The sequence below is a fragment of the Mustela lutreola genome, chromosome 5, assembly GCF_030435805.1.
Source record: "Mustela lutreola isolate mMusLut2 chromosome 5, mMusLut2.pri, whole genome shotgun sequence".
Lineage (NCBI taxonomy): Eukaryota > Metazoa > Chordata > Mammalia > Carnivora > Mustelidae > Mustela > Mustela lutreola.
This window is the reverse complement of record NC_081294.1, coordinates 72714724-72977492: the sequence shown is the minus strand read 5'-3', so window position 1 is coordinate 72977492 and position 262769 is coordinate 72714724. Positions and strand designations below refer to the sequence as shown.

At 41.1% G+C, this 262769-nt stretch overlaps 4 protein-coding genes and 2 long non-coding RNA genes across 13 annotated transcripts; 3 read left to right on the top strand and 3 right to left on the bottom strand.

Moving 5' to 3' along the window:
• The first annotated feature begins 55496 nt into the window (after window positions 1-55496).
• LOC131832048 (uncharacterized) lies at window positions 55497-59386 on the top strand. 3 transcript variants are annotated; one of them, XR_009353905.1, is made up of 3 exons: window positions 55497-55637; window positions 57853-57960; window positions 58237-59386. It is a non-coding gene; the product is annotated as an uncharacterized LOC131832048 (long non-coding RNA). The 3 variants fall into 3 exon arrangements; XR_009353904.1 differs by lacking the exon at window positions 55497-55637 and adding an exon at window positions 55833-56280; XR_009353902.1 differs by lacking the exon at window positions 55497-55637 and having other exon boundaries at window positions 57162-57960.
• Window positions 59387-77812: 18426 nt separating this feature from the next.
• CDKN2AIPNL (CDKN2A interacting protein N-terminal like) lies at window positions 77813-85318 on the top strand. Of its 2 annotated transcripts, XM_059174589.1 has the most exons (4): window positions 77813-78106; window positions 79406-79505; window positions 84417-84462; window positions 85066-85318. In XM_059174589.1, exons 1-3 carry the CDS (start codon window positions 77868-77870, stop codon window positions 84429-84431), a joined length of 354 nt encoding a protein of 117 aa, XP_059030572.1. In that variant the 5' UTR covers window positions 77813-77867; the 3' UTR covers window positions 84432-84462; window positions 85066-85318. The 2 variants fall into 2 exon arrangements, with proteins under 2 accessions (XP_059030572.1, XP_059030573.1); XM_059174590.1 differs by lacking the exon at window positions 84417-84462 and having other exon boundaries at window positions 77815-78106.
• Window positions 85319-85512: 194 nt separating this feature from the next.
• Window positions 85513-109064, bottom strand: UBE2B (ubiquitin conjugating enzyme E2 B). Of its 3 annotated transcripts, none has more exons than XM_059174587.1 (7): window positions 108879-109064; window positions 106701-106781; window positions 105172-105197; window positions 100828-100917; window positions 96400-96488; window positions 95164-95302; window positions 85513-89001 (listed from the first exon to the last, which is right to left on the bottom strand). In XM_059174587.1, the coding sequence occupies exons 1-6, from the start codon at window positions 108920-108922 to the stop codon at window positions 95174-95176; spliced, it is 459 nt and encodes a 152-aa protein (XP_059030570.1). In that variant the 5' UTR covers window positions 108923-109064; the 3' UTR covers window positions 85513-89001; window positions 95164-95173. The 3 variants fall into 3 exon arrangements, with proteins under 3 accessions (XP_059030570.1, XP_059030571.1, XP_059030569.1); XM_059174588.1 differs by lacking the exon at window positions 85513-89001 and adding an exon at window positions 91924-92638; XM_059174586.1 differs by lacking the exon at window positions 85513-89001 and having other exon boundaries at window positions 93962-95302; window positions 108879-109063.
• Window positions 109065-111655: 2591 nt separating this feature from the next.
• Window positions 111656-247309, top strand: LOC131832042 (serine/threonine-protein phosphatase 2A catalytic subunit alpha isoform). 3 transcript variants are annotated; one of them, XM_059174584.1, is made up of 18 exons: window positions 111836-112075; window positions 112277-112459; window positions 120039-120233; window positions 135813-135991; window positions 150944-151056; window positions 154509-154648; window positions 160515-160603; window positions 163526-163679; window positions 163775-164103; window positions 165351-165444; window positions 167973-168135; window positions 168939-169036; window positions 238832-239041; window positions 241915-242088; window positions 242592-242681; window positions 243630-243791; window positions 244842-244960; window positions 245714-247309. In XM_059174584.1, the coding sequence occupies exons 2-18, from the start codon at window positions 112295-112297 to the stop codon at window positions 245784-245786; spliced, it is 2547 nt and encodes an 848-aa protein (XP_059030567.1). In that variant the 5' UTR covers window positions 111836-112075; window positions 112277-112294; the 3' UTR covers window positions 245787-247309. The 3 variants fall into 3 exon arrangements, with proteins under 3 accessions (XP_059030565.1, XP_059030567.1, XP_059030566.1); XM_059174582.1 differs by lacking the exons at window positions 238832-239041; window positions 241915-242088; window positions 242592-242681; ... (1 more) ...; window positions 244842-244960; window positions 245714-247309 and adding an exon at window positions 219828-220125 and having other exon boundaries at window positions 111656-112075; XM_059174583.1 differs by lacking the exons at window positions 111836-112075; window positions 112277-112459; window positions 120039-120233; ... (7 more) ...; window positions 167973-168135; window positions 168939-169036 and adding an exon at window positions 224669-224909.
• Window positions 151989-152998, bottom strand: LOC131832043 (cleavage and polyadenylation specificity factor subunit 5-like). Its single transcript, XM_059174585.1, has one exon. It carries the CDS (start codon window positions 152879-152881, stop codon window positions 152198-152200), a length of 684 nt encoding a protein of 227 aa, XP_059030568.1. The 5' UTR covers window positions 152882-152998; the 3' UTR covers window positions 151989-152197.
• LOC131832044 (uncharacterized) lies at window positions 218675-224504 on the bottom strand. Its single transcript, XR_009353901.1, has 3 exons — window positions 224193-224504; window positions 223484-223554; window positions 218675-219979 (listed from the first exon to the last, which is right to left on the bottom strand). It is a non-coding gene; the product is annotated as an uncharacterized LOC131832044 (long non-coding RNA).
• Window positions 247310-262769: the final 15460 nt, after the last annotated feature.

Here is a 262769-nt window from a genome sequence, read left to right as displayed (position 1 = left end):
ACCCAGCCCAGTGGCCACAGATGGCAGAAAGCAAAGAAGATCCCTGGGGCCTCTAAACACTTCCCCAGAAACTGGCAGCAGGCAGTACCTCCGGCCAAGTCAGGGGCCAGTTTGACCAGACACTCATCAACGTGTGAGACGCCCCGGGTGGAGCTGAGGGGCCTGGTTCAGTCCAAAAACCACTGAGAACCAAAGGCACTGGCTCCAAGTCAAGTTGAACAGTGTAAGCAAAACTCTTTGGCTTTCCCCCAGAGTTTCTGATAAATTGAAGCAAATATCCCCTCATCTGGCAGTCTTACAAAGAAAGACCCTTCCCACGTGTTTACTGATGAATTCATAGCCATGCTGGAGGTAATCCGGTTTTATGAGAAAGAATATGCATTTATTAGAAAGAACAAGCACCTATGTAAACAAGGCTTTGTCTTATGACAGTGAGTTCCAGGTCCAGATCCTACCTTCAGGGTATTTTGGCCCATTGAGGAAGACAAGTCCTTAAGCATATGCAGAATGGTCAAGGTAAAACAAGCAGTCTTGGGATTCTGTGGGGTAGAATGGTCCAGAGAGTCTGAGAAGGGTCTGGAGATGGACCAGCATATAGATAGCAATTTAGATGAGATGAGAGGGGGAAGGATCACCCAGAGAGATGAGGAGTGTCTGTCTGGTTCACAGCAGTGCAATGGGCCACAGAACATGATGCTAATAGCTGACCCTAGGGTTCTTCCTGCAGCACTTTGTACAGGAAAATATACTTGTAAGCTATGATCCCAGCGTCCTGGGATCGAGTCCCACATCGGGCTCCTTGCTCAGCAGGGAGCCTGCTTCTCCCTCTGCCTCTGCCTGCCATTCTGTCTGCCTGTGCTCGATCTCTCCCCCTCTCTCTCTCTGATAAATAAATGAAATCTTAAAAAAAAAAAAAAAAAAAAAAAAAAAAAAGAATGTCATTACAGGGGTGCCTGGCTGGCTCAGTCGGCAGAGCATGAGACTCCTTTTGATCTTAGGGTCATAATTTCAAGCCCCATGTTGTGTGTACAGGTTACTTAAAAAAATAATAAAATCGTTAAAAAAGAAAAACTAGAAATAGCTTGAATGTCCATTACCAAAGCACGGGCTAAATAAACCAGAGCTTATTAAAAAGAAGGCAGCAAGGGAAGAGACATTGTATGGTTTTGCGTCTCACATGTAGAAAGAGCCCTAATAAAAGTGTTAAGTGAAAAGCAGGTTTCAGGATTTGCAAATATTAAAACATCATATTGTACACCTGAAAACAAAATGCAAGTTTCAGGGTACAATGTGCAATATGACCTCATGTTAAAAAATTAAAAGCCTAAGAAATACCTAAAAAATTAAAAAAATACCTTAAGAAGTCTACATTTCTTTTTTTGAACACAGACACACAGATATACGTAATTTCATAGAAAAAACAAAGCATCTGGAAAGAGACTCATCAGATCAGTGACTGGTTGCCTGTGTTGTAGCGTAGGAAGTGAAGCTGGGAAGGGTTGGGGTAGGAATTGTGGGGATGAAGAGGTGGAGTTGACCCTGTGGTTTTTGAGGGAGTCCTAAGAAGCTCTTTGCATTTGGGTAGTGTTGCTTGCCCCACAGGTGCTTAGAATTCTCCAGGGATTGAAGCATCATGGGGGTGGTGGGTCATGATTCTGTAGCCCATTGATGGGCTACAGTGTGGTCCTGGAGTGAAGGGACAGGAAGCCTGCCCTCTAGTCTAGCCCCACTGCTGACTCCCGTGTGGCCTGGGTCCTATTTGGCCTTCTCTGGTTCCCAGCATCAGTGTCTTTCTGGGCTTCTCCAGCTGGCCCAACCTGGGATTCCAAGTCCATTCCAAATTCTTCCCATGGAGTTTGAACAGTAGCAGGGGCAGAGAAAAGCTCCAGTTGGCCTTTAGACTGCTGGGACTTGAACATGGGCCAGGCTGGGACTGGGAACCTGTATGAGAAGGGAAGTTTCAGAGCAGCCTGGCCTCCGGGAGGAGCTCCCTCCTCTGACAGGTGGAATATCATTGCTTCCCAGAACATCTGGCTTGAGGATACCTGGCCCAGCCTGGCCCCTCAGGAAAAAATGTGGGGATAATTCATTACCTGTTAGACTCTAAACAGTTAATGAAACCCACTGAGTGAGGGTTCTGGGCTGTGAGGCAGATGTGGAGACTGCTTGAGGCCAAGACTTGGGCCCTAGGTGTGCAGGATGTTGGTGCAAACTGTGCACAGGGACAGATCTGTTCTGCATACAGTTCCTGTGATTGGTCTGGGCTGGCTTCAGGTTACAGAGATGTTAGATGTTAGATGTTATATGTTAGATGTTAGATAAGGATACCACAGGATGGAGGAGGGGCATAAACTGGATTTGGATGGGGTCAAGTACATGTATGGAATCAAGCGTCACTGTGGAAACAGGAAGCAGCACCGACAGCTGGCCCTGAGAGGCCTCACTCCAGTCAAGGCTTTGTTAATGGTGTCCTGGCCTTAACCAGCCTCCCCGTGCTGGAAAGTGCTCCAGGGTACAAGGTGGCTGCCTTGGGAGCCTCCTACAGCTACTACCAAGGTAGCTGCTCCTCCCTTAGGGCTGTGGATAAAGGGACTTGTAGGCCTGGGTTGGCCTTGGACACCATAACTGGTGGGCATCCAGTACCTGCAGCTCTAGCAGGTGGTAACCTGCTTCTAAATGTCCTGGATCTCCAGCCAGGGATCCTGGGGAGAGTCTTGGACAGGAATTGGGGCTGGATGCCTGTGTAACAGAGATGCTTGGAAACAAGGGAATTCTTGTCAAACTGATCCTCAGCTAGGCCAGCTCCAGGCAGATGATCCACCTAACACAGTTCCTCTAGGAAGAGTTCTACAGAGGAAGGAAAGCCTGCATTACCCTGGCATCCGACTGAAGCAAGAGAGGCAGAATGAGAGGGAGTGGAGGGGACTGTGTTGGGCAGTGGTGGCTTTCTTGGGGAAACTTTGCCATTGGGCATCTATCTCCTTAGCTGCCCTCAGAGTTCAAGGAAAGGGAAGCAGCTCTTAAGTCTCTCATCCTCTGGCTGGCCAGGCTGGAAGGGCCTGTCTGAGGAAGAGCAGGCACCACCTTGCCCTAGAGGACCTCACAGTTCAGGTGGGGAGGTGAGATTCCTCTACTGGAAACAAGATGAGGTAGGGCATGAGTCAGCGCTGAAGTGTCCACTTCAACCGTGTGTGCACACACACACAAGAGTATGAATGAGCCAGGAAGGAGTCACTAAGTGGGGGCAGAGCAAAGAGAGATTGTTTGTAGGTGTGCATTTGTGTATGCCCATGTGCATGTGCATGTGTGTATTGTGTGTCTGCATGGGCCCAAATACTGACTGATGCATGGTCTCTGGAGTCGCTCTCCTCTGTGCTATTTGTCTAGACAACCTAAAAATAATTTCCATTAACTTTAGGATTTGTTGTTTGATGCATAAGATGCTTGCCCAGCAGATAGAGTTTTCTACCTACACTTTACCTAAGATCAAGTTAAAATGAGTCTGCATTATTTATGCACAGGATGGCTAGTAAGCAAAAGGCAGAATGATCCCACACTGGAGAGTGTGCATGGATTGACGGTGACGATGACGATGATGAAGAAGGGCCCAGCGTGGCTACTGGGAGGTGTCATCAACTTGCTATCTCACCCATGCATGACTTAGAATTGGGCCCATGACAAGCAGTCATGAATATTTATTGAATTTATTTGTAGACATTGAGAAAGAATATCCCCATGTGTGATGCATGTGCAAATATGGAGCTAGATGACTGATAACTCATCGTGGACAGAAGAGAATTAAATGATAGATTGAGTTTAAACATCAGTTTATTGGGGTGCCTGGGTGGCTCAGTGGGTTAAGGCCTCTGCCTTCGGCTTGGGTCATGATCCCAGGGTCCTGGGATCAAGCCCTGCATCGGGCTCTCTGCTCAGCGGGGAGCCTGCTTCCCCCTCTCTCTCTGCCTGCCTCTCTGCCTACTTGTGATCTCTGTCAAATAAATAAATAAACTCATTTAAAAAATTAAATAAATAAAAATCAGTTTATTAGACCGATGGGTCTAATATCATCCCAGTCTGATAACTGGGATGATGCAGTTATCAGACTGAAAGATGAAAGCCTTGGAAGAATGAGGGATCAATAAATAACTTGCTGATACTTGATAAAAGGGTAGGAAAGATGAATTGTGGCCAGGTGACAAGGTTATTAGATCCATGGTCAGATCCGAATAGGTAGATGGGGAAGTAAAGAGAAATGCAGCAATGGAGTGAGAAAGGCAGGTAAGAGGATGAGAGGGATACTGCAGTGGGTAGATGTTTGTGTTGTGCTCCTCAGAACCTGGAATATGTTATCTTACATGGAAAAGGAGACTTTGCAGACATGATTAAATTAAGGACCTCAAAATGGAGAGATGATCCTGGATTAACCAGGTGTACTCAGTCTTATCATACGTCCTACCACTGACCTCCTTTTCAGCATAGCCCAACTTCCTCTGCCTTCTTTCCAGTTCCTGATCGGGCCAAGCTCATTCCTACCTCAGGGCCTTTGAACTCACTGCATCCTCTGTCTGCTTTTGTCACCCAGATCTTTGTTCAAGTGAGTGTTGCCTCCCTGCTTCCAGATTTTTGTCCTGAAGCCTTGAGCACACTCCGTTCTTGGGGATGGGGCTGGTGCAATGGGATGTCCCAGCTCCTAGCCTGCCCTGGCTGGCACTATCCCCAGTCCTGGGTCCCGCCCAAGGCTGCGGGATGGAGCAGTGTGCATGAGTCATCGAGCCACAGACACAGTCCCCTTGTTGGAGGGACCTGAGCAGTTATATTGGGCAAACTCCTAGAGCCAATGGCTAGGCTGAAAGGGAAGGCTAGGAATTTCCCCAAGTTATTCAGGCTCGCGCGGGGCCAGGTGGGAGCGGCCATTGGAGGAGCTAGATATGGCCTGTGGCATGATGCTCTAACCTCTCTGTGGACGCCCCTGTGTCCATCCAAGCTAAAACTGGGTGTGGAAGAGTAGATGGCATGTCCCGCTCTGAGAGGGTCTCATTACCCCTCAGCTACGTCTTCATTCACCTCACATGGACTTAGCATCCATGGTGTACCAGAAACCATGCTGCCTTACTACAGGTCAGGCCCTGCCCTGCAGGAGCTTACAGTCTAGTTGAGGAGGCAGGCTGGCCTGCAGACCTTCCCGATCTCCTGGAGGGCTCTGCATCAGGGCTCACAGAGAAGCCACACCTGACCACCCGAGTGACAGCAGTGACAGGATGAGCTTGAAGGCATCGCAGGCAGCAGAACTGGCCTGCTCTGTTAGTTTCCCAGGGCTGCCACAACTAAGTACCACAAGCTGAAGGGCTCAACAAGGCAGAGAACTCTTCTTTCATAGCTTTGGGGACTAGAAGTTCAGAATCAGGGTGTCGACAGGGCCAGACTCTTTCTGAACCCTCAAGGAGAGGGTCCTTCATTGCCTCTTGTAGCTTCCAGTGGCTCCAGGTGTTCCTCGTTGTGGCTGTGATGTTCCAGTCTCTGCCTTCATCTTTTCATGCTCTCTTCCTTTGTGTCTGTGTGTCTTCAAATGGCATTCTCCATGTGTGCCATTGACTATGTCCAAATTCTCCACTTCTAAGGATGTCAGTCATATCGGATTAGGGCCCACCCTAATGATTCTTCTTAACTGGATTACATCTGTATATATCCTATTTTGCAATAAGGTCACACTCACAGGTCCTGGGGGGTTAGGGCTTTTTTGGTGGGACACAGTTCAACCTGTAACAGTGGTTGAAGACTTGGAAGGGCCTGGAGCTCAGGCCTGGAGCACTCTGCCACCTACCATCTCATCACCCACAGGCTCTGTACATATTTCCCCCGGGGCGGCTCACTGGTCCATACACCTGCCGGCATGTTCCTACCTCCAGACTTGCTCCCAGCTCCCCTGTCTTGACAGCTTTTCCATTTCACTCAGCAAGCCTACCTCCTCAGAAGGTCTTCCTCTGATTTCTGAGATGCTCAGACTGTGGGCTCATAGTCTGTCCCCTTCAGCCTCCTCCTCACCCCATGCCAAGTCCAGAGTCAGGGAGCCAGAGGCCTTGAGTTTAGCTATCTCTATATTCCCTCAACACCATCCCTGCCCAGGCTTCTTACTCAGCTGGGGTATCTCCATGAAGGGGGAGGCAGAGCCCTGACTTCTGCACAAATGGCCCCGACTGCCAGATCGTCTCCCTTGCTCTGACCACACTGCATTTGCTAGGAGCTCCCTGAGAGTTTTGAGGTCCACCCACTTCCATCACATGGAACCCCATGGAATCCATTTGCCTCCCCCCTTCAGTGACCAGGGATGAGGGGAACACTACCCAGCTGAGGCAATTTAAGGGGCTCACAAAGGGCTCCCAGATCCAAAGATCTCTTTCACCTACCTGTCCTGGGTCAGAAATCCCACTGTGAGCAAGTCTGATAGCATCCACCCGTGATGAGGGCAAATGCCCCGGAGGGGAGACTTTGCCAGGAGCCACTTGGACAGAGACTTGCCTTGGGAGCCTGGCAGCCTGGCGATATTTCACTCAAATCCTACAAGAGATTTGCCATCCAGGAGCAGGAGGGGCCAAAGAACTTGGGCCATTATGCAGAGCTTTGTCCAGAGGCTACAGGCTGCACAATGCGGGTAGCTGAGGGCAGCCCCAGGCCCAGCCTGGCCCAGGCAGAAACTCACTCAGGCCCCAGGTTATGCACTAAGCCCAGCCTCTTCCTTCTCTCCTGCCTGTCCTGCTTTCCTTTGTCCTGCACCTCCCTGCCTGAAGACCCGGCCCCTCGGACATACTTGTAGCCACTGGTCTGTTAGTGGCCTTTGGACTGGGGAAGGACTGGGGCCTCCCTCCTGGGCCCCACACCCATGCTGGCAATCATCAGGAGCAGGGAGAGGCCCAGAACTGTCACTCCCTGGGCACAGTCCCACAGTGTCCTCAACCGGCCAGTCCTGTTCTACCCTTTCTCCCATGGGGAGGAGTTGGGGGCACGGAAGATGGCAGGGCCCAGACCTGGCCGGAGGCATTGTGCTGCCAGGGGCCTACAGCCCCACATGCGCCCGTGGAGTCCACACTCTGCATGGAGGCTCTGGGTGAGGCTGGGCTGCCTGGGCTTCTCCTTTCCTGCCAGAGGGACTGGAGGGTAGGATTGGGGGGTTGTTGTGGTGTGCTCACCATCAGACCCCAGGGGGTTCAAAAAGGTTCCTTTGGAAGGGGGAGCCAGCCATGTCTAATGGGCTACTTCAGTTCTGCCATAATCAAGTCTAGCTTTGGGCTGTCTGAAATAGCCAGGTATCAAAGCCAAATGTCTGCAAGGATGGTTTGGCTCCTGAGGCCTGGGGTCCAGTGCACACCCAGGTGGGGGTCAGGAGGGTAGCCTCAACCCCTGCACCCAGATTCCAGGCCCCAACCTTGATGCCAAGGCACCAGTCCAGGCCTAGCCCCTACCAGGTCCTCAGGCTAACGAATCCTTTCAAATGCCCACTCTTGCCTATCCAGCCAGTGCCCACATAGCAGGCATTAATAAGTCCCCTTTTGGGTTAAGAGCTGTGTGGAGAATTTCATGGTGCCCCAGAGAGGGTAAAGAATGATCAGGGGTTTAGATAAGCCTCACTTTGAACCTGCTGCTCATCAGAGAGAAGGCATCTCCGGGCCTTGCCCGAGTCTATACGGGGGTCCAGTCAGTAGCTTGGGGAGCTGGGGTGGCGTCTTTGCTGGGTTACTGAGGACAACTAAGGTGGGGGCTGCCTCCTGCCCTGGGAAGCACTCCCTGGCCTCACTTGGGCTTGCTCCTCTGCTAAGCATGGTTAGACCTGCCAAATTCTCTTAGTCCCCTGTCTCATAGAGGAAGTGGGAGAACAAGCAGTGTGTGGCATGGGTCTTGCAACCCATGCTCTGAGCCCTGAGCGTAGCAGCCATGCCACCGCGAGGAACAGCATACAGAGACCCCCAGGGGGCACCTAGGGAGCTGAGCCTGCCGCCTTTGCTCAGAAAGTAAACGCTCAGCTCCTTCTCTGCAGTAAAATCCTCCCGTGTGTCCTACTTCCTCACCTCTCAGAGACCAACTGGGGAATCTGCAGGAGCATGACCTGCCTCCTCCAGGGGTACAGTCCCTAAGGTCAGCAGCCACCAGACTTCTTCCTAATCTTGCGGTCTTTGTGCAGCAGCAGGAAGAACATTTTCTCCCTCCCTGGACCCTTGACTTCTCTGGGAAGCTAATCCCTCCCCCATTCCCCATGAGGCTTCCCGAGCCCCAGAAACTCAAAGATACAGCCTAAAACTGTGGTTAATGGCTGCCCCACCACTTGGTAGCTGTTTGACTGTGAGAAAGATACTTAACCTCTCTGAGCTTTACTGGCCTCACTTATGAAGCAGAAATAATGACAGCCCTTATCCTGAAGAGTCACTGTGAGGATCAAACATATTGTCCAAGGGCTGGCACATAGAGAATGCTTAATAAACAAGTGGTATGATTATCATCATTATCTGTGGGTATCCATCTTTAACCTGCTTTTCCTCTTTTGCCCCTCTCCTCTAGACCCCTGAGTTCAGAATTGTCACCTTCTGCTTCAGCAGTCTAAATGGGGGTAAGTGGGGGTAGCTGGTCAGGTCATCCTCCCAGGTAAGTGGAGACAGGGATGTGTGTCTGAGCATTCTGGCTGTAGAGCCTAGAATGAGCCATCACAGACCCAGAATGCGCTCATTTAAGTCACCATTCAAGGGGATTTCAAGAATCAGTATTTCTGTGGTAGAAGGAAGGAGTCACTGAAGGCCACACAGCAAGCTTAGGCCGGAGTTGGCCAAGAGCCCCAGTGGTCCTTCCATCTAGATCTTCTCACTGCCTGACTCAACAGCTCTCATTTCTCCAGAAGCTTCACTGGAAACCTCACTCCGGAGCTTTCCTATTCAGAGAAAGCTGCAAAGTGCAGAGCCAGCCCGCTGGGCCTAGAGCCCTGAGCTCCCCGGGCAGACCCACAGGCTGACGGCTGACGGAGACGTTACCGGAGCCGATGATTCAACTTCCTGCCTTTTGAGAGCGCCCAGACCACAGAGGTTTTCTTGCTTGGAGGAGGGGGGCATCTCCCTGCCTTGGGCCAGGCAGAGCGGGTCAAGTCTCCACCACAAACCACAGGGACTAGGCGGTGCGTAGGGACAGGCCATAGGGGGCCATGGTAGAACCCTGACTGGTGCCTCCTGAAGCCTGTCTCCTCTTTGGGTTAATGATGACCAACTGTTCTTTTTTCCTTGAATCCGTCCTGTTGTTAGCACCCAAAAATCCCATCCCAGGAAACCCTTCAGCCCTGGGCAAACCAGAACAGTTGGTCACTCTATTACCACCCATATTTCAGTAGGACGTGACTTATCACCTCACTGACTCTGGAGTATGGGCCCGGGGACAGCACATTCTAGAATAGGGAATTGGCAAACTATGGCCTGAGGGCCTATTCTGGCCCTGTACGTATTTTTGTAAAGCCCATGAGCTAAGAACAGTTTTTACGTTTTTTAATGGTTGAAAACAAAATTAAAGAAGAATAATATTCCATGACACGTGGAAATTACAGGAAATTCAAATTTCATTATTCATAAACCAAGGAGCACAGCCCTGCCCGTTCGTTCACTTACATACATGTCACCTTTGGCTGCTTTCACATCACAAGGCAGAGCTGGGGAGCTGTGACAGAGACTGTATAGACCCATTGATTGTAAAGTCTCAAGTGTTTACTACTTGGCCTTTCATGCAAATAGTCTGCGGACCCCTGTTCTGGAGGCAGGCAGGGTAGGGATAAACACACTAGAAACCTCACAAGTGCCAGGTCATGTACTATGTGCTGCTGAGCTGAGGCAGTGGACAGCTGACGGTCTGGGAGAGCTTGAACAATGTAGAGAGACTCTAGTAAAATTGGACTCAATGCCAAGTCTAAAGTGGGCCCTAACTTGGCCCCTCTGCCCCTTCCCTACCTCAGCCCTACAAGATGTGCTCCCTTTCTTCTTTCAGAGGCCTGGGGACAGAGTTTATTTGAGTAGCATTGACTCTTAAAAGGCTTATGGGGGCTGACCTCAGTGTGGACCTTCAGGAGCCCCAGCTCAGCACCTGCAGGGGTCTGTCTGGTCTGCTCATACAAGGCTAGGGCAAGTCCTCTGGAGGCCTGTGTGCCCTCGAAGCCCCTCCACTCCCTCCCGGGCACAGTTGTCCCACTAGGCACACTTCCTCTGTGCCCACGTCCTCGCAGCTTAGATATTTGAGAACCCAAATATCTAAGGATCAGTGGAGGGTACCGCAGAAAGAGATGCTCAATTTCCAGGTTTTCTGAAATTTCTGCTTGGGGTAGACTGGGTCTGAGGGGTTACTTATCTTTTTTAAACAAACGTTGTAAATGAAGTCTAAAATCCATGGGAAAAGTGCACAGCTCAGAAGTGTACAGCTCCTGTGAACAAGCCTATGTAATTATCACCTGTGTGACCAAAACCAGAGCATCGCCAGCCCTCAAAGCCCCCTGGTGCCCTCTGTAAGTGACTGCTCCCAGGGTTAACCACTATGGAAGCCTCTGTCATCACAGATTCGTTTTGCCTGTTTTTGAAAACTATGTAAATGGGATCAGAAAGTACATACATTTTTCTGTCTGGCTTCTCTTGTGCAGTGAGATTTGCCCATATTACTGGCTATGAAATAGTTTGCTCAGTTTCTTTGCCATTCTCTGTTTTATGAATATACCACCACTGATTTATTGATAGCATTGCTAATGGAAATTTGGGTTGTTTCCAACGTTGGCTATTACAAATAGTGCATGTCTTTTGGGACATGTGTGTATCCTTTCTGCTGGTGTGTATACTTCGGAGTGGAATTGTTGGGCTCTCAGATATGCCTATGTTTAGCTTGAAAATATACTTTTTTTTTTTTTTTTTTTTTTTTTTTTTTTTTTTAAAGATTTTATTTATTTATTTGTCATAGAGAGAGAAGCGAGAGAAAGCACAGGCAGACAGAGTGGCAGGCAGAGGCAGAGGGAGAAGCAGGCTCCCCACCAAGCAAGGAGCCTGATGTGGGACTCGATCCCAGGACGCTGGGATCATGACCTGAGCCGAAGGCAGCCGCTTAACCAACTGAGCCACCCAGGCGTCCCGAAAATATACTTTTTACTAACAGTTTTCATGTGATTTTTTCAAAGCTCAGGCTGAAACTGCAGTTGAATGTTTCTAGAACTACTTATGTCGCTGGTGAAAGGTAATGTCTCGACATTTCTCAGGCTGCAAATACTTGCCAGCCCAATTCCAAAAATGGTTCAGAAATGATGCGCATAGGCCCTACCCCCAGCCTTCTAACAATTGTGCTGAGCTTGGGCTTTTGGGGGGCACTGGGAACTGCAGTACCAGATCCTTGGCCTAGAGGCCAGAGAGTCCTGCTGAGACATAAGTGGGGCCTAACGTTTCAGGACCCCAAATCAGAACATGGGGTCTGACAACTGGTAGCATATTCAAAGCTCGGACCATCTTATGAAACCTGCTTTCCTGACCATGGGCAAGAAGAAGAGTGCAGCTCCACATGGGATCGGGCAGCCCAAGATTGTCCCACAGTGCCATAAATACAGCAGAGGCCCTGTGTACCTCAGGTCTTTTTGATTGCACCAGGGACCATTCACCTGTGTAACTGATGGAGCAGCTCTAGTCTGCTGGAGCTCTGGCAGGCCGTTCCCAGAGCCTGCGAGGAAAGGGCCCCAACTGATTCCTTTCTGAGCAGCTTCTAGTTCATGGGACCCTGATTCCTTGCCATCAGCAAGATCTGCAAGTATGGTTTCTCACAGGTGGATTATGCCCTCATGTTGCTCTCCCTGGCCCAGATCTTCAAACCCTGGAATGGACAGAGCTGATCACATCTCTATAAAAAAACCCTGATGGTATCTTACTTGGGAAGGTGGGTGGCTTCCTTAAAGTTTGAGTGATGCTTTCCATTACTTTGAGAGACTGGTCACTGAGAGCAAATACCATGGTTAGCTTACTGCTCATTGTGGGAAGTGATGAAGTTTCACCAGTACTCCCGGCCCTCTTGGGGAGGGCAAGTTGTGGGGGTGTGTGTGAGAGAGAGCCCTTGAGATGTCTCAGAGAAGAACTGGGCCAGTTTAATTATTACCTTGCTGCCAGGAAGAATTCTGTCACAGGCTTAGGCTAGGTTCTTCAGCTCTACATAGACAATGTGTGTGCTTGATTCAATATCCTACCAACCATTCCATCAGCCACATGATCAGGATGTTTTAGGCCATACATCCCCAGCCTGGCTTCTGTGGACTTACTGCTGAGATGTGGAGAGCTTGGGGGGGTCCCCTCATTCAGAGACCTGGCCTTTAGGTCCATGCTGAGTACCCCAGGCTATTGCTCTGTTGTCTCTCCGTGTTCCTGTCTATAAAATGGGATGACTGTGGGGGATTTGTCTTACCATGGGGCAATGAGAAACTGTCCCAGAAAGAAGACCCTCTGATGACTTCACTGTGGACATTCCCAAGGAGTTGGTTCTAGGTTGATGCTTTGGTAGGGTTTATGAGGGAGAGTCAATTAGAATTCTTTTAGCTTCAAGTGATATGAAACTTACCCAAAGTGGCTTAAGCAAAAGAAAACTATGTGTTGGTTTGTTTGGTTGGTTTACATAATGAAAAAAGTTCAGGGGCTTCAGGCACAACTTGATCCAGGAGCTCAACTATGTCGTTACGACCAGGCCATTTTCATTTCTGCTTTGTTAAGGATTGGGCCTGTTCTTTTTTTTTAAGATTTTATTTATTTATTTGACAGACAGAGATCACAAGTAGGCAGAGAGACAGGCAGAGAGAGAGGGGGAAGCAGGCTCCCTGCGGAGCAGAGAGCCCAATGCGGGGCTCAATCCCAGGACCCCTGGACCCTGGGACCATGACCCCAGCCGAAGGCAGAGGCTTTAACCCACTGAGCCACCCAGGTGCCCCATGGATTGGGCCTATTCTTACACTGTAGTGACAATGGTGACAAGACAGCTGTCAGTGCTCCAGGCTGATACCCTCACACCTCCAAGTCCAAAGGAAAGGACAACATCTTTTTCTAGGATACTCAAATACTTAGTATTTCTGATCAGACTTGACTTACATCACACGCCCATCCCTAAACCAACCATTGCATAAGTTTGCACAATGTGCTCTGCGACTCTGACTGTCCAGGCCTGGCTGACATGAGACTCTCAAGCCTGGGCATTACTGCACCTGAAGCCTCTGAGCTGCAAAATTATAAGAGGAGCCATTCCTCAGATGAAAACTGGGGTGCTATTCCTAGAAGAGAAGGAATGGTTACTAAGCAGGAAAACCATAACAGTTCTCAATAGGGAACGCCCCTGACTAGAAAAGGAGTCATCTGGCCCGCGCCTGCTTGCTCCCTGATTGTCCTGTGCCTTGAGGGCAGGTATCACAACTTTCTCTCCTCTGTATCTGCAGAGATATTAATAGAATGGATACTCATCTTTGGCTGGTGTGTTGTTTGATACCCTTTCAAACCTCTTTTAACACCTACAGTCTTATTTGATTCTTTGTTCTTCTTTTTGGCAACCCAGAATCTGAACCCTCTTCCTGTGATGGGGAATTCCCCTTATTCTGAGGCAAAGCCGACTTCCCACTACAAAGGCTGAAAGTACCATGTGCATCTGTTTCCCAGACCCCTCCCCCACCCTTGGCTGGGCAATGGCCCATGACCAAGGCTCTGACAATCAGACACACAGGCCCCAGACTGATATAGGAGCTAGTGGCCCAAAGAAACAGGGATCACAGAGCATTCTCCTCAGTGGTTACTATGGGTGCAGCTTGTCAGTGTCGCTAGGGGGGTGGAGATGGGGACAGCACAAAGCATGGGCGTAAGGCACCAGCCCTGCCTGCAGAGCATGGCACATGGTGGTAGTGGTGACAGGAAGGGCAGGGAGGTCCTGATGAAGCCAGTTTGCAGGATGATCTGGGGCCCTGTTCAAGCTGTGTCGTCAGAGTTGCTGCCTTTCTGCTCAGATTCTCTGAGCTGCTCAAATTATTATTTTTCTGCTTAAATCAATTTAGCTTAAGTCAATTAAGTCAATCTGCTTAAGAGTCTATTTCTGTTGCTTGCAGCTAGAAACTCTGATTGTCATAATCCTGGAGACAAAGCCACCAGGTAATTCCCCTTTTTCAGGTGGATAAATTAAGGCTTGGAGGCTGGAACAAGTTCATGCAGTTATGACAGTTGCTGAGTCAAGAGTAGAACCTTGGGCCAGGGGAACAATCCTACAACTGGCAGGTGGGAGCCCAGGCGAGGGAGAACCTCCTCACAAGTAGTGCTGCCTCACCAGTGAGCAAGTCCCCTATTACTGGAGGCGTGCAAGTAGATTTCTGGAGATTTAAGGGAGAGGCTGAGTGAGGGAACTCCAGTTCCCTTCTTCCTTGTGGATTGCACATGTTATCATCTGCCCAGCTGAGAGTACTCTGTGTGCACACAAAAGTGTTAAGGCGAAAACATGGCTCCTGGTCCTGCAGCTCCAAGGCCCCACCCTCTCCAACGAGCCAGCCTCTCCCTGGCCCAAAACACAACTGCTGCTTGTCCTATGTCTCAGAGAAAAGTCATGGCGTTTACTGGCCTCCGTCACTTTAATGAAAAGCCCCTACACCAAACAAATACAAGCACAGACATTTGCAACTAATTATGGTAGTGCTGATCAGTCAAATTTCATTGCAAATTGCATGTTGAAATTGATAGTGGGCGAGTCAAGAATAAACTGGTTGTCTGGAAAAGTGACACGGGCACACAGGACTGGATTAATAATTCAATTTAGACTCAGACACTGTGAAGAAGAGGAAAAAGCAGATTAGCATTGCCCCAAGATCGCTTGTTTATCCAGTACTTCTTGCCAATGTGCCTGGCTTCTAAGGGAAGCTGATCCTCCTTCAGGGTCCTCCCACTTTGGGAGACCACAGGGCGTTGAGTATTCCAGCCTTTAATTCCTGGTTTGCAAAATTGCAGCCTTGAGTGGTGTGGGGAGGGGAAAACTGCCCTACATCCCAGCTGCTGCTGAGAAGCCTACTCAAGAGGCTTCTTGGAAGACAGGCACCTCCTGCTTCAGTGAACCACACTCTTAGCCTCCGTTTCTGGGTATTGGGCTCGAGGGGTGTAATCTACTTTGAAAGCCCAGGTGGGTTCCCAGGTCAGGTATGGCTCAGGGGGAATAAGCCCCAAGAAAGTGGGAAAGGAGCCGGAAGGGCCAGTCGGTCTCAACTGGCCTGGTCCCTAAGGAGTCTCAGGGAGCTATGAAGGCCAGTGGAGACATAATCCCAGCTTGCCTGGAGGCCACAGATGAATGGGAAATGTCCTCAGGATTCGGCCTTCTGGGAAGGTCACTGTGTCCTTGTACCTGGGGAGGAAGGCAGGAAGGAGGCACAGGGCAGGCAGAGCGTACAGGTGTCGGTGGGGTTGGGGCAGGTACCGTAAGCCCATGAGATGCACTTCCAGTGGCCACCTTGAGCTAGCCAGGAGTGCTCCACACTGAGCTGCTCAGCCAGCCTAAAGCAGACAAGGGAAGCAGCCTGCGATTTGCACAGAGCCACCAGCTCCCACTCCAACTGCCCTGCTCCACAGGCCTGTGCAGAGGGAAAGTCTTTCATCCTCTAGCCTCAGGTTCAAAACCCAAAGTCTCCAAGAGAAGTGGGCCAGCTATGGATGGGGGTAGAGCTGGTGAGCTTGAACTTGACTGGTGAGGGGAGGGGAGGCAGTCATGATTTGCTTCAGGAATCTGCCTGGAGACAATATAGGTTGGAATTCAGAAAAAGGCTTAGGATAGGGATATAAATTTGTCAGTTGTCTACAACGCAATGTTATTTAAAACCAGGACACTGGAGGAGATTATCAAGGGAGTGATTAAAGTTAAGAGATTAAATGAGGTCCAAAGGGGGGAGACTTGGATAAAGGTGCTAGCAAAGGAGACAGAGAAGGAGCAACCAAAGAGGTAGGAGGGAGACCAGGAGAGGTTGTGATGATCCCGGTGCACGGAGAGATGAACTCTTACATGTTATTGAGAAGCAAGGAAGATGTAGTCTGATATTTGAGACCACAGAGAGTCCTTGACAAATGCAGTCTTGCTCTAGCGGTGGGAGAAAGGAAACAGGGAGAGGACTTGAGGCAAGAAGAAGAGACAATTCCTTCTAGGAGTTGGGCTGTAAAGAGGAGCAGAGAGATTGGGTGACAGTTTGAGGGGCATATAAGGCTAAGAGGAGGTTTTTCTGTAAGATGGAAAAACCACAGTTTTTTTTGTGTGTGCTGATGGGGATAATCTTGGAGAGAGGGGAATTTTGATGATATAGGTGAGAAAGAGGATAAATGTTGGAGTGAAGTCCTTGAGTAGACAGGTAGGGATGGCATCTGGTGTATAAAAAAGGGGCCTGTCTTTAATAGGAGCATGGATAGTTCACCCATATTAACAAGACGAAAGCCAGAGTTGATGAGCACAGATGCAAGTGGGTGGGGGAAATAGTGGTGGAGCCCGCAGAACTTCTCTGGTGAGGGCTTCTGTTTTCTTAGCGAAATAGGAACAGGTTATCAGCTGAGAGTGAGATGGAAGAAGGGGTGTGAGGCAGTTGGCTGGGAGAGAGGGTGTAAGTGCCCTTGGGGGTATAGTATGACTGTTGGGCAGCCTGTAGGTCCCACTGAATGGGGCTTGGGCTCATTAATTCAAAGTGAGACTGGGAAGCCCATATTGTGGGCTTTTCTTTAGTCTCAGGTGGCCTGTGGATGCAGGTGTAGAGGGTGGGTAGAGGGCTGAAGCAAACCAGGGCTATGGTTTTGCCAGGTTCTGCAGTGAGGGGTGAGGGAGAGGTAATAACATTGGACCATGGACTCTGAGCTGGGTAAGGAGGGATGGGACCTGAGGGGGCAAGAGACCATGAACAGTTGTTCAGATCAGTAGGCTCCATGAAGAGCAACTGGAGTTGGGGCACTTAGAAGGAGTGAGCTGGAGAGAAGGCAGTGTTTACTGAGAAGGGACACAGGACACCAGTCAATGAAGGGACTGCACTGACAGATAATGACTCTTTGGAAGTCTGGTTTGGGGAGCTAGAGACTGAGGTTGTGAAGAAGCCAAGGTTGTGAAGAGGAGGCCAAGGGGCTGAGGAGCCTGTTCATCTACATGAATGTGAACATTAAATACTAAGGCAGAAGTGCCCACTGGAGAGGGGGACTGTGGGCCAGGAGATAAAATCTTCAAGGAATGAGGAGGTAGAGACCAGGGGTCTATCAATGGCTGCCAAAAGCGAGGGAACAGGTGGTCTTGTCTGATGACATGGCTTCCAGATGTGGGTGTTTCCAAGGAGGAGGGCCAACTGTGACACTGAGGAGCAACACAGGCACTCCCCTCCCCAAATTCAGGAACACAAATACCACAGGAGGGAGAAGAGCCACCCTTTGAGAGGCTGAAGGCCAGGCAGAGTCCTTACAGGACAGGTAGTTTCCCATTAGAACAAGAAAACAAAGGGGACATTCTGAAATGAGGTTGAGGATGGGGAAGTTTACTGATGACAGACCATGAGTTGTAGAGACCAGTGAAAGGATTTCTAGACATAGGGTAGGGTAGGCGATGAGGTCAGAAAAGGGTAATGTAGAGCCACATGGGGCTGAGACTCCTGGGATGAGGGATGCTCTGAAAATTCTGGAAATCTTGTGGGACTGGTATGAATAGGGATGAAGGGACTGGTAAGAGCAGTCCTGAGGGACCAAGACAGAGGGTGGTTGGCCAGGCAGGGTTTGTTGGGAGGTGGGAGGAGAAAGCACCTGCCAGGAGCCCCCTTCACTCCTTCTGATGGTGGTCAGGAGGGCTGAGGAGGAGCAGTCTTCCCAGAGCAGGTGGAGTCCTGGGCACCCTCTTTACTCCTAGGTAGGAATATTAATCAAAACACTCATCATAGAACCGATACTAAAACTACAGACACGCCAATGAAAGAGAATTACCCAGGGGTAATTCAGTCAGTTGAGGAACCGACTATTGATTTCAGCTCAGGTCATGATCTCAGGGTCGTGAGATCAAGCCCTCATTGCTCAGCAGGGAGTCCGCTTGAGATTCTCTCTCTTCCTCTCCTTCTGTCCCTCCCCCGCTCACATACACACACACACACACACACACACACACACACACGCTCTCTCTGTCTTCTCTCTCTCAAATAAATAAAATCTTTAAGCAAAAAGAGAAAGAGAATTACCCAAAAGTAGATCCTTATATATTGCATAATAAATCTGTATCTAATAAAGTTTTCTCTCAAAACAGTAGAGATAAAAAGCATGATATCTCCCCATCCCGGAACAATTCCCTAACTATTTGAGAAAAAATAAATCCAGCTCTTTACCTTAAATCTTACATTAAATGCATTCAAATGATCCAAAAACTAGTGTAAAAAATGTGGTATTAGTGCAACGCTTGGGTGGCTCACTGGGTTGGGCCTCTGCTTTCGACTCAGGTCATGATCTCAGGGTCCTGGGATCAAGCCCCACATCAGGCTCTCTGCTCGGCAGGGAGCCTTTTTCCCCACCCCTACCTACTGCTCTGCCTACTTGTGATCTGTCTCTCTCTGCCAAATACATAAAATAAAAATAAAATCTTTTTAGAAAATGTGGTATTAGTGTAAAGATAGAAATAGACCCACACACACGATCGATTGATGTTTAAATAATGGTACCAAGGCAATTCAATGGGGAGAAAACAATCTTTCCAACAAATGGTGCTGGAACTATTGGATAGCCATATGTAAAACTTATACCACATGTAAATACCATTTGTACCGTATACAAAAATTAACTTGATGTGGATTATAGGCCTATAGTTATGAGCCATATCCAAAATTACATATACATATGTTATACAAAAATGACCTACAACCCAGGAGTGCCTGGGTGGCTCAAGTCAGTTAAGCCTCTGCCTTCGGTTCAGGTTATGATCCCAGAATCCTGGAATCAAACCCCCACGTTGGGCTCCTTGCTCAGTGGGGAGTCTGCTTTTCCTACTTCCTCTGCCCTTCGCCCACTCATATTCTTTCTCCCTCTCTCTCAAATAAATAAAATCTTTTAAAAAACGATAGGCAACCCAATGTAAAAACAGGCAAATGATTTGAATCGAAGAAGACTTCACTGAAGAAGATATTGAGATAACAAACACATGAGAAGGTGCTCACCATCATTTGTCCTTAGGGAAATAAAAAGAGATTAAAACTACACACCTGCTAGAAGGACCAGAATTTAATAAGACTGACCGAATCAAGTGCTGGCGAGGATGGGGTCAGTGGTTGCCCTGGGACAGATGGTTCGCAAAAATGCATGATGAAACACCGGGAAATTACGGGCATGTTGTACGAACAAGGCAGAGTTTAACCTTCAGTTAAACCTTCTGTTCTTCAGTTGATAGACATTTCAGTTGTTGCCAGTTTGGGCTTGTGGCTGACGCAGAGATGTGTCACCCAGATCCTTCCTCAAGGAAGGATTTGCGGTCCAGTTGCAGGGAGTGTGATAAGCAGAAACGAACAGCTGATAGTTTATTCAAGGTCTGCTTAAGCTGCAGAGGGCTGCCTTGCCCCTTCCCAGAGCAGCTTGCATCCAGTGACTGAACAAAACAGGGATAGAGAGGCTGGGCCGTTTTAATCCAATCTGGGACAATCCAGATGCACAATATTTGCTCCAGAGTTCCCTGCCAACTTGGCTTAGACGTCCATGAACCTGCATCACAGTTTGACTTCTGCTCAATCCTGCTTCCTCTCCCTTCCTTTCATAGATGTTGATCCCTATTGTCCCTCATAAATATCTTGTGTTCCAAACTCCATTTCAGCATCTGTTTCCTGGGAACCAGACTTATGACAGAGCTATGACAAACCGAGTTCCTATGACCATTCTTGTCCATGTTTCCTGTCCTATTAACACTCTTTTCTGTAGGATATTTGCCTAGGAATGGAATTGCTGGCTCAAGGAGTATGTTATTTTCAGTTCACTTGAATAATGCTCAACTGTTTTCCAAAATGGTTGTACATGTTTATGTAAATTTATATAGATGAAAGTTTTTGCTACTACTTGGTATTGTGACTTTTAAATTTTAGTCAATTTGAGGGGTGCCTGGGTAGCCAGGGGGTTAAGCCTCTGCCTTCTGCTCAGGTCATGATCTCAGGGTCCTGGGATTGAACCCCACATCAGGTTCTCTACTCAGCAGAGAGCCTGCTTCCCTCTCTGTCTCTGCCTGCCTCTCTGCCTACTTGTGATCTCTGTCTCTGTCACATAAAATCTTAAAAAAATAAAAGTAAATAAATACATTTTAGTCAATTTGGTAAGTATATAGTAATATCTTACTATGATTTTAATTGACATTTCCCGGATTACTGAAAAAGCTGAACAATGTTTTATGTTATTGGCCTTTGTTTCTTTGTTCTAGAGAGGCAGGGGCAGAGGGAGAGAAAGAGAGAGAATCTTAAGCAAGCTCCATGCCCAGTGCAGACCCCAATGTAGTGCTCTATCACAACCCTGAGATCATGACCTGGGTTTCTTTTTCAAAGTACCTGTCTTTTGCCCATTTTTCCTTTTCCCAAGTTATTTTATTTTTTATTATTTACTTATTTATTTAAAACCATTCTATTACAGACTGTACATACAAGCTGTACATATTTAAAGCATACAACTTGATGAGTTTGGATTGCACATCCTTCTTCAGGTTGTTTTTTGTTATTAATTCTTTTTTTAAAAATTTATTTATTTGACACAGAGAGAGACAGAGATCATAAGTAGGCAGAGAGGCAGGCAGAGAGAGAGGGGCACGCAGGCTCCCCGCTGAACAGAGAGCCCCATTCAGGGCTTGATCCCAGGCCCCTGGGACCATGACCTGAGCCAAAAGCAGAGGCTTAATGCACTGAGCCACCCAGGCACCCTTATTAATTCTTGCGTGTCCTATATATATTCTGGATAAAAGCTTTTTGATAGTTTTATCTGTTACTAGTATCTTCTGCTACTCTGTAGGTTGACTTTTCACCCTCTTAATGTCTTTTTTTTTTTTTTAAGATTTTATTTATTTGACAGAGGGAAAAATCACAAGTAGGCAGAGAGAAGGTGGGGGGTGGGTGGGAAGCAGGCTCCCTGCTGAGCAGAGAGCCTGATGTGGGGCTTGATCCCAGCACCCTGAGATCCTGACCTGAGCTGAAGGCAGAGGCTTAACCCACTGAGCCACCCAAGTGCCCCTTAATGTTGTCTTTTGATGAATACAAAATCTTCGTTTTATCCATCTTCCCTTTGTGGTATTGCTTTTTGAAATTTTAAATTTTTTTAAGAAAATTTTTCTTACCCAAGATTATGAAGATATCCTTCTACATTATTATTACTTTTTCTATGTTATTATTTTAAAACTTTACAATTTTTCCTTTTTTATTCACATCCAGACACATCTGGAGTTGATTTTGGTGTATGGTGTGAGGTAGGGATCCAATTTCATTCTTCTTCCATATAGATCCCTGGTTGTTCCAGCCAAGTTTATTAAGAGTCTGTCTTTTTGGCAATACTATACCATGCCATCTCTGTCACAAATCAAGCATCTAGATGTATGCAGGTCTGTTTCTGTAACCTCATCTCTATTCCATTGAATTATCTATTTCCAAATCCATGCCTCACTCTCTTAATTACTATAGCTTTATAGTAATCTGGTATAGTAATGGCAATTCCTCTAATCTCATTCTTCCTCTAAAGTGGCTTATCTATTCTTGACCTTCTGCATGTCCACATAAATTTAAGAATCATCTTGTTGTAGTCCACAAAAAATCCTCATGAGTTCTCATAGAAATAAAATTGACTCTATAGATCACTTTGGGAAGAACTGACATTTTCGTAATATTTAGCCTTCCGATCCATGAAAAACATAGCTCCATTTATTAAGATCTTTAATTTATTTCAATAATGCTTTAAATTTTTCTGCATTGGAGACTCAATCAAGTTCTATTAGCTTTATGCCTAGTGATTTGAGATTTTAAAATGATATTACAAATCCTATCCTTTTAAAATACAGTTTTCTGGGGCGCCTGGGTGGCTCAGTGGGTTAAAGCCTCTGCCTTCGGCTCAGGTCATGATCCCGGGGTCCTGGGATCAAGCCCCGCATTGGGCTCTCTGCTCTGCAGGGAGCCCGCTTCCTTGCCCCCCCCCCTCTCTGCCTGCCTCTCTGCCTACTTGTGATCTCTCTCTCTCTGTCAAATAAATAAAATCTTTAAAAAAAAAAAAAAAAAAAAAAAAAAAAATAAAATACAGTTTTCTCAGGATGCCTGGGTGGCTCAGTTGGTTAAGCAGCTGCCTTTGGCTCAGGTCATGATCCCAGCGTCCTGGGATCGAGTCCCACATCGGGCTCCTTGCTCAGCGGGGAGCCTGCTTCTCCCTCTGCCTCTGTCTGCCATTCTGTCTGCCTGTGCTCACTCTCCCCCCCCCTCTCTGATAAATAAATAAAAAATCTTTAAAAAAAAATACAGTTTTCTCAGGGCACCTGGGTGCCTCAGTTGGTTAAGCATCTGCCTTTGGCTCAGGTCATGATCCCAGGGTCCTGGGATCGAATCCTGCATCAGGTTCCCTGTTCAGTGGGGACTCTGCTTCTCCCCTTCCCTCTACTATTACCCCCTACTCGTGCTCTCTCTCTCTCTTGCTCATTGTCTCAAATAAATAAAGTCTTTAAAAAAAAATATATATATATAATTTTCTCTTTGTTGCTGTTAAATACACTGATTTTTACATATTTATTTTTTTTAAGTCCAAGAAAATTGTTGAACTCTCTTAATAATTCTAATTATCTGTAGAGCATTTTAAAAATTTCCTCTGTACACTATCATATCATCTATAAATAATGACAGTTTTGTTTCTTCATTTTCCAATGCTAATTCCTTTTCTTTCTTCACCACACTGGCTAGGCTCTCCAGTATAATGTTAAATATTGGTGGTAAAGGGTGGGGGGTGCCCGAGTGGCTTAGCTGGTTAAGTGTCTGACTCTTGATTTCAGCTCAGGTCATGATCTCAAGGTCATGATATCAAGATGAAGTTGAGCTCCTCTCTTAGCAGGGAGCCTGCTTGAGATTCTCTCTCTCCCTCTCTCTGACCTTTCCCCTCCTGCCCTCCTGCCCTCATGCATGTATGCTCTTTCTCTCTTTCTAAAATAAATAAATAAATCTTTTCTAAAAAGTGGTGGTAATGGATATCTTTGTTTTGTTCCAATTTTCAAAGGGAAAATTTCCAATCTTTCACCACTAAGTATGATGTTTGCATTAGTTATTATTTTTTAAAGACAGCCTATATAAAACTAAGGAAATTTCTTTCCAGTTCCAGTTTGATTGAAGCTTTTTTCCCCCACCCCCATTATTTACCCATTTAACACAATGGATGTTGAATTTTACCAAATGCTTTTTCTGCATCCATTGAGGTTATCATAAAATTTTTCTCCTTTAATCTGTTAATGTGATAAATTACATTAACTGTTTTTTGAAAGTTAAATAATGCTTAAATTTCTAAGATTAATTAAAACTTGGTCAGATGCACTCTCTTTCTTATGTGATGATAAATTTTGTTTAGTGATACTTTGTTTAGAGTTTTTCTACATTTATAAACAAGATCAGCCTACAAATTTCCTATATTGATCCTGTCAGATTTGGGGGTCATTGTCATATTGTCATGAAATGTGTTGAGAAGGATTACTAGTTTTTTGGAAGCAGAAACTTGTAAACTGGTAGAAGTTTGTATATGAATGGAATTTTCTTTTCCTTGAATCTTGAATATAATTCACAGGTAAAGCTATCTGGATTTGGAATTTTCTTTGTGGAAAGATTTTAATTATTGATAGAATCTCTTTAATAGTTATGGACTTTTCAGGTTTTCCATTTCTTCATGAGTCACCTTCAGTAAGTTATTATCTCTAAGGATGTTTCCATTTCATCCAAACTTGTTACATCAATTGGCAACAAGTTGTTCATAATATCTTCTTAGTATCTTTTAGATGTATACGGGATCTCTAGTAATGTCCCCTTCTTCATTCTTACTATTATTTGTTCATTGTCTTTTTTCTCTTTGTTGTTCTCACCAGAGTTTTATTGTTTCATTATAGTTTTTAAGATTTTATCTACTTATTTATTTACTTGGGAGAGGGAGAGAGCATGAGTAGGGGGAGGAGCAGAGGAAGAGGGACAAGCAGACTTACCAGTGAGCATTGAGCTGGGTGTGGGCCCTGATTCCATGACCCAGAGATCACGACAGGAGGTGAAATCAAGAATCTGCCATTCAAGTGACTGAGCCACCCAGGCATCCCTTCATTATCCTTTTTGAAGAACAGAGTTCCAAGTCAGAAAGGAAAAAGCAAAACTTATTTACAGATGACATGATCTTGTATATAGAAAAATCTAAGGAATCCATTAAACAACTATTAGAACTAATAAATAAGTTCAGCAAGTTTGCAGAATACAAGCTCAATATACAACAAATCAGTTGTATTTCTATATACTAGCAATATATTCTTAAAATGAATTAAGAAAATAATTCACAAAGAGTAAAATACTTGGGAATAAATTTAATCAAGGTAGTACAAGTACAATATACTGCAAATTATAATGCATTTTTGAAAGGGATTAAATAAGACTTAAATAAATAGAAAAGATATCCTATGTTCATAGATCAGAAGACAATATTTTTGAGATGGTAATCTGCAAATCCAATGCAATCCCCATCAGATTCCGATGGGCTTCTTTGCAGAAACTGACAAGCTGATCCTAAATCATGAGGGAAATGCAAGGGACCCAGAACAACCAAACATTCTGGGTGAACAACAGAAAGTTGGAGGACTCACATGTTCTGCTTTCAAAACTTATTACAAGCTACAGAAATCAAGCTATGTGATACTGGCATAAGGAATAAACATATAGATCAATAGAATAAAAGTGAAAATTCTGAAATAAACTCTTACATTTAAGGTCAACTTATTTTTGACAAGGACATCAAGACAACTCAATAGGAGAAAAAAATCTTCAGCAAGTAGTGCTGGAACAATTGAATATTCATGTGCAGAAGAATGAAGCTGGACCCCTACCTCACACCATATGTAAAAAAATAACTCAAAACAGATCAAAGCGCTAAATGTAAGAAGTAAAACTCTAAACCTCTTAAAAGAAAACATAGGTGTAAATATTTGTTATTTGGATCAGGCAATCATTTCTTAGCTATGACACCAAAAGTGTAAGAAACCAAAGAAAAAATAGATAAATTGGTCTTCCTCAAAATTAAAAAGTTTGAGTTACAGAGAATATCATCAAGAAAGTATAAAGACAACCTAGATGATGGTAGAAAATTTTTACAGATCATATATCTGACAAGGGATTTTTTTTTTTTTTAAGATTTTATTTATTTATTTGTCAGAGAGAGAGAGAGAGAGGGCACAAAACAGATGGAATGGCTGGTAGAAGGAGAAGCAAGCTCCCTGCCAAGCAAGGAGCCTGATGCAGGACTCAATCCTAGCACCCTGGAATCATGATCTGAGCTGATGGCAGGCGCTTAACCGACTGAGCCACCCAAGTGTCTCTGACAAGTCACTTTTGTCTAGATAAGTAAGGAACTCTTAAACTCAATAGTAGAGGGGTGCCTGGGTGGTTCAGTAATTAAGTGTCTGCCTTCAGCTCAGGTCATGATCCCATAGTGCTGGGATGGAGCCCCACATCAAGCCCCGCATTGGGCTCCCTGCTCAGCAGGAAGCCTGCTTCTCCCTCTTCCACTCTCCCTGCTTGTGTTCCCTCTCTTGCTTTCTCTCTATATATACCAAATAAATAAATAAAAATCTTTAAAAAAATAAACTCAATAGTAGAAAGACAAATGCTCACTTAAAAAATGGGCAAAGGATCTTAATGTACATTTCTCCAAAGAATATATATAAATGGCCAATAAGCACATGAAAAATACTCATCATCATTAGCCATCAGGGAAAAGCAAACGAAACCATAATATGGTACTACATTATACCACTAGAATGGCTATAATTAAAAGAACAGATAATAACAAATGTTGACAAGGATGTGGAGGAATTGGAGCCCTCATACACTGCTGATAGAAATGTGAAGGGGTGGCTCAGTCGCTTAAGCATCAGACTTCAGCTCAGGTCTCATGATCTTAGGGTCCTGTGGGCAAGCTCTGCACTGGGCTCCCCACTCTGTGGAGACTCTGCTTGTCTCTCTCTCTCCCTCTGCCCCTCCTCCCACTTGTGATCACTCTCTAAAATAAATAAATAAAATATTTTAAAAAAAAAAGAAAAGGAAACATGAAATAGTATAACTGCTTTGGAAACCAATCTGACAGTTCCCATGGTACCATATGATCCAGAATTTCTACTCCTAGGATATACCAAGGGAAATGAAAACTTATGTCTATATGAAAACTTGTACATGAATGTCCCTAGCAACATTATTCATAATACCCCAAAAGCAGAAACAACCGAAGTGCCCATGAAGCGATACATGCATAAACCAATGAAGTATACCTGTACTGTGGAATATTATCCAGCCACAAAAAGGAAAGAAGTTCTAATACATTCTACAACATGGATAAAACCTGAAAACAAAATGTAAGTGGAATAAGCTAATGACAAAAGACCACATACTGTGTGATTCCACTTAAATGAAGTATCCAAAACAGACAAATCCACAAAGACAGAGAGTAGGAGTGCCTGGCGGGTTCAGTTGGTAGAACATGTAACTCTTGATCTTGGGGCCATGAGTTCAAGCTCCATGTTGGGCACAGAGCTTACATTAAAAAAAAAAAAAAAAAAAAGACAGAAAGCAGATTAGTAGTTACCTAGGACTGGAACTGGGACATGGGGGTAAAAGTGATATGACTCCTAATGAATATGATTTTTGAGAAGGGGGGTGATGAAATTGTTCTAAAACTGATTGCAGTGATTGTTGCACATCTCTATGAATATACTAAAAACCACTGAATTCTATACCTTAAGTAAATGAACTGTATGGTATGTGAATTATTTCCTAATCAAGTTATTTATTTAAAAAAAATTTTCAGGGGCTCCTGGCTGGCCCAGTTGGAGGGGTTTGTGATTCTTGTTCTTGGGGTGGTGAGTTCGAGCCCCAGGTTGGGTATACAGATTATTTAAATAAAAAATAAATAAGTAAATAATAAATTTCAATGGATCTGACCATCAGGAGGACTCTGGTGACCCCAGCCAACCAAAAGCATTTCAGTGCTATGGTGGGGGGTTGGAAAGTGGCAGGATGGGAAGTGATGTGAGCAAGGAAGAAAGGAAAATACAATGTGAGCAAGGAAGAAAGGAAAAGACTTGGGAGGCTCATCTGGCCATGAAGGCAGAAATGAAACCTGATGGAAGGGAGGGCTTGAGGACATGTATTCTGTAGGCTCATGTAAGACACATCACATTTGGGTTGCCTGGATGGCTCACTTGGTTAAGCATCTGCCTTTGGCTTAGGCCATGATCCCAGGAGTCCTGAGATCAAACCCTGAATCCAGCTTTCTGCTCAGTGGGGAGTCTGCTTCTCCTGCCCCTGCCGCTTGCAGCTCCTCGGGGCGCCTCGGTGGCTCAGTGGGTTAAAGCCTCTGCCTTTGGCTCAGGTCATGATCTCAGGGTCCTGGGATCGAGCCCTGCATCAGGCTCTCTGCTCTGCTGGGAGCCTGCTTCCTCCTTTATCTCTGCCTGCCTCTCTGCCTACTTGTGATCTCGGTCTGTCAAGTAAATAAATAAAAATCTTTAAAAAAAAAAAAAAAAAAGAGAGAGAGAGATCCAGCTCCTCAAAGAAGCTGGTGAAGCTGATTCTCTGAGTCTCTCCAGCATTCTCTCCTGACGCTGGCCAGACCTGCCAGGCCAGTCCTGTCTTCCTATACCACTAAAACTTAGCCACCTGGCAAGTCTTACCACACCCTGCCTCATCCCGGAGCTCTCCCCTGGAGGTGCCAGCTCCCACTGACATCTCCCTTCTCAGCCTGCTTTCATACTGCATACATGATAATATCACTATATTGTATCATATATGATCAGGTATTCTAGATTCATTGATGCTGTGCTGGGGACCTGATCTGGGGAGTAGGACATTGCCTAGAGCCTGGGACCCAGAACCTTGAGCCTGGCAAACTCAAGCCTAAAGCCTTCTATGGGCTGGCCTCCCTTTGAGGAGATGGTCACTGAATCTGGGTTTCTAAGAAAGTCATGCTTTCCTTAGTGGCCCGTTCCACATGGGCCAGAGCCAGCAAGAAAGACATACTTATTTAAACCTTAGACTCCACTGTTTTCATAAGAGCATAATTCCCATGAGGCTGCGGTAAAGATATGAGGGGACCTTCTCCATATCCTCCCCACTCTTGGAAAACAAAATATGCTTTTTAATGAGCATATGAAACAAAGGCTCTGATAAAGTCTAGTAAGTGGTGTTTAGCTTTTTTTTTTTTTTTAAGATTTTATTTATTTATTTGACAGAGAGAGATCACAAGTAGGCAGAGAGGCAGGCAGAGAGAGAGAGGGAAGCAGGCTCCCTGCTGAGCAGAGAGCCCGATGCGGGACTCGATCCCAGGACCCTGAGATCATGACCTGAGCCGAAGGCAGCGGCTTAACCCACTGAGCCACCCAGGCGCCCCATGTGTTTAGCTTTTTTGAACACAGTGTTTCCCAAATATATTTGTCCTTGGGATCTTTTGTCCACGCCACTCACAATCATCCAGGGACGTATCACCCCGACAATAAAGTCCAGAACCTGCAACAGGTACTTGTGGCCTGGCCTACAAATCTCAATGGCCAGCCTCTCTTCTCCTTCAGCAGGACTCTTCTCCCTCCCTGCCTTACACAGTCTCCTCTAAGGCTAAGCCTGCAGCTCTCTCCACCTGCTGGGATGCCAGTATCTCTGAGCCAGTTATTCCCTTAAACACCCAAAGACCCCTCTCCCTACCTCATACCCACAGCTGCCGACTGCTTCTAACATCAAGTGTCCTTCAGTATGCCTGTCCCTTCTCGATCCTCCTTTCCAGGTCATTCCTTGCTGCTCTCTGGATAAGGTGAGGTCATGGGCATGAGAAGCCACACTTGGCCAAGGGGGCAGTGGTGTACCCTGAAGGATTCTCAGAACCTGAGCCACCTCTCTCAGCTTCTCTACCCCATAGGGACTCTGCCTCAGGCAGCAGAAAAGCCAGGTATGGACAGGATCAGAGCTGGAAGTGGGCATGGGGCCACAACCCAGTACCAGCTTCTCCCATGGGCAGGGACCAGAGGGCTGTCCCCATGCCTCAGCCTGGCACCTGGTGAATGAAGGATTGATGACAGTTCTTAGAGAGAAGCCCCCATTCCCCAGACCCCAGTCTGGTGCACATTCCACTTGAGGGAACTGGACACTTCCCAAAACTCAAAACACATCCTGGCTGGAGCCGGCTGTGGGCCGGGCACCCCCCGGGCCAGCCGGGCAGGGCGGGGTGTCCTGGAGAGCCGCGGATGGGCCTCACACCCAGGCTGGGCCAGGACACCCCGTCCTTGGCCGAGGCCCAAAAAGGCTCTGTTTACAGAATCTGTCAGCTCTGTTCCCCCTCCCCCATCAGGCACTTCCCCTAGAGTCCTGGGGGCTGGGAGAGGGGCAGGCGGGGCCTGAGCTAGGCTAGGAGGCAGCCAAATTGTAGGCCAGCCCCTCGGCCCTCCTCCCCTTCTTGGCGCCTACGGTCTATCCGCGCCTTCTCCAGTCTTCTGGTTTCCCCTTCAAAGCATTAGGAGGGAATAAGCATTTTAAAAAGAAAAATCTGCAGAAGACAACGTTTAGTCTCAAGGAAAGTGTAGTTAATAGTGGCAAGATAGGCACTGAGCCAGCAGGCGCAGGGAGAGTTTTCTGGCAAGGGGTTCCTGGATACCCCCAGACAGCCCCGAAGGAGGCTCCCTCTTTCCTCGGGACCCCAAAACTCCTGGGCCCCGGGAATTTTTCTAGGACTGCCGGAGGGATTTGGCGCAAATTATCTGTAGCAGGGAGGACTGGGGGCTTTCGGGGGTAGCGACGTGTAGAGATAAGGCCAACGGCCTGTCCGGCCGCAGTGACTCAGCTCCCTCCCGCTGCAGGGAAGCTCCGTCGACCCCTCAGGAGCCGGACGGGGGAGGCGGGGCCCGGTCTGCGATGCCCCGCCCTGCCCCGCTCCCCGGCTCCGGGAAAGCCGGCCCACCACCCCCAGCTTCCCAGAGGCGCCCGGATTTCCCACGGGTTTCCCCACCTGCTGCAAATAGTAACAAAGGCTGGCACTTTCAGAGCGCTCACACTGTGCTAGGTGCTTAGCAGGAGTCATGTCTTTTGTTACCTCCAACAAGGCTCTGAAGCGGTCACCACTATTTCTATAAGAGACAAGGAAACTGAGGCCCTGAGAGGCCAAACTAGTTGCTTAAGGTAACAGGGCTACTGAGTAGTGGGGACCAGAGTTTACAAAACCCCTTAACCCCTTAAGCCCTTGTGAGTGCCATGTCCTGCCTTCCCAGGGAACAAGGACATCCCCTGGCTTGGCGGCTAACACAATATAAATATTTATCATCTTGGGGTAAATCTAGTGGTATTGATTATGTTTCTCCTGAACTCCACCCCCCCCCCGCCCCCCTGCCCCGCACTCCCGGCCCCAAAATTCCCCAGCCCCGAGTTTCCCTTTGACCTTCACTGGGAGGGAAACTCCTCAGCACAGGGCTGGGCCCCCAGGGAACACTGCCACACCAACACTCAGCCCTTCCTTCTGGAGAGATGCAATTCTCTAGAAAGCCCCTATCTTGCTTACAGATTAGCCCCTTACTCTGGGGCCTTGCCAAGTGAGAAGCAGCAGGCACACATCACCCCACTGCCACTGGCTGGCCCTGCCCAGATGGGGTCAGGGACAGGACAGTGCCACAGAAAGCCGAGTCTGAGCCCAGAAGAGGTCAAGGAGCAGAGTGCAACCTGTACTCTAGGGCTGTCCTGGGAAGTAGTGAGCTCCATGTTATCTGGGGTGGAGGAGCACCTGTGGAAGAGATGATTCAAAAAAGACGGTGGGATGAGATGACCTTTTAAACCCCAGATTCCTCTATCCTATGAGTCAGGCAGTATCTAAGGGAATGGCATCTTCTGAGAGCTGCTTAAATTGAAACTTTCCCAGACTCTCCCACTTCCTTCCCCTTTGACCTCTTTCTTCTGGGCTCATGATCTTTCTCAAAGAATATTGGGAAGAAGATCTCTCCTACATATCCCTGCCTCAGTTTGCAAGTCTGTCTCAGTGGCCACTACGTGGGTTCTGGGAGGCTCTGACTCGTGGGAAGTAAAGAAGGAAGCAAAGAAACAGACAAAGAGAGGGAGAAATCTGGAGACTGGAGACTGCTGCTGTGGTTGAGTTGGTTTGACCTTTGGCCCTATCCCAGTTCCATCCTCCTCCCCCAGACACGTGATCTCAAGCAATGCCACTTTACCTCCCAGGGCCTCTGTAAAATGAGAGAACTCTAATATCAACCACTTTCTTGGGAGGGTTGTTGGTAGCAACAATGAGTGACCACTGTGGGTAAGGTTATCCAAACACGATTCTGTGATGTGCCCGATGGTCAGCCCAGTTCCATAGGCAGACACCACTCTTTATGGTTCTATCTGAGGAAGCAAGTCCCCCAAAGGCAGGCAAGTTTGGGTGGGAGAGGAGGGAGAGAAAAAGGGCCCTGACTGGGGGCTGCTGGGATGGGTTTCCTGCAGTGGGAAGGGCTGTGATCTGGGGTCAGTGGACCTGTGTCCTAAAGATACCAAATACTGCCTCTATGGGCCAGCATGGCACTAGGTGCTTCCCAAACTTTGTCACATTTAGTTCTATCTACAAGGCAGATATTGTTATCACCCCATTTTACATTTAACAAAAAGCAAAGCTTAGAGAGGTTTGGTGAGCTGTCAGTGGAGGAGTCAGAAGGCACAGCCAGGCAAGCTGACTCTGGAGCCCTGTCCTACCCAAATCCTGACTCAGGTCCCTTGTCCCTGCCCCCACAGTTCTCTTGGAGGCTGGTATTCAGTGGCTAGGCAGAATGTGCCCAGTTCCCCAAGATCCCTGCTCTAGCCTGGTACTCTCTCTCTGCCAGCTGCCCTGTCCAGCCAGAGCAGCTCTGGCCACCCAGAAACAGTGTGGCATCATGGCTGTGTTGGACCTTGAACAGAGAGACAGGGACTAGAATCAAAGCTCCAAATGACAGGAGATAGGATATGGGGGAGGGGTCTTGCCTGGTGCTCAGCTTTGCACTGCAAAGGAGAAAGGAAGACTGGGAGGCCAGATACCACCCCCACCCACCTGAATTCAGAATTAAAAATGACCCTAGGCACCCTGAAACCTGAGACCAACTCTGATTCCATAAGGGTTGGCGAAGGTTTTATTTTAATTAATTAACTAATTAGAGCAAGAGAGCAAGTGATCTGGGGTGGGGAGGAGAGGTAGAGTGAGTGTGAGAAAGAGAATCCCAAGCCTACTCTGCGCTGAGTGCAGAGCCCCACACGGACTCCATCCCATGACCCTGAAGTCATGACTTGAGCTGAAATCAAAAGTTGGGTGCTTAACCAACTAAGCCACCCAGGTGCCCTGGGGAAAGTTTTAGACAGTCACTGGGGAAGCTGTAAGACTGGGGCTGCCCCAAGTACAAGGTGATACTGGAGGGCTCCAAGCCCCCTACACCCTATTTTCCTGTCAGAATCACAGCCTAGCCTGAGGCATTCTCTGATCAAAGCCCTGTATTGTAGACCTCCTGGCGGTCATGGAAAACCTCTGTCCAGTAGCTCTGGGCTCCAAATGGGTCCCCTGCCTTTAGCTCTAAGAGCCCCCTCCTTGTCCTCTCTTCTCCACTCCCAGTGAACTCTTCATCTTCCCCTGGAAACAAATTGCTCCCAACTTCAAAGCATCATAATCCCCCCCAAAGAGCAATCTTGAGAATGTCAAGGGGAAATTATTGAATTATCCTGGTTGGCAGAAAAATCTAATTTATAGCAAAGCATTTCTCCTGAAGTTTTAATAGATTTTTTTCCTCCGATGGATTTTAATGTGCAATTGTTTCCTGGGCTTGGAAATTTAGTTTGAAGCACTGACATTGCTTTTCAGTTCTTGATTTATTGCCAGCTCCCTACTTTTGAGCCTGATAGCAAACCCAACATACTATTTTTCCTTAAACTGGGAGACAGTGCTCTCTGGTTAGCCTGAGAGCACTGTTAGCCTGGACCAGACATCCAATGGCACTGCCGTCTCATTAAGGGTGTGTCTCATTAAGCCTGGCAACCTGGCTGAACCTTCCATGTCCTCCGTACCTGGTTCCCAGGGACAAGTCCCCTCTTTGAGGATTTTGCTAGATGGAACCTTAGTGCTATGTCAATGAGGATACCACTGGTCTGTGGAGACCACTGGGGGCAGTGGCATGGTAAACCTTCCACTCTGCCCACTCCCCGATTCTCAGTCTATGAAGGTGTCTGGCACAAAATAAGGGCTCAGCCAATAGGTCCTGGGTCAAAGAGGGTGGGGAAAGAGGGTGGTGTGGCTGAATGTCAGAGTTCTGTCTGGGCCAATGACAGCTTAGGCTCCCATTAGCAAAGGAATGTTGTGTTGACATCTCTGCCCAAGCTCCAGTCCATTGCCTCAGAATCATCTGGGCATAGCACAGGGGCAGTAGGCAAGGGTGTCGTCTAGAGATTTTAATTTATGGGACATGGCCAGTGTGGGAGAAAGAGGCTGGAGGGCACAATGTCATCAAAAGAACGCATCCCCCCACAAAGATGAGAAGCTTTGTGTGCCCCACCTTTCAAGGGTATCCAACTAGGGCAATGCTTAATCAAAACTCACTAAAGAGGGGCACCTGGGTGGCTCAGTGGGTTAAGCCCCTGCCTTCGGCTCGGGTCATGATCTCAGGGTCCTGGGGTCGAGCCCCACATTGGGCTCTCTGCTGAGCAGGGAGCCTGTTTCCCCATCTTTCTCTGCCTGCCTCTCTGCCTACTTGTGATCTCTGTCTGTCGAATAAATAAATAAAATCTTAAAAAAAAAAAAAAAAAACCTCACTTAAGAGAGTGGGTTTTCGGAATGAACAACAGGCAGAGAAGGGAGATATTAGGAATAAAATAGACTTCCACTCCTATAAGGAAGGTGTCCTTACCACTCAAGCTACAAAAGCACAGGGTGGGAGGTGTCATGGGGACAGAACACACTGTCACAATACTATTCATTCCTTAGAGGCCTGCCTCTCAAGGTTCTACCAGATGCCTCTGCTCAGGAGTGAGGGAGAGCTACTACTCTCATTAATCAACCCTGCCCCTCCACATTGAATGACTTCCAAAATGCTACCTTTGCTGGGATATCTCCCTGGCTCTGTCCCAGCAGCTGGAACCCAGATCACTTGACTCCTTTCCTGGTGCTCAACTCCTTACTCTCTGGCAGGCCTGTGACTGCACCAGGCATGCATGTAAGCCAGGCCCAGGAGAGCTGAGTGGCAGGTGGGAAACAGGAGAAAGCTGGTTATGCAATCCCGACTCCTGGGGATGAGGACCCTATGGGAGGACAAGCCTGGGACTCTTTCCTGAGGGTCTTGGGGGGAAGGCTTCCAGAAGGACAAAACAGAGATCAAGGATGAGGAATCTGCTGGTGAGATCCTAAATACATGTCAAGTCAATCTTCAGTAGATCTGGGGGCTTTGAGGGTCCCAACTGGTCAGCTAGAGGGGCAGGACAAAGGTGAGCTCAGTGTGTGGTTCCTGACTCACCCACCTGCGGTTTGGTAAGACGAGGTGTAGGGCAGCCCAGCTCTAGAAGGAGTTGTGCCTGGGCAGGGCTCTGGCCCTATCCCTGAAAGCTCCCAATGCCATAGCCCCTGATGACCAGCCATTCTCATTAGACTGTGGTGCAGGGCCCCTTGCCTGGGTTTTTGAAACTTTGCCCTCTGGTGAGTAATTTCTTAGCATTTGTGTCTGGCATCAAGATCAGAGGTTTTGCTCTCCACCTCCTCCCTCTGAACGAATCATGAAGAAGGACTTTCTTGAGGGCCCTGGGGGTTGCTTCTGATCTGAGAGGTCTCCAGAGGCAGGATGAGGAGCATGTATGGACCTGAAACACTTGGGGCAGGAGGCTTCTGTACCAGGTCCTCCGGCCCACGCACCCTGGCACAGGCTCTCTGGGTCTGAGTCTGACGGGCACCAGAGGTTGGCATGCTTGATGGTGGTCATGCAAGAGGCATGTCCACCACCCAAGCCCTTGGCCTCCAGCCCATGCCTCCGTCCCATTGCTTCTCAGCACCAAGCAGACTCACCAAGGGCAGTACAGAATGGCCTGAGCTCACACTGCAGCTGGAAGGTCAGGGCTAGACTCAAAGAACCTTCTGAAGATAAGAACTGTGATAGTTGAGAGAAAATGTACTAATCACTCAACTCTCAATAACCACATGCCAACCTTGTCCCTTCAACCTGTTTTTCCACTGGTCAGATCTCAGGAAATGGCATTACCATCCATGTATCCACTAAAGCTCCCTGGGCAGTAAGTCTCTGAGCCCCAAGGTCAATCCAGCCGCTCTTCTTCTGAAAGATGTCCAGAAACTGTCCCTAGCTCTCCACCCCCACTGCTATCAACCAGGCCAATCAACCATCACTTCTCTTGTAGATGCCTGCAGCAGCCTCTTCCTGCCTGCCTGCTCCTATCCATGCCCCCTGCTGTCCGTTTTCCACCCAGCAGCCAGAGTGAGCTCAATTTAAGCCAAGTGGGTCTGTCTCCTGCTGCAAACCCTCCAGGGGGCTGTGATCCCCTTGGGTAAAGGTCCTGCCCAGACTTGCTCCAGGCTCTTTCTTGCTACCTAGCCTGCAACATCCAGCTACAGTGACCTCATTCTGCATGCCCGGAGCGTCACTATGATTCTCCTATCTTCCTGGCCTCCAGACGTCACTTACTCATCTTTTGAGACCCCGAATACTTACTGATCTGCCAAACCCATCCAAGGCCAAACTGGAATCTATCTCCCCAACACCTATCAACTGATTGTCATCTTTTTTTTTTTACTCTTCAGTCTACCTACTTGAGAGTGGCAGTTATAATCAAGACAACACACAGAACAAACATGTGAAATAACCACAGCCCATCATTAAGGTCATCATCATCGTCACTGCGAACTGTTTACTGAGTACATTTTATGTGCCTGACACTGTTGTAAGTGTTCTACATGGATCAAGTTGTTTAACCTTCATGACAATCCTATGAAGTCAGGTTTCCCTTCATTTCTAAGATGCTCTGTGGGGAGTCTAGGGAGCTTGAAGTAGACCGGAAGACTCTGTGTTGAAAGGAGGAGTGCAGCTGGGTCTCAAGGGATGAGGGGAATTTCTCCAGACTAGTATGAAGAATACTCCTAGTAGTGATAATATATCGGACCCTTCGCTGTGTTTAAGAGCTTTACATTTATTATTTGTTTTATTATTACATTTGTTGTATGTTTACAACAACCTTGAGAGGTAGATACCCAGTGTCCCATTTTGCAGACGAAGATACTGAGTTCTACTGGTGGCCTCCCCCAGCCTGAGGGGGAGAGAAGCTGCCGCAGTCACAGACAGGCTTTTGTCCCCTGAGAAAAGAGCCCAGGACAAAGAAAGCAGGACTATTGGGCAGGCGGGAGTGGATGTTCTACTGAGCTCTGAGGGGGAGCAAGGAGGGCTGGAGGCCCCTTCCCAGAGGAAGAGGGAGAGAGCCAGAGCTGGGCTTTGAAGGACAGGCAAGAGTTAAGGAAGCAGAAATAAGGGGAGATTGGTGATGGGGATGGGCACAGCCTCCTTCTTCTGCCCCTGCCTTGGCCATCTCCCCCAATATCTCCCAGGGTCCCGAGTAGGCTCCCAAAGGAGAACACCTACAAATTTAAGTGCCCCATTTCCATGTGACTTTTTCTTTTTTTACTATTGTAAAATATCCCTAACATAAAATGTGCCACTTGCACTATTCTTAAGTGTACAGTTCGGTGCCATTAAGCACAACCATATTGTTGTACGACTATCACCACCATCCATCTCCAGACCATTTTCATCACCCCCAAACTGAAATTCTATACCCATTGACAATAATTCCCCATTCCTCCCTTCTTTCTGGCCCACAACCACCACTCTACTTTCTGTCTCTATGAACCTGACTTCTCTAGGCACTTCATACAAGGGGAGTCATGAAGCATGTATCTTTTCATGTCTAGTTGATTTCATTTAGCCTAATGTCTTCAAGGTTCATCCTGTTGTAGCATGGGACAGAATTTCCTTCCTTTTTAAGGCTGAATAATATTCCATTGTATTCCAATTGGTCTATCTGTTCATCCACTGGTGAGCCTTTGAATTGTTACCACCTTTTGCCTATTCTGAATAATGCTGTTATGAACTTGGAGTATTCAAATATCTGTTCAAGTCCCTGCTTTCAGGTGGTTTGGCATATGCCCAGAAGTGGAATTGCTAGATCATATGGTAATTCTGTGTTTACTGTTTTTTGAGGCATTGTTTTCCACAGCAGCTGCACCATTTTACATTCATGCTGGTAATGCACAAGAGTTCCAGTTTCTCCACATCCTTGCCAGCATGTGTTACTCTCTGTGTAGTATGTGTTTTGTTTCTTACTAATAGTCATCTAGATGGGTGTGAAGTGGTATCTCTTAGTGCTTTTGATTTTGATATTCCTAAATTAGTCATGTCCAACACCTTTTTTGTATGTTCACTTGCCATCTGTATATCTTCTTTGAAGAAAGTTCTATTCAAGTCCTTTGCCCACTTTTAAGTCTGTTTTGTTTTGGTCATTGAGTTATAGGGGTTCTTTATATATTCTTACATTAATCCTTTTTAGATATATGATTTGCAAATATTGCTTCCATTTCATGGTTTCCTTTTCACTCTGATGGTAGTGTCCTTTCATGCACAAAGGTTTTTCATTTTGACAAAGTCAATTCATCTATTTTTTCTTTTGTTACCTGTACTTTTGGTGTCATATTAATTTAATCATTGCCAAATCCAATGTCATGAAGATTTTCCTTTATGTTTTCTTCCATGAGTTTTATAGTTTAGCTCTCACGTTTAGGTGTTCGATCTACTTTGCCTTAATATTTGTTTATGCTTGAAGTGAAGATCTGACTTCATCCTTCACGTGCAGGTGCTCAGCATTCCCAGTCCCACTTGTTGAAAATACTGTCCCTTCCCCAGTGGATAGTCTTGGCATCCTTGTCAAAGATGATTGGGCCATATATGTAAGAATTTACTTCTGGACAATATATTCTGTTTCATCTCTCTGTGTCTGTTTTTTTTTTTTTTTTTAAGATTTTATTTACTTATTTGACAGAGATCACAAGCAGATAGAGAGGCAGACAGAGAGAGAGAGAGAGGAGGAAGCAGGCTCCCTGCCGAGCAGAGAGCCCAATGTGGGGCTCGATCCCAGGACCCTGAGATCATGGCCTGAGCTGAAGGCAGAGGCTTAACCCATTGAGCTACCCAGGGGACCCTGTTTTTATTATTTTTTTTAATGATTATTTATTCAATTGAGAGAGAGAGAGAGAGATAGGAAGGTTGAAGAGCAAGGGAGAGAGAGAATCCTCAAGCAGATTTTCTGTTGAGCATGGAGTCCTACTCGGCGATTGATCCCAGAAATCCCTGCAATCATGACTTGAGCCAAAATCAGGAGTCAGTCACTGAACCAACTGAGCCAACCAGGTGCCCCTGTATGTCTGTCTTTATGCCAATACCACATCATTTTGATTACTGTAGCTTTGAAGCAAGTTTTGCATTCAGGAGGTACGAGACCTTTAACTTCGTTCTTTTTAAAGATTGTTTTGGCTCTTCAGGATTCTGTGAGATTCCATTTGATTTTTGTTTGTTTGTTTGTTTGTTTGAAGCAATCTCTATACTTAGGGTGGGGCTCTAACTCACAACCCAAAGGTCAAGAGTTGCACACTCTACTGACTGAGCCAATCAGGCGCCCCTGTGATATGCCACTGTAACTCTAGGATAGACTTTTTCTATATCTAAACATCACCACCACCACCACCAAACACTGTTGGGATTTTGATAGTGATCATATGGACCCTTGAGACTTTAAGGAGGGCCTGGGCCAGCAAGAGTATCCCAAAGTGATCAGGAACTAGCAGTTTTGTGAGAATGAATGGAGATCTGAAATGAAGGGGAGGCACAGATTGGCACATCAAAGAGTGGGGTCAAAGGGCTACCCTTCTTTAGAATAGTGACTACTTTGGCTCTTCCCAGGCCTTCATCAAGAATGGATCCCCATGGGAAGGCGTTCACCCAACTGCATCATGGACACTGCATTCCTAAGCCACTGAAAAGGCTCTTCCAGAATCAAAAGCCGCCTCCTTTCCCTCACTGGGGTTTCTCAGCTTTTCCATGTTCTTGTTGATTTGCTAGGAGCTGGTACTCCCTATCCTGGCTCTTAGAACCATTAGTGCTATTTTTTATGTGACTGAGACTCTGTCTCACTTCTTCCCCTGGACAGGTCATCCTTCCAGTCCAGTCAGCTATCCCTTCCTGGGGGAGCATGTTTCTTCAAGACTGGAGGGCAACACGAATGAGCAGGTTCCTGGCCCTTTGGGAGAGGATGGCTGGGAAGAATCTCTTGTTGAAGATTATAGATACGGTCTCCTCTTCCTGGTGCACATTATACACAGACCCAGATCTTAGTAGGTGAGGTCCACCTGCAGCAGCAGAAGCAAAGGAAGGCATAGGCAGCCTTCCTGTGTAGCCTAGACTCTTGAGAGATGACTCACTGGGCTGTACCCCAGACCTCTGGCTTTGCCTCAGAAAAACTCCTGCATTCAGTCCATCACTGAAGATAGACAGATGGACAGACAAGCAGGATAAACACTCTGGGCCCCTCATGGGGCATAATTCCCCATTCTGAGCTGCGACACTCAGGGCCTCACCTGCCTGGCCATGGGAACACACAAGAGCCTTTATTGCCTTACCTCTAGGAGGCATGGCTGGGTCTTCTAGAAATGTATCCTGCTCTGGATGGAATATGCCGTTTAACTCCAGCTCTGACAATGGGAACTGAGATTTCAGGCAAAGTCCGAATTTCTATCCTGAGGTTCATATATATGTGATTGGGTGTCAGAAAATAAGGTTCTTGAGCCAAATGGGAACACTTATCCAAGTTGTTTTTAAAGCACCCCAAATTGTATTAGGCTGACTAGGGTCATGTTAGATATAGAAGAAAAGCAGCAAGCAGGGAACATTCTTCCTGTTTCACAGATGAAAGAGTAGAGGCCTAGAAAATTATATCAGTGCTGGAGAGGATCTCATCCAATTGAGCCTTCTGATTTACCAGGTGAAAGCTATCCATCTTCCCATCAGCTGTTCCATTCATTCATTCATTAGTTCATTCATTCATTCATTTAGTGCCTACTCCTGGGCAAGTCCCATGCCAGAGGCTAGGGATACAGCAGTGAGTCAGACAGACAGAACTTCTCTCTCATGGAAGGCACAGCCTGCTGGGGAAGGCAGAAGGTAGCAAACAACAAACAAATAAAAACCACTAATGAAGGGAACGAAATAATGGAAGAGGGGTCTATGGGAATATTTAACTAATCTGACCTCAACCAAGAAGTCAGTGAAGTTTCCCTGACAGAGCTGAGACCTGAAGGATGAGCCAAACAGAAAAAGAAAGGGAAGGGTACTCCAGGCAGAAGAAGCAGCATGTGCAAAGGTCTGGGGGCTGAAGGAAGGACGGGTCCAGAGAAGAAAAGTCACCCAGGAAGTTGGAGACCAGAGGCTTTAGGATTCCTACCTATATTCTTCCCACAAAACCAGAGCCCAACGCCCCAAAACCACAACCTTCATGGCCTCAGACAATACCCCCGTCTCCTCTTGGGCCATTCATTGCACCCTCAGGGACCCAGGAGAGCTCAAAGACAAACTAAAGAGTGCAGAATGTCAGAATTGTGCAAAGAACATATAGGGTATGCTCAGCTTTGTGGGAGCTGGTGGCATTCCCTGGCTTGAGTTAGGATGAGAGACTAAAGATTGAGTTCTGAGTGGAAAAGTTTTATAGACAGAGAAACAATTCCAGCAGAGAATCTAGGCTCAGCACAGGAGAGCAGGGAGAAATGGAGTAGGTAATGAATTATCAGTGTTCTGTATTCAAAAAACAAAGTTTCTGAGATTTGGTGATTGACTGGGGGTATTGGGTTGGCTGGAAGTGGTCAACTGTGTACCTGGATTATGGTGTCTAGGGGCCCCTATGTGTACCTGATATGCCTGCAGTCAAGATCTGGGTGCCCAGTCAGGTCTGCGCTCATTGACTAGTCCTCTCTAGTCATCTACATGACTAGACTGGGGTTTATCATTGCCTTCAATTCCTAATCTATGAAAGGGTGTAGGGATGCCCACGTCCTCATACTCTGATACAAATCCAGTCAACAACTATTTGCTAAATGCAACTGTTGATATGGAACCTATACCCACAGCACCAGGGTTAGAGTCTCCTTCCTGTCCCTTGCCCCCATCTGCTGTGTTATAGTCTGCCTCTTTTCATATTCCACTGTGTCTGCCCAAGTCCAGGCCAACATTATTGTTTACTCAAAGGTATTCACTTCATCCAAACTTATCACCTCCAGCTCATGATCTGTGTCTACAATCTTACTCTTCTTCTGAAAACTTTTCTTTGACTCCCCTTAGCCGTTGGGACAAAGCCCTGGGGCTTGCACACCTAGGCAGTTGTACAGAACCACAGAAGACTTCCAATTCAGCTCAGCCTGGACTTGAAGTGGGAATAATACTAGGCCAAGAGGCTTCTCCAGAGGCTTGCATGCCTTTGAACTTGAGTTTCTGGTTCTTGAGTGAACAGAGTGGATATTCCCATACAAACTAGAAATGCCTCCCTGGGGCTCTGTTCTTTGAAAGATATCAAGGGTGACCTTGAAGGTTATCTTTCACTGTCAGCCCAAATCACCACCTCTGAAGACTTAGGTGAGTTCTGCTCATCCCTGCTGCCACCACCCTGATCCTGCCACCATTGTCAAGTGGAAGGCCCCCAAAGGCCCCTCTTCTGCTGGGTAAAGTGGGTACCCAAGTGCCTGCCTGACTATTAACTGGGGACAACCGCAGGGAAAGGAGAGTCAGGATGACACACACTCATTTTACTGTGTATGCGTCTATAATGTGGGAATGTTTTTACAAGCATGTATCACTCCTGTAATTAAAGATGCAACTCTAGTAAAAAGCTCCATCCCTTAGGCCATAGGTTCAGAGGGCAGAGGGTGACAAGGAAGACTTGACAGGTGACACAGCACTGGAGTTGTACCAGGAGGTCAGCAGCAACAAGGAGGCATCTGAACTAGATAAAGGCAAGATCCAGGGTTGGGGGTGAGTTAGTACTGTAATGGGTAGGGCCTTGAAAACCAGACCAAGGAGTTTATAATTAAGGCGTTTCTGAGCCAGGGGATGTGACCTGAGCTAGGGCTTGGGGTTGGAGCTGGCAAAGGTGAGAGAAAGACCAAGACTGCCAGAAGACTATGTGTATCCCTGTGAGAAGAGCAATAATCGAGGGAAAGGGGCACGTGAATGAATGAGCTGTGCAGGGCCCACCCCCTATCTGCACTGCAAAGCCTCCCATAGCCTCACTGGGCACTGGTAGCTCTGTGCCTGAGATTCCTGGTCCACCTGGAGCTGAAGACAGGATAGCATCTCAGCATGGCTCTGTTTCTGTTCTACTTCCTCACCTTGACCCAGAAAGGAGGTGTGGCCACTGGACCTCTTGGGGCTTCTATTTCTTTCTGTTTTCATAGAAGAATTGCAGAACAGCTGTGGTTTTGGGTCATATGGTGACTCTCCTGCATGTCACATTTTCCTGGGTCCTGGAGGAAAAGCTAGCTGGTACACCACAAAATAAGGGATGAGAGTGTGCCAACCTGAGCTGGATGAAGTTTTTCATACTTCAGGGCCACCTGCAAGAGGCAGGATGGGTACTTCAGTAATGCTGGGGGATTCCAAAGATCCCAGAGAATCCTAGACACCTTGACAGACTGGATATGACATCCAGGAGGGGAGACCAGAGTGCCCCACCCAGTGCACCTCCTAGCCCTGCCTCTTGCCTCATCATAGGTTACTAGGGTCATTCATGCCTAAGGAACCATCGAAGGTCAGTTGGAAACTTAACATGGAAAAGGACTGGGTTTGAGGTAGATTCTCCAAGATCAGAAAAGCATTCTCTCCTTCCTTGTTATGGTACCTCCACTGTCATCATCAGGTACTGAGGACTCAAAGATGAAAGTAGCCAACAAACCCTGAAGAGAGGGAGCATCTTCTCCTATCTCTGTTTCCTTTCAGTGGCTTAGTGGAAGAGATCAAGTCCACACTGTACCCTGAAAGGGCTCAGAAACTTCTGAGTATGGTACACACATCAGACAAGGAAATTCTCTTCCTCTATTATAGGCGGCTTCGAATTCAGAGCTCTGGGGCCTGCTGTTCCCTCTATCTGGATGCTCTTCCTCACCTGGCCCCACTGTCAGCTGAGGAACTTCAGTTCTTTCTTGTAGGCATCACCTTTTCTGTGAAGCTTTCCTTTACCACTCTGCTAGCACACTCCCTCCCCCATTATTTCTATACTTGTACCCATCACTGCACATTGCACCCTCCACTGTTTTGCTTTATTTATGTGTCTGGAGTCTTGGCATATGAACTGTCTTCTGCTCTGTGTCCCTGGTGGTCAGGGGAGATAGCCTAGTGTCTGCCCCTATTGAGCTCACTAATCACTGGTGCAACAGAGCCATGATGAACAGTCCCAAATTTCCCAAGCCAATTCAAGTCCACTTTAAGATGCTTTAGCCCCCCTCACCAGCCTACCCTCAGCTTCCAGGGACCTGTCCAAGATTGGAGCCTGATGTTGGCCATTCTTGGAGGTGTCTCTCTTGAAAGGGTCCTCAAACTAGGAGACTGTAAAGGTCCCCCAAGTTCTTGGTGAACTTGGGACTCAGGCCAAAGTGGAGTTAGGAATGCTGGAAGCTTTGCTGATTCCCTCGCTGCTCTGGAAATTGACCCCTGGACAACAGCAATATGGTGATGATTGACAATCCACGTGCAATAAGGAGCAAGGGTTGTGGCCCAAGTATGTTGCCTCCCCAGGGCGTCCTGCCAACCTCATTGGGAGATAGCCAGGTAGGGACTCGGGACCCAGGTATGTCCTCCAGCTTGGGCCATGGGCAGGGCATGTGAGACCAGTCAGGCAGGTAGGAAACCCCTAGCCACCCTCATGAAGCAAGGACCTCAGAGTCCTCAGTCTACCTCTTCCACCCTCCAGATAAGGATCTGCTCCTCAGGCAGGCTGTGTAGCAAGGAACAAACCAACCCCTGCCAGAAAGGTCTTAGCAGTACCAGTTGTCCTCTTGGGTGCTTCAGCCCCAGGCTTCTTGCTTCAGACTTTGCATTCCTCTGGGACAACAGTACTTCCTGTCACTGGCAATTTGTCCAAGCCAGAACCTTGCCCTACTTCTGCCTGGGCAGCTTTTCTGTGGACCTCTCAGACCTCAGAATTCTCTGGCTGTCTGATGGCTCATCACCCTCCCTACTCCCTCACCCTGTCTTGAGTCAGCACCCAGCTGGCTGCTCAAGCCCTGGTTCTGGTCTCTACGAGGTCTCCGGGCAAATCTGCAGCTCAGCTTTAAACACGTCTGCATTTGGTCTCTTCGGTTCATTGATCAAGAATCATATGATCTTTTAAAAACACAGCTGGTAGAGTTGCCCATCTGTGCTTCTGCATTTGGATCAGTAAATCGGGCTGCCTAGAATTTACTGAAACCTGCAGGTCTGAGTGAAGAATGAGTCTGCCCTCATGATACCTCCTGTGATACCTCATTTTCTGGATCATCTTCATTCTTGGGACCACCCTTGACTGGGTTTTAGGAATAGTTCTGTTTTGTTTTTTTTTTAAAGATTTTATTTATTTATTTGACAGACTGAGATCACAAGCAGGCAGACAGGCAGGCAGAGAGAGGGAGAGGAGGAAGCAGGCTCCCTGCAGAGCAGAGAGCCCGATGCGGGACTCGATCCCAGGACCCCGAGATCATGACCTGAGCCGAAGGCAGCGGCCCAACCCACTGAGCCACCCAGGCGCCCCAGGAATAGTTCTGTTTTTAATGCTCATTTATCTCCTGAGTTCTTCTAAGGACTGTTTCCTTTTTATATTGAGGTTCACTAATTATAGGGTAAAGCAGTAATCTACGCTCCTCCCCCATGGCTGAAACACACACACACACACACACACACACACACACACACAATTATTTACCAGACAAGATGGGTCATGAGTCCTTAGCTAGGTCAGTAACCCAAGGTAGTGATAGTCTCTATGCTCCCCTCCTCCAACTCCTCCTTTGAAGTACACACAGGAACATTGCTAGTATGGCAGAAATGCCCCCCAATATCTAAGCACATGACCATCAAAAATAAATACTAGGAATGTCTGGCTGGCTCAGTTGGCAGAGCATGAGACTCTTGATTTTGGGGTTGTGAGTTTAAGCCCCAAAGGTGGGCATAGAGCCAAATAAATAAATAAATAAATAAATAAATACAGATAGATATTGAATTTCCTAGCCTCCTTTCCAGCTATGTAACTAAGTTTTGATTGATGAGATATAAGTTCATTGGTATATGCAACTTCTGAAAAGTATCTTTAAAGGGAAAAGGCATGCCCTCTTCCTTTCTCCCTTCTTCATGGTAGCTAAAAACACCTTTGGTGATGTGATAGCTAGAGTTAGTGCAGCCATCTTGAAATGGGAAAGTGAAGCCACACTTTCAGGATGGCAGATGCAGAAGTCCAACTTCCAAGGTGGCCCCCAGTGACTCTCAACTTCTGGTTTTCATGTGCTTGCTTAGTTTTGTTCCATATTAAATAGGGCTGACATGTGTAACCAATAGCGTGTTGCAGAAATGCAGAAATGTGACTTCTGAAACTACATCTTTTTTTTTTTTTTAAGATTTCATTTATTTATTTGTCAGAGAGAGAGCGAGCGAGAGCGAGCACAGGCAGACAGAGTGGAAGGTAGAGTCAGAGGGAGAAGCAGGCTCCCTGCAGAGCAAGGAGCCTGCTGTGGGACTCGATCCCAGGACGCTGGGATCATGACCTGAGCCGAAGGCAGCTGCTTAACCAACTGAACCACCCAGGCGTCCCTTGAAACTACATCTTAAAAGACATTGCAGCTTTTGTCTCCTTCTCTCTTTTTTTTAATGATTTATTTATTTATTTGAGAGAGAGAAAAGGATAAGCAGGGGTGGGGTGGGATTGGGCAAAGGGAGAGGGAAAGAGAAACTGACTCTTAGCTGACTCTTAACTGACTCTGCAGTCAGTGCTGAATCTGACGCAGGATTCAATCCCACAATCCCCAGATTATGACCTAAACTGAAACCAAAGGTTGGATGCTTAGCCCACTGCACCACACAGGCTCCCCTGTCTTACTTCTTTTTCAGTCACTTGTTCTAGGTGTGTAGAAGCTAGCTGCCATGTTGTAAGCACACTCAAGTAACCCTATGAAGGATGGCTGGTAGTGAGAAACTAAAGGCTTATTGTCAACAGCTGGAACCCACTTGCCAGCAGAATGCTGCAGTCACAGTCAAGCCCTTCAAATGACCAGGGCTCCATCTGACATCCTGACTGCTCTCTCATGAGAGAGCTCAAACCAGAAGCACCCCGCTAAGTCACTCCTGAATTCCTACGCATAGAAAGTGTGAGATAATAAATGTTTATCATTCTTTTAAGCCACTGAGTTTTGAAGTGATTTGTTACGGAACAATAGAGGAGAACAACTAAAGTGAAGAAGCCTTGGCCTCTGAACCTGTGGAGGGCCAGAGCAACCCTTGATCGGTGATCTACCTCAGACTTTTTAAAGATTTATTGGTTTGAGAGCATGCATGCAGTGGGAGGGGCAAAGGGAGAGAGAGACAAACACAGTCCCTGCTGAGCAGGGAGGCTGCCACCAGGCTCAGTCTCAGGACCCTGAGATCATGACCTGAGCCGAAACCAAGAGTCAAATGCTTAACCCACTGAGCCACCCAGGCTCCCCTCAGACTTTTTTTTTTTTTTAAGAGAAATAAACTGTTCTTATTTTCACAATGATTATTTTGAGCATTCTGCTGCTCCTATACCTACTCCCGTTCTTGATACCATTATTTAGAAACTCTTCTAAGAATCTTTGGAGTGTCTTTGGAGAAATCTCAGTCATGCCTGCTGCCAATGGCATGTTGAAGTCTAAATCTGCCTATAGTGATGGGCGGTTAATGTCTATGAATGTCTGTAAAAGGAATTTCATAGAACCCCAGGCCAAGGATCAGGAGATCCTGGCTCTACCCCATCTTCCGGGATCTCACTGAACATTTTGGTGACTGGCACAGAGAGATACTATCTTCATATGGGTGTTTCTGGGATGTCCATGAGGTTCAAAAGGAGATGTAAATAAGCACTAAGGAGAGTGCCAAGCTGCTCTACCAACTGAAGATAGCACCCTGCTGTAGGTCAGGCTGATTCTGGGTGGAGTATGCTCACCTCAGCATTTACGGGTGTTCCTTTCATGGACCAGCTTTCAGGTGTACATCTCAGGTAGCCAGCCTAGTGAGCAAACCCTAAGCAGTGACGAGATGCCCTGCTCAGGTCCAGTCAGTCAGCCATGGCACAGGACTGAGGAATGGCAGCCCTGCTAGTCTTTTCTTTTTACTGAAGCACTCCTTCTTGGTGTCCTGGTGGCAAGAAAACAGCCAGCCCTCTGAAGCTTCCTCTCTACCCCATGTCCTGCTTCATCACAGACTATGACATCCAAGTGGACTAACCAGCCAACACAATTCCTGGCCCCCAGCATCACAATTCCTGGACTTGCTTATTGTTCCTCACCTTTTCCCACTGGGCTCTTGCCACACAGTGGGATAGATTCTCTCTGAAATCTTAGCCTCCTGAATTCTACCAGAAGCCTTGACCACCTACTTGTTAGATTTCTCCAGTCCATTCTCCACTCCTGCTCTTGGACAAAAACCTTCTATATTGTTTCCCCAGCCTGGCCCCATTAGAACCATCTGAACAACCAGAAATCTTCTTAAGCCCTGTATTAATTAGGGTAATGCTAGACACTATAACAAACAAATCCCAATTGTACTGCTCAGACGATATAGTTGATTTCTTGCTCATATTGAACCAAAACAGGTGTTCCTGTTCAGTTGATATTTTTCCTCTAAGTGGCAAGTCAGGGAGAAGGAACCTCCCACCTTGTGGCTCTTGCCACCTCTAACATGTGGTTTCTAAGAGGATCTCAATCTGGAGGCAGGAGAGAGGAAAGCTGGAGAAGGGTATGTCTGCTGCTTAACTATCCTGGGCTGGAAATGACACATGTCTTTCCTGATCAACATTCTATTGGCAAGAACAAGTCAAAGGACTCCTCTCAGATGCAACAGATGTGAGAAGAGGGGTGAATGTTGGGAAATGTAGTCTCTGCTGGGAAACCCCTTCCTACCCTCAATTCTATTTTATAGAAGGGCAGAGGATGACAGTTTTTTGGTGAACAATTAGCTATCTCTGCTCCATGCCTCTTATTTCCTTCTGCTACAACCTCCTAGCAAGACCACAGCCCAGGCACTACAGGCCAGCCTGCCTTCCTGGCTTCTGGGTCCTGTAGAAAATCCCGAGTGGGACAGATCTGTGCCAACGCAGATATATCACCTCCAAAGCCAGTAGGGCCCTTATGTTGTTGGGCCTGGGTCAGATTCTCTCCTATTTCCAAAAAGGATGCTTCCAAATACCCTTTCTTCACCCTTATTCCCTCATTCCACTCTCCTTCTCAGTAGGAGAGCATTTGGCACCAAAGGGTGCCCCCTCCACATCTCCTGCTCTCTCCTTCCCACAACACTCTTATAAACCTGTCTGTGCCCGTAGTCACTCCAGCTTCACAGCCCAAAATCCTCCCCAGGTTTCACACCCATGTATTCACCTTCCCTCTGGATGCACATAGGTCTTTCACACTCACGTGTCTCCAACAGTCATCATTGCCCAGCCCCTCCCCTCCCCTCCCACCAGCTTCTCCTCCTGTGCTTTATTTCTCCCAGGATGGCACCACCCTCCCCACACAATCTCCCTTGCTAAAAACCTGAGGGTCCTCATCTTGTTTCTCAGGTTAAATCCTGGCCCTAACACTTTTTGAATCCGTTCCCTGTACTCCTTTCCTCAGATCATTGCTCCTTGTTTAGATGCCTATAACCATCTCCTGATGGGTTCTTATGCCTCTAGTCTGTTTCCCTCCAACCTGGGCTCCATGGAAGCCACAGTGACCGTTCTACAGTACACATCTGACCATGACACTCACTTTCTTAAGCATGGAATTCCCTCTGAGGCCCCCAAGTCCCCATATGACCCACAGACCCACTGCCCACTTCACCCAGTCCCTCACCTCCCTCAACACTCCGGCAATGCCCGACTTTAAACTCTGGAAGGGCAGGAGCTAATTCTGCATCTTACTACCTCAGTGCCTAGGATAATGCTCAGTACGTGCTCATGAATGAAGATTGTGGGAAGGTATCTGTTGAAGGTATGGAAAACTTTCATTTAGATAAGCTTGATTTACCCTGAATGGACATTTTTTCCTCGCAAGAGCCAAACTGTGCCTGTGTGTGCCTGTGTGCATGTGTGTGTGTGTGTGTGTGTGCATTTATCTGTGAAATCTGATCCTTTGCCCGAGAGCCTCACCATCAATTAATCATGACTGGCCATTTGCGTAAAACCTCTTCTCCTAAAGCACTTTGCACAGAGGGGGCGGGCTCTCCCATCCTGCTGGGGCTGTAGGCTCAGTTCCTGCCACATGACTGGCTTTGGCAGTACATTCATCCCTAAGTGTCTCACTGGAACCCCACGGCAGCCTTGGGAGGAAAGCCAAAAAGGAGCACGGTCTCCCATTTTTAAGATTTAAAAAAAAAAAAAAAAAAAAACATGTTCATGGGGTGCTTGGCTGGCTCAGTCAGACTGACTCTTGATCTCGAGGTCATGAGTTGGAGCCCCACATTGGGTGTAGAAATTACTAAATAAATAAATAAATACACATTTAAAAAAGAGAGAGAGAGAGGGGGAAAGGAAACTTGTTCTTAGGAGGTGAGGTGATGGTCCAAGGGTGCAAAGCGAGTCGGGTTTTTGTTCTTTTCCTCTGTATCATGGACCATTCTTCCCCCTAAACTTTGGGGCTGCTGTAATGCACCATGGGGCCAACACAGACCACAAGCTCTGTAGGAAATTGCCTCAGACAGGGAGGATTGAGACCCTATCTTCCCCCCCACCCCACCAGTCATAACACACCTTGCATGTCAGCTATTCTCTAACGTAAGGAATTACTGGAACAGACACACACCCAAGCTGACTCGAACATAAAGGAGGACTCTCACAGAATCCAAATGCACAAAGTTATCCTAGGAACTAGATGGTCAGAATGAGACAAGCACTTTGTCTTTCTTGCTGGACCACAGATCTTTTCTCTTTGCATTTCTAATCTGATCCTTTTTCATAAAGCCTTAACCATTTTTTAACAAGGCCCGATGTGACTGCCAGCCCTGAGGTGGTCTGGCTTACAACTCCAGGGCTCACAACCACAAAATTAGAGTCAGAGCCTTGGGAGTACTTGGCTGGCTCAACTCAGGCAAGGGCTGGTTCTCTCAGTTTGGGTTTCCAGTCCTGGCTCATCACCTGGAACACGGGCAAAGGGGTTGGGTGAGCTGGTAGTGGGTAGCGGAGGTAGTGGGTAGAAATTCTAAGAGGGATGTAGGGAAGGAGCCAATTACAAGTGGAGGGAACAACTGTGAAAGAAGTTAAAACGAGTGGGCATCTTGAGTAACCAACCCACCTAGATGCTTCTCAACTCTAAAGATGGAAGTTAAGTTGCAGAAGCTTGATAGGAATACAAGCGTTTCCTCTTCACAGAAATACAGACTGCCTGGTGGAGTACAATTGACTATTGCCTTGTGGGACTGACCAGTTTCTAAAATCACTTTAGCATTCCTTATTGGACTATCTATGGTGATAAGTTGAGTTCTCTTTTGAATTGGTTGTAATATTTTAGTGCTTCTCTCATTAACTGATGAATTTAAATAAATCTTCGATGCATACTAATTTTATATCTGAGGAGAGGCATGATTGCATCCTCTTTTAAAATGTATCATGGGGGCGCCTGGGTGGCTCAGTGGGTTAAGCCGCTGCCTTCGGCTCAGGTCATGATCTCAGGGTCCTGGGATCGAGTCCCGCATCGGGCTCTCTGCTCAGCAGGGGCCTGCTTCCTTCCCTTCCCCTCTCTCTGCCTGCCTCTCTGCCTACTGTGATCTCTCTCTGTCAAATAAATAAATAAAATCTTTAAAAAAAAAAAATAAAATAAAATAAAATGTATCATGGGCACTTGGGTAGTTCAGTCGGTTAGGCATCTGCCTTTGGGTTGGGTCATGATTTGGAGTCCTGGGATCCAGCTCTGTGTTGGGCTCCCTGCTCAGCGGGGAGTCTGCTTCTCCCACTCTCTCCCTCTGCCCCCCCCCCAACTCATGCACATGCTCTCGCTCTCTCTCGCAAATAAACAAATAAAATCTAAAAAAAAATTAAAATGTATTGTGAAGGGGTGCGTGGCTGGCTCAGTGGGTAGAGCACGTGGCTCTTGATCTTAAGGTTCTGAGTTTCAGCCCCACGTTAATAGAATTTTAGTGGAAGTTGTCCAGGGAAAGGTGTAAGTGTCACTTATTTTCTTTTTCTGTACTTTCTATTTTTTTAAAGATTATTTATTTATTTGAGAGAGAGAGAGAGAGAGAGAGAGAGATTGAGCACAAGCAGGGGGAGGGGCAGAGGGAGAGGAAGAAGCAGGCTCCCCGCTGAGCAGAAAGCTTCGGACCCTGAGACCATGACCTGAGCCAAAGTCAGAGGCCTAACTGATAAAGCCACCTGGGCGCTCCTCTGTACTTTTCTTTATATAAAAAATAGCATCCACTGTATAATTATTTGCGAAGCTGTACATATGGTTGTTTGGACTTTTCTGACAATGAGAAAACTTTTACAAACCTAATATGTGTCAAATTTTAAAGCAAAAAGCCGGCTAAGTAGGGCAAAACTACATCTCAGCCTATTGCTACAAGCCAGCCATGGGTAGGCAGAGGTGGTTATGACATGCTGCCTGCCCTCAGGGAAGGGGATGAAGATCAAGCTCCACCCATAGGCTGAAGGACTCCAGACAATATCCACAGCCACCTTGTGTGAGGAGACTTCCTCATTGTTCCACACCTGCCGAATCTCCTTCCTCCTGCCCTTTGGCAGCCCAACTTAGGGAACACTGCTGGAAGCTGATGCCAGAATGGGATTTCTTCCTTCTGCCTTTCCTCCCCTAACAACCTGAGAGGCATCCTGCCCTCCCTAGCTTGCAGCTGAAATGGAAAGTCACTGCCAAACCTCTGCTTGCACAACAATGCACTTCTGAGAAGGGAACACAAAATTTCTGTCAACTGAATCCTGTTTTCCTTGTGAATTACATGATGGTTCAGATACTCTCTGGCTTCCATTGCAGTGGGCGGCTCCCCCACTGTCAATGGTCCCCACGCTTCTTATTTTTCTGTCTTCATTAAATCAACCTATAAACTGGCTTTGATTTAAGTACCCCCTCCTGTAAAAGTACAAGCTTCCTTCTAGGAATTCTACTATCAATCAAACTTGGACATCTGTCTCTGCTGTTTTCTTTTCTTTTTTTTTTTTTTTTAAGATTTTATTTATTTACTTGACAGAGATCACAAGTAGGCAGAGAGGCAGGCAGAGAGAGAGAGGAGGAAGCAGCCTCCCTGCTGAGCAGAGAGCCCAATGTGGAGCTTGATGTGGAGCTCTATCCCAGGACCCTGGAATCATGACCCGAGCCAAAGGCAGAGGCTTTAACCCACTGAGCCACCCAGGCGCCCCAAGTCTCTGCTGTTTTCTAAGTGTGTATGTACAGTAGGGCAGACAATACCCACAGGCAGTGGGACCATCTCTCAGCCCAGGAGGCTCCCCTGACCTCTGGCATAAGTGTCCTTAATCCCTTGCATTTATCACAACTGCACACAAGTGCTTCCTTAATAAACTCTGGCCTAGAAGGACCAAGGACAAAGGAAAGCATGCGCCTCCCCTTGTTTGCTGCACATTCAACTGGATTGACAAGGGCGGCCTTTCCCACACTTACCCACCAAGCATGAAGTCGCAAACATTCCTGAATCTAGGGGCTAATGTCCAGGTGCTCCAGAAGACTTCCAAGGAGCATACCACTGTGATAGAGAGGGAGAGTCTTACTCTTATTGTCACTGCTTGGAGATGTTCATGCTTAGACTCCCAACGCCATCTGACTACATCACTTTCTCCCTTAAGTCCTTTCATGGCTCCCTATTGCTTGCATGATCAAGTCCAAGCTCCACGGCCTGACTTTCAAGGCCCTTGCTTCCCAGTCTGTCCCCACCTATATCTCTGGCACCATCTCCCTACACCTAGAACCACACTGTCTAATCCCTCATTCACCCCAGGCACACTAGAGTCCAACTTGCATATGAGTCTCAAGGTGGTTTCCAAGATCTCCTAGCTGCTCAAAATGCCTCATTTGAATGGCAGTCTCTCTTACTAATTGGTGTCACCAGAATCACATTACTATAGCTGCAGACGGAAATGCCAGTGCCAGTTCTAACACAGGGCCTTACTCTGGTGTTCCCACCATCTCCACGGCTGCACCTGGGTGAACATCACACAAACCACTTTCCAGAACAGCCCTCTCCACAGGAGCAGCTGCAGATTCCTCCCACCTCCTAAAAGCTCACTGCTGTGGAGCAGAGGCAGTTGTATTAGGACACATCACAGCATCTCGCTGCCAAAGTGACAGCTACAATTATGTTTTGGCCGACAGCTGGAGATGAGAGAATGTATAAACAGCCAAAGCCACATGAGCCTTCATGAATCAGCAGTTTGTAATGCGTGTCCAGCTGGTAGGTGGGGTGGGTAACCTGCTGGCTACAGACCTCAGGTTAGTGCCTGGAACCCTCAGGTGAGGTCTTCCCCCTGGACGGTGGTAGTTAATGCCCCCAGGGAACACCCCAGGACCCAGAAGGGCAGGAGTAGGGCATTCAGGCCCAGGCACGGTCCAACCCCAGGGGACAAGCATCTCATTCCCAGGCAAGGGTGGAGGGCAGGCAACAAAGGGCCAGACTTTACCCAGGGGTGAACTCCATCTCGCTGAGCAGCCTGATGAGGGGTGTATTCATAATGGGTAGAGGGTCCCTGTTGAGACCACCTCCATAAGGAGCCTCAATGCCATAGGAGTGGTGTCAGCATAGGGGCCAAGACACCAGAGCAAAAGCCAGCATGGGGGCAGCAGCAGTTTCTACCTGTGGAGCCCTTCTACATGCCAGGCACTGTGATGACCCCTTTATGTACATTTCTTCTTTTCAGCTTCCTCACCATCTAGTGAGGTAAGTCCTGTTATCCCCATCTTCCCAGTGAGGAAACTGAGTCTCAGAGAAATTTGATGCAGATTGAGTAACCAACAATTACAGAGATGGAATTTCAGCTCGAACAATCTGTCCCCAGAGCTTGGCAGGTTTATTATGCCTCATTGTCCTGGTTGGGTCTTTTTTTTTTTTTTTTTTTTTTTTTAAGATTTTACTTATTTGACAGACAGAGATCACAAGTAGGCAGAGAGGAAAGCAGAGAGAGAGAGGGAAGCAGGCTTCCTGCTGAGCAGAGAGCCCAATGTGGGGCTTGATCCTAGGACCCTGAGATCATGACCTGAGCCGAATTCAGGCTTAACCCACTGAGCCAACCCAGGTACTCCTGGTTAGGTCCTTTCAACCCAGGCATGGTTGCAGGAAGCTAAGAGACTCCCAGCACGTTCCTTGCATAGGGTGAGTTGAGTTGGGGCCTCTAAGCAGACTTTGGCCTGAAAGCCAAGACGTTACCAAAGGAAAATAAACAACAGGTATTTGAGGTGACAGGTGCTGGGTTATGGAATTGGGGAGACAAGGTAAAAAGCTACTAGGATTTCCTCATTGCACATTTTTGCATGTGCAGTAGAATAAGCACCATCAGGGAGCTGCTCCATGACCAGTGTTGCCCCTGGAGACAGAGGGCAGGAGCAGGAACTGTTCTTTCTCTCTGACCTGCATGCTTTCTGGGGCCCAGCCCCACAGGTAGGCTCCAGACCCCGGGGCTTGGCTCTTACTTAGCCTGACCTGGGTTCCAGCCAAGGCCTCTGGGAAGGGCGGACTCAGGCTCTTGGTGTCCTCTAAGAAGTGCTGCTGCCCTTCTCAGGACCCTGGTTGGAGTGGAACCTGACTATCCTCACTTTCTGTCCAAACGCATGCAGTCAGGGAGGCCACAGACTGGCAACTGTGTTCAATAAGCTTCCAAAGAGGGTGTCTGAAAGGTGGGTGGGGCTGGGGCACAGGAATGTTTGTATTTCAAGTGGCTGCTGCCCATGAATCACCAATTGCATTCTGTTCTCTCAGCTCTGCGAAGGCATCATTTCCAGCAGCCTCATGCCGAGCTGGCCGCCAGAGCCTCTTAGTGTGGCTATAAATAGCAGATCATCAACTCACCTCTTCTGAGCTCAGCACAGTCTCTTCAGTTCACTGTGTCTTTCTGCTGCCTGCGTGTCAACATCACTCAGATTTCCCAGGTGAGGCCTGGCTGAGAGTCCCAGGGCATGCTTTAGGGGGCTGCACGGTTTAGGTGCCCAGAGCTGTTCAGGGTGCCAGGGAGGGCAATGGCAGACTTTTGAAGAGCTTGACATTTCAGGTGTCATAATTACTATCTCCCGTCTCCGAGCTCCTCTCCAGTTAAATGCAGCACCAAGGGACTGTCATTTCTTGAGGAGTCCTAGAAATAAAAGGCAAGGGACTTACCAAAAACACACCGAAAGAATACCACCTGGAGTGGGTAGCACCAAATGAAAGCTTTCATGCCTTCCTACGGACTTGTCCCCTAACACTGAATGAAATAATTTATAGTTCAACAGCGGCAGGAGTGAGAGACAATGAATGAAAGACTTTACGACTCCCTGGCTTGAGAAGTGAGCTCACATATTTTAGGATTACTCCCAGCTTCTGTTCACAGAGTGCTCCCTGTGTGCCAGCCTCAGTGCCCACTAGCATACCAAGTTAGCCAATGGACAGACTGCTAGCATCAATGGCTTCCTGTAGGAGAGGCTGTGGCTCTCACAGTCACACCAACAGGGCTGCTGGCTTCCAGAATCCAATCTCTGAATGGCTGCACTTTCTGACACCTGCAGAAGAGGACCGTTGGGGTGCCCACATACTCGGGTGAGCGGTGGGTTGTGGACAGTAGTCTCCTTTTTCCAATTCCACACATTCCATGACCGTAAGTAGGAGCCCAGATGCTCAAGACCCAGGCTCTACTGGCACTTGAATGTCCACTGGCACCGTCTTCTTCCAAATCTGATCTTCTCCTAGCTGTAGGGGAGGTACCAGTCTCCACTTGGCTTTCCAAGCCCAGTTTGATGGTCTTCCTCAACCCTTCCCCCTGAAACAGGCAGGGGTCAGGTGGGACTCTCCACCCACCCCACCCCCTGCCCTGGGAGCAGCCTCCCTTTAATCTGTTTCCTCCTCTGTCTCCCCACTTTGAGGCCTAGTCCCCTTTATTGGTTTGTCACAATAGTTCAACGTTATGCCCAGGGAATGTTTAAGAACACAGATTCTTCATTCTCTCCCTCCCTTGGTTCAGACCCCCTGAAACCAAATCTCTCAGGGTACAGGTCAGAATCTGGATTTTTAAAAAAAATTAATATATAATGTATTATTAGCCCTAGGGGTATAGGTCTGGGAATCGTAGCATCTGGATTTTTTAAAAAGCTCTCCCAGTGATCTCTGCAGCCAGGATTAGGAACTACTTTGTCTAACTGGCCACCTAGACTCCAGGCTCTCTCTGTTCTGAACCCTCCCAATCACAGCTCTCAGTTTAGTTTTCCTAAACCATAGTTTATCTTGTGTCACTCTCCTGCTAAAGACCCTCAAGTAGCTCACCCTGCCTGCAGGAAAGCAAAATCCTTAGTGTGGTGTTCAGGGCCCTCTGCATCGTGATCCATTCATTCTCCTGTTCACCCCATCCTCCAGCTACAGAGCTACCTCTCCCTGCAACGGCCTCCTGGCCCTGCTCTTTCTCCTTTGCTTATCTGGACTTTAAGTGTCAGCTGGCCCTGGCAGAACACACTGAAACAACAGAGATCCCTCCTTAAGACTTTGAGCCCTCCAATAAAAGGAAGGAGGAATTATTGCTCAAATGTCCCTCTTAATTCAAGAGCCACGTGTGCAGCTTTAACTGAAGAGAGTTTTGTGGGGCCTGCAGATGAAAGGAGATCCGCCAGCAGAGACGACACGATCGCAGTAATGTGTAAACACAGGAGAGCAGGAGTGGTCCGGCTTGTGATTAATTCCAAGGAGATGGTATTTCAGCATTCTCCTTGCTTTTACTCAAGCCAGGGAGACAGAGCAGGTCTGGTAAGCACTGGGGCCAGGGCCAAGTGTCAAAATGCCGCTCATGTTTTTTTGTCTCCCAGTCCTGGGACAAAAGCAGAGGACCACATTTGGATCTTGTCCAAAAGGCCAAGAGTGTTTTACTAATATGATTAAACAGTGTGCGTGTTTGGACTTTGAAACCCTCTTCCCATAAAGAAACACCAACCCCCAAATAAAATATAAAGTGACTGTGTTGACTGACAGCAGGTGTTATTTCAGAACGGGGGCTGTAAATTGTTCCCCTCAAGGGCTTCAGAGTGAAAATGAACCTGAAAGAACTTCTGGGTAAATGTGGCAGAAGAGTCTCTCATGAATCTCCATCTGCTCTCTTCCAAAACTTTACTAAAAACAACTATACAGGAGTAGAAAGAGTTACAGATCCACAAGGTCTATGGAAACAGGAGAGAAGATGGCAGCAGACAAAGGATGGAACACATTTTTGGAAGGTGGGAAGCAGAGGAAGGAGTGGTGAGTCACACGGCAGCATGGGGGAGGCTGAAGGCCTGATTCCTACACAGGTGCTCTGGGGGACAGCCAGGGTGGAACTGCCGGTGGGAGGGCTGGTGGAGGCCGTGAGAGCACAGTCCCCGGGGCAGTGGGTTCCCACACCTTACCCACTCCTGTAGGTCACCTGAGGTGCTTACTGGGGAGGATGGGCATAAAGCACAGAAAATATGGAGAACAGACAGAGATCTAGATGCTGAAAGGTAAAATCCCAGCCCCTTTTCCTTACTCTGCTTTCAGAAAACCTTCAGGCACAACCCTTTCCTCCCAGGATGGTGACTACAGGACACTTTTCTGTAGAAGCTGAGTAAACTCAAGGGAAAGACCTACAGATACAGACATGATATGGAGACAGACCCTCAATGGAAGACCCAGCTCATGACCAACTCCCCTCTACGGGGAAGTCCACTGTTTGAAAGCTCCACCCAAGCATGCTGACCAGCGAATCATTGCTTCAAAGCATAATTCTTTGATATTATCAGAGAGCCAAGATCCCATTTAAGGAAAGCATCAGATGTGAGAAATGGGGAGGGGAAGGAGAAGAAGAATGTCTAAGTTCAGGGAGAGGAAAGCTTTAAAAATGCTATAAAAATCCCCAGGGAGAGAAAATAAGGTTTCTATTTCAAGATTCATTACCCACAAAATGTCAGAACACCAGAGATACAGAAAAGACCCTAAAAGGACCCAGACAGAAAAAACAGGTCAATTGAGAGTATCAGGGATCAGAATGGCACCAGACTTCTCAAAACCAACACTGGAACCTGGGAGATAATGGAGTGAGGCCTTTAGAACTCTAAGTGAGAATTTTTTATAGCTTAGAAATATAAACCCAAACCATTAATTAGGAGAAACAGTAGAATAAGAAATGTTTTCAGACAAAAGAGATCACAAATAATGGGCCTCTCATGCTCCCTTTCTCAGGAAGTTCTCCACCCAAACAAAAGAATAATTCAAGGATGAGGGGTGCCTGGGTGGTCAGTCAGTTGAGCATGACTCCTGATTTGGGCTCAGATCATGATGTCAGGGTCACGGGGTCAAGCCCCACATCAGGATCTGTGCTCCATAGGAAGTCTGTTTATCTTTCTCCCTCTGCTCCTCTCCTCCCTCTCTCTAAAATTAAAACAATAACAACAACAACAAACATTCCAAAGATGAGGATGACATGCCCAGGAGAGCAAAAGGGTACCCAAGGTGATGCTGAAGGAGAGCCCTAATGACAGTAAGGTGGAAAGCCCAGGGGCAAGAGCTCTGCTCTGAGCCAGAGGATGAGAACTTCATGTGAGAGATGGTCAGATTACTTGACAGGTATGCCCAGGTAGAAAATTATGTTGAAGGGCTATTAGACAGTTGTAAGAATTAGGAATAAGTTCTTTTAAAAACTGAGTAAATAGGGGCGCCTGGGTGGCTCAGTGGGTTAAAGCCTCTGCCTTCGGCTCAGGTCATGATCCCGGAGTCCTGGGATCGAGCCCCACATCGGGCTCTCTGCTTGGCAGAGAGCTTGCTTCCTCCTCTCTCTCTGCCCGCCTCTCTGCCTACTTGTGATCTCTGTCTGTCAAATAAATAAATAAAAAAAACAAAATCTTTAAAAAAAATAAAATAAAAAAAAAAATAAAAACTGAGTAAATAAAAAACACGAGGCAATTACTACCTACAAAAAAAAAAAAAAAAAAAAGCCTATGACAGATAAACTGTAAAAGAAAGTAAACACAACACCACAAAAATTTACATAGCCAAAGTAATGTAAACACAGATTATTGATTTAGTCAAAGATGGTAATAAACAGTGTTGGAAAGCTGGAGGAAAGAGAAGGAGGATGCAGGTGCCAATGGATTAAAGCAAATCCTCATCTCCCACAATTGCAAGAAAACAGATAATCTTTAAAATTGACAAATCAACAAAACAGCACTCTAAGCGTATTATCTAGAGAAATGGAAGAGGAAGTTAAAACTGGGAAACAGCTGAAAGAGTTTATTTAACTGGGTACCTTTGGGTTATCAGACTGGGGTTGGGGTTACATGGGACAAGGGATTACTATTTTTCACCCTATGCCTTTGAGTACTGTTTGAATTTTTGTGTGTATACGTTATTGTCATAAAAATAGAAAAAATTTTTTGAAGAAAAATAAAAAGAAAATATAAATTGACAAAAACGTGTTAGATATTCATTAATTACATTCATGATTTCTTTCTGTCTGATCATTCTGTTCGTCTGTGCCCTCATTAACTTTTTTTCTTTCAAAGTCTTAAATATGGATTGAAAAATATGGTGAGGTTGCCAGAGAAAACACATTTGGGATATACTTATACTAAAAAATAATTTGTTGTTTATCTGAAATTCAAATTTAACCAGGTGTCTAGCACTTTCATTTTGTTAAATCGGGTGCTCTAAAATGTGGGCTCTCCTTTTGCTTATTCCACAGGCTAGGCCTCTGGCTAAATTGATAATGAAACCAGAAAGTTCATTGCAGTTATATTGGCAGTGCAGGGGACATATACAGAAACTGGAAAAACTACCTAGTCAGAGGCTGAGCGGTGATTTGGGATGTAGTCAAGATAAGGATGGCATGGTGCCAACCAGTCCCTGGACAGTCTCTGTGAGGGTATTAAAGAGGTGCTGTTCTTGCCCTGTGACTGGCAGCTGGTTCCCCCAAGGGCACAACACCTGGAGCTCCTCCCTCCATCTGTCCCTGCAGGGCTCAGGACCTGGGCCCAAGACTCATGTAAATCATCACTATCACTCCTGCCACATTATCTCCCCTAAGAGGGGCAAGGGTAGCAGGACAAGTGACCTTAGTTTACCTAAATTTAGGAGTGGGACTCCACACGTCATCCCTTATTCCTTTCTTTCTTTTTTTTAAAAGATTTTATTTTTATTTATTTGACAGAGAGAGAGAGAGATCACAAGTAGGCAGAGAGGTAGGCAGAGGGGGCGGGGGTGGGGGTGGGGAGCAGGGAGCCCCATGTGGCCTCCAACCCAAGACCCTGAGATCGTGACCTGAGTCGAAGGCAGAGGTGCCTTCTTATTCCTTTTCTTAAAAACACTATCTCTTGGGGTGCCTGGCTGGCTCAGCCCATACAGCATGTGACTCCTGATCTCGGGGTTGTAAATTCAAGCCCCAGGTTGGGTAGCAGTTATTTAAAGATTAAAAAAAAAAAAAAGGGAAAACAAAAACCTATCTCTTCAACAAGTTCTTAGATGCCTAATCTTGTCTACAGTGTGCTTGCTGAAGAGTTTCATTCTCAAAGGAGGATTTTTCCCTTGAACTGTGGGGAGATTGTTTACCACCATTGACTAATGGTAAGGAATGTAATCATTTTCTTCCTTTTGTTCTGGGGAATGTGGTCTTTGGAGTTAGTAGAAGCAAGGATATGTGAGTCCTCCTGAAGATAAAATCATCTCTGGAATATGCAAATATATAATTTGGAAATCAGCTATGATCCAGGTATTTTAAAATGAGGATGAACACAAATATAAAGCATCTTCCTTGTTTTGCTATTATTTATTCCTTATGTGCGTAGATGTCGAGGGTGGCCAGGCAAGCAAGAGTTTTCAGAAATCTGACTGGGATTAAGATGGTTAGCTACAGGGTCCTATTCTACCAACTAGTGGTGAGAAGCGTTCACTTTGCTTAAGCATTTGCAAGGCTTTCTAAAAACAAACAGCTTTGGCCATATTTTTTTTTAATTGTAAAATACTTAATCATTATCTCATTCAGTCATAAATTTATTGTAGATGTAAGGTGATTAGAAGCTCAGTTCAAACCAAGTAAGTTATTTTGTGTTTTTCAGACAATGATAATTGCTTAAAGTTTTTCTACTGAAAGATAAAATCTGACTTCATATAGCTCTCAATCTTTGGGGCTATGCCTGCCTTGAAAAGCAAAGAAGAATGAGCTATCTTCCACAAAATAGCCTTTCAAAGCTCTAAGACAGTCCTAGGGCCCGTTCAGTTGTGTCCTCTGCTGGCCCGCCACCACGTCTCCAGCTCCCCTCCTCCAGCTCCTTCCCTGTGAACGCTGGTTCATCAATGTGTGCTTTAAATAAGGCACTCAGACGGAACTCCTGGTATGGCCCCAGGCGTACAAAATAGGAAGAATTGTAACTTTCTGTGATCTGAATGCTGAACACTCATTTGGTTAGGTAAAAGTGGCCATTAGATTGCTGTTTTAAGAACATCAACTTTATGGTTTCTGGCAGAGAGACTTGTCTCATTCAATAGAAAAAAAACCTTAAGCTTACATTTACAACCGATTAAAATATTCATGCATTTGGATACAGAAACATCATCTTATATGAATATAAATAATGGATTAACAGAAAAACTTTTGCACCACAGAAGCTAACCTGATTTTCAAGTTACTACCTAGCAGTTACCTTTGCACAGTAACATCCTGCACTAGGAAGCCTTTGGGGAATGTAATTTCCACTGCCTTCTGATGTTAATTTGAGGCAATTACCATAAGTAGACTAAAAAAAGTTTTGCATATTATTTGTTCTTGTGGAAGCCCAGGGCTGTTGGTGAGTCGGGATACAAGAGAGGCCATAGGATAGGAATATTCAGCATTTAGAAACTTCTGTTAATAGCCGTGGATCACAAGGTTTCAAAGCTTTTAATGTTTCCCAGCCTTTGGCTGGTAAAAACTTCCTCACCCATGCTAGGAAGCCAGATTGAAGGCCTCTGAGAACTCCCTGCACTTGATATTTTTAAATAAACTTGCATTTTTACGTGTACCAAGGCAGGATGGGCAAGAATAAAACCACTTCTCCAGTCCATTTGGCTATTTAATAGTTCTGTCAGGTATAGAGGGGAAAATAGGTGATTTTCTCCCCTTGACACTTGCAGGACCACTATGAATTTGGGTTACTTGCTGAGCCTATCTGTGGTGCGAAGAAATGGGAAACCCTGGCATCCATGGTTCTGTGCTCTTATCTGACCACCCTCTAGGAGGCCTCCCTGAGCCATTTCCAGGGGCATCTTCACCTGTTGGCTTGGCCTCCCTTTTTAAGACCAAAACCAGAACAGAAGAGATTTTGCGTGCTCTTAATAGTAAATGACTTGCTGTTTTTCCAGACACCTGTCCCTGTGCCAACATATCTAAGCTGGGGGCTTCAGTGCAGCAGTTACAAAGCAGGGGGCTGCACAAACAGGAGGAAGATTTTGCTCAGGAGAGTTTGGGAATTCAAGAACGTGAGAGCAGTGATTGCAATAACTATTCACTAGCTTTATGTATTTATTTCTTTTTTGAAAGATTTTTACCTATCCATTTGTTTGAGAGAGAGAAGGGGAGGGGAGAAGCAGAGAGGGGAACAAGCAAACTTCACACTGACTGTAGAGTCCTATATGGGGCTCAATCCCAGGCACATGAGATCATGACCCAAGCCAAAATCAGATGTTCAGCGACTGAGCCACCAGGTTGCCCCTATTCACTAGCTTTAAAGAGGAAGTCCGTGACTGGTACAAAGTAGGGACAAGCTTTCTATGGGTACTTTGGCAAAACAGCAAAAGCTTTAAACAAGGAACGTCGCTTCTAGAAGTCTGTCAGAAGGAAATATAGACAAATAAACTTCTTCATGTCCATAGAAGTTCAACTGAAAGGATAAGTAGCATTGATTAAAATTTTTTATCTAACTTAAAAGTAGAAGAACATGGGGCACCTGGGTGGATCAATTGATTAAGCGATTAAGCGGTTCCTTTGGCTCAGGTCATTACCCCAGGGTCCTAGAATTGAGTCCCAAATTGGGCTCCTTGCTCAGTGGGAAGCCTGCTTCTCCCTCTCCCTCTGCCTCTCTCTCTGCTTTTGCTCTCTCTCTCTCTAATAAAGAAATAAAATATTTTTTAAAAAAAGAAATACAGGGTTGCCTGGATGGCTCAGTGCGTTAAAGCCTTAGCTCATGATCCCAGCGTCCTGGGATCTAGCCCGACGGGAGCCTGCTTCCCCTCTCTCCTGCCTACTTGTGATCTCTGTCTGTCAAATAAATAAATAAAATCTTTCAAAAAAAAAATACAAATGTATAAAAAATTATTAGTCACAATTCATGATTAAATAAGAAATGTAGGGGCGCCTGGGTGGCTCAGTGGATTAAGCCACTGCCTTCGGCTCAGGTCATGATCTCAGTTTCCTGGGATCGAGCCCCGCATCGGGCTCTTTGCTCAGCGGGAGCCTGCTTCTCTCTCTCTCTGCCTGACTCTCCGCCTACTTGTGATTTCTCTCTCTGTGTCAAATAAATAATAAATTAAAAATCTTTAAAAAAAAAAAATAAGAAATGTAGTATCCCAGCTCAAATAAATATGGAAGACAATCTTCCCCTTGGGACCAGAACTGTTGGTGGAGAGTCTGCCTATCCTCCTCACTCCATCCCTCCCCTTGACACCCCCCCTTTCTCAAATAAACAAATAAAATCTTAAAGAAAAAAAAGGAGAACATTCCATTTCAGAAGGAACTCAGAAGCGTTTTGGCTCTGAATTGTCACACTCAACAAGGATAACAACAAACCTGCCAAATACGTATTTGGTGAAAACATGATGCAACTTCCAAAATGTTGTTAAGAGTTGCCAAAGATGAAAAAAAGCAGAATAGCTGGTGAAAAACCTTGAGGGAGGAAGGGAAATACAGCCTCAGAGAGTTCAGAACTCTCTAGCAATTATTCCCTCTCAGAAGGGGAAGATTCTACGCCAAACGGGAACTATAAGAACAAGACCTAAATTGAACAAAACAAGATTGCTGGGGACAGTGGAAAGCTCTGGGAAGCACCAAAGGCGGGGGGAAGAAAAAAACTTTTAAAAGTACTCTTGGAAACAAAGTCTGTAAAAAATTCTGAGAGACAGATGGACAGAGAAGCTCTCCTCAACCAAACTCTGAAATCCAGAGGAGGTGACTTCCCAGAGAAGCCACGTCAGAGGTCCATCACTATGGTAACAGTGTGAGCTCCTCTGGTCCCACCTCTCCACTCCACCACTTTTCTAGGGCAAAAATCACTACCACAAACAAGGGAGCAACACCTGCAAGACCCTCAAAGGAAAGAAAGCATGGGCCAAGAATTTTATCCACCAAACTGATCTTCAAGTATAAAGCTTAAAGACAAATATTTTAAAAACCCGTAAGAAATCAGGGAATATTTTTTCATGAGCCCTTTCCAAAGAACCTCCTAGAACTATAAAACAGCAGTTATAGCACCACTGGCCGAGCCTGATGAAATCAGGGTAAAAGGACCTTCCTTGAGCACTGGAATGTATTTAACTGTAGAAATAAGAGTGAAACAAATATAGAGATCGGGGTGACAGATCAGAATGCAAATATTATATGCCTTAAAAATGCAGAAATTTCTCATTACTAATAAGACACTGGAGAGGGAGAAGATAGAAATAAAAAATGAGCTTACTAATTGCCTCAAATCAATAGATTCAAAGGATAGTATTTAAAATTTCCAAATCAAGTAGAAGCTTAGGCATATTTAATATAAACACTAAGACTGATAATACTATTGACTGTATGATAGAAGAGGGAAGAGAGGGAAAGGATTAGATTAAAAGATAATTATATTGTGCTCATAGTAGGGAATCAAAAGATGCCGTGCCATAAGACAGTGGATCAAGGGTATTTTACATAGGTAACTTCTAGAATGAAATTATGGACCTTCCTAAATATCAAAACTACATTAAGAAGAAGGGGAAATACAAAAATATATTATGAAAACACAAGACAAAATAATGACAGAATTGGGAACAAATATATCTGCCATCTCAATAAATATAAATGAATTTAAATATATTTAAATAAATTAAATAAAATTAAACAGTTTTAAACAGTTTTCAAAGTGAAATTCAAAGTCCAATCCAACTCTAGACTGTACACATCTAAGACAAAATGATTTAGAAAGGCTAATAATGAAAGGATGGGCAAAGAAATGTGTACCAAAAAATTGTAAACTTTAAAAAGCTTGGTATCTGACAACATAAAATTCAGGACCCTTTAATCAAGATAAAGAGAAGTACTTTTTAATGCTAAAGACTACAATTCATCATGAAACTTAAGTTATGAATATGCACCAAATAACAGAGCAAGAATTCATATAATAGATACTATAGAGATACAAAGAGATTTAGACAGAGGCACACTAATTATACAAGACTTTGATTTACCTTTTTCAATCCAAAACAGATCAAGTGGTCAAAAGTAAATGATGATCTAGAAGTCCAAACAACACAATCCAAAAGGGTGGTGTTAGTGATCTGCCTCAAACATTGTGTCCTGAGAATACGGAACATACTTTATTTTCAAGTGCTCTGCAGAATTCATACACACACACTTGCACACACACAAAAGATTATATATTAGGCCACAAACCAAACCTCATTAAGTTCCCACAGTAAAAAATAATACAGACAGCATTTTATAATACCAACACAACAAACATGGACACTTACAACATATCAGAAAACAAACAAAAATTGTTCTTCTTTTTGGATATATATATATATATATATATATATATGGATCTATATTAAATAACTCCATGATCAAAAGGAAAATATAAATTCAAAACTGCAGAATTTCTAGAAAAAAACAATAATGAACATACCATGGAGAAGGAGCTATGAGTTCAGCTAAAGTAGTACTCAAAGAAAAATTCATTACCTTGAAGAATTATATCAACATGAATGAAAGAAAAATAAATGGATTAAATGGGCTCAAAGAAAATTTTTTAAAGACTTTATTTATTTATTTATTTATGTGACAGAGACAGAGAGAAAGTGCACAAGCAGGGAGGAGCAGCAGGCAGGGGGAGAAACAGGTTCCCTGCTCAGGAGCCTGATTTGGACCCAAACCCAGGACCCTGGGAGCACGACCTGAGCAGAAGACAGACATTTGACCGACTGAACCACCTAGCTGAGCCATAGAAAAGGATTTTTTAAATAAGCCAAAGGAAAGCAAAAGAGAAATTTAATAAAGATAAATATAGAAATAATTAGTTAATACAACAAAACTATAGTGGAACTTAATAAATAAGCTTGTTCTTAGAAAAATTCAATTATGTTAACTAAATGGAACTTAAATAAAAACTTGAAAAAAAGAAAAAAGAGACAAAAATTTAATGAATTAGGTAAGCCACAAACTAAATTAATCTTAAAAACAAAGAGATGCCTGGGTGGCTCAGTTGGCTGAGTATCTGCCTTCGGCTCAGGTCACAATCCTGGAGTCCTGAGATCACGCCTGAAGTTGTGCTCCCTGGTCAGCAAGGAATCTGTTTCTCCCTCTGACTGACTCTCCCCACTCTCGTACTCTCTCTCTCTCAAATAAATAAAATCTTTAACAAAGAGAGAGAGAATGTACAAACACCCAAAATAAGAAATTATAAGAGGGAGGGAAATAGTCACACAAACATTAGAAAATAAAAAGCAAAAAGTGGTAAGAGAGGGCATCTGGGCCTCTCAAATGGTTAAACAACTGACTCTTGGTTTCACCTCAGGTCTTGACCCTGATCTCAGGGTCTTGAGATCCCTTGGTCAGGTTCTGCGCTCAGGACAGAATCTGCTTAAGAATGTCTCCCCCTGGGGCACCTGGGTAGCTCAGTTGGTTAAGCCTCTGCCTTCAGCTCAGATCATGATGGAGGTCCTGGGATGGAGCCCCATATTGGGCTCCCTGCTCAGCAGGGAGTCTGCTTCTCCCTCAGCCTCTCCACCCCTGCCCCCTACTTATATGCTCTCTCTCTCTAATGAATAAACAAAAATCTTAAAAAAAAAAAGTCTCTCCCTTTCCTCTGTCCCAATCTCCACGCTCTTTTTTTTCTTCTCTGAAATAAACAAATCTTTTTTTTTTTTTTTTTAAGATTTTATTATTTATTTGACAGAGAGAGACACAGCGAGAGGGAACAGAAGCAGGAGTGAGAAAGGAAGAAGCAGGCTTCCCGTGGAACGGGGAGCCCCATGTGGGGCTCAATCCCAGGATCCTGGGATCATGGCCTGAGCCAAAGGCAGATGCTTAACAACTGAGCTACCCAGTTGCCCCTGAAATAAACAAATCTTACAAACAAACAAACAAAAAAAAACCCCCAAGAGACTGCCATATAAAATTTTATGCCAATAAATTTTAAAACCTATAAAAATGTATAATTTTGTCAGAAAACTAAAAGTAGAAAACCAACACAGAATGATGTGCATAAAATACTTTGTTAAAATAATTTGAAAGATATCATGCATACATATATGCAGATATAGTACTATATGAAATATAATAAATAATAATGTTAACAAATAATCTTGTCAAGGGGCGCCTGGGTGGCTCAGTAGTTAGGTATCTGCCTTCGGCTCAGGTCAAGATCTCCACTTCCTGGGATAGAGCACCACATCGGGCTCCCTGCCCAGTGGGAAGCCTGTTTCTCCCTTTCTCATTCCTCCTGCTTGTGTTCCCTCTCTTGGTGTCTCTCTGTCAAAAAACCACAAAAACTTAAAACCAAAACAAAACCAAAAAAACAAAACCTTAAAGGAAAAAAAAATTATGTTGTCAAAATAATTTGACAAAATTTGTCAAATGCTTACCCCTCCCTCCCAGAAAACCCGGAAAAACTCCAGGACCATAGTTTTATAGGTGAATCTACAAATCCACTAACATTGAAAGAACAGATGATTCCAGTGATTTTTAAAATGCTCCATAATCTAGGACAGAATAAGGACTTATAATTTCTTTTCATAAAGCAAATACAAGTAGATTCAAACAAAAATATAATAAGAATAGGGGCGCCTGGGTGGCTCAGTGGGTTAAGCCGCTGCCTTCGGCTAGGGTCATGATCTCAGGGTCCTGGGATCAAGTCCGGAGTCGGGCTCTCTGCTCAGCGGGGAGCCTGCTTCCTCCTCTCTCTCTGTCTCTCGGCCTGCCTCTCTGCCTACTTGTGATCTCTCTCTGTCAAATAAATAAATAAAATCTTTAAAAATATATATAAATAAATATAATAAGAATAAAGAAAAAATAGGACAATGTCACTTATAAATATCAGTGCAAATATTCTAAATAAAATTTTAAAATCTCATTTATTTAAAGATTTAATCTATTTATTTGACAGAGAGAGATCACAAGTAGGCAGAGAGGCAGGCAGAGAGAGGGGGAAGCAGGCTTCCGCAGAGCAGAGAGCCTAATGCCAGGCTCGATCTCAGGACCCTGAGATTATGACCTGAGCGGTAGTCAGAAGCTTTAACCCACTGAGCCACCCAGGTGCCCAAATCTTATTTATTTTTAAATAATTATTTATTTATTTGAGAGAAAGAGAGAGAGAGAGATATCAAGTGGGGCTGGCTGAGGAGGAAAGGGGAAGATGGAGAAGCAGACTCCCTGCTGAACTGAAGCAGAACTCTGGGATCATGACCTGAGTTGAAGGCAGATGCTTAACTGACTGAGCCAACCAGGAATCCCTAAATAAAATTTTAGCAAGTAGAATCCAAAAGCACACTGGAAGAATAATAAATTCTAACAATTGGAGTTTATTCTAGAAATGGAAATGAAGTTCAATATTAGAAAATCTACTAATGTAAATCATCATATTAATAGTTCTAAATATAAAATTATATGATTGTGTTTATAGATACTAAAAATGCATTTGATAAAATTAAATACTTATTTCTGGTTAAAAACAAGACATTCAGCAAAACAGGTATCAATGGATATTTCCTCAAAATGAAAAAGTGTGTTTTTTTTTTCACATCAGAAAAGTAACAATTTACTTAACAGGGAAATACTAGAGACCAGATATTTAGGATATGTTAGACAAGTAACCAATGCAATGTAGACACAAGAAATAAATTTGCAGTAAAAGAAACTGAAGAGAGCTCAGCAGAGAGCCTGCTTCTCCCTTTCCCACTCCCCCTGCTTGTGCATGTGCACATTTCTGTAAAAAAAAGAAAAAGAAAAAAAAAGAAAGAAACTGAAAAGAAATACTTTAGATCATTTTCTAGAGTATTTTCTAGAAGTCTCTTAAGGTTTTTGGCCACAATCAATAGAACTGGCGAGGAAGCCTCTAGAAGATAATCTGAGGAGAAGGGGGAAAGAAGAGGAGCGAAAGGAGGAGAAAAAGGAAGACGGTGATGAAAGAAGAGGAAAAAAGAAAAGAAAGCATAATGGCTTAAAATATTTATAACATTTCTATTATAAAATAAATATTACAAAATAAATATATTATAAACTAAATATTATTTAGTTTATATAAATAAATATTCCCAAGTTCTTTGACACTCCATTCAAAAGATGGAGCCTAATTCTCTTGCCTCAGTTGTGTACTGGGCTTAATGACTTACTTCTAATGAATAGAGTAATCCCAAGAGATGGTATGTAACCTATGAGTCCCTGTCATAAAAAATACTGAGGCTTCTTCCTGCCCTGGTCTTTCTTGGTTCACTCACTCTGAAGAGAGACCCCTGTCCTGTGAGGGAGGACACACAAGCGTCCTGTGGGCAGGTCCATGTAGTGAGAAGCAAGATCTGTAGCAGATAACCATCTCGGAGGTGGCTCTTCTAGCCCTAACAAGCCTTCACAAAAATGATGCCTCAGCCAACAAGTGTACTGAAACACCATCAGACACCCTGAGCCAGAACAATAGTTAGCATGAGAGAGAGAGACAGAGAGAGAGAGTCCATGTGTACACATGAGAGGGGCAAGGGTAGGCAGAGGGAGAGGGAGAGAGAAACTTTTTTAAAAATTTAGCAGTTTTGAAGATTTTATTTACTTATTTGACAGAAAGAGAGAGAGGGAGAGAGATCACAAGTAGGCAGGGGGTGGGGGAGCAGGCTCCCTGCCTAGCAGAGAGCCCAACACAGGGCTCGATCCTAGGGCCCTGAGACCATGACCTGAGCCAAAGGCAGAGGCTTAACCCACTGACCCACCCAGGCATCCCAGGGAGAGAGAAGCTTAAGCAGAGTCCTCACTGAGTGCAGAGCCCAGTGTGGAGCTTGACCCCACGACCCTGATATCATGACTTGAGCCAAAACCAAGAGTCAGATGCTTAACCTAGTGCACCACTGAGGAGTCCCCTGGATTTCTGTTTTATACAAATTGTTAGATTTGTATAGATTTATAAATAAATGTTTATTTTTTTTAAGTCATTAGGTTTCAGAGAAGCTTGTGCAGCCATATAAGTCATTTTCAGACTGACAAAAAGTGAGCTTGTCACCAGCAGACTTGTACTAAGGGAAATATTAACAAAATTTTTCAGGTAGAAGAAAAATGACACCACATGGAAGGTAAGAGATAGAGAAGGAACGAAGAACAAATAAAGTAGTAAATATATGTATGAATTTAATGTTTCATCAGGTCTTAAAATACAAAACAACAGTACACCTAAATAAATGGGGAGATATACCATGTTTATGAATTTGAAGATTCAATATTAAGATATTAATTTTCCCTAAATTGATCTATAGATTCAATACAACCCCAATTAAAAACCAAGCAGCCTGTTTTTCTAGAAATTGACAAGCTAATGTTAAAATTTGTATTAAAAAGCAATAGACTAAAACAGTCAAAGGGGGCTCCCGGTTGGCTCAGTCAAGGTTCTGAGTTCAAGGCCCATGTTGGATGTGGAGATTACTTATATAAACAAACAAATAAATTTATTTATAATAATAAAATTAATTAATCAATATATACTTATAATGTGTATAAAGAAATAAAATAGTCAATTTTGGAAAAGAACACAATTCTTTGTGTTCTGAGGACTGAAACAATTTGATCTTAAGACTTATAAAGCTAGAGGCACGGGTTGGCGCATTATAGTCCATGGGCAAAATCTAGCCTGCAGCCTGTTTTTGTAAGGCCTACAAATGTTTTTTACATTTTTAGACAGCTAAAAAAAGAGACAAAGAGGGCACCTGGGTGGCTCAGTGGGTTAAAGCCTCTGCCTTTGGCTCCGGTCATGGTCCCAGGGTCTTAGGATGGAGCCCCGCATGGGGCTCTCCGCTCAGCAGGGAGCCTGCTTCCTCTTCTCTCTCTGCCTGCTTCTCTGCCTACTTGTGATTTTCGTCAAATAAATAAAGAAATCTTTTTTTTTTTTTTTTTTTTTTAAAGATTTTATTTATTTATTTGACAGAGAGAAATCACAAGTAGTCGGAGAGGCAGGCAGAGAGAGAGAGAGGGAAGCAGGCTCCCTGCTGAGCAGAGAGCCCGATGCGGGACTCGATCCCAGGACCCTGAGATCATGACCTGAGCCGAAGGCAGTGGCTTAACCCACTGAGCCACCCAGGTGCCCCAAATAAAGAAATCTTAAAAAAAAAAAAAGAGAGAGAGAGAGAGAGACTAAGAAAGAAAAAGAAAAGGAAAAAAGAAACAAAGAAAAATATTCAACATTTCACCCTTTACAGAAAAGGTTTGCTAACTCCTGAGTCAACCTTATCAAGACAGTATAGTATTGGTAAAAAGACAGACACATAGATCAATGACACAAAATAGAGACCAGAAATAGACTCACATAAATACGGTCAATTGATTTTTTACAAGGATATTAAGGTAACTGAATGGGAAAAACTCTTTTCAACAAATCATACTGGACCAATTAGATGACCATATGCAAAAAAACCCAAAAAACAAAAAACTCAACTGTTGTTGGAAGACAATTCTCATACTTCTCAGTAGGTCTGTCATGCATCTTCACATCTTAAGAGTTAGACATTAACCGTCCATTTGTTGCAGACTGTTGTTTGAAGGATGTTTGTCCATGAAACAGAGATAGTGTCTACCTTCAGAGTAAAGGGCAAGTTTGTTTACTGTCCAGATTAAAAAGGTAATGTATTGTTCTAGGCCAAAGGTTGGGCACGTTTGCCTGCAGTCCTTTATGAAAAGACTGCTGTTCCCTAAGATTAGGGTTCCTCAGCAGTGATACAAACCCACTGTGTGAATCTGTTTGTACCTCATCCACCTGACCCTTTAGCATAGCTCCTGTGGAACTTGTGCACAAGGGGAACCAACATAAACCTGAAGTCCATGCTGCTCCCTGTGCTGTGAGTCAGAATGTTCTTTGTCTCTGTGTAGGAGGCTTCTGTCTTTTATCACCAGTCATTGAAACTGTGGCACGGTAACTTGTTAGCCTGCAAGTAGGGTAAAGTCTTATATCCTTTATCCCTCTTGACAACCCATACCTTGCATCATATACAAAAATTAACTTGAAATGAATCATACATCTAAATGTAAAACCTAAAACTTTCAGAAGAAAACAGAAAACGTTCATGTCATTGGGTTAGGCAAAGGTTTCTTAGACCAAAAAGCGTCACTCAAAAGATATAAATCTGTATTTCATAAAAATTTAAAATTTTTGCTCTTCAAAAGACAGGATTTTTAGGGCAGCAAAACTATTCTGTATGTTACTATAATGGTGAATACATGTCCTACACATTCAACAAAATCCACAGGATGTAAAACTTCAAGGGTAAACCCTAATGTAAACTATGGACTTTGGATGATAATGATGTGTCAAGGTCACAAATGTAGGGTACTAGATGTTGATAGTTGGAGGGAGGGGAGGTAAGGAGGAGATGGAAACTGTACCTTCTGCTTATTTTTGCTGTAAAACTAAAACTGCTCCTAAAAAATAACATTTTTTTTTTCTTAATGGCAAGGTATCTGAATAGATATTTCTCCAAAGATAGGCAAAAGGCCAGTAACCACGTGAAAGATGCTCAATATCATTAGTTCTTAGGGAGATATAAAACCACAGTGAGATACAACTCTGTGCCCATTAAAATGACTGTAGTAAAAAAAGAGTGGGAGGGGAATTAGTAATCAATAGCAAGGACTGGAGAAATTGGAACCCTCATACATCGGTGGTGAATATCTAGAAAGGTGCAGACACTGTGGCAAACAATCTGCTAGTCCTTCAAAAGATTAAACACAGACCCAGCAAACCGCTATATATCTAAGACAATTGAAAAGGTATATCCAGGGCGCCTGGGTGGCTCAGTTGGTTGGACGACTGCCTTCGGCTCAGGTCATGATCCTGGAGTCCCGGGATCGAGTCCCACATCAGGCTCCCAGCTCCATGGGGAGTCTGCTTCTCCCTCTGACCTTCTCCTCGCTCATGTTCTCTCTCACTGTCTCTCTCTCAAATAAATAAATAAAATCTTTAAAAAAAAAAAAAAAAAAAAAAAGAAAAGGTATATCCACACAAAAATGTGTACATGAATATTCACAGAAACATTCTTCATAATAGTCCAAATGTAGCAACAACCCAGATGCCCCTCAAATGATGAATGGATAAACAGAATGAGGCATATCCATATAATGGAGTGTTTTCTGACCACAAAAAGGTATGAAGAATGGACACAAACTACACCATAGAGGAACCTCGAGAACATGATGGAAGTGAAAGAGCTAGACATAGAAGACCACATGCCATACAATTCCATTTATATTACATGTCCAGAAGAGGAAACCCATAGAGACAAAAAAATAGATTAGTGGTTGCCAGGTGCTGGAGGGAATGGGTAGGAATTGCTAAAGGGTATGGGGTATCTTTTGGGGGTGATGAAATGTTCTATATTCAGTTTGTGTTGATAGTTGTGCAAATCTATGAACATACTAAAACCATTAAATTATATACTTTATTTATTTTTTTAAAGATTTTATTTATTTATTTGACAGAGAGAGATGACAAGTAGGCAGAGAGGCAGGCAGAGAGAGAGAGGAGGAAGCAGGCTCCCTGCTGAGCAGAGAGCCCGCTGCAGGACTCAATCCCAGGACCCTGAGATCATGACCTGAGCTGAAGGCAGCGGCTTAACCCACTGATCCACCCAGGCGCCCAAATTATATACTTTAAATGGGTGACTTTTATGGCATGTGAATTCAATCCCAATAAAGAGTTTTTGTTTGTTTGTTTATTTGTTTGGTTATGGAGATGAGGTTGGGGCACCTGAGTGACTCAGTTGGTTCAGCACCGCTTTCGGCTCAGGTCATAATTCTGGGGTCCTGGGATCCAGTCCCACATCATGTTCCCTGCTTAGTGGGAAGCCGGCTTCTTCCTTTCCCTCTGCCTGCCACTCCCATTGCTTGTGTTCTCCCTATCAAATAAATACATAAAATTTAAAAAAAAATTTTTTTTTAATTTTATGTATTTATTTGACAGACAGAGATCACAAGTAGGCAGAGAGGTAGGCAGAGAGAGAGGGGGAGGCAGGCTCCCTGCTGAGCAAAGAACCCAATGTGGGGTTCAATCCCAGAACCCCACGATCATGACCTGAGCTGAAGGCAGAGGCTTTAACCCACTGAGCCTCCCACGCACCCCTAAATACATAAAATCTTAAAAAAAAAATGAGGTAAAGGGGCACTGGGGTGGCTCAGTTGTTTAAGCCTCTGACTCGATTTTGGCTCACGTCATGATCTCAGGGTCATGAAATGGAGACCCACATGAGGCTCCGGGCTCAGTGAGAAGTCTGCTTGAGATTTTCTCTCTTCCTCCCCCTCCTCTGCTGTCTCAAGCTTTCTCTAAAATGAATAAATAAATCTTAAAAAAAAAAAAAAAAGTTGAGGTAGGAAAATTGATCCTTGTCTATATATGTACTCCATTCTGAGGAAATCTGAATCATAAAAACACGTTAGAAATAATAACCTGGGCAACAATTGGACTTGTGACAGGGCCTTGTAAAATGTTAATGCTAACATTTCTAAACAACATCACATCTTGAAAGAATAATGTAACAATGTCATATTATTGTTAATAATACCTATTTATGCACTTTTGGGTTCTTAAAACTCGCATGCATGTTTGAGTATATTTGCATGTAGGTAAATATATGTATGCGCAGATGTCCCATCATTATCCAAATGATGCTAAATAAGCTTATTGCTGGATGACCCCATAGCTTTTTCCCACCCCAGTGGCCAAGTTACCTGTGTGGCTACAGCTGCTGATAGCAAAGCCTGGGTTCCTATTTCAGGACCAGCTTCTCACCTGTATAGCAGGTGACCAAGAATTTGGTTCAGAGGAGCCTCATCAATGCCTTTCAAAATTTGGTCAATGGCAGATGCAATCAGTTACCTGGAACCTTGATCTGAGCATCCAGTGACAGGCCCGGGAATCTGCTATTTCTACAAGTCCCTCAGGGAGTGTGATCTGCACTCAATTTTGACAGCCCCAGCTGTGGGCACCTATTTTTGATTGCTGTGGAGAAGCTGAGACTGTTCACATTCTCCCTGCTTGCCAGGGTGAGAGTGGCATGCCTCCCCATTGCTAACCATAATGGGACTTCACTGAGCCTGGTGCTGGGTCTGAAGGCACCGACTTCTCATTACACTGCCTGGTATTTCGATGGGGTTTCTGCCTGCTGGGGTCCTGACATCCCATCAGAAGCTGCAGAAGCCCCAGACAGCACAGTTGCCTCTGAACCCTGGATCCTACTCACAATATACTGCGGTGGAGACCTGGATCATGAATTCTAGGCCTGGCTCTATACTTTCCCCACAACTGATGAGGGATGAGGGGGCATCCTTTTAGGTCAATAATCTTTCAAGGGTGATGGGGGCTCAAGTGATTTCCCAAGTCCTGTACTTGAATGCTTCCAGGGATGGGAAATTCACCACTTACAAGTAAGCCCTTCTCTCAGTGGACCTGCTACCTGGCCCTTGAACGGACTCCAGAGTTATGCTAGTCTCACCTGCTCACCTCATGTGCACACATCTATTCTGGCTCCTTTCAAGAAACAGGGGTTGGGGACGCCTGGGTGGCTCAGTTGGTTAAGCAGCTGCCTTCGGCTCAGGTCATGATCCCGGCGTCCTGGGATCGAGTCCCATATCGGGCTCCTTGCTCGGCAGGGAGCCTGCTTCTCCCTCTCCCTCTGCCTCTGCCTGCCATTCTGTCTGCCTGTGCTTGCTCTCTCCCTCCTCTCTCTCTGATAAATAAATAAAATCTCAAAAAAAAAAAAAAAAAAAAAAAAGAAACAGGGGTTGACACTGTTCCGGTTAAAATTCTTCAGAGGCTCGCATTCCTCTTAGGATCCGGGCCACAGTCCCTACCATGGCCCACTATCCTTGCTGATCTTTGCAGCCTCCCCTCCTCCACTGTCCCCCACTCTAGGACCCTGTTCCACAGAGCTTGGTGTTCTCTCTTACCAGGCCAGGCCGAGTCTTGCCAGGGCCTACTTCTCGTTACATGTTTAACTCCTATTCATCCCTCGGCTCTCCAACAACATCTCCCTCCTCTCCAAGTCTGGATAAGGTCCCTTGCTTATTCATGCTGCTAACACTCTGGACCTCTCCTCATGAACATCTGCCAACGCTGAACTTTTTCACTCAAGCAATTATTTCACCAGTGTTTGCCTCTCCCAGCAGACGGCAAAGTTCATTAGCCCAGGGATCTGAGTTAGCTCTTTTGCATCCCCAGCCTTTAGCAAAGGGCCTGGCAGCTATTTAACTGGACGAATGGCTCGCTCCAGGAAGACGGGCCACAACCGGAAAGAGTGTTGGGACGACTGAGAATTAATCAAAAGCACACCCCAGGAGCTACACAGATAAAGCCCTCAGAACTGAGGGCACCCGTGTGCCGCCGGGTGCCCTGGGAGCCCTCAGGGCAAGGTCACAGCACAGCTCTGGCTGGCACCCAACTGCCTAATGGGAAAGGGACACTCCGTCTTGGTGCTTGGGGGCCTCAGTTTCCCTACCGGTTCCCCGCGGGGTCGACTGAGAACGGCCCCTGCAGCCCCCAGGTAGACGCACGCCAGGTGCAGGGGGCTGGGGAGGTCTGAGGGGCCGGAGCCGATGAGGCCGCCGCTCCCGGCGAGGGCGCTCCAGGCCTGTCGTCCGGAGCAGTCGCGCGCCGCCGGGGCCCCTCTAGCCCCGGGGAGGTAGGTGGCGCGGTGCGAGTCGGGAAGGCGGCGGGTGGGTGCGGCCCTCAGCGGCGGAGGGCGCCATGGTGGGTGGCGAGGCGGCTGCAGCGGTGGAGAAGCTAGTTTCGGGGGTGCGGCAGGCGGCCGACTTCGCGGAGCAGTTCCGCTCTTACTCGGAGAGCGAGAAGCAATGGAAGGCTCGCATGGAATTCATCCTGCGCCACTTGCCCGACTATCGCGACCCGCCCGATGGCGGTGGCCGCCTGGATCAGCTGCTGTCCCTCTCCATGGTGTGGGCCAACCACCTCTTCCTGGGTTGCAGGTGCGGACCCGTGCGGGCTGGCTGACCCTGTCCCCTGCCTTCAGACCGCAGCCCTCCCGTAGGGCTGACCCCTGCCCAGTGCTGACCCCGCCCCCAACCTCCCGCCTCACTGGCCCGGCCTAAGGCTGATTCCCACGCTAGCCAGCTCTTTGGAAGGACATTTAACCTCTCAGAGCCTCAATTTCCTCATTTGTAAAATGAGTTGTGATGACTACAGTATTAAAGAGCAAAAAAAAAAAAAAAAAAAAGAAAAGAAAAAAAAGCATCTAGCAGGGGCTACTATTTAGCAAGAGCTCAATCTGTGATGGGCGGCTATTTGTATTAATACTATTGGTTTAAACCTTTGAGGAGTACATTTTAAATTTCTGGGCTCCTTCCACCCACGTGCCAAATGTGCAGACACAGAAACTGAGTTCTCCAGTTTACATATGAAAGAGCTGAGAGAGGGCCATAGTGTTCTGGCAGGATTGTGGATTTTACCATTTATGGCCGAATGTACTCTGTGTCCTTTGGCTTTTTCTCCCTACTCCCCAGTCTGCTGGACTCTTAGCTAGAGCCAGCCTTTGCCTCTTTGCTTTTCCTGTTAAGAAAATAACATACCTTTAAGGGACTGTTTTTGAAATGATCGATAAGGCACTCCTTGTACCCCCTCAGTGAAGAAAGTGTCAAATGTTGAAGCTCCCACATCCTTTTTAGTGTCGTGAAATTGTGTTAGGATAGTAAGATGACTTGTGTTAGTCCTGGTTTCTGTGCCCCTTTTGGCTGTCTGACTCTAGTAACCTGCTTCCTCCAGCCCTTTTAACCACTTGGTTTTGTTTTCAGATGTTGGGGTTATTAGAACAGGATTCCGAGAAGCAGTGCCAACGGCTTTTCCTCTTTTCTGGGTGCCCCTGGGAAATCCTGGTTAATGGGCTGCAAGACTAGGAAAATGTCATAAAATTGGACGAATGAACAGATGATGTTATTTACATTAGACCAACTTTGCACGTGCTTAAAAAAAAAAAAATTTGGCCCTCATACGGTGTCTATGAATATGTACTGCCAGATATATAGTGCCTCTATTTTTGTAAATTTTTTTTTTTTTTTTTGGTAAATCTTGAAACACCTGTTCTGTTGGCAGAACAGTGTCCTACAGCCACTTCTGAATCCACAAGCCCGAGGAACGGTTTCCTAACCTGATGCTGAGCATGTGTCCATTTCCCTGTACTATTCACATCAGAAGGCTCAGTTGAGCTACTTGTGCCCACAGTGACAAATAATTTCTCCAAGGTTTTTATCTTACTACTTTTTATTGTGCAGTTACAACAAAGACCTTTTAGACAAAGTGATGGAAATGGCTGATGGGATTGAAGTGGAAGACCTGCCACAATTTACTACCAGAAGTGAATTAATGAAAAAGGTAAACAGGATTTCTAAGTGCATCTGAAGTGGTATAGAGTTAATGGCCCCTGATTTTATGTTGATGTGTTAGAATATATTGTTTACTCTCCAAGGATCTAAGCCCTTTCATTAAAAAATTTTAAAAATATTGGACACCTGGGTGGCTCAGTCAGTTAAGCATCTGCTGTCGGCTTGGGTCATGATTCCAGGGTCCTGGGATTGAGTTCTGCATCAGGCTCCTTACTCATTGAGGAGCCTGCTTCCCCTGCCTGCTGCCCCCTCTGCTTGTGCGCTTTTTCTCTCTGTCAAGTAAATAAAATCTTATTTTTTTTTTTAAGATTTTACTTATTTATTTGACAAAAGAAGACACAGTGAGAGAGAGAACACAAGCAGGGGGAATGGGAGAGGGAGAAGCAGGCTTCCCAAGGAGCGGGGAGCCTGACGTGGGGCTCGACCCCAGGACCTTGGATCATGACCTGAGCTGAAGGCAGAAGCTTAATGACTTGAGCTACTCAGGCACCCCAAATAAATAAAATCTTAAAAAAAAATTTTTTTTTTAAATTTGTTAATGAAGTATAATTGATCTACATTATCTTGTTTGTTTCAGGCATACCTCATAATGTTTTTATACATTATAATCTCTTAACAGTTACCCATCTTTCACGATGTCAAACTGTTACAGTCTTACTGACTGTATTCTCTGTGCTGTACATCACATCCTCATGACTTAATTTATTTTATAATTGGAAGTTTGTACGTCTTAATCCCCTTCACCTCTGTCGCCCACCGCCCCCATCTGGTAACCAATAGTTTGTTTCCTGTATCTATGAATCTGTTATGTTTTATTTGTTCATTTGTTTTTTTAGATTCCACATATAAGTGAAATCATACTGTATTTGTCTTCACCTGTCTTATTTCACTTAGTGTAATGCACTCTAGGCCCAACCATGTAGCAAATGTCAAGATATTTTTTTATTGTTGAGTAGTATTCCATTATAAAAATGTATAACAGCACATCATCTTTATCCATTCATTTATCTGTGGACATTAATTTATCAGCTTCCCAGAAAGTACTTCAGTCTCAAAAAGTACACTCCATTTGATTTCAAATAGTTTTCCTGGGGCTCAGCCTGGGGCAGATAGATAAGTTGCTTGCTGCCTGAGTATGCCTATGCGGGACTAGGATCAGCTTTTACTTCCTAATTGCGTGTGGCAGATTCTTTCCTTGCTTTTTACTCCTAAGAGGTATTTTGCCGTCCTTAAAACTTGTTTTTTCAAGTTAATTTTGTTATCTTTTTTTTTTTCTTAAGATTTTATTTATCTGTGAGAGAAAGAACAAGCAAGAGGGAGAGGCAGAGGGAGGCAGAAATAGATTCCCTGCCGAGCTGGGAGCCCAGGGACCCTGAGATAGTGACCTGAGGTGAAGGCAGACGCTTAGCCAACTGAGCCATCCAGGTGCCCCTATACTTCTCTGTCTTAATATGTAGCCATAGTCCTTATAGTTTTTCTGGACTATTAAGAGATCAGAACCCTTTATCGTGTTTGGGTCGCAGACCAAGGGAAACTAAAGTGCTTTTGTAATTGATAATGCATGCCATCAGCCTAGTCATACTCACCTAGCTACCTTGAAGAAGCCTGCGGGGAGCCTCTACTTCTAGAGCACTTTTGCATTATGTGTGTTTTGGCTTCCTTCAAATAAAACTTAAGTTTTCTTAGTAGCCAAGTTTTAGACTATTGATACCAATGAAAATGAAACTCCGTTAATCCTGAGAAGTGAGATCCTTACAGGGTATGTAGAGTTTTGCCAGTTTTTAAGACTCTTCTATTTATTTCGATCCTGAGAAGGAATCTTCTGATGTGTGTGCTGTGACTGACTTGTGTGGTATTGAAAGCTGTCCTTTGTCCATTGAAGCCCACCCTGGAAAGAGTCATGGGGACTTCCCAGCAGTTATTCTGTCTCTTGTCTGAAGCTTTGCGTGTAATAGAGGCTGGCAAACATTAAGCAACATTGCCAGCCCACATACCAAAAAAACCCCTTGACACTGAGCCATGCACCTGAAAGTGTTTGTCGTAGTTCTGCCTAGAATAGATCCTCCACTCTAAAATTAGAGTTTAGGTGGGTTTTAAAGCCAGCTCTCAAGTAGAAATGAATCACCTGGCATTGTTGGCATCTTGAGACTGGACAGTGAAGGTAACTTAGGACATAATTTCTTTAAAGTAAGATTTAAGGGGCACCTTCCTGGCTCAGTCGGTTAAGCATCCACCTTTGGCTCAGGTCATGATCTCAGCGTCCTGGGATTGAGTCCTGTATTGGGCTCCCTGCTTGTGGGGAGCCTGCTTCTTTCTCCCCCTCCACCCCTCTCTGTGCCCAAGCTGACTTGTTCTCTCTCTCTGGCTTGTTCTCTCTCAAATAAATACATAAAATCTTACAAAAATAGGTTTAAAAATTTATACATATTCTACAGTTTTGAGGCAAATACATCTCTGTGGCCTAACTCTTATTATTTTTTTGTCTGAGAGAGGAAATGAGCATTGTTCTCTGACAGGTGATATTTGTCAAACGGTTGCAGTGTATGATTTTTCTTTGGATTCAATACAAATATATTGAGCAAACAATCTCAGTTACCTGAACAGTCAACCCGAGGCACCTACTAGCCGTCTTTGTGGTGGACCAGCTTTATCCACCAGTGAGCAGTAATTAACAAAAGGCAGCAGCTCACTCAGGAAGGCTGTCATTACTAGGACTCTCAGAGTTAATATTTCCAAGCCAGTGTCTTTTTTTTTTTTTTTTTTTAAAGATTTTACTTATTTATTTGAGAGAGAGACACTAAGAGAGAGCATGAGATGGGAGAAGGTCAGAAGGAGAGGCAGACTCCCGATGGAGCAGGAAGCCTGACGCGGGACTCAATTCCAGAACTCTGGGATCATGACCTGAGCTGAAGGCAGACGCTCAACAACTGAGCCACCCAGGCACCCTCCAAGCCAGTGTCTTAAGGAGAAAGAGGAGTGATTAACTAGGAAGCTATCATTATTGGCTCACAAGAAAGAATTTGTCAACTTAATTTCTTGGCCCATTTTTCCTGAGAACATTTTCATCCAAGAAGGAAAATGGCAGTATGGAAAGTGACTGGATGTGAAATGGGAACAAGAAGGTAGGAAAACAAGCATACTTGGATTTCAAGAAGTGCTTTTCTGTGTATTATGTCCAATTTTGGCAAGCTCTAAGGTAATGGAAAAGCAACTGCCGTGGTGAAAGAAGATGTGATTTTATTTTATTTTTATTTTTATTTTTTTAATTTATTTATTTGACAGACAGAGATCACAAGTAGGCAGAGAGGCAGGCACAGAGAGTGGGAGTGGGGGGCTGGAAGCAGGCTCCCCGCTGAGCAGAGAACCCGATGCGGGGCTTGATCCCAGGACCCTGAGATCATGACCCGAGCCGAAGGCAGACGCTTTAACCGGAGCCACCCAGGCGCCCCTATTTTATTTTCTTTTTTAAAGATTTTATTTATTTATTTGACATACAGAGATCATAAGTAGGCAGAGAAGCAGGCAGAGAGAGAGGGGAGGAAGCATGCTTCCTGCTGAGCAGAGCGCCTGATGTGGGGCTCAATCCCAGGATACTCGGGTCATGACCTGAGCAGAAGGCAGAGGCTTTAACCCACTGATCCACCCAGGCACCCCAAGAAGATGTTTTATTTTATTTACTTATTTATTTTTTAAAGTTTCAGAAGCCCTTTTTTTTTTTTTTTTTTTTAATATTTTGTTTATTTGACAGACAGAGATCACAAGTAGACAGAGAGGCAGGCAGAGAGAGAGAGAGAGGGAAGCAGAGCCCCCGCTGAGCAGAGAGCAGGGACTCGTTCCCAAGACTCCGGGATCATGATCTGAGCCGAAGACAGCGGCTTAACCTACTGAGCCACCCAGGTGCCCCAGAAGATGTGATTTTAAAGCGGCAAATAGGGGTGCTTGAGTTTCTCAGTGGGTTAAGCCTTTGCCTTTGGCTTGAGTCATAATCTCAGGTTCCTGGGATAGAGCCCCGCTGAGCAGGGAGCCTGCCTCTCCCTCTCCCCCGACTTGTGCTCTCTACCTCTCTCTCTCTCAATAAATAAGTAAAATCTAAATAAATAAATAAATAAAGTGGCAAGTATTTTGGAGTATTAAAACAAATTCAGCCTGTCAGATTACTGGATCTATCTTTTCCCCTTTATCCATTAGAAAGAGAAAAAGGCAGAAAAGCTGATTCTCACCCCATAGGCCAGTCTGTTGCCCCGAGCTCAGGATGAGTAAATCCCATGCCAAGACCTTGTTATCAAAGACCGTTCTCGCAGCAGCCAGAGCTGTGGCAGCTTCTGTACTGTCGTAGTCTTGGTCTGTCCTATGGGAAATTTGAAAGATGTCTTAGGGGATTTTCTTTTCCTTTGGAGTAATGATGGTTTCTTTAGGTGATACTGCATTTTCCTAAAAGGGGAAAGACTTCTCCTATTTTGCTTTTTCTGAGGAATTTTGCTTTATCATTGCTTAAAAAGACTGGAGTGACAGACTTAGCTAGGAAATAGGTCATACCTTGAAAACTCCGATTACTGAAAAGACTCTCAGATTGATTCACTTACACTGCTAAATGTTAAGGAAATCCATTCAAATACAAGGTGACAGCCAACATGATTTCTTCACACCCAGCTTAAAAGTTGTCTAAAGCCAAGTTTAAATTTACCAAAGGTGCTAGAGAGCACCCAGAAAGAATCTATCTGCTTCAGTTTGCCACTATTTGAAGACATGAATTTACAGTTTCTAATAGTGTGAAATCCAAAAATATATAACCTTCACATCTCCTAAATATCCTGAGTCAGTGTGAAATCTTGTGAATTACTACCTGGATTCAACTGATTTTAATTTAGAACAGTGTATGTTTGTGTGATTCTGCTTTTAGAACACCCTTCACTGAAGAGCATGCCATGAAGAAAGTTATATTTCAGGTATTTCTGTTATCACTTTAAATTCTACATTTATAGATCACAGGTGTCTCAAGACAAGAAAATTAGGCTCTAGCTTCCAAATAGATGGTACATTCAATGTTTTGTTGAATTTTCTGTATGTAGTAAAACAGTAATTTGAGTGTACTTTCCATCTAGGTAGTACATATTCTATCACTGCTTTATTTTATTTTTAAAAAGATTTATTTATTTGAGAGAGAGTAAGTGAGAGAGAAAACACAAGTGGGGGGAGAGGCAGAGGAAGGAGAAGCAGACTCCCCACTAAGCAGGGAGCCTGATGTGGGACTTGATCCTGGGACTTCAACACTATGACCTTAGTGGAAGGCAGACACTTAACTGACTGAGCCACCCAGGCGCCCCTCACTGCTGTATTTTACGTACTTGTTTATTTTTTAGATTAACACATAATGTATTATTAGCCCCAGGGTACAGGTCTGTGAATTGTCAGGCTTACACACTTTACAGCACTCATCATAGCACATACTCTCCCCAGTGTCCATAACCCACCCTCACTGCTCTATTTTAATTTAAAAGTTTGATTTGCTGGACTACATGGCTAAATAACCTTTTTTTTTTTTTTCCCAGCATCAGAGCTGAGGCAGAAGATTCATCACATTTTCACCATCAGCTACAGACTTAGGAAGGAGGCTGGGATGAATGTGACATGGACCACAGCAGCTCTCTTAAGATTCCTGGTATTTCCAACATGTAGGAAAGAGGCAGTTGGAATGACAGTCTTGTCTAGATTGGAATTTTAAAAGGTCCTTTCTTCCAGTAGCTATCATTGTAAAAGTGTGCATGGATATTTATGTATTTATAAATCATGCCCTTTTTTTCACTTTTTGAATATCAAACTTTTTGTTCAAAATGCTTTTTTTTTTTTTTTTTTTTTTTTTTTTTTAATGTTGTAATAATTGCAGGTAGTGAGTTTTACAGTTTGGACTATTCAATAATGTGTTTCCAAGTCTAATTCTGTTTTATGGTCTTTCCCCACACTGCACTGAGGCAAACCAGACCTTCTTTCTTTCTTTCTTTCTTTTTTTTTTTAAGATTTTATTTATTTGAGGGGCACCTGGGTGGCTCAGTCGATTAAGTGTCTGCCTTCAGTTCAGGTCATGTTCTCAGGGTCCTAGGATCGAGCCCTGCATCGGGCTCCCTGCTTAGCAGAGACCCGGTATCTCCCTCTCTCTCTCCTGCTCCCCCTTTGTGCTTTATCACCCTCTCTCTGTCAAATAAAATCTTAAAAAGAGATTTTATTTATTTGAGAGGAGAGCATGAGGGGGGGGGCAGAAGGAAGAGGGACAAGGAGACTCCAAGCAGGGAGCCCGACTCAGGGCTTGATCCCAGGATCCTGAGATCATGACCCGAGTCAAAGGCACTTCTACTGACTGAACCACCTAGGTGGCCCAATATCCTTATTTCGTTGTGAAGTTTATGCTATCTTTATGTCCACTGGCCACACACACTCATCTTTTTTTTTTAAGAGATGAGTGAGAATTAAATTATAGGTCTCAGGTACCTACTAGCTCATGGGAAGAGGGCAGTTTATAAAAAGTCACCTGGCCTTATTTTAAAATGGACATCACATGCCATAGCTTGGTCCAGGCAGCCTAGGTGACCTATACATTTTTTTGAGGGTCTCCCAGGCAGCTGAGTAAAGCCCACATTATTTTTTTCTACAGGGACCCTGAAGGTTTTGGTCTTCTAGACTTAAGGAATTGCCTTGCATATAGCCCCTGAAGAAATACTTGTTTAATGCAATGCTATCTATCTCTTTTCTTTTCTTTTTTAAAAATTTTATTTGTCAGAGAGAGTGGGCACAGGCAGACAGAGTGGCGGGCAGAGGCAGAGGGAGAAGCAGCGGAGAGACTGATGTGGGACTCGATCCCAGGATGCTGGGATCATGACCCAAGCCGAAGGCAGCCGCTTAACCAACTGAGCCACCTAGGCGTCCCTAATGTATCTGTTCTTTAACCTCTCCCTCTTCTTCTCATTCATTGGTTTTTTAAGATTTTATTTTATTAAAAAAAAATATTTTTTAAAGATTTTATTTGTTAGAGCACCAGTAAGAGCAGCAGGCAGAGGGAGAAGCAGGCTTCCCTGCTGAGTGAGGAGCCTGATGCAGGATTTGATCCCAGAACTCTGGATTGAGCTGAAGGGAAATGCTTCACTGACTGAGCCACCCAGGTGTCCCTAAGATTTCATGTTTAAGTAATCGCTTCACCTAATTTGGGGCTCAAACTTAAACAACCTTGAGATCAAGAGTTGCATGCACTACCAACTGAGCTAGCCAGAAGCCCTCTATTTACTTAATACCCACCATTAAGAACTTACCTCCAGGCATAAATACTGAGAGAGGGACTTCATTTGGGGTCAGCAATATAACAGTCACAGCAGAATTCACTCATCACTGGGCTTGGTATTTGGGATAATGGTGAATAAGACAGTGGACACTGTCTTAGCTGAACATACCGGTAAACCCAGATAACTAAAAAAACAGGAATGTTGAAGAGGAGAGCTGGCTGTGGGAGCATGATGCCTAAGAAAAGACAAGTGAGATGCCTCTCACCCACTGCTCAAGCCTAAGGACAAGTATCACACCTTGGATGGGCCGCATCTCTGCAGCTTCTGGCTCTAATCGGTAGCAAATCACTAGGGTAGGCCAAGTGAGGTCAGGATCTCTGATTTAATCGGGCAAGCCACTTGTCTCCCTAGCCTTACCTGGGAAATGGAGGTCATAGAAATGCAGAAGAACTGCCGCGAAAGACAAAAGATATTGCAGTGATAAGCCAGTGCTCAGTGAGCCTCAGCCTCTTCCTCGAATGTGGCCTAGCCTCTTTCTATTCTGGTTACCTACACAGATTTGTGAGGCTTAAAAACCAAACTTACAAGTTGAGAAATATCAGAGTGGGGCTGTTCACTTTTAAAATGCATCTTTCACAGGTTTCTCATCACAGATCCTATTTTCTAAGATACAGTGCCCTATTAAAATAATAGTATCCTGTCAGGAATGTATCCATTGCATAAAGCAAGCTTAAATTGTGTGCTCATTGCATGTTCCCCTCCCCCATTCTTCTTCAGTGTCTCTAGTTAATCAAAAGCAGATTTTCTGATAACCATTTTCTAATGGATTTTCTCAACATTTCCTCAGCGTAAGCTGTCTTTCTTCTTATCTTTTTAAAAATTTTGTAGCTATCTCATCTATAAAATTAAGCAGTATTTTAAAGTTTCATCCTTTGTTTTTTTAGAATAGAAAGTGGCATAGAAATCTAAATTTTTGCATTGCAGCAGTCCTTGTAGTGTAGGCAAAATGGCCCACTCTTATGCTGAAGCTGGAGCTCACTGCAAGATACTGGCCTTGATATATGCAGTGCTGTCCAGCACGGTGTAAGAATCACATGAGATCATAGGAGGGGACACGGTAAACTGTTACCCTCAAGTAAAAACTACAGAGCATCCTTTCTGTTAATGACTTTAGTCTTAAGACTCTGAGGAGCAAGTACTAACAGTACAGTTTAGGGTGCTCAGTTAACTGTGATACCCTTTTATATTAACCAGAAAATTGCTTTTTACAGTATTCTTTATAGAGTTTATAGCCCACCTGATGAATTGTCTACCATTGTGGAGGCAAGGATTTTCCAAGATACATGCGGACCTGAGGCTTACCTATTCTATGGGCACTGGGGAGGATTCATTATCACTGCCCATCCTCTGAGGCATTGCTATTTGTAGTAAAGGGCACTGAAAATACACATTGTCACATCTGAAATGAAATTTATATTATTCTAAATGTCAGGTAACTTGGTGTTTCTCTGTTGCTCAGCTCAAATCTCTGCTGGGTACCTTTTTGTCTGGAGATTCAACTTCTGGAATCTGAGGACTGTAGTCTAGGTATCATGTCATCTAGTCATGGCTCTTATCCTTGACTAGTTAAGGGACACCTTTTGGTTCTGTAGGATTAAGACTAAACACAAATCTTAAGAGGCAAGGGTTTTAGAACTCAAGCAGATTGTGGTCATATGGAAATTGCTTCCTTTAATGAATACTGAATGTGCACTAAAAAATTTGCCCTCATGGAGATTATATATGTATTTCTATATATAGAAAATAAATATAAAATATGTATTACATCTATAACAATATATTTTAAAACTTTATTTTACATATATATTTTTCATTCATATTCCTTGGGGAAGAAAAAGAATCTCTCTAGGCTTGCTTTTCATTAAAGTAAAGAACAAGCAAGTGAAAGAGCCTATTTATTCATTTATTTAAGTGAAAAGCCCGATGAGGTTCTGTTTCTTCCCAAAGTTTACTCTGTTCCTTCCAAGTTAGGACTTTCATGTCCAAGGGTGGCAGTATGTTGGCTGCCTTTCTCATTTTGGTTTAGTTTTTCTCACAATGTCAGCATTAGGGGCAGAGTCCTTCGCGTATGTGGTCTTGTCAGGGAGGGAGGTGGGCCTGAAGCCTTGCCCACAGACAGGACCAGCTGAGGCGGCAGGGGTAACAAGAATACATCACCTTTGGGAATCAAAATAAGAAAAGTAAAAATTGAGATTATTAAGTTCCCATTAGACAGAGCTGTAATTCTTAACATATCTTAGGCATGGACATGTGAACCAGAGTTTTTTTCCTTAGTGCTGGCAGGCAGAGGGCTCTTTAGAAATAACCTGGGTGGTCCCAGCCCAAGTTCCATCCTTCTTTCCCAGCCTAGGAAAGGTAGGCAAATGATTCCCAAAAGAACCTTGATTATGGTCTTCCAACCTAGTTGCCTAGGAGAAATGCTATTAGGGCATCTTGAGGCAGACTTTGTCTTTCCCTGGTTTAGTGAAAGGGTGATTAACTGTAAGGAGGTCAACCTTGAACTGTTTGGGCCTACTGACTAAAGCCCTTGCTTTGCTGTGAATCCTAGCACCAAAATCTCACTGCGGGGACTGCATCTTCCTTTCTCTTTTATAACTTCTTATAATAAGAACATTTAACTGAACCTAGATGTGCACTGATAGATAAATTCCTTCTTCCTGATTTACTTCACCTCTGTGTAGGGATCTGTGAGGTGGGGGATGATTCTTTGATCTTTATTGGAGAATTTGGTGGAAAAATTTCTCCTTCAGTAACTGGCATTTAGTGAGCTCTCCCTGCTTCACTCCTACTCTACTCTCCCTTTGAGGCCAAGCTGTGGAAAAATGTTTCAACTAAAACTTACACAAAAGAAAAATGAGCACCCACAGTCACCCCCACAAGACCAGGCTCTGACCCCAAGGCTTCAGAAGGGCAGACCACATCAGTTCCAGTTGTGTGGTAGGGCCAGTCATGAGTTGGCACCCATTAAGTCCTCAGCTATGCTGACAAAATGAAGGGCAACAGGCACTGAACAATTCAGCCTTAATCAGATGTCTGGCAGTCCCAGAGAGGGAGGCAGAAGCAAAACCTCCAGGATGGGGGTGGGGGTCAGCCCGTGGCCAGACCTTATAGGTACATTGCAGTTCTCCCCTAACACTATGTGCCTTGGAACCCCTGTACCACTTGCATCTAGGGTCTGGGTCTTGTGAAGGGTGTGGATATGCTCCTCTCCCCATGAACATGGCCTTTGCCCAAGCACTGGCATGGCAGGCTTACCTGAATGTCACCTTGTAAACCCATGGGACTTTATCTTTGGTGTGAACTGTGGGCTCCAGCTGACTGGGAACTGTTGGGCTTGATCCATCACCTATAGTCCCACTTCCCCTTAAACTACTTGTTTTCAACTTCTCAGGTGGTGAGACAATGACTCATGCTTCCTTCTACCTTTGTGTTTACCAAATTATTTCTAATGACTACATTCTACTTTTGTAACAAAACTGGAATATGCTCATCAGTGTCTCCAGAGGACTTGGAGCTTGAACTTTAGAGGTCCTCTGCTAACCTGCCGGCCTCCTGCCTAGGCCTGTGCATGTAATGCCACAGGTGTCTGGAAAGGAGTTTCCTAGTATTTGGATTTACATTCCAACCTTTGGAACTGTACTTGTATTGTTGCTCTTACAGCATGATCTGTCAGACTTGGTTTTGAGAAGGTGCCATGGGGATTGTGCTGTTCTCAAGCTGCTGAGTGCAAAAGAATATGCAGCCCATCAAAGAATCAATGTGTAAGGGCTAACAAAAGCCAGGGAGGGGAACTTTCTCCCTGAACAGATGGGTTTGTCAGCCTGTCACCGAGCCCTAGAATTGCCCTCACTGATCTTACTGGTTTGCAGAAGAACCCTTGTACCCAACCCTGGGAGAGAGATCGTCTTCATTCTAAAGGCAGCCTTTTCTAGAGAGTCTTGACTTGAAACCATAGCCTTACATACTCGTTCAGGTACAGGTCTATAACCATAACCCACTAAAACACAGCAAGGATTACTAATCCATCTTTTTCTGGAGGTGATATGGCCGAAGGTGACATGGGCTGAAATCTCTGATTCTTTTCCTATACTCTCCTCAGGATGTTATCAGGAAAAGAAAGTTCCAGTTCCTTGTGGTCTTTGTACTCATACTACTACAGTAACATAAAATCTCCCAACTCAGTTTTGTAAAATGACTTTATACAGAGACCAAATTTCTGCAAACCTCGCTGTATTTGATATTCTCTTAGTCAGGAGTGCAGCCAGTCCAATTCAGCTGGGGGCTCTGCTATTCTTGGCAAAAGGTCTTGTTTGTAACGGGGGAAGGGAAAGGGCAACTTACACCTTGAGCTTCAGACAGGAAGCAGCACTAAGAGGTCTGCCTTAAGTGCTCTTAATGTTTGCATTTTGGCAGCCTTCAAGACACCATAGAATCCTTCGGCATTCCAGGAAGAATGACAACTGAATGGTACAGGTTGATGGGCCTAAGGAGATCCTTTCATAGATAGGCTTTGATCCCCTCTAGACAAGTACCCAACCCAGTGGCTTTAAGGATCCCAATCTTCCAGAAAAGAATTTAGGTAGTTAACCTCCCTCCCCAAGAGACTATAGAAGCATCATACTTGCTAAGACTGTCACCATACAAAGACTTCTCTAACCAGCTAAAAGATTATTTCTTGTCACAGGGGCTCTGAAGTCTTCTCATACATATTATTGTACAAGTTACTGATAAAAGCCTCACATGGCCAAGCTTTACCACTCAACTAAGTGGCAGTTCTGACAGTCAGTCCATACAGGCTTTTTCACCCAAGGCTAAATCCTCCAAAAAAGAGGAAGCTTGGAGTTCCTCCTTCCAGGGTTCTTGATTTCAACCAGAAAGGAGCTAATGTTGCTGAGCTTGAGAAGTCATATACTCAAAAAGGTTTGCAAAAGACACAGCTAATTTGTCTTTCTGGCCCAATCTAAAAAAAGCCCTAGCCCATGCTATATATAGGAAATGTAAAAACCTCAAGAAGTTATTAACAAAATTTTAAACCAATACAGCTGGGGTTGAGGAGAGGTGGAAAAATTACTCAAAGAGGAATGGCACACATTTGTATATTCTTTTTCAAAGGACAGAGAAAAAAGTAAACTCAATAAAACTGTTCCTAATATCTTTCCTCCATGCCACATACTTGAATAACTAAAGAAAACTAATCTTTATTCCTATCTGACAGCAGTTTTTTCCTAACTAGATGGGAACTGAAGTAACAGAGCTACCATTTTGGCATAAGGCCCTTGCCTTATGGGCAATTTCTTTTGCCTTTAATAGCTTTGCAACTACTGACTTTATTTACATGATAATCCCCACATAACTGAGATTCCTCAGGGACTCTGCATTTCAAAATGCAACAGAAAGGAATTGTAATAAATACCACCAAGAACTAAAAAGTTGATCCCTATCTCTTAAAACCTGGGAGAACTGAGAGCTCAAAATACCTCAGACGTAACTCTAAATTGTACATTATGAGCCCTAGGGTTCTTTCTCACAAGTACTAAATAAATCAATTAAGTAGACAGGTACTTTGTTTACTGAGCACAAAATACAGGCACCTTTAATTTTTTCCCTACTACCTTCCACCTACTTAACAGGAGTAAGATTTTTTAGGTCAGTTTCAGAAGTTACTCATGGAACTTTCATTGGGGTGTGTGGGGGGGGCACAGACTCAAGAATATTTCCATGAAGGGGGGAAAAAAATTGGTCTATTGATAAGTCATAAGTTATAGTCCTTTCTATCAGAGGCCAGAAAGTGTACCTATATTAAAAAAAAAAAAAGAGAGAGAGAAAGAGAGAGAGAGAAAATGGTGGTCAAGAAAACTTTTCACTGGATAGATACCAGTCTCTACCCAAAGTCTAAATCAACTAAAGCATTTTTAAAAAATGAGAGAGACATATTTAAGTCTAATAGATTTTCTAAAACTGGACTCAATATCTTAATATTTCTTGAGGGATAGTCTACTTCTTGGCTAAAAGACCAGACTGTCCAGGTACAAATCCCAGTTCTATACTTGCTAGCTGGCTTATCTTCAACAAATCACTTACTTATTCTCTCTGTACCTGTATTCCTCATCAGTAATATAATGGTATCTACCTCACAGGATTACTCTAAGTCTGAATTGTGATCACATACGTTAAAGTGCTTCAAATGGTGTTATGCACACAGAGCATTCTATGTCAGAAGTACTGTTACAGAGGAAGTATTACAAATGCATTTCAGCTTTAGCATGAATCCAACTTCATACTGAAGTAAACAAGTTAGTTCTAGCCTCTTGCTGTAACAACACATTTATAAAGTCTACCTAGTTTAAAAGTAAACACTTTTTGTATGGTATAACCTTGTAAAAATTGAAGGTTTACATCTAGTACTCAACCAAAGAAATAGGAATCTGTTCCAAGGCTAAAGAAAAAAGTTCAGGAGTAACTGGGAGAAGATGAATCCTAAGAATTTTCTCCAGTGGGAATGTGGATGAGGTAGGAATTTTATGCATGTGTTGAATTTAGGACTTGGAGCTCAGCGACTCCCTGTTAAGGGAGATGTGACCCCCCCATAATTATCAATACTTGAAATATTTCACTTTTCAATAGGAAAAGGAAAGCATATTAGGATAAAAATAGCTTTTGAAGCAGCAACCAAATAGCATTTAATGAAGTAAGAGGGGAGTACTCTCATATCTACTGTATATTTTAAGAGTTTGTCACTGGATTAGATGTCTACAGGAACTACACTTTGTCTCAGAGCTGAGTATGAAAGCATCACATTTACTATGACCAAGAAGTACCTGTAAGCATCTCTTTTTTTGGCCATTCATTCCAGCAAATGGACTCTTATTTGTATGAAAAGCTTCTAGGATCATACACTGACCCAAAATTTTGCCAGGTAATAGCTTTTAAAGGGAAACATCAGCACTTATCCTTCCAGTGTTAAACTTGGCTTAAAAAATAGAAGCTGTAGATACTGCAATCCTCGTCTTCCAATAGAGAAACTGTTAGCTTACTAAACTAGTTAAGAATAGGACAAGAAACTATATTGGGGTTACTCAAATAGCTGTTTTAACTACTAGAAAGACTACACAGGTGGTTCAACAGAATTTACTTGTATATTTTCCATTTTCTGTACTATTTGAAGGCATAGGATAGCTTTGTATTAGCTTTCTACAATACTGTGTTTTAAATTTATCCAGTAAACTAAGATGCAGTACAACTTTTATACAACTTAGGAGATAAAAAAAAAAATCTCCACAAGAGAAAGAAAGCAACTCAGCAGGCCCTGGTATTAAAACATTTTTCCAGAATAAACAGATATGCAATTGCATTAAAAGGCAGTTTTCAAATATTTTCAGTTACACCAAGATTCCTTCCAAATATCTGCCTTGCTAAACCAATGCAACCGATTCTTACTCAGTTAATAGTGGGGCATGGATTTTGGTAAATGTTTATGGTTTTACTTTCTTCATTATCAAAAATCTTTTAAAGTGCTATCAAGCAGCAAATAAGTTGCATTAGTTCTCTGTTTCCGGTAGAGGTGCCAATTCCTCATGGTAGAGGTACAAACTGTGAAATTGCGAAAGGTACAGTTTAACAGTAAGTAGTGCATGAAAAACAGTAACACGTGGCCTAAATACAGAGTTGGACAGAATCAAACCAGTTATGTCTATAATTGCTCAAGTGAAATGGATATAGTTTCATTCAAACATTTAAAATAAAGTCTGAAATTATAATTGGTGGTTAGAATCAAATTTGAAGAATTTCTTGATAAAATATAAATCTGTTCTTTTGAAATTGGAAATGAAACTATTAATTGATGGGAGAGCTAGAGACTTATTAACCCCTCCTACACAGATAAGGAAATAAGTGACAAAGTCTCTTGCACTGAAGTTATGTATTTTAACAGCTTTACATGTAATATTCATATATAAAAAACTTTAAGTGCTTTTCTCCAATTTAAAAATCTAAAGAATTCAAAAATAAGGCATTCAATATTTGAAAAAAGTACAGATTTACAAAATGTGTATTATTCTGTCATGAAAACTCCACACCAACATTATACACTTGGAAAAAAATACAAACAGGATATATTACAAATTTATGTAAGCAATAACTTAGTTCACACCATGCAATAAAAAGTACATTAATCAAGATACACAAGCTTTTGTAGGTTCTAAACTGAAGGACTTTTTTTTTTTTTCTGCAGAATCCTTAAAACCTGTGGCACTTAAAATTTGTTAGCCTTTCTACTGAGAGGTAAATTATACACAACAATGATGAAAAAAATTAACAGACCAGTTGTCTATTATGAATCATTCCAGCTTTGTTCAACAATGGCCGAAACTCTTTTCTCATATTCTCGTTTGTTTTCCTGATAAAGCTGTGCTGCCTGGCTATTGGCTGGACTGTTTGGATTTGGTTCATCCAGCAGAGACTGGAAGGAAAGAGAAAGGAAAAAATCTGTGGAGTTATTCTTTACATTAACATAGGTCAGATACCGAGCATACAGGTTGTACAGAAAACCAAATTACTCAGTAAAGAAATGGCAGATATTAGTGTATCTTCTGTATTTTCAGGTCTTAAATACTTTCAGAAATGGCTTGATCAATTCAGTAATTTCCTCCTGCTAGAGAACTGAAACTTCCAAGACACATAGTACTCAACTGCCTTAAAACGTCTAATTTCAAAGAAATTAGGAAAGAATATTCTTCAACATACTGAACTATTAGCCAAGAAATAAAAAGCTTGATTTGGTTAATATACAATACCTAGAAATAGCAACTAACATTTTCCGAAGTTAAACTCTATTTTTGTGGTTACAAATGTCTGACAGTAAGTTGGATAGAGAATCTTGTTTCATCAAGAAAACATACACATCTAGCAGCAACGGAATGAAATAGGGAAGCTGAAAACAATGTTTATAAAACATGATAGGAAAAGCTTTAAAAAAAAAGGTCACAAACCAAAATTTTCCTTCTGCTCCTCTCACATCCACATAAACTAAAACATCCCTCATTCCACCTCTCCAAAATTGTCATTCAAGGTCAACTCTGAAATAATCTGCCAGTGTTTTTGGCAAATGGTAACACGATCTCTTCTTTTTTAATAGGATTTCTTGGATAGGCTATCATACTTAATGATTCTCTGCACTTCAGTTTCCTGAGGTCCCTATGGTTTTTCTAAGCAATCATCTTTCCCTATTTCTTTTTTTTTTTTGGATTACTAATCATGTATTGATAAGAGGTTTTTCTTTCACTATTTCTAAGAAGTATTTTCCTTTTCCACATCCTGTAGCTATGCTGCATGGGCATAAATACCTACCTGTGAGAACACTTTATTTACACAAGGATCAGGAAAATGACTGTGGGTTTGATCCACTGTGGTCACTAACAAAAAAGCAGACCAGCTGTCTGCAAATTGTGGGGTTTTATCCAGGCTATGCCATTGGTTACCTGCTACTGCTCCTGAAGGAGCTGCCTGTATCCCACAGAATCTTGAAAAAAATGATCATGCAACCTAACACACCCTTACCTGAATTGATGTTAAGATAGAAGATACATCATATGTTGGACTCCATCGATTCTGAAGGATATCTAAACATATGCTACCATCAGCATACACTGCAAAGACAACACTAAAATTGGTTACCTATTAACTTTATCATATTTAACAGTTAAAAGAGAAATCTTTACCACAAACAGAATGCTTGGCCCAGTCAGAAGTTCTGAACATTGTTACCAAACCCTCCTGTCTCACAGGAAAACCAGTGTTAAAACTAAGGTCTCTTATTTTGCACCTTTTCATCAGGGAACTTTGTCAGAGTTCAATTTTTTCAACACCCACCTTATAGCCTATCGGTTTGAATCTTCTATTTCTAAACTCTTTAAATAAAGCTCTTGAAAAAAAAAAAAACCAAACACCTTATTTTTTGACATCATAATTACTCTCCCAGAAATTATTCCTAAAAGAAATAAATGTAGACACATGAAGTTTTATTTATAGGAAGAGTTCACTATGATACGATTTATAAGTGTTTATATACTGTTTATGGACCTAAAGAGGTGACTGGATAACAGTACATTTATATAATCAATACCAATGTAGCCAACAGAAAAGATACACATCTACCCTCTGTTAACTGATACAGAAAGACATCCACAATGTAGACCACCTTAATAAGTTTTCAAATTTTAGAGGAAAATGACATTTTTTACAAAATGTTTTAAGTATTTTCATTTGAAGTATAATTGTTTTCATTTGAAGTCTGTGTAGTTACAAAAACATTTGTAAGACTAAATGCCAAATTTAAGTCCTGGTTCTAAGTAACAGGATTCTTGCATTTTATGATTTCTTTTATAATGAGAATGCATTCCTTTCATAATCAAAAAATAAAAATCCAGTGATTAACACGTTTAAATTCTAACATTTGGGAAGTTTTTTCCCCTCTTGAACTGATTATGTGAAAATACAACGAACATAAATTTTTACCCTCTTGTGAGACTCTATGTCTACATGACGTATTTCCAAAAGTAGAAATGCTACATTGACAAGGATAAATGCATTTAATGTTACAGATACTGCCAACTTTGGAAAGCTTCACTGAGCAAGCCTGATCATCTTACATAAAGACAAGAGTAAGTAAGGCTTTTTGGGAGAGAGGAGGCAAATTATACTTAAATATTGTCATTTCTCAGGGCTCTCTCTATCCTCCATCCTTTTTCTTCTGGCCCAGTGTACACCCTCAGGGTGATGTTCTTCACTCTCATGGCCTCAATGACCATCCATGTGCTAGCTACTTACAGTTACTAGTTTTAGAGAGCCTAAGTGGGATGCCTGGGTGGTTCAATCAGTTAAGCAGCTGCCTTCGGCTCAGGTCATGATCCTGGGTTCTGGGATCAAGTCCCACAATTTTCAAATATTGATTTCAAGTATTTATGCCACATTAGGCTCCCTGCTCAGCAGGAAGTCCACTTCTCCCTCTGCCTGCTATTCCCCCTGCATGTGCTCACTCTCTAATAAATAAATAAAATCTTAAAAAAAAAAAAAACAAACAAAAAAACAGCACAGCTTAGTGTCTTATTATCTATCCCACAGGAACATCAAACTTAGCGGGTCTAAAAAACAATTATCACCTCTGTAAGACCCATAAAAGTACAAAATGATTTTTAAAGTTTTGAACTAGTAACTATTTCTAAGAAATAATCCAAAAGTAAACCAGAAATCAAGCATCCATCAACTAATGAATAGATAAACAAGATACAGTATATATCCAAATAATGAAATTTCCTTCAGCAATAAAAGGAAAGGAATACAATTACAACACAGATGAACCCTGAAAACTATGCTAGCTGAAAGCAGTCAGTCACAAAAGACCACATGTATTACAGGATTTCATTTATAAGAAACGTCCAGTACAGGCAAATCTACAGAGGTAAGAAAATAGGACTGCCTAGGGCTAGGGTGCTGGGATAAAGGGGAGTGATTGCCAACTGTCACAGAATTTTTGGGAGAGAATGAGAAAAATGTTCTAAAATTGATATGGTGACAGTTGTACAACTCAATGTACTAAAAACCCCTGAACTGTAAAATTTAGATGAATGAACAGCATAATATATGAATTATATTTCAAATAAAGATGCTTAAAAAGTGTATCAGAAAGTTAATAAAAAAGTACCAGTAAAAGAAAAAAAGGGAAACCACTATTACGAAGGAGTAAGAAATAATCAAATACACTGTTTCCCCAAGGATGAAAATACCATACCTCCATACACAGAACCCCTGGCACATTGTACAGTCTTTCCCACCTTCATTTACAGAGCCTTCTTACTACATTGTGGGTCAATTCAGTAGTAAGTTTTTGATTACAGTGGAATAAATATTAAGTGACTCCTTCTGAAAGTAAGTTAACTGATGGGGAAGACCATATTTAAATGAGCCAAGGTTACAGAAAGGAAAGCTTAAATATTTTGGAAAGTCTTTTGTACAGTAATTTATAATCCAGGAATATACATGTATTAGAAGTAAACAGGAAATTATAGAAGAGCAGATTTAATTACAAAGAGTCAGTCAGAAATCATGGAAAACAGGAATAAAAAATTTCTCCAGGGGTGCCTGGGTGGCTCAGCTGGTTAGGCATCTGCCTTGAGCTCAGGTCATGATCCCAGAGTCCTGGGACTGAGACCCACATTAAGCTCCCTGCTCCTCAGGAAGCCTGCTTCTCCCTCTCTGCCTGCCCCTGCCCCTGCTTGTGTTCTCTGTGTCGAATAAATAAATGAAATCTTAAAATGTAAATAAAAAAATTTATTTCTCCACATAAAAATAGGAATGATAGAAAAAATAAAAAACTGTACTTAAAAAAACCCTTAAAAACGTACGAACCTTTGACCCAGTAATCCCACTTCTAAAAACTTGTTCTATAATAATATTCATGGTTATTTGGGAAGATTTTCAAGAATGTTCTAAGTGCCAATTAAACTTACAAACAACCTGGGGCACTTGGCTGGGAACCGAATCTTGATTTTGGCTCAGGTCTTGATCTTAATATTGTTTAATATTAAATTATATTAATATTAAGTTATTAATATTCAGTTTAATATCATGAGATAGAGCCCCATGATAGGCTCCACCTTGAACATGAAGCCTGCTTAAGATTCTCAATCTTGGGGCACCTGGGTGGCTCAGTGGGTTAAACCTCTGCCTTCGGCTCTGGTTATGATCTCATGGTTCTGGGATCAAGCCCTGCATCGGGCTCTCTGCTCAGCCAGGAGCCTGCTTCTCCCTCTCACTCTCTGCCTGCCTCTCTGCCTACTTGTGATCTCTGTAAATAAATAAAATCTTAAAAAAAAAAATTCTCACTCTCCCCCTCTTTGCACCCCTCCCCCCGAACTTGCACTCTCTCTCAAAATAAAAAATATTTTTAAAAAGATTTTATTTGACAGAGATCACAAGGAAGCAGAGAGACAGGTAGAGAGAGAGGGAGAAGCAGGCCTCCCACTGAGCAGAGAGCCTGACGGAGGCAGGGCTCGAGCTCAGGACCCTGAGATAATGACCTGAGCTGAAGGCAGAGGCTTTAACCCATTGAGCGAGCCACCCAGGTGCCCCTAAAAAATAAAATCTTTAAAAAACCCTGAAAATCACCAAAAACTGGACAGACTGATTATGGTAACCTCACAGAACATTTATGCAGCCATTAAGAATGATGCAAAAGAATATTTAATAAGGAAAGATATTCACAGTTCATAAAAATGTTACTTAATTACATACAATATGATCTCAATTTTGTACAAGCATTTATTTGTACTTATTATTTTTAGATTTTATTTATTTGAGGGGGGAGAGAGGGAGGGGGAAGAGATCACAAGGGGGGAAAGGTTAAAGGGAGAAGCAGACTCCCTACTGAGCAGGGACCCCAATGTAGCTGATCCCAGGACCGTGGGATCACGAGGCAAGCCAAAGACACTCAACCAAATGAGCCACCCAGGTGCCCTCTTTGTATTTTTAAAAGATTTTTATTTATTTATTTATATTTGATAGAGAGATCACAAGTAGGCAGAGAGAGAGAGGGAGGAGGCGGCCTCCCACTGAGCAGAGAGCCCGAGGCGGAGCTTGATCTCAGGACCCTGAGATCCTGACCTGAGCCGAAAGCAGAGGCTTAACCCAGTGAACCACCCAGGCTAAATTTTTTTAAAAAGCTAAATTTTAAGCAAAAATTTTTTGGTATCCTTCTATTTCTACAAATAAATAGTATTATTTTAAAATCAAAAGTATTAAGACAAAACAACTTTACCTGAAATTTGGAACCTTCTAAAGATTTTAGGCTACAAAAACGTAGCTAATACTGACATGGAAGCAACATCCTGAAGTGGCCTGTTGCAGTAAGAGTTATGGGGCAAGGCCTAAAAGGAAGGAAAGAACTCTTTCCCCCCCATCATTTATAGAGTATAATAAAATGTTACTTACCATTTGGATGAAACATTTTGGATAAAAACCTAACAGTTGGTGGTTTATTTGGATACTCTTCAGAAAATTCTATTACTAGTTTAAAAGTACCTAGATAGAAAAAAAAAAATCAGAATAATTATGGTAAAGAAAAGCATTACTTTTTAAACTCTTCATCAATGAATTCCCAACCCATACTGGTTTTTGTACAACCACACAAAAAGTAATGTCAATTCTGGCTTAGCACATAAAACATATGAAATATACTTTGATTTACGTTAGACTGGTAACACACAGCACTGGCAAGCACTTGGGAACACACACTTTCATGTGCTATTGGGTGGGAATGTTAAACTGCCATATTTTTGGAAGGCAATTTGGCCCTAGCTACTGAAATCTAAAATGCACATTTGGGAAACTACAGCTAGTTTATTATAGCTTAGAAGGGGGTATGCCAAAGGATTTTAAGAAGGGCTAACTACCACATGACAAAGGACTTCGATCAGAGGCATGGACATCACTCTGAAAGGTCTTTTCCATCCCCTTACAAATCCTTTCACTCAAATATGCCAAGAACCAGTAAGTATTAATGTAACTGCCTACTGTGGTTATAGTCCAACATGGTACATACACTCTTGTAAAGTGGTATTTTATGGTCAGTACAGACAGGATTTTAAAAAAATTATGCATTCTAACAAAGTCAATCTGTTCACAGCGTACAAAGTAGAACTCTCAACTCTAATTCTATTTTGCAGAAATAACCATTATTACTGGGGTTTTCTATGTTTTTCTAGATTTCTATCCTGTTTATTCACTATCCAGAGTTCTTTTATTTTGAGGACATCCACCTGAAGGTTGGAGAGGTGTTCTACCTACAACCCCTTGGACATACTCAGTAAAATCAAGACTTATTCTTAATGAAGTCAATAAAAAAGTTTAAACCATTCCAGATGTCTCTAGAAGGTTCATCCCGTTTTCAACAATGTAGTTTTAAAAAACAAAACAAAAATCCATTCTTGTATTTATTTTATCCAATATTTTATCTATATATTTGGTATACAGCCTCTACCTTTTTACATTGTTTTTGCTGCTGGAAATCTGGGATTAGGGAAGCCAAAGATATACACAAAATCAAAAGTGGTTATCTATTTCATACTCTGAATACATCAGAGTTGTTATGAAAAGTACAGTTAAATAGTGAAGATAGTCTTTATGTATTTTCAAAGTGTACATTTTAATTTGCTTTAATTAAAAAAACTTACTGTAAAAAATTTCAGCCCACACAAATATGAACAGCAATTTTCAAGTTTTTTTCTGCCCACTTTATGGAGTCTCAGGACCCCTTTATATTCTTATTCCCAAACTTCCAATGGGAAGTCAACTGAAGGTGAAGCTGGGAAGGGACACATATGACAGCATACCATTTTACAGATTTCCACCAAAAATGAAAAATAATTTCATTTTTAAATACTGGCTCCTCAATAACTAACTTGCAAAAATTCCCAATTTTTAACAATCTGTTATGAATCAGTACAAACTGCCTCCAGCACACTGCTGAATGTAACTATCAGTATTTCTTACACTAGACATATTTAACTCATGAATTTTTTAAGTAATTTCTATGCTCAGTGTGAGGCTCTAACTCATGACCAAGATCAAGAGTCACGTGCTCTACCGACTGAGCCAGCCAGGCACCATAACCCAGAAAATTTTTCCAAATATTCATTCATTCATTACTGTAAACTCACTACACATTAACTTAAATGACATTTAATGAAAAGTAATGTGTTTCCCCACCAAGTTAGTGAGAGGCTTAGCACTGTCTCATATTTTTGCAATTCTCTTTAATGACTGGCTTAAGAGAAGACAGCTGGACTCTCTCAGCTGCTTCTACATTTTATCAGTTGCAATATGCTGTTCTGGGAGGAGGCTGAAGAAAACAAAGTCTCACAAAAATATGTAAGTGAAAAAAGTATTTTCCTATTTTTTTCAGATAATTGTAAATATTCCTTTTTGATTACTATAGTAAGAAAGTGGTAGGTTTTTAAGGGTTAATTGCAATGTAGAATCTGAAATCACACACATTTTTGCATCAGTTACACCAAAATCTGTTACAAGCTGCATAAATGTCTGATTCATCCCTAATTTTCTATTATACACTGGTCATTCAGAAAATATTGGTTCAATGAATGATACAATTGTTGTAAACCTTGGGGCATTTCATTAAATACTATCCAAAAACAAATCACAATTAGGTAATACCACCTACTGATGTTATCCGAGATGTCTTGAAGTACTGGGAAAGGTTACTTTATCAGTAGCAACAATACTGTCACTTTCCTTGATCTAACTAACAGCTCACTTCAATCACTTGAGTATGTCTGCCAAACAGTATGTCTGCCAAACAGTACGTCTGCCAAACAGTCGAATCTAAATTATCAGTTTGTCTCTCATTCATTCAAGTAAAAATGTTCCATGAAAATAAGTTTAAGTTGCAACTCAAACAACTGCAGAAGTGCTTTTCCTCCAGAAAATCATTACAAGAAGTGTTTTATGCATACTTTCTGCTTCATCACACAGAATATTTTAAGAATGTATACCCAAGGGTCAGAATGGTAATAGTATCTATTCTTCAACAAGAACATTTATTTCTTTTTGCAATCAAGACAAAAAAATTTTAAGTGAAAGTGGCAGTTTTTAAAAATGCAAAGAACATGGGCACCTGGCTGGCTCTGTTGGTGGAGCATGAGGCTCTTGATCCCAGGGTTGTAGGTTTGAGCCCTGCACGTTGGGTATAGAGATTACTTTTACCCCCCCCTCAAAAAAAAACTAAACTAAACAAATTTTAAATTCATAAATAAATAAATAAAGCGACTATTAGTACAGTTTAGAGCCACTGTGTTGATCTGGGCCAGGATACTAAACTACATAGGTCCAGTTTTAGCAACTTATGTTTCTGTATCACCAGTACAAATGCTGATACAGTAAAAAGGGCAAATGTCTTAGTGTTGGTGTAAAGACAGTTTTAATTACAAAGAATCCATGGAACAGTCTTAGGGACTAAAAGAAGGGGTTCATGGACTACCCAAGAACCCCCTATATGCAAAAAGCTGAAGTCCTTAAGTACTTCTCTTCCATTCCTTATCCCCACCTTAGTGGTAACCACTTTGAAAAGTGTGTTCATACAACCCTTTAATACACACACACTTGCATCCCTGTATTTGGTAAAAATGTAATGCAACATGTATCATTCTGAAACTTTGTCTCTTGAGTCTTATTTCCAGATCTACCTTACTGTTTATTCCACAATCTAAATACATTATAAATTTGCTAAACCATTTTTCCCTATTAGGCATTCAGGTTATGTCTTTAAAAACAGCACAATCTTTTTTTTTTTTTTTAAAGATTTTATTTGACGGAGAGAGAGAGATCACAGGACAGGGCAGCAGGCAGAGAGAGCAGGGGAAGCAGGCTCCCCACTGAGCAGAGAGCACGATGTGGGGCTCGATCCCAGGACCCTGAGATCATGACCTTAGCTGAAGGCAGAAGCTCAACCCAAAGAGGCACCCAGGCGCCCCTACATTTAGTATCTTTGTGTAAGTATCTTCAATGGGTTAGTGTTCTAGTGCCATTTTGATCATTAAAAATCTGTTCAACAATTCTTAAAACTTTATGTTATAATTAAGGAAAATCTAAGAACCTGGTTAAAATCAATGATGAAAAGCTCAATTATAAACATGTATCAGAACCAGTTTTCCATTTTTCTGGCTCTTGGTGAAAAACTAAATTTAAGAGGCAAAGGATTCCACAGAATGTTAACTATTTATGGGTATCAAAAGTAAGCTGTACATGCAGCTACTGGCAGCTATGTTATCTTTTTTTTTTAAGATTCAAAAAATTTTTTATTTTTAGGTAATCTCTGCACCCAATGTGGGGCTTGACCTTACAACCCTGTGACTGAGTCACACGCTCTACTAACTGAGCCAGCCAGATGCCCCAGCTACATATGTTTAAGAACAATTTCAGTTAAAAAACAAAAAACAAAAAAAGCAATTTCAGTTCAACACTTTATCAACATAGATAACAATGTTAAAAAAGCATGATTATCCTCCTTTAACCTACCATCTAGCCCTATAGTTCTACAGCCAATTACCAAAATGACACAAAGAGCTGACAATGAAGATGGTCAAGCTGATGTGGAAAGAAAAGACCTTTATGAACTAGAAATTCTCAGTAGCATTATTTAGTTTTAATTTGACCTAATAACAACAGAAAATAGTTTTAAGGTAGATATGTTAGTATTATAATTTCCTACTTAAAAGCAATGTTCTAATACTACAGAAAACATAATTGAGAATGACTTACCATCTTCAAAGGGTGTCCCTTCTGGTCTGAAAACGAAAAGATTTCTGATTAAAAGATGTTTCATTCTGCCTTTTCCTGATTTTTTTTTTTCTCTCTCCTAAAGTAGACTTCAAGCCCAGTGCTGAGCCCAACATAGGACCCAATCCTAAGACCCTGAGATCCAAAATCTGAGCTGAGATCAAGAATCAGCTACCCAACTGAGCCACCCAGGTGCCCCGTTTTTTTGATTTTTAAGAGTGGAAAGGATAAACTCAAACAGAGAAAGAGGGGCTCATTTTAATGACCTGTGGAGTTTTAAGATATTGTTTAGTATTATCCTAGCCCTATATTTTTATAGACACAGGTATAAGGAGTAACTATTTTCTAAGTTTTCATGTTTTAGCACACAATTTTAGCACACAATTCAGTTCATAAATACCAACCAGTCATTTTGTAAATGTGTATTCTTAAGAGAAAAATACTCGTATTTTCAGTTTACAACAATAAGATAGAAATACCCTTTAAGGTAACTGTACCAAACCGAAGTGTCCTGCTTCCCAACAAAGCAACAGCTCTGTTCAAAACAGCTAGACAGAACTGACTGTAACGAAGAAACCTCACTTTCTTTTGCTTAAATCTTTTCCCTGCCTCCACATCCCAATTTCATCTTTCCTAAGCAGCACCATCAAGGTTCAATTATTTTTTGCAAGTTAGCCTGAATTTAATATTTAATATAATCTCTTTAGAATAAACTAACTTTTCACTACTATTTAACTTGTAACTAATTCAATGGCAACTCAGAATTCCACTTATGAAGGTGTTCCTTCCTTTAAAGTTTTAGTGCAAACCCTAGTTTTGGAAAGCGTGAAAAAAGAAAGACCAAGCCCAGAAAAACAGAAGAAAAGGCGTAAGGAAATTTTAAATCAGGAAGCATATACGTGGGGTGCCTAGCATGTAATGTGGTTAAGCAGCCAACTCTTGATTTAAACTCAGGTCATGATCCTAGGGTTGTTGAAACTAAGCCCTGTGTAGGGCTTGGCAATAGCTGTGGAGCCTGCTTGAGATTTTTTTCCCCCTCTCTCTCTGCCCTTCTGTTCCCATCCCCCAACCTGCTTCTATTGGGGAAAAAAAAAAAAAGAAAGAAAGAAAGAAAAAAAAGAGCAATTCTCACAATATATATAATGTATTAAGCATTTTTTGTTAATTCTTGCCACACTGGAAACTCTGAGCATTTTTTTATTCTTAGTCGTTTTGTATTTTTAAAAGAATGAAATGCAAGCATAAACATTTTGGTACATTTTGTACAAAATAACTTACCCTTTCTTTTTAGTTTCAAATGATATTTTTAATCAGGTAAAACCCAGCGATTATAAAATCACAGGCAGTAACACCAACACAAATTTTACTTAACTGCAAAAACACTTCGCAGAATTTTTTTAAAAAATTTGCAGCTTTTGTAAGAGTCCCTGATTCCACTTCAGCCTCTGCCTAATTGACACATTCACTTTCCTTAAAGAATTACTATACCTATCATTTATCATTCTACTCACCCAAATATAACTGCATTCCACTGCATAATGTTGTTTTCAGATGGTGCACCACTGACACCCACAGGTGGGTCCTCTTGCAACCTAGAAATCCACAGTAGTAATTTTCAAAGTTGAACATTAAGGTCACTACGCAGGCCAAAGAGAACCGTTATGGACTATTCTACCTACTTTGACACAAACTAAGTCATTTCCTTGTTCTTGTGTTGAGGTGGACTAAACCATATGACTTAAAAATCAATCAACCACGTATATACTTATTAAATACCTCTCCAAACTGTCTCAATTCCAAAGAGCTTTGGACTCAATACTCTCTGATTATGAAGGTCAAGATGTATCTTTGGGAAGTGATGCATACAGACTGCCATTAACAGTAAAAATTAAAAGCCCCAAGTGCAAAAACCATTTTCACAGACCATCTTTTTTGCTGCTGTAAATATGGAAAAGGCGGTCTGTGTGAGTCTAAACCATTGCTACCAATGCAACATGGCCACCAATCCCCCACACCAAGGCAAACATTAAATGGCTGAAAACACTAATATTCAATTTAATTAGCAAACTAGTTTTAAGCAGGAGAGTAGCTTTAATCCATTTGCTTCAATTACCAATAGCTTTTAAAATAATCAAGCCTCAGTTATGTTTTTCATCTGCCCCTATTTTAAAGATCTGCACTACAGCTAAATCTACCTCTCCTATCAGTTGACCCGATACAAGGCTACCTTCCAACATCTGTCACAATCAAATTCTCATAACCTGAAAACCCTTGGAAAACTACCAAAGGAGCCCTGTGGAGATGGGCAGTAAGAAACCAGAGCAACAATGGACATAAACTGGAAGTTTTATTACATGGCTTTCACTCATCGGAGTTAACATGAAATTTGATTTTAAGCTGGAGAAGACAACTTTTGCACCAAACAGAGCATCTCCTTGCAAAGGCTGTCATTTCAACAGAAAAATAAACGAGACTCTTTATACACATATCTGTATGTAGTGATTGTCATAGGACATGATACTTTGAATTAGGCTTTTCAAATAGTTTTCAGTCAGGCTCAAACACATCAAGCCACGACAACTAGAAGCCTTTAAAGAATAAGGCTGCTTCTCGCCCACCAAAGGTAAACGGCTAATTACAAATACATTCAATGATAAAACTGCCCAAAGCCCAAAAGAACGGCCTCCAAATGCCTCACCTATGCCCTTATAATGGCGAAGTTGAAAGGTTACTTCCTGAGCAGCTAACCTAAGTTTTTATACTAGATATTTTGTCTCAATCAGGGCAGATCTCTCCAGAAAAACAAAAACAAACCACACTAAAAAATGTGCAGTGGATCGTAATGCTAAGTTTTCTCATTTTCCCCCCGTACCTCCAAGCATTCAATCAAAGGTAAACAACTGAAAAAAAGTCAATTCCTCCTCACTAACCCAAGCACCACCTAACAAAACCCTATTTTACAAAAGGAGGCCCAGGGAGTATCGGGTTAGCGCCAGTCTCCAAGAAGGCATTTTTCCAGACTTTGGAGGCTATAGATAGGGCTTTAGACATCAGGCCACAGAGCTGAGTTCCAGAAGGCACTGGCATCCCGGGCTGCCAGCCCGAGTCCCAGGTCTCTAAGCCAGTTCTCAAGGTCCTTTCGGGCGGGTGAGGGAGAGTCGGGTTTCGGAAGATGGGTTAACAACCTCCGGACCTCGCGCAGCAGACCCCACCCTCACTGCAGAAAGAATGGGAGGGGCGCTTTTCGCCCCAACCCGGCCCCTCAGCGAAGACCGCAGGGCTATCCGGGAAAACTGGTGCAGCAAGCAAGAAAAAAGATTCTGCAAGGATCGGCTTCTGGGGGACAGGGGCGGACACGACAGGATGCAAGGGCGCAGAGATGAGGCTTGAGCTCTAGGGCCAACGTCGCGCAGCTGACCCAAGTGGGCAGCGGGGAATCCTTGGACAGACCACAGCCATCTTTCTACCTCTGGGGGCGGGGGGCGGTAATCAAAATTTCTTGCGTCGGAAGAATGAGCAAGCAAGGATGGGGGAGTGCGAATGCGGGTTAGGACTGGGCTTCCGTCGGTACCGCTGGGCCCACGGTCGGCCCTCATAGGGTTATGAGAGGAAAATGTCCCGGATCCCCGCCCTGCAGCCCCACAGCTATGGGGAGGAGCCTTCAACCAGGCGAAGATGAGGGCCCTTACCGCTTGAAATCCCGCATGAGCCTCCTCCGGGCCGGAGTCGACATGCTCCCCAGCTGCCCCGCGGTCAGTCTGAAAGAAAAGAGTCCCGCGCAGCCCCCCCACCCCCCGGCGCGGCGGCCGAATCACTGAGGGTCACCGCCGCCGCCGAGGCTGCACAAACAACCCTGCAATGACGTCTCCCTCCGCCGCCTCCAGATCCCTCCGCCCTCCGCCAGTACCACGGAGTGAGGGGTGAGGGAGAAGGGCACGGGACGTATGAGAGCTCGTTACGGCAGCTTTTGCGCAGAGTTCTATCCATTTGGGCTTCCCGATATAATCGATAAGTCAGTGTTCTCTGTTCTCAGTCTGGAGAGTGTGGATTAAGAAATCCCGAAACCGAAACACCATCTTGTGTCTCCCCCTTTCAGTACTTAAACTCGACCGGGTGGGGACAGAGAGGCGCATCCGGGGCCAGAGACTTCAGGGAAAGGAGGTGGGATGACGTAAGATCACGTGACTGCCGGCGGCGTTGTCAACAATCCACCCCTGAGGGGGAGGGGACGAAGTATCTAGAACCACGTGTCCCTCTGACGAGATTAGAACAGATCACGTGGGAGCGTCGTCTGACTGTCAGTCAGGTCTATGGAGGAAATGATTAAATTTATGGGTGTGCGGACGGGGAGAGGTCTTTTCTAGTTTTTCCTCCAGTTTGGTTCATGAACAGGGTTGGCGATCGTGGCAGAAGCAAAAGCTTGTTTTATTTCTTAATTCTTTAAAACAGAGCCCAAAATAATATAGATTTAAAATCTTTTCTTGTTACTTCAATGGCTTATCAAATCTGATACAGGGGGCAGAGAGAGGGAACTTCCATTTTTTTAATAGTAAGTGCAGCATTGCAATATTAAGGCCCACACCAAGTAAAATTCCCTGAAACGCTCCCATAAGGTCACCAAATAACCTGTATGTGCATTACGCTGGGGTTGCCAGGGTTGGAAATTCTGAGGACAAAAAAGAACGGTATAGATAGAGATTGTCTTAAGGTTTGTCGATTATCTCTATGGAACTACATTCTATGTTTTTTTTTTTAAAGATTTTATTTATTTATTTGACAGAGATCACAAGTAGGTAGAGAGGCAGGCAGAGAGAGAGGAGGAAGCAGGCTCCCTGCTGAGCAGATAGCCTCATGTGGGGCTCCATCCCAGGACCCTGCGATCATGACCTGACCTGAGCCGAATGCAGAGGCTTTAACCCACTGAGCCATCCACGCGCCCCTGGAACTACATTCTAACAGGAGTTTGCTCTCATTTGAGGACTGGTGTCAAAAATGTGTCAAAGTCAATGGATTTGGCTAAGATGAGGGTACATGGAGATGAAAACTCAAAGCATTTAGAAGGGTAGTTGGTTGTCAAGAAACCTTACAAATATGACTCGGATGTGGGGAAGAGATTTTGCAGACATGGGTGGGGATTATGTATCTAACCTGGATAACTCACCTCACTTTTCTACACCAGCAAGTAAGGTGCAAATTAGTCTGAAGTGTCACCCACCAGGGAGCTCTGAGGTGTTGATGCAGCCTGTGAGGATTTTGACATTTCCTTGAGTTCCCTCCTTCCACTGTCTTTGATTCCTGGCCTCGGGGCTTTCATGGTCTGGAGAACTCAGAGATCTTTACATACTTCTGGGTAATTCTCCAGCCCAAGGCGAAATGGGATCATCACACCAAGTTGCCCGTAGTTTCAGGGAATTGAAAGAGTTAATTTCCCCCCACTTTCTTGCTACCTCCTTTCCCCCCGAAGTCTTGAATTCTGTATTTTGCTTTTATAACTGCTTTGGTGATCAAGTTAGCCAAGCCTAACTCTTCATAGGTTCTGTGATGCATTTACAAATGAGATTCTCTAAATTAAAAGCTGAATATTCTCTTTTGCCTTCCTGCCATAGTGATCCTAACTCTCCCCAGGATATAGCTAAAGATGAAGACATACATGTAGGGTCACACGCAGTGAAATGGTAAAGACAATCTCCAAAAAATACCGTATTATGTCACTTACCTAGCAATGTATATTTGTTATGGAAACTCAGTTTATGGAGGCTGTCAGGTCAGCAAAACCCCATGTCCAGTTCTTAAGCAATAGTTAATGGTCCTCCCTCCCCCTGCTCTGCTGCGCCCTTTTATGTTGGGCCACGTCGGTCTATCTACCGAACCCTTTTACTTGTTTTCCCTAAGAGGGTGTTTTTTAAAAGGTGTTCTACGAGTCGAAAAAAAAAATTTTTTTAAGTTTGTAGCAGTAAAAGGTTTTCAAGAAACATTCTTGATTTGACAAATATCTTAACCTCGTTTTAAAAATGAATTTCGACAGCTGAGATCGAACTCAGGTCTATGAAATATTAATGTCACTAGGTAACTTAGACGACTATAATTACACAAGACTTCCTTGGAAGACTAGTTTTACAACATGTTTCTACTTAAAAACTCCAGCCATCCTTTTAGGACGCTGAGCCAGCGGCAGAAGTTCTTTGTCCTGGGGGCATCTAAGACGCAGGTTGGGCAAGCCTCCGCCCCTCTTGCCCCTCCCTAAAAGACACGCAGACTCTCGGTGCAGTAAAATGTGGCTTCTCCTCCATCTCTGCTCAAAACCAGCCTTGTGAGTTGGTCTCAACCCATATACTTCCCACCGCAAGCCCAAGAAAGCTTTCACTTGGCACGCACCGAGAACTCATTTTCACCGTGTCTCATTTTCTCTTCCGGGTCATGCCGGATGCGGCTGATGTTCCGGTCTTGCGCAGTAGGCCCTAAGCACGAGGTCAGCGGCAGTGTTGCCATGGTAGCGAGCTCCCTGGAGCTAGGGGGCTGGCAAGCTAAATAGGGTCGGGGTCCATTTGTTCCGCCGGGTTTGCGGCGGAGCCAGGCCGGCGGGACTGCAAAATGGGCTGAGACCTCGGCGGCTGACCGGACGAGGTCTACTGTAGGGCAAGTGGCGCAACACTGGTCCGGGACCCTAAGAGGTCTGGTTTGAGGAACCGGTGGGGCTGAGGTTTTCTTCGGTCCGGGGGCCTAATCTGTGCGCCACGGCAGTATTTCGGGAACCCCATAGTTGAGGGCCACATGACAGGAAGTGTGCGGACCCCATTCTTGATGAATTGGTGACAGGTAGTGAGGGAATCTGAAATCTGCGTGTTCACGGGAATGACCGAGACAGCAGGAAGCTCCCTAATTTCTGGTGAGCGCTGGAGCCCCACAGGGACACCTTACTGTCTAGTTGGCAGAGTTACCGAGGACAAACAAGTATCTGTGGGAAAGATTAATATTTTCCATGTTTTATGTCTTTTAAAATACGGGTGTATTGTGGAAATGCAGTGTCCAGCTTGAATAAATAAAAGTACAAATGTTTAACTTTTTTTTTTCCTTTATTTTTATGAAGAAGAATCCGGACTTGAAAATGGAGATGTATGAAACCCTCGGAAAAGTGGGAGAGGGAAGTTATGGAACAGTCATGAAGTGTAAACATAAGGATACTGGGCAGATAGTGGCCATTAAGATATTTTATGAAAAACCGGAAAAATCTGTCAACAAAATTGCAACGAGAGAAATAAAGTTTTTAAAGGTTTGCTTCTTTTACCTTAATTGCTATAAATCAAAAGAGGAATTGTTATGGAATAAAAAATTATATAAGGAATCTTTTATTTAACACATGTATGAAGACATAGAGTAGACTTAAAAAAGTGTGATACCTTATTGTCTACATTTTGAAATTTTATAGTGATACAAGATATATATGCTTATATATAATGTAACAAAAATTATGCCAAATATTATTATTTTTCAGAAATAGTAAAAGACAGTATCTGCTCTAAAGTACTTTTATTGTTTAATCAGAAAGATGGAAAGTCTCTTGAAAACAATACTGAATATAAAGTGACTCATAATAAATGACAAGTGAGTAACACAAAGTCCAGTTAAGTAGAGAAATTTTTTTTGGAGGAAATGGGACATGTATTTGGTCTTAAAGGATGTGAAAAATTTAGGTAAGAGGGAGAAACTATTGTATTCTAGGTTAGGGGAACAACATAAACTCAGATATCCAAGCATGAAAAAGAACAGAGAGCAGAGACATTGGTTGGTCTGTGGAGTTTTTTGGACAGAGTAGAAAGAGGTGAGATTAGAGAAGTAAACTGGAGTTAGGTTCTAAAGTCTTGGCTTAAAAGGACAAACTTTGATTTTGTAAGAGGTGGAAGGTTTTGAATTCAAAATAAAGCAACTATATATAATAATTTAGCACCATTTTTTAGAATAGGCTGGAAGACAGTAAAAATAGGGAGGTCTGTTATAAATTTAATTCAAGAATCTTGGTAAATACCATGAGAATCCTTGCTGGGTTGCAGCAACTTGAGTTTAAAGTTAGAAAAGCAAAGTTAAAATAGACTATATTGCAAAAGAAGACATGAAAGAATGTACAAGGAAACAGAGGGAGGCAGAAGAATTAATGAAGTTCAGTGACTGTTCTCACTGATGGAAATATGAAAGACCCAAATGAGAAATGGACTGGAAACTAGTTCAGTTTTAGAAATGTTGAATTTGATGTGACAAGAATACATTTAAATAAAGCTCACTAGTATGGTTTTAGAAATGGGATGGAAAACAGAATTTTATGTAGGTATAACAGGTCAACCCAAGGGAAAGAACTTAGGACTGTGAAGAAAGGAGCATTAACATTCCTTAGGGATTGGGTACAAAACTAGTGATTAAAAAAATATTTAAGTCTACATATTTTATTTATTAGAATTTATCTAGATGCTTTAAGGTTTATGACTTTGACAATATAGTCTAGATGTTTTATGTGATGAAGAAAAGTCTTTCATTTTTATCTGATACAAAAGTAATATTCACCTCTATTTTATAATTGAAGTATAATTAACATACGATGTTATATTAATTTCAAGTGTACAGTGTAGTGATTTGACATTTCTATACATTATTGAGTGTTCACCATCAAGTGTAGTCATCATCTGTCACATACAATGTTATTGACCATATTCCCTGTGCTATACTTTTCATTTCTGTAATTTTTTTTTAAGTTTTATCCCTGGAAGTTTGTACCTCTTAATCCCCTTTTATCTATCTCACCCGCTCACTTCCCTCTGTCCTCTCTGGCAACCACCAGTTTGTTTTCTGTATTTAAGAGCCTGCTTGATTTTTTTTTTTTTTAAGATTTTTATCCATTTATTTGACAGACAAGAGATCACAAGTAGGCAGAGAGGCAGGCAGAGAGAGAGGAAGGGAAGCAGGCTCCCTGCTGAGCAGAGAGCCTGATATGAGGCTGGATCCCAGGACCCTGGGATCATGACCTGAGCTGAAGGCAGAGGCTTTAACCCACTGAGCCACCCAGGTGCCCCTGATTTTTTTTGTTTGTTCATTTGTTTTGTGTTTTTTTGGATTCCACAAATAAGTGAAGTCATATGGTATTTGCCTTTCTTTGTCTGACTTATTTCACTTAGTGTAATACTTTCTAGGTCCATCCATGTTGTTTCAAATGTTAAGATCTCATATTGGGGGGAGGCGCCTGACTGGCTTAGTCAGTAGAGCATGTGACTCTTGATACCAGGTTGTTGAGTTTGAGTCCCACATTGGGTGTAGAAATAACTTTTTTAAAAATCTAAAAAAACCAAACAAACCTTTTTTTTATGATTGGGTAATATTCCATTGTATATGCACACCATATCTTTTTTATCCATTCATGTAATGATGGATGCTTTGGTTGCTTCTATATCTTGGCATTGTAAATAACACTGCAGTAAACATAGGGGTGCATATATATATATATATATTTTTTTTTAAGATTTATTTATTTATTTGACAGACAGAGATCACAAGTAGGCAGAGAAGCAGGCAGAGAGAGAGAGGGAAGCAGGCTCCCTTCTGAGCAGAGAGCCCGATGCCTGGCTCAATCCCAGGACCCTGAGATCATGACCTGAGCCCAAGGCAGAGGCTTTAACCCACTGAGCCACCCAGGTACCCCACGTATGTCTTTTTGAATTAGTGTTTTCACTTTGGGCAAATACCCATTAATGGAATTACTGGATCATGTGGTATTTCAACTTCTAATTTTTTGAGCAACCTCCATACTATTTTTTATAGCACCTTCTTCAATTTATAGTCAGCCCCCGCAACAGTGCTTTTCCTCCACATCCTTGCCAATACTTGTTATTTTCTTGTCTTTTTAATGCTAACCATTCTGATTGGTGTGAGGTGATTTCTCATTGTGGTTTGATTTGCATTTCCCTCATGAGGAGTGTTGTTGAGCATCTCTTATGAGTCTGTTTGCTACCTGTATATCTCCTTTGGAAAAATGTCTATTCAGGTCCTTTGCTCATTTTTAAATAGTATTGTTTGTCTTTTTTAGTGTCGAGTTGTATAAATTCTTTATATATGTTGGATATTAAACCCTTATCCTAGACATCATTTTTAAGTGTCTTCTCCCATTCAGTAGGTTGCCTTTTTATTTTGTTAATGGTTTCCTTTGCTCTGCAAAGGCTTTTTATTTTGGTATAGTCCCAATAGTTTATTTTTGCTTTTGTTTCCCTTGCCTGAGGACACAGATCCATAAACATGTTGCTAAGAGTGATCTCTAAGGGAGTACTGCCTAATGTTTTAGGAGTTTTACAGCTTCAGGTCTCACATTTAGGTCTTTAACCCATTTTGAGTTTATTTTTGTGTATGGTGTTATAAAGTGGTGCAGTTTCTTTTCTTTTTTTTTTTTTTAAGATTTTATTTATTTATTTGACAGAGAAAGATCACAAGTAGGCAGAGAGGCAGGCAAAGAGAGAGAGAGGGAAGCAGTCTCCCCGCTGAGCAGAGAGCCCAATGCGGGACTGGATCCCAGGACCCTGAGATCATGACCTGAGCCGAAGGCAGCAGCTTAACCCACTAAGCCACCCAGGTGCCTCTACAGTTTCATATTTTTGCATGTAGCTGTCCTGTTCCCCCAGTACTATTTGTTGAAAAGACTGTCTTTTTGTGATTGTCTTGCCTCTGCTGTCAATTAATTGACCATGTAGGTGTGTTCTTCTGTTCTTTTCATTATGCCTCTTCTGTTTATGTGTATGTTCCTTTGGACTCTGTGTCCTGTTCTGTTGATCTCTGTGTCTATTTTTGTGTCACTATCATACTTTTTTGATACTGTAGCTTTGTAGTATATCTTGAAATCTGGGCTTGTGATACTTGCAGCTTTGTTCTACTTTCTCCAGATTGCTTTAACTATTTGAGGTCTAAATTTTAGGATTAATTGTTCTAGTTCTATGAAATTCTCCTCTTTCTTTGTAAGTCTATATTAGATATGATGGATCAATTTGGGTTTTTGCTTGTATTTTTGTTTTTTAAAGATTTTATTTATTTGTCAGAGAGAGAGAGAGTGCACACGCACAAGCAGGGGGGCACACAAGCAGAGTGAGTAGCAGGCAGAGGGAGAAGCAGGCTCCCCACTAAGAAAGGAGCCTAATGCAGGACTCAATCCCAGGACCCTGGGATCATGACCTGAGCCAAAGGCAGACCCTTAACCAACTGAGCCACCCAGGGGTCCCTCAATTTGTTTAAATAAAATAAATATATTAGGTATTTCTATTTGTGTATTGTTGAGTTATTCTATTTCTAGACAGTGTAAAGAAAAGGTAGAATCAGTGAAGATGTTATGATTTTGTGAGATGCCACTGCTTTTCCTGATGACCTAAAACATTGTAATACCATAAGGCAACTGTTGTACACCATAAGTGAAAATTTGCTTAGATGGAGATCTTTTCCCAAGCAATATCTTTTGCTCTTTCTTCAGCTCTGTTACATTTAAGCTGATTATTTTTTTTCTAGTTTATCATTTTGTAAAAACTACCAATATGTTGCAAGAACACAGAAAGTAAATAGAAGATGTAGTTAACGGGGCACCTGGGTGGCTCAGTGGTTAAAGCCTCTGCCTTCTGCTCAGGTCATGATCCCAGGGTCCTTCTCTTCTCAGCAGGGAGCCTGCTTCCTCCTCTCTCTCTGCTTGCCTCTCTGCCTACTTGTGATTTCTGTCTGTCAAATAAATAAAAATAAAATCTTTAAAAAAAAAAAGAAGAATAAGATGTAGTTAACTATTACAACTATTATACAAACTGTTTGGAAACACCTTAACTATTTATTCTCATTGGCTTGTTTGTTTGGTGTTTTGTTTGTTTTATTTTTAAGTTGGCTCCACACTGGGCCTGAGATCAAGACGTGAGATGAAATCAAGAGTTAGAGGCTTAACCAACCAAGCCACCCAGTTGCCCCTTATTGGTTCATTTCTTATAGGATTTTAAAATTGATTTTATCTAATTCGACAAGAGAGAGTTCTTGGATTAATTCACATTTTTAGTCTAAAAAGATTGCCATTATGACTTCATTTGAATTAAATTTTTATCTGCTAGAATTTTATTAAATGCAGTTAAGAGTAATTAGTGACAATAGCTATAGGAAAGTTATCTGGTAATGAAGGAAAACAAAAGTAAACAACTTGAGGAGTAGCAAAGAAGAATTTCTAGGAGTTTCACGGTTAATCTGAGAAAGAATTCTTTCCCCTGGTGGATCTTCCATAATGCTTATTGACTTACATTAACTCTTCGTTGCTTTAGCCTTTAAAATAAAGACTAGAGAAGGAACCAGTAATTTTCCTTAGCTGAAGGATTAGTAGTGTAGTGTCCAAAAGCAGTCAGTTGTCTTTGGTGCTACTAGCATGGTGTCACTGCAGCACTCTGGCATCTTGCCAACCAGGGAAATTGGGAATAAAATAGGAAAGGAATCTGGCATTATATTCTGGCATGTTTTTCTTTTAGTCATATTTTAAGGACTTTGGACTATGTGTAAGTACAGATAAGTAGAAAAATTTATTATTGTGCTGTTAGAATAAAGACAAATATTTTTCATAACATTTAATTTTCTAATGAATCTAACATTGAAAATATACCTCTCGATTTTTAGCCAAATGAATAAATGCTTTTAGTAATTTGAAAATGTTAAGTATTTGAGAACTGGTAATAATTAAGTTAGCATGTTAAAAAATAAACAGGATAAAATACTGAACCTCATTTGTTTTCTAAGCTGATAAATGCCATTTTTTACCTTCTGAAGTTAAGATTGTTACTAGTTTAAGGTGTTTATTTAATAGAATGTTACAAACAGTGAACAAAAAGGTATCCACAAATAATTGTATATTTTTGTGAAGTTCCTATGACTGTAAATTATTATTTTGTGTATCTGTCAAGTTTCTATGTATTTTGCTTCTATTTGTTCCAGTGTAATTAATTAATTTATACTGTCCACCTGGAACTTATGTTTCACTTTCGAGAGTTGAGGATCAAACTAAGAAAATCATTTCTTTGAAATCATCACGTACTGAGTGGCATTAAAATCCATGCTCATGAGATTAAGAGTCACTTATGGTTTGTCTCCCTCCCAATCCCATCTTGTTTCATTTATTCTTCTCCTACCCACTTAAGCCCCCATGTTGCATCACCACTTACTCACACAGGGAGATCATATGATAGTTGTCTTTCTCTGCTTGACTTATTTCGCTAAGCATGATACCCTCTAGTTCCATCCACGTTGTCGCAAATGGCAAGATTTCATTTCTTTTGATGGCTGCATAGTATTCCATTGTGTATACTGAGGGTTGCTGGGGGGAGGGGAGGTTGGTAGAAGGGGGGTGGGGTTATGGACATTGGGGAGGGTATGTGTTTTGGTGAGTGCTGTGAAGTGTGTAAACCTGGCGATTCACAGACCTGTACCCCTGGGGATAAAAATATATGTTTATAAAAAATTAAAAATTAAAAAAAAAATCCATACTCATTTGAAAACTAACATTTTAAATTCCAGATGTTAGACTTAATTATAAACCAAGTTGAAGGATAGAAAGATATGTCTTGGGGCACCTGGGTGGCTCAGTGGGTTAAGCCTTTGCTTCAGCTTGTGATCTAAGGGTCCTGGAATTGAGCCCCGCATAGGGCTCTCTGCTCAGTGGGGAGCCTGCTTCCCTGCCTCTCCCCTGCCTGCCTCTCTGCCTACTTGTGGTATCTATCTCTCTGTCAAATAAATAAATAAAATCTTAAAAAAAAAAAAAAGGAAAGATCTGTTTTAGGGGCACCTGGATGATGCGGTAGGTTGAGTGTCTGACTCTTGATTTCAGCTCAGGTTATGATCTCAGTCTTGTGAAATGGAGCTCCACATCCACTGAGTGCAGAGCCTGTTTGGGATTCTCTCTCTCTGGGTCCTTCTCCCCCACTCATCTGTACACACTCTCACTCTCCCCAGTAAAGAAATAAAACTTAAGAAAAAAAAAAAGGTATATCTTAGCAGCATACCAACTTGCATTATACTACATTAACTCTAAATTAATTTAATAAATAATCAAATGCCAGCTTGAAGTAAGACAGTACATCTCCCCTTGTTCTGTATGTATTAATTATGAAATAGTTTAGCATTTTCTTAGGTTTATTTTTTTTAGTAATCTCTATACCCAACATGGGGCTCAAACTCACCACTGCAAGATCAAGAGTTGCATGCTGTTCTGAGCCTCTCTAAACTAGGAGCCCCTAAATTAGCATTTTTAAAAAATAGGAATGTAAACAAATAAGTTGAAAGTTTCCTATTGAAATTCATGGAGTAAAATAGGCTGAGAATAAGGGCACCTAGGTGGCTCATTCAGTTAAGTGTGTGTCTTTGACTCAGGTCATGATCCCACAGTACTGGGATGGAGCCCCAAGTTGGGCCCCCTGCTCATCAGGGAGACTTCTTCTCCCTGTTCATGCTTGCTCTTGATCTCTCTCTCAAATAAATAAATAAATAAAGTCTTTTAAAAAATAGACTGAGAATATTTATGCTTTTAAAAATTATGTAGGCGGGGCGGCCTGGGTGGCTCAGTAGGTTAAAGCCTCTGCCTTCGGCTCAGGTCATGATCCCAGGGTCCTGGGATCCAGTCCCGCACCGGGCTCTCCGCTTAGCAGGGAGACTGCTTCCCTTCCTCTCTCTCTGCCTGCCTCTCTGCTTACTTGTGATCTCTGTCTACCAAATAAATAAATAAAAATCTTTAAAAAAATAAAAATTATGTAAGTATTTTATATATATGTATAAATTATTACACATGAAATAATGTATTATAAATCTGTTTCTTCTGTCAATAGCAATTTCGTCATGAAAACCTGGTCAATCTGATTGAAGTTTTTAGGCAGAAAAAGAAAATTCATTTGGTGTTTGAATTTATTGACCACACGGTATTAGATGAGCTGCAACATTATTGTCACGGACTAGAGAGTAAACGACTTAGAAAATACCTCTTCCAGATCCTTCGAGCAATTGAATATCTTCACAATAATAACGTAAGTGCTTCAGAGTAAGCCAAACTATAGGATGTATATGAATCGTAAATGCTCTTTAATGAAGGTTTTAAAAGTATTTTTCTGTACAATAGTAATTGTTATCCTGAAACTGGGGCCATTACCTATACTTTAGTTGCAGAATTGCAAAATGTGTTAAGTACACAGTAATAGAGTTGTAACTCTAACAATAGGACAGACCAAGGATGGGGTGCTAAAGGAAGTATCAGTAATTTGGTAAGGAGGAACCAGCCATCAGGTGGGACCTTTTATTGGGGAAAGTACATCAAAATGTTGCCGGGCAGGCTCAAATGAAGGAAGGTTTAGAGGTAGGAACTAGAGACTAGGATGGGGAATGGCAAGTAAATGTAGATGCCTTTAAGGAAAGAAAGCAGAAATAAAGTTGCTAAGAGGTACATAGTCTTGCTTTTTTTTTTTTTTTTAAAGATTTTATTTATTTATTTGACAGACAGAGATTACAAGTAGACAGAGAAGCAGGCAGAGAGAGAGGAAGGGAAGCAGGCCCCCTGCTGAGCAGAGAGCCTGATGTGGGACTCTATCCCAGGACCTTGAGATCATGACCTGAGCCGAAGGCAGCGGCTTAACCCACTGAGCCACCCAGGCGCCCCCATAGTCTTGCTTAACATGAAAAAAATCAAGACCACAAAGATCAACTGTTCTGAATTTTAGTCAGCTGCCTAGTAAGTGTTTAGTTCAGCAGGTTTTTATGGAGGTATTTCGTTCCCAACTTCAGCTCTACTCTCTGGAAATTTAGATATGTATTCAGGAAATAACAGGAAGAACCTCAAAAAATTTATTAGTAAATGATATAGACAAAACATCTTATATCCTAAGCTTTTTTGGCTATCTTAGTTTCTTTTCTTTCTTTCTTTCTTTCTTTTTTTTTTTTTAAGATTTTATTTATTTATTTGACAAACAGAGATCACAAGAAGGCAGAGAGGCAGGCAGAGAGAGAGGAAGAGAAGCAGGCTCCCTGCTGAGCAGAGAGCCCAATGCATGTGCTCTATCCCAGGACCCTGAAATCATGACCAGAGGCCTTAACCCACTGAGCCGCCCAGGCACCCCTCGCTATCTTAATTTCTAATTTTCTGTCTTGCTAATAGTGCGTCTCATTTTGTAGCTTTTTTTTTTTTTTAATTTTATTTATTTTTTACAGAGAGAGAGAGACAGCAAGAGAGGGAACACAAGCAGGGGGAGTGGGAGAGGGAGAACCAGGCTTTCCAACGAGCAGGGAGCCCTGTGGGAGCTCGACTAAGTCACCCAGGCACTCCTCATTTTGTAGTTTTGAAATGTGGTTATAATCACAATTGGAATTGATATTGTCATTACCTTGCCAGCTGGATCCATAGGGAGGCATTAAAATGTAATAGTAAGAGCACAGTCTGTGGAATCAGACTATCCTAGATTTTCACCCACCATCTTTTCTCTGGGTAACCATGTGGTTACCTATGCAGTTCACAGCTCACTGCAGTAGAGTGTAGTGACAGGTGGTAGCCCCATTATGTTCTGGTCCCAGGAAAGTTACCTAACCTCCCTGATCCTCACTGTCCTCATGGGTAAAATGATGTAGTACCTCACATTTTTTTTTTTTTATAACAGTCAAATAAGATAGTAGGTATAAAGTGTTTAGCATTGTGTCAAGCATATTTTAAGTATTTAATAAGTAGTGCTGGTAGGGAGTCAGGAATAGTTGTGTTATCTGTATCTCTATTCTGCTTTACCTGTTTGAAAGAGTTTCTTGAATCAAGGGAGACACCAGTATGGGCTATAATTGGAATAGAGGACTTCAAAGAGGAAGTAAAACTAAAGTAAGTAGAATTTGGAATTGTAGCTAAGATTTCACTGGAATAGAACAGGAATTAGATTCAGATGGGGTACTTCTGTGAGAACAGTGCAGGCCTGAGCAGGGGACTTAAGAGAGTGGTGATGAGTGAGCTCTATAAAGACTAGGTAAAGGGTGATAAGATTGCATGGGTTCCTTGAGGAGAGGTTTCCTGAATCTTGAAATTCGTCCTGAAGAGTTTGGACACTTTTTCCTGAGGATATTAGGAGACCACAGAAGGGTTTTGAATCTGGCTATAACAGGATTAAAACAAAACCTAAATTAGGGTGCCTGGGTGGCTCAGTTGATAAAGCGACTGCCTTCGGCTCAGATCTTCATCCTGGAGTCCTGGGATGGAATCCTGCATTGGGCTCCCAACTCCATGGGGAGTCTGATTTTCCCTCTGACCTTCTCCCCTCTCATGCTCTCTCTCACTTTCTCTCTCTCAAGTAAATAAATTAAAAATCTTTAAAACAAACAAACAAACAAAAAACCCTAAGCTTATTTTGGCAAGTGTAGAGGGAAAATATGGGTAGAAGCAGAACAGGTGAGAGGCTATTATGACAGTCCAGATACGAAGCGGTAAGGATTTGAAATAGGAAGAGGAAGGATGGCAAAGGCAGTGGATGGAAAGACTCAAAGGGGAAATGATAGGATGTGGGGTCTAAGTAGATATGAGAGGGATGTGAACAAAGTGAGAAATCAAAGATAATTACAAAATTTTTAATTGAGTACAGGAGAATTATGGTGCCACTGGCAGCAACCAGTTTTACAAGGGAGAATTGCTTTTAGAAACATTGATATATTTTAAGGGACAGTGAAAATTTCTAACTCAGAATAGTGGTTGACCTATTATTTAACATGGGCTTTCTAGGAAGTTGTCAGAACTAGATAACCCGATTTGGGAATCTTCCTCTTAGATATTATGGTTGAAGAAGTAAGGATGGATTATTCTCCCAGGAACAAAAAGGAAAGTAAAATGTAGTCCTCAGCACCAAATATGGAAGAATATCCGTGGAATTGTGGGGGCAGCAGAGAAAAAGCCCTAGACAGAAACACCTAAATTCTTTTATTCTTTTGGTCTCACCAAGGACCTAAAGGAAAACTATCCCTGTCACTCACCTCACAGCATATTGTAAAGTTAGTTACTCTGGGGAATTAAGGTGGCCATGAATGAAGTGGCTCATTAGAATATTGTTATGCCTATTATCTGGATATCTGGGTTCTGGCCTTGATGATTTAAGGTTATCTTCATGTTGACAAAAATCAGGAAAGGAAAACTTTATTTCCCTTATATCTCCAAATTTCAGATGAATATTTTTATGTAACTGAAATATCTGAGATAGTGTCTACCATGATACCCATGTTACTGTTCATAAGAATTTAAGAAGTCAGATACAGTTCAGTACTTGAAAAAGCTTTTTATCTCCAGAAATATTTGTTTACCTTCTTTTATTTAATAATGAAAATATGTTTTCTTTCTTACATTGGCTTTTAGGCAGCTCAAATAAAAATTTACTATTCAGTTTCAGTAACTAGTTAATTATAGGAATTTGGTTTATCTTTTTCACTCTGGTTGTTTTTTTTTTTAATTTAAAATTTTGATCCGGTTAGTAGTATAAGCCTCTTAGACCTCAAACAATGTAACATTGTGTGTCAATTACACTTCAGTAAAAAAACTTAAAAATATATTATAAAATATCCAAATTATGTAGCTGTTTGCTTTGAGGTGCACTGCTGGTCTCCCACTATCAAACACACAAGTGAAAGTCTACTATGTTTGGCTTTCACAAGTGGGATGTCATATAATTTCAGCTCATTATTTTAGAGCAAATGGGTCTGACAAATTAAAATCGTGTAAACAGGGCACCTGGCTGGCTCAGTTGGTTAAGCATCTGCCTTTGGCTCAGGCCATCATCCCAGGGTCCTGGGATTGAACCCCACATTGGGCTTCCTGCTTGGGAGGGAGCCTACGTCTTCCTGTCTCTCTGAAACTCCCCCTGCTTGTATTCTCTTGCTCTCTTTCTCTGCTAAATAAATAAATAAAATCTTTAAAAAATAAAGAAAACTGTATAAACAATAAATCTTACCATACTTCTATTTCATGTAATTGTTAAAAACTCAAAGTTTTGGAATTCATGTGATAATTCAGACTGCTTATTTACTTACAGAGAAAATACCATATGGTACACAAAGTTGTAAACTTCATACAAATTAAAATAATTCTTCAAAAATAGTCCAAGTCTGTAAGCTTGTGAAACAATATTAAGTGCTATGTAAAGATCTCATTAATTCAAAATGAATAATGTTTTGTGAATTTTGAAAAAAATATAAGCCTCTTTGAAACCATTTTGGAAGCAAAGTGTAAATGTAAATATTTGGCTAGTTAAGGGGAAGAAGTGGTTATTCATTCCCTCATTCATTTATCCAATAAATAAATATTCATTGAACATCATCTGGTAGCAGTCATTGATTATAGTAGGAGCTGAGGATGCAGCCTTGAGTAAAAGACTTTGTTCCTTTCTTTATGGAACTTTTAAAATTTTATTAAATTTTCAGTAACCTTTATGAATTATTAGTTATTCTGACTGGTACCTAAGCACTGTTGATATTTCTTTTAAAAAGATTTTATTTGAGAGAGAGAAAGGCAGAGAATGAGCAGTGGGGTGGGGCAGAGGGAGAGAAGCAGACTCCCTGCTGAGCCAGAAGCCTGATGAGGACCCCAGTTTTAGGACTTGGAAATCATGACTGGAGACGAAGGCAGACCCTTAACCAACTGAGCCACTCAGGTGGTCCTTAAAATGGAGAGATATTTGAAAATGCCTTATCAGATAAAGTGCCAGTATCTAAAATCTGTAAAGAACGTATCAAACTCAACACCCAAAGAACAAATCATTCAAGCAAGCAATGGGTAAATGACATGAACAGACATTTCTCCAAAGAAGACATACAAATGGCCAACGGACACATGAAAATAAGTGCCACATCACTCGGCATCAGGGAAATACAAATCAAAACCACAATGAGATACGACCTCATATCAGTCAGAATGGTGTGAGGTGGTATCAAAATTAACAAGTTAATCATAATTAACAAGTTAATCAAAATTAACGAGTCAGGAAACAACAGATGCAGATGTTGGCGAGGATTCAGAGAAAGGGGACCCCTCTTACACTGTTGGTGAAATGCAAGCTGGTACCCGCTCTGGAAAACATTATGGAGGTTCCTCAAGAAGTTAATACACTACGACCCAGCAATCACACTACTAGGTATTTAATCCAAAGATACAAATGTAGTGATCTGAAGACCCCAATGTTTACAGCAGCAATGTCCACAATAGCCAAACTATGGAAAGAGCCCCATTGTCCTTCGACAGATAAATGAATAAAGATGTGGTATATGTATACAATGTATACATCAAAAAATTGAAATCTTCCCATTTGCAAAGATGTGGATGGAACTAGAGGATATTATGCTAAGCAAAATAAGTCAATCAGAGAAAGACTTTTATCATATGATTTCACTCATATGTGGAATTTAAGAAACAGAATAGAGGAGCGTAGGGAAAGGGAGGGAAAAATAAAACAAGATGAAATCAGAATGGAGAAGAGGGAGACAAGCCATAAGAAAGACTTTTTTTTTTAAAGATTTTATTTATTTATTTGACAGACACAGATCACAAGTAGGCAGAGAGGCAGGCAGAGAGAGAGGAGAGAAGAGGAAGCAGGCTCCCTGCTGAGCAGAACCTGATGTGGAGCTCGATGCGGGGCTCAATGTGGGGCTTAATGTGGGGCTTAATGTGGGGCTCGATCCCAGGACCCTGAGATCATGACCTGAGCTGAAGGCAGAGGCTTTAACCCACTGAGCCACCCAGGCGCACATCCATAAGAGACTCTTAACCATAGGAAACAAACTGAGGGTTGCTGGAAGGGAAAGGGGTGAGAAGATGGGGAACTAACTGGGTGATGGGCATTAAGGGGGGGCACCTGATGTAATAAACACTGGGTGTTATATGCAACTGATGAATCACTGAACTCTACCTCTGAAACTAGTAATACACTATATGTTAATTAATTGAATTATAAATTTGAAAAAACCAGAAGCATTCTCCTATATAACTTCAGAATCATGATTACATCTGCACAATAAACAATTCCTTAATGTCATGTAATACCAAACTTATATTAAAATGTACCCAGTTGTTCCTAAAATGTCTTACAAATGATTTATTAAGATCAGGATCCAGGGGGTTGCCTGGGTGGCTCAGTGGGTTAAGCCGCTGCCTTTGGCTCAGGTCATGATCTCAGGGTCCTGTGATCGAGTCCCGCATCGGGCTCTCTGCTCAGCAGGGAGTCTGCTTCCTCCTCTCTCTCTCTGCCTGCCTCTCTGCCTACTTGTGATCTCTCTCTGTCAAATAAATAAATAAAATCTTAAAAAAAAAAAAGATCAGGATCCAGTCGAATCCAATCCAAGGACTGCATATTCCATTTGTTTTTTACAGCATAAAGGGAATTCACAGTTTTTTGGTCTACCTCAAACATCCTCATTCAGCCTCTTTCTAGAAGCTACTTGCTTATTTTTTCATATACACATTAGTGTTTAATTGTATAATTTTCCAACTGGAAAGTTTATCAAATTGAAGTTCTAGGTGATTTGTTTATTTATTTTAAGATTTTATTTATTTATTTGACACAGAGAGAGGGACGGCAACAGAGGGAACCCAAGCAGGGGAGTGTGAGAGGGAGAAGCATGCTTCCTGCTTAACAGGGAGCCTGATGCAGGGCTAGATCCCAGGACCCTGGGATCATGACATGAGCTGAAGGCAGATGCTTAACTGTTGAACCACCCAGGTGCCCCTGAAGTTCTAGGTGATTTAAAATCAGGTTCTCTGAGGCTGTTAGATGATACGGAAATTTGAGTTCTCCCTTCGGATGAGTGTTTACATTCAAGCATATAGGACTATATAAGCAGAGGTATTATAAAGCAGATTTTTAAAAAATTTTTTAAAAGATTTTATTTATTAGAGCGAGAAAGAGAGAGCACAAGCAAGGGAATGACAGAGGGAGAGGTAGAAGACGACTCCCCGCTGAGCATGGACCCTGATGTGGGGCTCGATCCCAGGACCTTAGGATCATGAGCTCAGCTGAAGGCAGACGCTTAACTGGCTGAGCCGCTTAGGCATCTGATTTTAAAACTTTTCTAAAAAATACTTTTAATTTTCGGGCGCCTGGGTGGCTCAGTGGGTTAAGCCTCTGCCTTCGGCTCAGGTCATGATCCCAGGGTCCTGGGATCGAGCCCTGCATCAGGCTTTCTACTCAGCGGGGAGCCTGCTTCCCTCTCTCTCTCTCTCTGCCTACTTGTGATCTCTCTTTGTCAAATAAATAAATAAAAATCTTAAAAAATATATTTTTAATTTTTAAAAAGTTATTTAAATCCCAGTAAACATACAGTGTAATATTATTTTCAAGTGGTAAATCAGATTTCAACTTGGAGTTTTATGTAGTTCTGGAGCATTTACTACAAAGTAAAGGGGAAATAAACTGAATCCTTGGTCTGATAGTTCAAACTATATACAAAAATTAATTCAAAATGGGATGAAAGACCTAAATAAACGTGCCGAAACTATAAAACTCTTAGAAGAAAATCTGTGTGACAATTTATTAGGTAATTTTTTTTAAAAGATTTTATCACAAGCAGGCAGAAAGGCAGGCAGAGAGGAAAGCAGGCTCCCTGTCGAGCCCAGAGCTCGACTCGAGGCTCTATCCCAGGATCCTGAGATCATGACCTGAGCCGAAGGCAGAGGCCTAACCCACTGAGCCACCCAGGCATCCCTAAGCAGTGCTTTTTTTTAATGGATTTTATTGTTAAGTAATCTCTATGCCCATTGTGGGGCTTGAACCTACAGTAGTGCTGCACACTTCTCTGACTGAGTCAGCCAGGCATCCCTAGGCAATAGTTCTTTAGATATTACATCAAAAGCAAAAGTAATAAAAGAAAAAAGTAGACAAATTGGACTTCATCAAAATTAAAAACTTTTGTACATCAAGGGACACTATCAAGAAAGTAAAAAATTCACAGAATGTGAGAAAATATTTGTAAATCATATATCTGATAAGTATCCAAGATATGTAAAATACAACTCAAGAATAAAAGATGACCCAATTTAAATATGGGCAAAAGATTTGAATAGACATTTCTCCAAACAAGATATATAAATGGCTGATAGCACATGAAATGATGCTCAATCTCATTATCATTAGTCATTATGAAAATACAAATCAAAATTACAATGAGAAATCACTTCACACCAGGCTGGCTGTAATTTAAAAAGCAGACAATGACGAATATTGGCAAGGAAGTAGAGAAATTGGAACATTCATACACTGCTGGTGGTAATGTAAAATGGTACAGATGGTATGGAAAACAGTTTGGCAGTTCCTCAAAAAGTTAAATATAGAATTACCATATGACCAAGCAATTCTAGTCCTAGGTATCTACACAAGAGAATTGAAAACGTGTTCACATGAAAACTTGCACAAGAATATTCATAGCAGCATTATTCGTAATAGCCAAATAGTGGGAAAAACTCGAATATATATCAGTCTGATGAATGAATAAACAAATGAGGTATATACATAAAATGAAATGTATTTAGCCATAAAAAAGAATGAAGTACTGATACAGGCTACACCATGAATGAACCTTGAAAACATCATATTAAGAAATTCACATGTAAAATACCACACAGTATAAATTCCATTAAAATGAAAACTTTGGGGCTGACAAATTCATATTTGTATATCTTCTTTGAAGAAATGCCTATTCGAGTCCTTTGCTCATTTTTAAACTGGATTACTTGTTTCTTTATTATTGAATTGTACTTTATATATTTTGAATATTAGATGCTTATCAAATACAGAATTTGCAAATATTTTCTCCTGTAGGTTGCCTTTTTTGCATTCTTGATTGTGTTCTTTTGTATTTAGTTCTTTTTATTTTTATTTATTTATTTTAAAAGATTTTATTTGTCAGAGAGAGATAGAACATGCACAAGCAAGGGGAGCAGTAGGCAAGCAGGCAGAGGGAGAAGCAGGCTCCCTGCTGAGCAAGGACTTGATCCTGGAACCCTGGGATCATGACCTGAGCCAAAGGCAGATGCTTAACTGACTGAGCCACACAGGCATCCCTATTTAGTTCTTTTAATAATTTCTTTATGCATATTCTTTAATTTTTTTAAAAAAGATTTTATTTATTTTAGAGAGAGTGAGAGCGCTAGTGTGGGAAGGAATAGAGGGAAATAGAGAGAGAGAGAGAGACTCTCCAGCAGACTCCCTGCTGAGTGCAGAGCCCAATGTGGGGCTCAGTCACACAACCCTGAGATCATGACTTGAGTTGAAACCAGGAGTCAGATGCTTAATTGATTGAGCCACCCCGGCACCCTGGATATTCCTTATTTGAGGAGATACTGTATTCATACTTTTCTTTAGTTCTTTAGACATTGTTTCCTTTAGCTTAGAATGTTTTTTAATGTTTTATTTATTTTTTTCAATAATCTCTACACCCAATGTGGGGCTTGAACTCACAGCCCTGAGATCAGGAGTCACACACACTGCTGACTGAGCCAGCCAGGAACCCCTAACTTAGAACATATTTAAAATAGTTCATTATTGTCTTCTTTCATTCACTCATTTTTTAAAAAGATTTATTTATTTTAGAGAGAGTGAGTGAAGGGAGGGAGAGAACCTGCAAGCAGACTCCCCAATAAGAATGGAGCCCTATGCAGGGCTCAATACCAAGAACCATGAGATCATAACGAGCTGAAACTGAGTCTGATGCTCAACTGACTGATCCACCTAGGATCCACCCCAAGGAAGATTTCCTATGGACTGCTTTTCTTTCCATTAGTGGGTCATACTTGTTTCTTTGCATACTTTTTTCAGGGAAAATTTTTTGGAAATTTATCATTTTTTGTTGAAAATCAGAATTTAAAATAATGTGGAGGGGTGCCTGGGTGGCTCAGTTAGTTAAGCAACTGCCTTCAGCTCAGGGCATGATCCTGGATTCCCGGAATCGAGCCCCGCATTGGGCTCTCTGCTCACAGGGAGTCTGCTCTCCCTCTGACCTCTCCACTCTCATGCCCTCTTGTTCTCATTCCCTCTGTCTCAAATAAGTAAATAAAAGCTTTTAAAAAAATAAAATAATGTGGAAACTCTGGAAATTAGAGTTTGCCATCTCTCAGAGTTTGTTGTTGCGGTTGTTTAGTTACTTTACTGAACCAACTCTGCAAAGTGTGTATTCTTCCTCACCTGTGACTGCCGAAATCGCCGCTCATTTGGTTTAGTGATTAGTTAATGATTAGACAGATTTCCTTAAATGCCTGAAACCAAGAACTCTCTCAGCCTTTCTTAACAAGGGGCTCTTGCTACTCTCTCTTTGACTTACCTTCTTACTTGCTCAGAGCCCCAAACTCATCCACAGGTAAGAGCTATCATGCTATCTCCAGTCTTTCTTGGGTATGTGCATTGCTCAGCATGTGGCCTTTTGGATTCTCAGGAATATGTTGCAAATTTTCTTTCTTCCCTCCCTCCCTTCCTCCTTCCTTCCCTCCTTCCTCTCTTTCTTTAAAATTTTATTTATTTATTTATTTACTTGACATGGGTGTTGGTGGGGGGAGAGCAAGCATGTGCAGGGGAAGCAGGAGAGGGAGAAGGCTCCTTGCTGAGCAGGGAGCCCAATGCAGGGCTTCATCCCAGGACTCGAGAATCATGACCTGAGCTGAAGGCAGACACTTAACCAACTGAGCCCCCAGGGCACCCCTGTGCTGAGGCTTTTCAAGCCCTTTATGGACATCTTACTGCAAATCTACCTTTTTAAGTATTTAGGTCAACTTGTTGTTTGTCCTAATTGTTACAGCTTCCTCAGGTGGCTATAATGTTGTAAAGTGGCTGTTAAAATATTTCCGACCAACGCCTAAGGAGAAAGTCTGTTTGCACCAGGCAAGTTCTGCCTTAGGTCAAATAAAGGCAAGGCTTCTAGTGGGATTTTCCAGTGACTTCTCAGGTCAAATAATGATAGTTACCTGGGAATGGGGCTTTTGGAGGAGACATAATCTGTTCTATATTCTCTGGTGGCTGCTAGGCTACTGATTTTCACCATGATTTTGGGGACTGTTGGTTTACAAAGCTCCCAGAAGCTAGAGAGAGGGAAGTAAAATAAGCAAATTAAGAATACGATATGTGGGGACAGTGGGGAAGCAGGGTGCAGTGCATGGGTGGCTCAATCAGTTAAGCATCCAGGCCTTGTTTGCATCTGGAGATCAAGGTGCCCCACCCCCACCCCATGGTGCTTGGAGCTCAGTGGAGTCTGCTTGAAGATTCTCTCTCTCTGCCTCTCCCCCAGCTCTTACACTCCTGCATGTGCACTCTCTCTCAAATAAATAATAAATCTTAAAAAAAAAAAAAAAAGAAAGAACACTATATGGGTAGGAGTGACTAGCTGGCTACATCAGTAGAATATGTGACTCTTGATCTTAGGGCTCAGGAGTTCCAGCTGCATGTCGGGTGTAGAGCTTACATTGAAAAAAATACCGTATGGGTCATATGATTTATGTTTTAACTCTTTAAAGAACTGCCAAACTGTATTCTAAAGTGGCTGTATCATTTTTCATCCCCACTAATGATGCATTCCAGTTTTCCACTTCCTTCCCAATATTTGCTTGTTGTCATTTTGGTTGTGGCCATTCTAGTGGGTATGAAATAGTGTCTTTTTTTTTTTCCAAGAAGTAAAACTGTCTTTATTAACAGATAATATGATCATCTATGTAGAAAAACCTTTAGAGAGGTGCCTGGGGGTCTCATTGGGTTAAAGCCTCTGGCTTCAGCTCAGGTCATGGTCTCAGGGTCCTGGGATTGAGCCCCACATTGGGCTCTCTGCTCAGTGGGGAGCCTGCTTCCTCCTCTCTCTCTGCCTGTCTCTCTGCTTACTTGTGATCTCTGTCTGTCAAATAAATAAATAAATAAAATCTTAGAAAAACCTGCGGATCTGCAACAAAATTAACTAATTTGTAAGTTTATCAAAGTTGTGAGATTTAAGATCTATATATAAAAATTAATTGTATTTTTATATACTAGCAATCAAGAATCAGAAATAGAAAACAGGGGTGTCTGAGTGGCTCAGTCAGTTAAGCATCTGCCTTCAGCTCAGGTTGTGATCCTACAGTACTGGGATCAAGCCTCACGTCGGGCTCTCTGCTCAGTGGAGAGACTGTTTCTCCCTGTCCCTCTGCCCTTCCCACTGCTCATGCTCTCTCTCTCTCTTTCTGTCAAATAAATAAAATATTTTTTAAAAAGAAACAAATTAAAAAATACCATTAAACAGGGGCACCTGGCTTGCTCAGTGAATAGAGCATGTGACTCTTGATCTCAGGGTTCTGAGTTCAACCCCCAGCTTGAGTGAAAAGATTGCTTAAAAATAAATTCTTTAGGGATGCCTGGTGGCTCAGTTGGTTAAGTGGCTGCCTTCGGCTCAGGTCATAATCCCAGGGTCCTGGGATCGAGTCCAGCATCAGGCTCCTTGCTCAGCTGGGAGCCTGCTTCTCTCTCTCCCTCTGCCTGCCACTTTGCCTGCTTATGTTCTCTCTGTCTCTGTGTGTCAAATAAATAAATAAAATCTTAAAAAAATTTTTTTTAAAGATTTCTTTATTTTAAAGAGAGAGATAGGGTGGGTTGGGGGGAGCAAAGGGGAAGGGAGGGAAAGAGCTTGATCCCATGACCCTGAGATCATGCCCCAAGCCAAAAACAAGAGTGGGACACTTAACAGACTGAGTCACCCAGATGCTGCAAAAATAAGATCTTTTAAAAAACACCATTAAACAGCTTTAAATATAAGAAATACTTAGGGAGAATCTGACAAAAGATGTATAACACCTGTAAACATTGAGAGAAATTCAAGACCTAAGCAAGTAGAAAGAAATACCTTATTTATGGGGGTCCCAGTGTGATAGTGGAAGATCAAGGAGGTTGTAGTCAAACAAGTTTTTAAAGTTAAGATTTGGAAAGTGCTTGGTTCTCAAGGATAACAAAATTCCACATATAGTCATGGTGTTAGTTGTGGAAAAGAATGAAAATATTAGGGTTATCATCTGGGTGGAGCTTTCTGCCTTGTGTTTAAAGTACTGAGGAGAAAGACGATGGATGTGTGGTGGGTAGAATATGTGAAGTGCTTTTTTTTTTTTAAGATTTTATTTATTTATTTGATAGAGATCATAAGCAGGCTGAGAAAGAGAGAGAGGGAAGCAGGCTCTCCGCTGAACCTGATGTGGGGCTCGATCCCAGGACCCTGAGACCATGATCCGAGCCGAAGGCAGCGGCTTAACCCACTGAGCCACCCAGGTGCCCCTGTGAAGTGCTATCTTGATGTGCTTTTCTGTATCAGTGTTTGCTCATGTTATATCATTAGAACTTGATATAGTGCCTGGCATATAGTAGTCATTCAGTAAAAGTTGTAGAAATAAAGAAGGATTAATACAGTTTTATGGGTGTCACACTTAAGGTGGCTCATTACCCCAACTTAATTTTTTGGCCATTATGGAGGGAGACTGAGGCAGAACAAGAGCCAATCCCAAAGATTTATAGCAATAAATTGCATAAACAAGGAAAGATCTTAGATTTCTGTCACTGAGGTGTTTTCACTTGTGCAATGACACTTTGCAGGTGATGAGAATAGGCTTCATTCATTTCATAAAATTTTTAAATGCTTTCTTTGTTTTAGGTACTGTGGTTACTGGGGATATAGATTGAGCAATACAGACATACATCTTGCCCTTGCAGAGCTTCCAGTTTAGTGGGAATTACAAACAAGTAAACAGGCAATTAATAATAGGACATGGCAAACAATGTGATGGCGGAAGTACACAATGATGTGAAACCATATATAAGGAACACCTTATATAAATATCTAAGCTAAGACTTAAGGAGAAAGTACACCAGGCAAAGTGTTCTAGGCAATTGGGACAGCATCAGCAAATGCATGGAGATGATTTAAACCTTGGAAAATTGGGAAATATCCTAAAGTCTAGGGAAGGGAGGTGGCGAAAGTGAGCAAGAGCCAAATTCTACAAAGCCTTATGAGCCGTTTTCAAATTCCAAAATTTATCCTGTGGGATGGGGAATCCTTGAAGGACATTAAGCAGAGAAGTGACATGATCACACATTGATTTTTTTTTTAAGTTTAAAATTTTTTTAGTGACCAGTACACACAGTGTAAGGCTCAAACCCATGATCCTGAGATCAAGAGTCACATGTTCTTCCAACTGAGCCAGCCAGGTGCCACACACATGTGATTTAAAAATAGTATTGTGACTTCTTTGTTGACAGTGGGTTGGAGAGGATCATAATGAATTCATGTGACCAGTTGGCAATGTAGTAATTTTGGTGAGAGAGTTGTGGGGACTTGAACTAGGGATAAAAGTATGTTTGGGAGCTGAAGGAGAAAGGTACCTTGGTTTCTGGCTTGAGCCATGGGGTCAATGTTTGTTGCATCCACTGAGCTAACAGTGTTCAGAACAAGTAGGTTTGGGGAGAAGATACATTCAGTTTTGGATTTGCTAAATTTGAGGGGTGTCTGGGTCAGTGATCAGTATATTGTTACTTATTAAAGCTAGAAGAGTAGATGAGATTGAGAGGTTAGAAGATTGAGAATGAGATTGAGGTTAGAAGAAAGCCAAGAGAGAATGGTTTCCTCATGACAAGTGAAGTAAATGGTAAAAACAAACAAAAAAACCCCAGAAAAACCCAAATGAGTATATGTGATTGCCCAGGGAGCATGATGTATGAGAAAAGAAAACCTGAGACCAGAATCCTACTTTTAAGAGACAAATAGGGATAGAGGAAGTGCCACAGAAATAGAAGGGACTGGAAGAATTTTAGATACCAGAAATCAGGAAGGGAGGAGTAGTTGGCAACATTTTTACACTAAAGTATCAAGTAGGGTATGTATTGAGGTGTGTATAATGGTTACAGCAACAATGAAGTTCATGATTACCCTGGTTGGGGCAGTCTAATGAAATGTAAAAGCAAAAGACAGTTTATATTACTTAGGGGTGAATGAGTGGTGATAAAGAGAAGATTTAGTAAAGATAATGTCTTCAAGAGATTTAGCTGTGAAGGAATGAGAGAAAGGGCAGTTAATTATATCTAGAATGATGTAGGGTTAAAGGAAATCCCCTGTTTTTCATTACATTCTTTTGATTACATTTCTTTTTGGGATCGTGATTTACCTTTTTAGTATTATGTCTGTTTTCTTGGCTTCTTTTCATTTTTTCAAAAAAGGTTTTATTTGTCTATTTATTTGAGAGGGAGAGAGAGCAAGTGAGAGAGCACAGGAGATGGAGGGCAGAATAGAGGGAGAGGACAAGCAGGCTCTGTGCTGAGCATGGAGCCCAGTGCAGGGTTTGATCCTACCACCCTGAGGTTGTGACCTAAGCCAAAATCAGATTTGGAGGCTCAACCGACTGAGCCACCCAGGCGGCCCTGGTTTTATTCATTTTGAGATGATGAATGGGTCAAGAATTGAAACTACAAAACTATTTAGCCTTTGCCTTACGTAGTTAATACTTTGCATGTGGTAGGAAAATATCTTTACTGTCTTAATTAACTAGATTTTCTCTGTATAATATTTGAGCAATCCTCTAGATAATGAAACCTCATTTTAATCTATTGCATCTTCTGTTTGTTTTTTAGATCATTCATCGTGATATAAAACCTGAGAATATTTTAGTATCCCAATCAGGAATTACTAAACTCTGTGATTTTGGTTTTGCGCGAACTCTGGCAGCTCCTGGAGACGTTTATACGGATTACGTGGCCACACGCTGGTATAGAGCTCCAGAATTGGTATTAAAAGATACCTCTTATGGAAAGTATGTATATTTGGGGATCCTATCTGGGCTTTCCTGGTCATCTCTTTTTTCCCTTTGTGTATCTGTCACCCCTGCTACTGATAGCCTCTGCTTTCTGCTTATGGGTTAAAGGTAAGAAATGGATGCCTTTAAAAAAAAAAAAAAAAAGACCTTCTAGGCACCTGCCCTACTACATAATGATATTGCTGTGCCTCCTCTGTCCTCTTGAGGGGCCCCAACTTCAGGTGACCTTTGCGGACATCTTTCAGGCTGTATCCATGCTTGCTTTAAGCTGTATCCCACCCTTGGCAGAGTTGCCTCCTCTGCTTATCTTTATTCTCTACATTCTGCAGAGATTTAAAAATCATTTACCTCACTCTGCCAGTGTTACCATAGGAACTGCCAAGTTTCTTATTTTCTGAAATATGGCACCCTTTTTACAAAGTCTGGCAAATAGTTTTTAAACTGTCCTGCTCTAGATGCCTTGAAAAATAGCAATGTCTCAGTCTCTTGTGAAACCGTAGAAACAGTATATGAAACTGCAGTCTAATAAACCAATAGCAAATCTGGAAGTACATGAAGGGACCTAGTGGTCCAACTTAACACAAGAAATGGGGGGATGGTGGGTAATTCTCACACACTTTTCCTAGAAACCATTATTCTGTTTTTACAATAATATTTAACTTCAGTGAGTATTTGCTTTACGCCAGAAACTGTTCTAAATCCTTTACATGCATTACATCATTTAATTTTCACAACAACCCTATGATAAGGTGCTGCTGTTATCATCACCCCATTTTATTTTTTTTAATTTATGAGTGATGATTCAGTTATTTTATTAATTTTATTTGAAAATAGTTGGCATACAATATTACATTAGTTTCAGATGTACGATATAACAATTCATCTTTTTTACATTATGACATGATCACTACAAATGTAGCTACCATTTGTCACCCTATAATACTATTACTGTATAATCGGCCATATCCCCTATGTTGTACATTTTATTCCCATGACTCATTCATTCTATAACTGGAAGTCTGTATCTCCCACTCCCCTTCACCCATTTTGCCCATTCCCCTATAATCCCCATTTAAAGTAAGAGGTTACTAAGGCACAGAAAGGTAAACTCGTTTGTCTCAAGTCACTCCAGAGTAACTTTTCAACTGTACTTACCACTGGTGCCCTACAGAGACCATCTCTGTGCTTCTGATACTTTATCTGTATAATGGAAATAATAATAGGACCAGCTTCATTGGTTTGTTGTGAGAATCAAATAATGTTTAGTGAATGAAAAAAATGAGAATATAGTAAATGCTCAATAAATGTAACCTCCATAAGATCTATGTCCCACTTTAATCCTTTCTTCATGATAGAGTTTAAATTCCTTTTCTGATGCTCCCCCTATTTCCCAATTCTTGCCCCCAAATCATATCCCCTTCTAAACCCTCTTGTTCATTATTTGTAAATTTTGTGCCAGTTAATATTAAGCATGGCCTAGTTTTAGTTCTTTTAAAAAAATGCTTCCTACTTAAGATATCTGTTCTTTGAGAACAGATATAATCTCTTTTAGTCCACAGAGATAAAACTGGTAACTTGTACATGGTAAATTTGGATTCTATGAGACTTCACATTATGTTTGAAATAAATCTGCTAGAGCATGTTTTTTAAGAAATCCTTTTATTGTAAAATAACACACAGATACAAAAAAAGCTCACAATGAATGTATAGCTTCACTTCCAGATAAAAAAATGGAATTCTGGGGTGGAGGGATGGCTTAAATAGGTGAAAGAGATTAAGAAACATCATGATGAGCAATGAGTAATGCATAGAATCATTGAATCATATTATATGCTTGAAACTAATATAATACTTTACATTAATTATACTTGAATTTTAAAAAATAGAATATTCTGCCCCTTCAAAGACTCTCCATGTGCCCTATTACAGTTATACCTTTCCCCCTTATCCCAAAAGTGACCATGATGTTGACTTTTCTTATATTCAGTTCCTTACATTTCTTTATAGTTTTATCTACTTATCTAAGTACATGCACTTAGTTTAATCTAGCCTTTTTTATATGATAGCTTTTTTTTAAAAAAAAATATTTATTTATTTATTTGACAGAGATCACAAGTAGGCAGAGAGGCAGGCAGAGAGAGAGGAGGAAGCAGGCTCCCGCTGAGTAGAGAGCCCAATGTGGGGCTCCATCCCAGGACCCTGGGACCATGACCTGAGCTGAAGGCAGAGGCTTTAACCCACTGAGCCACCCAGGCGCCCCTAAATAATAGCTTTTTTGAGATATGATCCACATACCATAAAACTCACCCATTTAAATTGTACAATTTAGTGGTTTTTAGTATATTCACAAAGTTGTACAAGCATCACTACATTCAATTTTAGAACATTTTTGTCACCCCAAAAGAAACCCTGTATCTGTTGGCGGTCACTCTTCCTTTCCTGCCAAGCCTTCCAGGCCTAGCAACCACCAGGCTACTTTCATTCTCTATGGATTTGCCTCTTCTGAACATTTCATATAAATGAGATTAAGCAATATCTATTTTTTGGGGACTCATTTCTCTTACTTTGAATACTGTTTTTAAGGGTCATTCATGTTGTAGCATGTATCAGTACTTCATTTCTTTCTATGGCTGAATAATACCCATTTTATGGATATAACACATTTTTTAAATCCAGTCTTTAGTTGATAGATATCTTGATTATTTCCATTTTTTTGGCTGTGATGAATAATGTGAACATTTGTGTACATGCTTCAGTATGGACCTGTGTCTTCATTTCTTTGGGGTCTAAACCTGGGAGCTGGAATTGTGGGTGGTAACTCTATGTTTGATCCTTTGAGGAACTGCCAGATTGGTTTCCACAGTGTCTGTATTGTTTTACATTCCTGTCAGCAGAAGGTAGGGGCTCCAATTTCTTCCTATCCTTGCCGACAGTTATTATTATCATTCTTTATGGCCACCCTGGACTTTCTTTTTAATTTTTAATTTGACAGAGATCACAAGCAGGCAGAGAGGCAGGCCAAGAGAGAGGGGGAAGCAGGCTCCCCACCGAGCAGAGAGCCCCATGCCGGGCTCCATCCCAGGACCTCGAGATCACAACCCGAGCCAAAGGCAGAGGCCTCAATGCACTGAGCCCCAGGCGCCCCCCCTAGACTTTTTTTTTTTTTTGAAGATTTTATTTATTTATTTGACAGAGAGAGACAAAAAGAGAGAGGGAACAGAAGCAGGGGGAGTGAGAGAGGGAGAAGCAGGTTTCCCGCCGGCTGGAGAGCCCGATGCGGGACCCTGGGATCATGACCTGAGCCAAAGGCAGCACTTAATGACTGAGCCACCCAGGAGCCCCCACCCTAGACTTTCTCCATTATCCCCAGGCATTTTTTTTTTTTTTAATTGGCTTGTTAGGGGCACCTGAGTGGCTCAGTTTGTTAAGCATCTGCCTTTGGTTCAGGTCATGATCCCAGGGTTCTGGGATCAAGCCCCACATGGGGCTCTCTGCTCAGAGAAGAGCCCTCTCTCTCTGCCGGCCCCCCACCACTTATGTGTGCACGTGCTCTCTTTCTGTATCTCTCTTGAGCTCACTCTCTCTCTCAAGCTCACTCTCTCTCTCAAATAAATAAAATCTTAAAAAAAATAAATATGCTTTTTATTTTGGAATAATTTTACATTTATAGAAAATTTGCAGACATAGTAAGAGTTCCCATACAGCCCTCACCCAATTTCTGCTTTCCCTAACATTATAATCTTACATTATTGTGGTATGTTTGTTAAAACTATTCTTGCTTTTTTATTTAAATAAGATCTAGGGGTGCCTGGGTGGCTCAGTGGGTTAAAGCCTCTGCCTTTGGCTCAGGCCATGATTCCAGGGTCCTGGGATCGAGCCCCACATCAGGTTCTCTGCTCAGCAGGGAGCCTGCTTCCTCCTCTCTCTCTGCCTGCCTCTCTGCCTACCTGTGATCTCTGCCTGTCAAATAAATAAATAAATATATTTTTTAAAAGATCTAATATTTATTTATTTATTTTTAGATTTTATTCATTTATTTTTGTGAGAGAGAGCACACGAAAGAGAAAGCAAACACAAGCTGGGGTAGGGATAGAGGGAGAAGGCAGACTTGCCACTGAGCAGGGAGCACGATGCAGAACTCCATCCTAGGACACAAGGATCATGACCTGAGCTGAAGGCAGACACTTAACCCACTGAGCCACAGGCGCCCCACCCCCTTATATGTTTTTAAAGTCTCTTTTAAACTACAGTAATTTCCTCTATCCCTTTATTTTTCTTAAAACTTACCTGTTGAAGAACCCAGACTACTGAGTTTCTAAATCTGAATTTTGTTGATTGCATACTCACAGTGGAGTTCAACATGTTTCTTTGTTCTTTATATTTTGTGCAAATTGTCACCTGGGTCCATATGTTGGGTTAGTCTGAGATTCAGTCTATTTGGCAAGATTATAGTATTGTCTTCTTGCATCAGGAGAAGTGTTAGTCTGAATGTCTCTTTTTGTGATGTTACTAGCCTCGGATGCTTAATGACTAGATCTGTCAATTCATGGGGGGTTGCAAATGGTGGTATTTTAATTTTATCTTCTCTTCTTATAACTTGTAATACCTTGGGTGAAGGGTTTTGAGGAGGGCACTTTTTGTTACGAGCAATGGGTCTTGTATGTAAGTGACAAATCACTGTATTCTACTCCAGAAACAAATATTGCACTTTATGTTAACTAAGTAAAATTTTAAATTTAAAAAATTATGGTTGGTACAAGGCAAAAAAAAAAACATTTTAAAAATTAAAAATGCAAAACATAAAAATAAAAAAATAAATGCTCCCTACTTGTTCTTTAAAAAAAAAAAGCTTTGTTGTGATAAAATTCATACATAATACAATTCATACTTTTAAAGTATGTAATTCAATGGTTTTTAGTATATTCACAGGTAGGTACAACATCACCATAATTTTTGAACATTTTCGTCACCTTAAAAAAACCCTGTATCCTTTAGCTATCACTCTCATATACCCCACCCCTCTTGTTCCAGCCCTAATCAACCACTAATCTACTTTCTGACTTTATAGATTTCCCTATTTTGATTTTCAAATGAATGGAGTTATGTAATATGTGGTCTTTTGTGACTTTTTTACTTAGCATAATGATTTCAAGGTTCATCCAAGTTGTGGCACATGTAGGTACTTTCTTTCCTTTTATTTATTTTTCTTTAAGATTTTGTTTTTAAGTAATCTCTACACCCAATGTGGGCCTCGAAATCACAATCCTGAGTCAGATGCTCTTTGGACTGAGCCATCCAGGTACCCCCTTCCTTTCCTTTTTTATAGCCCAATTATCTCTCCATTATGTGGATAGATCACTTTTGTTTATTCATTTACCCATTGATAGACAATTGAGTTGTATTTATTTTTGGCTATTATGGATAATGCTGCTTTAAATATTTATGTATCAATTTTTGTGTGGGCATATGTTTTCATTTCCCTTGGAGTAGAATTAATGAATCTTATGGTAACCTTATGTTCACTCATTTGAGACACTGTCAGACTATTTTTCAAAGTGTCTGCATCATTTTCTTTTAATTAATTAGTTATTAATTTAAAAATAACATATAATGTTTTCTTTGCCCCAGGGGTACAGGTCTATGAATCATCAGGCTTACACATTTCATAGGACTCAGCATAGCACATACCCTCCCCAGTGTCCATAACCCAGCCACCCTCTCCCTACGCGCCCCCCTACGTCCCCCACAACCCTCAGCATGTTTTGTGAGATTAAGAGTCTCTTAGGGTTTGTCTCCCTCCCGATCCCATCTTGTTTCATTTTTCCTTCCCTATTGCACAACCTCCCACCCTGCCTCTCAAATTTGTCATATCAAAGAGATCATATGATAATTATCTTTCTCTGTGTCTGCCTCATTTTAAAATCCCACCAGCAGAATGTGAGGGTTACAGTTTCTCTAATATCCTTATCAACACTTGATATTATTTGACTTGGCTTCTAGTTCTCGTAATGGGTATGAAGTGGTATCTTGTTGTGGGTTTGATTTGCATTTTCTTGATGACCAATTATGTTGAGTATCTTTTCATGTGTTTATTGGTCACTTGTAGATCTTCCTTCAAGAAATGTCTATTCAGATCCTTTGCCCATTTTTAAATTGTATTGGCTTTTTATTATTGAATTCTTTGTATACTGTAGATTCAGTTCCTTATCAGATAATACATTTTTAAATTTTTTCTCTCATTCTGTGGATTGTTTCTTCATTTTCTTGATGGTGTCCTGTGACACACAAAAGTTTTTAATTTTTTTTTTTAGGATTACTTTATTTGAGAGGGAGAGAGAGAGAGACTGTGGTGGGGGGGCAAAGGGAGAGAGAAGATCTTCAGCAGACTCCGCATTGAGCATGGAACCCCACATGGGGCTGAATCTCATGACCCTGAGATCATGACCTGAGCTGAAAACGGGAGTTGGAGACTTAACCAAATGCATCACCCAAGTGCCTCTATTTTGAGTTAATTTTTATATGTGATATAATGTAAGGGGTTTCCTCCTTTTGCCTGTGACTATCTGTTTCTCTAAGCACCATTTGTTGAAAAGAATGTTTTTCCCTCATTGAATGGTCTTGGCACCCTTGTTGAAAGCCACTTGACCAGAAATGGCAAGTTTTATTTCTGGATTTCAGTTCTGTTCTGTTGATCTGTATGTTTGTCCTCGTTCCAGAATCACACTGTCTTGTTTATCATTGCTTTGTATTAAGTTTGAAGTGGGAAAGTATGAGTCTTCCAACTTCATTTTTCCTTTTCAAGATTGTTTTGGCTATTCTGGGTTCCTTGCAGTTTCACATGAATTTTAGGATCAGGTTGTCAATTAAAAAATTTTTTTTCCCCAAAAAGACAGCTAGGATTCTGATAGGGATTACACTGAATCTGAATCCATTTGTAGAGTTGCTATCTAAACAATGTAAAGTTTGCTAATCTATGAACATAGGACATCTTTTCATTTATCTAGATCTTCAATTTCAACAATGTTTTGCAGCTTTCAGAACATACATTTTGCACTTCTGTTTATTCCTGTTTTATTCTTTTTGATGTTACTGCAAATGGAACCATTAATTTCATTTCAGATGTTCAAATGTGAAAAAAAATCCCTGATTTTTGTGTATTAGTTTTGTATCCTGCAACCTTGGTGAACATATTGGTTCTAATAATTGTTTTTTGACTTAGGACTTCCTATATACAAGATCATGTCATCTGTGAGGAGAGATAATTTTACTTCTTCTTTTCTGGTCTAGATGCCTTCTGTTTTCTTTTCCTCCTAATTTCTCTGGCCAGAACCTCCACTACAATGTTGAAAAGAAGTGGTGAGAGCAGACAGACATCCTTGTCTTGTTCCTAATGTCAGGGGAGAAGCATCCAATCTTTTACCATTAAGTTTGTTAGCTGTGGGTTTTTCGTAGATGCCCTTTTTCAGGTTGACAAAATTTCCTTTTATTCCTAGTTTGTTGAGAATTTTTATTATGAAAAGATATTGGTCAAATTCTTTTTTTGTACCTGTTGAGAGGATCATTTGCATTTTTTTTAATCTATCGATACGATATATCCCATTGATTAATTTTGCATATTGAACCAACCTGTGTTTCTGAAATAAATCCTACCTGATCATGCTGTATAATTCTTTTTTTTCCTTTTGTCTTTGGTACCTGATTCTGTTTGACCTTGCTAAAATATAATGAAAGATGCCATTTACAATGCAACATTATGTACTGAAAGTTATTTCTGTTGGAGGTTTTGCCTGTTTCATTGGGTCTACAAAACAACACGAACACTCTTAAGTTTAAGGATTAGTGTATTACTATCTATACCAGGAATGGGTAAATCTGGCCTACTGTCTGTTTTTGTAAATAACAGACTATAATATATATATTTATATACTATAAATAGTATAAAACTATAAATAAATAAAATAAATAAAAATAAAAAATAAAAATAAATAAAATAAAAATAAAAATAAAAAATACATAAAATAAATAAAGTAAATAAAGTTTTATGGTAACAGTCACACCCATTCATTTATTATGATATTCATATCATCTACGGCAACTTTCACCCTGTTGCAGTTGTTTAAGTAGTTGCACCAGAGACTGTACAACCTGCAAAGCTTAAAATATTTATTATGTGCTCCTTTACAGAAAAAGTTTATTGGCCTCTGTACAATACCAAACCAAGAGTATAGCAACACAGAAGCAAGAGCAAACAATCATATATATATAATATTTTAAAAATACATATAAATACGTATGAATTCATATATTTTATTTATTTGTTTGTTTATTATTTTAAAGATTTTATTTATTTATTTGTGAGAGAGCGAGGGAGAGTATGAGAAGGGAGAAGGTCAGAGGGAGAAGCAGACTCCCCATGGAACTGGGAGCCCGATGTGGGACTCGATCCTGGGACTCCAGGATCATGACCTGAGCTGAAGGCAGTCGCTTAACCAACTAAGCCACCCAGGCACCCCGAATTCATATATTTTAAATACATACATTTTAATTGAAGTATTATTGACATAATATTAAAATAGTTTCAGGTATAAACATAGCGATTTAACAGTTATATACATTATGAAGTGTTCACCACTGTAAGTATATTACAATATTATTGACTTTGTTCCTTATGCTGTGCTTTTCATTTCTGTGAATTATTTATTTCATAACAGGGAGTTTTTACCTCTTTTTTTTTTGTTTTAAGTTTGTACCTTTTAATCCCCTTTACCCGTTTCACCCATCTCCCTACCCCTTTGACGGCTGCCAGTTTGTTCTTTATGGTTCTCAGTTTTTAACTAAATTAAATTAATTAATTAAACTAATCTCTACACCCACCACGGGGCCTGAACTCTCAACTCTGAGATCAAGAATTGAATGCTCTTCCAACTAAGCCAGCCAGGTGCTCTTACTAATTTGTTCTTTATATTTAGGACTCTCTTTCTCTCTGTGTTATTGTTTTCTACATGCCACAGTGTGTGTAATTCTTTTTATTTGTTACTGGACTCAGTTTGTTAGTATTTTGTTGAGAAATTTTTTGTCCATATTCATGAGAGATATTGGTAAGAGATGTTGGTCTATAGTTTTCTATCGATTTTTTTACAATGCTTATTTAAATTCCAGTTAATATATAGTATAAAATTAGTTTCGGGTGTTCAATATGGTGATTCAACACTTCCATATAATACCCTGTGCTTATCACAAGTGTGTTCCTTAATACCCATCACCTCTTTAAGCCATCCCTATTCCTACCTCCCTTCTGGTAAATACCAGTTTGTTCTATATAGTGTTTCTTCCTCTTCTGTTTTTTGAAAGAGTTTGTAAAGAATTGGTCTTAATTTTTCTTTAAATATTGATGGAATCAACAGTGAAGCCATCTGGACCTGGGGTTTCCTTTTTATGCAGTGTTCTGATTAGGAATTCTAGTTTTTCACTTGTCACAGGTTTATTTAGATTCTCTATTTTTCTTGAGCCAGTTTTAATAGTTTGTGTTTTTCTAGGAAACTGTCCATTTAACCTAAGTTATCTGATTTCTTGGCATATATTATTCATTTTATTCCTTTATAATCCTTTTGATTTCTGTAAGGTTGGTAGTAATGTTACTTTTTTCATTTCTGATTCTTTTTTTTTTTTTAAGATTTTATTTATTTATTTGAGAGAGAGACAGTGAGAGAGAACATGAGCAAGGAGAAAGTCAGAGGGAGAAGCAGACTCCCCGCGGAGCCGGGAGCCCGATGCGGGACTCGATCCCGGGACTCCGGGATCATGACCCAAGCCAAAGGCAGTCGTCCAACCAACTGAGCCACCCAGGGGTCCCTTCATTTCTGATTCTTATAATTTAAGTCTTCCCTCTTTTTCTTAGTCATTCTGGTTAAATGTCAACTTTGTTGATCTTTACAGCCAGCTTTAGTTTCAGTGATTTTTTTTTTAAAGATTTTATTTATTTATTTGACAGAGAGAGATACAGCAAGAGAGAGAACACAAGCAGGGGGAGTGGGAGAGGGAAAAACAGGCCTCCCATAGAGCAGGGGGTCCCATGCGGGGCTCAATCCTAGGACCGTGGGATCATGACCTAAGCCGAAGGCAAACTCTTAACAACTAAGCCACCCAGGCATGGTAATTTTTCTCTTTTTTAAAAAAATTCTTTACTTCATTAATTTTCACTCTAATCTTTATTATTTCCTTCCTTCCACATGCTGTAGTTTTAGTTTGCTTTTCTTTGTCCACTGTCTTAAGATGGAATGATAGGTTATAGATTTAGTATTTTTTTTCTTTCTAAGTCTTCTTTCTTTCTTTCTTTTCTTTTCTTTTTTTTTTTTTTAAGATTTTATTTATTTATTTGAAAGAGAGAGCCCAAGTGCATGGGGCAAGTGGAGGGGGCAAAGAGAGAGCGAGAAGCAGATTCCCGGCTGAGCACAGAGCCCAATGTGGGGCTCAGTCCCAGGACTCTGAGATCATGACCTGAGCTGAAGTCAGACACTTAACCAGCTGAGCCACCCAGGTGCCCTAAAGTCTTCTTTCTTAATATAGGCCATCTGTATGTCTTCTTTGGAAAAGCATCTATTTAGGTCATCTGACCATTTTTAATTGAATTATTTGTATGTTTGGTGTTGAGTTGTATAAGTTCTTTATATATTTTGGATATCAATCCACAGCATCTCCTTTTAAAAAAGAAATAAAAGTGTACTACATATAGTACAGAATCTTCCTTTAAAAATTTTTTTTTAATTAGTAGACTTTACTTTCTGAGAGCATTTTTAGGTTTACAGAGAAATTGAGCAGAAAGTAAAGTTCCCCAATACCTACCCCCTCCTTCTTACGCCCTCCACAACTCAGTTTTCCTGTTGTTAACACCTTACATTAGTTTGGCACTTTTTTTTTTTTTTTTAAGATTTTATTTATTTATTTGTCAGAGAGAGAGCGAGAGCGAGCATATGCAGACAGAGTGGAAGGCAGAATCAGAGGGAGAAGCAGGCTCCCTGCGGAGCAAGGAGCCCAATGTGGGACTCGATCCTAGGACGCTGGGACCACGACCCGAGCCGAAGGCAGCTGCCCAACCAACTGAGCCACCCAGGCGTCCCTTAGTTTGGCACTTTTAAAAAGATTGATAAACCCCTGGGGTGCCTGTCTGGCTCAGTCAGTGGAGCATGCAACTCTTGATATTGGGGTTGTGAGTTTGAGCCCCATATTGGGTGTAGAGATTACTTAAAAAAAATAAATCTTTAGGGGCGCCTGGGTGGCTCAGTGGGTTAAAGCCTCTGCCTTCGCCTCAGGTCATGATCCCAGGGTCCTGGGATCGAGTCCCGCACTGGGCTCTCTGTTCAGCAGAGAGCCTGCTTCCTCCTCTCTCTCTGCCTGCCTCTCTGCCTACTTGTGATCTCTGTCTGTCAAATAAATAAATAAATAAAAATCTTTTAAAAATCTTTAAAAATTGATAAAACATTATATATGTATTATTGTTAATCATAATCCATAGTTAATGTAATCCATAGTTTACATTAAAGTTCACTCTTTGTGTTGAATTCCTATGGATTTTGACAACTGTATAAGGTCATTTATCCACTATTACAGTGTTATACAGAATATTTCCACACCCCTAGAAATCCTCTGTGTTCTATCTTTTCATCCTTTCCTCCTCCTCCCTGAATTTCTGGCCACCACTGATCTTTTTACTGTCTCTATACTCTTGTATTTTCCAGAATGTCATGTGTTTAGGGTCATATGTTATATTACATTTTCAGACTGGCCTTTTTCACCTAGCAATGTGTATTTAAGTTTCCTTCATTTTTTGGTTTTGTTTTGCTTTATGTCTCAATAGGTCATTTTTTAATCACTAGTACTCCATTGTATGTATATTTGACAATTTGTTTATTCTTTTATCTAATGAAGGGCATTTTGCAGTTATGAATAAAGCTGCTGGAAACATTCATGCGCAGGTTTTTCGGTGGATAGAAGTTCTTCATATAACTTCATATAACTCATCTGGCTAAATATCGATTAGTGCAATAGTTTTTTTAAGCTTATTTATTTATTTATTTGATAGAGAAAGAGAGAGACAGACAGACAGTGGGGGGTGGGGGGCAAAGAGGCAGAGGGAGAGGAATGAACAGACAAGTGGACTCTACACTGAATGCAGATCCTGACTAAGGGCTCGATCTCAGGATCCTGATACTGATTCATGGATGACAGTTGCTCCAGTATCACTTTTTGAAAAGAAATTCTGTTATCTACTGAATTTTCTTTTCTTCTTTTTCAAAGTTTAGTTGAATATATTTTGTGAGTCTATTTCTCGACTCTATATTCTGTTCTCTTGATCTGTTTGTTTATTTTTTCAATAATACCATACTGTTTTGATTACTGTAGCTTTATAATATGTCTTGAAGTCAGGTAGTATCTTTCCTCTGACTTTGTTCTTCAGCATTGTGTTGGCTATTCTGCGTCTGTTGCTTTTCCATATTGTTAAAAAACAAAATTCAGCTGAGTAAAATTTAAAGATCTTAATACCTTTATTCAATGATTTGTGAATGAGATAGCATTCCATCTAGCAGACAGAAAGACACACTGAGGGGCTGTACAAAATGGAAAGACTTATATAGGTAGAATGGGGCAGAACAAGGCAGTTACTAGTAAAGAGTAGATTGTTTGTGGTAAGGTCACCTTTAGGGGATAGCAGGGTTCTGTCAGGTAGGTTACCTCACTAGTGTTGACCATGTAAATCCAGATTGACTGGTTTAAGAGTCCACTTCTGGGAGAAGTTGAAACTAATTAAGTATTTTTAAGAAGATTTTGCTTATTCATTTATTTATTTTAGAGAGAGAAAGAACACGAGGCAGGGGAGGGGCAGAGAGAGAAGGAGAGAGAGAATTTATTTTCTTTTAAGAGCTTATTTATTTGAGAAAGAGAGAGCACATGGGCCGGAGGTGAAGCAGAGAATCTCAAGCAGACTCTGCTAAGCCAAGAGCTGGAAGCAGGGCTCCATCCAAGAACCCTGAGATCATGACCTGAGCCAAATTCAAGAGTTGCATGCTTAACCACCTGAGCCACCCAGGCGCCCTGAGAGAGAGGATTACAAGGAGACTGCAGTGAGCACAGAGCCTGACATGGGTCTCAATTTCATGACCCAAAGATCATGACCAAAGCTGAAATCAGGAGCTGGAGGCTTAATGGACTGAGCCACCCAGGGGCCCCTAATCTTAATTTGGTGAGGTGGGCTTTAGCACAAGTGACTCCATTTGGGGCCAGTTGTCTCTTTTTTAACAATATAATCTTTAGAATCGATTTGTTGATATCCAAATTGGATTTTGACTGGCATTGCATTGAATTTATAGATCAGGTTGGAAGAGTTGATGTTTTGACAATATCGAGTCTTCCTTTTTGTGAACACACAATTATCTCTCCATTTATGTACATGTTCTTGGATTTCTTCAGTGAATTTTGCTTTTTTCGCTTGAGAGTTCATCTTGGAGATCAATTTATATTAGCATATACCTCCTTCTTTTTGATAGCTGAATAATATTTCGTAGTGTGGGTGTATAAAATATTACATAGCAGTTTTCATATGAAGGATTTTAGGTTGTTTCCAATTTTTTCTACCCCAAACAATGCTTCTGGAATTCTCATATCATTTATCTTTGTGCACATGGGTGAGTAGATCTTTGGTTAAATTCCTAGGAGTAAAGTTGTTTGGTCAAAAGTAGGTACATTTTTTTTAAAAGATTTTATTTATTTATTTGACAGATCACAAGTAGGCAGAGAGGCAGGCAGAGAGAAATGGGGAAGCAAGCTCCCTACGGAGCAGAGAACTTGATTCAGGGCTCAATCCCAGGACCCTGAGATCATGACCTGAGCTGAAGGCAGAGGCCTTAACCCACTGAGCCACCCAGGCGCCCCGAGTAGGTACATTTTTAATTTTGGTCGCTTTTCTCAATTTTCCCTTCAAAGAAGTCGTATGGTTTACACTCCCAGGATGGTACATAGGAGTGTTCATTTTCCATGGCTTCACCAATATAGCAGTTATTGAACCTTACAATTTTTATCAGTTGGGTCAGTGAAGGATACAGCTCACTGTAGTATTTATATTTCTTCTGAATGTGAGATTTGGCTCCTTTTTATCTATTTAAAATTCCTAGTCGGCGGGGGGATGCCTGAATGGCTTAGTCAGTTGAGTCTGACTCTTGGTTTTGGCTAATGTTGTGATCTCAGGGTTTGGGATTGAACTCCATGTTCCCCCCGACTAAGAATTTGGAATTCCATAATGTCCTTATGTAAGTATCTGGAACAATTTTAGAATTATAGTTACTTTTCATCTGAACTACTATATGGCTTCTCATGTGATTTAAATATAAGATATTTAATATATTAATAAAATGTGGTAATGTTTAATATATATCCTAAAGTTGGCATATGATATTAAGATGAAAATTTATTAATGATACTGCCTAATCATGATTTTTTTCTTTGGCTGGAACATTATTTTAAAAAATTTTAGAAGAGGGGCACCTGGGTGGCTCAGTGGGTTAAGCCTCTGCCTTCAGCCCAGGTCATGATCCTTAGGGTCCTGGGATCAAGCCCTACATCGAGCTCTCTGCTCAGCAGAGCCTACTTACCCATCTTTTTCTCTGCCTGCCTCTCTGCCTACTTGTGATCTCTGTCAAATAAATAAATAAAATCTAGGGCCACCTCGGTGGCTCAGTGGGTTAAGCCTCTGCCTTCGGCTCAGGTCATGATCCCAGAGTCTTGGGATTGAGCCCCACATCGGGCTCTCTGCTCCACGGGAACCTGCTTCCTCTTCTCTCTCTGCCTGACTCTCTGCTTACTTGTGATCTCTATCTGTCAAATAAATAAATAAAATCATAAAAAAGATACATTTTATATATTTTTCCATAAAAAATGATTTATTCTTGTTTGTTTCAGACCTGTAGATATCTGGGCTTTGGGTTGTATGATCATTGAGATGGCCACTGGAAACCCCTATCTTCCTAGCAGCTCTGATTTGGATTTACTTCATAAAATTGTTTTAAAAGTAGGTGGGTGCTACTGAAATACACTGTTAAATGCTTAAAGTAAATATTACTTTGTCAATTCTGCTTGATTTTCAAATTCAGTTTTTTCTTTATATGAACGGGGAAGCTACTTTTTGACAGATGGCAGCAAGTGTATGCCTTGGGCTGATAAGGAAGGTAGAAAATTCTTCTCTGTTTTTGTAAATAGCATTTTCTTTGCCAGATTGCAAATAGCTAAGTCATTTGCTAATGGTTGATAGTAAGAAAAATGGTACAGTAGAAACCTACTTCAATTTGTCTGAAAGTTGTTTTAAAATTTTGACTTGTAGGGGTGCCTGGGTGGTTCAATTTCTTCAACATCTGCCTTCTGCTGAGGTTATGATCTCAGGGTCCTGGGATCAAGCTTGGCATGGGACTCCCTGTTTAGTGGGGAACCTGCTTCTCCCTCTCCCTCTGCCGTTCCCTCTGCTGTGGTCTCTCACTGTCTCTCTCTGTCAAATAAATAAATAAAATCCTAAAAAAAAATTTTTTGGCATCTATATATATTTGCATCTCTCTAAGAGGACTTTTAAATAATAGAGTTGATTTAGGTATCTTTTTGAAGCACTTAGAGATAGAAAGTTACTTATCGAGATAACTTTTTTTAAACTACTGTAGATATCCAGGTAATTAAATAACTTATTCAAAAATACATTTGATGAGCGCTTTTACTTTTTTAATGATCTGCTTTGAATGAATACACAAACATCTTGGTTAGTTAGCCTTGCTTATGGAGTTTCAATGATTTCTTTTAAATGTATTTCTTTTTTTATCATGTTATATTAGTCACTGTATAGTACATCATTAGTTTTTTTTTGTAAGAATTTTACAAGTTTAATGTGAAAATTAAAAAAAGAAAAAAAATACAAATAGAAAGAAGTTCATATTCTTTAATGTTGTACAAAAAAGTATGAGTAGAACCAAAATTAAACATTATCACATTTGTTTACACCACCATCTAGTTCTTCATATTAACTTTACTATTCAAACAACAGAAAGTAGGCAGCAATTTAGGGATTGGGAAAGAGAGAAAACCCCAAAAAAACTTTTCTACCATATTTATTCTACACTGTGTATAGCTGTGCTCACAGAGACGGCTTCTTTTACTTCTCCACTGTGCAGGAATTCAGTTGTATATAAAATTGAACCTGCTCAGAAGCTGAGGGAGACTAGAAATGATAGGTCCATATCCTGGTGCATTGTCATACAATTCAAACAATGGTGCAGCTACAAGCTTGTAATTTTTAGGGACTGCAAACAAAGCTTTCTCTTGAAGTTGAACCAAAAACAACTTCTTATGTTCCTTAGGTTTTGTAATATGTGCAGGAATATACGGGTACTGAGGAGGTTCAAAATTTGGTCTCCACCAGTTACCAATGCAGTCATCAATGACCCAGTCTTGCAGGACACCATCTTGACGACCCAGTATCTCTGTCATTAAGCGTTTTAGTCCTTCAACTTCATCTTCTCCTGGGTTAAGTTCACCACCAGGTAATTTGAAGAAAGTTGTTCCCAGCTGTAGCAGTAACACATGTGGTAGCCGGTGCTCATGTACAATCAGAACCCCTTCTACAGTCCTTCTCAATCCAATTTTATCAAATTCCTCCCTCATGCGCTGAAATCTGGCTGCAACAGAACTGTCCTTCTCATAGAGGGGCTCTTTTGTACCAAAAGTATAATTGGTAAGAGGGTACAGGTTGATGGTGCGCTCCAGGGTGAGGGGCTTAGTCTGCTGGATGTACTTGTTGCTGAACTGGTTGACTCCCCGGGGCCAGCCGGTTTGTGAGCGATTCGGCGGTACCACGGACATGCTGGCGAGCTCAAATACTTGCGGAGAATGGAAGTGGGGCAGGCAAGGAGACTTTCCCTTGCCGGTAGCGGTTATTTGCGTCCCCCTCAGCAGACGCCACCCGCCATTAACATGAGAGCGCAACATCATTAGTTTTTGATGTAGTGTTCCATGATTCATTGTTTGCGTATAACACCCAGTGCTCCATGCAATCTGTGCCCCTCCTTAATACCCATCACCAAGCCAACCCATTCCCCCACCTCCCTCCCCTCTAAAACCCTCAGTTTGTTTCTTGGAGTCCATAGTCTGTCATGGTTCATCTCCCCCTCTGATTTCCCTTCCCTCATTTTCTCCTTCCTTCTCCTAATGTCCTCCATGATATTCCTTATGTTCCACAAGTAAATGAAACCATATGATAGTTGATTTTCTCTGCTTGACTTATTTCACTTAATCTCCTCCAGTCTCATCTAAGTCGATACAAAAGTTGGGGGTATTCATCCTTTCTGATGGCTGAGTAATAGTCCTTTGTGTATATGGACCATATCTTCTTTATCCATTCATCTGTTGAAGGACATCTCAGCTCTTTCCATGGTTAGGCTATTGTGGACATTGCTGCTATGAACATGGGGTGCATATGGCTCATCTTTTCACTACATCCGTATCTTTGGGGTGAATACCCAGTAGTGCAATTGCTGGGTATGATGCGCTTGAGGAGCTCCTTTTGTGATAGAGAAGCTATACAGACATGTAGTTACAGGATCATGAGGAAGGTACTGGAGCAACTATAATAATCATGAAGTCTGAATAAATATTAACAACAGATACAGTTTGGAGTCTTAAAGCATCACCCTTTTTGGGTCACCTTTAATGTTCTGGTTTTGAGAGTAACGTTAGAAGATGTTAGAGATGATGGGATTAAGTCTGTCATTTTACATATAAAGAAACTGAAGCATAGTAAGGGAAGATATTTGCCCAAGGCCACAGAAATAGTTATAATGAAACTGGTGCTGGAGCTTAGCTCTCTCCACTCCGATTTACAATTCTTTTCATTCTTCTGCTACTCTATAGCCTTGTTTCTTTGCAATATTTCTGTTTCTAAATAATTTAGATATTTTAGCTGTTTTGAGTAAGGCTTTGCTGATAAACATTTGTTAGACTATTTAGATACCCATAAGGAAATATGTAAAGGTTTGCTTTTCCTGATAGCATTATATATTATGTCTTATATTTTGGGAAATGAAAATGAACCTGGTGGCTTTAAATTTTCTACTGCTTACATGCTATCAACACATTACTGGGGAAACTTCCAATTTTTGTGCTATATTCAGATAGTTTCTTGTTCAACCTTAAAAAATTAAAAGAACATAATTGTTCTTCTTTTTTAGTAATTTAATGCAGACCACACAGCAATTTGTTTATTTTATTATTTTTTAAGGATTTTATTTATTTATTTGACAGAGAGAGACACAGTGAAAGAGGGAACACAAGCAGGGGGAGTGGTAGAGGAAGAAGCAGGCTTCCTGCTGAGCAGGAAGCCCGGGAAGGCAGATGCTTAATGACTGAGCCCACACAGGCACCCCACAATTTGTTTATTTCGATTGTAGATTAATTTCTGTTTTCTTATATTCGTATTTTTTTCTCTTTTCAGGCAACTTGACTCCTCACTTACAGAATATCTTTTCCAAGAGTCCCATTTTTGCTGGGCTGGTCCTTCCTCAAGTTCAACACCCCAAAAATGCAAGAAAAAAATACCCAAAGTTAAATGGATTGTTGGCAGATATAGTTCATGTATGTTAAGAATTAAGAACTTATTTCTGGGAAATTTGCATAAATTATAATACAGTTTTAAGATATTACTTTATTGAAATTCTGAAAGGATTCATAATGTTATCTGTTAGAAGCTACTATCTTCCTGTCTTTACATCTTTAGTTCAGAAAAATTAAAATTAATAGACAGAACTGAAAACTCCCTAGGATAATCCTGTCCATTTTTAGTTTATTCCAATTTTAACGATACTTATGGGTAAACTGGAAAAATTCAAAGGACTTACCATGCTTATCACCACCTTTTAATAGCCAGTCTATCCAAGTTAGGGCTCTGTTCCATGTAAACTGGTATCCTGAGATATCTACCGGGCATTGACAACTGCAGTTTTAGTGTTGTTTGAGGGTATACTAATGCCAAAATTCAGTTGGGGTTTGGAGAAAACAAAAGCGTTATACTATAACATTTTCTAATTATTTTAAAATGTAAATTTCTTTTTAAACTAGGTAATAAGTTTACCAATATATTTAGAGCAAAATTCAAAAAGTAAGAGAATTTACTGTAGAAAGTAAATCTACTTCTATTTATTTTCTCTATCTAGTTAATTTCCTTTCTCAGGGTCAACTGAGATATCTTATTTCTGATGTAAAGCCCTTTTAAAAAAATGTAGTTACCTAAATTTCAAAGCAAGTGTGGTGTAGTGTTATAAGACAGGGCTCTGCAATCACATAGACTAAAACTCAGCTCTGTCACTAATTAGCTCTGTAACTTTGGGAAAGTCACTTAATCTTCATGCCCAGTTTACTGGGCTATAAAATAACAATAATGGTCTTTATTTTTCTGGGGCTGGAAGATTAAATGAGGTAATGGTGAAAATGTTCTGAGCACAGGTCCTTGAATAAGGTGTCAACAAACATGGTTATTTTAATTGTTGCTGTTGTTACTTAGATAAACTTTCTAAACATATGATATATAGCATCAAAAGAGTATTCTTAAAGGAATTCTTAACAGAAAAAATTATTTCACTGGTATCTGGAGAAAACTAGAGTTTATTAAGAATCAGATTCATTGGCGTGCCTGGATGGCTCAGTCATTTGAGTGTCCCAACTCTTGATTTGTCTCAGGTCATGATCTCAGGGTTGTGAGATTGAGCCCCATGGTGGGATCCACACTCAGCAAGGAGTCTGTTTAAGATTCTTTCTATCAGTGGGCACCTGGATGATTCAGTCAGTTTAAGCATCTGTCTTTGGCTTGGGTCATGATCTTAGGGTCCTGGGATCAAGTCCCTCACTGGGCTCTCTGTTCAGTGGGGAGTCTACTTCTCCGTTTTACACTCCCTCTGTGCTCTCTCCCTTTCTTTCTCAAATGAATGAATGAATGAATAAATAAATAAATACATAAATAGATTCTTAAAAAAAAATAGAGAGAGATTCTCTCAAAATGCTTGGGTGGCTCAGTTGGTTAAGCCTCTGACTCTTGGTTTCTGTGCAGATCATGCTCTCATGGTCATGAGATTGAGCCCCACATTAGGCTCTGTGCTCAGTGCAGAGTCTGCTTAACGTTCTCTTTTCCGCTCCCTCTCCCCCTCCCACTCATGCTCACTTTCTTTCTAAAATAAATAAATAAATCTTTAAAAAAAGAATCAGGGGTGTGAGGTGGCTGAGTTGGTTGATCATCTGACTCTTTGGTTCAGGTCATGATCTTGGGGTCTTGGGATTGAACCTCACAGTGGGCTCCCACTCAGAATGTAGGCTGCTTGTCCCTCTCGCTCCCCCACTCCTGTTCTCTCTCTTTCTTTCTCTCAAAGAAATCAATAAAATTTCTTTTAAAAAAATAAAAGAGTTAGATTTGTTTGCTACATTTTCCTTTGAATTTATTTTTTATGTCATGGGTTTAATTATACAAGGACTACATAATGATTATAGAAAAAGTAGAGAATACATGATAAACATAAAGAAGAAGTTAAGATTTTCCCAACTCCCACAATCTGGGAAAAATTAGTGACATTTTGATTTATATACTTCTAGACTTTTGCCAGCCAAATATGTGCATAGAAATTTATGCTTTTAAAAGATGACATACTTCACATAGTTTTGTGACCTGTTTGTTATGTAACCCTGACAGTAAATATGGAACCACATCATATTTTTCAATGGTTACATAGTATTTCATTGTAAGATTGTTCTATAGTTTAACTGATCTTACAGTTTTGAATATTTGTTTTCGGGTTTTCTCCCTCTTGGTAGATATGATTTTGTGAACATCGTTTTTTTTTTTTTTAAGATTTTATTTATTTATTTGACAGACAGAGATCACAAGCAGGCAGAGAGGCCGCAGAGAGATTGGAGGAAGCAGGCTCTCTGCTGAGCAGAGAGCCTGATGAGGGGCTGGATCCCAGGACCCTGAGATCATGACCTGAGCCGAAGGCAGCGGCTTAACCCACTGAGCCACCCAGGCGCCCCTGTGAACATCTTTTAAAAAGTCTTTTGAACTTGCTTTATTATTTGTTTAGGATAAATTCCTAGAATTGTGATTAGTGGGCCACAGGGTTTATACTTTTTCAGAATTTTTAATATATTTTGCTATTTTTCCCTCCAGAAAGGTTTCACTGATTTATACTCAAATACTCTCAAGTAGTAGCACTGGATATAAAGTCCCACTCTCAATCTAGCAATGGATATTATAGTTTTTTTTTTTAATTTTTAAAAGATTTTTAAAAATTTGACAGACAGATATCCCAGGGGCCCCGGATATTATAGTTTTTAAAATATTTGCCAATTTTTTTTTTAGTAATCTCTATACCATATGTGGAACTCAAACTCATGGCCCCAAGATCAAGAGTTACCATATTCTACCAACTGAACCAGCCAGGCACCCCAAAATATTTGCCAATTTAGTAAGTTTAAAATACCATTTTTTTTCAGTTGCATTTATATCATCACAGGAAAGGTTGAACATTTTACTAATACTAATTGACTATTTGTAGTTCTTGTTTTAAGAATCATTAAAAAAGGGGCACCTGGGTGGCTCAGTGGGTTAAGCCTCTGCCTTCGGCTTGGGCCCTGATCTCGGGGTCCTGGGATCAAGTACTGCATCAGGCTCTCTGCTCAGCAGGGAGCCTGCTTCCTCCTCTCTCTCTGCCTGCCTCTCTGCCTACTTGTGATCTCCATCTGTCAAATAAATAAATAAAATCTTAAAAAAAAAGAACCATTAAACTATTTGTCAATTGGACTAACCTTTTCCCACATAGATTTGTAAAATAATAGGCATATTAGTCTTCTGTCATATATGTTGCAAATATTTTCTTCAACTTGAGTAATCCAGTGACTTAGAGTGCCACATTTATCATAGGCAAAATGCTTACATGTGCTTGGGTTTGTTTCTATTTCATTGATTTCTTTTTTTATTCTAGTGTAAATACCAGTTTGATTGATTGTTGTGACTTTAAAATCCATCTTAATATCTGGGTCAGAGCTTATATCATTTTCTAGGTTCAAATTTTCTAAACTTTATCATGATGTAATTATGTATAGTAAACTAAACATACTTAAAATGCATAATGTGATGAGTTTTGGTAGATTTTTATACCTATAAAACCACCACCACAATCAAGATATCTGTCATTTCCATCAAACTCTAAAATGTCCTCTTATCCTTTTTCAATCCTCTTATGACTCCATTTCTGTTCCCAGACAACCTCAGAGTTGCTTTCTATCACTATAGATTAGTTTACATTTTCTAGGATATATATATGGAATTACATAGTATATACTTTTTGATTCAGCATTAAGGTTTAGAGATTCATTCATGTTTTTGTGGGTATCAGTAGCTGATTCCTTTTTATTACTGAGTAGGACTCCATTATAAGGATATACAACAATTTTTAGTCTATTCCCCTGTTTTGGGTTGTTTCCTATTTTGGGCTGTTACAAGCAAAATTAATAGGAATGTTCATGTACAAGTCTTTGTAGATGTATATTTTTATTCTTCTGAGTAAATACCTAAGAGTGGAATGGTGGGTTTAAAGTATGTGTATGTTTAATTTTTAAAGAGACCGCCTGTCTGTTTCTCAAAGTATAGTATCTTATATTTTCCAAACTAAGGCATGTATTTAAATTTTCTAATTATATTATTCAAAGAAGGACTAATTTGTCTGCCTCTAGTAGGCTATGACTTGGGCAGAATTTTTAACATTTTAAAAATGATTCTACTTATTTATTTTTCCGAGAAAAAGAGACACCATGAGTGTTGAGGGGGGAAGGGGCAGAGGGAGAAGCAGGCTCCCCACTGAGCAGGGAGCCCAATGTGGGACTCAATCCCAGGACTTTGGGATCATGACCTGAGCTGAAAGCAGACTCTTAACAAACTCAGACACCCAAGTGCTCCAATATGTACTTATTAAGTTTTATTGATGGATTATTATCATATTCTAAAATAAGCACATATTGTTAGCTAGTTGCAGTTTTAAGGGTCTGGGTATTCTCCCATCATAAAATAATGAACTCAATTTTGCTTTGTGAGTCAGTATATTTTTATTGTGGTAAAAAAACACATAACAAGAAATCTACTCTCTTACCAAATTTTAAAATGTGTAGAACAGTACTGTCAGCTCTATTCATATTGTTGTATAGCAGATCTTTACAACTTTTTTCATGAATCAATTTAAAAATAAAAATTTTGAAATAAACAAAAATGTAACATTATATTCAATCACCTTGAATTATCTGGATTTTAATTCTACTCTTCTGTTTGTTTGATCTAGACAAATTACTTGCTTTCTCTGGGGCTCAGTCTCCTTATCTGTACAATGGGGATATAATAATAATACCTACCTGTAGGGTTGTTGTTGGCATCAAGTTATAAGAAAAAGCTAGGTAGAGTATTGTGTGGCACACAGTAAACATCAATAAAAGTTACCAATTATTATTATGTTTTGCCTTCTTCTAAAGGAATAAATGAAAACTATAAGGCAAATGGCTTTTATTCAAATTCTATATTTAATATTTTGGTTAAAAATATCTTCTATTTACAACTAGTTATTTGATTATATATAAATTTATCATGTTCAACTTATTTTAAGAACTCTTCCTTCCATCATCTGTTTTTGTTTTGTGGGGTTTTTGTTTGTATGTTTCTCTAATTCAGTTGAATGTTACCAAGATAGGGAAACAAAAAAAGAGCTGTTCTCATAGTGGATTACTAAAAGATTTGGGGGCTTGAATGTTTGTGAAGTTATATTATGCCATAAAAAAAGCAATGGAGGTACACCTGGGTGGCTCAGTTCTTTAAGTGGCTGGCTACCTTTGGCTCAGGTCATGATCCTGGGGTCCTGGAATTAAGTCCTGCATCTGGCTCCTGGCTCAGCAGAAAGCCTGCTTCTTCCTCTCACTTTGCCTGCTGCTCTCTCTGCTTGTGTTCTCTCTCTCTCTCTTGCAAATGAATAAATAAAATATTTTAAAAAAAGGAAAAGAAAAATCAATGGGTTAGGATTCAGACAATATGAGTTAATAATATAGTAAATCACTGGTCTTCTAGTTCGGTAAAATGGAAATAATAATCCACGAACTTTCCACCTTACAGTGCTGATAAGAGGATCAAAATGAACTAATTAATTTCTGCTAATTCCAGCAGAAACAGACTAACTTCTGTCTTGGCCAGAATCCTAGGAAATATAACCTATATTAATGCTTTGCAAGTACAAATTTCTTAGGGAAGTAAATGGTCAGAACTCATTGTCAGAAATTCCTAAGCTCTAAATCCATCTTTTCAAGAATGGTTTTAGTTCCAGGTAATTATTTACTTCTACATATGTCAAATAAATTTAGTTTTTACCTTAGAGAGCTCTGGTAAGATCTTACTTAATGTTAGAATCTTTTTTTCATTTTCTAGGCTTGTTTACAAATTGATCCTGCTGAAAGGACATCATCTACTGATCTTTTGCATCATGAGTACTTTACTAGAGATGGATTTATTGAAAAGTAAGTATGTTGAGTGAGTGTGGACTTCTTAGTGTTTTATGTTAGGGAATTTTACTAGCATGAGAATTGCTACATAGGTTAATGTTACACACACAAAAATTCAGTTTAACAAAGACTTAGTTCCTTTATTAACAAGGTCTATGGTAGACTTACAGGTGTCATGAAGAAAATTCTACCCATAAAAATAATTGTAATTAACATTCATTACAGTTATGTCGTCCTAGGCAGTGTACTAAGCTCTTTATACATATTTTCAATGGTAATCATAGGCCTGCAGATAGTAAATAAACAATCAGTACTTTTTAGCTTTATTCCCGTTTGTACCTTTGACTCAGAATAGTCTGTTTTTTCCTCTTCTGGTAGCATCTCTGACCTATATGTTATAATTGGCTTTTATTTCCCAAATGATTTTTTCCCCTCTGCTTTATTTACTTTCTGTTATAGTGTTTGTTGTCATAGTCTCCCTACCAAAGTGGAAGTTCCCTGAAGAAAGGGAACATTGCCCTTCTGTATAATGGCAATGTAGATTTATAAGTCAGCCGTATTTCTTTTCTTTTAATTTTTTATTAAAATTCAACTTAGTTAACATATAGTGTATTATTAGTTTCAGGGGTAGAGTTTAGTGGTTCATCAGTTGCGTATAACACCCAGGGCCCATTCCATCCCATGCCCTCCTTAATGCCCATCACCCAGTTACCCCATCCCCCCATTTCCCCTCTAGCAACCCTCAGTTTGTTTCCTTTAGTTAGGAGTCTCTTATAGTTTGCCTCCTTCTCTGTTTTCATTTTATTTTGTATTATTTATTTCTTCCCTTCCCCTATGTTCTTCTGTTTTGTTTCTTAAATTCCACATATGAGTGAAATAATACAGTAGTTGTCTTTCTCTTACTGACATTTTCACTCAGCATAATACCCTCTTGTTCCATCCATGTCATTGCAAATGGCAAGATTTCATTCTTTTCGATGACTGAGTAATAGTCCATAGTATATATATACCATAACCTCTTTATCCACTCATTTGTTGATGGACATCTAGGCTTTTTCCATATTTTGGCTAGAATCAGCAGTGTTTCTAAAACAAACAAACAAATAACCAAAACCTCAACATTTTCTATTTGGGCTTCAAAAGAAACAGAAATTCTTTTTTTTTTTTTTAAGAGTTTATTTATTTATTTATTTGACAGACAGAGATCACAAGTAGGCAGAGAGGCGGGCAGAGAGAGAGGAGGAAGCAGGCTCCCTGCTGAGCAGAGAGCCCGATGCGGGGCTCTGGGATCATGATCCGAGCCGAAGGCAGAGGTCTTAACCCACTGAGCCACCCAGGTGCCCCAGAAATTCTTTTTCTTTAATTACAGAGTCATTCAGTTAGCTTTTGGATGTGAGGTCAGAAAAGATGAATGTCACTTTAAAATGTGATGGACTTAAGGTTAGGTATGTTAAAGTCCAGGAACAGCCATTGAAGATAGACTGAACTAGAAAAAGGTGAAAAAAATAGTTTAGAGTACTTAGAACTTTAGGAATTTTAATATAGGGGTGCCTGGGTGACTCAGTCATTAAGCATCTGCCTTCAGCTCAGGTCATGATCCCAGGGTCCTGGGATCGAGCCCTGCATCAGGCTCCCAGCTCAGTGGGAAGTCTGCTTCTTCCTCTCCCACTCCCCCTGCTTGTGTTCCCCTCTAGCTATCAAATAAATAAATAAATAAAATCGTTTTTTTTAAAAAAAGAATTTTAATATAGAACAAAACAAGAATTTTGATATAAAACAAAAAAAAAAATGAGAAGAAGATATATTCAAAATGCCATTGATGAAGAGAGTGCCCATTACTGAATTTAAAAGTTGCTCCTATCAGTTCTACATAGACCACATTGATTTCTTTTGGGTTCTTAGATGCTAAGATTTTAGTATGATGGGTGAAAATTCTTGAATTCCAATGATGGAATCCTTGGAAAATGTTTGGGGAAGTCCCTTTCCTTTGATAAGAGGCCTCTCCCTTTCACAGAACCTTCTGCAGTACAAGGGCGTTTTGACAGAAGTATGACATGTTCTTATTCAGCTAAATGAATCACACTGGTGGTTTTCTTCATCTCTTCACACTACACTTTTCTAGACATACGTCTTGCACAGCTTTGGCAAGATTGGGCTAAACTGGGGAAGAATTTACTCATGGAATGATATTTTAAAATTTCCACAAACTAAGGGATACCTGGCTGTCTCAGTCAGTATAGGACATGACTCTTGATCTTGGGGTGATGAGTTTGAACCCCATACTCGGTGTGCAGCTTAAAGAAAATTAAATTAAATTAAATTTCCCCAAACTGATGTTTATAATTGCTTCAGGGAGGGGAACTGTGTAACTCAGGGCAGGGTAAGGAGACTTTTCAATATAGCCTCCTGAATTTTGAGCCATATGAATGGATTTTCTAATAAAAAATAGGTAACTTAAAAATTCAAACCACAACCAAAATGATCTCCCTTCAATATTAATATATTCTGTTAAATTTTTGTACTAAAAATATTTCTCTAGAATAAGGATTTCAGAAGCCAGTTAGTTCATCTTTTAAGTACTGTAACTTTAAAGAACCACAAAAAGGATTAAATGGCCTGAGTTTTCCTTGAAAGAATAATTTATCAAAATGAAAAATACTTTTATTGAGTAAAGTTTACATCACAAGAGGAATCTTATTCATATAAACTTATTCTGTAAAATTTTATATAGTAAATTCCCATGAAAAAACTTTTGGAAGATGTATCTCTACCAGGAAGCAATTTGTATTAAATATTATACCATCTCTTGGCATTCATTACTGATAGCTTATTTATGCTATAGATATGTAAATTAATTGATTATATGGTCCATTAAAGATAAAATACTTTATCTACATAAATAAAAAGATTATTGGTTGATATTGCTTGTTTTATCAGATTCATACCAGAACTGAGAGCTAAATTACTACAAGAAGTGAAAGTCAATTCATTCATAAAGCTAAAAGAGAATTCTAAAGAAAGTGACCTTATGAAAGATGAAAGAAAAACAACATATACTAATTCACTGCTTGGTACTCCAGTTTTGGGAAAGGTAAAAGCTGTTTTCTTTTTAGCCGGTATAACTGTATCATATCATATCAAAAATAACTATTCTTCTGACTCAGATGTTGGATGTATCTGTTCCAGGAAATAGAAAAAGAGAAAAAGCCCAGGGAGATCAAAGTCAGAGTTATTAAAGTCAAAGGAGGAAAAGGAGATATCTTAGAACCAAACAAGACAGAGTGTGAAGGTGGACATTGTCAACAGGATGCTGTTGAAAATGCTCATGTTATGTCTCAAGATACAAAACCTGTAATCAGTGAACCGCTAAACGCCATCAATCCTGGCACTAATTCTAATAGCATGAAAGATGATCCACACGCTGGAGGTAGTATGATGATGCCACCCATCAATCTAATGAGCAATAATTTCTTGGCTTCAAATCCCAATTCAAATCTTTCCCATCCCAATTCAAGGTGAGTTTAACAGAAAAGAAAGAGAAGCAAATGGATATAAGTAACAAAATGCTCCTATATAATGGTATTTCAAAGAATGAAGATCATGGTGTCTGTATGTAAATGGAATTTGAAGATATATTAAAATTATAATCATACAATGGGCCATTACTGTTTGTTAAGAATACTATAGAAGAAATTAATTTTTCTTGCTTATATAGATATTTAATTGTTCACCAGTGCCTTTTGGAAAAACCTCATTTAAGAAAGAAAAGACTCTCAGAATAATTTCCTCCCATCTGAAGAGGAAAAAGGTGATGTGATCTAGGGTCTGGTATTGATGTGTCTTAGTATAACATAGTAAGCATTTTGTCTGTGTCATAGCAAATTTTCTAAATGGAGATAGACTAGTTGAAAATAATCTTTTACAGCCAGTTAGCTTATGAAGTCAAATATTTGGGGAATAAAACAACATATTGGGCCAGTTGTAGATTTAGCTACTGATACAGATTGTAAGACCGATACCATGAGTCTGCTTAAGCAAGGGCAGTGTGTTGTTTAGCAAGGGTCTATCTAGCAAGGCATCAGGGCCAGTCCTAAATTTAGGTGAATCAACCTGAGGAAGGAGACTACCTTCAGTATCCCAAACCAATACTAGCAGACTGGTTTAGACTGTAAGTTGTGAAGCTGAGGGGTCTGCAGAGGTGGGCAAGTGGACATTTATCTTTCAGTCCAAAGGTACAGCAGACTACAGACTGCAAGAGCCTATTCATTTTTGAGATGATCCCAACACCATGGTTGCAGTAGCCATAGTTGTAACCAGAATGGGACAGCAAACTCAGAAATTGAGAAACCCGGTAGTTAGGAGAGCCATATTTATGGGCACCCAGCTGGCTCAGTCTGTAGAACACATGACTCTTGATCTCAGGGTTGTAAGTTCAAGCCCCATGTTGGGTGTAGAGCCTACTTAAAGAAAAACAAAAGAGGGGGAGCTCCAGATTTAAAGTAGATATAAGTGACTAAGTAGGCCAGCTAGAGTAATCCCACAATATGGTTTTTACCGCTGATGTTAGCCATAAATAAGCAAGTTGTTCTCTGCTCTTTTTTCACCTACGTAGAGCAGTTGGCACTTACACACTCACAATTGCATTTTGGCCACTCACTATTCACACTTTAGACTACCACAATATAACTTCTTCATTATTGAAGCTAAAACAGAAGTACTTCTGGGGAGTTCTAATAACTTTGTATTCATTTTTAAATAATAGGTTGACTGAACGAGCAAAAAAGAGACGTACTTCTTCACAATCTATTGGACAGCTTATGCCTAATAGCAAACAAGAGGATATAGGTCCCACTCAAGTAAGGCAAGAAGTTAGTCATTAAAACATGGCTTCTTCTTTTTTTGCGGGGGGAGTTAAGATTCTTATTTATTTATTTGACACAGAGAGAGAGTCCACAAAGCAGTGGAAGTGGCAGAGGGAGAGGAAGAAGCAGGTCCCTGCTGAGCAGGGAACCTGATGAGAGGCTCTATCCCACAGAAGCTTTACTGAATGATCCACCCAGGAGCCCCTAAAACATGGCCTCTTTCAACATTATCCTTGACTCCCTCCTCACCAAATCCTTGTTTTCTATATTTGGGGCTCTAGCCTGGGTGGCTCACTTGGTTAAGCATCCAGCTCTGGATTTCAGCTTAGGTCATGATCTCAGGGTCATGAGATTGAGCCCCTCAGTGGACTCTGCACTGAGTGTGTAGTCTCCTTGATGTTCTCTCTCTCTCCTTCTGTACTTCCCCACCGGCTCAAATACACAATCTCTCTAAAATAAAATTTAAAAAATAATTTTTAACAATGTGCTTTTAGCTTTTTTTTTTTTTTTTTAAGATTTTATTTATTTATTTGACAGACAGAGATCACAAGTAGGCAGACAGGGAAGCAGAAAGAGAGGAGGAAGCAGGCACCCTGCCAAGCAGAGCAGAGAGCCTGATGCAGGGCTCAATCCCAGGACCCTGGGATCATGACCTGAGCCAAAAGCAGAAGCTTTAATCTACTGAGCCACCCAGGCCACCTAGCTTTTTTTTCTGAGATGAAAATAAGTCATCATTTCCTTAGTGCTTTCACAATTTTGGTTAATTTCTTAAAATTTGATTTGTGTATTTTATGTGTGACTTGCACAAAAAAAGTTAAGATTTTCACCCTTCAAAGTTACAAGACTTGGGGCACCTGTTGGCTCAGTCAGAACAGCATACAACTTTTGATCTCAGGGTCATGAGTTTGAGCCCCACATTGGTTGTAGAGATTACTTTTAGCCCACTGAGCCACCCAGGCGCCCTAGAGATTACTTTTAAAAAAAAAGAGGGTGCCTGGGTGGCTCAGTGGGTTAAGCCGCTGCCTTCGGCTCAGGTCATGATCTCACGGTCCTGGGATCGAGTCCTGCATCGGGCTCTCTGCTCAGCAGGGAGCCTGCTTCCTCCTTTCTCTCTGCCTACTTGTGATCTCTCTCTCTCTCTGTCAAATAAGTTAAAAATCTTTAAAAAAAATTTTTTAAAAATTAAAAAAAAAAAAAGAAAAAATCTTAAAAAAAAAGTTACAAGACTTTTTGGTCTTTCACTCCCCCAAAAATGTTTTTAACATTTTATAGATTAAAGGCAATTACCAAATAGATACATCAGATCTTTTACTAGAAAAATGTAATCCGTGTCATTCATTCCCTCATTTTTTACATAGGGAAATAGCTGATTGAAAATCGAAGCATAATGTTATTTATAATAATAAAAAATAGAGAGTAACACAAATCTATCTAAGAGCAAGTGACTCAGTAAGCATTTAACATAAAGCCACACAGTGGGATACTACACATTGCATGGTGGTAGAGTGTTCTTAACTTTGGAGAGTTTTTATCGACTGTTACCAAATGAGCAAAAATGGGTAAAAAAAAAAAAATAGGTTTACCTATTTTTAAAAAATAAAATACAAAGTTTATTTACTTAAAAAATTTTAAATTAAAAAAATTTTTAAATATTTTAAATTTAATAATTTTAAAATTTAAAATTTTTAAACATTAAAAAATAAAAACAAAAAGGTTTTCTAGAATCCTGGGCTCTCCCTGTGTCCAGAGTACATCATTTTGTAAATAGAAAAATAAATTAATAAAATGAGCTAAGTAATTTGTCCAAAGTCAGGGTACAATGAAGAGGATTATAAATTAAAAGTTAAGATGATAGTTCTCCTGATCAACACTATTATTCTTAGAATATCCAGTATATTTTTAAAAGTTTGCTTCATGAAACTTTTATTGGAATTTGATGTTTATGTGTTTAAATGGTATTCTACTTTTTTTTAGATTTTATTTGTTTATTTGAGAGAGAAAGAGATGGAGCATACAAGTGGGCAGTGGGGCAGAGGGAGAGGGAGAAACAGACTCCCAGCTGATCAGGGAGCCCTATGTAGGGCTTGATCCCAGGACCTCTGGATCATAATCTGAGTTGAAGGCAGCTGCTTAACCCAGTGAGCCACCGAAGCACCCCAGAATTCTATTTATTAATTATTAAAATAACTTTGCAAATATAGACATTTTATGCCATCTTACTTATTACCTCCCAAATGGATGGCAATTTTAGGCTCATCATTCAAAAAACAGGTATACTGGGCATCTGGATGGCTCAGTGGGTTAAAGCCTCTGCCTTAGGCTCAAGTCATGATCCCAGTGTCCTGGGATCAAGTACTACATCAGGCTCTCTGCTCAGCAGGGAGCCTGCCTCCTCCTCTCTCTCTGCCTTCCTCTCTGCCTACTTGTGATCGCTGTCAAATAAATAAATAAAATCTTTTAAAAAACCCAAAACAGTTATACATCTTTTTTTCAAATTAACTCTTGTTTATTTGCTTGTTTAGAACCAAATGGAGAAGAGTGTATTTAATGAGCGAACAGGTCCAAATGACCAAATGGCAAATGGAAACAAAAGAAAGCTGAATTTTTCCAGATCTGACAGGAAGGAATTCCATTTCCCAGAACTACCTTTCACGGTACAGCCCAAGGAGGTGAAAGGAATGGAAGGTATGTATTTGTTGTCCAGCTTTAAAATTTTTCAGATAGTATCTTTTATAAGAAGATCTTTTTTTGTAAGAAAACTTACATTTATGATGTGATTTAGATAAAAGATAGTAAATTGCTGTGAAAAATATCAGCTGAGGAGAAATTTTTCTCTCATAGTCAAATAAGGGGTAAGACTTGAAGGAGAGAATTTTTAAAGAAGAATTGAGAACACTTTAAAATGCATATTTTTCCTTGGCTCAATGAAACTTCAGGACAGTATTTGAGGAATGTGGTTTTGGTTTGGTCTACGATCTAGAGCAAATCAATTTCCTTTGTTTCCCCATGAATTTTGCCCAGATAATAGTAGGAATGTATGTGCTTCAGACATTCAAAATTTAGTAAATTAAGATTTATAACATGTACTGAGCTCTTAAAATGAAACTTTTTTTTTTTTTTTTTGCACAGTAAATGTTTTGTTTCTTTGAAGAACAGTGACACCTTGTGAAAAGTAACTATAATAGCAAGAAAATAGCACTTGTACAGTTCAAAAGGAATTATCTGATCCACTTAACAGTTATGGGCAGAATTTTTAAAAAATAAATGTCTTCTTTTAATACCTGGTAGGCTATTTGTAAAGTTATAAAATAGATCATTTATGATTGGCATATTTTACCATTACAACTGATGATTTATTCAGTTCCTTTATAATAAACTGAGAAATTGACTTTAGTAGATATCAGAATTTCTATTTGAAACTCTTAGAAAGGAAAGTAAAATTTAAAGGTAGGAATAACAAGTTGTCATTGTATATATTTCTGCAAAAGTTAAACAGATAAAAGTGCTGAAGAGGGAATCAAAGAAAACAGATTCATCTAAAATACCAACTTTACTTAATGTGGATGAAAATCAAGAAAAACATGAGGTAAAACTTTTCTGTTTATAGTTTTAGTATGGAATGTCATTTGGAGCCTTTGACTTGGTATGTAAATTTAGTTATTACTATTGGAAAGTTATATAAAAATTCAAAATTAAGTAGTCTTTGAACATGAGAAACAGGTCTGTATTCTCTTAAAATGACATGTTAAATAAAAGTTATTTTGGGGGGTAATCAATACCAGCCCTCATTTGAAGGTTGAGTGATTAGAATATATGGTACCCAGGGAAAGTATTATGTATGTTATGTGTTTTACATAATATTGGGCAGGTAAACCATGCCAGAGGAAACAAATAATGTTGTGAACATATAGTTATACTAGACACAGGAATGTATGTATTTATCATTAGCTCCTCCCTTCCTGTTTTCAGTTTATCTTTGCTGTCCACCTATTATCCTATATAAGATTTGTTCTCAGCCAGCTATCAGATAACTGTGTTAAAATGTCCCAGTCCCGGGCGCCTGGGTGGCTGAGTGGGTTAAGCCTCTGCCTTCGGCTTGGGCTCTGATCTCGGGGTCCTGGGATCGAGTCCTGCATCAGGCTCTCTGCTCAGCAGGGAGCCTGCTTCCTCCTCTTTCTCTGCCTGTTTCTCTACCTGCTTGTGATCTTTGTCTGTCAAATAAATAAATAAAATCTTCATTTAAAAAAAGATGTCTGGGGCACCTGGGTGGCTCAGTTGGTTGGGCGACTGCCTTCGGCTCAGGTCATGATCCTGGAGTCCCAGAATTGAGTCCCACATCGGGCTCTCTGCTCAGCAGGGAGTCTGCTTCTCCCTCTGACCTATCTCCTCTCGTGCTCTCTTTATCTCTCTCAAATAAATAAATAAATCTTAAAAAAAAAAAAAAGTTCCAATCCCTACCCACCAGAGTCTTGGATTTTATTCAGAAATCTTGAAGATCCTCAGTACCCAAATGCATACTCTCTAAAGACACTTTAAGGGAGGGGAATTGTGCTCAGCACCCACTTAATTAAATCATGTAGATGGCCTTCTATTCTACACATTTATAAGGTCATCAATTTCATTATATCAGTTTCTTATTTTATAAATAAAATTGCTTACATTTTTTATTCATGATAAAGTTAGTGCATAGTTATTAAGGAAATTTGGAGAAATTAGAAAAATAGCGAAACTTCCAAACCATATTAAAGGTATTTTCCCTATGTCTATTCAGTCTCTAAGTCATTTGGATTAAAGAGTTACCAGATAACTGTTCTGTTCATCTTCATATTGATGCTTATGCCTTATTTTTAGCGTAGAACTTGTTAAGAATTCCATAGTCCTCTTTGCAGGAAAGAGATATTTTCTAGACAGAACAAGAAAGTCTTTAATGGTCTTCTTTTAGTTCACTATAGGAAGTGATAAGGTGGCTTTAAATTCTTAAACTTGGGTGACTTACTGATGTCCCAGGATGTTGAGCAGCACACCCTTTGCATACTTTTTGAATGACTAAAATGAGACTCCTGAGTTTGTGTATTAGGCTCCCAGTAGTGTGCTGCCTGTGTTTATCCTATGAGAGCCTCTGGCACTAAATTTATATTCCAACACAGAAAGAAAGGAACTCTTCAGACAGTTCTTTCATTAAAAAAATACATAAATAAATTGGAAGGGGAAATCTCTCCTTGCTCATGTGGTGTAGAACTGCGTAAAAGTGACCTTTCTAAGAGTGACCTTGAAACAGAGTTATTAGAATAGTCATCAACGATGGTTGTAGTTTCTTTGTGTTATCTCTTCATATGCAGTTCTGAGACGCCAGTGAAATTGCATGTAAGGCTAGTCCAAACACTTTCAATACATTAATGCCAGAATTAGGAAAATGTCCTAAATTATGAGTTGGTAGTTTGTTACTTTAAAGATTTTATTTATTTATTTGACAGACAGAGATCACAAGTAGGCAGAGGCAGGCAGAGAGAAGTGGGGGAAGGAGCCTCCCTGCTGAGCAGAGAGCCCTATGCAGGGCTCCATCCCAGGACCCTGGGATCATGACCTGAGCCAAAGGCAGAGGCTTTAACCCACTAAGCCACCCCGGCACCCCAGTAGTTTGTTACTTTAAAGCACAAGAGAGTACGACATGTTTTTAGAAGTACAAGATAGGAAATAGCAACCTTTTTGTTATATTCTTGGCTGTGTCATTGGCTTGGTTTTGAGTTACCTACTCAGATCCAAGTGTTTCCTAGTTGTACCTTCAATTCTTTCAGACATCTTAAATGTATACTGAGTTAGTATATACATACCCTGAATAGATAATATGATCTAAGAGAAAACCTAAGTTACTGCTGATGAGTTAGATAAGAGAGGAAAAAGTCCACACAAAGCCACCTTCCATTCTATCATGATGATCATGAGTAATACTTTGCTAAGTAGTCTCCCTTATAAAACAAACCCCAGTTGCAAAATACAAGTGCTTATCTGTGGCTGTATTTCCTTAGCCAAAGAGTCACCATTTCCTCAATTAAGGTACTGTTTTTATTTACTTTTTGGAATACAGGAAATGTACAAACTGAAAGGAAGAAGAGTGTAGAGTAGATGTAGAGTAGAAAATGCAGCTGCTGAAAATTCAGGGAATCCCAGAATTGTTGAATGGTTTTAAATAATCCTTTTTATTAATATTACATACATGAAAAAATACTGACTAGAGAATTCTACAGATATATCATAAATCCTGTGTAGTTATATGTATATTCACCTAAATTTGTTTTTACATTAATCTTTAAATTATTCATGTTTTCTTAATTTGAACACTAAACAAATTGTCTGACTGGTACATCCTAATAAAACAGCAACTTATGTTGAATCAAATAATTTTATTTGATCTATTATCTTAGTTATGTATGATTAATGGTCATTCTTAGCTTTGGTTCAGAACTTTATAATTATAGAAGGAAAAGTTTCAAATTGTGTAATGAAGTGAGTCCCAGTGTCTGGGAGCACCAAACATTTTTGAACAATTATACTTGATAAGCATGAAATATGGATTTGGTTCCACACTGAACATTCTAGAACAGCATTTAAACATATCATGAAGTTCATTTAAAAGGGCAGAAGTAGAGGAAAATATTGAAACAAATCTTTTGGCTTGACCAGCACATTTATCAATTAGTAGTTTACATAGAATATATTGTTAACATATAACTTAATACAGTCAAAGTTTTGGCAGCATATATTTTAGTTCTTATTGCTGGTTCTTATTGGCTTGGTTTCTGATTTTAGGGTGGAGATGGCCATTTTAAGGGGAAGAATTTGAAGAGAAACAGATTTTTTTTTCTGGTAGTGTCTTTTCTTTTAAAGCTGAAAAATACAAATTGGCAAGTCTTATCTTATATACAATAGAAATGTAACATGGGCTACTAAGACAGCCACACGTCTTACATTAGCATCCTCCAGCTTTGTTTTGTCAGCAAGCCACTCACTCTTTTCTTATTTTTCTTCTAAGATTTCTGTTGGTTTAGAATTATGAAGTCATCTCCTCTCTCTGCCTGCTTCTTTACTTGCCATGATTACTGAGTAAGTAACACATACTGTCATATGACACACCCTGTACTTAGGCTGATCTTTGCCCTCTGCTAGTCACATAACCTTTAGTGTGTTTTATTTCCTACTAATGCTCAGGCTTCCTGAAGTGAGTTCTTTTTTTTTTTTCTATTAAAGATTTTATTTATTTATTTGACAGATCACAAGCAGGCAGAGAAGCAGGCAGAGAGAGAGAGGGGAAAGCAGGCCCCCTACTGAGCAGAGAGCCCAATGTAGGGCTCAATCCCAGGACTCTAAGATCATGACCTGAGCTGAAGGCAGAGGCTCAACCCACTGAGCCACCCAGGTGCCCTGAAAATTGGTATCTTAATAATATTAAGTCTCGCAATACATGAGCATGGTATAAACTCTCCATTTATTTAGATCTTTAATTTCTTATTTAGATCTTTAATTTCTAATATTTTACAGAAGTCTTATACATTATTCACTAAATTTATTTCTATATGTTTTTTTATGCATTATTAATGGTATTTTTAAAAATATCTTCTAGTTAGTTTTGCTAATATACAGAAGTACAATTTGTTTTTCTATATTGATCTTGTATTCTGAGACTTTGCAAAATTCGTTTATTGGTTCTAGTAGGTTTCCTTGCCTCGTTCCTTTATTTGTTCCTTCCTTTCTTCCTTCTTTTTTTTTTTTTTTGGTCTATTCCTTATGATTTTCCACATAAGTAATCATAACATCTACAGATAAAAATAGTTTTACTTCTTCCTTTCCAATGTATGCTTTTTATTACTTTTTCTCACCTTGTTGTACTGACTAGGACATGTGATAATATTGAACAGAAGTAGTGAGAGTGGACATCCATACCTTTTTTTCCTATACCAGAGGAAAAACATTCAGCTTTTTCCCATTAAGTATGATATTAGTTATAGATTTTATGTAGATGATTTTTATTACATTAATTTTATTACATTAAGAAAGGTTCCTTCTGGGGCGCCTGGGTGGCTCAGTGGGTTAAAGCCTCTGCCTTCGGCTCGGGTCACAATCTCAGGGTCCTGGGATTGAGTCCCAAATCGGGCTCTCTGCTCAGCAGGGAGCCTGCTTCCCTTTATCTCTCTCTCTGCCTGCCTCTCTGTCTACTTGTGATCTCTCTCTGTCAAATAAATAAATAAAATCTTAAAAAAAAAAAAAAAAGGTTCCTTCTGTTTCTCTTTGCTCAGTGTCCTTATCAAGAAAAGGCATTAAACTTTGTTAAATTCTTCACCCATGTCAACTGAGATGTTTATATGTTTTTCTTCTTTATTCTGTTATTGTGAATTATATTAACTGATATTTGAATGTTAAATCAACTCTACATTTCCAGGATTAAATTCCACTTGATTCTTTTTATGTTGTTTTGGATTTGATTGGTTAATATTTTATTAAGGATTTTGGCACTTACATTAATGAAGGATTTTAGTCCCTTTTTTTCCTTTTATTGTCCTTGTTTAGTTTTGGTATCTGTCTTACTGGTGCTTTATAACTAGTTGGGAAGTGTTCCCTCTTTCTTTCTTTTCTGAAAGAATTTGTGTAGGATTGATTTTATATTCTCCTTAAATGTTTGCTAGAACTCACCATAGAGGCCAGTGAAGCCTGGGATTTTCTTTGTGGAAGTATTTTAATATACAAATTCAATTTCCTTAAATTTATTTAATAAATAAAGAAATATCCACATCTCTTGTTTCTCTTTGTATCAGTTTTGGTAATTTGCCTCTTTCAGAGGATTTATTCATTTCATCAAAGTTGCTGATTTTATTGGCATAACATTGATTATCATTTTTCTCTTGTTATTTTAAAGTTGGTAAGATCTAAGGGTAAGATGTCCCCTTTATCGTTTCTTGTATTGGTGATTTGTGTTTTCTTTTTTCTTGGTAACTCTAGCTACAGGTTTATCAGTTTTAATAATTTTTTTCAGAGAACCAGCTTTTGATTTCATTGATTATTTCTATTGTTTTTTGCCAATTTTATTGATTTATGATTTATTGATTTATCTTTATTATTTTTTTTCCTCCTTTTATTTTGGGTTTAATTTGTTCTTTGTGATGTTGTGATATAAGAAATTTGTGTATTTGGTCTTCATCACCTGTTCCTGGCACAGAGTTCCTAAAAACACTTATAATTTTCTAATGGGGATGAGAAGAGCATCTTTTGTTATTCATATTCAATTCCTTACAACCATCCCTGATTTTCATTTATTTATTTATTTATTTTTAAGTAATCTCTACGTCCAATATGGGGCTCAGACTTACAACCCCGAGATCAAGAGTCACTTGCTCTACCCACTGAGCCAGCCAGGCACCCCTATATCTAAGTTTATGATAATGAAACTCCTTTCAACCACACCTGAGTTTATGCTAATGAGTTGTGACTCCAAGAGTAAGGGGGCTGGTTCCCAGAGAAACTATCCCTGTGACAAAAGGATTAAAATTTTCAGGTCTGACCTCTAGGAGGAGGAGAAAGACTAGAGATTGAACTCATCACCAATAGCCAAAGATTTAACTGATCATGTCTATATAATGGACCCTCCATGAAAGCCCTAAACAAAGGTTGGGAGAGCTTTCCAGTTGGTCAATACGTTGAGGTCTTGGGAGAATGACACGCCCAGAGAAAGCATGGAAAATCTGCCCTTCTTCCCACATATTTTGGCCTATGCATCTCTTTCATTTGGCTGTTTCTGAATTCTATCCTATACAAAAACTGAGAATACCAAGTAAAGCACTTTCCTGAGTTCTGTGAGCCATTCTAGCAAATTATTAGACTCGAGAAGGAGGTTGTGGGAACTCCTGATTTATAGCCAGTTGGTGAGAAATAGAAGAGGCCCAAACTTGTGACTGGAGTCTGGAATGGGGGACGGTCTTGGACTGAACCTGTAACCTGTGGGCTAACTCCAGCTAGTGTCAGAAATGTTAGGAGTAGAGGAAGCAGTTTTTTCACTTACTTTTCTTTTCTAGTTCCTGAAGGTGGAGCTGGGATCAATGAAAATCTTTTCTTATATGATCAGTCAAAGCTTTAAATGTCCCTTTAACTGCAGGCCACAAATTTAAATGGTATTATTTCAATCAGTTAAAAATATTTCCTAATTTCCCTTAAGATTTCTTTAGAAATGTGTTGTTCGAGGGGTAGCTGGGTGGATCAGTCAGTTGGTTAAGCGTCTGATTTCAGCTCAGGTCATGATCTCAGGGTTCTGGGATGGAGCCCCACATTGGCCTTCATGCTCAGCAGGATATCTGCTTGTCCCTCTGCCCCTCCCCCTGCTCATGGTCTTTCTCTGTCAAATGACTAAATAAAATATTTTTTAAAAAGGTGTGAGTTGTCCAATTATCAACTATTTAGGTCTGTTTCAAGTATCTTAGTGTTTTCATTTTTTAATTTAATTCCATTTTAATTTAATTTAATTACATTGTGGTCAGAGAATATATTATTTCAGCCCTTTTAAATCCATTGAGACTTATTTTATGTCCCAGAATACGGTCTATCTCAGTGAATGTTGAATGATCTTGAAAAGAATGTATACACTTGAAAAGAATTTTTCTTCTTTTTAAAGTTTTACTTACTCATTTTTAAAGTTTTACTTATTCATTTTAGAGAGAGAGAGAAAGTGGAGGGGAGGGGCAGAGGGAGACAGAGAAAGGATCTCAAGCAGACTCTGTGCAGAGTGCCACATGGGGCTATATCCCATAACCATGGTATCTTGATCCAGGCTGAAACCAAAAGTCAGATGCTCAAATGACTCAACTACCCAGGCACCCCTTGAAAAGAATTATTCTTTTTTTTTTTTTAAAGAAGATTTTATTTATTTATTTGACAGAGATCACAAGTAGACAGAGAGGCAAACACAGAGAGAGGAGGAAGCAGTCTCCCTGCTGAGCAGAGAGCCCAAATTGGGGCTCGATCCCATGATCCTGGGATCATGACCCGAGCCGAAGGCAGAGGCTTCAACCCACTAAGCCACCCAGGTGCCCTGAAAAGAATTATTCTTGAAAATACATGTATTTTGCTGAGGTTGGGTATAGTATTCTATAAATGACAATTAGGTCAACTTGCTTGATCGTGTATTTAGGTCTCATATCTTTACTGATTTTTAGTCTACCTGTCTTATCAGCTGCTGATGGGGGAATACTGAAATCTTTATGTCTGTAGATTTGTCTGTTTCTCCTTTCCATTCTATTAGTAGTTGCTTTATGCATTTTGAAGTTCTATTATTAGGTGCATATATATTTAGGGCCTTTATATTTCTGATGAAAACAGTTGTTTTACATGTTTTGTCTGGTTTTATTATTGCTTAAGTTAAGACCAATACCTGCTACTCCATCATGACTAGAACTAGAGGTTCAGTTTAAGGGTTTTGGTAGTGGAGGGGTGCCTGGATGACTCAGTTGGTTAAGCATCTGCCTTTAGTTCAGGTCATGATCTCAGGGTTCTGGGATTGAGTCTTGCTTCAAGCTCCCGGCTTAATCCCAGGACTCTGAGATCATGACCTGAGCTGAAGGTAGACACTTAAATGACTGAACCACCCAGACATCCCACATATGACTCTGTCTTATAAATATTTGTTATAAAGCATTTTTAAAAAACAAATTGTTGAAATAATGAGTTACATCAACTGAAAATGTTTCATGGTGGCTAGAACATGATGACATTAAGATGGAGCTTGGAGGGGCACCTGGGTGGCTCAGTGGGTTAAAGCCTCTGCCTTCAGCTCAGGTCATGATCCCAGGGTCCTGGGATTTAGCGCTGCATCGGGCTCTCTGCAGAGAGCCTGCTTCCCCCCTCTCTCGGCCTGTCTCTCTCTGCCTACTTGTTATCTCTGTCAAATAAATAAATAAAATCTTAAAAAAAAAATGGAGCTTGGAGAATCTTCTTTTTCTTTAAGTTTTTTTTTTTTTTAAGGTTTTATTTATTTATTTGACAGAGAGAGAAGGAGCACAAGTGGGCAAAGCGGCAGGCAGAGGAAGAGGGAGAAACAGGCTCCCCACTGAACAAGGAGCCCGATGCGGGTCTTGATCATAGGACCCTAGGATCAGGACTTGAGCCAAAGGCAGATGCTTAACTGACTGAGCCTTCCAAGCACCCCAGAGCTTGGAGAATCTTTGAAAGATGATATAGTCCTGATTTCTGTGTTTAAGTTATTTCTATTTCATTCCTATTGCACTTTAATCGACTCTCACAGAGGAGTTGGATTTCCAAGGCCTGAGTAACAGTAGTTTATAAAGTAGTTTCAGTGCTCACTAAGGCCCCAAATGTGGTAGACTGCTGATGCAGAGTTGACATTTTCATCAAACTCATGGTTGAGAAAGTCATACTTTTTAAGTGCATAGTTCTGTAAATAGGAAAATCTGAAGCAAATACATAGGGATGCCAAGAAGAGGACAATTTAGCTTAATACAGAATTGCACAGCTGTCCAAAGTATAAATTGAAGGACCCTAAATGGAAATTGGCCTATGTTAGTGAAACTACCAGCAGAATTGCATAGGAAAATGGTCACGAAATTTTAGGTGATGTATGAAACATAAATCACAAGATAATACAAAACAACAAGAAAGCATTCTTTTCATTTTAATAAAAAGCAAAAATATAGAAACAAATAAAATATCCTACTATCCCACTAGTCTCCTAACTGCCTACATTCTCCCCGTACAATGTTAGGAAAAGAAGGTAACTGGTGGGTCTCTAAAAGCAGAGAATTATAATGATTTCTCTTCTTTTCTAAAAAAAGTAATCCTGAAGTCAGATAATGAGAAGTATGTACTTAAAATGGGTGAGATGAAAGCCAAACTAAAAGAGAACAGAACAAAACTAGTTGTAGCTGTGGTGTATTCAGTCTTGCCTAATATATTGTCATTCATCCTAAGATTGCTGAGAAATAGTTGTTATAGATTAGCTATGAGTGATTATTACGGAGACCTCCCAGAAGGCATACAAATGTAGTACCCTTCTTTAAAATGTCATTGGCAAGGGTGCCTAGATGGCTTAGTTAGTTGTGTCTGACTCTTGGTTTTGGTTCAAGTCATGACCTCATGGGTCATGAGATTGAGCCCCATGTTGGTCTCCACACTTAGCTGGGAGTCTGCTTGAAAATTCTCCCCCTCTCCCTCTGCCTCCCCTACCATCTCTACTCACTCACTCTCTCTCAAATAAATAAATAAATCTTGAAAAAAAAAAAAAGAAATGTTATTGGGAAAAAGAAAGAGAATAGATTTATTTTCTTTAATTTTGAAATCTGAAGACCTAAGAAAAATCACCAGACGGTTGATTTATAGCTATCTGGAGGGATGGTGGACAATAATCATCATGAATGTTTTTTATCTGGTTAGTTTCTCCTAATAATAGCTTAGTGGGCCCTGTAAACAAAGGGAAAGCAAGAGATATAATGGCTTTGTAGTTTAAATAATCAAAAAGCATTTGGACTCAGTTTTTAGACCTTCTCTTTTCTGTCTGTACTCCTGGGTGAACTCATCAGATTCATGGTCTTAAATACTGTTTACTTACTGAGTATTTTCAGTTCTCTCTCTCCAGCCTGGATTTGACCCCTAAACTCTATACTCACATTTCCAATTGCCCATTCAACTGCTCCACTAAGACATATAATAGGTATCTCCAACTTCACATGTCCAGAATTAAGGTCCTGATCTCTTACGTACTCCCTCCTAGCTCCTCCATATTTCCCACATCTTAGTTAAGGGTAACTCCATTCTTCCATTGGCTCAGGGGAAATATCTTAGAGTAATCCTTGACTTCTCTTTTTCTCTTATACCCTACACAGCTATACCTTGAAAGAATTTCCAGAATTTGAGTACTTTTTATTCCTCAACTCCTATGCACATTTCTTGCCCATTGTACAGGACAACCTCCTTACTGGCTTTTACTCATATCTAAAGCCATCTCTACTTAAAATTATAACTTTTACCATTCCTATTATCTTTTTAAACTTTTTCATATAGCATTTTTCTACCTGACAAGTTACATAACTTTACTTAATTTGTTTTTTTTTTAAATTTTATTTATTTATTTGACAGAGAGAAATCACAAGTAGATGGAGAGGCAGGCAGAGAGAGAGAGAGGGGGGGAAGCAGGCTCCCTGCTGAGCAGAGAGCCCTATGCGGGACTCGATCCCAGGACCCTGAGATCATGACCTGAGCCGAAGGCAGCGGCTTAACCCACTGAGCCACCCAGGCGCCCACTTAATTTGTTTTTTAATGGTCTCCGTCCACTAAAATATTCCAGGCACCTTTCTAGACATGGGAAATACAGCAATGAACAAAACACTAGATCTATGTTCCATGAGTTCCTGATTTCTTTACTTAAGTGTATGGATACACATGGCATTGAAAGAATAAATGACCCTGTGAAATGTATACCTCAAAGCAATAAATAAAAGGAATTTTGCCTTAGATTGACTTTCATACTGATTTTAGGTTAAGGTTATTTCTCTTCACAAGTAGCTTTCATTTAATGGATAGCATTGCATAGATTGCAGGTGTACAGTGGTTATGTAGTCTATATGCCCCTAGTCCAAGAGTAAAAACAATTCTTAAGTTCTCTTTGAAATCAGATAGTCCTAACCTCCTCCAGAGGGAGCTCAGGGTCCAGCATTTTCAGTATCTGGCACTAGTCTCAGTCCTGGTTTAACAAAGGACAAGGCATTCTGTCCTCTGTTCGACTGAACTTCAGTGTGTGAAGATGAGGTACTAATAAAGCAATGTTTTTTGCTCTAGAAGAGGGATGCAATAGAAATGCATGCTAGGAATTAGACTGTTTTCACATGAATGATTCTAAAATCTATGGACATTTCAAACCAAGCAGTAGATTATTTATATACATTTCAGGCAGCATCTCTTGGACTTCTCTGACTAATTGCTTTGTGGCTACTAATTATTACAGTGAACAGTATTATTAAAATCTTTAAAGCATATTGGGGCACCTGGGTGGCTCAGTTGATTAAGCATCTGCCTTTGGCTCAGTTCTTGATCTCAGGGTCCTGGGATGGAGCTCTGTGTCAGGGTTCATCATGGGCATTGAGCCTGCTTAAGATGCTCTCCCACTCCTTCTGTCCCTCCACCCTCCCACACATGTGCACTCTCTCTCAAAAAAAAAAAAATAATTAAAAAATAATTTAGCTGTTCATAGGACCTTTGGAGTTTCCAAAGGATGCAGAGTTATGCTCTGTAATTTTAGTTCTGTTGTCCAAGTTCTCTGAACTTATCCTGACTTCATTCCCTTTGAAAACACATTTGGTGTAGAGATGCTCTCTATTCTTGTTGCACACTGCCTGTGAACATTCTAAGGGTATTTGTGCCTTGGTCTCCCATTTGTTTAGATAAGTTGGCTGTAGAGAAAAATACATCAATTATCTGCTCTTCGAGTATAAAATGTTTCATTAAATATAAGAGTAAGCATGGCTTTACAGTGGCTTTAGAGCTTTACACTTTATCTTAGCCAAAAGGCAGAGAGCGTTGGCATTTAGAGCTCTAGGAGAATTGTATAATATAGCTCCTTTTGTAGTTAGGGAAAAAAATAATCTCTGCAGATTCATTATCACTTTCTAGAGTTGTGCTATGTTAAATGTGAGATACTTGTATTGTAGTTCTGTTCCATCCTAGGAAAACCCAGTGTAGATCAGCAGATCGCAACTTTCATCTTTTGAGGCTACATTGGACTTTCTCAAAGTCTTTTTACCTTAGTGGAGCAGGTAAGGTGATGTAACAAACATGGCTATGTTAAGGTGTTGAGAGGATGAGTTAGTGGCTAATAGAGGGAGATCCAGGTATGATGGAGCCTGAAGCTTTCACATTTCAGAGCCCCTTTTGGAGAGAAAGAATAAGAAATTGTCATTCAAAAATTGCTAGGGCATTCTTTTTTTTTTTTTTTAAGATTTTATCTATTTATTCGAGAGAGAGAGAAAAAGGGAGCATGAGCAGGGAAGCCGGTAGGGGCAGAGGGGGAGGGAGAAGCCCTCCCCTCCACTGAGCATGGAGCTGATGTGGGGCTCTAACCCAGAAGCTGGGAATCATGAGCTGAGCTGAAGGCAGACACAGCTGACTGAACCACCCAGGTACCCTGAGACTAGAATTTTGGGCATTTTATTTTCTTAAAATGATCCATTACATATTGAGTCTGGCTTCTGTTTTTTACCACATAATAAAACCTTGCTTTTGATGGACACCAATTATTTCCTAATCATCAAATTCAGTGGCTTTTCTTAAGTCTTTATTTTCCCTGATTTTCTGTCACATTTGATACCATGAATCATCTTTTCTTTCTTGAAACACTCTCATCTTTTCTTTGTCACATCATTGTTTTCTTCTCACCTGTGAACACTCTTCTGCTCTACTAATAATTTATCTTCCTACCTTCTTCTCTGTCACCATTCCCTGAAGTTCATTTCTTAGGCCTTCCACTCTTCCCTTTTTCCTTTGGGAAAATATGCTGCTTTTCTATCTTGACCCTATCTAAATTAGATTAATTTCCCCCAAACTAGCTTTCCTTTCTCTCCTGGGTTTACTTGTTTCTAAAAATGGTAGCATGGTCTACCTGGTTGAAAGTTGGCATCAGCTTGATTTTTTTGTTTTTTTGTTTTTTTGTTTATTTTCCATGTATCTGATAGCCACTAGGGCATCAGATCTACTTGATTCATTCTTTCTAACTACATTGTATTAACTTTTCATTCTTAACATAACGAGCCTCTCATATGATTGGGATTCTATTTTTCCTCTAGACTCCCATTTTTTATTGCTTATACTATACATAGTATGTCTAAACAAATAATATGTTTCACATCCTGCTTTGTGATGCTAGTTACCCCTTAAATTATATCTTTGTAATTTTATCACTCAGCCCCAAGTACTTTTATATAATTAAATACCTTAATATGTAAATTCAAAACAACCTTGGTAGTGTAGAGACTTGCTGAAGAATCAATGAATGATATTAAAAATGATCAGTAAGAATCTGAGGCATGGTTGTCTCTGAGCAAGCTTGTAAGAAGAAATATTGGGAGGGGAGTTAGTGGTGTCATGCTGCAGTTCCTCCTTAAAACTTCAGAGCACTCACAACTGTTTGCCTTTAGGAAGGTATAGTTGGATATTTTCTGAAGTTTCAGACTTCTTAGATCAAAAGCAAAGCTACTTTTTCATTCCTGGCAGTATGCTTACCAAGTTCCTGACAACATGTATGCTGGATATCCTAAAAAATTCCAATTATAATACATCTCATCAAAGGCCAAAAGGTATTGGTGGTTTAGAGAATGTTTTAGCAGATCACTCAGGTGAAATCAGATGAAGTCTAGTCCTAGGCAAGGTGGGAGTTGTATTGGAAACTGCACATAAAGCTGAGTCCTTAAAAAGGGATACACTTAGTAAAGGGTGAATTAGACTAAATCTGTTCCTTAAAGACAAATTGTAGAGAAGTTTGTCTGTCTTGTCCTTGGTTCTGGATAGTGAACAAACAAAGAAACAAACAAAACAGCTTTTCCTTGAGAATCCATACCCATCCTTCACACAGTTTTGATGTCAGAATTCACACTACATGTGTTACCCTAGAAACCCGAGATTAGAATGTAGCCTAAAGTACTAATGTGTGGTGATCAAACCAGGTGGCTGGCAGAACCAAACACAAATCCTCTCTGGAGGAGTGTATTTTAAACTAGGATCTTAAAGAATTTTCACAGATAAATTTCCTGTGAATGTAAGTTCATTATTAAAAATAAAAAAGAAACACAAAGAAATAAGCTAACATGAATGGGAGTTCACAGAAACAGTAAACAGAATCTGCAAAAACTATATAAATTAAACTTGTCAGATACTTAACTGACAAAGGTTTATTTAATATATGTAAAGAGATAAAGAGACTATTAAATGTAGGATTGAAAATCAAGAGACTATCACAAATAACCAGGCAGGTTTAGAAAAAGAACAAGGTGAAACATCTAGAAATAAAAATATAATCATTAAAATTAGAATACTGGTGGATAGTCCCATAGTAAGTTAGAACTGAAGAGAGAATTAGTGAACTGAGAAATAGATCTAAAGAAATTACTCAGATTATAGCCTAGGGAAATAAGAAGTGGAAAGATAAAGTGGAAGTTAAGGGACATGGATGAAATGTGTGAAAGTCTAATATGCAACTATTAGAATTCTGAAAGGAAGACATACAATGAGAGAAGGCAATATTTAAAGAAATGGTAGCTAATACTTTTCCAGAATTGATAAAAAAAAATTCTCAGATTCAGTAATCCCACTGAATCCTAAGAATAATGAAAATGTAACCTACTCTCAGACACACTGTCCTGAAAGCACACAACACCAATTAGTGGAAAAAAAAAGTTGAGAGCAGTCAGAGAAAAAGGCAGAGCACTATACATGAATGACAGGTAGAATGGTAACTGAGTTCTCAACAGCATAATGGAAATCAAAAGATGGTTAGAGTAATATCTTCCAAGGACCAAGAGAAAATAGCTGTAACCCCAGAATACTAAGGCAGATTAACCATCATCTCCCAATATATGTCCTTTGCTTTTTCTTTTGTAGTAAAATTCATGATTTTTTTAAAAAGGTTTTACTTATTTATTTGACAGGGAGAGAGAGAGAGATCACAAGCAGACAGAGAGGCAGGCGGAGAGAGAGAAGAGGGGAAGCAGGCTCCCCGCTGAGCAGAGAGCCTGACACAGGACCCTATCCCAGGACCCTGAGACTGTGACTCAAGCCTAAGGCAGAGGCTCAGCCCACTGAGCCACCCAGGCACCCCAAAACTCATGATTTTTAACTGAACCATGAATACCTGGAATAAAGACTACTTTTCCTAGCCTTCCTTACTGTTAGCCTTATCAAAGAAGTAGTGAAGGTAGTAATTTATATTAAAGTTTAATAAGTCAAAAGGTTTGCTTTATTGCCTGCAATTGCTAAGATAATGGAAAAAAATATGAAACAACTATGTTGCTATGATCACACAGGCTTTCTACAGGTTCTGGATCACAACACAGGGAGGTAGTGATCCAAAGAGAGCCTGTCAGTTTTGCTGAGTTGGTGAGGTAGGGATGGATATAAGCTCAGGAAGGCCAACATGGCTATAGTCTGCAAGGCAGCATACTAGTGAAGAAAAAGCTATGTAGAGAAGGAACTTAGAAATCTGCATTGGTTCCCTTCCCATCTTTGTCTGAATACTAATCTGTGAATGTGTGACAGCCATGAAAATGCATCTCTCAGAAATCCAACTGCAGAGAGTGTGATTGACTTTACCAAAAGAACTATAAGAATTAGCTAGCTACCAGTAGGAACTGGGGAAATACCCCTGGGATTAGATTTTTAGGATATTTGATCAAGGGGAGGAGAATATAAATCTATACAAGGAAGAATAGTTGATTTGGGAGTCCAATCTCAGAACATGGGATTTAGCATCCTAGCAAGAATGTTAGCAAATGTAGCAAAATAAGGCTCTTAGAAGCCTGAAAAAAATCTATGGCCAACAGTCAGGGAAATAGAAATCCTGGATTTGCCTTACAGATGGAATAAAGAGGCTAAGTGAAGTGGGTATACTAGAACAAATTATGTAAGATCAGAAGACCACACAGAGAATGATGCTCCATGGGAGGAAGCAGGGGGCACATTTTTCAGTAGGTCCCAGTGAAAGGAGGTGGGAGACCTGTATACTGAAAACTGTAGCAATAGAGACTAATGTTAAGCTCCAGACATTGTTATTTTCTGACAAGACCAACTGGCTACTTCACCAAGTCAAGTATGTCAGAATTTTTCTATTCTTGAAGGAGTAGGGTTTCATTTTCACGAGAGGGATACCTATTCTGAGTTTGGCTATACTTCCCTACCTGAAGATTCTCAGTAGCCTGGGGCCTTCAGAATACCTGATCCACAAGCATGTAAATACACACAGTGTAGCATCCAACTGCTTCACATTGAAGGAGATGTGGCAGTGGTCCTGTGACCATGGGAGTTGCTAGTAGTATCCCACCTATGGTGCCATCTCAAAGCAACCAGTCTCACAGAACACTGGACCAGTCTTTATAAGGTACAACTCAAGTGGCAGTTCAGAGGCAATCTCATAAAAGAATGATGTGCCATTCCTCGGGAGGTGGAATATATATAAATCAGAGACATTTATAGAGTTCTATATCCCAATAGAAATAATAGGCTGCTGTATTTCCCTGGATCTGGGAAACAAGGCGTCGAAGAAGGAGAGGTTCCCATCACTTCCAATGACCTACTTTGGAAGTTTTTACTTGGGAGTTTTTACTCTCATCCTTACACAATTGGGCTTTGGTGGAATTGGGAATTCCTGGTCTTCAAAAGGGGCCTGTTCTTGTAGAGGCCACAGCAAGAGTGCTACTGAACTAAGTTATAGCTGCTGCTGTGGAATTTTGGGTTCTTTGTGCCTAGGGTCTAATGGTCAAAAAGAAGAATCACCATGTTGGTAATTGGTCTTAATCAGCAGGGGGAGATAGAACTGCTGTTTTGTGAAGAGGTCAGGGATATATGTTAAACCCAGCTATTCATTTGAGCACCTCCTGGTACTTCCTTACATTTTGTAACCAGGAATGGACACATGCAGCCACTTCTGACTGAGAAGGGTCTGATTACCAAGGTTTCAGACTATCCAGGAATGTAGGTTTGGGTCACACTACCATGTAAGCCACCAAGACCTGCCAAAATCATAGATACAGGTGAGGAGAATTCAGAAAGAATCATGGAAGAGAAGGAGTACAGTTGCAGTCCTGAGATTCATTACAGTTATGAGGGCTTTAATTTGTCTCATTTTTCTCCAACTTCTGAGTTTCCTCTCAGGAATAAAGGATAATAGGAATCATGGAGGAGTCTTTCTCTAAATTGTGAGGTGAAGTATATCTATGTGCTGCAATGAGTGAATCTCTGGTGGCCACAAAAATGTACCTCTTGGATCTCTGACTGTGGAGAGCATAATTGACTAGTGGCTCCAGTTGTTGCACTGTGAAGTTTGGCACCACATATACAAGAAAGCCACACTTCCCATGTGTTAATCCCGCTAATGACTGAGTTCATCAAGGATAATGGCAGGCCTGTTCCTGAGATATGCAGGGCTGCTTTGATGGGGAACTTTGGTGTGAAGATTCTCCATCAGGTTCCCAAACTTCCTTAGAACTGTGGTGCAATCTTCCACTCAACCTTACTTTCATTCTTCTCTTTCTGAAGGTCACATGTGCATTGCAGTCTTATGACTGTCTTAGTTATCCCTGGCTCCCTTCCCATTTTTCCCTATAGGCACTTACTTCAATAAATTTCTTACATGTCAAGTCCCTTCTTGGCATCTGCTTCTTGGAATATTCAGACCAACAAGACATGTATAGGGTGAAATTTACATGACCAATCAAAGGCTATCTCCAAAGCTATAAACTGAATAATTCTTAGAGATCACATAGTGCTAGGAAAAGACTCAGGTTTCTGACAGCCATTGTGGAAAGATCTTGCTGGATAGCTGGGGCATTCAGTTGAAATCTCAGAAGGATTATACCTTAGTAGTAGGGTTAAACTAAACTTAGAATAAAGGCCAAGTTTGATCTGCTCTTACAAGTTTAGAAACAAGCTCTTTTGGAGCAAGCTAATCTTCAAGTAACTCAACTGCCTGTCAAAACAAACTTAAAACTCTTTAAAGAAAAATTAACAAAAAATCCTAATAATCTTAAAATGGCCATAATGCCTGCATTCAAATTAAAATTACTAGATTTGAAAACAACTCAGAAAAGAATTACCCATAATGAAAATTAAAAATCAGTCAATAGAGATAAAGAAATGATGATTATTAGCAGATAAGAACTTTAGGACAGCTGTTATAAAACACTCAAATATTTAAAAGAAAACATGAAAATAATGAAGAAAGAAATGGAATACCAAAAAAAGATCCAAATGGAACTTCTAGAGCTAAAATATACAATATCTGAAGTAAAGTGAAAATTCACTGAATTGAATCCAAAATTGGATTAGATATTGTAGAAGAAAATATCAGTGTCCTCAAGACATAACAATAGAAACCATCCAAATGGGAGAATTGAGAGAGTTTGAAATATAATGAAACAAAATTGAAATAAAGCCAGAATGACTGCGGGACAATATTAATCATTCTAATGCATATGTTCTCAGAAATAGAGGAGAAGAAAGGGCAGAAAAAAATATTTGAAAAAAGAGTGGCTGAGGTTTTTTTTTCTTTTTTTTCAAATGTGATAAAAACTATAAATCCTCAGATCCAGATAGGTCAATGAACCCTAACCAGGATAAACACAAAGAAAATTCCAGCAGGGCACATAATAAATTGCTAAAAACCAGGATGTATTAAAACAAAGGGTTACTACTATTGAGGAAGGGTGAAGTCAACAGATCAGGAGGTTGCCAGTGAAAACATTGTTAAATTCATAGATCTCAAGAGAAAAGGATCACTTCATGCCACAGAGGCCCACCTGGGGAAGCACCAGTTTTGGTCAGGAGGTAGGGAGAATGAGACGGGAAACCTAGGGAAGAGGCTTTAATTTCGGTTTCTGTGGGAAGGAATATACAGGTCAGGTAAGCAGTTTTAGGGTTGGCTAGTTTGAATAATTTCAGGAGGCTCTGGGATGTAGGGGCTCTCCTTAATTGTCTCATACCTGGACCTGGGGTGATTAAGCCAAGGGAATAGCGGCCTGCCATTTAACAGTCTAATAAACGAGGTAGTTGGGATATTGCATATGAAAAGAGTGCTTACAGGTGAGTTCTTTACAATCTCCAAAAGTTGGCTAGCCTTAGGAGGGGCAGTCCCTCCAGAGTCAGCAAGATGTCAAGATGCCAAAGCAAATACAGAGAATAGAAAGATATGATTAATATGCAGGGATATAGAGAAAATGGAAATGCAGAGGAAAACAACACACAGAATGGCAGACTATATTTGCAAATCACATATGTGATAAGATAGTAGTATCCATGATATATAAAGAACTCTTAAAACTCAGAAGTTCAGTAATACAAAGTCAACCCAATTTTTTTAAAAGATTTTTATTTATTTATTTGGCAGAGAGAGAGACCACAAGTAGGCAGAGAGGCAGGCAGAGAGAGAGTGGGAAGCAGGCTCCTTGCTGAGGAGCTGAAGGTAGAGGCTTAACCCACTGAGCCACCCAGGCGCCCCGAAGTCAACCCAATTTTTTAAAGGATTTTATTTATTTATTTATTTATTTATTGGAGAGAGAGTGAGAGGGGCGAGCATGGGGAGGTGCAGATGGAGAGGGAGAAAGAGAATCTCAAGCAGACTCTGCGTTGAGTGCAGATCCCAACTCTGGACTGGATCCCACTACCCTAAGATTATGATTTGAGCCAAAATCAAGATTCAGCTGCTTTATCAAGCCAAGTCAACCTAATTTCTTAGATGGGCAAAGGATCTGCTAAAGACTGAATTGCATTCCCCCACAGAATTCATATGATGAAGTCCTAACACCCACTGTGACTGTATTGGAGATAAAACCTTTAAGGAAATAATTAAGGTTAATAAGATCATAAAGGTATAGCCATGATCTAATAAACTAGTATCCTTCTAAGAAGAGACACCAGAGATCCTTCTTTCTCTCTCTCCTATTTCTTCCAACCCCCATGTGCATGCCCTGAAGAAAGGCCATGTAAGGGCACAGTGAGAAGGTGGTATCTATAAGCCAAGAAGAGAGACTTCACTACAGCCCAACCATGCTGGCACCCTGATCTTGGAATTCCAGCCTTCAGAACTGTGAGAAAATAAATGTCTGTTGTTTAACCCACGTGTCTATGGTATTTCATTATGGAATTCCGAGCTGATTAAGACAGGATCTGGACAGATATTGTTCCGAGGAACATAGAAAATGACCAATAAGCACTTGAAAATATGCTCAACATCATAAATCATCAGGAATGTGCAAATCAAAACCCCAGGGACATACCACTCCATACCTATTAGGATGACTAGAATCCAAAAGTCAGATAATAGCAAATGCTGGTGAGGATACAGAGAAATCATAACCCCCATACTCTGCCAGTGGAAATATAAAATGGTGCAGTTACTTTGGAAGAATAGTCTGGCAGTTCCTCAAATAACTAAACACAGAATTACCTTATGACCTAGCAATTCTATCCCTAGAATTGCTAGAATACCCAAGAGAAATGAAAACATATCTATACACACTAAAATTTGTACACAAATGTTTATAATAGCATTAACAATAGTCAAAAAGTGGGAACAACCCAAATGTCCATCAACTGATGAATGGATAAACAAAATGTGGCATTTCCATATGGAATGGAATGGAATATTTTATGGCCATTAAAAGAATAAAATAGCAATGCATGGTACAACATGGGTGAATCTTGAAGATATTTTCTAAGTGAAAGTAGCCAGTCACAAAAGGTCACATATTATATGATTACATTCATATGAAATGTCTGGAACAGAGAAATCTATAGAGACAGAAAAGGTTATTAAAACCTCATATATCTGATTGCCAAATAATTGGCAAAATCAATATGCTACTATTTTGTTTAGGACCTCCACATCTATGTCATGAGTGAGGCTGAACTCTAATTTTCCTTTCTTACAATGTCCTTGTCAGATTTTGGATCAAGTCATGCTGATTTAGTAAAATTAGTTGGAAAGTGTGCTATGTATTGCTATTCAAATATTCACTCCCCTTTTCTCTAAAAAGATTATTCATCCTTGCTTATGTGATTTGTAATGGTGTGATTTGAAGTGGTGCCTGTGAATGAAGTACATTTCCTTTTGACCCATTGAGTAGAGATTGAACAGGTGACTTGCTTTGGCAAATGACATGTAAATCGATAGGCCATACACCATGTCTGAAAGGAGCCATTCTGTCTTTGTGCCAGCTCCCTTGCTCTTTATTTTCTGACATTAGATTATGAGAACAGTAAGTCCCAAATATGGGGTGTCCTTCAGCTTGGATCCTGAACAAAAAAGACACAGGGATGAGAGCCACAGCATACCCACAGCTTGGAGAAGAGCTGCAGCAAATTCACATCTGACATGTAACATGAGAAATAAATTTCCGTTGTTTTGAGTCACTGAGACTTAGGGATCATTTGTTTCCACAGCATAAGACAGAAAAATTTGACTCTACTCTGAAACATTTTCTGTAAGTTTAGATTTATTTCTTATTAACATGATAAAATTCATCAGTGAAGCTGTCTGGTCCTAGAGTTCTCTTTGTGGGAGTATCTTCTAGTCTCCTTCCCTCTGACCTCTCTCCCCTCTCTTTTCTTTTAGTCTTCATGGTTTTGTTTTATAATGAAACATTCATACATCTAAACAAATTGATATCCGGGCTGTGAATTAGTTACTTATTTTGTTGTTGTTGTTATTAAAGAAACTTGTCAGTAGATATTTTCAAGATTTATTTTTATTCATTCTATTTATTTTTTTTATTCATTTATTTTTATTTATTTCTTATTTACATTATTTATTTATTATTTTATTTATTTATTTGAGGGAGAAAGAGAGAGAGTAAGCATGAGTGGGAAGGGCAGAAGTAGGGGGAGAGTGAATCTCAAGCAGACTTCAAACTGAGTGCAGAGCCCAACACAGGGCTCAATCTCATGACCCAAAGATCACAACCTGAATCAAAACCAAGAGTCTGACACTTAAGGGACTGCACCACCCAGGCATCCTGAGGTGATTATAGATAGATAGATAGATAGATATAGATAGATTTTTTGATAGATAGATAGATAGATAGATAGATTTTTTTTTTTTTTTTGAGTAGGCTCTGTGCCCAATATGGGGCTTGAACTAACAACCCCGAGATCAAGAGTCCGCACACTCTACCGAGTGAGCCAGCTAGGTGCTCCACTTGTCTATAGATATTTTTAAAGTTCATTATGTACTCTTTCTACAAGTTGTTCTAGTATCACACAAACTTATGTCAGACAAAAAAAATATGATCCAAATATAATATATGACTCTTCAGTGGCCATAGCACAATAGCATCACTGTCACTACAGGCCTACTTATTTGTGCACAATTTTTGGAGCATTAGGGGACTGTGAATTATTTCAGGAAGAGGAGGGAGGAGGAAATAGTATAGCCACCTGGCTGAGAGATAGCTGAAATTGTAGAAGACAAACCTGAATGTGTGATTGGCGCAAAGCTGGGGCTTGGTTTGCGCCAGTATGGGGTTTATGGGGCACCTGGGTGGCTCAGTCCATTAAGTGTCTGTCTGCAGCTCAGGTCATGATCTCAAGGTCCTGAGATTGAGCCCCCTGTGGGCTCCCTGCTTCTCCTTCTCCCTCTGCTTGTGCTTCTCTTTTTTATTTTTTCTCTTTCAAATAAATAAAATCTTAAAAAAACAAAAAAGCGGGGGGTTACATTGCTCTTGAGCTGAGAATGTAGGTTTTTGGTACAGGCTAGAGGTTTTGGTCTTGTGCTATGGTACCAGGAGTTCATCACTCCCCAGCCACTGCTGTCCTTCTTACATTGTCAAAATGTATCAAATGTCCAAATCTGCATCTAGATGGGTTTGTTGTTATCAAATACCTAATAGTAATTATAGATGAGGCTGGATCCAAACTTTTCTTATACTGGCTTGTCGCTCATTCTGTAGCATCACCTGACTTCATTAGAATCCATGGGGCTGGTATGATGTTGACAACAGCAGCAGTGTGTGGAAAAATTTTAAATGATGAACTCATTTTATTTAAGTTAGAGCCTATTAAGATTTTTTTGTTGCAGCTGCTATTTGTTTTTTATATTTTTCTAGGAATTTGTTTTCTAGTAATTTATCCATTTCACTTACATTTTTAAATTTGTTGGGATAAAGTTGTTCATAATATTCTCTTATTATCTTACAAAGTCTGTAATATTTTTAATTAAGTCCCTTTTCATTATTGATAGTGGTAGTTTCTATATTCTCTCATTTTTTTCTTGGTAAGTTTTGACAATCAGTTTCAAAGTCTTCAATGAAGTTGATTCTCTCTCTGTTTGCTTTCTATGTCATTAATATCCAATTTTATCCTTGTTATTTTTTCCTTCTACTTTCATTAGCATAAATTTTGTGTACATTTTCTGACTTAAGTCATTATCAGCCACTGTTCTTTTTATAATAAGCATTTTATATAAGCTATATATTTACCTCTAAACACAGCTTTAACTGTGTCACACAAGTTTCTATATGTACTGTTCATTATTTTTCAGTAAAAGATATTTTCTAATATTTCTTGTGATATCTGCTTTGACCCATGAGTTATTGAAAAATGCAATTCTCAGTTTCCAAATATGTGAGAATCTTTGAAATTGGTACTGAGCTTAATTAGAGTGTGATCAGAGAATACCGTCTGCGTTATTTCAGTCCTTTGACTTGTTTTATGTAACAGTATGTAGTAAATTTTCAAACTTTACTGTGTATTCTGTAGTTGTTGGGTACTGTGCTATACAGGCATCAGGTCAAGAGTGTTAATTGTATTATTCAGGTTTTTAAATCTTTTTTTGATTCTTTGGCCTGTGCCTGTTCTAACAGGTATTGATGGATGTGTTTTAAAATTTCTGACTATGATTATGGAGTTGTCTATTTCCTTTTAATTCTATCCACTTTTTTTCTTTATGTACATTTAAGGCTGTGTTTTAGGTGCATAAAATATAGATTTATTATATTTTCCTGCTGAATCGTACCTTTTTACATTATGAAGTCTCTCTCATCTTTGTTCATTATATAGTATTTCTTATCATAAAGTCTACTTCATCTCTTATCAATACAACTACACTAGCTTTTTCTGTTTAGAGTTTATATGGTACATGTTTAATTTTCTTTGACTTTGAATATTCCTATGGATTTATATTTCATCTAAATTATTCTTTTTTTAAAAAAGATTTTTAAATTATTTATTTATTAGGGAGAAAGAGTAAGTAAGAGAGAGAGAGAGAGAAAGCACCAGCCAGGGGAGGGGCAGAGAAGCAGACTCCCTGCTGAGTAGGGAACCTGACATGGGACTGATACCAGGACTCTGGGATCCTGACCTCAGCTGAGGGCAGATGCTTAACTAACTGCGCCACCCGGGCACCCTAAATGGTTCTTTTATAAGCAGCATATGTTTGGGTTTAATTGTTTTTAAGCCAGTCTGACAATTCATGTCTTTTATTTGAAGCATTTTATTTGGGACCATTTATATTTAATGTAGTTACTGATATGTTTGGTTTTAAATTTATCAGCTTACTATTTACTTTCCATTTGTTCTTTTTATTGTTTTTCTTTTTCTCCCCTTTATTTCTTGGGATTTATTGAGTGTTTTGTTATTATTTCCCTTTTATTTGTTTGTTAATTATATATTCTTTTACAGTTCTTTGTAGATTACTGCACACATCTTTGACTTATTAGAGTTTAATAAAATTAGAACTTTTACTTGCTTTTGGACAATGAAAGGACCTGAAAATATTTTAACTCCTTTTACTTCTCTCCTGACTTATGTGCCATTTTTGTCATGTACTTTAGTTATGTTTATGTTAGTTATGTTAGTTCTGCAATACACTGTTATCGTTTTATTTTTCTATTTTTTATTTTTTTAAAGACACTATTTATTTTAGAGAGAGTGAATGTGACTTGTAGGGAGGGTCACAGGGAGAGGGAGAGAGAAAATCTCAAGCAGACTCTGTGCTGAGCCCAGAGCCCCAAGGGAAGCTCCATTCAGCATCCCTGAGATCATGACCTGAACCGAAATTAAGAGTCAACCAACTGAGCCAGCCAGGTGTCCCTACACTATTATTGTTTTAGACAGTTAATACTTAACATTTTTGTTTCTGTTCTTCTCCCTGAATCTCCAGGCTTACATCTAGGATCATTTTTCTCTGCTTGAAAACTACCCTTTCACACTTTCTTTAGTGCAGACCTGTTGGTGAAAAACCTACACATTTGTTTTTCTGAAAATGTCTTTATCTTCATTTCAGGGCTTTTTGAATTGACTTCCCTTGAATGAGTTTTGACAATTGTATTCACCCATGCAGCACTACCTGAAATAAGATCTGGAACATTTCCATCATCCTAGTCCATTTTCCAGGGAATTTTCTGTTCTTCTTGAACCCAAACACTTTCTGAGTTCCAACACCATAGATTAGTTTTGTCCATTTTTAGGCTTCATGAAATTTGAATCATATAAATGGAATGCAGTATATATACCTTGGTGTGATGTTTTCAAGATTCATCCATGGTTTGCAAGTGTCAGTTATTTGTTACTTTTTAGGGTTATGTAGTGTTCTGTTGTATGGATATAAAAAAATTTCTTTATCCATTCTCCTGTTGATGCATATTTGAGTTTTAATTATTATGATTAAGGATGCTATAAACTTTCTTGTATAAGCCTTTTTGTGGAATAAACCTCCATTTTTCTTGGGAAAATGCTTAGAAGTAGAATTCCTGGGTAATAGGGTAGGTATATATTTAAAATTTTTTAATATATTAAAAATTTTAAGAAACTACCAAACAGGGACATCTGGGTGGCTCAGTCAGTAAATGTCTGCCTTCGGCTAAGGTCATGATCCCAGGGTCCTGGGATTGAGTCCCACATCGCCTCCTTGCTCAGCAGGGAGCCTCCTTCTCTCTCTGCCTGCTGTTCCCTCTGCTGTACTCTCTCTCTGACAAATTAAAAAAAAAAAAAAGAAACTACCAAACAATTCTCTAAAATGAGAGAACTGTTTACATACCCACCAGCAATGGATGAAAGTTACAGTTGTATCTCATCTTTATAAACATTTAATATTATAAGTCGTTTTCATTTTATCCATTTTAGTGAATGTATAGTAGTATCTCATTGAGGTTTTAATTTGCATTTCCCTGATAAATAATGATGTTAAGCATCTTTTCACATGCTTATTGGACATCTTCATATCTTTTTTGTTGATTTTTCAAATACTTTGTGCATTCTTTTGCACATTTTAAATTGGAATGTTTGCTTTTTTATTGCTAGTTTTTAGAGGTCCTTGATATATTCTGGATATTAGTCTTTTGCCACAAATATACATCATAAACATTATCTCCCAAAGTGTGGTATGTCTATTCATTTTCTTAATGATATCTTCTTTTTGAGGTATAGTTTATGTAAAATAAAATGCACAGATTCTGTTTAGCTTCATTTGTTGTGACAGATTTATGTAACAACCACCCAAAACAGAATATAGAACAATTATATCCCACCTTATCCTTTTTTCATTCAATATGTCCTACCAGAGGCAACAGCTATCTGACTTCTGTTCCCACAGATTAGTATTATTGTGGTTGAATATTATATAAATGGAATCATATAGTACATATGTAAATGAACCATATAGTAAATATTCTTTTGTACCTAGTTTATTTTTTGCCAGTGTTCTTGAGATTCATCAATGTTGTACATGTGTATTCAATTCATTCCTTTTTTACAACCTTATTGAGAAATGTCTAATGTGTCATAAAAGCTATCCATTTAATGTAGTTTAGTTTTTTTTAATTGCTGGTAGTAGTCCAGCAATTAAAATTGCTGTGTGAATGAATATACCACAGTTACTTTTTTAAAAGTAATCTCTATGCCCAACATGGGGCTCAAATTCATGATCCCAAGATCAAAAGTGACACTCTCTACCAACTAAGCTGGGGTGCTAGGCACCCCAAACTATTAGGCACCCCAAACTATTATTTACTTAAGTAAGCTCTATACCCAACATGAGGCTTGAACTCTGGACCCTGAGTTGAAGAGTCACGGGCTTTACCACCTGATCCAACCAGACCTTCCAATATGTTTCTTTATCCATTCTCCACATAGATAGTTTCTTGATTCATTCTCCAGGTGATACAATTTGGATTGCTCATAGATTTAAAAAAATTTTATTTGAGTATAATCGACACACAATGTTACATTAGTTTCAGGTGTACATCATACTGATTTGACAAGTTTATACATTATGTTTTGCTCAGCACAAGTATAGGTCTGTCACCATTACTATTATAGTATTACTGACTGTACTCCTTATGCTTGACTTTTATTCCCATGACTTATTCATTCCATAACTGGAAGCCTGTACTTCCCTTTCCCTTCACCTATTTTTTCCATCCCCTGAGTATTCTCCCTTCTGGTAATCATATTACAGGTCTGATTCTGCTTTTTGTTTGTTTATTCTTTTTTTTTTTTTTTAGATTCCACATATGAGTGAAATCATATGGCATTTGTCTTTTTCAGTCTGACGTATTTTACTTAGTTTAATGCCCTCTAGGTTCATCCGTGTTGTTGCAAATGATGTGATCTCATTGTAATATGCATATAAATAATAATAATATGGCTGAGTAATATTCTATTATATATATATACCACATCTTTTTATCCATTCTATGGTAGAATGGATAAAATTCTCTTCCCTCCTTCCATATCTTGACTATTGTAAATAATCTGCAGTAAACATAGGGGTGCAGATATCTTTTTGAATTCGTGTTTTAGTTTTCTTTGGGTAAATACTCAGTAGCGGAATGCTTGAAACACATGCCATTTGTATTTTTAATTTTTCAAGGAAACTCCATACCAGTTTACACTCCCACCAACAGAGCACAAGTTTTCCTTTGTCTCTGCATCTTTGTCAACACTTGTTATTTCTTGTTATTTTTATTTTAGCCATTCTGACAGGTGTAAGGTGATAACTCATTGTGGTTCTGGTTTGCATTTCCCTGATGACGAGTGATGTTGAGCATCTTCTCATATGTCTGTTGGCTATCTGTATGTCTTCTTTAGAAAAATGTCTTTTCAGGTCCTCTGACCGTTTTTTAATTGGGTTTGTTGTTTTGATGTTGAGTTCTGTAACATTTCAGATATTAACCCCTTATCAGATACGTCATTTGCAAATATCTTCTTCCTTTTGATAGGTTGCCGTTTTGCTTTGTCAATGGTTTCCTTTACTGTGGAAAAGCTTTTTATTTTGATGTAGTCCAATAGTTTATTTTGGTTTTTGTTTGCCTTGCCTCAATAGACCTAACTAGAAAAATGTTGCTATGGCTGATATCAAAAAAATTATTGCCTGCATTCTTTTCTAGGATTTTTATGGTTTCAGGACTCACTTTTAGGTCTTTAATCCATTTTGAGTTTTTGTGTATGCTAGGTCATAGAGTAGATGTATGTTAAACTTTCTCAAAAAACTGAGTTTTCCAAAGCAGTGATTGAGGATTTAAGTTGTTACATATTCTCGCCAGTGTTGAGTTTGTCATCTCTTTTATTTTAATCATTTTAGGGGGTATGGGGTTGTATTTCACGGGGATTTTAATTTGCATTTCTCTGATGAGTGTGCTTTTTTGGTTGCCCATTCAAGACTTCTATTCATTTTTAACGGGTTGTTTGTGTTTTTTTATTGTTGACTTTTGGGACTTAAAACCTATTCTGAATACAGGTAGATATTTGTTGATAGATAAATGGAGAACATTTTTTCCAGTTACATGTCTATAGCTTGCCTACTCATTTTTCTTAAAAAATTTTATTTATTTATTTATTTATTTATTTGAGAGAGAGAGAGAGATAGCAAGAGCACATGAGAGAGCACATGAGCAGGAGGGTGATTGGGAAGAGCAATACTCTGGGATCAGGACCCACGCCAAAGGCAGTCCCTTAACCAACTGAGCCAGCCACATGGCCTGCCTATTCATTTTTCTTTTCTTTCTTTCTTTCTTTTTTTTTTTAAAGATTTTATTTATTTATTTGACAGAGAGAGACACGGCAAAAGAGGGAACACAAGCAGGGGGGTGGGAGAGGGAGAAGCAGGCTTCCCGCTGAGCAGGGAGCTGGATGCAGGGCTCAATCCCAGGACCCTGAGATCTTGACCTGAGCCAAAGGCAGACACTAAACAACTAAGCCACCCAGGTGCCCCCTATTAGTTTTTCTAATGGTATCTTTTGATGAGTAGATATATTTAATTTTGATGAAGTCCAACTATCAATGTTTTCTGTTATGGCTAGTGTTTTCTATGAGCTAAGAAGTTTTTGCATGCCCCAAAGTTGCAAATATATTCTTCTATGTATTTTTCCAGAAGTTTTATAGTAGTAATGTTTGATTGATTTAGATCTAATCTCAAATTAGTTTTTGCATAGGGAGTTTAATAGAGGTTGAGGCTCATTATTTCCTCGAACAGATATCCTAATATTCTATCACCATCACTAAAAATACTTTTCCTTTCGGGGCACGCGGGTGGTTCAGTGGGTTAAGCCTCTGCCTTTGGCTCAGGTTATGGTCTCCAGTCCCTGCTGAGCAGGGAGCCTGCTTCCCCCTCTCCCTCTGCTGCTCCCCCTGCTTGTGCTCTCTCTCCTCTCACTCTCTGTCAAATCAATACATTCTTTAAAAAAAAAAAACAAAAAACTTTTCCTTTCCCCCATTTAATTGATTTCAAATCAGGGTGTGCCTGGTGGTGGTGGGGTGGGGGACACAAAATTGGATACAAATAGTAACAAATGAATAACATAACTACACTGGAGAGGATAAAGAAGAAAAGAACTAACCTAAATAACTTTAGAAAATTATTTTGTCTATGTACTGTAAAGCTAAAAAAAAAAAGAACAATACACTACATCTGGTTAGTAAATTCATGTTTCACAGGAGCATATGTTAGCAATTCTGAAACATTTATATATATTATGTATATTCTAGGGTTGAGTAAACAAGTATATTGTGGAGTGAATTCATGGTTTTTTATAAGATAGAGATGTTTATATGTGCTTATATACATACTTTTATATTTTTCCTATTTTTTTCTGCTGACACAGCTCTAGCAATGACTGCACTTAATGCCTAGATCTTGACTTCCAAATATTATTCTGTAGTAAAAGATGACTGAGCTCTTTGGAGAAATGGCTGATTCCAGGGATAGGGAAGGGGAAGTAAATGATGAGCCTGGAACATCCTGTTGTGCCAGAACGTAAGGAAGTCTTTTAAAAACATTTTGAGGGCGCCTGGGTGGCTCAGTGGGTTAAGCCGCTGCCTTTAGCTCAGGTCATGATCTCAGGGTCCTGGGATCGAGTCCCGCATCGGGCTCTCTGCTCAGCAGGGAGCCTGCTTCCTCCTCTCTCTGCCTGCCTCTCTGCTTACTTGTAATTTCTCTCTGTCAAATAAATAAATAAAATCTTTAAAAAAAAAAAATAAAAAAAATAAAAACATTTTGAAAGGTCACCAACTAGAAGGAACTTTTCATGGTCAGCTGTGACAGGGAGAGCAACAAAACAAATCATAGCAATGGAGTATAATATAAATAGAGTATGAGTCTATATACATATAAATAAATAATTGAAAAAATAAGTAAGTAGGGGGAGAAAACACAGCTCTTTCTTATAGCAGAATTCCATTTAATAAATGTGAAAGAAATGATGGAAAAAAATAATCATTTGCCATCTCACAAATAATTATTGCAGATTAGAGTCATTCATGGATGGTAAAACTAAATAGGATATTTGCAGAGTGTCAGTGTGTCTCCCACAAGGTACTTACTTACTAATAATAAAAGGAAAAGAGTAATTTTATAGAGGAGAAACTTGCTAGAAAACACCTTAATAAATTGGTCAAAGTGAACATTCTCAGTTGTGGGACAAATTGACCTAATTTACAACCTGATAGGATGCAGTGAAAATAACAACATTATTTCCCTGATATCCCTACCAAAAATACATGACCTGAATCTAAACATGAGAAAATTCAGAAAAAATAAAATTTGGAGCATTATACAAAACAATAACTGATCTGTAATATTCAAAAGTGCCAAGGCCTTGAAAGTCAAGAAAAGACTGAAGAAATACTCCATGCTGAAGGAGAAAGGTCTGAAAGCCAAATAAAACACGTGATCCCTGACTGGAGTGTTTTGCATGAAACACATATTGGGACACTTGGAAGAACCTGAATGGGTTGTGTGGATTCGTTGATAGTAAGATATTAATGTTAATTTCCTACTTTTGGTTATTATATTGGGGTTAAGTAAGATAACACCACTGTTCACAGGAATCACATATAAATTCTAAGCTATTTGGGGCATCATATCAGTAATTTAATCTCAAATGGTTCAGGAAAAAATATTCTTTGTACTATTTTTGTGACTTTGTTTACAAGTTTGAAATTATTTCAAAAGTAAACAGTGTTCACATCCACATTATTTGCATTAGCCCCAAACTGGAAACCATACAAATGTTTATCAACAATGAACAATGGATAAATGAATTCTAGTATATTCATATGATAAAATATTATATAAAACAATAAAATGAACAAAATAGCCACAAGGAACAACTTAGATCTCATAATATCAAGCAAATGAAGATAAATATAAAAAGAATGCATACTACATTATTCTGTTTTCATAAAATTCAAAAACAGGTAAAATTGATCTGTAGTGACAAAGATCATGATGGTGGTTACCTCCCAGAAAGCAGGAGACCGGAACTGGGAGAGGCATGTGAGGATTCAGGGGTACTAGTAGCGTTCTATTCCTTGACCTGCATGGGAGTCACATGTGTTCTGCTCACTTTGCTGAACTCTTATGATTTGTGCATTTTTGTGTTTTGTATTATATAAAAGGTAAAGAAGATTTTTGTGATATTAAGGAAATGTGTCACTTTGAATATCTCTATCAGAAGAAAATATCTGAAAATTAATGAACTAAACACAGCAGGGAAATGAAAATTAAAACGTCAGATTCCAGTTCTCACTCTCACTCAGTAGGCAAAACTAGTTGTCAATACCAAGTGCTGGTGAGGATATAGAGTGCTAGGATCTCTCACAGAGTTCTGGTAGGAGGGTACACTGGGGCAACCACTGTGAAAAATCTGACATTATCTAATAAAGTTGTAGATGGATTTACTCTACGCTGAACTATTCTTCTCCTTGGTGTCTACTGTAGAGAAAGTCTTGCACATGGACTTCAGGAGATGATTATAAGGATGTGCCCAGGAGTGTTGTTTATTAAAAACTGGAAACAATCCAAAAGTCCATCAGCAATAGAACTGGATAAATAAAGAGTAATTTAATACATACACAGTGAAAAGGAATGAACTACAACACATGCATCAACATCAATGAATCTCATGATATCTCTCAACAAAAAAGCAAATCAAGGGGCACCTAGGTGGCTCAGTCGGTTAAGCTTTGCTTTTGGCTCAGGTCATGATCTGAGGGACCTGGGATCAAGCCCCACATTAGGCTCCCTGCTCAGTGGAGAGTCTGCTTCTCTCTCCATCTGCACTGCCCCTCCCCCAGACTCCCTGCTTATATCTCTGTCTCAAATAAATAAGTAAAATCTTTAAAAAAAAAAAAAAAAAGCAAGTCAAGGTGTGATTCCACATGTACAAGTTAAAAACATGCAAAACTGTATCTTAAATAAACAACGTATGATTAGATTATAAAGAAAAGCTAGGAATAATAAACTCAAAATTCAGGATAGCAGTTGTCTGCTGGGAATGTGAACAGAGAGAGCACCAAGAAACTAGAGTGGTACTAGTGCTGTCAGATCTCTTGAATCATGTTTCATGGGAGTTTGTTTCATTTTTATTATGTGAGTATGCTAACTATATTTTTGTTAGTATGATTTTTTGATACTAAAAAATATTTTAACAGAAAAAGAAGCAATTCTTACAAGCTAAGTGTTGGGGTGGCAATGGGTATTGTTCTTAGAAATCAATACAAGAAGTGCAGGACCCTTCTAGAACATCCCCAGGTGATTTTCCATTTTCCATTTCATTTTTAATTTTGATTTTTTAAAAAGATTTTGTTTATTTATTTGACAGAGATCACAAGTAGGGAGAGAGGCAGGCAGAGAGAGAGGGAAGCAGGCTCCCTGCTGAGCAGAGAGCCTGATGTGGGGCTCGATTCCAGGACCCTGGGACCATGACCTGAGCTGAAAGCAGAGGCTTTAACCCACTGAGCCACCCAAGTGCCCAATTTTAATTTTTTGTGTCCTTTTATTCTGGAATATTTCACAAGGACAAAAGTGAATAGAGAAAAATATAATAATCACATATGTGTTCATGACCTTATGTAAAACTTCACAAAAATAGTTGAATCCCCCTGTATAACCCTCCCCAATTACATTCCCTTCCTGCACCCCAATAACCATGGTTCTGAAATTTTGTATCTGTCATTCCCCTACTTGTCTTCCTAATTTTATGCATGTGCCCTTAAGAGTTTGTTTTGTATTGTTTTATTGTATTGCTTGACATGCTTGGCATTTTATATAAAAGGCATCATTCAGGATATATCCTTCTGCAATACTTTACCTTTTTAATGTTGATCCATGTTAATATGGCAAGATTCCTTTTTTTTTTTTTTTTTTTTTTTTTTTTTTATAAGAGTATTTTTTTTTTTTTTTTAAGATTTTATTTATTTATTTGACAGAGAGAGATCACAAGTAGGCAGAGAGGCAGGCAGAGAGAGAGGAGGAAGCAGGTTCCCCGCCGAGCAGAGAACCCGATGCGGGACTCGATCCCAGGACCCTGAGATCATGACCTGAGCCGAAGGCAGTGGCTTAACACACTGAGCCACCCAGGCGCCCCTTTTTTTTTTTTTTTTAAGTTTATTTATTCAAGTAATCTCTGTACCCGGTGTGGGTCTCAAACTCATGATCCTGAGATCAGGAGTCACACACTCTACTGAATGAGCCAACCAGGCATCTCTGGCAGGATTCCTTACATCCAGTCTTAATTTATGTTTACAGTGCTCCAAAATTTAAAAAACAAAACAAAACTTTTTGTTATGGGAAGTTTGAAATGTATGCAAGAGTAGGGCAGAGTGTTGGGGTGCCTGGGTGGCTCAGTGGGTTAAAGCAATCTGAGGGTTTTGAAGGGGCGGGGGGTGGGAGGTTGGGGGAACCAGGTGGTGGGTATCAGAGAGGGCAGGGATTGCATGGAGCACTGGATGTGGTGCAAAAACAATGAATACTGTTACGCTGAAAAAAATTAAAAAATTAAAAAAAAAAAAAAAAAGCCTCTGCCTTCTGCTCAGGTCATGATTCCAGAGTCCTGTGATCAAGCCCTGCACGGGCTCTCTGCTCAGCGGGGAGCCTGCTTCCCTTCCTTTCTCTGTGCCTACTTCTCTGCCTACTTGTGATCTCTGTCTGTCAAATAAACAAATGAAATCTTAAAAAAAAAAAAAAGTAGGCCGAGTCTCATAATGTTATCCCACTATTAAATCACCAAGATTTAATAGTTATCAACATGTGGTGAGTTTGGTTTCATCTATTTCCCTGCTCATTTCCTCTTCTCTTACATGATTTTGGAGCAAATCCAAAACATCATGTAATTCTCCCCTAAACATTTCAATATGTACCAACTCTAAGACCTCTTCTTACAAGGACATAATTATAGGTCTTTATAACAGTTATTAACACTTGGTTAATATCATCAACTGTTCAGTCTTCAAATTTCCATATTTCATATTTCTACATTCTGTTTGAATCAGATCTCTGTTTTAATTTTTTTTAATTGCTGATGGGCTGCTCTGCACAAGGAATTCAGTGAAGTTCTGTTGAACATGTGTTGGGCTGAAGATCTCACTGAGCAGAAGGCAGCTGCTCACTCCATTGATGGGCTGAGAATCTAGACTTCTTCAGGTGGCTTGTGGAACCTGGCAGCCATTTCCACAGATAGACCTGGTTTGCTCATCACTGGTAATTATTTAACTCTGTGATAATGTTGTTTTTTGGTCAATGTGTAGGCCTAGTGTAAAGAATGCTTGTGACATTTCTTTATTTGTAACACCCCATTAGATGGTTGTGCAGGTACTCAGTATTTACCATCAGGTAAGACAGAAATATAAGACTTCTTTGTTTACTAATAATTCCTGCTAAGCAAATGTTGATTTTGTCATCTTACCATTCTGGTTCTTTCCTGAAACTGAAGAAGGGTGTGGGATGAGACGAAAGAGTGAGGTGATGACCGGATGAGGTAATGTGCATGCCAGTAGGTTGCAAACCCGTAAGGTGCTATACAAAGGTGGTTTTAATACAACCAGAAGCCCTCACCTCTCACATGTTTTACTTTTGTAGTCACTGTACTTTCAGCTTTTCCTTAGTCTACCTGTCCAACATTCAGATTCTCAGGGACCAGTTGAACTAATACAGACTGGCATCCTCTGCCAGGCCCATCACACAGTCTTGAAAGTTGTGGTCTCATTGTTGGCACAGTGGTGACCATGTGGCAATTTGAATATTTTAGGGGTAAAATAGAAATTACTGGGCATGGAAACATAAGGCTACTGATGCTTGTGATTAAAAGCATCACTTTCCTGAATGTAATACTCAAGATGCCAGATGACATATCAGTTGTGAAGAAAAGAAAAGAAAGGAAGAAGAGCTACAAATTCTGGAAACAAATTGTTTAATACTATAATTAAAACACAAGATTTAATTAGGGGTTTTTTGATGTTTTTAGCTTTCTCGGAATGAACTGTCCTTAAAACATTTAATCCATTGCTTGACCATATATTTTACATTTGAATCTGTTTTTGGAAACAAAAAACTGCCCATAGTGGAGTAGAGCTTCCTCTCTCACAGCTACCCACAGAACTAGAATTATGGAGATAGACTGAGGAGACCAGCTTAGCTCTGCCACAAGGTTGTACTGCTTAGCCAGCCTGCAGCAGGAGAAAGGGAGTGGCGAGCTCTGTCCAGAAGAATAAGCCACTCCTCTTTCTTTAGCAGCCCAGAGCAATTAATTATTTCATGGAGCCATCTTGATGACATATGCCCAGTCATATGGTCAAACTATGCTGTTCAGCTGCATTGTTTTCTGTTGTAATAGGAGTTGCAGGTGTCATCTCCTGGTATTTGGGTGAGGCAGGAACCTGAGCGGTCTCACTTGAAGGCTTGTTGACATTGCGAACTTGGCACTGACTTAAAACATTATTTAGTACAAGGCAGAGGACTTGTTCAGCAATTAGGACTGCTGGTGTTCTGCAGCTGAAACCCAGTTGTAGTCACTGACCTCATGGTCTTGACTATCTATAGGCAGCATTAGACAATCCAAGATATTTGTGCAGCCTTCACCATCTCATCTGCCCTTGAATTAGAAATACACCAAGAATGGACATCACAATTGCATCAGCAGGAAAAGGAGGATAGAAGTACTTCTAGCTCTGTGCCATGTTTTAGCTCTAACACTTTGTGTGTTTATTTTGGCAAAAGCTTTGGGAGCGGAGGAAGTCATAGTCTGATTTTATCATCTCAATCTCAAAACAACACTTATAATAGTTTTCCCTTGATAGTTCCCTAAACTCAGCTATGTTCAATTTTAAAAAAAAAATTTTTTTAAGATTTTATTTATTTATTTGACAGAGAGAGATCACAAGTAGGCAGAGAGGCAGGCAGAGAGAGAGGAGGAAGCAGGCTCCCTGCAGAGCAGAGAGCCTGATGTGGGGCTCGATCCCAGGACCCTGAGATCATGACCTGAGCTGAAGGCAGAGGCTTTAACCCACTGAGCCACCCAGGTGCCCCTCAATTTTTTTTTTTTACTGCATTTGCTCTCCAAAAGTGAATTCTGTCTATTTTTTAAAAAATACTTTATTTATTTGAGAGAGAGAGGGAGCACAAGCAGGGGGAGTGGCAGAGGGAGAGGGAGAAGCAGGCTCCCCACTGAGCGGGGAGCCCAATGCGGGGCTTGATCCCAGGACCCCAGTATTATGACCTGAGCCGAAGGCAGGTGCCCAACCAACTGAGCTACCCAGGTGCCCCATAAATTCTGTTCACTAATAGGGGAAATGGTCTCTGTATTAAAATCTAGCTCAGTCTTTTGAGATTCTTCTGTAAAAGAAGACCTTTGGGAAACAATATCTTAATAATGCTAATGAACCACAACTTTATTGAACAAACATTGGTGAGTTGTATTTGAGTTGCCTATGTCTGTTTGTTAACTAGATTCTGAGCACTACTTGTATGGCAAAGTGTTCTTCATCTTTTATTCCCCATGGCACTTAGTACATGGCAGGAATTCAACAAAATAGAACAAGAAAGATGTGTATCAGAATAATAATAATACAAGGCAGAAAGTAGTGCTGAGAAAGGTATGAATGATCTGTAGGATCCTGGCAGAGAGGTGACCTTCAGTTAGGGGAACTCTAAAGGCTTCAAGGAGTGGTGTTTCTTGATGTTAGATGGACCTCAATAGATTGAAATACCAGCTGTTATCTATTGGATGTTTATTATGTGCCAGGCGCTGTGTTAAGCATTTTGCCTGCTTAATCCAACCAAATCTTGCCAGCAACTTTATGGGAAAGGTACTTTCATCATTCTCATTTCAGGCTTGAAGAAACTTGTGGCTTATGCAGATTAGCTGATTTTTATCAGTCATACAGCTGGTAGGTGACAGAGCCGAGATCCGAACCAGTCTGACATGAAGGCTATGCTCTCGAACACTGGTCTATACTGTCCTTTATTTTAAGAAGTGAATTCAGTGTTTCATTATTTGATAAAACATGGCCTATGTTCCAAAAACATTTACTAGTTGATGTGGCTAGAGAATAAGACATGTGGAGAGTAGAGAGCAGTGAGGAACAAGTTTCTAGTAAGTCAGGGACAAACCTCAGAACTCGCAATGCTATCCTAGAGAATTAGGGATTTTTGAAAGGTGATGGAAGCATTCAATGCCTGTAAGTGAAGTGGCAGAACTAGCTAAGTGCTTTAGGAAGACAACTCCGGGAGGAGGAAGAGGAGAGGCATACAAACCAGTTACGTGGCTATTGGCGGCGGTGGTGCAGGAGCGAAGGCATGTGCAGCCCCAAGAATATGTGATTTCCTCCTGCAAGCTTCACTGGAATTGTTTCATGTTAAGAAAATAAAACATTTTTTAAAAAAAGAAAAGGAAAGGAAAAAGAAAAAACATTCAGTATCAGGGTGCCTGAGTAGCTCAGCCGGTTAAGCGTCTGCTTTTGGCTCAGGTCATGATCCCAGGGTCCTGGGATCGAGCCCTGTGTAGGTCTCCCTGGTCAGCTGGGAAGCCTGCTCTTTCCTCTCCCTTTGCCTCTTCTCCCCACTCATGCCCTCTCTCCCTCTCTCTCTCAAGTAAATAAAATCTTCAAGAAAAAATCTAGTCTCACAAACAACATGAATTAGAGAACATGAATTAGCTTTTCTATTTGAAAACTTAAAAAATAGGATTTGATTTAGAGAATATTTTGCACATAAATCTTTGGGAACTGCATAAATTAACCTTTGTGTTCATATAACATTCTTAAAAGAGCATTTGTTGATCAGTACAAAGGAATACAGGGAATATGTATATATCGTTTGCACCGCCCCCTTTGTTACATGATTTTACTTTCTCTTCTAACCCTTGTGAATGAAACTAAATGTTATCACATGTCCAATAAATTCCTAAAATATTTCCAAAGAAACAGAAACCAGTAGAATTAGGCATTGGAAAAACTCTCATAGACTGTTGCTTCTGGTCTGGCTCTGGATCTACAAGTAATTCCCTCGCCCACAGAACTGGCTCACATTCCTGAGTTGTGTGTATAGCTCTGAGGCAACATGTGACACCATGACATTGACTAATTACATGGAGTCTCCTCTTGCCCTAAGAGAACTGCTCATTAGGAGGCAGGCTCTCTAATTTTCCTTTCGGGGGGATTCCATCCCCCGATTCCCCACTCTGAAATGCAGAATAGACAAACAATAAATATTAGATTGATTATGAGATTTCATCACCCAATTTCTGATGTTTTATTGGCAAAGCTAGGAATATGTCCCGTTTCATCATGCAGTCTGTGGCAATGGCAGTATTTCACACCTCTCCACACAGGTCAACACTTTTTATATGCTGACCAAAACATGATCACCTGATTATTACAAAATTATTAATTTCAAGTGTAAGAGTGATTCCATTTAAAATGAATTTTTATCTTTTAGATATACATGTTGAATATTTATACATGAAATGATATGATGCCTAGGATTTGCCTCAGACAACACTGGATGGAGGAAGTTGGTGGGAGTGCAGATAAAATAATGGATGGGTACAATGGGTAGGAGTTGGTGATTGTTGAAGCTGGATAATGAGTGCATGGGGGACCATTATAATACTACATGAATTAGTGAATAATTATTAGCTTTACAAAAGGTCTACTCATGTATATGTTTGAAATTATACATTATTTTTAGATGACCACTCTTTAGATTTTGGGCTGAGTACTGCAATGAAAAAGAAATATTAATGAATTGTTTCTAGAAAAACATGCATGCCGTCATTTCTCTTCTCAGTACATAGCATACTAGTCAGTCTGTTCCCCATCTCTAAGCAACTCTGTAGAGCTGTGATTATTTTCCTATGCATTTGCCTGTGCTTTTTCTCCTCTGGCTTGTATCTTGTATCTTACTAATTTGATTAGTAATCTCTTCACGGCAGGACTTTCCACATAATCAGCTCTTCATCCACATGGTACTATGATTTCTCAAGGGTGATAAAGTGTTAAAGATAGTAGATCAAACAGTGTAAGCCAGTATTTTTCAAAAGGCTTGCAAAGGGACGCCTGGGTGGCTCAGTCGTTAAGCACCTGCCTTCAGCTCAGGTCACAACCCCAGGGTCCTGGGATCGAGCCCCACATCAGACTCCCTACTCACTGGGAAGTCTGCTTCTCCTTCTCCCTCTCTCTGCCTGCCACTCCTCCTGCTTGTGTGCTTTCTATATCTTTCAAATAAATTTTTTTAAAATCTTAAAAAAAAAAAAAGACTTGCAAAAAGGGTGGTGATTATCTAAATATCAGCTTATGTGTCAAGAACATCTGAATTCAATTCCATCCCCAGAGTGATTTTCCCTAAAACTAGGGGGAATACATTATACTTTTTCTTCTTGTAAATCAGAAATAATCTGGCCTCTGGGTAGGTAGAGAAGAGAAAGGAGGGAAAAAGGAAGGAAACAGATGAGAATGGCAGGCATGTTCTCCAGCGAGCTAGTGGTTATTCCAAAATTCCTCCCCAAGTGGTGGATACCACATACCTGTTCTTGGCATGGCTCTACAGAACTCTAATTCTTCTAGGTAGGTGAAATTACCACCAGAAGTCTTCTGCAGTAACTGTAGCCCCTTTTCCTCTTCTAATCTAGAGTTGTAGAAAATCTTATTGCTGGAAAAGGTCAAAGCATCGCTTTATTTTTTTTAAGATTTCATTTATTTATTTGTCAGAGAGAGAGGGAGAGAGAGTGATAATGACAGAGGCAGGCAGAGGGAGAAGCAGGCTCCCCACCCAGCAAGGAGCCCAAAGCGGGACTGGATCCCAGGACCCGGGATTGTGACCTAAGCCAAAGGCACCTATCCAAGCATCACTTTAAAGGTTATCCAAAGGCCCTGAATGTGCACAGATTTGCTCCAAGCCAAACACTTATGCAGCTGGGCCCATAGTAGTCCCCAAGTCTCCATTCTATTGGCCAACTCCCCACATTCTGGAGGTTTGTTTTGAAAATTGTAGTCTGCCAGGCATCAAGAGATGTGTTGAGTGCCCTGTTTAAGGACTGTAATCTCTAGCTTTGGCTTTCAAAAGAAGTGTAGGGAAGGTGGCTTACCTGCTGAGATGATGGAATGAACCGCTTTGGGGAAGTGGTGACGTCATCAGCCCTTTCTGGCCTCCACACTGAAACCGGACTACACTCTCGGTTAGGAAACAAAGGAGGAAGTGAAGCAGATTTGTCATTGCTTAAGCAGTCTGGGATGCCGACTTAGAATTCTTGATTCTCTAGCTGTTGGTTGAGGCAGCAGAGGGAAAGTTTCTCAGGCACATACATGCTGGACCCCCACTGCATGCTGCCAGTCACTGGAATGGACCCACGCACTTGTATGCTCTGAGGAGCTCACTGGGAACTGCAGTGATGTCGTGTCTTCTCTGTCTGGCCTTGTTCAAATCCTCCAGGAAGTTTTCTTTAGGAGAAACCTTGTATACTGCTTCTACATGGATAACTGCCAAATGTAGCTTTGATAAAACAGGTAACATTTATTTGAGTCTTTGAAACTTGTGGCCACTAAATGGACAATAACAGTTATGATTCCCCTTCCCTTGGCCTCTAAAAAGTGGTTAGGAAAATCAATAGCGAACATATCCATTCTCTAGGAACTCAGGAGGGCAGACATAGAAGGTTATCTGAGCTCTTGGAATCCTAGACAGGCTCCCAGGACTTCTTTTTCTTCTAGGAATAGGTTCTTGTTCAGTGGTTAGGAATAAAAAATTTCAGCTGGCTAGAGCAACTAGGAACTAGAGCAACACTTCTTCTGAAGTGTTACCAGATGTATAAAGAGCCGTGGCCTTTCCCTGCTTGCAGGCAAGCATGTCTTGAGTCTAGACTATATAAGGTCTCTTGCTCTGTCTCTTCCTTGAAGGGCTATGGAATGAGATGAACTTCCCATCCTTCTGCCCATGGCCTAATCCAGCCTGAATTTTTCTCTTTCACCACATACTTCAGGAGCCAACTCAAATCTCCTTTGCCTTAATTTGGGCTCATTTCTTCTTAATTAGTCATCTGGTGACACCATAATTTCCTGATCATTATTAAGTAGCTATTCCTTAAAATTGTTTAAAAAGGCTATTTGTTATTTTTTATTAAGTAATCTTTATGACCAACATGGAGCTCAAACTTTTGCCCCAAGATCAAGATTCACCTGCTCCACCAACTGAACCAACCAGGCACCCTTCTTAAAAAATTTTTATGAGTTGAGCTTCTCAGAAGAAATATATTTTTATTTTTTAAAAAGTTTTTATTTAGGGGCGCCTGGGTGGCTCAGTGGTTAAGCCGCTGCCTTCGGCTCGGGTCATGATCTCGGGGTCCTGGGATCGAGTCCCGCATCGGGCTCTCTGCTCAGCAGGGAGCCTGCTTCCTCCTCTCTCTCTCTCTGCCTGCCTCTCTGCCTACTTGTGATTTCTCTCTGTCGAATAAATAAATAAAATCTTTAAAAAAAAAAAAATAAAAAAATAAAAAGTTTTTATTTAAATTCCAGTTAGTTGACATATAGTGTTATATTAGTTTCAGGTGTACGATATACCCTTCAGCCTTCAACAATTCCTCATATTACCTGGTGATCATCACGACAAATGCACTGCTTAATCTCGATGGCCTATTTCACCCATTCCCTCACCCGGAAGAAAGATACTTTTAAATTCAATAAACAAGCAAGTAAATAAATAAATATGATATACCTTAGACTAGGAATCAAATAGGAGAGAAAGTGGAAAAGGTAGCCTCAGAATCCAAGTTCAATCTGAGATCTCGCAGTGAGTTACAGGAGCCAATTCTGGTCTCTGTCATTTCTTTCCTCACTTCCTTCTTCCTTCCTTTCCTCCCTCCCTCCCTCCCTCTCGACCTTCCTCCCCTCCCCTCCCTCCCTCCCCTCTCCTCTTTCCTTCTTTCTTTTCCTTTCTCTATCTTCCTTCCTTTTTCAGCATTACTGAGATATAATTGAAATAGAAAATTGTGTAAGTTTTAGGTGTACAATGTGTTATTTGATACACTTCTGTATTGTAAAATGATTACCACCATAGCTTTAGCTAATACCTACATCACAGCACATATTGACCGTTTTTCTTTTTTGTGTGAGAACATTTGAAATCTACTTGTGGTCTCCAACATTCTTAATGAAAAAAAGCAGGGGCCTGGGCTGACAAAGCAGGGAGAAATGCTGACTTTTGATTCATACGGTGTAGAGGGCTCCCCAGACTCTCTAAACATCAAGCCAATGATGTGAGTTAGTGACTCCAGGATATCGAGATAGGGATCTAACCAAGAGACACAATGGAACAGGTAAGCTCCAGGACCCTGATGGGCCATGTATTTCTGGTGTGAGGGATGGAATTGGATGAAGTAATGCTGGAACCATCTGAGAAGGATAAGTCAGGTCTCCATGATGGTGGATACTTTGTCCTACATGAAGCAGCCAGGCCATTTTGCGAATCTCTGGATCTTTCTAGTCACATGGCAGCATCTCCAAGTGTTAACCTGTGCTCCTCTTTCTGAATGTGAAACTTATGTTTTTTTTCCTTTCATAGGCCCACTTAGTGGTCAATATTTTCCAGTCCCTGATGTTAATGCATGCAACTGATTTGTACTTTTGTTCTCGGGCATTGTTTCAAAGCCTACCGCTTGCTTATTCACAACTGCACACAATTACAGTAATGTCTGTGGTATTCAGTGTGGCTCACAACCTTGCACAACTGACTGTTATCCAGGCTTCTTCTGAATACTTAAGTGTAGTTCTAAACTGACAACAATAATCCAGAAATGTAGTGATTCTTTTCTGAAAAATTGTAAATTAAGACTTCTGTCTTCTTCTAGAAGTTCTCATTTTGTTTATCCTCACTTGACAGCTGAGAAAACGTCAGCATGAAAAAAACAGCTTTCTATATAACTTAGGTATTTCACTGACCTCCACACACAGTTATTTTAAGAGGGTTTAGATATATCTCAATGGCCACTAAGGATTTTTGATGGATTTGAAATCTGACCTGTTTAAAGGAGTTGTCCCTGTCCTGTCCAGGTGACCTTGAGTAAGGACCTAAGGACCATCAATTCTCAGTTCTGTAGGCCACAGAATGTTCTCCAAGGGCCAAGGGCAGGATGGCTCAGGGCCAGATATCCACCATTTGTGACAAAGCCAGTCAGAGCTGCTGCCTTGTGAATATGAGCCTGACCACCTGTGTCCTGTGACAACAACATCAAGAGAGAAGATGTTTCTCTGCCATCTCCAAGACAAAATGAGGGAGTGAAGTACTTGGGCCCTTTGCCTTGGCCTCAGGCAGGTATATCTGCACTACCCTCTGTGTATTGTCAGATCGTGTCTGACTCCCTGATTCTTGTGGAGCTCGTACACTAGCCATGGTGCTCCCACAAACTGTGTCAACCCATGTATCAAGTGCCCAAGGAATGCAGCCCTGCATGAGCAAATGAAGTAGACACAGATTCCATGAGGAGATTTCTGTGCTCGTTGGCACCTTTCCCTTTCGTGTACCAACCAGGAGTGATGTTGCAAACAGTTGAAACCTGCTGGAAGAACCGGGGAATGCTTGTTGTTAGGGCCACCACCTATAGTTGTGCCCTGAACCAGACTCCAACTGAGGGGGTGACATGGGGCTGAAACCCAGCCTGAGCTCCAGCCTGCCAAGCCTTGCATTTTGCTCTGGGGCACTTTTCTCCAAGAGGAAGGAGGTGTCTTTTCTAATGCACTAAGAACACCTATGGGTGAGACGTTGTCTAAAGAGATTGCTATACATGTCTCCAATTGGTCACCTATGAGGCTGCTCATGGCAGCATTGTGTTGGGTGGTGGGAAGTCAGAGGCCCTAGGGGTGCCCGTTACTGGAGTACTCTGCAGCAGCCAGGAAGGATGGACTGGATGTGCACAGAGCAATGTGAGAGGTCTTAAAAACAAAGTGTGGAGTGGAAACACTAAGACACGGAGGAAGATCTGTAACACACTGCTATCGTGTAAATTAAAATACATGCAGAGCAGACAATAATACACATCTTCATAGAATGCATAGAAGCCAAAAAATATAAGTAAATGGATTAGAATGTTTGGGAGGAAGGACAGGAGTGAGGAGTGGGAATAGGAGAAAATACAGGCATACGTACATAAGAGAGGCCCTGTAGGGACTGACCAAGAGAATGTGTCCTGAACTGAAAAGTGCGATTAATTTAACACTCCACTCCTGAGGCCTAATAAGTTTTTAAAAAGGTGCCTTTGTCCTTGCCATTTGAGGCTTTCCTCAACCCCCCTGTTGACCAGCAGCATGATGAGATCAAGGAGATCATAGCTTTTTAATAATCTCATCATCGGAGAGACTTCTATCTGGACTTGTGTGAGCTTCCTTGTAACACACCTGTCCTTATCAAACTCAGGTTGATCTGGTGCTCTCCTGGTCCTTAAAATCCTTGGAAATTACCTGGCCTTATCTACATTATTTTATTTTCCTAATAGCCATAAACAGAAATGAAAGTACTTACTTCCCTGGGGCTTTAACCAAGCTATAAAAGCTATGTTAATGAAGAATAGGGACTGCAAAGAAGAGAAGAAAGCCCTGGGTTCTGTTTGGCCTGGTTTCCTGTGCATCCTGTGTTGACTTTTTGCATTCACTCAAGGCTTTCAGGAGATGGGTCAGATTGGGACACAGTGTCTAAGCTTCTTGCAAGATACATCTGGAACATTCTAGACCAATGCGATCAAAAAGTGCCTGATGGCTAAAAACTTGCATCATTTAACAAATATATGAGTAAATCCAGCACCGTTTTTGAGATATTTCTAAGTCAACTTGGTGCTGCTTAAACAACAACAAAAAATAGACACAATATTCTTTAAAGTGGCGTGTGTTCAATAGGTATCTGAGATCTGAGAAGTGTAAGGTGGATGGAATGACCTTTTACTACCCAGGGAAACCTCCTGTCCCTGCAGTGTCTTATGTGTATTAGAGTAGGCGCCTCTTCTTCCCGGTGACACAGCCCCAGAGTCAGGCACAGTTACAGCAAGTGGAGTTGGCTCTCAGCCCAGTCACCCCCTTGGTTATTAAGGGTATAATCTACCCAGCTGTAGGACATGACCCTGCAAACAAATAAGCTCCCCCAACTTTTTCTCTTCCACAGGGGTTCCATGATTTGCAACGTTTCTCTGGTTGATGTTGGAAAGGCCCAAGTAGAGCAACAATAGCTGCCATCCTTCCAGGCTCTTCTGCAGCTTTGCCCCTTCCTCGGTACAGGTGGTGTCTGGTTCTACTCTTTTGGAGTCTGCCTGAGCTTTGGACTGGCTTGCCACCAGCAGAACACAGCAAAAGCAAGAATGTAATTTCTGAGGTTAGGTGATAAAAAGTGATGATCTGGCATCCAGCTGCTAGCTGGAATGCTTGGAGTTGGAGCCCTAAGGTGACTATCCTGAGACTCCCAAACTGGGAGGAAGCCATGCTACATGGTGAGGCTGTGGGTAGGTGCTCTGGTCAGCAGTCCAAGTTTTTGAGTGCTCCAGGCTCAGACACCAGACATGTGAGTAAACAAACCCAAGATGCTTCTAGCTCCCAGTTATGAATTCATCACCAGACTTCGAATCTCCCCAGCTGGGGCCCCAGGTAGTTCTGGGGCCCCGGATAGCAGAGAGAAGCTATCCCAACTGTGCACGGAGTTTCTGACACCTAGAATACATAAGCACAAAAAATTGCTGTTTGTTTTATGTTACACAGCAATAGTAACTAAAAGACCCACTATCTTCAGTAACACCAAAAAGAAGAGCAGTAAAAAGAAAGAGAGGAAACTGCTATAAATAAAAATTTAAAAATTAAAAACTAAAGAATTATAAGCTGTTTAAAAGCTTAAAAATTAGACATACAGATGAGCTATATCAATAAATACAAATGACAGCATTTGACTCCTAGTTAGAATAAACCATTAAAGAAAGACATTTAAGAAAACCAGGGTAATTTGACCTTTGACTGGATACTAGATGGTATTAAGGAATTACTGTTAAAGATGTGATAAAATGGTTACTGAAAAAAGAGCCCTTATTACAGATACATACAGAGGTATTTAAGGATGAAAATATCTGATTTGCTTTAAATTGGATTTAAAATGGAGATGAGGGAGGATGGGGTACAGATAAAATAAGATTGCCGAAGTAATTGCTGAAGCCTGGTGATAGGTAGGTGGAGGTTTATTATGTCTACTTTTGTGTGTCTTTGAAGTTTCCCATAAGATAAAGTTTGCCAAAACAAAGATGGAGAGAGCTTACTTGTCATTTGTCCTGTTCTAGGCTGTGGTTCTGTGCTAAGCAGTGCCAATGGTTTAAACAGATTGCTCCTCCTATAAGCACAACTTCTGTATACTCCTGAAGGTTTCTTGACACCCGGGACACTGTAGCAATGTGAGATTTTGGGCAGGGAAAAGGACTAAGGGGGAAGGCATATTCTTAGGTAAATGTTTTAGGCACTCCTCAAATCAGTATATTTTGGGGTGGCTAGAATTCCCCTTGAAGACAGAATTCTCTACTCTGACAATACCTAGCCCAGCCCTAGTACACGATTGGCTATCCATGAATTCCTGGCAAAATGATATAAGAAATTGTTCAGGATTTACTCATCAACTTACCCTGAAGATTAGGGATTGTTCAATTTCGAATTTTGAAATAGATCTGTCAGCAGAAAGAAAAGCAAATAGGCTGCCTGTTGATATGCAGATGATGGACTTTAGAAGGTCCTTCTGTTTGCTTGTAGGTTCCCTCCGTTGGAGAAAGACTATTAACTCAGGCTACAGCTTGCTGCTCTCTGGTTGGTTTGGGCTATGTCATTAAGCCCAAAATAGAAAGTTCTTTTACTGCAGAGCTAGGAAAGAGGTTTGAATTTATCAATTCAAGTAACAAAGGGTAGTATTATACCGGCTTTTCTCGGGTGGGGGGTAGGGAAGAGATAATGGCTGCTTCATCAAGGAGAAAGAGTGATCTGACACTGGCAGGGGCTGGGACTAGGAGACAAGCCTCCACTGTGGTGAGTTGGGCTTGTTTCCCATACTGGCCCCCCTCAGTCCCTCCTTCCAACCATGTCACCTCTTTTAGGACATGGGAAAGCAGCTGAGCTACTGGGGAATCAGTCCCAGAAATGTCACTGAAGTTATCAGACTGGAAACAATGCTCTGAGCCAAATCCCTTCCCTCTTGGCTTTTAGAGGAGTCAGAACCTTACAACAAAGTTACACAGAAGGGAGAGGTATCTTTTCCTTGTCAAAAGGTCAAAAGTTTTTAATGATCCATAGGGCTGGAAAGAGTTTGCAGAAATTGCCATTCATATATATTGCTGGAGGGAAGTAGACTGAGCCAGCCCCTTGAACAACAGAGAATGTGTATCCAGAGGCTCTCTCGTTTATAGCTGGTGGGGGTGCAAACTGGTTCCCTCAACAAACTCTTGTACGTATACAATGGGGGACATTTACAGTATAATGTTCATAGCAGCAGTGGGAGCAAGAGCTAAAAAACAAGGTACTTGCCTATCATTGGGAGACTAGATGATATACCTTGTTTCGTCTACACATTTGGTATTTAATACAAGGCAAAATGACTACAGCGGATTACAATGATATGGATGAATTTTAGCAAAGTAAGTGGAAAAAGCAAGTCCCCAAAGATTACATACAGCTTGATGTCGTTTTTATAAAGCCAAGGACAGTTCTAAAAAATTACTCTTTAGGAAGATATACAGATCCAGCAAAATCATATCAAAAGAAAAGGAAATAAACATACAATTTGGAATGGGTTCCCTTGGGTAGCAAGCGCAAGAAGATGGGGTGGAGAGCCTTATGCTTCAATATTGGTTATTGCTGAGGCCCTAACTTTTGTTTTGGGTTGTGGATTGACAGGTACCAAATGCATTATTAAAATTGATGAATTTACTACCTAACAACAAAATCAGGCCATCCCTACCAATTTTGAGAGCATCAGAACAAAGGATTATGGTTAATCCAATTCTATATACCTGCCATCAAAAACAGGTTATAGAGGGCACCTGGGTGGCTCAGTGGGTTAAGCCGCTGCCTTCGGCTCAGGTCATGATCTCAGGGTCCTGGGATCGAGTCCCGCATTGGGCTCTCTGCTCAGCAGGGAGCCTGCTTCCCCCTCTCACTCTGCCTGCCTCTCTGCCTACTTGTGATCTCTCTGTCAAATAAATAAAATCTTTAAAAAAAAAAACAGGTTATAGAGCCTTTGGCACAGTCATCCCACTTTAAGCATTTATCTTAAGGAATAAACAAAGATGCAGAGAAATATTCATGAACAGGACACTTATTGTGGTATTTATAAATATAAAAATAGGAAATACCAAAATAAGGAATTAGTTACATAAATTGTATTACATTGATATACTTGAAAACAAAGTAGTTTTTTAAAATATTTTCTAAGGATGCCTGAGAGGCTCAGTTGGTTAAGCACCTGCCTTTGGCTCAGGTCATGATCCCAGGGGCCAGGGATCAAGCCCTGCATTGCGCCCCACATTGAACCCCACATCACACTCCCTGCTCAGCCCAGACTCTGCTTCTCCCTCTAACCCTCCCCCATCTCGTGCTCTCTCTCTCAAAGAAATAAACAAAATCTTAAAAAAAAAAATTTCTAAGAGTATTTAACTATATTGGGAAAATGTCATGATAGATCAGTTGAATAAAACAAATTACAGAACAGTGTGAACTAGTATAAGTGAGAACTTATATTTATTATATATTACATTCATTATATTATATATATTGAATATATATGCATACCTAGAAAAGCTGAGAAGACTATACATCAAAATGATTATAGCCCTTATTTCTGGATGCTGTGATTGTTTCTTCCTAAGCTTGTCAGTAGTTCAAAAATTTTCTGCAGTGATCATTGATTCTTTTACAATCAGAAATAATTTTATTATAAAATAGTTAATAATAATAATAGCTAATGTAGATGGAGTACTTGTTACGTGCTAACAGCATTACATGGATTCATTTATTTAAAGCTTAAAATAAACTTATGGGAATGGTACAATTATGACCCCCATCCTATAGATGAAAATACTGATGGTGAGCGGGTTTAAGAACTTGGCATGAGGACACAGAAACCATAAAAAGTGGTGCCCTGAGTCAGATTTTTAGGAGGCTCTTCAAAGGGTGTGTCTGATGATAGTGTCTTGGCCTCTGCACCAGAATGATCTCCACTGGGAACTGAACAGCTTGATATGTAACTGAAACCTACACAGGTTGAGGCCTCCAAGGGGTGTCTGAGCCTGAGCCCACACAAGCCAGCCAATCATCAAACATGGGTGTATATGTAGAGGGGCACACATGGATGGAAGCCAGGTAGCCCACTCCTTGAGGGTTTCTGATGAGCCTCTGTGGCAGATCCCAGTAAATGCAGCCTGGATTGTAGAACAGAGATTTTACTCATGGCTCTGATGAGCTCTGGTCCCCACCAGTCACTGTAGGATGGCCTCTAGAGCCCTCAGTGGAGAGGAGGAGAGGAGGGTGCTCAAGGGATGGGACAGAGCCAGGGACTCAGCTGCAGTCTCTTCTCATCACTCATGCTTTAAATATAAGCTCTGATGTGATCAAGGCACCAGAGATAAAATGCTTTTCTCAAGCTAAGCAGCAGGATCTGGTATCCCATTTGGACAAGACAGTGGAAAATAGACTTGGGGGGAAAAAATTCCTCGGCCTCAACACGAACACACAGGAGTTGAAGAATCTGATACCTTAACATTGTAGAATAAACAAATGGAGGCATAGTTTCCTATGTTTTTTTTTTTTTTCAAAACATCTAGAATAGATATGATTTACGTGGGAGTGATTTAAACAGCTAGTTCTTCTCTTCTCAGCTGAAGAATTCTGGATTTTCCTTCAAGATGTAGCTCGAGCATCGCCGTCTGTGGAAATACTTCCCAAGCCACCTCAAGCAACAAGGCTGTTCCTCTTCTGTACATGTTTAATAAATGATTTGTTTATCTGTCATAACGTCTGTCTTCCCCTGCTGGAGCATAAACTCAGTGAGCTGTGTTTTATGCACCTTTGGGTTTCCCCCACTTTTTCTGCACTTCTTCCCATCACCTGTCCCCCATGTGCCTCCCTAAGCCTGCTATGTGGTAAGTGCTAATTAAATGTTGCTTTTGGAACAGACAGCTGTAACATTTGGGGCATGGTGTCCTAGAATTCTTGGAGCTGGGACTTAAACCCCTTTTTGCATCTATGCTGGGTGAAAGAGTTTTATTATATTTGTGGCAGAATTCCTGGCCACAACATTCTGGCCACATCTATAAAATTCTAATTTCAGGTGAAAGGGCAATGTAAGTTTAATTTTTCTGAAAATCACAAAGAAAAATGGGGATAGATACCAAAATCTTCTGGTAGCTGGGCAGGTCCAATAAGCCAGAGCATGGCAGGTTTCTCATGGGCATAGCCATTAAAATGTTCACTAAGTAAGTCTTTATCTTGGAGCTTCTGGGGCATAGAAGGCCTTGGTGCAAAGTGTGTGTTATCAGATATGGCACCCTTTTCAGAGAAAAGATTCTGGCACAACAGGAACGTAAGACTGACCATTGTCTTTTTCTCTATACAACATGTCTTCCTGAATGTTTGCATGATGTGAAGGGAAGAAAGGGGGTGTTCTTTCTGTTTCACCTCTACCCTCATTTCTTGAATCCTCCCACCTGCCCCTCCCATCCTCACTTCATCTGATGACTTTGTGTCTATATGATTTTTTTAAAAGATTTTATTTATTTATTTGACACACAGAGAGAGATCACAAGTAGGCAGAGAGGCAGGCAGAGGGTGGGGAGGGGAAGCAGGCTCCCTGCTGAGCAGAGAGCCTGACGTGGGACTCTATCCCAGGACTCTGAGATCATGACCTGAGCTGAAGGCAGAGGCTTAAGCCATTGAGCCACCCAGGCGCCCTCTATATGATGTTTTTGATACAATTATGTTGTTTCCAAAGACCACTATTTCATGGCAGACATTGAGGTGCTCCAAGTAGCATTAAAGGATATTTAGGATCAGAGACCACTTAGAAGTAATAAGAATAAGAATACCTAGGGGCGCTTTGGTGGCTCAGGTGGTTAAGCATCTGACTCTTGATTTCGGCTCAGGTCATCTCAGGGTCAGGAGATGGAGCTCCAAGTCAGGCTCTGTGCAGTCTGCTTGGGATTCTTCCTCTCCCTCTGCTCCCTGTCCCCTCCTTCCCTCTCACAAAAAGAAGAGGAGGAAGAAGAAGAAGGGGGAGGAAGAGGAGGAAGGGGAGAAAGGGGTGGGGGAAGGGGGAGGCGGGGAAGGAAAGGGATGAGGAGGAGGAGGAGGAGGGATAGAACACTTTAATACTGGACGTTTATTATATGCTGTGGTGTGTTTAATATTTATAATTTCACTTAATTCTCAGAAGAACCCTATTATTTGGCAATTACGATTATCTCCACTTTATTAATAAGAAAACTGAAACTCAGAGAAGTTAGGTAACTTGCCAAACTTCATGCAGAACCAGAATTCAAATCAGCCCTATCTGACTCTAGAGCCATTTCTTACCTACATGGCTCTGTTTTCTGTCTCAGTAAAGCTTAAAAGTAAGGGAACTGGAAGGAACAACAACAAAATAAAACTAATGGTAAGGCCAAGAGAATTGCTGACAAAAAGATATAGCTCATTTCTTCTCTATGTTTAATGTCAATTTTTATACTTTGGCTAAGGTATTTATTATAAAGTTCTTTGCTGAAGGTCATCTTCCTTCTACCCTGCCCCTATCATCAGATGATGTTCATTTATAGCTATGTTTAAACATCATAGGCAACACTTAGACTTGCTGTATACTGAGTTTGCCATCTGAGCAAAAATTCTTTCTCAAAGCATATTTGCTTTATTCATTCTCTGGTTTTTGCCAAGAAATTAAAGGACTTTTTTTTTTTTTTTTTTTGCTTTTAACTTTTTGTTCCAAGTATTCCTCAGCTCTAGAATTTAAACAGTCAGGTCCAATTAGTCAAGACCAGATTAACCAAACTGACATTTTAGATCCACAGCTAGTTTGAGTTCCACAGAGTAGGAAAATGTTCTAGAATCTTTCTGAAGGAAAAGACATTCTGATTTAGTTCTGTATTGTTTGTAATCACATATGCTTTACTTCATGGCTTGAATGCTAATAAGAGCTTCCTAGAATTCATTCCTTAAGAAGTTAAGTCATGGCATCTAATTATTTGGCAGGATGTTTTAAGTATATATAATTATATCTTCCCTCTAGTTTGTGGTGGTGAGCCAAGTAATCTGCATCAAGAGAAAATAATACCTACATTAGGGCTACCAACCAGGAGCTCACATTACTTTGGAAAAACCCACTCATTTATAATCTTAACACATAGTAGGTGCTCAATACTGTTTTTTAGGGTGGGTAATACCCATTAAGTTTTTATTTTGTTTGCTTTTTTTTTTTAACCACACAACTTCTGACAATATGGCATTTTCTAAATTTCCTTTTGAAAGGAATTTGTTTCTCATTGGAACTATGGTCCATGGAGGCACTTTGTAAAATGCTGCTGTAGATGCCAAAAATTTTGATGTCCTAGTACACATTTGCACCCATTCAAGGACCTCTGAAACACTGAATACATGCAGCCCTTATGGTGCTCAATACTTTTTAATGAACCAAACTAATATCACCCCTACTTTACTAGTTAAGATAACTCAGGCAAAGGGAAATCATATTGACCCTGTTCCATATTTCAGTACTTGGAGGTCAGTTGTGTGAGTGTGGCTGAGACCCTGCACTTGGGAGTATAAAGTTTCAAATCCTGATCACTACCATGGAAGTCCCTTCTCTTTTCTGAGTGCTTGTCTGCTTCTTGCCCTATGAGACAGAACCAGTTCTCACACAGTACAGGGCAACAGTGAACAGCACACTGGGCATGGCTTTATAATCATGAGCACTGAGTGATGATTTTTTCCTCATACATTCTACATGATCTTAACTCTTACTCCTCTATTATTTGGGGATGATAACTGCAAAACATGCTCAGAATTTGGGCTAAAATAATTTTTTTTTCCAAGTCTGGTAAATTATGTCACAAGCCTTTGGGGGAGTAGATCTGAGACACTTTCCTTTGGGCATGCTGCTGGGAGATAGAAGGGAAAGCAGAATTTGTCATTTTCAGTCTAGGAAGGCCAAGCCAGTCAGCCTCGCTAGGCAGGTTGTTTTGGATGAAGGACAATTTTCAGTCTCATCCTCAGCTGATCCAGGCCTCCAGAGCTTTCTTCAGCCTTTTGGTTGGGATGATGCCATCAGAGATGTAGAGTGAGCAGCTGGGTTCAGCAGAGTGAACTGCTATTGGGGGTAGGAAGTCTAGAAGATCAGTGACCAGGGTCAGCTCTTGCCTTGCGTTTTAAGGTTAAATGTCCTTTGGAAAGTTACATTTGCCAGGTCCTGTGGACATCATCCTCTCTCTTCTATCTGTACCTCGACTATAGGGAGAATACAAGCTTCCACCAGCGCAGGGTATCTTACCTGTCTGGATAACCCTTCTCTCTCCCAAGCGTGGGATGCAGGACATAACAGCTTTAAGGAGCCAAACATTTCTGTGAACGCAGGGATATGGGGATGTGAAAACATTTCACAAACCCCAAAGAGATTCATAGCTAGACCGAGATCCTATCCTAAGGTATCTGAGCTTTCTTTAAAGCGCGTGTTGTAGCCGCTTCTAACACCGCCGGGTCGCCGCCCCTCTATAAAGTAGGCCAGAGAAGGTAGGGGTTGAGGGGGGTGTTGTCCCTTCCTCGTTCCCACAAGGAACCCGAGGGATAGGAAGGCGCACACTTGGGTCGGGAGGCAACAACGGGCGAGGCTGCGTGGGGTTTGTGGAAGCCAGGCGCGCGGTCGGAGGCTCAGGGAAAAGCCCAAGCCTCGGCCGCAGGCATCGCGCCCCACAGTCCACCTTAGGCCCGAGGACAGGTGTGTGCGGGGAGGGGGAGTTGTCAGGTGCACCGCGCGGCACTCCCAGGGCAGACACACCCTCCTCCGCCCACGAGTGACCTAATTAGAAGGTGCCTGCCACGCCCAGAGGCGGAGGCGGCCACCCCAACCGGGCTACCACTAGGCGCCCGTTCCTGCCCCCAAAGATTTGGGTATCCCATGCAACTCCAGCGCACCACGGGGTCACAACTCTAGTTTCTGTGACCTGGATGCAAACGCGGGGTAAAGCGCAGAGCCGGCTCACCTTACGGAAAAAGTCTCCGGCAACTAGGTTCTCCCCCAACACCCTCCGACCCCGGGGCGGTGTCTGCGCCACGCCGGCGCCCGCGCCGCGCAGTACGCTGTGCTCCGGAATTAACCCGGTTCTCTGTCGTAAGAACGGCGCTCGCCTCGCCTGGGTCTTCCCTTTCTCTCTGGACCCCTCCCTTCTGGACGACCACGCCCTACCGGCGAAGGTGCCTCAGTTACCAGCCGGCTACGTCGCGCCTGCGCCTTGGCCCCTGGTTCCCACCCCCCGCACCCCCAAGCCGCTCTGGCGGCGGACCGGGGTTGGCTCTGCAGTTGCGCAGCTCTAGTCCCGGCCCTTCCACCCCGCCGCCTCCTGACGCCGGGCGTGATGTCACCACGCCGGCGGCCGCCATTACAGAGAGCCGAGCTCCGGGGCTAGATCGAGCGGAGGTGGGCAGCGGCCGGTGGCCGGGTGCTGCAGGGAGAGTCCGCGGGTTTGCGCTAGCGCCGAGCAGCCGCCAGCAGCCACACAGGTACCCCGGGAGCCGGCGGCGGCGTGTGCGTGTGGCCCGTGTGCGGGCGGCGGCGCGGGAGGAGCGCGGAGCGGCAGCCGGTTCGGGCGGGTGGCATCATGGACGAGAAGGTGTTCACCAAGGAGCTGGACCAGTGGATCGAGCAGCTGAACGAGTGCAAGCAGCTGTCCGAGTCCCAGGTCAAGAGCCTCTGCGAGAAGGTGAGTTTCTCTCCGGCTGCGGGAGGCGGCGCGGGCCGAGCCCCTCGGGAAGGAGGCGGCGGTGGGGAGGGTGCAACATGGCGGAGGCAGCCGGTCCAGGTTCCCCCCGAGCTTCCCAGACCGGCGCCCGGCGCGGCTCGGCGGCGGCTCCCGGGCGACCCGGCCCCCCCTGCCTCCAGCGCAGGGATTGGTTGTCGCCGCCACCGCCGCCTAAAATGGCGCCGTTCACCCTACTCCGGGGCTTCCGAGCCTCTCCGCCCTGGAGCCGGGCGAGGTGGCTGGGGGCCACACAGAGACCCTGTGTGTTCGGGTCGGGGTCGGTTTTGAGGTGCATGTAAGAGGACGTGGGTTCTGCGGCCTGGGATGCGGGTGTAGGACTCTACCGTGAGGCGGATAAGAGGCTTTTTATTTGCGCTCAGGCCTCATTCTTGGTTCCAGAGCTGTCCAGAGAATCCCCCAAAGGCAAGCTCGTAGGCCGGACCCCAAGACTTGTCTAAAGGTCCTACACCCGCATCCCAAGACCTTTAGCCCTGCTGTCCCTGGTGGTTTTGTTAAATTCACTGAGCAGTCCTTTCCAGAGACTGACTTAAAAATGTGTGTTAAAAGAATTTAAAAATACTTCTCTAACCCAGTTTCTAGGAAGGTCATGGTGGTAGGTGCAGGGAGGAGTTACAACTTGGGTTTCAGAGTTGGAAGAAGTGGAGAATTTGGTGAGTCATACTACATAAGGAGCTTTGGGATTGGAAATCAAGTGTTGGTTTAATCTATGAATTCTATGCTGACTCAAACTGGGTACTGTGAAACCCTTCTGTGAGCTGAGCGTACTTGGCATTTTGCCATCTATTTTTAAAAAGGAACAACATAAACTGCGAGCAGCAAATTTTGTACACTGGCTCTTTGGTGGGAAAGTTACTTGATTGTATTTTTGAGGCTGTAAGTATGGATAGCTGTTGATTGAGCTTTTAATAAGTCCCATTTTAAATTACCTGATTCCGTTTTGCTTTTACCTAGGGGTTGGGGAAACAGGTAGCCTATTTAGTTATTGGCTGTGTTATATTTTTGAAGTTTGATGACTCAGTTTTCTAATATATAGAAAATGCTTATCTCCACTACAGATAGTTTAACTTCTTTTATCAAAAATAACTTGGTAGTATTTCATTTTAGTGCAGAATTGCGGAATACCATATTTGCATTTTGTGTCAGTGAAGAGTGTTATTAGAGAGCAATTATGCTGACTCGTTTGCGGTTTGATGGAAGAATTAGGTTCATGAGTTTGATGTATGTACTCCTAATGCAGGCTTTTTCAGAAACCGTGCTGTGAATAATTGCAATTTAAATGAGTCAAATTCAGATTTATTTATTGTTATCCTGAACAACTCTCCTACTAGTTGATGAGGTGGCAAATTACCTATTGGAGCTGAATTTTAATGTTAGCAGTGTCTTCTGTTCCTTCTTTACCCTCATCAGATAAGGATGGTGTTTGTATGAAGGTTTAGAAAGAGGCTTTTTAAACTTACTTCACGTATACTGTCAAGTCTTAATTTCTAGGTGCTGTTAAGTGATGATTTTATGACTTTTAGGGATCAGTGCTATATAGACTTTGAGTCAGCATTTGGTGAGGTGACTAGTTATTTGTGTAGAAAACATTGGAAGAGAGGTAATGGTGTAATTGGAAGACTACCGGACTTCAAGTTAGACCTGGGCGCTAGTCCTCTTTCTGTTGTAGAACAGTTGTGACTGACCTTGGGACAATCACCTAGTCCACATTTTGCTACTGAAACTAAGAGTAAAATAGATGTTCCAGGCTCCCTTCTAATCTGAGATTATATAATCCAATTTAAATTAGTATGTTGTGTTTAAATATTGAACACCTGCTTACTATTCACAATTGCTTACTTTTATGAGAGAAATGAAAAGCAATGAAGTATAATCACATTCAGTCTCAAGGAGCCTGAATCTGGTTGGAAGTAGGTAAATAGTAGATGAACGAGAGGAGCACAGGGTTTGTGTTAGAGACTGCAGGAGATAATAGTGGGTGCTTAGTTTGAGTGTGTGAAGATTTATGAATGTGCTAAATGTGATTGCTTTCCCCATCTTTGTAAAACTAAGATACAGTGAGATTTACCACTGTATACTTATATCTCCATTGCTTTCTACTATGTCCAGATTTCTGTTCTTAGAGCCAAAAAGGTGGAAATAATATTTGAAGTGAGGTTCCCAAGAAATGGGTTCTTTTTTTTTTTTTTTAAAGATTTTATTTATTTATTTGACAGAGAGAGATTACAAGTAGGCAGAGAGAGAGAGAGAGAGAGAGGAGGAAGCAGGCTCCCTGCCGAGCAGAGAGCCCGATGCGGGACTCAATCCCAGGACCCTGAGATCATGACCTGACCCGAAGGCAGCGGCTTAACCCACTGAGCCACCCAGGCGCCCAAGAAATGGGTTCTTGAGGGGAAATATTATGCAGTCTTCACCCTCTTTTTAACTTGTAAGTTTTTGAACTGCGGAGTATATTAACTTTGCAAACTAAGTTTTAAGGCAGCTTTTTAGGTATGTGAAATGAGTGAGGATGCATGACTTGAAATGATTTTTTGTACTAGGAAACTACAGCAAAAATTCTCTTTTCACTCTTAATTGAACAGCCAATAGCACATCTAGTGAAAACTATGTATTTTGAAAATCTCGAGGGAACTATTTTTCATTCGTATAATAGATTATCCTTTTAAAGAAAAAACACTTGTTGGAGATAGGTACTTGGTAGTAGTTGATCGTTTCTTTAATTTTAAGAAGGAAAAGTAACACAAAAGCCTTCCTTTTATCCACCTGAAGGTGGTAGGTGATCTGAATGAAATATTTAAATGGTAAAGATAGAAGTATACCATGAGAGGTCATGGTGACTAAAAAATTCAGAGACTATTATTACGATCTCCCATTAGTAGTTAATAGTGGTAGGTGTTCAAAATGCAGAGAATCTAGGTGTGTGTTTATAGACAAAGGTAAATACTTTTTTTTGCAGTTGACTAGTTAAGCATTTTTTCCCTTCACAGTGTGATTAAGATTTATATCAAAGCCAAGATGATTGTATGTGGAGTATACTTTGTCATTTTGAGGATCATAATTTTAGTTCATTGTTGAAAATTTGTGGTGAGTGCATACAGTCTTGTCTCAGGTACAGTTCTGTAGTCAGTAACATTACTACATTTGTATAATTGGAAGGTATGTTTCCACTTAGAGATTGGAAGAAGTAAATAGTATCAACTACAGTAAACGGTGACTTCATCAGTGGTTTAATTTAGGTAAGATTTTTGGCTTTGTCCTTTCAGGTCTTTCCAAACTTGTGGAGAATGTTGTTTGATAGCCAGTTTTTTTTTTTTTTTTTTTCCCTTTCCCCAAAGGAGTTCTTTACCTAGGTATGCTCTTTTCCATTGCTCTGCAAACACTATAAATAAAATGCAGTCACTAAGGCCTCACATTTGTTACAGGAGTATGGTAAAAAACAAACCCTCCTTCTCACTGGATGAACTACAAAATGTTTGACCAAAGTTAAATTTCTGTATGAAGTGGTTAATTTTTGTGAGCCTATTTGTGTGCTTAATTTAACATTGTTTGGAGGCAGCTGGGTGGTGTAGTTGGTTAAGCTTCAGACTCTTGTTTTTGGCTCAGGTCTTGATTGAGATCCTCAGGGTGGTGAGATGAGCCCCATGTTGAGCTCAACCTGGAGTCTGCTTGAGATTCTTTCTCCCTCTGGCCCTCCTGCTCATGCAGGGAGCACTCCCTTCCCCCATCCCCCTGCTCACCCTCTCTCTCCCTCACTGTCTCTTTCCCTCTGGAATGCATAGATAAATCTTAAAAAAACAAAACAAACAAAACCCAAACATTTAAAAGGTTGTTTGGCTCATTTCCATAATAGTAATTTGAATATTGAGAACAAAGGGAAAGCATGATGCAGAACGATGTTTGTATATTTGTTTGTGTATTTTCACATACACAGTTCTTTTAAGTTTATGAGACAGTAATCGTCCTCAGTGATAGATGGAAACCAGAGGCTCAGAAAGGTAAAGTGAGGGCTCCTGGTTGCCTCAGTGGGTTAAGCCTCTGCCTTCGGCTCAGGTCATGATCTCAGGGTCCTGGGATTGAGCTCCAGACTCTCTGCTCAGTGGGGAGCCTGCTTCCTCCTCCCCCCTCTGCCTGTCTCTCTGCCTGCTTGTGATCTCGCTGTCAAATAAATAAATAAAATTCTTTTAAAAAAAAGAAAGGTAAAGTGACTTGACTTTGGGGGCTAAAGTGCGATGTGCAGGCTTACAGATTCTCGGCCCAGTGTTCTAATGTTGCTCCACAGCTCCCCTCTTTTCTTAGGTGGTGTTAATGAAAAAGGAGGTGAATTGGGAGTCAAACTGAATTGTGGAATCAACAGCTCTGTAAAATAAAGCATTTTGTTCATTGCTTGAAACCTTCCTATTTATGTCACACAGTGTTGTCTCACTTTGTCCTGGAGGAGGAAACAGTTAATTTTTCAATTTTGAGTGTGGCTGGCTGTATTTGCCCCTCAAATAACATTAGTGATAAGAAAATGCCAGTTCATTTTGTGTGTATTCTTAGTGCAAATCATGGTCTGGAAACAGAACTTTATACCTGAAAAGCAAACCTAATATTTATATAACAGTTTGTAAAATGCCTTTTTATCATGGCTTCCATAGTCAGACCTACCTGTATGTGTCATGTCAGTGTGTGTTTCATGATCTCCTAGTCATGAAGCAGTAGTGCACTTGGTTTTGGGTTGAATTAATGTGGAAGCATCGAAAAGGTGAACAGCCCTACTATTTGGAAACACAGGTCCCCCAACTCCTTTTCTTTTCTCTGTCAAAGTCAAGAGTTCTGCCTACAAATACTGGCAGGTGAAACTCATGTTATAGAAAGCACTAGAGGCACTGGTAGAGTTTGTGGGTAACATTTGTATCACCTGTCAGGTGTCTCTGCCCCACCCCTCTTTAATGGCCGACGATATTGCTGGTATTGTAAGTTATTTGTCAGTTACCTGTGAAGTATTCTTTGTTTAGGTTGGAGGAGGTTGAGCTAGGAAAACCTGGAGATAATAGGTTTGTGTTGAGGGTCGTTTTTTTTTTTTTAATTATTTTTATTAATATATATTATTTGCCTCAGGGGTACAGGTCTATGAATCATCAGGCTTACACATTTCACAGAGGGAGGGTCTTTTTTGAGGGTGCTCAGAAGAGAGGGAAAGTTTGGTATGGCAGAGAATCCCCCCCCTTTTTTTTTTTTACTTTTTTGACCCATCTCTCATTTCCTTTTTTTTTCCCCTTCATTACCATCCTTGTCTGAAAAAACCTTCAAGCTGTACTTCCCACACAAGTGAGATAGGAATTGAACTAGAACTATGAAGGGAGGGGCGCCTGGGTGGCTCAGTGGGTTAAGCCACTGCCTTCGGCTCAGGTCATGATCTCAGGGTCCTGGGATCGAGTCCCGCATCGGGCTCTCTGCTCGGCAGGGAGCCTGCTTCCCTCTCTGCCTGCCTCTCCGACTACTTGTGATTTCTCTCTGTCAAATAAATAAATAAAATCTTAAAAAAAAAAAAAAAAACTATGAAGGGAAAAGATTTTGTTTTTTTGCTGTTTTAAATAGCATTTCTTTTAGCTTCTGCAGAAGTGGTAGAAGCAGCTGAAATAGGGGTCTGGCTGCCAGTAAATGGCTGGGGATGGATTCTGAAAAAATTGTAAAGTGCAATCTGGGATTAACTGCTTAATTTCTTAACAGTACAGAATTACTATTACTTACTTATATATCGGTAGCGTGGTTTGGGATGGATGAACAAGGCAGTGACAGAGTTGTGTATATCTGAATCTGTGTATTTTATAAACTGTATGTGACCAGTTGGCCAGTTACTGTGGTACTCCATGTCCTCGCTTCTGCTTCGGTCATTTAGTTACTACTACAGATGGGAGTATGGATGTTGAGGGGGCTGCAAGAAGATTGTAAACCTTTTTCCATACTGCTCCTGGGAGACAGAGTTCATTTACCTAGCTAGAATTCTATACAAAGTATAGTTCACAAAGACTATGGAGTGTCAGTGGTACTGTTAACTATGTGACAGTGTATATTTAGTTCTGGAATTCATTCAGTCAAAATTTATTAAGCTATTATTATGTGAATTACTCATTTTCACTGTTTTGTCTAAATAGCATTATTTTAGGGATTTGTTAATTTGTTGCACTAATAGTAGGGTTTCACATTCATTAGTCAGGAGTTTAAACTTGAAGTAACTCTTTAGAGGGGAAAGGTTTTAAAATATTTGTGCTAATGGTGATCAAGTGCATGTCATTAGTCTGCCACCCATTGTTTGTAAACTGGCAGTAGTGCCCACCCTTTTTCTGTTGGGTATCTATGATTTAGTGAAAAGGCTTAAGAATTGCTTTAGTAAAATTTCAGTGATGAAAGGAACCTTAAAGACCATAGGCCAAGTCACTTGGTATAGATGAGGGAGGAAACTGAAACATCCAGAGTGGTCACATATCATTCATGATAGATTGTTGTGGTGAGAATTTTTAAACTACATATATACCAACATTTCTCTGTTACATATAATTTTTTTCCTCTATGCAGGAATGGGAATTTTTAATTCCTACACATGTGCATTTGACAGAAGTGGAAGAATATGAACTTAAATATTTTAATTTTTTTTAAGTTTTTATGTATTTGTCAGAGCGTGCGAGTGCACAAAAGCAGGGGGACCAGCAGGAAGAGGGAGAAGAATGCTCCCCACTGAGGAGGAAGCCTGATGTGGGACTCTGTCCCAGGACCCTGGGATCACGACCTGAGCCGAAGGCAGATGTTTAACTGAATGAGCAACCCACTTATCTCTTAAGTATTTTCCTTTAATACAATTTTAGAATTATTCACATCCCTGACCTTTTATAACCTTAAAACCCAAGTAGTAACTACTAGTTGGTAGAACATTATATGGAGGATTATAGTACTTTTATCGTGTAATCACACAGATAGTATACATACAGTGTAATCATATGGAAGACCAAAATATTTCATAAAACGTTAGAGGCATCTGTTTGATGTAATTAATGAAAAAACACCTAATATGAAGAAAGGTTTGATAGTTGAAGATGATTAACTCAAGATTTATTTGCTTCCGGGGCTAGTAGTATGTCTACATTATGTATCACACCAAAGTAAAAATCTAGCTGTATACACTAGTTTGTCATGAACCTTAATTTATTTGCAAATTAATGAAAATCAAGAAAACCTACCTGTTATTTTTCATAAAAGCAGTATGCCACAAATTCTCTTATGGTATTGAAAAATATTATTATTGCTTGCAAATTTGCCATTAAAAATTTTTTTTTTTATTTAAGAGAGAGAGAGAGAGAGTGCGCGCACGCTCAAGAAGAAAATCTCAAGTAGACTCCCTGCGCCTGATGCTGGGTTAGATCCCACCACACTTGAGATCATGACCTGAGCCAAAAGCAAGAGTGGATGCTTAAATGAGTGAGCCACCCAGGCACCCCATGAATTTGCTTTTTAAAATAGTTTCCAGGGTGCCTGGGTGGCTCAGTGGGTTAAAGCCTCTGCCTTCGGCTCAGGTCATGATCCCAGGGTCCTGGGATCAAGCCCCACCTCTGGCTCTCTGCTTGGGAGGGAGCCTGCTTCCTCCTCCCTGCCTTTCTGCCTACTTGTGACCTCTGTCTGTCAAATAAATTTAAAAAAAAATAAATAAATAATAAAATAGTTTCCAAATGTTTGCAATTGTGAAACTAAAAAATAAAATTCAAAATTAGTTCTTGTATTTCTTTAGGTTTACTTCCCTTATGTCTTTATGGCTGTATTGGCAGAAGATATACTCAATTGTGATTAAAGTGTGAAATGTTTAATTTAGTAAAATAGAGTTACAGTGAACATTTGAATTAATAATCAGATTTTTAATAGAAAAATATATAAAAGAGCATCACTTAGCTCTCCGTTGATAGATACTCAAAGAATTGTGTGGACAATCTGTGTAGGAGGAAGAATAACTGATAGTAAATAAACAGACTAGAAAGTTTGAACTCTAAAATAAAAAGTACCAGTTAAATCAGAGGGCAACATTTTATATTTGAAATAGATGTGAATGAGTGCATTCTAACATTATTACATATGTGAGTTGGGAATAATTGAACTTTATGGACTATGTAATCAAAAAACGTTAGCGTTGGGACGCCTGGGTGGCTCAGTGGGTTAAGCAGCTGCCTTTGGCTCAGGTCATGATCCCAGCGTCCTGGGATCGAGTCCCACATCCGGCTCCTTGCTCGGCGGGGAGCTGCCTCTCCCTCTGCCTCTGCCTCTGCCTGCCACTTTGCCTGTGCTCGCGCTCGCTCGCTCTCTAACAAATAAATAAATAAAATCTTAAAAAAAAAAAAAAGTTAGCGTTATTTTGCTCTTTATTCCCACAATTGAAAATCTGAAAGGAAGTTAAATAAACAGTACATATATTAATCTGGGAGGATATTATGCGGCATTTTAAAATGATCACTATAATGCTATAGGACATTGGCTTCATGTATATGAACTTTAAAGATTTTACTTATTTGAGAGAGAAAGCATGCAGCGAATGAGTGGGGGGAGGGGCAGTGGTAGAGGAAGAAGCAAAAGCAGACTCCCCTCAGAGCAGAGAGCCCAACTTGGGTCTTGATCCCAACTTGGCGCCCAAATCAGACACTTAATCTATTGTGCCACCTAGGCGTCCCTATGAGTATGAACTTTAGGACAGAAATTGAGGTATTTACCAATTTTAAGCAAGAGGTCTATATGTGGGTAAAAGCTGGAAGGGAATACAAAGAAATGAGAGTAGTTTTTGTTGGTGTGGTAGATTTAAGACGGCCATAATCTGGAGCACCTGGGTGGCTCAGTGGTTTAAAGCCTCTGCCTTTGGCTCGGTTCACGTTCTCAGGGTCCTGGGATCGAGCCCTGCATCGGGCTCTCTACTTGGCAGGGAACCTGCTTCCTCCTCTCTCCCTCTCTGCCTGCCTCTCTGCCTACTTGTGATCTCTGTCTGTCAAATAAATAAATAAAAATCTTAAAAAAAAAAAAAAAAAAAAGACAGCCATAATCTATCAACATTTTGGGTACCTGGGTGGCTCAGTCGATTAATCGGCTGCCTTTGGCCCAGGTCATGATCCCAGTATGGGATCTAGTCCCACATTTGGCTCCCTTCTAGGCAGAGAACCTGCTTTTCTCTCTCCCTCTGCCTGCTGCTCTGCCTACTTGTGCTCTCTGTCAAATAAATAAAATCTTTTAAAAAAAATCTATCAACATTTTAATGTTCTCCATACCCAGGAAACCTGATGGTAAGTTGAAAATTTTAGGATTTCTAAATCTGAACTCATAAAGCAGGACATTAATAATAAATTCTAAAGGTTTCTTTTCTTCAAGTGAATCTCCAAATTGTTTGAATTTTAGGACTGTAGAAAAATAACTTTTAGTTAAACTGTTTTTATTGGACTAGCTTATTCCAGTTTCAACCTTGTTCTGTGAAGTTTTATATATATATACATTGCAGCATTTTTACATTTTCATCCTTGCCCTCCCCTTATTATAATCCCAGGGACTATGCTACCTCTAGCACAAAAAATTAATCAGGTCTATATGTGTGCATTATGATCTCCAGGATGGACTGTTGGAGAGAGAAACAGGCTGCTGAATAATACATTTCCTAGTTTAAAAGTGCAAAAGAAAACAATTATGTTCTTGTAGGCATATAATATATATGTAAAACTTGTAGTAAACGGGGTTTCAAAGGATGTACATCAGAATACTCTTGGTGGTTACTTTGCCCAAGAGGAATGGGATTGTGGAGAATGGTCAAAAGGGACATTTGGTTTTATCTGCTGCTAATTTTTTTTTATGTGACAATGTGTCACTATAACTTGCACAGTTTTAAAAGTAAAATTAAAGATCAGAGTGCCTAGCTAGTTCGGTCAGTGGAACATCTGATTTTTAATCTCAGCTGAAGTCTTGATCTCAGGATTGTGCATACAAGCCCCGTGTTGGGCTCCACACTAGGAGTGGAGCCTACTTAAGAAATAGAATAGAAGTAAAGGTACAGTGTTTGTCATTAGGATATGTCGAAATTGGAATAAAAGGAACAACTAGCAGTTAGGTTTAATTGTCCTTTTATATTTTGAGTAGATAGTAATAAGAAACTTTGGGCAGTTGTGAATGACAACTTTTTATCATTTACATAGAGAATAGTCTTGCAGGTAAGCAGGTGTCAAGAGATGTATTTTAGAATTTAATTTCTCATAGAACTGCAAGATTTATGTGGTTGTGACCATCTGGTTTCTTATGTCATTGCCCTTTTAAAACTTCTGATTCATGGCTATTTTCATTACTATGTGCCAGGTGCTAAAAACACTGGACATGGTATTAATGCCAAACAGTCTTATGGGATATGCCTAAAGAAATTCTGCTTTTTTAGCAATAATAAATCATGGGAAATCGGAATTACACTAGCAAGATGTATTATATATATTTCTTAAGATAAATCACTTTTGAGGCATAGCAGAAATTTTTTCTAAACTTAGAACAAAATAATGACTAGTTTTTGGATGTCAGTGATTGGTCAGGGTCTTGAAATAGGCTCCTTAAATATTTCTGAGACTTGAAAATAATGGTGGTTAGAGGGACCTGGGTGGCTCAGTCATTTGGGCGTCTGCCTTCAGCTTAGGTGGTGATCTTGGGGTTTTGGAATGGAGCCCCATAGTGGGCTCCCTGCTTAGCAGGGAGTCTTCTCCCTTTCCCTCTGCAACCCCCCCCCAATCGTGCTTACTTGTGCTCTCAGATAAGTAAAATCTTTAAAAAAAATTTATATATATATATATGTGTGTGTGTGTGTGTGTGTGTGTGTGTGTGTAATTTTTTTTTTCCCCCTTAAACTAAGAAAACACTTGTGTGGAATAAGGAGGGAAGACTAAAAAACTATTGATGCTTGGATTCCACTACCAAAGATTCTGGCTTGAGAGAGGAGTAGCCTTAACATGCGTGCGCGCGCGTGCGCGCGCGTGTGTGTGTGTGTGTGTGTGTGATTTATTTATTTATTTATTTAAAGAGAACATCACAGGTGATTTTTAATATATGGCTAAGGTTGCATACCACTGCCTTAAAATCAGTCCTTATGGGGCCCCTGGGTGGCTCAGTAGTAGCCTCTGCCTTCAGCTCAGGTCATGATCACAGGGTCCTGGGATCGAGCCCCACATCAGGCTTTCTGCTCATCGGGGAGCCTGCTTCCCCTTCTCTCTCTGCCTGCTGCTCTGCCTGCTTGTGATCTCTCTATCAAATAAATAAATAAAGTCTTTTTTAAAAAAAAAAAAAAACAGTCCTTGTTACCTTTGGTTGTGGCTTAAAATCTAGTGAGCGTGGCTCATTAGCAACAATTTGCTGTAGCAATTTAACTCCATGTTCTAGTGTGTTTCCTTCCCCTGATGCAGTCTCTCACTGTACATTCTAGAACACCAATTCATAATGCTAGCTGCACATAGAAGAAAATGCTCGATAAATGTAGAATGTGTGAAGTAAATACTTTTAAATAATTTTCAGAACAGATTTCTTTCACCTTGTCAGCTTAACTGAAATCTGACTCCTCCTGAGGAAGTCCTATACTTTCTCTAATAACCCTCCAGGTAGATGGATGCTGCCTTCCTCTAGGATAAAAATTCCCTGTTTTGGGGGCTTATTTTATCTACCTAGATATCCAGGCACCTTTCCTTATTACTGTCACCTGTTATTTCTTCATTCTCCAGAGAACTTGGTACCATTTTCCAGGCCTGTACTTTGATGTCCTGAGAGACATCCATGGCTTTCCCTGAAGATGATTTAACCAGTACCACCATATAAATAAGTTCTAGATTCATTCAGCAAACAGATATTAAATGCCTTTTATATCTAACACATTGCCCTACTGAGGTGTTGTGTATGCAGTGGTGAATTAAAGGAACCTGGTGAACAGTTTTAGCTCTTAACTTGGATATTTAGGTGGAAAATAGATAGGAGGCAGAAAGAATGGAAGCAGGGAGTTCAGTATGGAGACTAGCATCATAATACAGGTGAAGTAATGGTGGCTTGGACCGGGGTAGTAGCAAAAAAGATAAAAACAGATTGATTTGAGATATGTTTTGGAGGGAGACTAGGCAAGATTTGTTGGTGGATTGGTCACTGAATACTAGTGGCCTTTAAGCTCTACTCTGTCTCAGATATCCACATGTATAGGCCTACCTCTGGAATCTTAAATTCAGTCATCAAGTTTTCCAGTAGGGGATCTTTCTTCTAAAAGTGCTTTGATTAGACTTGTTCTTCAGTCTGTGTCCATGCCCTGTTCTCCTCCTTGTATCCTCCCTGGGGTGACCAGCTATTATTGGTTTACTTGAGCACAACTGAGATAGTTCTTAGGATGCCAGACTTTGAGCACTAAAACCAGGATAGCTGGTTCACCCTGAACCTACCCCAGTAGACCCTTTTCTCTGCACTAAGTGGTATGCTTCAGCCATGTAGATCTTCTCCTCTTCCTGAGAATTTATACACATGATCACATTTTTGCCTATGTTGCACCTCCTCCCATTTCCTACTGGCATTCCCTTCCTGTAATTGAGTCCCACCCATTCTTTGACCTGAGGCAGTTTTCTTAGCTGTCCCAGTTTGTGATCCTGAAACACTCTGCTTACTCTAGCATGTCTTAGCACTTGACCTGATCATTTTATTGTCTGCTGCTGGTGCTGCACTGTGCTTTTATGGGCTGTCTTGTTCGTTTTGATGTCTTATTTAAATGGGTCTCCACCATTTGCTTTGTTCCTTTTATCACTTAACGTAGCCTGTACTTTGTTGCTTGGTTTCTTATTTGTGGTCCCCTGTCTCCATTGACCCATCTTGTATGCTCTGGTCTCCAGTGGCTAGCACAAGGCCTGGGACATTGTTATCACTCAGATGATGAGCAAGTAAATGGTGTTCTTCAGTGCACTTGGTTTTGGGGGTAAGGTAAATGATCAGTAAATGCATGCTGAATGACTGATAGGCTTTTGATTGAGTGAAATGTTATGCTGCCCTTAAAAAGTAATGTATGGGGGCGCCTGGGTGGCTCAGTGGGTTAAGCCTCTGCCTTCAGCTCAGGTCATGATCTCAGGGTTCTGGGGTCGAGCCCCGAATCAGGCTCTCTGCTCAGCAGGGAGCCTACTTCCTCCTCTCTCCCTCTTTGCCTGCCTCTCTGCCTATTTGTGATCTATCTCTGTCAAATAAATAAATAAAATCTTTAAAAAAAAAAGTAATGTATGAATTTGTGATTATATGAGGGAATGCATATGCTACCAAACAACTTTATAGAAACCATGTATATCGAATAGTTACAGTTGTAGAACAAAAAGTTTGTATTTTTAGCATTAAAAGTATAAAAATGCAGGTGCAATTTTTATCTGTTGTTCCCCCCACCATCCCTCCCCCCAAAAAAACCAGTTAAGCAGAAATTAGAAACCTTTCTTCACATCTTGGAATACTGGAGTGCCAGCATATTATAAGTAGAAGTTTAAAGCTAAGGAACTAGGTATCTGAATGTCTTGTTCCATTTTCAATATTCTTATATGGCTGCTCATAATGAACTATTTTAGCATTTAGTTAGATGGCAACTAATAGGCCTAAAAACTGATAGTGATTAGTGGAATGGAATTATACATCTTGACACCTGTTTTTTCTAAGTATCAGGAATGGCATAACCAGTAGATGGAATCTGCCTGTATCTTGCGCTCTTTAATGGAATTATCGATGCCTACGATTTCATCTTACACTAAGTCTGCTCTTCAATCTATGCTATGTTTAAGTAAACATCTTCTTTAATGTTGTTTAATGACACATGTATTGGTTTATTTTATTTCCATTTGTAGGCTAAAGAAATCCTGACAAAAGAATCCAATGTGCAGGAGGTTCGATGTCCAGTCACCGTCTGTGGAGATGTACATGGGCAATTTCATGATCTCATGGAACTGTTTAGAATTGGTGGCAAATCGCCAGATACAAACTACTTGTTTATGGGAGATTATGTTGACAGAGGATATTATTCAGTTGAAACAGTTACTCTGCTTGTAGCTCTTAAGGTAATTTCGATTTTGTTTGGGGTCATTTTGTACTGGGTTTTCTTTTTTTTTTCTCTCTCTCTCCCCTCTCAGTTTTGGTGTCCATCTCCCCCCCTCACCCTGGTGATTTGTGATTTTTCTCTGAATGTTACGTTTTAGAATAAAATTCCATATTTAGGAATGCAGTATTTAGGTTTTGGACTTAAAAATCATACGCCTGTCTTCATTCTGAATGAAAGTTAAAAGGTTATTCTTATTCAAGTTACTTGAGAAATGTTAGAAGGCTGGTCCAATAAAAATGTTTCTTCATTTAATCAGGGCATGGGGAGGTTGTATAATTACCTTTCTAGATGCTTTTGAAATAAAAGATACTAAATGTCAGGATGTTTACATCTTAGGGCATAGTAATACTATAATTAGATTTTTACTGAAGAAGAAATTCAAGAAGAAAGAAGGAAAGAGCTTTATTTGTGTGAAAATATTAATTTCAGCATTATGTTTAATACTAGATAAAGAATTGATTTAAATATAATCCAACAAAAGTGAATATCTAAATTATGATTTCTCTCTGGAATAGTTGGAGCCATTAAAACTTTGACAGCCTAGAACAATAGGAATGATAATTAAAGCAAGTTGCTTTATACCAATCATAGCTGTAAGGGATTGTATGAAGATCTGAAAATGAGACACAGTAGTGGTCACTAGTTTTTAGAATGGCAGGCTTTCTGCCTTTCCTTGGAAAGAAAGTGATTTTACCTTTGGGGGAGATTTTATTAAAGAATGTTCACAATGATAAATGGACTGCCAGAAACCTCTAATACTGCAGAAGTGGTAAGATAGGTTTTGGCAAGAGCTGAATTTTAGGTAATATGTAATGTATTTGTTCATGAAGCTACTATTCTGAATCGTGTAACATGCTACAAAACATTTTTGGAGGCAGTTCTAAGTTCTGCATCTGCAAACGAAGCAGTTGGATTAAATGATGGAAAGTTTCTCTAGATAATATGAAAACAACCTTGCAAGCTAATTTGTACTTAAAGCCCAGGTTGAATCCCAAAGATTAGCAGAAGAATGAATATGCTGCCTTTAAGAATTTATATTTAAAGGTTATGGGGCTGAATTGAGCTGCATATACCTCCCCATATCCCATATTCATATGTTCAAGTCTTAACCCCCAGTACCTCTAGAATGTGGCTGTATTTGGTGATAGGGCCTTTAACAGGTAATTGAGGTAAAATGAAGTTATACGGGTGAGCCCTAATTTCATATGACTGGTGTCCCTATAAGAAGACATTAAGACGCAGATACAGAGGGAAGATTATAAGAAACATGGAGAAGATGACCTTTTGTTAGCCAAGGAGACAAGCCTTCAGCAGAAACTAACCCTGCTCACACTTTGATCTGGACTTCCAGGCTCAAGAACTGTGAGGAAATTAATTTTTGTTGTTTGAACTGCCCATTTGTTCTACTTTAGCTGTGGCAGCCCTTACACACTAATGGGGGGAATTGGGGGAAGGAAACTTCAGTAAGTAGTGCCAAGGATGGTTGGATATCCGTATACAAAAAAAAGATGGACTTAGATACCTCATACCATACAAATGGATCAAAATCAGAGGCCTAAATGTAAAAGCTAAAGCTATGAAACTTCTAGAATAAAGCATAGGAGAAAATATTTGTAACTCTGGGTTAGGCAGTGATTTCTAAGATATGATATGAAAAGTACAATCCATTAAGATTGTTATATTGGACTTCATCAAAATTAAGATTTATTTTTGTTTCTCAAAGTATATCACTAAGAAAAAAGTACTTGTGTTCATAAAATAAAAACCTATTTATAATTCAGTAAGAAGACATTAAAAATGGACAAAATACTTGAAGAGGTATTTCATCCAAGAAGATACATGAATAGTCAATAAGCACATGAAAAGATGCTCAAAATTATTAATTATCATGGAAATGCAAATTAAAGTTAGTCATAACCATTAGAAAGACTATCATTAGTAAGGCTGATAATACCAAGTGTTAGTTTGTGGAGAGATTAAAACATTATACCCATATTTATACCCAGCAAGTTATATTGGACTAGGAATATACCCAAGGGAAGTGAAAGAGTATTGTTTGTCTGTACAAAAACTTATAGGCAAGAAGACCATAGCAACATATTCATAATACTCAAAACCTGTAAGCCATTCAAATGTTCCTCCTACTGGTGAATAAAGAAAAAAAATGTGGTATAGCCATTCAACAGGATACTGTGCAGCAATAAAATGGAACAATAAGGATCCACTGATACTTATTCAGATGAGCCCCAGAAATATTCTGCTAAGTGAATAAAGCCAGACACACGAAAGACTGTATCTTGTGCTAATCCATTTATATGAAATTTTACAAAAAGGTCTCAGAAGAGGAAATCATGAGACCAGGCATCACACAAATACAGTTTCTATGATGAAGGTTTAAGGAAATATGGAAAAGACAAAGTAAATAAATGGTTGCTGGGAGTAGGAGTTGGGACGGCCCCCACAGGGGATAGTTTTGGACTGATGGAAAGGTTCTAAAGTAATTATTATGGTTATTGCATACCTAGACGTTTACTCAAAGTCACCTAACTGTAGAAGAAATTTCATGGAGTTCTGTGACTGTTGATTATGCTTAGTATAAATATAAAGTTGGTAGTAGCAGGAGTTTGATTGTAGTTGAGATGGGGTTTGCCGGTTCTCCACGGACAGATGTCTGTAGATGTGGGGTTTCATTTCAGTGTTTGGGAGCACGGGATTTCCCCCCCCCACCACCAAAATTGGAACTCTGGCTTTTCCTGTCGGAAGTTTGCTGAATTGTCATTTAGTCTTTAAAGGAGCCACGTATTCATATTGTTGTCTGTTTTGTTGTTTCAGGTTCGTTACCGTGAGCGCATCACCATTCTTCGAGGAAATCATGAGAGCAGACAGATCACACAAGTATATGGTTTCTATGATGAGTGTTTAAGGAAATATGGAAATGCAAATGTTTGGAAATATTTTACAGATCTTTTTGACTATCTTCCTCTCACTGCCTTGGTGGATGGGCAGGTATGTAGGCCTTCCTAAAACTTACATTGCTGGTTATTTTCATGAATCTGCTCTCCTGATGTTTAGGTGCCACTCATTTTTCCACCCCTACTTCTCTTCTAGACTTCTAAAATGCCACCTTTGTATTAAACACTGAACTGTATGTTGGGACAACAGGGATGGAAGATGTGGCCCATCCATCCTCTCAGTTGTTTCTGGATGAGTCTTAGAGATATAATTAGCTATTTACTAGTCCACGTAGAAGAGTGTACAGAAGACATGGCAAAAAAATTCTATGAGAAAGATAATAGTTTATGCTGAGGTTAAGGTGAGAGAAATGTTATCTGGGAGAAAGGGAGTGTATTCACTAGGTTGGAGTTGGTTGGAAGAAAGACTGCCCCTGCTGAGACAAGCCTGGTTCTGGTAGAATACAGAAAGACAAGTCAACACCAAGTGATGTGGGCTGCTGTTGCAGCTTAGTCCAGAATGTTCAAAGTTTCTTCTATGTAAACCACTCTTTCCAGATATTCTGTCTACATGGTGGCCTCTCACCATCCATAGATACACTGGATCACATCAGAGCACTTGATCGCCTACAAGAAGTTCCTCATGAGGTATTGACTTTTTTTTTTTTTTTTTTTAATGAGGTATTGACTTTTATTTGGTAATGAAATCTTTTCAGAAAACCTTTCAGAGGAAAAAATTTTATTATAACCTTTTTTTTTTTTTTTTTTAAAGATTTTATTTATTCACTTGAAAGAGATCACAAGTAGACAGAGAGGCAGGCAGGCGGGGGGCGGGGTGGGAAGCAGGCTCCCCCGCTGACCAGAGAGCCCGAAGTGGGGCTCCATCCCAGGACCCTGGGATCATGACCTGTGCTGAAAGCAGAGGCTTTAACCCACTGAGCCACCCAGGCGCCCCCGTAACTTACTTTCTTATATGTGTTCTCTCCTTTAATGCTCAAAAATGACCCTATGTGGTATGAACACTCTTGTCAACAACCTCTTTCTTTAGAAGCTGGTATTAAGAAACTTGTCAAGATCACAACACCTTTGGGACTGGGCCTAGAATCTCTGTTGTTGTCTTCAGAGCCTCTGCCTTAAATACTTGTCTATATTGTCTGACATTGAATTTTGCATACTATAGGACTTACTGCTCTTGGGGCTGACTGATCTAGGATATGTCTTTTTTTTTTTTTTTTTTTTAAGATTTTATTTATTTGACAGAGAGAGAGGGAGAGCAGGAGCAGAGTGAGGGGCAGAGGAAGAGACAGACTTCCCGCTGAGTTGGGAGCCCGACATGGGGCTCGATCCTAGGACCCCAGGATCATGACTTGAGCCAAAGTCAGCCACTCAACTGACTGAGCCACCCAGGCGCCCCAATACGCCTTTAAAAATATTTGGAAATAGTTTATTTATTTGACGAGATACTTGACTTTAAAACAAACCTTAAACTTTGTTTAGCAAACACCACTCAAAGTGTGACTTCATAGGGTGCTCCCTCTGATGAAATACTCAAATCATTTTTGTAAGAGGCACTTTAAAACTTAACTTGCTTTTTAGGGTCCAATGTGTGACTTGCTGTGGTCAGATCCAGATGATCGTGGTGGTTGGGGTATATCTCCTCGAGGAGCTGGTTACACTTTTGGGCAAGACATTTCTGAAACATTTAATCATGCCAATGGCCTCACATTGGTGTCCAGAGCTCACCAGCTGGTGATGGAGGTATGTTCTTGTCTCTGAAATCTGATTTGCTTTTTAAATAAATGTAATGAAGGAAGATACTAGTAAGTGTTTTTCTGGTGGGGTGTGCTAATTAATGATATTAATGAGGATACTCCATTTATCCCTTCCAGTGAATTTCCTGTTGTAGCCTGAGCCTTTACAGTAGATGCACATTAGAATTAAAATCTCAAGCTTTTGATCATAATGAGTTTCATAGTTGACATGTTTTTCAGAGAATTCTTAATGACTGGGTAGAGCTTTGGATTTAAGCCTGGGAGAATAAGGTTCAGGGGAGAGGCATTGTAACGTTTTTTATCTCAGTTTTGTTTATTTCATGTGTTTAACATGTGTATGTATGGAAGAGAGATTGAGATGAAATACCAGAATGTTTCAGTGGTCCTTTGAATGGTAGGATTATAGGTAATTTTAAAGAAGAAACTGAAAGGGAAATAAGATGTTGATTAGCACACTTACAAAATTAGGGTCCTACTTAGATTAATACTAATAACAATTGTGATTATTTTAAAAAGTATGACTTTGTTAAAGATAGGGAACAGTATTTGTGTACAGGACTTAAAAAGTAACTCGTGTATTCACATGGACTTAGAATGAGGCTGGAGTTCTAGAGGCCTATTTTCTTGGTACCGAGGCAGTGATTGACTTGGGGACCTTCACCTCTGACTGAGAGAATTAATGTGGTTTTGGTCTTGAGGAGTATTTTATCTGCATCTGCAAGGAATGCCTGTATACTCACTCTTGGATTATATTCAAGGCCACTGCAGTGGGAAGCTGATGAGATACTGCTATTCACAGAAGGCCAGATGTAGAAGAAACACTTTATTCTTTGGTGATTGGTGTTTTTTTAGTGTCTTTTCTATTTATAATCTAGTTCTGCAATTCAGGAAAAATTCATGTATTTTTTTTTTTTTAAGTTGTACAGAGTAGAAAATTATTAAAATAAGCCTTTTGGAAGGGGTTTTTTTTGAGTCACATTTAGTTGTGTAAATAAGGGAGTAAAACAGGTTTTTATCACCTTTCTTTTCCTTGTAGGGATATAACTGGTGCCACGACCGAAATGTAGTAACGATTTTCAGTGCTCCAAACTATTGTTATCGTTGTGGTAATCAAGCTGCAATCATGGAACTTGATGATACTCTAAAATACTCTTTGTAAGTATTTACACCTAAGTAGTTGGCTGCTTTTGTGGTTGAGTCACACTGTATAGCTGGAAAGGGAAGTTTAAGAGTTGAAGGGCTCATGCTATATCCAGATTCCAGTTTGATTTTTATGTTTCCATGTTGTTGTTTTTAGATCTTATTAGAGACCATGAGTTCGGGGAGGGCAGAGGAAGAGGGAGAGAATCTCAGGCAGATTCCATGCTGAGCACAAAGCCCAGTGTGGGGTTCAGTTTCATGACCCTGAGATCATGATCTAAGCTGAAACCAAGAGTCAGATGCTTAACTGACTGAGCCACCTGGGTGCCCCTTTTGAACAGACTTAGGATATGTTGAAATTCATCAATTAAAAACTTGTTCTGTATAGGCACCTGTGTGAATTATTAGGATTTTATCTTCTAAACATGTTTTTATTGTGGGGTTAATAAAATATATCGTAGGGTTGAGAATACAAGTACATTGGGCTCTTTAAATTTTATTTATTTGGTAGAACCCTTCTTTTAAATAATCTTAGAAGGAATCCTGATGTATAAAATTTTTGTCTTAAAAAATTATCTGAAGTTTGCCTTCGCTCTGAGGAGACACGCAGCTAGAAGACTGGATGATTAGGCTACAAATAGGGTTCTCTTCCATTAAAGGCAAGCTGAAATTGTATAGGCAAAATTGTAAAGTTTGAAAGAACAATGTTCTTGATTGTCAGTACACTGATACATGGAGTATTAAAAAAAAATATGTTTTGTGTTTCAGCTTGCAGTTCGACCCAGCACCTCGCAGAGGCGAGCCACATGTTACTCGTCGTACTCCAGACTACTTCCTGTAATGAAATTTTAAACTTGTACAGTATTGCCATGAACCATAAATTGACCTAATGGAAATGGGAAGAGCAACAGTAACTCCAAAGTGTCAGAGAATAGTTAACATTCAAAAAAAAAAACTTGTTTTCACACGGACCAAAAGATGTGCCATATAAAAATACAAAGCCTCTTGTCATCAACAGCCGTGACCACTTTAGAATGAACCAGTTCATTGCATGCTGAAGCGACATTGTTGGTCAAGAAACCAGTTTCTGGCATAGCGCTATTTGTAGTTACTTTTGCTTTCTCTGAGAGACTGCAGATAATAAGATGTAAACATTAACACCTCGTGAATACAATTTAACTTCCATTTAGCTATAGCTTTACTCAGCATGACTGTAGATAAGGATAGCAGCAAACAATCATTGGAGCTTAATGAACATTTTTAAAAATAAGTACCAAGGCCTCCCCTCTACCCGTGAGTTTTGAAATCGTTTTGTTTATTTTCAGGGATACCGTTTAATTTAATTGTATGATTTGTCTGCACTCAGTTTATTTCCCTTCTCAAATCTCAGCCTCATGTTGTTCTTTGTTATTGTCAGAACCTGGTGAGTTGTTTTGAAGAGAACTGTTTTTTCCCCCTCCTATAAGACGATGTTACTGCACAAGAGCACTGCAGTGTTTTTCATAATAAACTTGTGAACTAAGAACTGAGAAAGTCAAATTTTAATTGTATCAATGGGCAAGACTGGTGCTGTTTATTTAAAAGATACATCAATTGATAAATTTTAGAATTTATAGAATTCTAGGTAAAGAAAAATAAAATCAAGGTCACTATATAATCTCTATGGCAACTCCTTGACATTCTTCAGAAGATTTTCAAGACTTATTTGTAATCCAGATAGTACAATTTGTCAGAGAGCCCGCGTGCTCTTTGTGGGGTTCTTCCTGCATATTACCTTGTCTGCAAGAAAGGAAATCTGCAACTTCAGTAAGACTGGACTATAAAACCATAGAACTTGAGATTTAAGTGTTTTGGTTTTTCTTTTAATAAAACATCATGTTTTCAGGTAGACCTTGAAAAACTAATATGTCTACTTCTCAGTGCAGTTTCTGGTTATAAATACCATATTGCTCTGTATGTTAGATGGACTCAAAAAAATGATGGACAGATTTTGTATATTGCTTGTCATGTTATCTTAGAGTTAACTTTGTCTCAGATAAAAAAGCTGTTAAAGTATTGTCCTGTATTAAGCTCTTTAAATGCTACTAGTTAAACCAAATAGAAAACTATTGCTAGATCATGGTTTGGTGTAATATGCATTCACCCAAGGACAAAAATGGCATTTGAAATGAAGTGGCAGTGCTAAGCACTTACTGAGTTTCCTCCCACCATTTTCTCCTTTGATTAGGATTAGAAAGTTAAAACAGTTCTTCTGTGGAAACTAATATTTGGTAATCTTCAGCTATCAGGGTAAACTTCAGGGCACTTAATCATTACTTGTGTGAATGTAGTAATAAAAGTTCCTTTGCTTTGTATTGTGTTGAATTTGGAACTGATAAGGAAGTTTTTTCATATCTAAGATGCTTTAGGAAAATAACGCACGTATACACTTACATTTTTTTTTTTTTAAAAAAAAAGGTCTTTTTCTTTTTATCTCTCCTTGGACCTAATCGACAGTATTTTTGGTGGCTTGTGGAGTTGATGGTCCAAAACAAAAAACACTGTTTTTCTACATGTTTCCATTCCATTTTATTTTATGCTTCCGTAAGAAATATCTATTTGTGTTTCTGCTTTCTCATTTTATGCCCTTCTTTTTGAACAAATAATACATCAGTGTGAGTTAGTTTTAACCCAGGGTCCAAGTGATCTAGATACCGAGCAGCTGTTTTTCAGGTCCTGTGGTAACAACTGATTTGAAAGAATGCCTTTCTTCTAATCAACATGTGGTACTATCCTTCAGGTGTACAAATTCTCTAATTCTTGTGGTTAGCAGAAAAGGATTGTGGCCAAAATGGCTTGGGTTTAGAACAGTTTCCAGAATTTGAACCTTCTCAACTAGAAAGTATTAATAACCTACCTGATAATGAAGTAAGTTTTTAAAAAAATGCTTTGGTAAGTATAGTAATTTCCCTTTAAAAATAGATAATTGCTGTTGCTGATTTCTCAATTAGTAACATTAAAAATAATTTTTATAATTAATTTTTAAAAAGCTTTTCTTAAAAAAAAATCAGACATCAATTGAAAATGAGTGCTTTGAGATTTCCATACTGATAACTTGGAGAAGTTGCTTTGGAACTTCGAAGGGTAAAATGAAATGGGTAAATGGTGTGCTCATTTCTTAGATGGAATATTCTTAGCAAACGTAGATGACTTCTTTCCTTTTCTTGCTAGCAGTAAATGTTTTAAATGCAAGCATAGTTAATATTTTTCAGAAAGACTTAACTTTAGATTAGTAGGATAAAGCTGGTTATTTCAGTGTTTCTCAGCGTTGATGCCCACAGAGATTCTGGCTTAAATTGGAGGCATATCCAGGCATAGGTGTTTTTAAGTTTCCCAAGTAATTTTAATTTACATTTAGATTTAAGACTCACTGTTCAGTATACCAGCTACAAATTTAGGAAAACTGACTTTTGTGGTGATTGGTGGTGGTTGTAAGTTTTGGTAAATAAAGCATACCCTGTGACTCTGTTTCAACAGAGAGTTCTATCCTGTATCCTGTAGTCCCTTAGTTTTCAAAAAACCGTAATGTGTTCCTAGAAATAGGCCTTAAAGTTTAGTGATGGTCTTGTTTGCTTTGTAGTGGATTCTGTTCCCATTAGCCACAACTTTTTTTTTTTTCTCACATTCTTTGACATATTTCTGGGTTTTGTAAACTCTTCTGTTTAACTTGGGTTTTTTCCCTTCACAGTTGTACGTTTGTTTTTATGAAGGTTATGGGTGCATTATTTTGGGCATTCCTGATGATCTCCATTCTTGTTTCAATTTTTGTTTAAGCTTATGTCTTAGGACTATGAGTATATTTCTCCTTTTTATTCTGTATATTTATACAGATACTGCCATCTAGACAAAAATGGGGTGTTGCTGAAATGGCACTGTTGCAGTCCTAGTGCTGTCCTATAAATACGTTCGTGTTTCTCAGCTGGTATATAAATTGAAGGGAAAGAAAATATGGATTATGAGTATTCATAATACAGAAATTTGTTTAAAAGTTGAACTCGTAGAGATCAGTGGTAATGAAGAGTTAAGAGGACTGAGCAGAAAACCCTAGATATGTGATTCCTGTCAGCTGGACCAGAATCTCTCTCCCAGAGGGTAATAGAGATAGATAGTAAATGCTGGGAAGAGGCCATGTCTTCTTTTTCTTTAAGGCAAAACACAAATTCTCATGGCTGAAGGTTTTGTTTTAATTCCAATATAGTTAACATACAGTGTTGTATTAGTTTGAGGTGTACAATTTAGTGATTGAGCAGTTCTGTATATTACTCAGTGCTCCTCAGAATAAGTGTATTCTCAGTCCCCTTCACCAATTTTACCAGTCCCCTGACCCGACTCCCCTCTGGTACCCATCAGTTCTGTAGAGCTCATGGCTGAAGTTTACTTGTTCAAGTAGTTCGTATCCTCAACAGGTTTGGGATGAGTAGATGGGCTGTTGGAGTTTTCTTTCCCTGAAAGGGTACTAATAATGCAACATGCAGCTCATTTTGCTACTTAGACCCCTTGGCAGTCCCTCTAGAGATAGCCTTACCCATCCCCAGAGTATTGTCATTGGGAAAGTCCATTTAGGCTTCTATGGACAGTACCAGTTGTGTTCTTCAAAGATGGTTAGCGGACATTCCCTAGTGTAACGGTAAGCTGTGGCTGCCAGCAGGTCTAGGGCCCATTGGTGGAAGTCAAAGACCAGAATTGTGATAGAAAGGAGAGTTAAAAGACTGCTTGCTCTGGAGTCACGAAGACCTAAGTGAAAGGTTCAGTGAAAGCCATTGGGAATGCCAGACTCCGCTGAGTGCCCTACCTCAAGGCTTAGCATACCTTCGGAGCTGTAAGAAGACTCTGCTCTAATTTGGTTTACGCTTATACAGTAGATCCAGAACTGCTTCAGCATGGCATAGTACTAGGGCAGGGGCAAAGGCTGGTAGGTAGGTTTTTGTCGGCCTGGTCAAGGGGGAGGCCTCCTGACTCCCAAGGTCAGCTGTGTCCAAATATGTCTCAGGGAAAAAGCCAGGTTATGGGGTACAGTGAAATATAACACCTGTAGAAAAAGCCTTTCCTGCGTTGGTTCCAGCTTTCCTTTCAAGTACCTTGCCAGCAGTAGTAAGGGTCTGGGAGGTGTTTTGAATGCAGCAGGCCAGAGGAGTTGGAGAAGCTATATAAACTGATTTTGAGCATACGTTTGTTTCCCAGAATCATACAAAAGAAGGGTGATTAATCTCTGTTAGACAAAAAACTACCGTTTTTATTTTAATCTTTCAGTGATCTGTGACTAAAAGTAGACCACAAAGACAGACAAACCCCAGCTCACCACTACCTCCCCATAGCCACACTGGAGTTGGTTGTAAAGGGCTGGCACATTCGAATCAAGATCTTTGGGGTGGCAGTGCAATACCTCTCATGACTTTGAAGAGGTCAAGGTGATAAGAGATCTGATTATACCTTCTTTGCCTGGTGCTGCTACAACATATTTTGCCCTTAGCTTTGGGTGGTTGTTTTTTTTGAAAGATGTGTCAGAGGAAGAGAGAGCACAGGCCAGGGGAGTGGCAGGCAGAGGGAGAGGGAGGCTCCCCAGCTGAGCAGGGAGCCTTACACGGGGTTTGGTCCCAGGACCCTGGCAAAGTGACCTGAACTGAAGACGGATGCTTAACTGACTGAGCCCCCCCCAGGTGTCCCTGGATATCTTTAAAACAATCTTGAGGGGTTCTTGGCTGGTTCACATTCAATTTCTGATTTTCAGGGCAGGAGTTAAGCCCCATGTTCGGTGGAGCACCTGGCTGGCTTAGTGGGTAGAGCATGTGACTTGATCTTGGGGTTGTAAGTTTGAGCCCAAGGTTGAGTGTAGAGATTACTTTAAAAAAATCTTGATTGTATCATAGGCCTTTTGGTGTTTCCAACTTAACGTCACATCCTAGGAAAAATAACCCTGTTCTAGAAATCAGAAGCCAGGATTTTATTTTTAAAGTTTATTTATTTAAGTAATCTTTATACCCCATGTAGGGCTCAAACTCAAAACCCCAAGAGAATGAGTCACATGTTCCGACTGAACTGGCCACGTGCCCCAGAAGCCAGATTTTAAAAACAGGGCCAGAAATGTGACTAGATGACTTGCCGATCTTCACAAGAGTATTTGTTGAAGCCACCTTTTAAAAGCACTTGAACAGGGGCACCTGGGTGGCTCAGCCGGTTGAGCAGCTGCCTTTGACTCGGGTCATGGTCCCAGGATCCTGGGATCGAGCCCCACATCAGGCTCCCTGCTCAGCAGAGAGCCTGCTTCCCCCTCCCTCTGCCTGTCGCTCTGCCTACTTGTGATCTCTCTGTGTCAAATAAATAAATAAAATATTTTTTTAAAAAAAAGCACTTGAACATTTCTATCAACCTGAATGGCAGAGAGCTTACATCATTAGGTATGTTACAAGAATGTGGGGTAAGTGATGTTTGGCTTCTGAAATATATAATCTCAATGTAAAAATCTTATAGTGACAGCTGACATTCTGAACTAGTTTAGGGTTCTGATGCTCTCAGCATCTGTGAATGAGGAGAGTGCTGGAATGACCATTACTTAACGTAAAGACAGTAGTTGAATCCAGAATGACTTGGAAGAACAGTAGGTATTGGAAAATCAGACTGAAGTGGCAGAAATAGCTAATGATGAATCATGTCTAACATAGCATTTCCCATGTGCCAGGCATTTACATGGATCATTTTACTGTCTCAACAGTTTAAAACAGTAGAGAAGGTAGAGCTATTCAGGCATCTGCCCCAGAATCCCATACTTAGAGAAAGCATTAGAGTTCTCTTTTTCCTTTGCTGTGAGATAAGTATTTAGCACCCTTTGAAGGGTAGGCAAAACCCTCCACAGCTTTTGGTTCCTGAGAAAATGACTTTTTCTGTCTGACCCCTGCTTCTAGAAGTTGAGTATGTGCCAGGCTCTTTGGGAAGCATGGCAAGGGAGGGTTTGCACTCTGGCCCTGTTGAGGTTGGCCCAAGTCAAGTATCCTGGTCACTGCATTCCTGGAGCTAATGGAATGACTTCACTAGTGTGTCTCAAGGACATTTACATAAACCACATTTTGAAGTTGCTGAGGCTGATCGAGAAGATAATTTTCAACTCAGCACCTCACACTACAGCCTATTCCTGAGAGTAAAAGAATTTTCACATTTGCCTTGGATTGGCAAATATATTAAAAACAGAAAGGAAGGGGCGCCTGGGTGGCTCAGTGGGTTAAGTGTCTTCGGCTCAGGTCATGATCCCAGGGTTCTGGAATTGAGCCCTGCATTGGGCTCCCTGCTCAGTGGGGGCCTGCTTCTCCCTCTCTCTCTGCCTGTTGCTCCCCCTGCTCATGCTCTCTCTCTGTCAAATAAAATTTTTAAAAAATGGTTTATGGGTACCTCCATAGGCATATATACTAGCATACAAGCCTACCTGTTTGTAGAGTGATCATCATGCCTCATAATCGTGTAATGTAAATTGCCTCCTTTGAGGCAACTTAGATTAGCTTTGCGTGTGGGTGCTCGTTAACTTTTTAAAACATGGTAGCAAACGCTCTCACACATCTCTTTCAATTTTAACATCTTGAATAGTGTGACCACCATTATTTTACAAGTAACTAGTAGTGAGTTGGTGCAAAGTATGCTGGGTCCCTGAAGTAATTTAATGTTAAACAGGGAGGCAAAACTAAGGTAACTCGCCAGGCTTTTTGAGTGTGGTCTTAATTGGGCCCAGTTCCAATACTGGGTGACCACTTGTCTTGGTTTGTCTGGGACTTAAGCAGGGCTTTCCATCCTCAAACTGGGACGAGTGGCCACCCTGCTATGTTCTGTGCCTTCATCTTACAGGCACAGGAAGCCTTTCCCGCCCTCACCAGCTTTGCTGGATCAACTTTGCCAGATCCAGGCTCTGCTTTGGCTCTCCTCTGAGTTCCTGGCAGGAGGGAGGGGGAGGTGGTAGCTGGATGAATGACACACCTGAGTCCTAAGTCCATTCATTGTGTGGCCTGGTGTCTTGGGTCAGCAGGAACCAGTCTTTGCATTTAAAAACCTTAGGACTCCGGGACCTGCTGACTCCCGACCTTCCATGGCTCTTGTTTGTGAGAGAATTTCAGGGCTTTCCAAGTCTTGAGGCAAAGGACAGAAATACTTGTTGAAGGAGGAGATGAGAGGTAGGAATAAATCCACGAAAAGAATATGAAGAAAGGGGGAAAGCGAGAGTGTGGGGGCTGGGGTATGTGATTCTAGCAAGAGGGCTTAGTTGTCTGCGCCAGAGAGTAGTAAGGGGCTGCTTCCACTGGGCGGTGGGGGGGGGGGGGTGGCAGCGGGGAGCAGAGCAGTGCACCAAGAAAACATGTTGCCTGGTGTCTGAGTAATGTCCATGGATAAGTCAGCCACTGCCAGGCACCAGATGAACTGCGTGGTTGGGGAGTGTGGGTAGTGGCTGGTGGTCTCTCTGGAGTCAAACAAGAGACTAGATGGTCTCCAAGGGCTTAGAAGTCATTTTGACTTTCATTGCAGCAGAGGGCTGTGTCCTGTCTTCATAAACACAGAACGGTATGACATGTAGGTAAGAGGAAGCGTAGAATAAGGCCCCGATCCCAAGTGTGTGGTCCCGGGTTTCCTCATGAGCACTTCTCCATGTTAGCCAGGAGCCTTTTCAAATATCACAACCTTTAAAAGGGCAAACAGGAGAAAACAGATTTAAAGGTGCCCAACTAACTACTTATTGAGTAGCAGTTACATGCCAGGTGTTAGTAGGCACTGGATATAAATACAGTTGTGTCCAACGCCAAGTGTCTGCCCTTGTGGAGGTTACGTTCCTGGGAGATAAATACAAAAGTCAGATAGGAACAATGTGCTATGATGAGAAATAAAGCAGGGTATGAGGAAAGGAGGTAAAAAGATGTATCCTATTTTTAAATTCTTCAAAATTTTGATTCTGTTAATTAACATATAATGTATTATTGGTGTCTGAGGTAGAGGTCCTGATTCAATAGTCTTAGAGAATACCCAGTGCTCACTCCATGGTGTGCCCTCCTTAATGCCCATCACCCAGTTACCCCACCCCCACCCCTTCCCCTGTATCCATCCCCGGCTTGTTTCCTGTGACGAAAGAGTCTCTTGTAAGAGGTACCCTTTTACCACACCCTGATGCATAATACATATTGATGTAGTAGCTTTTAAATGTTTCAGTTTATATAAATTTTATTTAAATTTAACAACACACGGACTGGGCTGGTAAGGAGGCTGGTGTTTTCCAAGGAAGTGACATTGAGGTGAGACCCAAAGGATGAAAAGGAGCTACCCGTTTTCAGCAGTGTATCAGACACTATTTATCACAAGGTCAGCCGCCTTCTAAAAGAGAAAACTAGACTGTAGTTTGTAGAGCAACACCGACCCTCACAGCACGACATCTCCAGAGATTTCTGCTTTTACCTGCTGTAGGGAGGAGTTTGGGGGCAGCAGGAAGCTGCAGGATGGGAACCTTCTGTACCCCAGGCTAGGATTTTCTGTCCAGAGTCTGACGCCTGCACCTGAGCAGCAGGACATGGCCAGAGAAATGGATGCAACTGTACTGGCAGGGACTCATTTATCCAAATGCCTAAGTAACCGTAGTTACTGCCACACAATCCCTTCTGCTTCCAGAGATTCCTTCTCAGGCTTCAGGAGGACCATGATTCATGTAGTCTCTTCTCAAATTGCCAGCACCTCCTCTCCCGAACTCCAGAACTCCCGACGACCTTGCCAATTTATACTTTCTTCCTCCTGCCACCACCTCCACCAACGTTTCTGCAGCTCAGTCTGTAATGTTGACCTCAATTGGCTTATTCCCAACAGCATACAAGCAGGGCACCAGTATCTTCAATCCTGAAAACAAACTCTTTTGACCTCACAGCCCTGTAAGCATCTGTGCCTTCTCTATGCCTCTCTTCTTGGTAAAACTTTGAAGAACTGTTAATCTGTTCTCTTGCATTGTCTTCTCGGCCCGTTGCTCCACTTAAACAGGTGTCTTTATCAAGGTTATTATTACATTGCCAAGCGGAGTAAACATTTTTCTGACCATATTAAATTATAGTTTGGGGACATCTGGGTGGCTTAGTTGGTTCAATGTCTGCCGTCAGCTCAGGTCATGATCCTGGGGTCTGGGGTAGAGCCCCGGTCGGGCTCCCTGGCTCATCAGGGAGTCTGCTCCTTCTTCCTCTGCTTCTCCCCCTCTTGCCACCAATCGTTCTGTCTCTCTCTTTCTCTCTGGAATAAATAAAATCTTTTCAAAAACTCCAGTTTTTAAGGGCACCTGGCTGGCTCAGTTGGTAGAGTATGGGGCTCTTTTCTCTCTTTTTTAGAAGATTATTTATTTCAGAGAGTGAAACATTGGGGTGGGAGGTTGGGGCAGAGAGAGAGAGTGAGAGAGAATCCTAAACAGGTTCCATGCTGTGCACGGAGCCTGACGCTGGGCTCCATCACACAGCCCCGTGGTCGCGACCTGAGCTGCAACCAGGAACTGGATGCTTAACCACCCAGGTGCCCCACGCATGTGGCTCTTGCTGTCAAGGTCAGCAGTTCAACCCCATGGTGGGCATAAAGGCTACTCTTAAAAAAAAAAAAAAAAATCTGTTTTTGGCATTGGAGGCAATTGACCAAAACAACTTCCTGGAAATTATTTCTTTCCTTGTCTACAATGACACTCGATAGGCTTGTTTTCCTCCTGTCTTTTTGACTGCTACTTCCCAAGTCTTTTGGTAAATGTTAGTGTCACCCAGTGCTTAGGTTTCTGTCTCTATTCTACCTAGATGATTTCATCTCATCCCATCTATAGGCTGAAGAGTCCCAAAAGTCTATTTCTAGCCCATGTTCTCCCTTGAGCTCCAGAGTTACAACTTCGACTGTCTCCTTGACATGACTCAAATGTCTAATATGCAACTCATGCTGAAGTCCTGATCTCCCACCCGAACTCCTGGTGTTTCCTGTCTCTGTAAATAGTACCACCATTCGTGCAATTATCCTCCACTTGTAATCCATTAGCTATACACCTCCACATCGATCTTTCTCCAACTCCACTGGCCCGGCCCTGGGTCGAGCCTCCTGACAGATCTTACTACTTCCCTTCTTCCTACCAACTACATGCTCCACACAGTCACAGAACAATCTTTCTAAACCGTCGTTCAGATCAGGCTACTTGCTGCTTACCCTTCGTTCTCTGAGACTGCTAAATACAAACAATAAAATCCAACTTTCCTGTGCCTTCCCTGAAAAGTCTCATGCTTTGGTCCTTGTCTTCATTGCATTTCACTCTCCGCCCATTAAGCTCTGATGATGCTGGCCTTGATGTTCCTGGAACATACCAAGTTCATTCTTAACTCAGAGGCTTTGCACTTTGCATCTCCTTGAATAGCTGTCTCACTTCTTTCCATGGCTGGTGGCTTCTTCGGCAGGTTTCTGCTTACATGTAGTGCTGCCCCTGCCTTCCCCCACTTCACTTTCTATATCAGCATTTATTTTCCTCACAATACTTAATCTATTTAACATTCTCTTATTTGTGTGTGCTTATCGTATCTTACCCACTAGAAGACAGACCCCCCAACACCAAAGTCCTCTCTCTTTCTCTTACTAGGTAAATATTCATGGACAGGTTGATTGACACAGAGCACTCTGGTAGCTTTCCAGTCATGGGTTGGGCCTGTACTCAAGAGATTCTCCAGAGGACGACCTTGCCATTCAGTGGCCCCTAGGCAAACAGGCCTTCCTAACTAGTCTTTCCCAAAATTCACAAACTAGCCCTTGGTTTGTAAGAGATATTAAAGTCATACTTGTTGGGGTGCCTGGGTGGCTCAGTTAAGCATCTGACTCTTGATTTTAGGCCAGGTCACGATCTCAGGTCTGTGAGATTGAGCCCCACACTGGACTCTGTCCTGCATGTGGAACTTGCTTAAAATTCTCTCTCTCCCTCTGCCCCTCCTCTCTTTCAAAAAATAAAAATATAAAATATAAAAAGCAAGTTATACTTGCCTTCCCCTCATTGGTATCTCCCCAAGTCTGGCTCCTGGAATGTTCAGCATCTCAGGGTCAGGCCTGGAGCTCCATGGGTAGCCAGTTGGCAGGCTGGGCTGTGGACCGCTCCAGATTGCCTTCTCTTGTGGTTTTTGCCCATGTGCTGGGCTTCAGATGCCACACTGGGGCTGCTGTCCTCTGGTTCCGCTAGGGAGGATATAGTGAAAGATGGTAGGACATGCCTGTCATGATGCTCTCCTCTATAAAACAGCCCTGCATTTAACTGAGCATACCTGGCCCCTGTTGACAGGACTTGTGCATATGACCTTGATTTCACAGAGGGATGCTGTGGCCTATAGGGCTGGAAGCTACTTCCAGGGTCACACTGTGGGTGTATAGTCAAGCTGTACTGGCATTCAGCTTCTGATGGTCACACCAGGGTTCTGGACAGGACTCTGTCCTGGAGAGTAGAGAGGGCAGCTTCTGGAGGCATCTCAGTGAGGAGTTTGCTTGACTCCTGGCCCTCTGGCACCATCTGCTGGCCAGAGCCAATCAGTGCTTGGGGACTGGCCAGGACCAGATCATAGGGCGACCACCTCCCTGTCCTTGACTTTGCTGGGCACTGTGAAGCCATCTTGGTGCCCACGTATCCCCATGGACTTTCCCTCCCGGGGGGAGCTGGAACAGAGGTATCGCATGCTTTTCTGGGAACCTTTGATTCATCCGTGGTTCAATCCCACCTCCCCACACTCCTGCTGTGTGGCCTAGGACATGTTACATACATCAGCCGTCTCAGTTTCATGGGCAAGCCCACTCTGGTTTGATAACCCTTCAGTGCAGCCTGGAACCCACAGGTCTCTGATGGTGTAGGGCACACATATGAGTCAGGAGGTTTTCTCCTCTTCCATTTAGGTGTGGATGCCACTTTTGCCTAGAGCTTCCATAGCAGCTTCCCGAGGATGGGTCCATAGCCTACCAGAGTAGGGCGCTGCACTGGCTGGCTGAGGTAGAAGCAAGGAAGCTGAAGAGAGGGCACTCTCTGCAGCTTTGTCCAAGGCCCCAGTTGGACTCTTGGGCCCTGGGCAGGTGAGTCCACTCTGTGCAGAGGAACCTTGCAACAATCTCTCACCTTCTTTCCCAACATCTTGTATTGCTCCTCCAGCCTTGGCTGTGAAGGGTTGGACAACCATGTGAAAGGAGAGGCTACAGCAGCTCAAAAACTTAATTCCTTGAGAAATTAACACTGGCACCATGCTGAACATGCAACATACATTCTCACATTGTATGCCTCCCTATTGATAAAAACTTGATAAATTACTAGTATGCAGTGCACAAATATGAGTACTGCTCAGTGAATTTTTATATATGGGCACACTCATGCACTATCACCTGGATCAAGATCAGAGAATTTCTAGCATCCCAGAAGCTTGCCTCCTCTGTGGCAAGTAACTACTATGCTATCTTCTCTACATTAGTTTTTGGCTGTTTTCAATCTTTGTTTCAGTGCACTCAGACGGTAAGTACTCCTGCATCAAGCTTCTTTTGTTCAACATTACATCTATGAGATTCATCCATGCTGTTGTTGGGGCCAGGAGTTTCTTTTTTCTTGCTGTTTACTCTTCCACTGGGTGAATGCACGAGGGGGTTTTTTAATTTACAGTTGATGGATTTGTTATTCCTGGCTTTTTCTATTAAAGTTGCTGTAAACATTCTTAAACATATATTTTTAAAAGATTTTATTTATTTATTTGCAGGGAGAAAGAGTCAGAGAGAGAGAGGGTGCACAGGCAGGCAGAGTGGCAGGCAGAGGCAGGAGGAGAAGCAGGCTCCCTGTCAAGCAAAGAACCTGATGTGGCACTCGATCCCAGGACACTGGAATCATGATCAGAGCTGAAGTCAGCCGCTTAACCAACTGAACCACCCAGGCATCCCTTAAACATATTTTTTGGTGCATGTTAGAATGTATCCCTGTTGGGTATTTGTCTATAATTGAAATGACTGAGCCACTGGGTATATGTATGGTTTAGCTTTCGTAGACACTGGCAGTCTTCTGGTCTACCAGCCTGCACTCCCACCAGCAATTGTTCTGCATCCTTACCAAGTACTTGGTGTGGCCAAGCTATTAAGTTTGGCTCTCCTTGTGACTCAAATAATTTGCACAAAAATCCTGTGAAGCAGGTACTGAGATAAGCCCCATCCTACAGATAAAAAGTTTGAGGCTACAAAGAGGAAACCACTTGCCCTTCCCGATGACACAGGATGTGGGCAGCAAGCGAGAAGCACAGGGTCTGCAGGATCCTTGTGCACCTGTGACCACACATTATTTTATTTTATATGTTTTTAAAAATTTTTCATTTGACAGAGAGAGAGAGACAGTGAGAGAGGGAACACAGCAGGGGGAGTGAGAGGGAGAAGCAGGCTCCCCACTGAGCAAGGAGCCCGATGCAGGGGTCAATCCCAGGACCCTGGGATCATGACCCGAGCTAAAGGCAGTTGCTTAATGACTGAGCCACCCAGGTGCCCCCATACGTAATTTGAAAGTCAGAAAACATGGGTATGCCAAAATGATAGGTCTTTTATTTTTTTACTTTCTGTTCATCTGTTCTATTGGATGGCAGAAATGACAATGTGCTTACTTCCTGGCACAGTCAGTCAAGTGAGTGTATGATCAGGCATTGCAGGGGTACACTCAATCACATCGAGGGTTCTTGTCCCTCTTCTCTCTAGTCAGAGCTCCATCCTGCAGAGCTAATGCGGTCATGGCATGGAGTGGGAGGTGAGAGTTGGAAGTTGTCCCATCTTCAGTCATCATCCATACTCCTGTACTGGCCCTGGGACGCAGGCACACCTCATCCTGGCCCCTTGTGAGCTGTCATCCTTGGTTTCTGCTGTGCCCACAGATGGCTGCATTTGTGTGTGGCTTCTGGCTTGGATGGTGTAGGTTCATCTAGGTCCACCAAGTTCCCTTGACTACATTGCACTAGCCCCTTCTTTGCCATCTGTTCCCTCTTTGAGCAATTGCCATGATGTTTTAGGGCTTTAGGACACATTTAGAGGGACACTGAGATCCCTACATATTAGGTATGAGCCTGAGACACTTTCAGGCCACCTGCCTAGGCACACCCAGCTGCCTTTTCTATTTAACTGATCCCATATTTTCTCATAATAGAAGACTTTAGACTTTTCTCATAGACTAAGGCATAGATTCTCTCTACTCTCAGAGCCTACAAACCTTTCTGGGGTTCCTAAGCTCTCCCTATCCCTGCACAGAGAGGATGGGGAAGAGGGGGTGGGAGAGAGGCCTTTCTCAGAGACTGTGCCCCCCCCACCCCGCCAAGAGTTAACCGCAATGCTCTCTTTGCTGCAATTTTTTTCCCACCCCTATCCTTTTGGAAAATTGGTTCTGGTATCATCATACCTTCTTTGTCCTAACTCTGCTGTTGCTGGTATGCAGTTTAAGATTTGAGTCCTTCAGCCTCCTGGGATTTCAGTGGTCCAAAAGATCTTCTTGCTCTAAAGAGTCCATCTATTTTAAGAGTTCATTTTGCAAATCAAGATCCAAGAATTTGACTTTTTTCTTTGCATTCAGCCCTCTCTTTTCTGGAGTATTAAGGTAGTCTGATTTTTAGATGGAAGGCTTAGATTTTGGAAAAAGGAAGAAGGAAGGTCAGAGATCTCATGGGGACTGGATTACTTCTTAGCTTATATGCAGTCCTACGGGTTTGAACACACCTCCAGAGTTCAGTCTGTCCCACGGGTAGGTGCCTGACAAAGGGAGTGAGAAATGAATTCTGGGTAGCAAAGTCCCATTTCAGAAGCACTGAGAGAGCTGGTCCTCATAAGAATTCTCCTGTGAACAACTGACAGCAACGAAACTCAATTTACAAAGGGAGATAATCTCTGGAAATGAATTTACCACAAAAAGCAGATTTTCCCACCTGGACTTGAATGTGAGCCCTTTAGCTTCCTTGCAAGTAGTATGCCGGAAACAGTAGTAAATCAGAAAATATTCCTGGCATTTGAGGGCTGTAGCTAAAATTCAGTATGTGGGTTGTTGTCCAGCAGCATAATGGGGCTGGAGCTTGTTCCACAGTGGCTGTGTGACAGTGAGAATGTCCTTTCTCTTTGATTTTATTTCCTCCCTCTGTAGAATAAAGAGCTTTGAGCACATGGTGTGTAGAATGACCGAAGTTAGGACAAGACCTCGACCTTCGTGGGGCCAGCTTTGAAGCCAGAGGAACCCCCCCACCCTTTCCTTGCACTCTTACTCACCTAGAGGACCTTGTGGTGGGCTGGTTCTTCCTGATCTGGGTGGGTTATTATGAATAAATGAGGGATAAGTGGTCACCAGCCTGCACCCGACAGTCCTGTAACAGCCTTGTCCATCCTGAGAGAACAGTATGAAGGATGGAGAGGGTTGATTCATAAAGTGTGGGGCTAAATGAGTCACCTTTGACAGACACTGGTGGCCCTTTCTTAGCAGTAATTCATCACTGAGACCCTACCTACTTACACAGGTTTCTCAACTTACCCTGGGCTTAAGAATCTCTTGGAGAATTTGTTTAAAAGGCAGAAAAACCTGCCACCAGGAAATCGGATTCATTAGCTCAAGTGCGGACCCAGGAATCTGCATTTTTCTTGACTTGATGCCAATTTATTTTTCGAAACATTTTTTTCAGAAGATTTATTCATTTAACAGAGATAGAGAGCACAAGCAGGGGGAGCAGCAGGGGGAGAGGAGGAAGCAGGCTCCCCACGGGGCAGGGAGCCCGATGCAGGGCTTGAAGCAAGGACCCTGGGATCATGACCTGAGCCGAAGGCAGACACTTAACCAACTGAGCCACCCAGGTGTCCCAAAGTAAAACATTCTTTGAATATGTAATATATTCATATGGATTGAAATTCAAAAGGTAGAAAGGGATATAAAGTGAACAAATCACCCCAACCCCTGTACCCCAGTCACCTAGTTCCCTTCCCCATGTGGCAAACAATATCTTATGTGTCTTTCCTGAGATAATCTATGAATATAAGAGCATATATGAATAAATGAAATCTGCATTTTTAAAAAGAAGCATCTCTTGGTGATTCTAATATTGGGGGTCCCCAGACATAGTTGGAAAAATACACCTACTTCATGCTGGGTCCTCAGGCTAGGTGTGTGACCTGGCATTGCTCAGTCCTTCCTGCTCAGGATGTTTAACAAGACTTTGCAAGGTGCCACCCTGAATGCCATGGGCGCCGGAGCAAAGGGGCCGCAGTGGGCCTTGCCTAGGGGACCTGAATCCTGAGCTGCAGAGGGCAGGGCTGTGTTGTGGAAAAAAAGTATGAGAGCTTTAGGTCCTTTCATCTCCCTGCCATCAGCGGTGGCACCTGGCAGACACTGGATACCACAGCACGTAGACAAAGACCTTGTAACCCAAGAAGCAGCTTGGCCTCCCTGCCCAGTCCCATCTCAGAAGAGCTGTAGGCCTCTGATTTCTTTAGGAGGCCCTGTGTGGAAGTGTCTTTTGTCTCCCTGGCGTCAGGAATCCCATCACATGCCTGGTGGTTAGGTGAGACAGGCGCCTCAGTCTCCTAGGGAGGGGTGGCAATGTTCACCCAGCAGCAATGGGGTGGAGTCCCACAGAAGCCCTGACAGGATGGCAAGAGGCAGGTGCGGAGGGGAGGGGGCAGTGTTTTGCCACGAACTCTAACCCCTTTCCTTTAGCGTTGGCTTCATCCTATGGACCCAAGGGACTTCAGGGAGCATCCCATACAAGAGTTCTGTGCACGCTGCACCCTGGCTGCTGGCTCCCCCCCCAGAATCATACAGGAC

What these genes read in the sequence shown, in the direction of transcription:
- CDKN2AIPNL (XM_059174589.1), top strand. Translation starts at nt 77,868, where the DNA reads ATGGTGGGTGGCGAGGCGGCTGCAGCGGTGGAGAAGCTAGTTTCGGGG. An exon ending in CACCTCTTCCTGGGTTGCAG is followed by an intron (nt 78,107 to 79,405) that starts GTGCGGACCCGT and finishes TTTATTGTGCAG; the next exon opens with TTACAACAAAGACCTTTTAG.
- UBE2B (XM_059174587.1), bottom strand. Translation starts at nt 108,922, where the DNA reads ATGTCGACTCCGGCCCGGAGGAGGCTCATGCGGGATTTCAAGCG. An exon ending in TGGAATGCAGTTATATTTGG is followed by an intron (nt 105,198 to 106,700) that starts GTGAGTAGAATG and finishes TTTCGTTTTCAG; the next exon opens with ACCAGAAGGGACACCCTTTG. An exon ending in AGGGACACCCTTTGAAGATG is followed by an intron (nt 100,918 to 105,171) that starts GTAAGTCATTCT and finishes TTTTCTATCTAG; the next exon opens with GTACTTTTAAACTAGTAATA.
- LOC131832042 (XM_059174584.1), top strand. Translation starts at nt 112,295, where the DNA reads ATGGAGATGTATGAAACCCTCGGAAAAGTGGGAGAGGGAAGTTATGGA. An exon ending in AAAGATACCTCTTATGGAAA is followed by an intron (nt 135,992 to 150,943) that starts GTATGTATATTT and finishes TGTTTGTTTCAG; the next exon opens with ACCTGTAGATATCTGGGCTT. An exon ending in CTCTGCTTGTAGCTCTTAAG is followed by an intron (nt 239,042 to 241,914) that starts GTAATTTCGATT and finishes TTGTTGTTTCAG; the next exon opens with GTTCGTTACCGTGAGCGCAT.
- LOC131832043 (XM_059174585.1), bottom strand. Translation starts at nt 152,881, where the DNA reads ATGTCCGTGGTACCGCCGAATCGCTCACAAACCGGCTGGCCCCGGGGA.